This window comes from Erpetoichthys calabaricus, chromosome 7 (genome assembly GCF_900747795.2).
Source record: "Erpetoichthys calabaricus chromosome 7, fErpCal1.3, whole genome shotgun sequence".
Taxonomy (NCBI): Eukaryota; Metazoa; Chordata; class Cladistia; order Polypteriformes; family Polypteridae; genus Erpetoichthys; species Erpetoichthys calabaricus.
The window spans coordinates 74,595,405-74,883,762 of NC_041400.2; the positions used below are offsets into that span (position 1 = coordinate 74,595,405).

At 38.7% G+C, this 288,358-nt stretch overlaps 4 protein-coding genes and 1 non-coding gene across 7 annotated transcripts; 2 read left to right on the forward strand and 3 right to left on the reverse strand.

Annotated features, from left to right (window-relative positions):
- Positions 1-509: 509 nt before the first annotated feature.
- Positions 510-65,517, reverse strand: smyd1b (SET and MYND domain containing 1b). 2 transcript variants are annotated; one of them, XM_028804650.2, is made up of 10 exons: positions 65,090-65,517; positions 48,164-48,340; positions 47,714-47,927; positions 36,434-36,564; positions 24,124-24,162; positions 17,939-18,134; positions 16,368-16,460; positions 14,564-14,727; positions 6,841-7,009; positions 510-1,261 (listed from the first exon to the last, which is right to left on the reverse strand). In XM_028804650.2, the coding sequence occupies exons 1-10, from the start codon at positions 65,224-65,226 to the stop codon at positions 1,106-1,108; spliced, it is 1,476 nt and encodes a 491-aa protein (XP_028660483.2). In that variant the 5' UTR covers positions 65,227-65,517; the 3' UTR covers positions 510-1,105. The 2 variants fall into 2 exon arrangements, with proteins under 2 accessions (XP_028660483.2, XP_028660484.2); XM_028804651.2 differs by lacking the exon at positions 24,124-24,162.
- Positions 65,518-93,943: 28,426 nt separating this feature from the next.
- On the forward strand, positions 93,944-200,425 carry zmat1 (zinc finger matrin-type 1). Of its 2 annotated transcripts, none has more exons than XM_028804646.2 (7): positions 93,944-94,151; positions 150,116-150,222; positions 150,815-150,910; positions 158,681-158,855; positions 164,061-164,492; positions 173,453-173,552; positions 197,110-200,425. In XM_028804646.2, exons 1-7 carry the CDS (start codon positions 93,962-93,964, stop codon positions 198,194-198,196), a joined length of 2,187 nt encoding a protein of 728 aa, XP_028660479.1. In that variant the 5' UTR covers positions 93,944-93,961; the 3' UTR covers positions 198,197-200,425. The 2 variants fall into 2 exon arrangements, with proteins under 2 accessions (XP_028660479.1, XP_028660480.1); XM_028804647.2 differs by having other exon boundaries at positions 93,945-94,151; positions 164,190-164,492.
- Positions 200,426-211,561: 11,136 nt separating this feature from the next.
- Positions 211,562-228,175, reverse strand: nop56 (NOP56 ribonucleoprotein homolog). Its single transcript, XM_028804649.2, has 12 exons — positions 228,023-228,175; positions 226,128-226,217; positions 225,240-225,354; positions 224,876-225,043; positions 221,351-221,549; positions 220,026-220,213; positions 219,676-219,827; positions 218,466-218,566; positions 217,137-217,285; positions 215,725-215,846; positions 214,404-214,544; positions 211,562-213,592 (listed from the first exon to the last, which is right to left on the reverse strand). Exons 1-12 carry the CDS (start codon positions 228,170-228,172, stop codon positions 213,392-213,394), a joined length of 1,776 nt encoding a protein of 591 aa, XP_028660482.2. The 5' UTR covers positions 228,173-228,175; the 3' UTR covers positions 211,562-213,391.
- On the reverse strand, positions 220,361-220,500 carry LOC114655215 (small nucleolar RNA SNORA51). Its single transcript, XR_003716877.1, has one exon. It is a non-coding gene; the product is annotated as a small nucleolar RNA SNORA51 (small nucleolar RNA).
- Positions 228,176-257,530: 29,355 nt separating the features above from the next.
- si:ch211-214j8.12 (uncharacterized protein LOC100000539 homolog) lies at positions 257,531-281,484 on the forward strand. The gene is made up of 4 exons (XM_028804644.2): positions 257,531-257,571; positions 264,701-264,863; positions 266,050-266,216; positions 279,152-281,484. Exons 2-4 carry the CDS (start codon positions 264,713-264,715, stop codon positions 280,451-280,453), a joined length of 1,620 nt encoding a protein of 539 aa, XP_028660477.1. The 5' UTR covers positions 257,531-257,571; positions 264,701-264,712; the 3' UTR covers positions 280,454-281,484.
- Positions 281,485-288,358: the final 6,874 nt, after the last annotated feature.

A 288,358-nucleotide genomic window follows, 5' to 3' on the forward strand; every position in this document is an offset into this window, starting at 1 on the left:
ACCTCCTGACACTCTCACAGGATCTGATTGTGATATACAGGCCTAATTTATTCATATTTTCAGCCATCAGTGCACTAGCTCCCTCAAGAAATGTGTGAACAGTGTCAGAAGATATCTTGGAGGGAGTGTGTCTGTGTGTAAATGAAGTAATATAGCAATATAGGAAAAAGTCTCGCAGCCACATCTACCTGGCTTGCTAATCCTATAAAAGGCTTGTCCTCTTTTCTTGGACTAGTCTAAACTGCATTGGTAAAAAAAAAACCAATAAGACCCAAAAAACTGGCACAGAATAGTTAAATATACTCAGAGATGTAATGCACAATTTCCCTTTAGTATCACATATATGAGTATATACAGCAGTAGCAAAATACAGTATTTAGTGTAGCCAACAGCTGCATGATAAATTAGAACATTATGAAGCAGATCAGCTAGCTGTAAATGATTTTCCAGAAGGTCTATTTAATGTAGTAAGACAACTAGATGGAAAAATTGACACTTGTACACACAAATCTTGAAACAATATGGCTTGTATTTGTACAGTAGATGAATGTACATAATTCAAATATAACTTGGTGTTACACATATACAGGTAGTATTTATAGTAAACCTTAACTTCAAGGCCATAATTTGAAAACAAATGTATTTATTTGAAAAAAAAAAAAAACTGACATTTTTATCTCAGAGAAAATCAACCTAAAACATTACTCTGATTTTCTATCAGGTTCAAAGACATGCTCATAACATTTCGGCAGATTGTATTTAAAAAGACCAAAACAAAACCTTAAGAGGGTTTCAGTAAATTTTAAATTATGAAAGTGCATTTACATTAGCAGAATGTTGGGAGACATTTTACTCTTTTATTATGGTGTACTTTCATTGCAATTACTCAGTAATAATCAGCATAACTATAGAGTTACTAACTGTAATCACTGTGTACTGCAACTTAACTACAGTAAAAATGAACCTAATTAGACTGTACTTCCATTTGCAATTGCTGAAATAATTATAGTAAATAAGCTACAATAAGAGACACTTTATGCAAAGCATTGCTGAATTTTGTTCAACCTAAGATGTTACTTCCGTAGGTTCTATACTTTTTTTTTTTTTACTTTCTGTGAAAAAGGTCTTTGATGGCCTGGTCACTAGGCCCTTCCATCATCTTCATAGGCTGGTTCTTCAGTGCAGCCTCCCTCATGTTATGGTAGATATATTCATTCTGTTGAAACATGCGCAACTCCATCTCTGTCTGAGCACGCATTGTCTGTGACACAAAACAGATTTTTTACTCAATTAGAACCTTAAAATTAAAATAATCAGTTTCTGTTGCAGTATCATAATATTATTTTAAACAAGTTTAATAAAGACTGACATAACATCCTAACAACATGTTTTCCCTTCTTAAATAAAAAAACAAACATTAAACAAAATGAGACAGATAAAAAAATATAATTTAATTAAGAAAATACATCTAAAATACACATCTAAGCAGGGTAGGTTAAAATCAGACCCCTGGAGAAATACCTTCTAGGATATCCTTTGTACAAAATCTGCTTTTTCTCACCTGTTCTTTATCTGGTCATTTTAATGCATCAAAAATACTTCTCTAGAATTTGCATACAAGCAAGACAAAAACAGAATATATGACATTCTTTCTGTTGTCATTTAATTTTACACACACCTGTTAGTAGATCTTCATAATATAATGAGTTAAATCAAAGTACCATGCACAGTTCTCTTTGTATGAAGGCTACTTTAAACCTACCACTAATAACAGTAGTCTACAACTGTACCCAAAGACTAGAAACATCAGGAAGGAATATTTTCTAAACTAAGGCATCACATGTAGATTCTAGATGACACCACTGCAGTATGTGCATGGCTTACTAGAAGTAATGGATGATTTCAAACAAATTAGGCAACCAAGAGTCACTTATAAGGAATGCCTAAACAGCCACAAGAAAGCTATTTAAGTACTATGTTAAAAAAGATCTGAAAGGAGCAACCTGTTACAAGACAGTGTGGATAGGGAGGGAGAGGGAGCCCTGAGGGACGATGAGAAAGAATATTTCGAATTAAGGTGCTTCAACCTTTCCAAATAATAAAAGTATGGTGCTAATAGAACTATAAGAAGCGTGACGCTTATGCATTAAATAAGGATGTGTTAAGCTAACCGAACAAATGTAATCTAATGCAGATACTAAAGCTATGAGAATGTAATTTCTTGTGGTAGTAATGTAATGTATTGAACTAACTTCATGTAACCTTTGATATTGTGTATGCTGTGTGTGCGCGAAGAATGAGGAAGTAAGTATTGTCTGGTCTGCTGGGGTTGCTCACACCCTGTGACAGTTGGGATGAGAAGTTGCTGCAACTGGTCTTGTGTGTGGTGTATTGCTTAAGATGTGAGTGTGCTGACAACTCTTTTTTTCTGTAAGAAACACTGTGCGCTCCTGCATGTTCCAATCCAGGATGTGACCACAAGCTATAGCAATCTATGTATGACTTCAAAATGAACTGCCATATTTCCTCTTTTTGCTTAATAAGCAAGCTGGTTTTAAAAAGAGGGAAACTCCCTGCTGACAGGAGGCTGGCTGTCTGTAGCTAACTGAGCTGACAGGTGCTGCAGCCTCTCTGCTTACCAAGAATAAAGAAATTGCTTTTTACTTTACATTGGTGTCCATCTCCTGTTGTTACCGACTTTCAGCGACCACAACAGCTTTAATACCTTCATCCATATGACCCAGAAATGTTTCTGGACTACACTGTTGATGTGCTGGAAGTACTCTTGGGTCCAACTTTAAAAGCAGTTTCTCCTTCTCAGCTGCGCATTAGCTGCATTTTGCATGTATATTTTTAGTTGGTTTGTGTTTTTTATGTAAGGATTCTGATTTTATGAGGTTTTTTTATTTGAACTGAAAGAATTTATTTTTATTTTCCTCTTACTTTTTTCATTTATGTAACACTTCAGGTAGTGTCACATGATTCTACCACCACACTTATGATGTCAATAGAGGTAAAGCTATAAATATGGCAGCTGTCATTGGATTCGTTATTCCTCATTGGATCAAACTCTGCATCTCTGAAGAATCTTAGCATTTGTTTCAACTCATGTAGGCCTTAGTTACAAGTTTTTGATCTTCCTTTTTGTACTCTGACTTACGGTTTTTGCTTTGACTTTGGTTGCTTTTCCTTTTTGCACCATTTATCATGCATGCTTTCATTTCTCACAGTTTGCTCACAATACTTTCCAGAGATTCTGCAACTCATAAGAGGAAGGAATATGGCTCACTTGGGCTAGAGGAGAAGGAAGAAGTCTGAAATGGTAATTTGTAATGTGGTACATTTTAAATGATAAAAGGACCATCTCAAAAGCTAATACACTGACCAAAATTGTTCCAAATCGGCTAACATAGGACTTATTCTTTTAAATGCTGCTTTCACCAGGTTTCATTCCATGCTGGCATAGTAGTAACAATTACTAACCTAGTACTACCTAAACTAATTAAAACAGCGGAGCCTTTTCAGTTTAAACAACAGGGGCCTCATGTATAACGCCGTGCGTAGAACTCACACTATAACATGGCGTAAGCACAAAAGCGGGATTGTGCGTATGCACAGAAAAATCCAGATGCAGGAATCTGTGCGCATGCAAAATTTCACGTTCTTCCACTACATAAATCCCAATCAGCGTGAAAAGTAACGCACGTGCACGCGCCTTCTCTCCCGCCCCAACTCCTCCCAGAATTACGCCTCTTTGAATATGCAAATCAATATAAATAGCCTTCTGTGAAAAGACAATGGGAAAAGCACAGGGGAAAATATAAGAATTTCAGCGAATACCAAGTGGAGGCAAAGGAAAAACCTACTATTTGTTGGTTTAAACAGTGGTATAATCAACAAAAGAAAGTTGATCGAGTGACAGAGTGTTGGAGAAACTCGAAAGATCGAGTTCACAAAGTCACACAGTACCCGAAATAAAAAAGAAATCACATATCAAAGTCGCCGTGAAAAGGCGACTCGCAGCGGACTGTCTGAGTGTCATATGAAGGCTTATTAGGGTACAGACAAAAAAAATTGGCACACAGTGGGGAAAAAAGCATGAAATGTCAACTTTAATCTCGAAATTTCCACTTTAATCACGTAGTTTATTTTGCCATTAAAGTAGAACATCATAAACTTCATCTTAAAATCGCTTATTTTACTAGTTTCTCAAGTAGCACGTTAAATGCTTTGTTCTGTATTTGATCTTCTATGTGCTCTATGTGTGTGAATCACTACGTGTTTCCGTTCTTTCTCTTTCTCTGACAGGACACAGAATCCATTACATTCGAGATATTACAGCTCTCTGAATAATTAAAATACTAAGATGTATACGTGATATCATTTTCATGATGATAGCAATGAAAGCATGTTATTAAACATGGGAACACGGTGGCGCAGTGATTGTTCATATCTCACGCAAGAGGCTTGCTGCGCCATGTGCGACCTACGATGAAATAATTTATTACAGAAGTACTGTCTCTTTCAAACGTACTTTTCTTTCTCCAAATACCCAATTGCCACACAATCAGCTCTGTAATAGACGTTAAGCCATCTGTAAGCTTAGAATGCCGATTCTTCAAAACTTTTAAGGAACATTGAAATATCTTCGTAGTACAAGTTTAATTATTCTATCTGTCTATCCTTCCAGTGTCGCATCAGCACCAGCAATAATACAGCGCAAGACAGGAGCTATCCGTGAACCAGCTATACGCTGCGGCACCGTGTCCTCACATGTTTAATTATTAACAATGCAGATTATTTAAATGAAGTTAAAGTTTTACCTGTATACTATAAGCAACATATTTTGCTGCATTTCATCTTAAAAATGATATTGTCATCATATGCGCTTTATAAAGTAGCGCAGGTTGTGCGATATTATAACTGTAGTGTAAGTTTACAGTGAGGTAATTGTACTTATAAGTACAAACAGTTCTACAAGGAGCACTTGATGGACTGATTGAGTGCGTTTATAGTTCTTGGGATGAAACTGTTTCTGAAACGCAAGGTCCGTACAGGAAAGGCTTTAACGCTTTTTGCCGTGGTTGAGGTAGTGTGTACTTGAAACTGTATACCGATAATTCTCTTTCCGATCAGCTGCTGCTGTGATTCACACTCAGATACAGTGATATAAATACTCCGAGTGGTGCAGTGAGAGTAATATGGAAAAAGATGATCCGCAGTGGCAACTCTTAACGGGAGCAGCAAAAAGAAGAACAAGATGCAGTGAGCGTAACAACGCTAAAGCAGTTATGGTATTTGGAATACTATGGCTATTCCCTGGACCATTATATTGCTACAGGTTAATTACAATCAGATGCATTACACTAATAAACAATATGCAGTTAGTTTCAGTGTATTTATAAAGCTGCGTCAGGAATGTGGAGCTAAGAAAGAAAGGGTGATCACACAGGAACAGTAGCACTGCTTTGACGCTGGGTGCCGCCAGTCTGCAAAACCAAGTGGAGAAATTGCGTACGCCAAGGTATGAGTTACCGTGGAAATGTGCGTGGCTTTACGCCAAGTTTAGGTTTTATACATCGCGATTTGAGCGTGGAAACATTCGTACGCAACATTTCTGTGCATACGCACCGTTTATACATGAGGCCCCAGGAGATTAAGAGATGACATGATTAAAGTGTTTAAAATTATGAAAGGATTTAGTACAGTGGATCGAGACTGTTACTTTAAAATGATTTCAGCAAAAACACGGGGACATAGTTGGAAACTTCCATCCATCCATCCATCCAACCCGCTAGATCCTAACACAGGGTCACGGGGGTCTGCTGGAGCCAATCCCAGCCAACACAGGGCGCAAGGCAGGAAACAAACCCCAGGCAGGGCACCAGCCCAGCACAGGGCACACACCCACACACCAAGCACACATTAGAACAATTTAGGATCACCAATGCACCTAACCTGCATGTCTTTGGACTGTGGGAGGAAACCAGAGCACCCAGAGGAAACCCACACAGACAAGGGGAGAACATGCAAACTCCACACAGGGAGGACCCGGGAAGCAAACCCAGGTCTCCTAACTGCAAGGGAGCAGCGCTACCACTGTGCCACCCGAGTTTTCTTCACACTGAGAACCACAGTTCTTACACATGGAGGAAGTTACCATTTAATATTTAGACAGTAGGACTTTTGGGACCTTAAAAACTCAACAACGTTATTTTGAAGGAATTAAGTGGATAGGACTAGCAGGCTTTGTTGGGCTAAATGTCCTAATGTTCTAACATCAGTTCTGTGTCCTTTTGTGCACATATTAAACATTTTCATTCTGCTCTGATTTTGAAACCAAGGAGCCTTACTTAAGCTTGTTATATGCTATAATCATCATTGACAATGGAAAAATGACTACTATATGTTCGATTTCCCTGTTGCCATGTTAATGTTCTTAAAAGTGCCATTTTTTCTATAGCTTTTCATCATCTAGTTTCGTTCATCTAGTTTAGTTTTATTTGAGACTATCTCCTTTATAAATTGCTTTAGTAAAAGTATTAACACAGTAAAAGTCCATGGAAGTAATGTTTTTATTACAGATAACATTTTGAGTACAAGGTCAGAAAACTGAGTGGCAAGGCAAGACAGGGATATCCAAAAAGCACTTAATTTACTTTCTTTCATTTAAAAGTGTCAGAGTAACTATTTCTGGAAAAAAAACTGCATTACTACATCTCATTGGAATTATGTGCTGGTCAAGCTTCATAGTTCTAGCTCTTCTTTTCTCCTTTTTCAACTAAAGCTGCACATTCTTCACAATTTGCAGCTGCATCAGTCAACTTTCAAATTACCCACCTCTAGATCTTTGGAGATAGGATGTGTTGGTCCATGTGTAACCATCAGAATTGCATAAGCTTTGCAGATCATGCCATGTCCAACTTCAATCAATCCAGCATGCCAGTGAGTTACCCCAGCTCTCATAATTGCCATTCCCAACTGCGCATTGTTTGGGTGGTACAGTTTTCTAAAATAAAAGAAAATACAATCCACTTTTAATTTTTTGAAAAAGTAATTGCTTCCAATTAGCCATAGTTATGGACACAAACATGTTCTGTTCTATATTGATGGCTGCTGTAAAAGTAGGTTGGTGATCAATTTGGCTTTCTCAGCTGATTTTTACCTGTTCCAAAGCACCACGGAACCCTTAGAAACTTACTTTGTAAACTGTAACTTTTTATTTCTATATTGATAACTGAATACATTCATGTGAAAAAATAAGTACAACCCATGGAAATTGCTGACTTTTTCAAAATATCTGAACAAGCAAACATTAGATCTTCATTTAAACAGTGCCTACAGATAAAGGTGACCATGATGTTGTCATTCTCATAATCTAAATTAACAAAAATACAGATTTGTTTTGTGGAAAAATTAAGCATATCTCTACATTCATCACCTCTTCCTAAGCATAAAATTAGAATTCAGGTATTCCAGATTAAGTACCAACAATTAAAAACTCATTAGGCAGTATGCTGGTGGCTTATTTAAACCACAGACATCAGGATCTCTTGTTCTCTTTACTATTGAGGTATGTGGTGCCGTCATGCTGAGATCAAAAGAGCTCTCTAAGAGCCCTCAAAAGAAAGTCACGGAAACCTATGAGTCTGGCAAGGGAATTAAAAAGATCACAAACTATTTGAATTGAATCATTACATTGTAAGGAACATCATCTACAAATGGTGTAAATTTCAAACAACTGCTAATTTGTCCAGGACTGGCCAGCCCAGCAAATTCAGAGCTTACCCTTTAATGTGTGAGATATTCATCCCGGCCAATACCCCCAGGCCGCTAGATGGAGGCATCCTTGCAGCATGGAGGTGCCCCGAATGCCAGCAGGGAATTATGGACAATGAAGTTCTTATGCACAGCCCTGCTGGCTACCATGGGGACCGCCAGGAGTCACTGCAGGGAGACAGAAGGACATCTATTTTCCCTACACCCCGGAAGAACATCCCAATCACATGGACAGAAGGAATGACGTGCTTCCGGGATGAAAAAGAAGAGTTTTTGATCTGACCCGGAAGTGCTAAGAAGTCACATGGACTGAGGGTTCAGAAGAACTTCCGGATCAGGGACTATAAAGGACTGTGGGAAATCCCAGACAGGCGAGCTGAGCTGGGTGGCAGATTGATTGTTTATTGTGTATTGGTGTATTTATGAGTATAGTGGAGTGGAGGGTGCTTTGTGCACATTATAGTCTGAATAAAAATTATTATTGGACTTTGATCTGGTGTCTGGCGTTTGATCGGAGGGTTCAAGGGAGTGAGAGCACCCCCTATCTGTCACAGTGGCGTAGCTGGCAGGATACTCTGGCCGTCGTTTTGGCAGAGGACATGAACAAATTTTCTGTTGTAGAAAAAACCCCAAGAAGACAGCATCACGACACGCAGAAAAATTGCCAAATTCAATAGGCAGCGCTGCAACAGAGTAAGCCTCACTGTACATCGGTCCATGATGAGGAAGAAGAAGATCAAACAGACCGGCAGCACAAGTGGAGGTCAAGAGCTAAACGGTGCCTATAATCAGGACAAGACTCTAGATGACACCACGTGTCTATGGACCTACCTGGTGGGAAGTGAGGAAGTCAGGGCGGAGATTGACGCCGAGAGGAACTGAGCATTACGACAACGGGATGGCTGTTGGACATCGGACAAAAAGGACAACCTCTATGTACTTGGAAAATCCAATCCAAATCCAATGGAGTCCGGAGGTACTGTATGTGCCGAAGAAACATCCGATTCGCCGGGACCTTATTTTAGTTATTTATCAGAAGCCTGTCTTCTTGAATCTGACGGTGCATGGGATACCTACTTCCCACCTGAGCAAGATGGCCGCGATGACGGGTTGTACTGCCGATCTAGGACTCTGAACCATGAAAGCCGATTTGCCGAAGCAGGACACGTCATCTCTCCCGAAGGATTGTGGGAAGGAGAAGGTCAGCGTCGATCCGTAGGTGATGTCGTCGTTTCCCCGACAGAACCGAGCTCCCTGGAGGGGAAAGGGGAGGCAAGCAAAGCGACGCCAGCCAAGAATGTAAGTAAAGAGGGATGGGATATGACTGAACGCTCCGCCGCTAAATTAGAAAAGGCAGATGGCAGTCGGCCGGTGGCGGCACCCCGGACCTCCAAACAGAACTCCAAATCCCAGGCTCCTTTGCGAAGCCCATCCGAGCACGTGCCTGGAATGGATGTGCTCATTGGCTCCCGGCCGGTAGGTAAGCAGAATGAGGAAGTAAGCCTACCTCTGGCCAAATTAAATACCTTTGTAGACGTGCGGAACCTTGAGCGATTGATCGAGCCCGTACGAGGTATTTTGCAGATCCTGACGGCGATAAAGAAGATCGTCGGAGATTTGGGAGAGACGGCCGAAGCGCCGATCAAGGAGGTAGACGAGTACCTGCGGCGGTTAGGTCAAGTGCCTCCCGTCTTATATAATTTGGCAGTACAGGTGAGTAATGCCGGTACCGTACAGCATACAGGGACGCAGTGTGATCCGGGTCCACGATTAATGAGTAGCGGGTACCAAATCACTGCGAGCCCTACAAAAGAATGTGGAACGTTGACCGAGTGGTCGGGGGAAGGGCTGATCGAGCCGGGGCAGCTGGATGGTGCTGTCTCTTGGAGCGATTCGGTCCTGAAGAGCCCATCCACTATTATATTTAAATCTAAAGGGGTACAGACAGGAAAGGGTCTCTCTTTATCACATAGAGAGACTCAGACTGTGGAAAAGCCCCAGAGCAAACAGGAGAGCCTATAAATGAAGCGCAGGTCTCCTGACAAAATAGAAAAGAAAGATGAAAGTTCAGGTGCGGCTGTGGAACCCTCCCCAGTGAAAAAAGGGGCGGAGCAGAAGTTTCCTGACTGTTTCCAGTCTCGTAGAGGGAGACCAGTAGGAGAACGGCGGCTGTGTTACGAATGCCGCCGGCCGGGCCACGTATGGCGAAGTTGTCCTTGGAGGACAGGGGATCAGAGGTCCTTTTCATATAATTTTCCCCCTAGATTCTCCCAGGAATATTTGAGACATCGCCAAGGCCCGACCAACAACTCCTCCTGGAGGAAGACATCTCTCACAGGGCTGACCGCTCCGAATCATGATTCTTCGCTGGGGGGGGAGTACTGTGAGATATGGCCGGTCATTCATCCCGGCCAATACCCCCAGGCCGCTAGATAGAGCCCTCCTTGCAGCATGGAGGTGCCTTGAATGCCAGCAGGGAATTATGGACAACGAAGTTTTTATGCACAGCCCTGCTGGCTACCATGGGGACCGCCAGGAGTCGCTGCAGGAAGACACAAGGACATCTATTTTCCCTACACCCCGGAAGTACGTCCCAATCACATGGACAGAAGGAATGAGTGCTTCCGGGATGAAAAAGAAGAGTTTTTGATCTGACCCGGAAGTGCTAAGAAGTCACATGGACTGAGGGTTCAGAAGCACTTCCGGGTCATGGACTATAAAGGATTGTGGGAAATCCCAGACAGGTGAGCTGAGTTGGGTGGAAGGGTGGCAACGCGTCTGGGAGTGTGGAGGATTGATTGTTTATTGTGTATTGGTGTATTTATGAGTATAGTGGAGTGGAGGGTGCTTTGTGCACATTATAGTCCGAATAAAAATTATTATTGGACTTTTATCTGGTGTCTGGCGTTTGATCGGAGGGTTCAAGGAAGCGAGAGTGCCCCCTATCTGTCACAAATGCTAAATGAAAACTCCAAGAGCCGCACATTGTGGGATCTGCGGGTAACTTTTACAGAAGTTAGAGTCAATGAACATTCATTTACAATCAGAAAAAGATGGTGGAGGTGTGCCAGGAAAAAGCATTTGTTTTCCCAAAAGAACATTAGAGCAAGATTACAGTGTGCCATTAAACATATGAGCAAAGACACGGCCTTCTGAAACAATATGCTCTGGTTGGCCACAGTAACAGTAGACATGTTTGGTGCAAACTGAAGACAGCATTTCAGGAGAAGAACCTCATACCAGTTATGAAGCATGGTGGTGGAAATGTTATGGTTTGGGGTTGCTTTGCTGCCTCAGGTTCTAGGCAGCTTGCAGTCATCGAATCAAATAGGAATTCTGAATCATATCAAATTGTGCTTGAAGTGTGGCCATCTGTCCAAAAGCTGAAGTTCAACCACAAATAGATGCTGAGATAATGATCCAAAGCACACTAGCAAATCCACTAGGGAATGGCTCAAACAGAAGAAATGGTGTGTTAAAGACTGGTCTAGTCAATGCCTTGATTTGAATCCCATTGAAATGTTGTGGGGGAATTCGAAATGGGCAGTACATGCAACAAAATACACAAACATCTTGAACCTGAGAGAATTTTGCATGAAGGTGTGGTCAGAATTTTCACTGAGTCAATGTCAGAGGCTGGTGGGCAGTTAAGCAAAATGCCTACAATATGTAATTTCTGCTGAAGGGGGCAATGTCATCTACTGAGGTACTTACTTTTTTCCCCATTAGACATTTGATATTTTTGTTAAATAAATTATTAAAAAAAACACAATGTTTCCTAAATTGCTATTTGGGACCAATGTAGAATTTCTATGAAATCTGAGCTGTGTTTAAATATATGCCTTTTTGCCATTTTACATTTTAACACTGTTTAAATCTATCAAAAGAAAAAACAGTCATCACTGGACAAAACACCAGTCCATCACATGGCCCAAACCCAAATAACCTAACATACACAACATTGGTAGTGTAGGAAGAAGAAAAGAGTATCCAAAGGAAAAGTCACAAACAAGGAGTATCTATTTATCTATGGAGAGAATGTGGAGAGAGGAGAATTTGAACTGAGAATGCTGAATCTGTAAAGCAGTGTTAATAAATGAGTTTGTTATTTCTATTTCCATTCCTGGCTTATTATTGCTGTCCTTACTATTTCCTTATTCCTTTCTGGATGGAGTCCTATAATGGTCAAACTGAGACTTGCTGCACAGGGCTGGCTTTGCAGAGTCTGACATGAGTTGCACTTTCTCTGTAGGGTTATGTGCTCGGAGGATGTTATATGATGTTTTAATATGAATTAATTTGTGAATTTGGTAAATACTTTTATAAGAAACAGCTATGGATATACAAGTAGTCCAGAAATAGAGAAATATCTAATATCTAAAAGCTGTTGTGTGAAAAGCAATCAAGTGCATGGATTTATTCTTGTTTGAAAGTAATTTTTGTTGTTGTTTTCTGTTTCTGTTTTGATTGTTGTTGTACCATCCTTTAAAGCAGAGGTGTTGAACTCTGTGCCTGGAGGGCCGCAGTGGCTACAGGGTTTCATTCTAACCCTTTTCCTAATCAGTGAGTAGTTTTCACTGCTAATTAACTCCTTTTCCCTTCATTTCAATAGCCATGTTTTTAAGGATTCAGTCCTCTGAATTGATTTGTTTCTTCATTAAATGGCAGCCAAACAGAAATGAGACATGAAACGAGCCAACAGATGACCAGCTAAACTGGGATTTCAAACTCCAACCAATTTTACTCCAACCAGACTCTTAACGAGAAGCTGATTCTTGCTGTTAATTAAGCCCATTATTTAATTCAATGGCTTGTTGCTGCTCTCATTCTGCCACAGCAGACATTTCCAAATCTGTTGATTTTTCTGTCATATGGTGGCTTGTTTGATGTCTCATTGTTGTTTGGCTACTAATTAAGTAAAAAGAGACAATTAAGGGGCCTGAGTCAAGTTAATTGAAACTAAAGCAAAAGAAGTTAATTAGCAATAAAAACAGCTCACTAATGAAGAAGATGGTTAGAATGAAACATGCAGCCACTGCAGCCCTCGAGGACCGGAGTTCGACACCTGTGCTTTAAAGGATATTTTGAGCCCATTCAAAGGAAACCCCTTATTTCTCAACTTGCTAAAATTCTGCTCTGTTGACGTTTGTTTCTCTGCCCCCTCAAACAATTCAAGTAATGAAAAACAATCAGAAGTGGTTTCACTAGAAATAGTCTTAGGAGTTGTCTAGAGCAGTGTTTCCCAACCTCGGTCCTGGGAGCAAACTGTGGCTGCAGGTTTTTGTTCCAGCCAGCTTCTGTTTTTAATTGGACTCCTGGGCAAATTAAGTGATGTGTTATTTCCCAAGTTCTGTGTTTTGGGAACAATTTAGAAATTGTTTTGATTTTCATTCTACTTTTCTAGGTGTTCTAATTGTTTAATTAATCCATTATTTACTAATTAGTGGGTCTGATGCTAAAGTACTTGCAGCCTTTGATTATTCAGTGTTGTTTGCCAGCGTGTCTGCTCTGCTCATTTTTAATTATCATTAATAAGACACAACGAAGGGGAAAAACTGCACAGAGAAAGGGCAAAATATAATGAAATCAACAAAAGAGAGTCAAGCATTTAAATCTATAGCAAAAGCAGAAATATTTATAAATGTTTTATAAATGTAAAAATCATGCTGCTGTGCTTTTCTGAAAGCACAATAAGAGAAAAATAATACCAGCTAATGAAATGAGCTCAGTGCTATCAGGTGTTGACACTGATTAGGAATCTGGTTGGAACAAAAACCTGCAGCCACTGTGTGCCCCCAGAACTGAGGTTGGGAAACACTGATTGGACCACAACTTCCTCCATCACTCCTGCTCCCTACTTTTCCTCCGTTCCATGTCTTTCTTTGACTTTTTCACACTCTGCTTTTAAATCTTAAAGCTTAATTCACTAAGAGCACTTTCCTATTTTAATGAGTCCTATATCTGCACTTACTTGAAAAGGTGAACATGATTAAAATAATCTGAAGTACTACCTATTTCAGCTTTCACAACTACACGATAGCATAGACAAATATATTTTTCACATAACCTCATCTCTCTATTATAAAAAAGTAATTCAAGTTTATTGTTGTTTCCTTGTTTGCAATCTCTGTAGTATGACTATTTCCCATAAAGCATTATGATCCATACATTTAACAGGCGAAGGATACTTGCTTAAATGTGGTGACAGGTTTATGTCCAAGAAGCTATTTACTGTTAAGGGCACAACCCATTTTAAAATATTAATATTATGGATAAAAACCATAGTTTTTTTCAATGAGAGTGCTTTCAATGAAGTCATTAGTTGATTCTTATTTTTTCACTGTTCTCATTTAAGTTGCCCTAAGCTCATAAACAGTGGTTTATATTATGTTTATTTTCAATGTACCTTTGTAAATTTTCATTTTTGCATGCCACAATGTTCATTTTAAATCAGGTCGGGTCAGATCAGGTTGGGAAGCATATTCTGGTACAGCGCATTGCTGCACCCACCACACAACAAAACAGTTTGGGATCCCGGTTGGCAACCCTTGGGGCAGACATGCAATCCAGTCCCACCCTCCAGAAATGACCATCTATCTTACGCAGGCATTTGTTATGTGGGTATTCCATTTAATTTTAGTACTGACTATAGCTTAACTGCACCAATCTTGGCAAATTACTTAATTCTAATTAAGTGCTTTCACTTTTTGTCACACTGACAAGTTTTGTTGACACTTTACAGTTTGGTCTAACAATACTGCTTTAACGGTATAAGTGTACTTACTGGTAGCCATCTACCATTTTGCGAGCATGATCTGCAGCTTCCTGAAAGTATTGCAAATAGGAGAGCACCTCTGATATGATACTCAGCACACGTAGCTGGTGGATGTTAGTGTCTGCCAGAACTGGCTCCTGCTTTTTCAAACATTCTCTGCAGTACTTGACCACCTGAAATGACATGAAGCAGCAAGTATATGCTCAAACTTTATGACAACACACTGCCCATAAAAAAACACCAGTGAACCCACGAATTGTATAATACTAATCAACAACTTAATGGAGCTCAGAAAAATATTCACACAGCAGCCTTACTTTGAGTAATAATAGAAAGTTAGTTTTTTTTTGCATTTTTATTAAAAGCTAAATGTTTCCAGGTTTAATGAAAATTCAAGTTTTCTATTAGGTCTCCGTGATCAGAAGGTGTTGGTAGTTTTCTAATGTGTTTGGAGTACCATACAATGGTTTGTAAAGATAGGTATGTGCATGTATAAACATTATCTGTAACTGAGCTAAGCAAAATCACATTAGGTCTTGGAAAAATGTATCAAATACTAACATTGAGGTTTTAACTTTAAAATCTACTCTTCATTCCAAGCATATTTACAATCTGTCTGGGAAGATGTTTGAAGTGAATTTCCCAACTGCATATGGGTTTCAAAATTAGCATTTAAAATGTCTGAGGTCATCATGTTGCTACTCCCCTAGCAGGTCCCAGGCATTGCAGAACTCCTGAAACACATCTCCTGTTAAGGAGCTATGCCGACCCCTGATTACTTGTCTTTCTGAATGGACAGAAAGAACCATGGATTACAAAAATGACCTCTCAGATGTCACTGTGGGACTTTTTCCACTGTGGTTTCACTTCTCCACTACCTTTTGCCTATTTCCATGTAACCTACTTGACGAAGGGATTGTAGGGCTGTAGGACTTTTGTCATTGGCCTTTCAGCCCCTCACTGTTCTTTGCCAATTTAAATGCCTTGGTTGTACTTTACTCCAAGCATCCAGATACCACTACTAGTAGTACCTCTCTGCATGACAAAGCATAAGCCAAACCAGTTACCCTCTGAGTTGGCTCTCTTCTGCCACTTAGGGATGCATATTACTTATAGTAACCCCTGTTTGAAGGTGACAATCTATTTACATCAGCATCATAAATTGAGCTGCCAATACAAACGGCCAGAAATCCTTTTACCAGCACCCTGTCCTGAATAGCACAAAATAACTTGGGCAAAATTGGGTGCTGTAACTGCTGCAGTCCTTATGGTAAAAGGTGCATCGTCTGCAGCCACAAGTTAATGTTCGCCACAATCAATTCCAAGCTTTAAATCACAAGAAAACAGATGGTGAAGGAGAGATGTTTTGAAAATAACCAATAAGCAGAGCTGCAGTTTATCTCAGTGTTTATTAAGATACAAAAGAGACATTTGCCCAATCTTATCAGCCAGGAGATGAGTGTGCAGCAATTATTCCCATTTCTCTCCACATAAGCCATCCAAATTAAAACAAATATGACAAACAAGAGTTACAAGAGAAGTAGACAAGTAAAGTATATCCTCAACTGGCATTTGTTTAGGGTTGGTTCTTGCCTTGCACCTCTTGCTACTAGGATAGGCTTTGGCCCCAGTAAACCTGAAACTGATTAAGCCAATTTCTTAATGAATAAATGAATGGATGGATGGAGTGATATATTTAAAGATACAGTGTAAGTGTATTTGTAGCTTGATGGGCTTGAACATGTAATATAGGATGTGAATTACTTTTTATGTGTCTGTAGTTAAAGCCAACAAAGCTTTATATTCACTGTACCTCATGAAAGGATCCCTCTGAGCGGGCCTTCTCAACTTTCTCCATGGTTTTCTTGGTGAACTGCATGACTTCATTTACCACTTCTTCAGAGGGCTGATGAGAACAAAAAAAGACAGTTTGAGATTCAATACTGCTTACAGTAAATATTACACCCCAATTTGTATTTGAGAAAATGTTCTTGAGGGAACGTGAAGAAAGTGTACTAAACTGTTCCAAATTACAACACTCTGTTAAGAAATTATAATTGTTTTAGGGACATCTCTTATTTCAAATAGTTTATATTGTGTAGTTTTCAATAGCTTAATTTGGTATTGCTGTCCAACTTTTTTACATTATTTTAATGTATGAAGTTGATATAGTGCCATCTTATTTGATATAATGAAAATAACTCCTACAATTGGTATATTTTAAGATATGAGCTACAACAGTTGTAAAACTCCTAACATTTATGCAATGGAAGAAGGATATTCTCTTTACTTAGAATTGGGACAAAGATGAATTCTGCTTACAAAGACATTTCCTATGTAAAGTAAAAGAACTTAACAGGCAATGTTTTTATCATGTTTTGTCCTCAGCTAATTAAACTCAGTAAATTATTTGAATATTTTAGTATTTTTAAGTGATTACTTTATTATAGATCCAGCTTTCCTTTGTAAATTGTGAGGGAAGAGGGTACCTTATCTGAGTAACTTGTACTTCCTACTGATAATGAATGCACTATAATGAAACCCTTGAATCAATAAAACAAATTAAATTATCTTCTAATTCCAAATAGAATTTGTGCATGTGTGTATTACTGTGCTCTGCAATGAACAGCTTACATGTTCACCTAAATTTTGGTGACATTAGAAATAATTTCCTAAATTAAGAAAATTGATAAATGCTATTACTCCTAAGAGTAGAACAAAATTAACATCACTCTGAGATCTTTGAAATATTATAAAAAAGTGTAGAAGTGACAGAAGACACATAAATGCATACATTCTCAAAGCTGCTCAATCCAATTTAAGGTCACAGGACCAAAACACTATTCCAGCAAAACTGGGTGCAAGGCAGGATACTACCTTAAGCAATTTGATAGCCCTTTGCAGGGCACATACCCAGAGTCACTCGCACTGGAGTCAATTCAAGAGTCATAAATTGAACTAATCTGCACATCTTTGGGAATGTGGGAAGAAAGCAGAGGTATCTAGAGAAAAATTCATTTAGACAAAGGGCAAACAAGAAAACTCCACACAGACAGCCACCCTGTGTGGAATTTAAACCTAGGACACTGGAGTCATGAGGCAACAGCACTAATTATTGTGCCACCATGCACCTCACCAACAAATAATATTCAGTAGAATGAAATGAGGAAGGCTGGTAAGGGAATACAAAACAACATCTATTTGTTGGATTCATTTAATTGTATATTTCATTTAAAGTTATTGTTTAGTTGTTTGCATAAATTATTATTCTTGTGCATATAACTAATATTACTGTCAAAAAGTTATACAGCACTTTGAAATTAATCATTGTCTGATCCAAAGGTGTCATCTCATCTCTTGAACAGTGGGTGGATGTTTGCTCACCTTGTTTCCTTCTTCCATTATGGTAGCTATCATCAGATCATCCTTGATGCCTTTGGTGCAATGTTCGCAGGTGCAGTCAAAGTAATACTGCTGCTTCAACTGTTTTTTGCGGTCTTGACTCAAATTCAGAAAATCCACATAAGATACAGTGAGCTCCTCACCCTCTGTGATCTTACTAATGGCACGCAGCTCAATTCTAAATGAGACACACAGGAACAAGTGATTGAATATCAACCTTAACTGCAAGCCTTCCTTAAACATGCACATAAGCGCAGATGTACTCTTGGTTCTAAATTAGATAGAAATGTTTCTGCTGTGAAAGAACAGAACTGAAAAATGTTCTGAAAGCTTAGTATAAACTCCTGGTAAATTTACACAGAATTATTTACCTTCTTTCCCTATTTATAAACTTCTTAATTCCCTTTGTTAGTATTAAAATTCAGAACAGTTGGCAATTGTAGTTCTGTACCATGATTTTTGCTTTTAGCACAAACTCTTCACAAGATTATTTTTTTAAATGATGAGCTAAATTAGTCAACCATTTTTAAAAACAAGTGGTTAAGGGATAAGTTCAGTGAGATTTGAAACGCAAGTGTCTATTGCTCTTTCACGGAGCTTAGAACAGCCCACAAAAACCCCAGAGATGATACGTTTGGTTTCATTTTGAAGCCAGTCATGCCTGCTTTAAATCGAACCCAAATATATGTTTGTGGCTGTTTCGTTTCACCAGCAGGATGAGACGTATAGAGGGCTATTTTGTATCGCACTCCTGTCACATGCATCCTGTTTGAAGCATTAATGTCCGTGTTGACTCTAAAGAGGTAGGACCCAGAGCTATACGAACCCAATTACTGCTCTACAAATGATGTAGCTCAAAGTGCTTTACAAGATGAAGAAAGAAAAGTTTTATAAAAAAATAGGAATATAAACATAAGATTAGGCAATACTAAATAACAAAGAATAAAGATGGCCAGGATGACAGAAAAACAAAAAAAGAGTATGATCATATCTGTCAACTAAACCAATTTTAATCCAGCCCAGGGTTGTAAACATCCAGTGGCTTTTACCATAAATATTGGATGACAGATAGAAGTGAAGTCCTCTGTAGATCATACTCAGGCACATAAGTAAACTCATTCACACTGGCCAGGTCTAGTTGTCAATTAACAAAACACACACATGTTTGAGATCTGGGAGGATACTGAAACACCAGATGAAAGCCTGCACAGACACGTGGACAGCCTACACACACGCATACAATGGATTTTACCACAAGCCTGAGATGCTGTAAAACACAAGTGGGTAATTGCAGTGCCACTGTTCTGACATCATTACAAAGCAGCTGGTAAATGCTTGACATTGCACTAGTAGGGTCATTATTGTTTCACTTCAAGTTTTCTGTATCATGCTCACTATTAAGCTTTAAATAAGCAAATAAGTGATTTCATAAAACTGAAAAAATTCTGAAAAAAATAAATATAAATAAAAATTATGTCTTAATCATAATAAAGTGGTGAAGTTTTAAATGGAACCTGCACAAATAGCATTATATATTAATTTAATTTCAATAACTGTCTTTACATACAAATCTTTTCAAGTCATATTGCATCCCTTTTGTGAGTTCCATAGATTACTATATGGCGTCTTGCAAGAGCAAAAAAAAAGCTGTGCCCATTGAGGACAATTATAGTTAACACTGAGAAGCTAGTTTAAAAGATCTTGTCTTCTGCTGTTTGCAACTTACTTGCTTGCTGTTATAAAATAGAAGAGAAAATAATGAAATTCAGATGTTGTCACAAGATTTTGATTCTTAAATAATACTTTAAAGGCTAAATGAAGGAACATTTGTAACACAAACTTAATTTGACTATAATAACTGAATGCTATATATTCCCTTTCATCAAGATGCATTTGATCTCCAATCCTTTTTCAATATTTCTAGGCAGAGTAGGAGTGGAACTATCTTTCAGCCCATGAGTGACATTATACAGACCAGGGGGTGGGCAGGCATTATTACTAGCCTGCCACAGTTACTGCCAAAAAAAGAAAAGAGGTATGCAACTCTTAAATCAGCTGGCTCTTGCTTGTTTCAATGCATCACATAGATGCCGGGCATATCAAGTTACCATGGTCAAGAGTACAGGTTAGCTTTTTTACAATCAATAGTTATGGCCACACTTTCCAAACATTTAACATATCCACAACACCACACTCTAACTTGGAGATTGTTGGAAGTTAGACCTTGAAAAACTGATCAAGATCTTTGGTTGGGGATGTTCAAAATAAATCATACTTTGTCGTAGCCTTCTCCACATCCCTGCCATCTGCCATGGTAGTAATGCTAGAAACTCAATGAGTTTTAGGCAATATGACAGGCTGTGGCATCATTACTATTGCTACTCTAGTTAGCCAGACACTTTGCTGTCACTGTGTGCTACTGAAATCATTAACCAACATGGTGTTTGTAAAGTTAACAGATAAAAACTTTTCTCACCTGTTCTAAATAAAGGTGATATTTTAATAGATTACACTGCTTTCCCCTCCCCAGTGTCATTGCTTTCTCAGTACCACCTTTCTTTATTCTTTTCCCTTTTTAGTGTTAATTGTAAAATGCTTAAATGCATTAAGTGGGTTAAGAAAATAGATGGATAGGATAGTTTAAATTTCACCCACGTGGGGGTTGTACTATTTAGGAAGGAGTGACTCCTTTTCTCCTAGAATGAATATTTTCACACAAAGTGGGGTTATACCACTTGGGGATGGGTCGCTTTTCTATGAATTTACTAAAGGCATTTGTTCATTTATTTATGAGAATTTGAAAAGGCATGCTCAGCCTTTGATCATCTCAGAATTGTCACTGGACACTATGGCCCCTACGTTTAGGGTAATGGGCTCTTTTATGTTTCTCCAGATAGCCAGAGTATTTTTTAATAATATTGTTTTAATCAGATCAACTTGGTAATACTTGGCGGTACTTTATCCTTATCACCTTTAACTCCATAAATTTAAGAAGCACATCCTTTTAATTAAAAAAGGCGGTTTTTTGAGATGTCACTTCCATTACACTGTAGATTAAACAAAGGATTCAACAACATAAAGTATGTAATTTGTGCAGTAGCTGGAGTCTACCCTGGCAGCACTGAGTTCAATGCAGGAACTAGCCCAGGCTAGGGCAACAGACCAATTTCAGGACTCAGTCATGCACCAACATTAATCCAGTGCCAGTTTGAATTTGTGAAATGGCTAACATGCTTGTCTTTTGGCATGTGGGAGGAAATTGTTAGAAAAATAGAAATGGAAATTATAGAGAGCTTGAAAATTGCACACACACAGCAACTGGGCCTAGATTTCTAACTCCATACACTAGATCATTAAGGCAGTAGCACTAACTACTGCATCACCACACCTCTCACATTTTTAATAACACATGGAAATCTCCCTTAAATCAAAGCTAATGTTTATTCTGAGACACTGCTGAATGGAATAGAATAGAATGTCCATCTTACTGTGCAGATTTTCATTTGTCAAAAAATTTAGAAGCAATACAAATGTGATAGAAAAACAAAAGCAATTCTTTATGTAACAGCTTGGAAGACCTTAAGGTCTACTTAAGAACTGATTCTCATCCACACAATAACTATGCAAAGTCATGCCACAGTCATGCATGGATAGTATTAAGAAAGAAAGAAAGAAAGAAAGAAAGAAAGAAAGAAAGAAAGAAAGAAAGAAAGAAAGAAAGAAAGAAAGAGAATATGAGAGTGAGAATTAATTACTAAAATTGAATTTATAGAATTTGATAATACATCATTACAGACATGCCATTGGTCATACATTAAATGGAAATTCATCCTTTTTTAAATTGGGGCTCATCATAACATTTATCAGGGCCTGTGTTAATGCCATATTTTTAATCTTTTCCTTAGTTTTTTAATAATTGGAATATTTATAAATACTAATTTCTAAAGTGACCTAAAATGCGTAAAAAACCTGTTTCATTGGGCTATGAACAGTCATATTGATGGTTAACTTCATTAAGCCTATCATTTTTTTATTTTATTCCTTTGAGCTCTAGTACTACACTATCACAGGTCTTAATCTTGATGATCCAATGTTTGCATGTTTTACACCACAGCTGTCAGTTCTCGAGGGTAACAAATGGTGTCATTTCTGGTGAACAATATGGTGACACCCATGGAAAATAACAATAAAAATATACAACTACAAAAATAAAACAGTAATAATTCCAAATTACCATAAAACAAATTAGAACATCCTGTATTGAAATGTCGGCACCAAATAATGAAATAAATAATTCCAAACATTAAAAAACTTATTTAATGAGGAACTTGTGAGCAAGAAGCTAAACAGTTTCATGACCTCCAAATAAAACTTCCATATTTGTATATTTTTACCAAACTATTGAAATCATTAGATTAATAAAAATACAAAGCATATGTCAATTCAAATGTACATGCCAAAGTAAAGTGTGTTAATAATCTATTTAAAATGTTTTTAAGTTGAATTAGTTTCTGCAGAGTGGGTGAAATGAATAGCTTAACCACTGAAGTCTGTTAACATGTGTAAGTAATAGATATTGGGAAATTGACACTGAACCTGGTGTTATAAAGAGCCCATATGTTTAAAAAGGTTCAATAGCCATTTTACATCCTAGACAGACCAGAGCTGGTGTATTTTAAGAAAACTTAAGTGTTTGTTAGTGAAGATGAGTGTGACGGGAAAGGGGTTTGTGAAGGTGATTTTGGATTCAACACTTCTCAAAGACTTTAGCCTCAAAGCTAAATCATTAGCTGCAACAAATGTATACTAGAGATGATGTATTTGCTTTAGACAATCAAGATCAGTTCTTGAATTGAACACAGCCAATTCAATAGATAGGTGGGAATGTTTCATAAACTATACCATAACACTTTAAATATAAGTCTCCTTTAGCACTCTGCTATTTTTATTTATTTATTCATTGTTTAATATATAAATATGTCTTGTTATGAAGCTCTTCTAGGTCCACTATTCATATTCTTGGTTCTTGTTAAAATTTGGATAGTGCCATTTTTTCCTTAGTCCTTTTATTCTTTCTATTTCCTGTTTCTTTGTTGAACTGTCATTTTGATTTTAAAGAAGGTTGTTAGCGTAAGCCACATTTCCATACACATTCTTTCTGTGTGCATTGCAATTTTACTTTGTAAACATTTTATGACAATGCAAACTGTGAAAGACAATGTATGTTGAATAGATTGAAAGATATAAAACTGTGCAAGCCATTCTGGCAAATACAGGGAAATCGTTAATAAAAATGTATCTCATCATTTCTACATTGCCATTTAGTTTAGTTTCTCATCTTCTAGTCTAAGTTTCATGCAACTCTAGAGTAAAATCTTGATTTCTTCTGATATATCTTCATTCATTGGTTCGCTTCTTAACTCACATAGATCATTTTACTAAGACAGAACTACAAATTGTTCTCTTCTTTAACGCTTTAAATATACAGTACATTTTCTCACTGTAATTTAGTAATCATGTTCTGTTATCTCACTTATTTCTTTTCATTCCCCTATTTTATGCAGCATTTGTTTCTTTTCACTGTTAGGATACTGCAATGTGCTTACTTTAAGACTGTCATTCTATAACAGTTTTGACATTAATAACATTCTGCTTGTGTTTGCCTAAATTTACTATAGGCATTTTGGTTTCCTCTTACATTCCAAACGAGGTGTTTGCTAGATTATTTGCTGTTTATAACTGGTCTAGCCTGACTCCATGGAGGTGAAATTGTAGATATGTGCTGTAGTAAGCTGGTGTCCCCATTCAGGATTCTGCTTTTAACAAATAATGTTCATCTAATAATAAACCTGTGAGAACTACTCTTTCACAATACATGAGTTTCATACAATGAAACACAAATTTATTTTTTTGGTGAGAAAGATATTTTGAATGAAAGACAATATAAAGAATTTTGAAATATCTTTTGTTTAATATTTAGATCTAAAATTGCAAGACAATGAACTGATCTGATTTATCATAGAGCAATTACTTATTTCAGCATCTAGTCTACTGTTAGGTACAACGTTCACAACAAACATTTACAATCACATTATCAAAATGTAAAAGAGCCTTTGGAAAGTGTGGGAAGCAGTTGTAAGAAAAAGACCACGGTGAGAACAACCCACCTCATTTGGGTGTGAAACATTGAGTTCACTGCCTCATGGCTGAAAGAGAAAAGCAGAAGTGGCAGTTTACAAGACAAGGCAAGAGTAATAATGCACCTTTGCTGTCAATGGCATCTGCAGTAAAAAGTGATGGAGATTCAGTCATTGATTCCTGCACAGCTTGCATATCACATAGGTGACAAAAACACTGACTGTAACATTCTAATAAAATAACAAGCATTTAGCTAAACACTGATAATTTTCACATGGACCAAGTTTTTTCAAGTGTGTATTTATGAAACAACAACAAACAAATCTCAGATATCTCAATAAACAAATGGCATAATGCTTTGAAAACAATACGGCAAATCATTAATAAAATTGAGCATCTAACCAAAATTTTAAAATTGCTGGAAATTCAGCTAAGATACATATCTACACTTCCATATCCACACTGATTTGTGTACCAACTGTTTTTTTCACTATTTCAAGACATCTCTTAACTTAATTAAAACCTTTCTGGTGTGTGACTTTAATATTCTAAAGTCTTCAGTTATCTGTCCATGAATGTTATTTGTTTAAGGACCTACAATTTGAAGTTAAAGACTCACCTTTTTTCTTTTGTATCTTTAAACAGTCATGATTAAATATGTGTTGGTGTGGGCCCTGTTTAATTTTCTCCCCTCCTATTTCTTAGCAAGCTCTCTTTACCTTTTTGGATGAGTTTTCCACAGTGAAATACAAGGCTTTTTATAAGTACATTATTTAAGTTATCGTTTACTGCAATGAAAATATTAAACACTTCTTGAATTGTACATCCTAGAAATGCAAATATTAGCTGGTGTCACACACATGCACATGGGAGGCAGCTAAAGGGCTTGAATGAGGGTAATTCCAAGCCAGACAGGGATGGGGCAGAGTACACTGACTCTTTTTCTTGCTTTTCTACAGACCATTCACGGGAAATTCCACCTGGCCCTGATGACGTCAATTCTGGCTCCAACCCCTTTGACGTCATTTCTGGGTCCGAGCCTATGGATGAAGATCCTTCCGGTTCCAGACCCTCTGATGTCATTTCCTATACTGGCCTTTAAAAGCCACCACCTTTTCCCTATCCCCTCAGTTCTGTTTTGGACTCTGATTTGTGCACATCAGTGCTATCACTTTATTCAATTTTGCAGCCAGGAAACAATATATGGATGGCTGCCCCAAACTTTGCTATGGCTCTTTGTCAAGTTTGTGACACTGGTTAAAAGAAAGTCACATCAGTAATCATTAAGAATGTTAAAACTATTGATATATTACTGTACATGTAAAGGAATGATGAGTAATGTACTTGTTTTGTAAAAGTTTTCCTAATATGCAGTAAATGATACAGGCAGAAAAACCAAGGTCATTATAACCCATTATGTATAGTATTTCTACAAGTAAAATAATTATATCATATAGTGTGAGGAAAAAAATTACATTTAGATTCTAGTGTCAGATACCAGACACCTCGTCAAGTCCAACATGTTTAAATAGCACTGAAAATTTTTTAATGGTCGGTGGCTTCCCCAAACAGATTGTTACATTTCATTTTTCAAATGTCTGGCCACCCCTTCCTAAACCCAGATCATGCAATGTGCATGGGACCTGTGATCAGAGGACTGATGTGGAGGTGCCCGTTGAGAATTTGCAGACCTCTGCAATTCACTGGTCGGCCAAATGAATTGTGCATGTATGTTGTTTAGCTTACTTGACATGAGTCAGATAACTCCTCTCATCACCCTAATCTTAACTATAGTGTAACCTGGCATATTGTATAAAATCACTGGAATTAATATCATGTAAAGCGTGTCATGTGCGTGTGCATAGTGGACAGTTTAAGGCAGTGGTGTTGAACTGTGGTCCTGGAGGGCCAAAGTAGCTGCAGGTTTTTATTGTAACCATCTTCTTAATTAGTGACCAGTTTTCCTGGTAATTAACTTCTTCAGCCCACCAGGACTGGAGTTTGACACCCCTGGTGTAAGGTCTCTAGTGATAGTAATTACCCACTGCTCCTGTAGTTGGTTTTGTGTTCTACTGCCTATTCTCTTCCTACCTCTGCAGGCAGGATGACCGACAGCGATAACATTTCTGACATCAATTCTGATGTCTGGCCGCCTAGACCCACCTCTTCCTGCCAGAAGGACATATAACCGGAAGTTTAGCCATTATGAAGTCAGTTCACTGTGGAACCACCATCTGAAAAGACATTCTTTGCAATTATTGCTTGTTTTTCTGCTTTTCAATTATACAGGGTCACTGGGTGGTGCCCCAATTCTTTATAGTAGTCTGTCTAATCTCTTACAAGTGACAACCTACTCAATCCACAGCTTTACTCTTTAAGAATTACTACTGTTTCATAAATGATCAAATTAACATTGTTGATAGTCACCTGTTGTGATCATTTTCCATTAATGAGTAGAGAGATGGCTTCAAGTCGAGTCAGGAGTGCATTAAAAAAAAAAAAAAAAAAGCACAGAGAAGCAGATTGTACTTGCAGCTGTGTTTAGAAATCTAAATTTGTGCAACTTCCAGTAAGCTATCAATTTACTGGAAAAGCATTACACTATTACAGGTAATAGTTTTGATTGAGTATTTTATAGATATCTGATTTTACAATACCTAGCTGTCTGTCACATAGTTGAGGATTATTTACTACCAACAAATAGATCATAGGATCTTTACACATTGTTAAAGGCTGTTAATGTTAGTCTGCATTTGAAGAACTGTGGGTAATGTCGCATTAAGGACATGTTTTTAAACATTTGCCAACAGTTAGGCTCTCTTGCTTACTAGTTAGTTATTTACTGAATTGTGTAAAAGCAACTTTATTTATTAAGCACATTCAGTTGTAGTAGTAATTTTAAATATTATTAGTAGTAGTATCCTCGCAGTTAGGAGACCCGGGTTCGCTTCCCGGGTCCACCCTGCGTGGAGTTTGCATGTTCTCCCCGTGTCTGCGTGGGTTTCCTCCGGGCGCTCCGGTTTCCTCCCACAGTCCAAAGACATGCAGGTTAGGTGGATTGGTGATTCTACATTGGCCCTAGTGTGTGCTTAGTGTGTGCTTGGGGTGTGGGTGTGTTTGTGTGTGTCCTGCGGTGGGTTGGCACCCTGCCCGGGATTGGTTCCCTGCCTTGTGCCCTCTGTTGGCTGCGATTGGCTCCAGCAGACCCCCGTGACCCTGTGTTCGGATTCAGCGGGTTGGAAAATGGATGGATGGATGGATGGATAGTAGTAGTATTTAATATATTATTATTAGTAGTTAGTATTATTATTAGTAGCAGTTGTTGTATTTTATATTATTTTTATTAATATTAGTAGTAGTTAAAAATGTTTTTGTTGTATCATGACACAAGTGTTACCTTTGGCTATATCAAGCATTAAGAATCTTTGGCGGGGGGGTGGGGGGAGTAAGGTACTAATGAAATACAGTATGATGACTGAGGAGGCAACTGCAGTCACTATAAAAGGCTTTTTACAAAACAATATCATGACTTTCCTAGTCTTGGTATGTAGCTGTCAAATAGCACAAATTTGTTTTTTACAAAACAGTACCAGGACTTTCCTAGTCTTATGGATTACAACATTATTCTGCTGGAAAAGCAAACTCACAAATAGAATGGTGTGCAGCTGCCAAAGAGCACAAATTTGATTTGTAGCAAAAAGAGAATCAATGTATACCATGAAACACACCATAACACTTCTAAGTGCCGAAGTGGGGTTGGGAAGGAATACCTGCCTGGGGGAGGCCGTAATGGACGGAGCACAAGAATAAAACCAGCCCGCATGGTGCACAATTTCTGTCCCAGTCGGAATGTTCAAATAATGGATGCAAAAGAAAGAAGTGAACCTTTTGAACAACTTATCACCCGGGAACAAAGATGGCAATGATCCCCTGGCTGGAGCCCAGTATGGACACTGTGTTGGGTTGCCTGGGTAGTATAGCAAAGAAGGATGGGCACCACAGCGGGACACTGAACAATGAACCTACCTATTTTGGGGAGCTTCCATAAGATTCAGAAGTGCTTTCTGTATGAAATGCCATGACACCAGAAGTGCTCCCAGGTTCAACTTAAAAGGAGCCCTTCTGCCTCATGCATTCAAGTCAGAGTCAAAGGGTGAAAATTCTGAAGGAGGAGTGGAAGGAGACAGAGGAAGGGAAGGAGCTTTATTAATGATAAATTGTTAGACTGTTAAAAACAACGTGAACCTGTCTCAGTATTAAAAACTTTAATTGTATCCCTAAACTGTGTTTAGTGGTGTCTGGAGCTCACTGGTACCCCCTTGTGGTCATACACTAGCCTGCATTATTGTCACTTAGCATAATGGAACTATGAATAAAATACCATTTTTGCAAAATCCTGAAATATTTCATTATTTTAATCTACCAGGAAGGAAAATTCAGTTAACAAGCACCTTTTTCTCATCCCACCGTGTACAGTGAAACTACCCACCACAACTTAAAGATTTCATACTCCAATTTGGTATTTCCTTCAATGGTCATCCAAAATGTAACTACTCAGTCCAATTTTAGTACACTTCCTGTAATTAATTTCATTCAGGATTATTTCAGTATTTTTCAGCCAAATGATTACCACATTAGAATATATTTCAAAACTTTTTAGTTTCAGAAAGTCCTTTCTGGCATGATACTCTTGTTTGGGAACCTCTTGAACCAGACGCAATCAATAACATAACCAGATGAGCCAGGCAGATGAGGACAAAGACTTATACATAGCAGAGGTTATGTGTATAAGTTGCTCAGTGCCTTTACTAAAAACTATCAAAATAAACTAAAGAATCAGTGTCCATAGTGCAGTGCTTCAAACAGTCAATATATAATCCAATAAAATACTGTATAGTGGAGGTTTAAACAATCAAAGAAATAAGCCATTAAAATGAGGTCAAAACACAGGCAGGAAACTGTTTTTTAAAACACTGAACCCCAGTGCCCCTTTAAAACTGACTTCTCCAGGGTCTGCAAGGTCTGGAATGGGATGAAACGAGGAGAAGTCCAAAAGTAGACTCAGACAACCTTAAAGCCTGGCTCGTGTCCCCACCACCAGTCTCATGGTATCCCCCAGGGAGACACCAAAACTGCTTCGCTCCACACCCATTGCCTCTCCTGACTCCACCCAGCAAAAGCGCACTTTGTCCTCTCACCGCTGACGCTTCATTGGCTCCTCCCAGCAGGAGCACATTCGTGAGCATAATGGTCACTCCCTCAGTCCCCTCCTAAGCGCTGGCCACACACGCTCCCCTCTGAAGCTCCATTCTGGTCCATCTGCTTCCTTACCTCGTACCAATTTTTTCTCACTCCTGCCTTTTTTGAACATCCTTCTGTCTCTTGTTTTCCTTTTCTCTATTCCGATCTGCACTGTTTGCTTGTTTTTTTTTTTTCCCTCTAGCATTCGCGTTTACCCTTTTGAAACAAGGACATGACACAGCTGTGGAAATCAGCAGCTCCCGGCACCAATTAGGGTTGTGGACTAAACTGCACGTGTGCACTGAGTGCAGGGCCGTCTGCTCCCACATCACTCACGGAAACTGATCTCGACATGCTACCACTCTCCCTCCCTCTCCCAAAGATGCGAGGGTGGCAATTATTTATTTAAAATTCAACCACCAGTCATGGACTTCACTTTGCCACAGTTGGTATGTAAATTTCCCAGAACTGTGCTTTGCAATGTATTTTCTAATATGTGATATTCTGGAAAATCACTCCATACACATAAATTGTAATAGGCTAGTAATATCATGTTGTGCATTACCTTCCCAGACCAGGAAAATTTGGATTCCTTTTATCTATTTACTGTTAGTTTCACATAATTCTGTATTTGTTCTACAGTATATGACTCATTCAAAGTTACATGTTCAATGTAGAAACAAATCACTGGAAAAAAGCACAGCAGTTAAAGTCATAATAAATAATTGGAGAGCATGCAAAATCTATATTAACATAATGATAGCATCTAAAAGTAATGCTATGAATCAAAAACCAAAAATGACAGAATCTCTCTCTATATACTGTATATGTATAATGCAAAGCTGACTCACTTCCTCACTCACTCTACAAAAACACTATTTCTCGTTTAGTTAAAAAGCTGATGTTTGGCAAGATGGTACATCCGGCCAGTAGATTTCTACTAAGAAAAGCAATTTCAATATATTACTCTTTTGTGGTAACCAGTCCTACAGAAAAACTAAATACCCCCAAAATCTCAAAAATGCCTTGACAGACAGATTTGATTAAAATTTGATGACATTGTAGAAAACAGAAATTAAGCTGACACATGCTTTGTTTTACTTGCCGATATATGTTAATGCTATGCTAACTTTCATTCTCTTTGCTACTCTGAGAACATGCTTTTTGAAAATGAAGAACATAGCAGAACTGAATGACTGCCATGCAAATCCATATTACTAACCAAGAATGGTAAACCGGAAGGCACGGACGCAGGTACACGGCGATGGGACCAGGAGACATAGTGCACAGGCGCCTACAGCGCGTGTCTCATAAACCGCAAGCGAAGTCTGATCCACCGCAAACGAAGGAGTCACGGCTCAAAAACGAAAGAGCTCAACTAACGTAAATAAGACATGAAGCAACAACACACCCATAGCTAACGACTAATGACACAGCCACACAGAAAAGAGGATTCTGCACTGCACCCCAGAGTCAAACGAAAGACACTACGGAGTCCGCAAAGGTCCATAAAGATAGTACAGAAGGCGCGTTTTTCTAATTGGAGCACAGGCAGGTCAAGTGACTCGCTCATGGTCATACAGTGTCAGGACTTGAACCCACAACCTCTCAGTTTGAAGCGCTAGGTCCAAAGCCTTAACCACTACACCACACTGTTTGCCAATAATATTAACCCTTGATGAAAAAGAACTACACATATTTTATTACAGAAAAGCACTTAGCTAGTTACATAGTAATTCTTCTACACTCAATTAACATAAAGGCATTATAACTGATGCCCATTGTTTTATGAAAATACTGGATGAAGCCGTGTAACACAGTAAATAAAAATAAACAAACAAGGAATGTTCAAAAACCAATAAGACTCATTACCAAATTATTTTTGAAATATATTACAACTGCAATGACAGTTTGTGTTTCTGAATGAAAACATTTCAGTCCTAGAATCACTATCACGATCATATAATATGGCATTATTGGTAAATAAATGGTAAATAAATAATAACAGTATCAGGCAGGTAAGATGTCAGTAATGCAGCATCATAAATAGATAAGCAACATACAGTATCATTTGAAAGCTTAGTCCCATATAGAATATAGGTGCTATAAAGATTGGTCCTGGCACTGGAATTGGATATATTTTTAACAAGGATATTACATATAAACAAGACAGAATTTAAATATGTTTCATATTAATGATTTTAACAGTGTTTCCATGTACAAACAGGTTTGAAGTGAATGAAAAAATATAAATAAATCATTGATGCTCAGTATTATAATTACAGAAAGTGTGCCAGTGCTCAATTGATTTGTTACCCTTGTGCTCAGCTAATTATGGGCTATGACAAAGTGAACTGGGGATTCTCCTGTGTGGCCGCTAAGGGCAAACCAAAAATTGTCTCGAGTACCTTTCAGCCTTATTAAACCCTCTCTGTTGTAAACCTTTGTTGTCACATCTCTGGAATTCATTTATTCCATTTCTAAAATTCACATGTGTTTTTTAAACTGTTTATAAGTTTTATTGTTCTGACAGTGATGTCATCAGAGTATCTTTTTATTTTTTTCTGGGCTCTGTGCCATCTTGTTTGTTCATATTGAAGATGAATTCATGTTGTTTATGACTACAGTGCTGGTTGCTGGACATGTGATGATTGCTTGTGACATCATCACTGAAAGCATACAGTATTTAAGAAGGCATTGCAGAATTTTTTTTTATCCAATAACTAGAAAAATACCAAAACAAAAAAATCAACAAATTTAGAAGGAAAAGCTTAGTATCAGTTAGAAAAAATTAAGCTAAGTTACTTAAAGTACTGTACCTTTCATTACATTCATGTCAGTTTTAATTCTTGTTTTGTGCTTACGGTGGTTGGTTTTGAAGTCTTTCAGGATTTTTAGACCCTTGTCTGTTTAATGTCTACTGTTATGACGGTGCCTTTTTTCAGATTATATTTCCTGGTCCACCATCTCTTTATTTCAAAATCTATAAGCTTCTTGTCATATGAGAGTTCACAAAAATATCTCCCACACTTACCCACCTATAAGTGTGTAATCAAAGACTGTTGTGTGTCTCTATCTCACTTATTTTAATGTTTTGTTGTTTCATTTTTATTTTTTATGTTTTGTTCATTTTTTACCATTGTTTACCCATCAAACATCCTCACTTTAGAATCAATTACTATGATGCCAAGTATTTCTGTTCTTTATGTGTGATATTACAGGGACATGGTTTTTAATTAAATACGTAAATATGGGAGAAAATGAAGTGAAAGTGAAAGTATTGAAAGGCCAAAGCAGGACAAAGTAATCAAAAACCTATACATAATATGGCTAAAAATATATTAAATATAAAAATACACAAAACACTTTTTTTGTACTTTGGCAAATGCTAAATTTGAGCTGTAGTGCTTTAAAAGAGAAAATGCATAATTTCGGAGTAGATAAGATCTTCACCAAACACTAAGATATACAGGTTAAATTTTTATTATTCTGTTGAGGTGGCATTTTCTTGATTTATTACTAAAGACAGTATTCTGAACTGTTCCCTAATGTTCAGGACTGTTGATTCTAAGGTCTGTTTATCTCATTTGCAATGCATATGAACATAATTAAGAATAACCAAAACATCACAGACCACTGATCTGTCAGCAGACAAATAAAAGACTTTGAGATAAGCAAATGTAACTGAGGTTGTGGGTACTGAATTCACATACAAGTGCCATTTTTTTTTTAGTTAAACTAAATCTGCTAATTTATTATCCTAGGGAATCTACTGTATATCTACTTTTTTAACAGGAAAGATGTTGGCATTTATATTATAATACCTATTATATAACTTGAATAATTGTGTAACAATTTTATTTATATAAAATTGTTGCATCAGCCACTTCTGGAACTGCAGTTGTCTCTTAAACTCTCCTTTGAAACACCTTCTGCTGGACGTCAGCCACTGGCAAAGGTGGATTTTCAGGAAAGGACACAGTCAGTGCCAGATGACACTGATATTGGTTTAAAAATGATTAAATAGATGCATCATCTGCCACAATGGAACACGGAAATGTGCATAAATAGCAGAAGATCAGAGGCTTAATGTATAATGTATAGCACAAGTATTGCAAAAGACAGATAAAAAAGTCAAAGGACAAGACAGGTAAAAAAAACATAGGCACAAGAGCAAAAGGTTCATAAAGCGCATGATTAACAAAACATTTCACACAATGACAAATTTAACTAATAAGGGATTACTGAATGGGTAGTGACCTTCTAAAATTGTAAAATTAATTGTCTTGAAAGAGACTTTAGCAACAGCAAGTCAATAAATAGCAGATGTAAATATCAGATAAGAGGCACAGGCAAGTTTGTGGGGAAAGTAGAAGAATTGGCAGTATGATTTGATAAATTCTAAACTACTTAAAGACTCTTTATTGTCAGAGTAGGAGGTTCCCCCCTGCTTCCTTTGCTTGCCAAACCCAAAAGCTTACACTATACGCCAGCCACTTTGTGTCTCTGCTGCTCACGTTGTGAAGAGGGGGGCTGAACACACCCCAAAGAGACACGATCACTCCTTCGAAGCCCCATCTTAAACGGTGATACAATGGGAAACAAATACAGTTTTTTTTTTACCTCCTCTTTGCTTGATTAGCTGCTGGCTTGGTGCTGCTGCCGTGCCATGTGATCTCCATCTCGCGCGGTGCTTTGAAAATTTAAAAGCCTGTACAGCAGCTGTCCTACTCTTTGTCTTTTATTTCCGGACCCGGGCGTGGTTAAATCTCTTGGCACAAAGTCTCATCTCATGGGATGTGAGTTCTTGATATTTTTTAGTTTATAATTTAAAAACAGAATAAGAATCTGAAAATCTACCAAAATCATGTTAAAATTCAATAAATTCTGAAAAGAATGATACCAAACATATATATGTAGGTTTAAAAATAAGCCCAATTTAAAGCGTGACAAAAACATGACATAACAAGTCACATAAAATTGTTGCACAAAATTATTGCACTTTTAGGCTTAGGATTTTATACATATAGAGTAGATATTTAACCATTAATCAAGTGCATGCCTGCCTATCATCTATCAGGCTATCAGAAAATAGAGTCGTAGGACATCTTTGTTGTTTGTCTGGCTTAAAGTATGCCACTGTGCCCATGGTGCGGATAATACTTTCACAAATTACCTAAAAGCCTTAGCAATTAATTTACTTTATAAATGAAAAATATAATCAAAACATTGTTTTTTTCCTCGATTAACAATTTAGAAGGCATCAGAGCAATGCAGCAATAAACATGCTAATAACACCAGATTTCATTTAAAAAGCATGAGATAATCATATAATAAAAAAGATAGCCATTTCATAGAAAAAAAAATATATTAAAAACTGAGGGTGCAAAGTGATTTAAGTGATCAATAGATTGACCAATAGATTGCCAATCAATAGATTGTCTAATTGATAAAGAAATACACAAGCTCAACAACATCTTTATTTCTGTGGCATGTTTGTTGTGTGATTAGCAAGATCTGCCTCATAGCACAATCGTTCCTTGCATGATAAATTATGTGGATAGGTACTGCTGTATTTTTAGCCATCCTGTAGTTAATGGATGCCTGGTAACACTAGTGAAGAGGTACTGTGAAAAAGTGTTCCAGAGCAGAAGAGTGAGTTCAAAGCACAGAGTGGAAAAACTAAATAAGCTTTAAGATGATCCATCAGAATATGATTGCAATAAAAAAACAGCATTCATTAACAGAGCTCTTGTCAAATGCACATTTACAGTAATCTTGTTCGAAGTCAAAAAGGTCTCCTATTACAATGATACAAGTTCAGCATGCTGAATCTGATTCACACCATTATAATGTTGACATATTAACATATCATAGGCCTGTTACAACAATGCCCTGTTGCTTTCATATTAAATGAGCATCAAATCATTGAATAACACTGTAACTGACCAACTGAGTTAAAGAAGAAATTGTAAAACCCAAGTAGCTAAAATCATCCATATCTATGGAGGTGTTGTGACCAATACAACATAGTTGTTTTTAATATTGTTATACATGTCCAGTGTTTAAATTTGCCATCCAGAACAAAGGGCATCCAGTGTTTCATACCCATTTAAACCCTTTGTTCCCTTTGTTTTCAACTTGGAACTAATTTTTTGCCCGCAGATTCAGATTTTCCAAAGATATGCAAACATGTAAGCAACCCAAGCAGAAAAGGTAGACAAGACATTTCTAAGAGCAGGAAGATAGCAACACTATTTGCCATTGCATTGCATCATAAGAGAAATGTAAGTTGAACACTTTCTTCTGCTGCTATTTGTTATACTTGGAAAATGTCAACCCAGTGTTAGTGCTTAAATTACATATTCATAGCTCATTTCACAGTGGGGACATACAAGTGATGTAACAAGCTAAGGCCAAAATACACTTCTGTTGCCTGTACAACTAGTCTTGCAGTTTCTGTATCTGCTGTATCAAACTTACTGTACACACAGTTGCATAGTCTGCCACTTAACTTCTTCCTAATTAAAAGCCATTCCATTTTGATACTATAGTAATTGAGAATGGGTTTACCATTGGTTCTTGGTACAGTTGATCCCTTAACTGGAATTAAACCCCAATAATTTTACTCTCATCCACTGTCCTCTAAATCAGACATGTTAAGATAAAACCTCAGAAATTAAACTAACATCACATCTCTGTAACAAGCTTTACATATTAAAATATCCTTTGAAATTTTTAAGTATGTCTAAACGGAATTTTAGTTAAATAACAGCTTTTTTTGTAACAGAATAACAGAAGATGGTATAATATGCATATTCCTTAGAAGTATAATAAAACACATTAAAGGAAGAGAAAATACGTTTTTGCAGGAAATTGAAATTCAAATACCATATGCACATCACATTAGATATTTATTAAGGCCATTTATTCATCATAAAACTATCAAGTTATTTTACCTAAAATCATAATAAAACATTTATTGTACAGCTGTGCCAGTAACACTTACTAGATGCAGAGGTTGTCTGGAACAAATGTAATCTTGCTACTACACTTAGTTTTCTAGGTCTTCAGCCTTGGTGTATTAAGATTACTTACTTGCCATTATTGAGGATGACAGTACAGTTTGGCCAGCAGTCATGGTTCACAAGGCATAGGTTAGGAAATATTCCTACACCCACTGCCTCCAATCCTCTCTGGTCACTCATAGTGAATCCATTGCAGTTAATCTGGTAACAGGAAATATAATCAGCTTTAAATATAATCAGGTTTTATCAAATATCCTGCACAAGTATTACTGTTATGTAGTATCCAGTAGTAGATCATCACCACTGTGAGGCTTTCTATATTTTGTGTACACAGTAGGTCTGTTTAAATTTAATTCACATTTGATCAGTTGAATTAATATTTTCCTTATCCTCTTTTTAATTAAACAGAATGTTCAGGACATGGAGATTTTGGAAGGATAATAGACATCGTTTCTTTTGCAGTTCTTGTTTAAAGTTCTCATTATGTTTATTTTATTAATTATTTCTTACATTGAACAATACTTTATACCTTGGTTTTATAATCTACTAAGGGGCTTCGCCCCCTGCTCGCTTCGCTCGCCAACCCCCGTGTTTGGTTTTCCGGATACACACTTTTAAGTTTTTTTTTCTTTGAATTGTTGCTATTTCATTAGTTTCACTTTTATTTCAGAACTTCTGTAAAAACAATATTTGTAATCTTGCAAGTCCCAATATGCTGAATCTTTTTAATGAGGTCAGGACAGGTTTCTCTGTTTGGAATTTCAGCACAGACAAAACGATCTACATCATCAGCAGTTAATATTTTTTTTTACAAAGTAAAAAAGTAAGTAGAGTTCTGCATTGAACTCCTGTTTGTAAAGTTGTGCTATTTTCCTCTCACAGTTCCAAAAGTACACTACAAGTATTACCAAGGTGATACCCCAGCTTTTGTCTAGGTTTTTGTACAAGGTCTAGACAGAACATTTTTGACTCCTGAGGTAAATGTAGCTTTTTAAATAAGCAGACAGATAAATATATATAGATGAACAAAGTAACCAATAAATGCATGTGCGGTAAACTCCATTTTTGAAATTCACAAGATTCTTTATTTGTCACATGAATAGTTATACAGGACAACACGCAGTGAAATGCATCCTGATCCGCTTATCAAAAACTGTGCAAAGTTAGAAGAATATCAGTTAAATTAACAAAAAGTCATAGATTGAAAGATAACAGTATAGTAGAACATAATAAATAAGTAAAATTATGTGAATAAGGTAGAATTAAGTGTTAAGGTACAATAGTGTAGTAATTATTGTGCAAAACCAAAGTTAGACTGGTGCATAGTTAAATGAGGCAGTTTGTTTGTTTGCGCTACTGCGATCTTTACTTTCTTTTTTTATATTTTCTAATTTTCCTACTTTCATATCCTTTAACTTTCTCCACATGTGTATAGCGCCGGATTTTTTTTTTTTTTTTGAGCCTTTCTAATTTCCCTGGTTTCATAGTCTCTAACCTGCTCTGCATGTGTTTAGCGGCAACGTTTGTAAACATCATTATGAAGTTCCACTTTGTCATTTTACTCATTGTCTTTTAATTCTGAGCCGTACAGTACAATACATAGAACAGAATAAATCCTCAATACAGTATAAAAATAAAAATTCTAGAAGTACGGAGTAGAATTTCACATTAGATGATATCACATAATATGATTTGGATTTGTTTTAAGTCCTGGAGACCTCATTCATCAAGCTGCCTCCCCCATTTTGCCATTCCACATCTGAAATAGCGCAAATCCGATGAAAGGACCCCTCATTCCCACGTCCCCATTCATCAGGGATGACTTTACCTTAGGCACGCAATCTACAATTTAAAGAGATTGTTATTTTCTTATGAATTGTTACATATGCATTATTTTCACTTTTACTTTAAAAACTTTTGTAAAAACAATACTTGTTTCTTTATTTCCTGCCTCACGCGAGGTTACATCTTTCTTCCCAGACGTATAATACTGCTCGTGTTGTGAAGGGTGTTGCGGCTGAACGTACTTTAAGGACATGCCTTTGGATCATTTGCTGTCTTTTTGCTGCTTGCTAGCTGCCTCTTCTGCCCAGGCCCGGTCTTAGGTATTATGGGGCCCTAGGCGAAAGGGGGGTCCAGGGGCCCCCTGAGGGGGGCAGAGCCCCCCTGGAAGCTCTGTGAAATGCGTGAAAATTAGACCAAGGAGTCGATCCGGGGCCCCCCCCGGACGCCGGGGCCCTAGGTGGTCGCCTACTTCGCCTATGCCTAAGGCCGGGCCTGATTGGGACAAATAATGCTGTAGTATATTTAAGTATATATGACAATTGCTCACTCGGACAATTTGTTTTGGGGGCCCCCAAGAAGGCGGGGGCCCTAAGCTATAGCTTGTGTAGCTTATACGTAAATCCTGCACTGCTTCTGCCTGTCGCATGTCGTTGTTTTAAGAGCTGGGAACACATGATGCTTGCCTGCCAAAAGCAATCCAACAACTACTAGCTTAAAGGTCTGTTGACTTGTTTTAAATGATGGCTCACTGTCTGGTCTCGCGTGACGTTGTAAAAGCATACCTGTCTTTTATTTCTGGCCACGGGCGTGGTTGAATTCTTTCTTGCAGGATGTATAACGCTGCTCACGTTCGGTTGGTGTAGCTGCTGTCTCTGCTTTCTCCACATGTGTATAGCGCCGGGTTTTTTTTTTGAGCCTTTCTAATTTCCCTGGTTTCATAGTCTCTAACCTGCTCTGCATGTGTTTAGCGTCAATGTTTGTAAACGTCTTTATGAAGTTCTACTTTCTTTTATTCATTGTCTTTTAATTCTGAGCCGGATTGGACGTACTTTTTTTTCAATTCCACTTGTTCTGGGCTGATAATTACTTTCCTTATTTTCTGAATTTGCAACTCAATTATTCTTTTTTGCTCTTTTTTCTGTCCAACGCATTTGAGTGTCTTTTCTCCGCGCCAGATTGTACGTGGTTTTTATCCATTCCACTTGTTCCGGGCTGATCATCACGTTCCTTATTTTCTAAATTTGCACCTAGATTATTGTTTTTCTTTTTAGCATTTTTTTCTCTCCATCGCTTTTGGGTCTCTTTTCTTCGCGCTTTTCTTTCTTCTTCGTTTAATCGTCGACATTTCATTTCTACCCTATTCATTTCATTTCTACCCTATTCATTTCTACCGTATTGACCTTATACACTTTATATGCACTGAGAGCCCTGGAGCTGTGTGTGCTGCATGACTGCCTTTACACTACTGATTTTTTTTTTTTTTGATATTGCTTGTAAGTAGGGTGTGTCTTTCAAGACTCTCGTTCTATGTTCCCGTGAGACGCACCATGGCAGGTCTCTTTCGTCTCGCGGGTCTTTAAATTATCTTCCGAGAAGATCACGTATCGTAGACTATCAGGACAGGGGACAGGATTTCTTTTTATAATAGAGAGAAATGTAGAGCATAGATGCAGATTATAGCAGTCATTCTGGTTCACAGTCATGTATTTAAAATCTAGCCTGTATTCTACTACTGATCTGTTATTTACAAAAAAAAAAAAAAAACAGTCTTTTGCAAAGAATATGCAGCTTAAAATAAACTTTACAATGGTTTTAATATCCCTTTTAAAGAATAGTGGTGCTAAAAATATATAGAAGTTAAATAAGTGAATTTGTGGATGATTAGGTGGAAAATACTGATCTTTCAATCCATTGACAGTATGAATTTGTTTCCCTCAGAAAAAAAGTTTAAATGCAGCGCCCACGCATATGTTGGTATTAACAGTTGCAGGCAGCAATTAAACTGGAGTTATCATTATTTGTAAGCCTCTAGCACTGGAAAGAAAGTATCAATAAGCTCTTCAAAAGCAGTCAATACATCATCACAAAGCAGAGAACTTAAGCATGATATAAAGTAATGAATTACATTTACTTTCATACTGTACTTGAGAAATTATATAGGAAACTGTACATTTCAAAGTAGTTTTAAATGCAAATATTTTTCTCTTTAAAAAGAATGTATTTTTAGTAACAAATCTAAATGATTAAAGCCACTTTATTAAGCAGTGTAAACTCTTTTTCCCACAAACTGTGGAGTATTCTGCATATAAGAACACTTCCTCAAATTTATAAATACACATGGAAGTAAATTGATTAAAATAAATGCTAAAAGTCATAGCTAATGGTATTGAAGAGATTGTAGTAAAATTCTGATAGACAAGCAGTGAATACAGGGGGTTTGTATTGTGTTTATTATTTCTCTTTGTATATCTCTGAGATTAAGATTGGTAAGAAGCAAAGACTAATTAATGATAAATACTTTTACTTTTTATGTGTAATTACAGTATATCTCAGGTATTAGGAATGACTGGGATAATGTACTGTAAAAAATCATGCAAAAAAAAAAACTTAAACAAACTGGAGTACTTTTCTGTTTTAACCAATGTCTATAAATAAAAGAACTGTGTTATAAATCAATTATTGATATTTCATATTTTGTTAATTTAACAGCTACTAAGAAAATATAAGAAACTTAGCCAAGTACTGTCCCTAAAGTAAAATAGTTTAATGCAAATTAAATTTTAATTGCATGCTGAATTCATTTTACTAATATAAACAATGTAGTCATCTATGCTTTTAACCTTTTTTATGACTGAGTGAATGGCTGCTCAGCAATCAGTAATTTAATTGTTAAATTATTGTATTTTTACTGTAGTAATGTGAACTGCATATTGCAATCAAAATGTAACATAACATTGTTAGGTTACAAGGCACTTGAGTCCACCAAATTCAATTTTATTTCTCTAGTAAAAGACAAGGCAACAGGTTCTGCAGTAGGCCCCTATCCATCCATCCATTATCCAACCCACTATATCCTAACTACAGGGTCACGGGGGTCTACTGGAGCCAATCCCAGCCAACACAGGGTGCAAGGCAGGAAACAAACCCCGGGCAGGGCGCCATATGTAAATCCACCACTGTTGCCAAGTATTGTTGAGACCAAAACAGTATCCAATTGTCCAGGCAGCACCACTTAAAAAAGATGCTACCCTTCAGTGAATAATGCATATGGAAGGAACCCTTTAAATGTATGGACAAAGGTATCATTAAAACTCTCAGCTGAGACATTAACACCACTTTAATCATTAAGAAGGCTATCTATTTATTCATATGTATTAGCCCATTCTAGTAGAATTCTTCAAAGCCATAATTGAAAGTGTAATCACCACCTTCTTCCAATGACCAATCTCTCCAAACCATCACTACTGCATCAACCACTCCTACATATCAAATGAAATGGCCAGTTACAAGTCCACCTCTGACCATTAGTGTGTGCTGTCTGTAATGGAACATCAAGTAAGGAGACAACTGAGGAAGTCACACAAAGGAAAAGATGCAGGATCAGATGGAGTCCTCACATTCTTAATGCATGCAGTGACCAACAGCTGTCAGCTGTTCAGTCTGTCCCTAATGCTTCAGAAAGTGCTACTGTTGTGTAAAACATCCTGCATTGTTCCAGTGCCTTCAATACTATTCAGGCATCCCTGATAAGGGATATACATGTGGATGAGCCTCATGGTGCCTCAATACATGGTGTTCTGGATAATGGACTATCTGCTGGGCAGTTTGTGAGACTCAAGGACTGCATTTCTGATACAGATTTAAGCAGCACTGGAGCACCATAAAGAAGAGTCCTGTCTCCTTTTCTCTTTACTCTGTACACCTCAGACTTTAAATTCAAAACCAGGTTAAGTCACTTGCAGAAATTCCCAGATGATTCTATGATTCTATGATTGATAAAGAGGATGAGACAGAGTATAAGAGTCAAGTGGAGAATTTGTTTTTCTTGGTGCAAAGAGAAATGCCTGCATCTTAACATGAGGAAAACCAAGGAACTGGTGATTGACTTTTGCCACACCAAAAAGCCTCAATGCCCAGTCACTATTCAAGGAGTGGATGTAGAGGTGGTCCACTCCTACAAGTACTTGGGGTCCATGTTAATTTTAGGCTGGACTGGTCTTGGAACATAGATGAGCTATATAAAAAAGGCAGAGCAGGCTCTTCTTAAGGAGACTGCATTCCTAAAATGGGGAAGTGGCATCCTTCACATCTTCTGTAACTTTGTGATTGTCAGCGTGATTTTCTATGCTTTGGTGTGCTGGGCTGGTAACATCACTTTAAGAGAGGCCCACCAAATCAACAACTAATGAAAAAAGCAAGCTCCATTATAGGACACACTATGGACCCCCTAGAAGTCATAGCAAAGACCAGAATTAAAACAAAACTGAGTGCCATTATGAACAATGCTGCATATCATCTCTCTGACACACTAATACTGAGTACTTTCAACCAACGAATTATCTCTTGTCGCAGGTGGCTGGGGGGGGGCAACCACCCTGGTTGCTATGGGGACCACGGGTACAGAGCTTTGAAGCTCAATACTGTAGGGGCCCATGGTCACCGCCAGGGGGTGCCCCAGTGCCTTGGGGGTCCTGGACCTCAGCACTTCCACCACACCCAGAAGTGTTTGGGGGAAGTGGAGCAGGGACACCCGGAGTGTTTCCGGGGATGCAGCTGGCACTTCTGCCACACTGGGGCGTGTCTGTGGAAGATTGCCGGGAATCACCTGGAGCATATCCAGGTGATTATAAAAGGGGCCGCCTCCCTTCATTCAGTGCTTGAGTCAGGTGGTAGAAGGACAAAGCTGGAAGGCGAGGAGTGGAGGTGGCCTGAAGAGACAAGGCAAGAGTGTGAGGCCTGGACTTTGGGGGAGTTTGGGGTTGTGTGGCATTTAACTTGTACATAGTAGACTGTCCGCCTGTCTGTGTCCGGGGCTTAGTCCACACTCTCTATTATAAAAAAAAAATCCTGCAGAGAAACAGTAGGGCGTTGAGACGTGATCTTCACGTTAAGATCACGGAAGACACTTAAAAGACCCACGAGACTAAAGAGATTGGCCACGGAGCGTCTCGCTGGGACCTTACACCTGAGACTTTGTGCCAAGAGATTGACCCAGGACCGTCTCGCGATGACATAGAACATGAGATTCTTGCAAGACACGCTCTACTTACAACCAAATAAGACCACGGTCATCAAAACTCTCAGTCGTATTATGGCTTTGAGCATACACAGATCCAGGCTCTGAGCGCATATAAAGTGTATAAGGACAATACGTTACTAAGTGAAGAAGAAATCAGTGCGGAGAAAAGAGACTCAAAAGCATTGGAGAGACAAAAAAGAAAAAGAATAATCTAGGTGCAAATTCAGAAAATAAGGAAAGTAATTATCAGCCCGGAACAAGTGGAATTGAAAAAAAGCATGTCCAATCCGGACGTTGGCACTGTACACATGCAGAGCAGATTAGAGATTATGAAAGCAATGGAATTCGAAAGGCTAAAAAAAAACGGCGCAATACACATGTGGAGAAAATTAAAGATATGAAAGTAGGAAAATTAGAAAGCATAAAAAAAAGAAAGTAAAGATTGCAGTAGCGCAAACAAATGGAAATTATTACTCGAAAAAGGGAAAATAATCACCACGGACTAGGTGTCATTGAAACAAAAGCAGGATAAAGCGAGATCAGAAATAAAAGACTAAAAACAAAGCAAAAAGTCATAAAGAGGTTAAAAAAAGGGGGCCAAACACATGCAGAGCAGGTTAGAGATAATGAAAACTGGAATTCAAAAGCCTCAAAAAAAAACGTGGGCACAAAACACATGCAGAGCAAGATACAGAATATGAAAGCAGAAAAAAATGACTGTCAAAACAAAGAAAGTAAACATCGCATTAGCGCAAAGAAAGAGAAATTATTACTCGGAGAAATAACGAAAAGGTGAATAGAGATCGAATATATGGACATAGGTGATATGTCAGAAGTATATAAATATTGTAAGGCTTTGAATTTTAAGTCAAGAGAATTTCAAAAACGGAGTTTACGTCACATGCATTTATTGGTTACTTTGCAAAAAAAATTATTAACTGCTGATGATATGGATCGGTTTATCTTTGCTAAAATTCCAAACAGAGAAACCTATCCTGAATTATGGTACAAAGTCATTAAACACATCTCATGGACCTCATTAAAAAGATTCAGCACATTGGGACTTGAAAGATTCCAAATATTGTTTTTACAGAAGTTCAGAAATAAAAGTGAAACTAATGAAACAGCAACAATTCAAAGAAAAAAAAATCTTAAAAGTGTGTATCTGGAAAAACAAAAACTGGGGGTTGGCGAGCGAAGCAAGCAGGGGGCGAAGCCCCCTAGTTTATTTGAGTGTGTCAAGAAACACTACTAGGCCTCCTTTATACCAACAGCAATACATCTACATAATGACTTACTTTGACTGTGACCAAGTCAGAACATTTCTTAGTTTTCTTTCTTTTTAATTTTCTTTGTTTATATTCATTCAGGTGTGTGTTCAGACCAAAGTGTGTGTGCGCATATTTATTCATTTACTTATTAACCTATTTATGTATTGGTTTATTTAAAGAGCTTCTGTAAAAAGCCAAATTTCTCCTTGGGGATAAATAAAGTTCTATCTATCTATCTATCTATCTATCTATCTATCTATCTATCTATCTATCTATCTATCTATCTATCTATCTATCTATCTATCTATCATCTACTGAGAATAGGCTAGCTTTAAGCTTCTATCTGTTACAGATCTTTATGCATCTATTGTCACAAACCATTTCAAAAGAATCATCACTGACTCATCTCACAAATAAATGCATTTCCCATTGGGATTAATAAAGTATCTATCTATCTATCTATCTATCTATCTATCTATCTATCTATCTATCTATCTATCTATCTATCTATCTATCTATCTATCTATCTATCTATCTATCTATCTATCTATCTATCTATCTATCTATTAAGTCAATTAAAACTAAAACTAATAAATACCTGAACAGTTTCTTACCCAGAGCCATTGCAATTGCAAACCAGTAATTTAGCCTGTCTTCCTTGCTTATTTGTGTGTTATTTTATATATGAAGGTGTGAGTGTGTTTATGTAATTGTATTTGTGTATGACTGCATACACACACTTTCATTTCAATGTTTCCTTTACAATCATGGTATTCTGAAACTGTTTATTATTTATTTTGTTTAACATATATCATTTGTATGTTACGTTGTTTTCTGTTATAAACAGATCCAAAGCTACTAAGTTAAATTCCTGTACATTAAGTACTGGTAAATAAACTCGATTCTTATCCAAATCTGATAAGTAAGGTGTTTTTAGCACATGTATCATTTGCCAAATGTGCATATGTTTTATTAAGGTATATTAGTAAGTTTGGCATATTTTACCATATTTTTCTGTCTAAGAATACAGGTACTTGCAAAGTATTTGGCCTTAACTTTTGAACAATGCATTCATGAATCCAACTGCGGCTAAAAGCTTCTCACTGAGAGCTGTGATGGTCGAGTACACACTGTGCACTTTTCATGCTTGTGCAGATCCTAAGAACTGGTCAACCAGGGGAATGCTGACAACAGCTGCATTCGCTTATAAGTGACTTATACAGTTTATTTCTCTAATTATATATAATTTAATTTACAACTGATAAAATTGGATAGAACCTTATTTGCCCCCAATTATTTTGTTGATTGAAGGTACTCTGTGTTAGTGTGTCAGAGATGTGTAGCATTATTCATAGTTAAAAATCCTTTTTGTGTGAGAAACATTCTGCCCCACCTGTCTACATATTTGTTTTACTTTCTAGTATTTGAGGGAATGTGGCATAAAACAAGAAATTTAATTTTTAAAATTTGTTTGTATCTGCTGGTGCTGTGCAGATTGTACATGCCTAATATCAATGTGATTAAATAGCCTTTTGTCGTTTGATTGTAAATACCACTTTAATTTTATTATACCTCCTACTGGACTTTATTTGCAAAACTGTAGGCTTTTCTTTTAAATTCATTTAAGTCTTTGCAGTCTCAAATGTTGGTTTGTAATTGATAACTATACACTACATTGTTAACTAATATTTAGGGATGATTATGATTACTTGCCTACTATACATTTGCCAAGAATGTGCATAATAATTTCAGTTTGAAACTTAATTGCCATATACAGTGTAGTGTTTTTATTTGTAAGTGTGTATGTGTATATATGTCATTACTATGCCTTTTGATAAATAAAATCTATGTTATTGCTATGTATATTCTGTTTATGCTTTCCAAAGAACAGCATGGATATTTGAGAATAATTACTAATTTAAATCCATTCTAAAGTAACTAAATTGTACTGTGTGGCCATGTTTCCTTTCAATCAGCCAGGTGCAATAGCTCATTAAGGTCTGCAAGCACTCTGTTTTAACTGCAGACTAGTTAGCCTATTTAGAATTATGCAGGTATTTGTTTTAGAATTGCAAATTACCAAGTCATTCCAAAATTCTTTCCTCATCATTGAGTGATTTCATAATTTTTTCTTCTACTTGGTCTGAACAAAAAGTGTGCCATTAATTACAACAATTTCATTTTATTTTTGAGGCATATTTTACAATACCAGAATGTTCAGCTGTGAAATAAAAGAGTTTTGTGTCATATCTGTGACTTGTTTTTTACAACAAAGTAAAACAGCTGAATGAATGTCCTCTAAGAGTAGTGATTTCATCATTTTTGCCAGGGGTTGTAGTCTTGAAAATAAAGCCAAAGTCAAAATATTGAAATGAATTTCTCTACTTGTTATATAAACTAAACTAATGAGAACTGAAATAAAGTGTTTTTTTTACCCACCAAGGGTTAACTCATAGAGCCAATGGTGCTGAATTCATACGAAACAACTGATGTGTCAATAGCGCAATAGGACAACTCATCTGACATTTATATCACTTAAAATAAATAAATAAACACAAAATAACAAGACATTAAAATATTAACATTTTTGAAATTAACTCAGTGAACCAAATAAACAACTAAAAGTGATTTAAATAAATAATTAGATTAATAATAATAATAATTCATTACATTTATATAGCGCTTTTCTCAGTACTCAAAGCGCTATCCACACAGGGAGGAACCGGGAAGCGAACCCAAAATCTTCCACAGTCTCCTTACTGCAAAGCAGCAGCACTACCAGATTAGATTAGATTAAATTAGATTACGTTTTATTTATCACATGGGAAAATTCAAACTTAAAAATAATTAAAAATAAACCATAATCATAACATCTATTGAAGGTTTTACAGTGTACAGTGTTGAGAACTTTATGAAAAATGTAAGGCTCAATCACTAAGAACAAAAAAATGTTTTGGAGAAGAGAAGCCATTAAGACCAACGTGGTTTGTCAATTCAACATATCTATTAAAGAAAACCTTTTGGTAAAGGAATACATTTACTTTTGTTATCTTACCACTCCAAATATATGAGAAATGTATTGTACTCCAAACTGACGACAGGTTGTTGGCCAAAAATCAAGAAAATTGTGCACATCCACTTTTAACTCTTTTTTCTCATCCTCTAATAAGTCTTCCATATGGTTCTGAAGGTCATCCATTGAAGTGAGACATCCCTCTGACAAATCTCCTCCTTCTTTTTCAATTCGCCACAAGATACGAGCGGCAAGCCTAAATAATAGTGAAAAAATTTTTAAAAATCTTAGACGATAGCACTAGATTCCAAATATTTCTCACAAGGAAAGAGAAATGTGCAGGTCAATGCTATAAATATATTTTATTTATCATTTTAAAAAAGTCTTATTTTTCAGCACAGTGTTTATAGAGATTCTAAATTCATTGCTTCAACATCCTCCTTCAGTCACATCTTCGCACAATAAATAGTTTGCTTTATCCAAGAGACTTACCTGATGTTCTCATTGGGTCCTTTTCCATAGATTTTAATGGCACTACATTCACTCTTGTGGCTAGCCCAGCCTTCTTTCTGGCAGGTCCGGTCACAATAGTGGGCAAACTTGCACTGACCACAACGCTGGAGCTTTGGCTGCTTTCTGAAACATGTATGGCAGACATTCTGTGTCAAGCTGAGACAGAGATGAAAAGAGATTAGACAACCTCAGAAAAAGGAGAGAAGACCAGATATGAAGTAATAAACAAGACTGTGTCACACTTGGGCTTGGTACACTTTTCAGGTTTCAAACAACATGAAGCACATGTTTATACTGATTTCACTAGGCATGGTCTACAGGGTCATGGGCATAGTAAGATCACTACTTACTAGCCAATTACTTTTTAAATTGACTGACAAATTATAGTAATTTACACACCAGTATACAAGTCATTTCTACAGAGGACCAAAGAATTTCCTGGGCATATTAAAGACTGCCTTTTTAATTGTGACCACGAAATAAAACTGTCATTAAAATGACATATATTCTCTGGAAAATATTCCATGTATTAGATTGGGAAGAATCAAAATCTTTAAATCAGAAAGTAGATACAATTGAGAAACTCTTTGTAATTCTTAAATTAATTGCACTGTATTTACATTATAATTGAAGAAAAGTCTTTCCTTTTCTTATTATAATTTTCAGATGAGTTACAAATCTGACCACCTTTCTTGAGTATGTCACAACCTTAATATATAATATCCCTTAGGAAGAAGCAGAAGCATTTCTAGTAATCAACACTCAGCATTATGGCAACAATGGCAAAAAACTATATACAAATAGGAAACATTTGGACATTCAACCCTCAAAGAAAAGTGGTTCCTGTGCTTTTTTTCTGATTACTAACATGGTGTTCTTCTGTAATGTGTTTCACTCTCAGCTGCTGTTCTTTTCTGGTCAGCCAAACCCCTTACATGGTTAATTTTGTTGCCGACAGGACTCTAATGCATTCCACTTGGAATTTCATACTGTGGTCAAGATTTGAAGGGAGTAAAATTGGAATCATATTAAGACCACAGAACACCTACATTTATGTAGTATCCCATATTAATCTACTTCTGAGGCCCATTGCCAGCTGTCTGAATGTGTTTTTTACTGTGTACTTTGAATTTTAAATTCTTATTCTCCCGCTCCCCTCCTCAAACCGCCATCTTATCGTGGTGGAGGGGTTTGCGTGTCCCAGTGATCCTAGGAGCTCTGTTGTCCGGGGCTTTATGCCCCTGGTAGGGTCACCCAAGGCAAACTGGTCCTAGGTGAGGGATGAGACAAAGTGCGGTTCAAAACAACTTCCTATGATGAATAAAAACTTTGGACAACGTTTTCCCTTGCCCGGACGCGGGACATCGGGACCCCCTCTGGAGCCAGGCCTGGAGGTGGGGCTCGATGGCGAGCGCCTGGTGGCCGGGCTTGCACCCATGGGGCTCTGCCGGGCACAGCCCGAAGAGGCAACGTGGGTCCCCCTTCCCATGTGCTCACCACCTATGGGAGGGGCCAAGGAGGTCGGGTGCAGTGTGAGTTGGGTGGTGGCCGAAGGCGGGGACCTTGGCGGTCCGATCCTTGGCTTACAGAAGCTGGCTCTTGGGATGTGGAATGTCACCTCTCCAGCTTGGACTCTGGAACCAATCTCCTTGAGAGGGGCTGGACTCTGTACCACTCTGGAGTTGCCCCCGGTGAGAGGCGCTGAGCGGGTGTGGGCATACTTATTGCCCCCCGACTTGGAGCCTGTACATTGGGGTTTACCCCGGTGGATGAGAGGATAGCCTCCCTCCGCCTTTGGGTGGGGGGACAGGTCCTAACTGTACCCACCCTTTTTGGAGTCTCTGGAGGGGGTGCTAGAGGGCATACCTTCTGGGGACTCCCTCGTACTGCTGGGAGACTTCAATGCTTACGTGGGCAATGACAGTGAAACCTGGAAGGGCGTGATTGGGAGGAATGGCCCCCCCGATCTGAACTCGAGTGGTGTTTTGTTATTGGACTTCTGTGCTCGTCACGGATTGTCCATAACGAACACCATGTTCAAGCATAGGGGTGTTCATATGTGCACTTGGCACCAGGACACCCTAGGCCTCAGTTTGATGATCGACTTTGTGGTCGTGTCGTCGGACTTGCGGCCACATGTCTTGGATACTCGGGTGAAGAGAGGGGTGGAGCTGTCAACTGATCACTACCTGGTGGTGAGTTGGCTTCGATGGTGGGGGAGGATGCCGGTCAGGCCTGGTAGGCCCAAATGTGTTGTGAGGGTCTGCTGGGAATGTCTGGCAGAGCCCCCTGTCAGAAGTAGCTTCCATTCCCACCTCCGGAAGAACTTCGACCATGTCCCGAGGGAGGTGGGGGACATTGAGTCCGAATGGGCCATGTTCCGTGCCTCTATTGTTGAGGCGGCTGACCGGAGCTGTGGCCGTAAGGTGGTCGGTGCCTGTCGTGGCGGCAATCCCCGAACCCGTTGGTGGACACCGGCGGTGAGAGATGCTGTCAAGCTGAAGAAGGAGTCCTACCGGTCCCTTTTGTCCTGTGGGACTCTGGAGGCAGCTAATAGGTACCGACAGGCCAAGCGGAATGCGGCTTCGGTGGTTGCTGAGGCAAAAACTCGGGCATGGGAGGAGTTTGGGGAGGCCATGGAGAACGACTTTCGGACGGCTTTGAGGAGATTCTGGTCCACCGTCCGGCGTCTCAGGAGGGGGAAGCAGTGCAGTGTCAACACTGTATATGGTGGGGATGGTGCGCTGCAGACCTCGACTCGGGACGTTGTGGGTTGGTGGGGGGAGTACTTCGAAGACCTCCTCAATCCCACTAACATGCCTTCCAATGAGGAAGCAGAGCCTGGGGACTCGGAGGTGGGCTCCCCCATCTCTGGGGCTGAGGTCACCGAGGTGGTCAAAAAACTTCTTGGTAGCAGGGCCCCAGGGGTGGATGAGATACGCCCAGAGTTCCTCAAGGCTCTGGATGTTGTAGGGCTGTCTTGGTTGACACGTCTCTGCAACATTGCATGGACATCAGGGACAGTGCCTCTGGATTGGCAGACCGGGTGGTGGTCCCCCTCTTTAAGAAAGGGGACCGGAGGGTGTGTTCCAACTACAGAGGGATCACACTCCTCAGCCTCCCTGGAAAAGTCTATTCGGGGGTTCTGGAGAGGAGGGTCCGTCGGATAGTTGAACCTCGGATTCAGAAGGAACAGTGTGGTTTTCGTCCTGGTCGCGGAACAGTGGACCAGCTCTACACCCTTAGCAGGGTCCTGGAGGGTGCATAGGAGTTCGCCCAACCAGTCTACATGTGTTTTGTGGACTTGGAAAAGGCGTTCGACCGTGTCCCTCGGGGAATCCTGTGGGGGGTGCTCCGGGAGTATGGGGTACCGGACCCCCTGATAAGGGCTGTTCGGTCCCTGTACAACCAGTGTCAGAGCTTGGTCCGCATTGCCGGCAGTAAGTCGAACCCGTTTCCAGTGAGAGTTGGACTCCACCAGGGCTGCCCTTTGTCACCAATTCTGTTCATAACTTTTATGAACAGAATTTCCAGGCGCAGCCAGGGTGTTGAGGGGGTCCGGTTTGGTGGACTCAGGATTGGGTCACTGCTTTTTGCAGATGATGTTGTCCTGTTTTCTTCATCAGGCCGTGATCTTCAGCTCTCTCTGGATCGGTTCGCAGCTGAGTGTGAAGCGGCTGGGATGGGAATCAGCACCTCCAAATCCGAGACCATGGTCCTCAGCCGGAAAAGGGTGGAGTGCCCTCTCAGGGTTGGGAGCGAGATCCCACTTCAAGTGGAGGAGTTCAAGTATCTCGGGGTCTTGTTCACGAGTGAGGGAAGAAGGAAGCGTGACATCGACAGGCGGATCGGTGCGGCGTCCACAGTGATGTGGGCTCTGCATCGGTCTGTCGTGGTGAAAAAAGGAGCTGAGCTGTAAGGCAAAGCTCTCAGTTTACCAGTCGATCTATGTTCCTACCCTCACCTATGGTCATGAGCTATGGGTAGTGACCGAAAGAATGAGATCGCGAATACAAGCAGCTGAAATGAGTTTCCTCCGCAGGGTGTCTGGGCTCTCCCTTAAAGATAGGGTGAGAAGCTCAGTCATCTGGGAGGGGCTCAAAGTAGAGTTGCTGCTCCTCCGCATCGAGAGTCAGATGAGGTGGCTCGGGCATCTGATCAGGATGCCTCCTGGACGCCTCCCTGGTGAGGTGTTCCGGGCACGTCCAACCGGGAGGAGGCCCCGGGGAAGACCCAGGACACGCTGGAGGGACTATGTCTCCTGGCTGGCCTGGGAACGCCTCGGGATTCTCCCGGAAGAGCTAGAAGAAGTGGCCGAGGAGAGGGAAGTCTGGGTATCTCTGCTCAAGCTGCTGCCCCCGCGACCCGACCTCGGATAAGCGGAAGAGGATGGATGGATGGATGGATGGATGGATGGATGGATGGATGGATGGATGGATGGATGGATGGATGGATATTCTCCCGCTGTCTGCATGGGTTTTTCTTGGTTCACAATGATTTTCATTCCACACCTCAAAGACATACAGGATAGGTTAATAACTGATTTTAAATTACCTCCATTTATTATTATTATTAATGGGTGTGTGCTAATTCCTGCTTTGCACCTGAAACTGTCTAGATAGCCTCCACCCCACCAGTTAACCAGAATTGGATTAAGTGGGTTTGAGAATGTTATTATACTGTATGTTGTGTGTTATGTTATCATGTATCTGTCTTCTACAGTATTTTTATTATTTTATATTATTGCTTTCTTTTTAAATCACAATCTCCTTATTGCTACAGGGATGCAACATAAGCATTTTTCTATGGTAAGCATTAAGATATGTGTCAGCATTTGACGTTACAATGGTCATTTACCTTATAAAAACATAAAGACATAATAAGATCATTACTTCTTCTGATGTTAATTGGAAAAGACAGAGTCAGCCATTTTAACATATACAGTATTAACATAGGCATTTATAGCAAATCCTTTTTGTTTTTTGATTATTTACATATTATAATTTGAACTATTTTTGCTCTTTGTTGAATGTTGTGTGGTATGTTTTACTCATTTTTATTTGTTATCGTTAGAAGGAAGTTGGTATATGTAGGTAGTCATGTCTGACTATGCGGGGCTAGATGACCCAAAGGATATACGGCTTGTGTATTTACAATTCATGTTATATCTAAAGGCATTTAAAGATAATTTTATCACAAAGACTTTGTTTTATAGTTTTATATCTTTTGATTACATTATTTATTTTGCACATGCTTCAACAAATGACAACCAACATTTTTTAACTAGACATCTTACTGCTGATAGGAGACAAAGTGTCTGGGATTATTTTGAGAGAAAGAGAAAGATCATAAGATAATAATGAACAAGAGAATCAGAGTCACTGCCAGGTGAAAGGTCAAAACAGGAAGACCAAAAATATAATGATCAAACAAAGTACTGGAGCAAATCAAAATTCAAAATGAAAGACAAAAATGAAACAAAAAAATAAACTTAGCAATTGGCCTATTTGAAATGAGAAACTAACTACAGTAGAACTAAGAGATTAGAATTTTATCTGACAGCTGTTTTTAAACAAGATATGACAAAGAAGTATATGACCTTAAAATCATGGCACAAAAATCATAAATGAAACTAAATAAAAATGAATCCCAAATGACAAAAATTTATAAAATTGACATGTGCCATGAAAACTACTTAATTCTCTTCTGTAGAAAGCTTTAATACATTGAAAGTTTATTAATGCATTTTTTAGAAGCTACTTACCTCACTGGGCTTACAAGGAACATTTATCTCCTCGGTTTTGTATGCATGGCATGAACAAGGGGACATGCTCACATCCATATTGATTCTATGTCAAATATACATTTGACAATCAACAAAAAGTGCGTGTCTATGAAATTTATGTGGGAGCAGAGGCAGGATCTAGTTGAAGACCACCTAAACAAGAGTTAATGCGCAAATTTCACACAGATAGTTATAGGACTAGGATTTGAACCCAGGAGTCTGGAAGGCCACAGCTCCAATGAGTACTGTAATCACTACTCAGTTAATGATTTTTTTGTTCATATAGATATGTTTTCTACATATATGACAGTAAAGTTGAACTCAAACACTCATGATCAACAGAATTTATATTTAATGCTCATGTAAAATATAATTTTATATGTTGTATTTATTCTTCTTATTTGCATGTTTCTTTTTAGGACATTTTTATATTGATTATTTCTTTCAAATACTGTTGAAGCCACTACATGAAGTGTATTAATATCAGAAATACAAAAGAAATTGTTTGCCACATATACAATATAGTGCATTGCTGCAAATATGCTTGCATCATATGCTATATATGTGTGGTACTGTAGTAACATCTTACATTATTAATTCAATAAGAAATGTGAAATTAAGATTTGAACAACTTTCTCTCTATTTATTGCAAGTGCCTTATTTCCACACATATTTTACAGACATGATGCTACCAGTTGCATGAATGCAAGTGAGTCAAAGATCTTTTGGAAGCCATGCAGTCCCTGTATTTGTAGCATGGGGCCTATAGGGCAGGAATTAGCCCAGGAAAGTGCTACTCTGTTTCACTGGACACAATAATGCATAGCCATCTACCGACACAGACATGCAGACTTTGACAAGGCTAAAAACTAAACCTGAACCCCTGAAGATTTGAGGCATGAATGCTAGCAGCTGCATTATCAGATAACCTTGGATTAAAACTAAATTGGTTATTTATACATTTCTATTACTGGATTGCAGTAGGCACACTCTTTTGTCCACCACAGTTGTTTCCTGCCTTGAAATAAGTGCTCATGGTACAATCACTGCCTCCCTGTGACCTTAGACTGGGCAGATTAACTGGAAGGACATGGGCAAACATAGTACAATACTTGTCAAATAATATAGTACTTTTATTAATAATGTTTTTGAGTGATAGGAATAAGCTTAAATAAATTTCTAGCACAAAACTGAAAAAACAATGTGCAGTTATGTGTACTTTGTAGAAAATCTCTTACTTTATGAACTAAAAAGTTTAGTACTTCTGAAATTCACCCTTATCTTAAGACATTAAATATTTCTTATTACTAATTTTAAAAAATGTTTTACTTTGTAACTGTATTTATTTTTGTTCATATGTTTCTTTTCAAATTTAATAAATCAGTAATTACAAAAAGAAAACATCAAACTAAGTTACCTAAAAACAATTGCAACTACCAAAGTACTCATAAATGGACTGGCATTTAGAAGTAACATGATATACCCACCAAAAAATGCATTATCTTTACAATGCCAGATATTCCAGGCAGGCAGTGATATTGTCCAGAGCCCTGCAGATAACAGATAATGAGAAGTACTCTGATCTCTGCGAAATAACAAAAGCACATGAAAGCAGATACGCCTCTTGTTGTGCATTAGAAATGTCTCAAAATATACACAATGTCTGGTATTATATATATATATATATATATATATATATATATATATATATATATATATATATATATATATAGTGCATGAATATACACTTTACAATTGTTTTGAATTTTATCTTTTTAAAATTACTATATTTTATTTATATGGGTTTTCTTCATGTACTCAATTTTTTTCCCACATCCTAAACACAATTCATGTTAAGGTTTATTAGCAATTCTATATACTGTAGGTCTGATGTGATTGAGTTTGTGCATGTGCCTGAGTATGACCTGCAATGGACTGGATGTCTGTTCAGGCCTGAATTCTACTTTGTGTGCAGTGTTAATGGGCTCTTTCTCTGCATCCAACAGTCCTCTGTTGGACTAAGAAGACTTGAAATGATGGATATGAAGATTAACTAATGACCCATCCTGGGTGTTGGAGCATTGCCTGATGTAATCAAACTACCTGTGACACTGTAATGGATACATTTCAGAAAATTAATTGGAAAATGGAACCCTGAAGTGAAAAAGCAGCTTCAAATATTAAATAAAAGAAAGATGCTAATATGACATCACTTTTGGATGTTAGAATACCAGGAATGAATGTATATTCTGTATTCTGAAGAAACTTGCTATCATCTGCCATAAAAAGAATACTCTTCTGATGCTTTTTCTGTGCTACTAATTTCAATTTCCAGCCTGCCTCACTAGGGTAGCTACATCACACTTTTTGCTAGACTGACAAATCTTGACATTGGAGAGCTGTTGTGTCTCTAATCACATTAACCTTATCCATGTCAAGATAGGTTGCTGCTGCTCAGCAGAGGTAGATTGATAGAAAATAAAGTTTGTTACCCAAGAATAGCATTTTTTTAAGATCATCAAAGCAGTGAATTTCTGCGAAGTACTGTCTTCTTGAGTGATGCCAGTGTGCACTAATATACTTCTTTAAGGGAAACACAGAATGAAGATAACAGCACAGACAAAAGTGAATAGCTTTGCTCTCTTACCCAATTGGGCAGAGTTTCCATGTCTTCTCTGTGTTGTTATTAGTTATTCCATTTTATTTCCAAGGGACAGTTCACTGGTTCCAAATTACCCTGACGTATGAAAATGCAGCCATGTGGTTTGTATGTGATTAGTAAGTGGTGATGCATGTAGGCATGAAAATAGATGAATAGCTGAGAAGTATGAGTTTAGATGGCATCCAGCTTGGAACATCCAGAGTGATATGCTCTTAACTCTTCAATGTCACATGGTAAACGGCAAAATCTCTGCCTTAGACAGTAAGTGATTTTCTGTGACTAGCAACTTAGTTACATTTAAAAGATGTGATTTGAACAGGTACAACATTTTTCATTTTAGTTATACAGTACTGTGCAAAAGTTTTAGGCAGGTGTGAAAAAATGCTGTAAACAAAGAATGCTTTCAAAAATGGAAGTGTTAATCATTTATTTTAATCAATCAACAAAATGCAGTGAATGAACAAAAGAGAAATCTAAATCAAATCAATATTTGGTGTGACCACCCTTTGCCTTCAAAACAGCATCAATTCTTCTAGGTACACTTGCACACAGTTTTTGAAGGAACTCAGCTGATAGGTTGTTCCAAACAACTTGGAGAACTAACCACAGATCTTCTGTGGATGTAGGCTTCCTCACATCCTTCTGTCTCTTCATGTAATCCCACACACACTCAATGATGTTGAGATCAGGGCTCTGTGGGGGCCATACCATCACTTCCAGGACTTCTTGTTCTTCTTTACGCTGAAGATAGTTCTTAATGACTTTGGCTGTATGCTTGCCTTACATCTTGCCTGAAGAAGGGGCCTGAGTTGCCTCGAAAGCTTGCATATTGTAATCTTTTTAGTTTACCAATAAAAGGTGTCATTTTGCTTGGCTTTTCTCTACATTCATAATGGCTAACACGGTACAACACCCTAGTACTATGGTTTTCTGTAGATATTCCTATTTACTACCAAATCTCAAGATTACACAGGAAAAATTGATTGGTGAATATAAATTGTCCGAGTAGGAGTGAGTGTGGATATATGCATGATTGACCTCTGCAATGGATTAGTCCAGTGCTGGTCCAGTGCTGGTTCTTGCCTTGCACAATCCACACCTGAGAGCAGGTTTGTAACTCCCCAACATCCTGTAATTGACTAACTGAGTTTGGGAAATGAAAGAATGAATTTTAAAACTAATAAAATTGCTTTCTATGTTAACATCCATCCATCCATTACCCATCCCGCTATATCCTAACTACAGGGTCACGGGGGTCTGCCGGAGCCACTCCCATCCAACAAAGGCGCAAGGCAGGAAACAAACCCCGAGCAGGGTGTCAGCCCACCACAGACTATGTTAACATTCCTTTTCATAAATGTAACTTTTTCCGGCTTTACTGTCATGATTCTACAAAATATAACATGGGTGAAGTACTTAAGAGTGAAAAGATTAGTACAGCTAGAAATGCATCCTAAAGCATAACAGCTAATTCAGTGTCATTTTAATTTTTATGCTTGCTTCAGAAAAATATCTTTTTTGATATTGTTTAACATCTTCCTTTTTGTGAATTATATATTTGTCATCTATAATTTAGATGCCTTCAGCCTAATATTTTTTCGCACTGTATATAACATTCTGACTTTTAACTAGTCTTTTGCATAACAGACTTAATTAGTAAACCATAGTGGTTTTTGTTTGATCATGCTATGCCTCTTCAGTTTGTCCAGGTCTGTTTTGTGTGTGCACAGCCAGTTGCACTTTACTAGAGTACATGGCATGATGCAGATATGCAGCTCAGCCTGTTCACAAAGAAACCTGTGGTGTGGGAGTTGTGCATAATGTGTTTCATCTTCCATGGGTGTGTCTGGTTTACATGTGTCTGATGTTTACACAGGGAAACATTAAATTTATCTTCTCAATTGCATCCACAAAGACAAAAATAAAAAAGTACTTCAAGATAACTAGTTGAAATTTCACAGCTGTCAAACACATTTGTATTATTTAAAAGCAATCCTTCAATAAGTTGAAAAAATAATGCCATTAATAGTAATTTGTTGGACCTTCTTTAAATTTTGATTTGTCAGGCCACTAAAGAAGACAGAGGAACTTAAAGTGATGACAGACAGTAAAACACTGCTGTAAAATGACAGGATGAGGCTCCTGTCCACTTTGAATAGCATAAGTTTATGGAGGAGAAATAAGCTCCTACAGGCATTTAGAATCGACTTTTTGTATAAGTATTTAGATTGTTATCGATATGAATTGCTAGATATTTATACTCAGTCACTATTTCTACCTCCTATTATACAAGTAAATGTAACAAGAGTGAACATACAGATTTCTGTCTATATGTCAAATACCATTTTTTGTCACCAGCATAATGGATAATGAAACAGTGATTGTTGTTGCATCTCATGTCACTGGTATATGCCAATGACATCACACCACCCTATTTGTTCACATATACTTCAAGTCAGAATTTTGGGAGAAACAGTAGGTAGCTATAAATTAGCTCTGAAGTAAAGAAACTGTATTAATTGGCTATTTCATTGCACCAAATAAAATGTGATCTACAAATGTCCTTGCTGGCTGAATGTATTATTTATATACTATATATTGAAATAAGGTCAACAATGCATTACAGTTCAGCAAATCATTGTAGCATTTTTTCCTCCGAGGTTTTCTAATGGGGATTACCACTTCCACTGGTAAGCTTGTATGTCCTTTCTAAAGGAAGTAAAGGATACCACACCCAAATTTAAGGAGGCCATGTGTTTAAACCAAAAGTTCTTTATGAACCCTAACTACTGTATTTGTGAACAATTCAAAACAGAATCCTGAATCTGTATTGTAATATGTGGAAATATCTTGATATTATTTCATTTATTAATCCATATGTCAGAGTGTATATTAGTGAAAGCTGAAGAAAAATCTAGGAATAATGTTCTGACATAGGAACAAGTACTAGAAAGAAAACAGTAGATATTATGTAGAATAATCACTTTGTATAGTAGGCCAATTGAAATTGCATTTGCCTTTGTTATTAACATATTCTTCATCACTGTTTTAAAAATGTTATTGTTATGGAGACACATTTTTCTCAAATACATACAATAGCAAGACAAAACACATAAAATTTTAGTAAACTGTGAAAGAAACTGGCACATAATGGCAACAGTGATCAAATCACAAACAGGACACCATATACATTTAAAATGTATACTGTATATGTTTTATGTCCCAAAGAAAAACATCAGCACCAAATAACATATACCTTAGAGTCTTCATGAAATGAACACCATGCACACGGAATTATCATTATTAATACATACAATTTTCTAAACCTGGTTACTGCAAAGTAAAGTTAAGGGGCAACTGGAGTTTCAGCAGCACAATATGCAAGGAAGAAAGCAAGTGTAGATAAGACTTTAGCCGATCATAAGACACTCTCACACATCAAGAAAGAAAAATATTTAGTGCAAACTAAGACTCTAGTTTTCCTTACACTTCAAGAAATAAAACACCAGTTAAGCTTTCCATCAGGTAAGTTACCATCCTCTGTAATATAATTTACATCTTTCAGTGAAGGCAATTTTATTTAAAAGTTGGGCATTTGATTGAAAGATAATAAATCTCACAATATGAGATGAAAATGGTGATCATCATCCAGAACCCAGGCAAAGGTTTATAAAAATAGATTATAAAAAATCAGATTGACCATGCATATCATTTGCAAATCTTTTAAATCATTTCAGGGTTTTGGGGGCTGGAGACCACATTGGCAATATTTTGAGTAGAAAGCAGGACACAGTCCTGGGCAGAGTGCTAATTACTTATAGAGCATATTCTATGCATGCAATTGCTTGGGATCTATTTAGAACTGCAAATTAACTTAACATGCATGTCATTGGAAGGTTGGAGAAAAACCTAAGCAGACAAACAGAAAAAATGTGCACTCCACTGTGATAGTATAAGCCCAGTCTGGAATTCAAGCCTAGGAGTTAGAAGCTGCAAGGCACCAGTGCTAACCACTGTGCCAACCACATATTAAGTACATTGATTAATATTAAATATATCATGAATTATATTTTATCATTTTCATCATGCAATCTTCACATCTGAAATGTAATGATAATATTTTTTTATATATTTTATTGTTTATATGGCCAAAGCTGCATAGCTAATGTTGGAATTATTTGCTCACTAGAGAGAAAAAAACTTCATAAACAAGTAGGTAAACAAAAAAAAAAAACACACAAAAAAACAGGCTTTCTCAGCCTCATATATCAGCTCCTTTGTTGTCTCCAGTGACAGAGACTTTGAAATATTTGTTTGCAAGGAAAATCTAATGTATAACTTAAGTTTTTCTATTTTTATATTGTTGATGGCCATATAATATATTTTGCAAGGAGCTTGGGAACATTTTTATATAAAGCAATGACATGATGTTAAGTTGAAATGGTAAGCTGCACTGCAACATGACAATATTGAAAATCATAAAGACAGACCAAAGTGAGTATGGCTCATATGGTCAGGGTAATTAGCAAACATATGTTAACAAAGACATGTGGATGAACAACTGGGATGAAGCAGAATTACCATTTGTAACCATTTGTAATGTTTAAAGCCTGTCAGCACAAGAATTTAAAACAACAGCTGTTACTTTGAATCCACCCATTATACATTGTTTTAAGTGTAATGGCCATCCCCCAAACACCACCAAAAAATGAATTACTACACTGATGGTGGCGTGGGGATCAGCAAAAAAATGTTGTTTACCTGGTCAAGATATTCTACCAATCCTTGTGAAGTATGAAATAGTGAATCCTGAATAATGAAGTGTATGAGTGCAATTAGATAACCCATCATTTTGGGTGAAGTAGTGGACAGTTGTAACTAATTGATGTTATCGCATGATTTAGCTGCTTAACTGTAGATCATTTTGAGAAGTGAAATGTTTATTGACTACATCTGACCATAAAATATCAGATTTTCAGGGCTTCAGGAAAGAATTTCACAAGAAAATTTAGAAACTTTCTTCACCTTCATTCATTTATCACTCAAGGAAGGGGTCTCAAATATATAAAAAGTGTATCAGATTAGTGTATTTTTTTCTAATAGAGTTCTTAAATGATTAAACATATCTGCTATTTAATAAGAAATGTCTTCATTCAACTTTTTACTTTTAATAATCACTGATAACTACACTTGCAGATGAGTACAATATTTTGGAATAAGTTCTTAAAAAATCAAGTTTTATTTTATACTAGTCATTTAGCCCGTTGCAATAACGGGCGCTAGAACAGTAGTGCATAAACATTAGTAGGAACAGTCTATATTAAATGGCAAGGGACTTTGACCTCATTCTTTTTGTTGGTCGTATTTTTCTTTCTTTCAGACTTTCTTTTGTTTATGTTTATTTGCTGAGCTAACCGTTCTTCGTGGGCTGCCGCCATGTATTGTGTGTCTTTAATTTTCTGTGACAGTAATACTGTCTTGTACATCCGCTAAAGGTAATATACCTTTAATTTTCTCTGGCGGTAATACAGGCGTGCGCGTCGGTAATATGCCTTTAATCTCCTCTGACAGTAATACTGGCTTGTATGTAGCTGTAATATGAGTCACTGTATTGTGTACCTTTAATTTCCTCTCGCAGTAATACTGGTTTGTATTTCCGTTTCTCTGACAGTAATATCGTGCATCGCACCGTGCCCCACGCATGCACACTTCACCAGAAGACACACACACGGACACCTGGACGCACACAGGGATTTTATTAAAGAGTATAGTGCAGTTAACATGTTATGAAACAGGATGACAGTGCTGCTACTACCGCATCTCTGGCAAGCAGAATCTTGACAAGGTCACTGTCTGTGTCAAGTTTGCCCCTTCTTCTCTTGTGGTGTCCTTCTTCTCTATATTGGTTTCCTCTGAGTTATCCAGTAACCTGCCACATCTTAAGCACATGAGCTTTTAGCCTGATTACAGACTATAAACTAATAGACAGGTGCATAACTAAGAGTGTCCTGAGATGGCTATGATCCACTCAGCCTTGTATTGTAATAAGTGGACTAACAAAAAGTATGGATGCATCAACAGTATGCAATGAGCACTTTGCAAAACAAAGTACAATGTAGCATCACACTGAGAAACATGTAAGTAACATACAAATATAAACAAATATGCAGGATCGAGAGACTGAGAGGGGCTAAGAAAAGAAGAAAATGTTAACATTGACACTAATATTTAACTAGAGAAATCAATTGAAACCTGATGTACAACAGAGAAGTATAGTCAATATAATGCCAAAAGAAACATTCCAGAAAACAGAAGATAAGCTGGTCTTATTTGGTCATAGTTGATATGGCAAGTCACAATTGGAATGTCATAGTAAAACTAGTCTGGGCTTCCATAGAGCAGGCAAAAGAAAAAAATGAAAATTCACCAAGATTTGTGTGTCACACGTGACAGAGGGCTGGTGCTGACAGCTTTGGATGTTGATGGTAGAACAGGAAGTATTCATTCTTTAAATTATCACAGATGCAATCAAAATGGCAAATCTAAGTCAAGTTATGAGTAAATTTTTTGGAGTAGGTTTGTATTCTATGAGCTGGTGTCACTGATTTTAGAACTGATATATTTAATTTAAGTCTTGAAGTCCAAAATGACGAAACTTGTAATAGAATTACGGTTTCCTAACATCAAACATTTGTGCGTATTTAGTAGCTGTTGTATAATTTACCATTAACAGACCATTGTTCCCCTATTAATACTTGTAAAAATGCAGGGTGTTCCAAAAAATGTATACACACTTTGAATGATTAAAAGTACAATGTTTATTAAGACAACACTGCAACTGGCGCAGTTTATATGAACTTGCTACAGGAATCCGTCATGCCATGCATTTGAAAGGAGTTTGGGGATGAGGACCAGTTTTATTTCCAGCAGGATGGAGCACCTCCCCACTACATCATGATGTGAGGGCCTATCTTGATGAAAATCTGTCAAACAAATGGACTGGGAGAAGAGGCAGCCCTCATGTTCACCAGACCTCATGGCAATGGACTTTTTTTTTAATGGGGTAATGTCAAAGATAAGGTTTATCTCATAAAACCGGAATAATTGATAAAATGAAAACAGTCAATGAAGGAGAATGCATCACAATATACCAAAGGAAAAGACTTGTGATGTTTGCAAATCAATTGGTCTACGTTATCAGCAGTGCCTGGGCCAGAGCAGCCAGTAGTTTGAATACTTGTGATAATTGACATTTACATTATGATACATTTGACTTCTTTAATTTGAATTATAAAACTTGAATACATCTTAATAAACCTTTTATAATCTTTCAAAGTGTGTATACATTTTTTGGGACACCTGGTATAAGTGGAAAAGAAAGCAGTTTCAGATTATATTTAAATTATATTTAAATTTATATTTAAATTGGAGAGTACAGTCTTTCAAACAAGAACTGCCTTCTACAATTAAAAGTTTGATTGATATATTTTGATTTTTTGAAGATTATTATTGTTTAGTTGGATAATATTTATTAGAACACACCTTTTTTGGATTAAGGTAAAAATGCATTGTTATTTGCTACTGTAGGTAAGATATTTAATTATTTTACAATACTTAATTAAGTTAAATTATGCTTTGTAATTATGTTAAATTAATCAAATCTACTGCTTTTCTCTGTATTGTCTATGTAAATGTGTATGTGACTGGCACCTTGTCCACAGTCAGTTGATGCCTTGTGCCAAATGCTACTGGGATTATTATCTCTGGCTTCCTGTAACTTTGAAATGGAAAATGGTTGTTTGGAAAATGCATGGGTAACAAAAAAAGGAATAAAAGGAATTAACAAGCTAGTTTATGACACATAAGAGTTAACATTTATTTAAAAATACCTTTCTGTTACATTTCCAAAAAGATCAAAATCTAAGACAAATTACATTTCCAAAGCTACACACATAGTACTTTCAAGGGGTCATTTTGCCTAAAGGCATTACATGCAGTCTGACCCTTACTAGTCCCACAGATATCTTGTTCAAAGACAAAATCACTTTAAACAACTAGATTTGACTGTACCCAGAAAAATGAGCAAAGCACCTTTTCATTTCTATTTAATGTAGTTTTTGAATTATTGCTCAATAGTTCTGTAGCAAACTAGCCATTTAAATTACATTGATTTAATTAAATATGACTAACAGTGAATCTATTAAATTTGCAGTCAGGCACTAACATACTTACTTACTACTAACAAACTAGTCATACTTCAGTTGACCCATTCTCATTTTGTAAACGTTAACTGTATTCTAACGTCCTTATGTTTATAATGTACAGTGTAACTCTAAGCCAATAAACAAAAATAAACTTTAACCAAGGCAGTCTACCCTTAACAGCATTAAATGTCTTAATTTCACAAAAGATGCAATAAAATCTAAATTCATATGGAAAATGTACTGTAGTTCCTTACCTGTCAAAAACCACTGCAGCATATGGAGGCTCTGCAAATAGGACATCCCCAGGCCAAAACTCCTTGGTCACTTTCAGCCCTCTGCCTTTGCCCTCTGAATTAAAAATCTGAACATTGTCCATGTTCTCAACGGTCATGACAACGACAAACAAAGAAACTGAAGGAGGTCTTTAACCACGCCGTAACCTTTTATGCTAATCTGGTCAGCAAACCAATATTGTACGTACCACGTTACAAAACCTCCATGCCAAATACTATAAATGGATTTGCCCCAGTGGCCTGATCCACCTCAAAAGTACATGCCCAATTGCTTTGTGAATGAAAAAATCGAGAATTCACTTATTCAGAATGGGCAATTTAAATCATACTTGAAGAAAACAGCACACTCAGTTGTGTCACTTCAGACAGTAAATCAGTTGTGGTGAAAGAGAGCTTGTTTAAATTTTGTGAGCTCTTTCTCCCCTTGTTTAGACATAGATAAGGCGTGCTCAAATGTATTTTTAGCAGCCAGTTGCATGTGCTTGTCAAAAACACAGCAGCTGGGAAAGCAATGAGAATTTGCCCTCCCCTTGCAAGCATGGCTACTGGTCAATTCTTCTGTTAGTTCTGGATGATTCCAGTTGTTTTGAAAAGATTTCTGTTTTCTAAATTTGAATAAAATTCTACAGTTCTTTGGAAGGTTCTTGGTGGACAGGCTATTATGATATGCTTAGCTCAGCATTTGGGAAGGAAAGCTAAGCCTATTTGCCAATAATTAACAATAACAATACATGTAGATGAGTGTGTGCAATGTTGATGGATTAAAATATTTGGAAGTAAAAAACAGTGAAAAGGGAATATTGCAGTAAGGTTTTTTTTCTGAATGGAAAAATTTTATGCAATTTTAAGAAATATTCATTTAACTTGATATAGTATACTGTCGAATCAGATTATTAAAGTTTTTAAATTCTGAATACTGCATGCGGTTCTTGCTGATCCTTAATTTTTCAGTTAGCAGTTTGTTATGAATTATAAGAGGCTCATAAATGAACTTCCATGGTAATGTCAAAGATTTAGTCAAAGTGAGTTGTGCTACTGGTGTTTATCACACTCTGCATTGCTCTCCTTTTCTGTTTGGTTACGCAAAACCAAAATGATGTATGTCAAAGTTTACCTTTTGTTTATCCTTAGATGCCAGGTGGACCATGGACTCCAAACCTTGAGCCACAGATCAGTGGAAAAATAAGGTTCCACTGGGAATCACTTCAACAAATCTGTTGAATTTTCCCCTTTTTTTCAGGTGCCATGTTTTGTGCATCACATCAGTTGGTCTTAAAATGAAGCTCTGCCTGATAAATCACACATGGCCATGAGAACTATCATAAGGTGCAGATCCTGAAACGCTGATGACTTAATACTAAAATATTGAATTTGGTTGCTCTAATGTCTTCCCTTCTGGAGTTATATGCACAGACGGAAGGAAAAATAAATTTGTTAGTGATATTTTGCTTAAAATAATTTTTTCATGTAGATGAGAAGAGGCAAAGGGAACAAAGTAATATAGTGGTTGACTCACAGCACCATGGGACAGGGTGTGAACCATGGCCAGCTTAACAGGTTATATATTTTATGTGCATGTGCATGAATTAATTTTGGAGTTGATTACAGTCTTGTTACCAATATTTTCAAACAAATTCTATTCACAATGCAATGGACAGATGAATAAAGTAGATGCTCCCCTAGAAAATATTGTTGTTATGTTATTAATATTTGTAAAACCAACCCATCCCTAGAACTTGCACTAGCCAAGAACTAGATAGGACAGCACTTCATTAAGAGCACACACACCCTGTTGAAGTTTAGAGTCATCAATTGCAGTAACATGCATATACAATACAATACGATACAATACAATTTATTTTTATTTAGCCCAAAATCACACAAGCAGTGCTGCAATGGGATATAACAGGCCCTGCCTTTTGACAGCCCCCCCAGCCTTGACTCTCAAGGAGAAACTCCCAAAAAAAACCCTTGTAGAGAAAAAATGGAATAAACCTTGGGAAAGGCAGTTCAAAGAAAGACCCCTTTCCAGGTAGGTTGGGCGGGCAGTGGGTTTCAAAAAAGGGGGTAAATACAATACACTACACAGAACAGAACACAAGTAATCCTCAATACAATTTAATAGTGCAATAGAAATATTACAAGTACAGAGCAGTATTCAACAGTAGACGGTATTACATAATATGATTTGGATTTGTTCAGAGTCCTGGAGACCTCAGCCATCGAGCTGCCTCCCCCTATTGACCATTCCATAGCTGACTCAGCACTGGGCCAGCCAATTCAATGAAAGGACTCCACTACCCAACAATTCCTGCGATCCTCCATCAAAGATGACTTTACCTTAGGCAGGCAAAACAATTTGGCAGTAGGGCAGTGGCACTAAGTGCCACATTTGAGTACCGAGAATAGAAACAGAATTAGTGAGGTCTTTGATATGCAACAGGAAATTACAGTACATAGCAACAGGGAAAAAAAATCTCAAATACTGGACAGAGAATGGCACCCAGGTCACTGCACTCTGGCTGGTAGATCTCATTAACCAACTGAACTACCAGTTTGGAGAGGAAGGAAAACTTTTAGTAGCAATTACTACATAATGTAGGTGTAAAGTGTGTTGTGACCACTTTCTCCTGAAAGCAATTAAGGGTAGTAATTTTATTCATGGTCTGCTCTTCCAGGATACTGTTATGCCCAGATTACAACACCAAGTTAAAGACTTAACATTTGTCTGTGGGAAGATCATTAAGAACAGTTAAGCTGACAATTGTAAAGGTTAACTGTAGATTTTTATTATTTAGCACAATTGGGAACAACTTAAAAATTAAACACTAAATAAAAATAAACTATGATCCACCATCTTATGGAACTGGTGGTGGGTTCAGTCTTAAAAAAAATCAATTGTCTAAACAAAAGTAACATAACACATTCAATATGAATCAAAACAATCCAATACAATGCAGAGTGCCCACAAATAAACTGAAACCAAAAAGCAGACTCAATTTTAAAACAAAGGAACAATGCCAACCTTCAATATAATGTTACAAAAATAAATACTGATTTCTACAAATTTCAAGCCCTTACACACCCACAAATAATTAATAATAATGGAAAAGTACTTCATAATACTCACTTCTGGATACTGACCCACAGCCGTTCAGCAAGGGTCATCTAATTTATAAATTAAAAAAACCTCCAGAATTGGCAGCCGACAACACAGTATTATTCAATTCTGATAGATGAAGGAGAAGCATAGATCACTCACTTCCTTCAGTGCTTATAAGAAAATATATATAGTTATATATATATATATATATATATATATATATATATATATATATATATATATATTATATATATATATATATATATATATATATATATATATATATATATATATATATATATATATATATATATATATATATATATATATATATACTGTATATTATATATATGTAATTATATATATTTTCTTTTATATATATTGTGGAATAAAGGACAAAATACTCATAAAGATTTGGGGTGTTTAGCCCCGTATACTGCAAACAAAAGATCAAATAATTGTAACAAATCATCAGACAAAAAAGGGATGGGTGGACAGACATTTTAAAGAGTTGGACCGGAAATTAAGAATGTGGAATGCTGGGAATGCATGGTGGTGGATGGGTAGTAGACGTCCAGAGGAGACAAAGAGACCCGGAAGTGTTGTTCTCTTAGGTGTCTGGGTAGGATTATGGCAGCGGTGCTTCATCTTTTCTACAGAGAAAGAGAGAGAGAGGTTAGTATCCCGCCATTGGGTCTTTAAGCTTCTCCCCATGTGCTCGTGTGTGACTATATATATATATATATATATATATATATTACCTGGTAGGTAACCACCCACACTAACAGATTGTGACACAGACTTCGAATGCCGTGAATGTAATTACTCCGATCTACATGCTGTCAAATAAACGAACCACACGCCGTGGCGCAACGTTAGGGGCATCGCCTCTGACGCTGACGTCCGAGGTTCGATTCCCGAGAGGGAGTGCAGTGGAGTGTGTACACCTGATGAGCCCAGAATGAGGGCGAAACACGTGTCGTGTACTCTTTGCATTTATTTGACAGTAAACTATTGCAACCATATATATATATATATATATATATATATATATATATATATATATATATATTTCCAACAAAATACAGTGGAACCTCGGGTCACGACCGTAATTCATTCCAAAACTCTGGTCGTAACCTGATTTGGTCGTGACCCGAAGTAATTTCCGCCATAGGATTGTATGTAAATATAATTAATCCTTTCCAGACCGTACAAACTGTATGTAAATATATATTTTTAAAGATTTTTAAGCACAAATATAGTTAATCATACCATAGAATGCACAGCGTAATAGTAAACTAAATGTAAAAACATTGAATAACACTGAGAAAACCTTGAACAACAGAGAAAACTAACATTGCAAGAGTTTGCGCTATATTGCTACGAACCGCTCGCTAAAAACACTTTTTTTTAATGAGTTTTAAGCACAGGGAAAAACATGAACATTTGAAAAATCTGTAATTTAATAAACAACCAAGAAAAGTAACATTGCAACAATGCATGCTACGAACCGATCACTGTAAACAGAAGTGAAGTGGAGGTTAAAATCCAATAGAAAAAAGTCTTCATTAAATACAACAAGGTTAAAACAATGCTCAAATCATCCATCCATCCATTTTCCAACCTGCTGAATCCTAACACAGGATCACGGGGGTCTGCTGGAGCCAATCCCAGCCCAACACAGGGCACAAGGCAGGAACCAGTCCTGGGCAGGGTGCCAACCCACCGCAGGACACACACAAACACACCCACACACCAAGCACACACTAGGGCCAATTTAGAATCGCCAATCCACCTAACCTGCATGTCTTTGGACTGTGGGAGGAAACCGGAGCGCCCGTAGGAAACCCACAAAGACACGAGGAGAACATGCAAACTCCACGCAGGGAGGACCCGGGAAGCGAACCCGGGTCTCCTAACTGCGAGGCAGCAGCTCTACCACTGCGCCACCGTGCTGCCCCATGCTCAAATCAGTCTCTTTAAAAACAAGCCCGGTGCATTCTTTAACTGCCTTCTTGGCCTTATGCGGCCAGCCCTCTCTTTCTCTCGCTCACTCTCTCGTGCACTCTCTCTCTCTCTCTCGTGCGCGCACGCTCTCTCTCTCTCTCTCTTGCTGCACAGGGAATGCACAGGGAGAGACTGAACACGTGCAGAAATCATCACCGTGCACAAACCGAAAGGGAAACTGGCTTGTTTATATACTGAGTGTGTGGTCGTGAACAGATGCAAAAGTTTGCCGAACTTTTTGGTCGTAACCCGATTTTGTACGTGTTCAGAGACGTTTGTGAACCGAGGTTCCACTGTACAGTACATTTCTCAACCCAATGATTCTAGTCTTTATCTTGTAGCTTGTTTAGCTTTAGCTCTTTAATTCTTTTAAAAGTAAAGATTCTCAGCACAACTAGGTTTTGGTTTTCAACTAATAATTTCTTTAATTGGTTTAGTAGCGTGCAGCAATGTGCTATATCAGTGCATGCTCCCAACCTATCTTCCACCAGTTATAAAAGGTGAACAAAACAAAACTTGTCCACCAATATTGTATATAAAGATTCAGAATGTATTCAGACCTCTTCTCTTTCTGCTCAGTTTACTGTGTTGTAGGTTTAATTTTAAACAGGTAAATGTGCTATTTTTGCCCATCAATCTATACTCGATTACCCAAAATGACAAAATCAAAAGATGTTTTCAGAAAGCATTGCAATTTTTTAATGAAAAACCGAAATCTCTCAGATTTTATTACATGTAGTATTCATGCCCTTTGCTGTGGCACCCCAAATTCCCATCAGATACATCCTATTTCCTTTAATTATCCTGAAGATGTGTCAAGAACTTAATTGGAGTTCATCTTTGGCAAACTGAATTAATTGTATATAGTTTAGAAAGGCACACACATCTGTATATAAGGTCTCACAATTTACACTACATGTCAGGACAAAAACCAAACCATGAAGTCCAACATTTTCTCTGCAGACCTCCACAATAAATTGTAGTGTGGCATAGATCAGTACTAGGGTATAAAAACATTTCTAAACCTTTGAGTAATTCCAGGAGCACAGTGACTTCAATAATTGTGAAATGGAAGATGTTTGGATCCACAACAACTCTTCATAGAGTTGGCTGCTTGGCCAAACTGAGTTAGAGAGCAGGAAAGGCTTTGGTCAGGGATGTGAGCAGGAACCCAATGGTCACTCTAACAGAGCTTCCAAAGTCCTCTTCTGAGACGGGAGAATGTGTTGGAAGGACTCTGAGTGTATGAGAAAAAATATTCCCTGGTTTGATAAGTCAAAAATTGAAGTCTTTGGGGAAAACTCCAAACAATATGTCAGGGGAACACCAGGCTCCTGTTCTAATTTACTTGAGACTACACATGACCTCAGACTGGTTGATGATTTACCAATCAGCATGATGATGACCCAAAGCATACAGCCAAGACAACACTGGAGTGGCTTTGAGAAAAGTCTCTGACTGTCTCTGCCTGTCTTTGCCCAGCACAAAGCCCAGACTTAAACCACATAGAACATCTGTGGAGAGACCTGAAGATGTCAGTTTACAAATATTTTACATCAAGTCTAATTGAGAGGATCTGTCTGGAAGAATGGGATAAACTGTTCAAATAAATGTGTGCAAAGACACTTAGAGTTAGACCTTATAGAAGCTTACCCAAAAAGACTCAAAGCTGTAATTGTAGCCAAGGGGGATTCCACAAATTACTAAATTAAGGTTCTGTATATTTCTGTGAATAAGAAATGTCTTTTTTTTTTTTTTTTTTAATTTGAAAGCCCTTCTGAAGACATATTTTCACTTTGTCATTATGGGTTATTGAGTACAGATTGATTGGCAAAATGGCAAATGTATTCATTTCAAATTAAATCTACAATACAATAAAGTATGCAGAAAGGGAAGGGGTCTGAATAATTTCTAAATCCACTGTGTATGGAAATATACAATGTTTGCCTGTAGCTTTGCCTAGGAGACCTACATTAGGCTGGGCAACATGAAATAATACAATCAAGTACTTTATATACAATGTAGGAGAGTGTGCCAGGTTTACGATTATATTTTAGTAGTGATATCCACATATAGCCAGGTAAACATTTGCTGTAATTTATTACTGGAATTGTTCTTGTCACAAAACCATGAACAATAAATAATGTAGCTATTTTGTCATGGAAGGTGTCCTCTGCACCTGACTGACTACATCTATGGTTAAAATACTTCCTCCCTTCTGGTATATACAGACTCCACCCTTCTGGTATATACAGACCCTAGAAGATGAGAAGCAAACTCAAGAGTTTATTCACTCAGCATAGAATAACATTTTTTAAATTATGTTTCTTGAGGTGCCAAAAGCAGAATGTATGGATATCATAACTGCACAACCTGGATTCATAGAAGCTCTTCCTTGCTATAAATCTAAGTATCCAATGTGTTAGATATCAGGTGGCTCTTTCAATTTTTTATTAGTTTCTCAAATCCCATCGTAACTAAAGCAGCACGTTAAATGCTTTGTTTTGTATTTGATCTTCTATGTGCTCTATGTGTGTGAATCACTACATGCTTCTTAAACTGGCTTTCTCTTCCTCCAACAGGACACAGAATCCATTACATTTGTGATATTACAGCGCTCTGAATAATTAAAATACTGAGATGTATGCGTGATATAATTTTCATGATGATAGGAGTTAAAGCATGGTATTAAACATGGGAACACGGTGGTGCAGTGATTGTTCATGTCTCACGCAAGATGCTTGCTGTGCCATGCACGACCTTCGATGAAATAATTTACTGTAGCAGTACTGTCTCTTTCAAACATACTAACCCCTAATTCCAGTCTTTACTTTTCTTTCTCCAAATACCCAATCGCCACACAATCGGTTCTGTAATAGATGTTAAGCCATCTGTAAGTTTCGAACGCAGATTCTTCAAAACTTTTAAGGAACACTGAAATATCTTCATAGTACATGTTTAATTATTCTATCCATCTATCCTTCCAGTGTCGTGCCAGCAGAAGCAAGAATACAGCGCGAGGCAGGAACAATCCGTGAACGGAGCGCCAGCGGCTCGCTAGCGCTGCGGCAACGTGTCCTCACATGTTTAATTATTAACAATATAGATTATTTAAATGAAGTTAAAGTTTTATCTGTATAATATAATAAACATATTTTGCTACATTTCATCTTAAAAATGATATCATCATCATATGTAAATACGCGCTTTATAAAGTAGCTCAGGTTGTGCAATATTATAGTGCAAGTTTACAGTGAGGTAATTCTACTTATAAGTACAAACAGTTCTACAAGGAGCACTTGATAGACTGATTGAGTGCGTTTATAGTTCTTGGGATGAAACTGTTTCTGAACCGCGAGGTCCGTACAGAAAAGGCTTTGAAACGTTTACCGTGTGAAAGCAGTTCAATAGACAGCATGGCTGAGGCAGCGTGTGCTTGATGCTGTATACCGATAATTCTCTTTCTCAGCTACTGTAGATCTTTGATTTCCCACTCAGATACAGTGATATAAATACTCTGAGTGGTGCAGTGAGAGTAATATGGAAAAAGATGATCCACTGTGGCAACCCCTAACAGGAGCAGCTGAAAGAAGAAGAAGAAGGTGCAGTGAGAGTAACTACGCTAAAGCAGCTATTGTATTTAAAATATTTTGACCATACCGTGGACCATTATATTGTTACTGGTTAATTAAAATCAGATGCATTAAACTAATAAACAATATGCAGTTAATTTCAGTGTATTTATAACGCCGCATCAGGGATGTGGATCTGAAAAAGAAAGGGTAACCACGCAGGAAGAGTAGCACTGCTTTGATGCTGGGTGCCGCCAGTCTGCAAAACCAAGCGGAGAACTTGCGTACGACAGGGTATGAGGTACCGTGGAAATGTGCATGGCTTTACACCAAGTTTAGGTTTTATACATCGCGATTTGAACGTGGAAACGTTCATATGCAACATTTCTGTGCGTACACACCGTTTATACATGAGGCCCCAGGAGAGTGTAAGGATACTTACCCAGACGGGAGGCCCCAGGTGGATGGATGAGCATTCCAAATAAGAAAGAGGAAGGTTGTTTACATGGATGGGAGTCCGGCCAGATGTGATGTCACTACCGTTCCTGCCTGGAATAAAATGGAAAGACAGGGAAGTACTGTCTCTGGGGGCTGTTTATTCCCTCAATACATTAGGTGGCAGTTTCTCTTGAGCAAAGCTCCCATTCATACTCCCACAGGGCACCTTGGGACATGTAGTCTTGGAGGTCAACCCTGTTGGGGTGTGTGGGTGCCACCAGAGGGACATATAAGAAAGGTGCACACCTCGAAGGAGGTTTCACCTGACCCAGAAGTGCTGCCAGGCTGTAGTCACTTTACACTGGAAGCACTCCCTGGAGGAGAGACGGAGGAGTTATTGTGGAATAAAGTCTGTTAAAGAAGAACTTAAATCTGTTTAAGGTATTAGATTGAATATAACCACATTTGTTGAAGTCTTTTGACTGTGTGACTGCATTTGTCTTCTGGGTTTCAGGAGCTGCAGTGACTCTTCGGCCAAAATTTATTATCTTACAATTTACAGTGCAAAGTTTTCTTTTAAATCTAACATGTTTTTTCTAGTATGTACTTAATCACTACAAGAATGCCAATAAAATAATGGATGCACTATACAATTGTTCAAAAGTCCAAATTCATCACAGTATGCCAAAGTCAATGATGAACTTTAGATTGCCTGTTAAATACTGTATCAGAGTTCTGTGCTGTAGATGTGTCCTTAACAAAGAAATCTTTCTTGTCACAAAACCATGAAAATTAAATGTGATTTTGCCCTCTGCAACAGCTGGTAAACATAGTAGGTCATTCGGTGCTGTGCTTCCAATGTGGTAGTGCAGCAAGTTTACCAGTGAATCTGATTGTTACACCCATACAGTACTGGGCAAAGTTCACATGCAATCAAAATGTGAAATATTTGTTTTTGAAATTATTGATCAATTTCAATGATACAAACCATTGTTTACCTCTTAGAACATTGTATATTCATGCTAACATAAAATAAGCAGCTCACTTGCGTAAGATGGCTGCCAGCAAATAAGTAGATTGTGAATAAGAAGCTAATTTCAGACTTGTCCAGTGAATAAGTGTTCCCCAATCTCTGGTAACGTCATGGGAAAAACTTTCCTCCATCTTCAAAGAAGGCGAATATGGAGCCAAGAAGAGAATGTAGAACATCTCTTTATTTGTAGTTACACACAAATGTCTTGGTCCATGGAGTAAGCAAGCAATTAAACAATTTATCTGCTTTTATACTTTTTTGTGATTGCATCACCTCATCTAATACATCATATCATCTGACTCTTAACATGCAGAACTTTATCACCTCCTGCAATAAATTAACACCACCAGTAATTTCTGACTCATGTCAATTTTCCCATTATTCTGTACACTGCTTTCTTAAGAGTGGTGTTTTGCAGATTGTCCAATTTATCTTTATCATACGCTTCATAAGAGGGGTGTATGGGCTTTCATATCAAATTATCCCCGCTTTCTGAAGGGGTGTTCGTTACTCATTTACCTCATTCTAGGTTTGGAAAATGATTCTTGGTAGTTTCTATAAGATGGGGCAGAGACCTCTTGTGCTTTCAAATTTAAGTGTCATTTAGTTAACCCTTGATTTACACGCAATAATTTTTCTTGTGTTAAATAACTGACTCTGTTATGGCTTCATATATATAGTTGCAATACATTGTAAAAGATTATTATATATTAACTAAACATTCCATAGAGAAACCTTTCATGTTTGCTGGTCTCAGTGGATGTTCAGGCTTTTATCCAGGTGTCACAGTCTCTGAGGCCTGTCCCTTTTTCTGTCACAGCCTCTAACTTCAACTACATTAATACTTTACAAAATTTACAAAGTTAAGGTGTCTTTCTTGCTGAGTTGGGTGTAATAGATACTAAATTGCAGAAATACAAGGTAATTAACAAACAAAGTAAAGAGTATAACTGGATCTCACCAACCCAAATTAAACAAAACAAATCACATAGCTCTGCAGGTATAACCAAATAAATAAATAAATAAAAACTACAAATATTGGTATTAATTATTTCATCCTAGATTACAAATTAGTCTCACATTCTGTTGCATTGCTCTTTGCATAGTTGCTGTGATTATTTTTTTATTAATTTTTTATTTCATTTGTATTATGTTTTTATTGTGGGCTATAGGTAATGCTTCATGACTTTAAGCAGCACCATATATACTCTTTATAGTACCCATAACACAAAATATGTGAAGATTTCTGTTGCTGTGAGGATCTGTTTGCCCTACAATTGTGCAGAATATTTCTGGTATTGTCCTTTGGTCTTGTAACTTACTGTAGACATTTCCACGTCTGTTATTATGACACTGTCTTTTCAATTAGCATATCTGTTGCTCTTAATATTGCTAGTGAAAAACTGCACCTGTTAGGCACCTTTAAAAATAAACATTTTGCACATATGAGGTTTGTGTTTTCTTGAAGCTTTTTACTGTAATCTCTGATATTCAGCATTTGTTTCTCTAATATGTAACAAGTTGTGTTCTTTATTAATAGAGCTACATAGGTTTGATCAACTTGTTTTTGTAAGAATTATATTTTTTCTTGAACAGCCTTGGATGTAAAATCACTCTTACATACTCCTAGTATTAATATTTGGGGTATGACCAGATGGGATCGCTTTGTGCTATGTAAAACTTTTTTGTACTATTTTATACCATACTACTTGCATAAAGACAAAATCTTCTTAGTGGAATATTCTTAATTTACTTTCTACAGCTCACTGACAACTGATGTTCTATGCTATGTGAAACTGGAAAAAAATCTAATTCCTTTTACAAGAACCTGTTCACAATTTTTTTTTTTAACATTTGGCAAAAACTCATTCAAACTAAGCACGCTGGCCATTTGCTGAACCTTTTCATTATATTTGCTGTTTAACGTAATACTAGCCAACCCGCGGCGTAGCATACGCCGCATAATTATGTATTGATGGGTGAACACTTCCTGATAGACACAGTTGTCCAAATGGGGTGGGTTTGAGGATACGACTGTAAGTGAATGAAAAGATGGAACTCTGGAGAGAGCAACATACAAATGTCTGTGACTGAAAACTGGAGGACCGCCGCCATGCCCCCACCTCCCAGAGCGAGGGACGGGGCTGGACGGTGCTCGGGCGCGGAGGGCGGAATGGGGTGAGAGGGGAAGGACACCCAGGGAGGACGCCCGCCCCGCCCCGGCCCCCCCGCCTCTCCGGAGAGAGGGCAGGGAAGCGGGCCGAGAGATAGCAGAGACGAAAGTGACTGAGGCGGTGTTTGGTGAGTTGTTGTGTCCGGGCACATGAACAAGCAGTGCCTCGAGAGCCTCTGTCGTTCGTATCCCATGGTCGGGCGACTTGGTGGTTTATGTATAGAAAAGCAGCCGGAGCCAAAAAGAATAATGAAAGGTCAACGTGGCTGAGAGCTGCATATGGACTGCTCTTTTCGGTTACGACGCACGACCATGTCCACCATCGCAAACTGTTTTACACACTGCATACAGCGATTCGCATCCGCGATAAACATGCTTCTTCTTAGATGGTTCTGCAGGAACACGGAAAATGTTTGTCTACAAAAATTCATACCATACTCCTTATTCCCCGGCCCGCGTCCACTCTCGCTGTCGAGGCATTCACACAGCCTGCTCATGTGCCCGGACGCAACAACTCACCAAACACCGCCTCAGTCGCTTTCATCTCTGCTACCTCTCGAGCCCACTTCCCTGCCCTCTCTCCAGTACACTCCACACTCCAGTACATTGCGGTGAATGCTGGTAACAGTCGGGCGGGCGTTCTTGCCCCATGGTCTTAGAGTTGGTGGGTGTGGCTCTGTGAGTTGTCGTCGTATCACATGGTCTTAAGAGTTGGTGGGCGAGGCTCTGTGAGTTGGCGGGCGTGGCTCTGTCTTGCGTGCTCCATAGTTGTCTTGCGTGCCTTAGACGTGCCTTAGTGAATTACAGTAATCCCTCCTCCATCGCGGGGGTTGCGTTCCAGAATTCCCCGCGAAAGGTGAAAATCCGCGAAGTAGAAACCATATGTTTATATGGTTATTTTTATATTGTCATGCTTGGGTCACAGATTTGCACAGAAACACAGGAGGTTGTAGAGACACAGGAACTTTATTCAAACACTGCAAACAAACATTTGTCTCTTTTTCAAAAGTTTAAACTGTGCTCCATGACAAGACAGAGATGACAGTTCCATCTCACAATTAAAAGAATGAAAACATATCTTCCTCTTCAAAGGAGTGTGCATCAGGAGCAGAGAATGTCAGAGAGAGAGAGAAAAGCAAACAAATCAATAGGGCTATGCGGAGCACCGCCACACAAAGCAGTTGCAAGAAAGGCAGCAGCTCACACCCCCTCCGTCAGGAGCACAGAATGTCAGAGAGAGAGACAGATAAAAACAAACAATCAAAAATCAATACGTGCCCTTCGAGCTTTTAAGTATGCGAAGCACCGTGCAGCATGTCGCTTCACGAAGCAGCTGCACAGAAGGGAGCAACGTGAAGGTAATCTTTCAGCATTTTTAGACGAGCGTCCGTATCGTCTAGGTGTGTGAACAGCCTCCCTGCTCACACCCCCTCCGTCAGGAGCAGAGAATGTCAGAGTGAGAAAGCAAACAATCAAAAATCAATATGTGCTGTTTGATCTTTAAGTATGCGAAGCACCGTGCTAGAAGCATATCGCTTGACAAATCAGCCATATGTAAGCCCAACAAGAAAGAGAGCAATGTGAAGGTAATCTTTCAGCGTATATTGAGGAGCGGCCGTATCCTCTAGGGGTGCGAACAGCCCCCATGCTCACAATATATTTGAGAAGTTTTATTTAATATGTAACACGCGCTCTGGTTGGGTAGCTTCTCAGCCATCTGCCAATAGCGTCCCTTGTATGAAATCAACTGAGGAAGCATGTACCAGAAATTAAAAGGCCCATTGTCCGCAGAAATCCGCGAACCAGCAAAAAATCTGCGATATATATTTAAATATGCTTACATATAAAATCCGCGATAGAGTGAAGCCGCGAAAGTCGAAGCGCGATATAGCGAGGGATTACTGTATATATATATAGATGAAGAACCATTTTAAAAGGGTATTTCTGGTCATTTAACTCTCTTCTGAGTAAGACAGGATTTGAGACGTGAATGTCTTGGACTGTCTGCAGAACATATTATTGTATTTTTTTTTGTTATTGAATTGTGTTTCTTAATGTATTTTATCCTTTAAATAAAATTTTAAAAAATATAAAGATTATGAATTGGCCACAAGGTTAATATCTATCCCCACCCTCTTTGCACTTTCTAGCATATCTATTTTCTAACCAGCATTAACATTAACATTGACAAGAATTTCACCATCATAGGATGCAACTGGTTATTAATCTTATTGCAGGGATGTATAAGGTATTGTGTGCAACAATAAATAGAATGCAATTCTTTATAATTTACTTATAAAGATTTTTAAGCAAGATATAGCAAGAAAATATAATAAGAACAACAATAATCTAAAGTAGGCTAACAAGATACAAATACACAATATAAATTAGCTATAAGTAAATTAATGAAGTGTAGGTATTTACTAAGTGCAAAGTGATTAGAATTTGGTCATTCATTTCATTTTAAAGGGGGGACGACATCTAATACTGCAAAGATAATTACACAGTTTTTAAATGATCACAACTTATCAGACCCCTGGAGGTTTCTTAACCCAAACTCAAGAACATATTCGTTCTACTCACCAGTGCATTATAGCTACTCAAGAATTGATTATTTTTTTATAGATAATAATTTCCTGCCTACAATTAAATCATGCAAATATGACACAACTGTTATCTCTGACCATGCCCCTCTAGTCTTGGAGCTAAAATCATTAAGCCCCTCACACTCACCTCGCAGATGGCGTCTTAACCCTCTTTTATTGGCAGACGAGAACTGCACAGAATTTATATCCAAACAAATCAGCTTCTTCCTAGAGACAAACACGTCCAAGAGGTTTCTGCAGGAACACTCTGGGAAACTTTAAAGGCCTTCTTAAGAGGCCAGATTATTTCATATCTTTCCCATAGAAATAAATTAGAAACCAAGAAAGTGTCAGAGCTAAGAAATGAAATTACTAGAATAGATGAAGAACAAGCCAGGCGTCCAAGTGAAGCTCTTCACAGGAAAAGGCAGGCCCTGCATACAGAACTTAACATCTTAACAACTAAAGAAACTGAACAACTTATTTATAAGTCTAGACAGCATTACTATGAACACGGAGAAAAAAGCTAATAAGCTTTTAGCTCAACAAATTCATAAACAAGAAGTTCACAATGCAATACCAGTAATCACCAACAAGAATGGAGAAGAAATCATCGACCATAATAAAATAATGCACACATTTAGAGATTACTATAAGTCTTTATATTCCACTGAGCCCAAAGAAGACAACACGCAATCTAATGCATTCTGGATAATTCACAAATACCACAAATAGATGCTTTAAGTGCTGAGGAACTAGATAAACCTCTAACGCTAACAGAATTACTAGACGCTATAAAGTCACTACAAAGCGGGAAATCATCAGGCCCTGATGGTTACCCCGTAGAGTTTTATAAGAAATTCTCCACTCAGCTAGCTCCACTCTTATTGGTAACATTTACAGAAGCTAAAGACCACCAAATACTACCTCAAACATTTCGACAAGCATTAATCACCGTCTTTCCTAAACAAATAAGGACTTGTTACAATGTGCATCATATAGACCAATTTCACTCCTGAATAATGATGTTAAGATACTCTCAAAAATCCTAGCTAGAAGGATGGAGAAAGTGCTGCCCTCGGTAATATCACAAGATCAAACTGGATTTATTAAAGGCCGACATCTATCTTCAAATCTCCGACGCTTGTTTAATGTTATATATTCACCAGCAAAATCAAACACCCCAGAGATATTACTATCATTAGACGCAGAAAAGGCATTTGACATGATCGAATGGAATTACCTTTTCACTGCACTGGAGAAATTTGGGTTTGGCCCGAATATTTGTGCTTGGATCAAACTACTGTATACCAGTCCAGAAGCTTCAGTTTGTATTAATAACATTTGCTCAGACTACTTTAAACTAGAACGTGGTACCAGACAAGGATGTCCCTTGTCGCCACTGTTGTTTGCAATCGCTATTGAACCACTGGCGGTTCACTGCAGAAATTCTTATCAGATAAAGGGGATTGTCAGAGAAGGACTGGAACAGAAAATTTCTCTATATGCAGATGATATGGTCTTATATATATCGGACCCAGAAAACACTGTCCCTGCTGTTTTAACAGCACTAACAGAATTTCAAAAGATATCTGGTCTTAGAATTAATCTGAATAAAAGTATACTCTTTCCAGTGAATTCACAAGCATATAATATTAAATTAGACACCCTACCTTTTACCATAGCAGATCAGTTTAAATACCTAGGGGTAAATATCACAAGTAAACATAAAGCTCTTTATCAACAAAATTTTGACGTCTGTATGGAAAAAATTAAGCAAGACTTGCATAGATGGTCAACCCTTCATCTCACTCTAGCCGGAAGAATTAACATTGTTAAGATGAATATCCTTCCTAAACTTCTCTTTTTATTTCAAAACATTTCAATATATATCAATAAATTGTTTTTTAAACAGTTAGATTCAATAATAACCTCATTCATTTGGAACTCAAAACACCCACGTATCCGAAGAGCGACCCTACAAAGACCTCAGGCAGAAGGTGGCATGGCTTTACCTAATTTTCAGTTTTATTACTGGGCAGCAACATACTAGCCATAAAAACCTGGACACAAATAAATGCACATACACAGGCTTGGTCCGCAATAGAAGTAAAATCCTGTAGTACTTCTTTATATTCCCTGCTCTGCTCTCCAATAAATGAAAGTTATCGCAAATATACTAATAACCCAATTGTGCTTTACTCACTCAGAATATGGAACCAAATTAGGAAGCATTTTAAGATGGAAAATCTTTTATCAGTGGCACCTCTGCAAGAGAACCACCTCTTTCAACCTTCGCAAGTATATCCAGTTTTTAATACCTGGAAAAGTTTTGGGATTAAAATGCTCAGAGATCTTTATATAGACAACATATTTATATCTTTTGAACAATTACGTTCAAAATTTAACCTCCCAGCTACACATTTCTTTTACTATCTTCAAATTAGAAATTTTGTTTAACAGAAATTGCCCGATTTCCCCCACCTTGCACCCTCCACACTGCTGGAAAAAATACTGCTCAATTCCGAGGAAACAAACACTATTTCCACAATATATAAAATCTTATTAGAGTCCCTACCTTTCAAAGATCCAAGAGGACATTGGGAAGAAGATCTCTTAACCAATATATCAGAAAAGGAGTGGAAGGTAGCAAAGCAGAGAATTCACTCGAGTTCTATATGCGCAAAGCATAGAATTATTCAACTAAAAATTATATATCGAGCTCATCTGTCTCGCTTAAAACTGTCCAAAATGTTTCCAGGCCAGGATCCAACCTGCGAGCGCTGCAACCAAGCTCCTGCCTCACTGGGTCACATGTTCTGGGCCTGCACCAAACTAACATCATTTTGGACAAAAATTTTAAGTGCCTCTCAGACAGCCTTAGTATCACAATCCCTCCTAACTCACTAACAGCTGTGTTTGGTGTCCTTCCAGATGGACTGGAATTGGAGAAGGACAAGCAAACGGTGATTGCATTCACTACACTCTTGGCACGCAGACTTATTTTGTTAAATTGGAAGAATCCTAATTCTCCTCTTATAAGTCAGTGGGAAACCGATGTTTTATATTATTTGAAATTGAAAAAATCAAATTTTCAGTTAGAGGATCTGTACAAAATTTTTTCAAAACATGGCAGGATTTAATCAATATTATTTTAGAATAAGAGAAATAACTATTATTGCATTTAACTCCCTTCTCCATCTCATATTTACATAGATATTTACTTCTCCCCTTCTTTTGTCTAATGTTGCCTTATTAAAAAGCTTAAAGAAATTTTCCTTTAGCTAAGCTCTCCTTCTCAGGGGTGGGGTTGATTTGTTTTTCAAATTTGTTGGGTTATAAATTGATCTGTTTGTATGGAATGATTACAATGAAAATTAATAAAATAAAAATATTAAAAAATAAAAAATAAATAAAATTTTAAAAAATATAAAGATTATGAATTGGCCACAAGGTTAATATCTATCCCCACCCTCTTTGCACTTTCTAGCATATCTATTTTCTAACCAGCATTAACATTAACATTGACAAGAATTTCACCATCATAGGATGCAACTGGTTATTAATCTTATTGCAGGGATGTATAAGGTATTGTGTGCAACAATAAATAGAATGCAATTCTTTATAATTTACTTATAAAGATTTTTAAGCAAGATATAGCAAGAAAATATAATAAGAACAACAATAATCTAAAGTAGGCTAACAAGATACAAATACACAATATAAATTAGCTATAAGTAAATTAATGAAGTGTAGGTATTTACTAAGTGCAAAGTGATTAGAATTTGGTCATTCATTTCATTTAAAGTATTTTAGTTCAAATCTCTGTCCTCTATTAGGGGTCACTGAAAAAGAGATTCCCAAATATTTTTCCAGTCTAAGCACTCGAAGGATTGGTCATTGGTTGTTGTAGAGTTGTTTCACATTATTGTAAAAGTGGAGATGTTCACATTATCATTTGGAGATAAAAACAATAAATATGCATGCACTGTATAAGAGAAGGGCAAAAGTTCAAGGTTTTGGGTGCCATCTTTTTCCATCCCAATGCATATTAGAATTTTTTTTTAAAAGAAAATAATTAAAAGTAAACATTGCGTACACTGAACTGAGGCTGCCATGTGTGGTGCCATCTTGTTCTTCAGTATTTAACATATAGTCTCTAAACTCCTCCACTCTAAATTCACCCAGCCTTCTGTACCTGCCTTCACCCGTCAATTTCCTGACAAACAGGAAACAGAAGGTGAAACTCACCTCTAATTCATGTCCAATTAGTACTGGTGCCCCCGAGGACATATACTCTCCTCAATGCTCTTCTCCCTCTAAACTATAATGATTGAACCTCTAAAAACCCCTTTGTCAAACTCCTAAAATATGTGGATGACAAAAATATCCGAAATTGTGATGAGTCTGCATACAGATGGGAGGTTGAGCAGCTGGTTCTTTGATGTTGCCTGAAAAACTAAAGCGGAACACGCTCAAAAACTGTGGAGATGACAGTGGACTTCACGAGGGGTCCCCAGTAATACCTCCTCCCAACATACTTAGTAGTGTCTCAGTTATGGAAAACTTCATTTTTCTGAGATCTATAATCAAACAGGACTTGACATGGAAGATCAATATAGATTCCATCATGTAGTTTCAATCAGCTACTAAATACAAGAATAAGCTACAATGAATAGTCAGGTCTGCTGAAAAGATCACTAGCACCAGTCTTCCCATCTTGCAGAGTCATAAAGCAGCAGGGAATATCATCACCGACTCCTCACATCTCATCCACACCTTCTTTGAACTTCTCCAATCTGCTATGTATTATAGATTAGATTATGCCAAAACAAGCATATATAAGAACTGTTTTTTCCACAGGTCACAAGCTCACATACGCTTAATTTGGCTGTCCTTGCTCAGTCTGGGCAAGTCAGTCAGTCAGTCATTTTCCAACCTGCTATATCCTATATCTTGCAGTTTTCTGACATATAGTCAACTTTTTAATTCAGCATTTATTCCAGTATTTCTTGCACTGCCTTGCACTTTATTTGCATATGTTTACATTCCTTGCCTTGTATTTATCTCACGTGCGTATGTATTAATTGTGTATTTGTCTGTCCTGTAAATATACTCGTGTAATAAAAAGGTTTTCTCTGTAACAGGAGAAGGGATAACATAAAGGAGTAAGAGGGGGTTGGTCGCTTCAGTGCAAAACCCAGCTACAAAGATTGGAATGTTTGGGATGATAGCGAAGAAATGTGCAAAAACTTCTTTCTCATAAGGGTTTCAGAATGTTTTAGGGAAGGTTAATTAATGCAAGATGTTTTTTCTGTAAGTTGTTTTGATGTCCTCTAAGAAGGGTTGTTTTAGGCTTAGTAGAGATAACACATAAGTTGTCTCCGTGAGAAGATGTGTGCAGAAACTGATCTCTTCTGTATACACTGCTTACACGTAAGCCATTATGGGCAAGGACACTCAATTAGTATATAAGGGGAAGGTTCCCTCCCCCCTCAGTTTCTTTGGAAGCTCAACCGTGGGGAACGTGCACACTCCCGGCCGGTATTGGACCAGGCTCACGAGTTGAGTTGATCCTCTGACGAGACTGACACGCGGGCTCCCCTCAGTCTACTGGTCTAGGATGATGGCTCTGGGTCTTTTGATATTACTGTAAGTATAGTATAAGTCATATATATATATTACTGTAAGCCAATAGTACAATTCCTATATCTGCATGTATATTGCTATTATATTGTATGTAACTGATATTATATTTGAACAAGTAAACACAATTGAAGTATTGACCTTTCCTCTCTGATCCTGCCTGCTTATTTTCTCTTAAAAACCTTGGAACCATTTTCCCAAACTAAAACATTTTGGCGTAGTCGGCAGGATTTTGGGGAATTTGGTAAAATATTGAATTATTAAGTGAGGCAAAGGAAATCAGAGATGTTTAAGAAAAAAGGATAAAAACCCTGGCGCAGCTCCTATACCTCTCCCCGGCTGGGAAGAAATGGTATGGGAAGACTGCGCCAGAGAATTGAGATGTGGGGGGGATTAGCACAATATTGGCAGAGCTTGGATCCCACAACACCAGTGAATGTGCTAGCTGCGCTTAAAAAATGTCAGGTATCTGCAAAGGAACCCATAATGGGCTTGCAGACGAGAGGGTGGGTTTTGCTAACTGCGGTTTAAAAATCTGGACAGTCTGATAGACGAAAAGAAAGGGAGATTAAGAAAAATGCAAATGGACTTGGCGGATGCGTTAGGGCGGGCCTCAATGGCCGAATCCCAGGTAGCTGTATTATTGCTGCGGGTACAGAGAGCCGAGGGGATGGCGGAAAAGGCAGCCTTTTGCATAGCCAAGGTGAATGCGAAAAAGAAGTGTAGACCGGATGTTGCGAAGATCAAAGCGTTTGTAGCCGCAGTTAACGTCCATGAGTGGGATCCTGAAAAATGGGACGGTAACATTTGGGATGATGATTATGAGGATGATGACGGACCCGATGCAGGGTCGGTAATTGATCCTCTGCCTTACAGGCTAAACCCGTGATGCGTCGCAGACTTTTTACTGACGCACATGGTAATGTTAGGAGGGAGATGTTTTCGAAGATTATACTGCACAAGAAAGGGAAGGATTTAGATCACGTTATGCACAAGGGCGAAATGAGCCAGTAGACACATGGCTCGTACGCTTGCATGATGCAGGAGCCGGGCATGTGTCACTGGATAAGGGGGATGGTACTGAATTTACAGATTATGCTGTCGATTCCCGTTTTTAAACAAGCAATGAGACAAGAATTGACTAAGTTAGAAGGGGACAGCACGTTGCTGGCGCTGGCGGCGAAACGCAGCGTATGAAATATATCCACACCCACAGAATTGGCCTGAAGTAAAACCATGGACGACTTTGCAGCAGGCGATTCGAGTGGTTAGAGAATTGGCAATGAGGGACGCCGTGGTAGCGGGCCAAGCGGATCAGTTAGATGTGTTCCCATTTACATCTATAGCCAGGACCATCCTAATAAAAACAGCCCCTGCTAACTTGAAAGGAATAATAATGACTAATGAGGTAGGTGCAGGAGTGGGGGAAGTTGTAGCCAAATTACGGGATTTAGGTGACCCTGGGGGAGTGGGGAGGAGCCCCGCCAGGGACAGCTGCAACACAACCCACTGGGGCTACATCAAGGGATAGCGCCTATAGAACAGGGGGAGTGAATAGGAAGGAGTTATGGGGAGCGTTAATTAATGCTAAGTCCCTAAGGAAGAGATAGATGGACAGCCTACAGGACTGCTCCTGGACAGGGCAAAGAAAAAAGGACTTATAGATAAGTCTGGTGGAATAAAGAAACGAGTAGCAAAGGCAGAAGTACATTCACTTCTTACCTTCGCTGAATGGGAAAAATTAAGTAAAAAGCATGACGAAGTTCTTACTTTTGCTGAGTGGGAAAAGTTGAGTAAGAAGCGTGATGAAACTGGCCCCTCTTCATCTTCCGAGAGCTCCTCGGAGGAGGAGGAGGAGGAGGAAGACAGGGGGAAAAACCGGCGCAAGAGTAAACATAAGAAAGGAGGGAAGAAAGCTAAAAGCAAAGGGAAAGGGAAAAATAAAGGAAGGACTTTATATCCCGTCGAAGAATTAGAACGCGCAGCACGAGATTGTTAGGGATGGGGCCAAGCACAGGTGAGAGCTCTAAATTGGCACGATGCGGACATTCGACCTTTTGTACCAGGTAACGATACATTGGGAAACTAAAAACAAACAAATAGTAAAGGCTCTCATCGATACGGGTGCGGAGGCCACTTTAATATATGGGAATCCATCTAAATTCAAGGGGAAACGATTGACCAGTGCAGGGGATTGGGGGAACGGACATCCCTGCCACTCAGGTGACGGTGATGTTACAAATTGGTCAGTTGCCCGTGAGACCCTACCCCGTACTAATCACCCCAGTGAAAGAGTATATAATAGGGATGGACATTTTACGGGGGGATGACTCTTCATCTCCCCAATGAGGGGACATTTTCTTTTGGGGGCCCAAAGAAAGTTAGAGCAGTGACAGTGGGGAAATTGAAAATACCACCGTTCCCCATCCCAATCGCCCGAAAGGTAGTGTGTCAAAAACAGTATAGGATTCCAGGAGGGCAGGAAGAAATCCAGGCTGCAATAAAAGATTACCTGAACGTAGGAGTGTTGAGGGGAGCAACCACAAAGTGGAACAATCCAATCTGGCCTGTTAAAAAGTCAGACGGCACTTGGCGAATGACGGTAGATTACCGAGAACTAAATAAGCACACACCGCCCCTGACGGCGGCGGTGCCTGACACTATTACATTGATAGAAAAAATTCAGGCAAGTAAGGGAAAGTGTTACGGGGTGATAGACTTGGCAAATGCCTTTTTCACAATCCCCATCCCTGAGGATAAGCAGGATCAGTTTGCATTTACATGGCTGGGGAGACAATACACTTTCACACACCAGCCACAGGGGTATTTACATTCCCCAACCATCTGTCACCGGCTGGTGGCAGAACATTTAGATGAGTGGAAAAGGTCGGCGGACCTCACAATCACCCATTATATCGATGACATCATGGTGCAGGGGGAGACAGAGGGGCAGGTAGGAGAGGCGATAGCCTCATTAGTAGAACACATGAAAAGCAAGGGATGGGAAATTAACCCACAAAAAATACAAGGACCCTCTCACACGGTTAAGTTTTTGGGGATTCAGTGGAACAAGGGAGAAAGAGAGATAGTGGAAAAGGTACGCAACAAAGTCGTTCACTTTGCAACCCCAAAAACAAAGCAGGATGTGCAGAAATTTGTGGGGCTATTTGGATACTGGCGACACCATATACCGCACATGGGGCAAATTCTGGGGCCATTATACAAGATCACACGTAAAAGAATACGTTCGAATGGACACCAGAAGCGCAGGTGGCTTTCGCGCTGGCCAAGGAAGCGATAGTGCAGGCAGGGAGCCTGGCAAGGGTGGAGGATGGGCCTCTAGAATTGCAGGTGTCCTCAACCGAGTGCTATGCTAACTGGAGCTTGTGGCAAAAGCAGAGTGGGAAACGCAGACCTTTAGGGTTCTGGTCTAAAAAATTAGCAGATGCATGTTCACGCTACACTCCGTTCGAACGACAATTGCAGGCGTGTTATCTTGCACTCATAGACACAGAACAACTGACACTAGGACATGAGGTCCTTTTGTGACCGCAGATACCGATCATGACATGGGTAATGAGCAACCCCAAAACTCACAGGGTGGGGGCAGCCCAAGAAAACACCATAATCAAATGGAAATGGTACATAGCTGACCGGGCAAAACCCGGCGCAACCGGTGTGTCTGTATTACACGAGAAAGTGGCAGAGGTACCAGAGGAAGGTGAGGAAATAATAATGGTTACTCACGAGGAGGAGTCGCCGGTGAAATGGGGTAAGTTATACGATACCCTGACAGACGAGCAAAAACAGCACGCCTGGTTCACCGATGGGATGTTGCAGAGTGGTGGGGGGGGGCAGCGCTGCTGGAAAGCGGTGGCGTATAATCCTCACACTGGGAAAATGCTGGAAGGGAGGGGAGAAGGAAAGAGCAGTCAGTGGGCAGAGCTACAGGCAAGTAGCGATGATATTACAGCAGGAAAAGCTGAGTCCCTGTCATATCTACACTGACTCATGGTCCGTGGCAAACGGCTAGGGGTGTGGATGCCCACATGGAAGAAAAATAAGTGGGCAATCAAAGGAAGGGACATTTGGGGGAGAGAGATGTGGGAACAAATTTGGGAAATTGCTGCCAATAATCCTAACATCACGGTGTCGCACGTGGACGCGCATACAAAAGGGACGGATGCAGAGGCTCTTTTTAACGCGGGTGGCGGATGCCCAAACCAAAACCGCGACAGTAACAATAATGGAACATGGAACAGACATGGCAAAGTGGGCGCATGAGAGGGGGGGGTCACCTTGGGGCGGCTGCTACTGTAAAGTGGGCAGCAGAGAGGGGGGTGGCCCTAACTATAGACAAAGCGAGGGAGGTAGGATTAAATTGTGAAACATGTCAGCATCAGCAGAAGCTCCCGGTATTGCAACCAGTAATGGGACATATTAACAGGGGGCGGGAACCAGGACAAATTTGGCAAATTGATTTTATTGGGCCCATGCCTAGGTCCAAAGGGTGTGAGTATGCATGCACGGTGGTGGACACATACTCTGGAGTATTGGTGGTACATCCCTGCCCACATGCCAACCAAGAGGCCACCCTATTGGCCCTTCAAAAGGTAGAATTGGCATATGGCCTCCCATTGCAGGTTCAATCAGATAACGGGACGCACTTTACAGGATGGAAAGTGAAGAGCTGGGCGGCGGAAAGACAGGTAGAGTGGGTATACCATGTAACCTATCATCCGCAGGCCGCAGGGTTAGTGGAACGAGTTAACGGGTTATTGAAAACTCAGCTGCGTAAGAGAGGAGGGGGAACGCTCCAAAACTGGAAGGAGCATTTAGTGGATGCGGTTTGCGCGCTCAATAATCGCCCATTTGCAACAGGTTCAACTCCGTTGCAGAGGATGAAATTTCAGATCTGTAAAATGGACGCAGATGGGCCAATACAGATCTGGATAGAGCATCCAGACGCGAAACTACCCATTAGGGGCAGTGAGGGGGCAGCAGGCTTAGATCTCTATGCGATACAGGATGAGACAGTCACCGAACGAGTAACTATAATTAATACAGGGATAGGGGTGAAAATCCCGAAGGGACACTACGGGCATGTATGCCCAAGATCAAGTCTAGCGCTAAAGGGAGTCACTGTGCTAGCAGGCGTAATCGACGCAGATTACCAAGGGACCGTCAAAGTTCTGTTACAATCCTCAATGGGGGATCCAATCAAATTGACTAAGGGAGATCGAATAGCGCAATTGTTAATAATACCAGTTCACATGGGAAAAGTGCAGGGAAGTACTGCACCAGTAGTTAAGACTGGACGGAATGTGGGGGGATTTGGATCAACAGATGCTCCTAAATTGGTTAATGGGGCGAAGGTGTGGGTTAAACAACCCCATGGACCACCCCGCCCGGCAGAAATCATCGCAATGGGACAGGATTTGATTGTAACTGTTCTATACAATGGAGAAGAAGCATGGGTAAATGTTCCTGTAAAACACTGCTATAGACGGGAGTGAGGAGTGGGTGCAACATGCTGTGCTCTTGTTTTACAGAATTGGGGGGTGTTCTGAATGAAGTAGGAGCCACCACATTAGGAGGCAAGGCAACGGAGACGACTCAGGTCCGATGGTGGTGGAACAATTCCACTAAATCTAGACGGCAGGAGAACACGACGTGTCCGGAGAATCAGTCTTGCAATGTCCTCACAATTACGACTGGTGACGGGTGCACCATCTACTCCTCGAACTTGAAGGTGCCGGGGGTAAAACCACAGAAGTATCTGATTGAGTGCTCTGAAAACTTAAATATTACCTGGACGTCGAAAGTAACTTGGTGTATGGGGCCCTGGAACGGCCTCCAAGGTACAGTGCGAGGTCAATGCAACATCAGGCGGAATACACCTCTAATAAGACTGGGCCCATTGGCTGGATCAATGCAACTGAAATTATTAAAAGGACTATACCAATGCTTGCTATAGCCGTGTGGGCCAGAACCCCCATAACAAGACAGTCACATGTAGAACCAATAATTGACACATGTAAACTTGTTTCTATGACAGCAAAAAGGACTAAGGTTACATGGCAAGTGACATTTCCACTGTTGCCACAGTGTAAGCGTGCTAAACGGGCATGGTATGACACTTTCTTAGGAGGGGGTTGGCACCACCCTAGGAACTTTAAACACCATAGATAATGAAATAACTGCAAACAAGCTTGAGAATGTGGGACGACATACTCACAAAGTGGCAGACCAAATGGCTAGGTGGTTACCTCAGTCCATGGTCTCTCATCAGCAAACAGTAAACTGGGAACAACGCGCTTCAGATTGGATAATCACGGCTAGCAATGACACTCGATGGCTAAATGTCTCAACTTTCATGAACTGGACTGTATGCACTTTTAACATATTACAAGCACAGATACAGAAAAATAATATGCAAATATGGCATGATATATGGAACTTTAGCAGTAGCTTATAGTTAACGGTTAAACCTGAAAATACTGAGTGTAATGATACAATATGTAATGGGTATTGGTTTCAATATAATGTTACCACTATGATAACCTTGTGTAGATATCACGTTTTACCTGTTGTTGCACACGGACACCCTTTGGTGCTGCTTATTATTATTATTGCTTTAATGACTATATTTAATTGCTATGTGTTTTGTGTTTTAAAACGAATTAATAATAGAGCACGACAGACAAGGTTGCTGATTTTGCGCTGAGCGAGGGACCGATTGTAATAAAAAGGTTTTCTCTGTAACAGGAGAAGGGATAAAATAAAGGAGTAAGAGGGGGGTTGGTCGCTTCAGTGCAAAACCAGCTACAAAGATTGGAATGTTTGGGATGATAGCGAAAGAATGTGCAAAAACTTCTTTCTCATAAAGGGTTTCAGAATGTTTTAGGGAAAGGTTAATTAATGCAAGATGTTTTTCTGTAAGTTGTTTTGATGTCTCTAAGAAGGGTTGTTTTAGGCTTAGTAGAGATAACACATAAGTTGTCCCGTGGGAAGATGTGTGCAGAAACTGATCACTTCTGTATACACTGCTTACACGTAAGCCATTTTGGGCAAGGACACTCAATTAGTATATAAGGGAAGGTTCCGCCCTCAGTTTCTTTGGAAGCTCAACCGTGGGGAACGTGCACACCGCCCGGTATTGGACCAGGCTCACGAGTTGATCCTCTGACAAGACTGACACGCGGGCTCCCTCAGTCTACTGGTCTAGGATGATGGCTCTGGGTCTTTTGATATTACTGTAAGTATAGTATAAGTCATATATATATATTACTGTAAGTCAATAGTACAATTCCTATATCTGCATGTATATTGCTATTATATTGTATGTAACTGATATTATATTTGAACAAGTAAACACAATTGAAGTATTGGACCTTTCCTCTCTGATTCCTGCCTGCTTATTTTCTCTTAAAACCTTGGAACCATTTTCCCAAACTAAAACAACTCGGAGCCATCAAAAAAAAAAAACTGAACCAAATTCATTGTATGCGAACATACTTGGCCAATAAATGTGAATGTGACTATGATTCCATGGTCATTGTTGAAAAATATAATCCTTCGTAGTATCCAACAACCAGTAACGGTGTACTGCACGTTATTGCGCAGTGAAAACACTTTACTTGACCGTGCTGCCTGCTGCCGAGAGTTGATTCTACAATAAAATATAATAAAAATTAAAAGAGTAATAATTCCAAAACTCTTTGCTTTTAATATAAAACTGTAGTGCAAAGTTTCAGCGTAGTATATGTGTACCAAATTACAGGCTACAGGTTATTTGATTATTGACCTTGACCTTCCTGGGTTGATCTTTGACCTTGGAGGTCAATCATCACCCTGAAAGCAGATAGCAGACGTCACGTAGTATATGTGTACCAAATTTCACGTCAATAGGTCAAACAGTTTGCGAGCTACAGGTGATATTATAATCCTGGACAGACAAACGGACAGCCACGGTACCGTATTATATAAGAAGAAATACATGATATACTGCAGTGTTTTATTCTGACTGTTGGTTAAGAAATATCAGAACGAAAAAATAAGAATATGCAGTTAAACAAAGGCAGTTGCTAGTTATGAAACGATGAGGTCTGGGGATCAAAAACCGCACCCACAATTTTCGTCTCCGTCCCACCCCGCGTCCCGCAGCGAGGGCTACTTGCAGTGGATTGAGTTTTGGTGACTCCTGCATGACTCCGCCAGTACGCTTGGTGGCAGCAGCGATGGTGATCCTGGCTTTACACTTTTAGGAGCGTTTAATGCGTAGTCATGCACGGCGACCTCACCGTCCATTGACAAACATGGAGCCGGAGAGCGCCTTCATCCCGCAGCTAGTGGAGAAATGGCCTTGGCGTGGCTTTAGCCATGCCAGCCTGTCATCTCCCACTAGCTCCACGGGGCCTGAGGCCAAAAAAAATACACACACCTCCGTTATTCCCCCGAGTGAAGGTGAGTTGTGCCCGAGATGTCAGGCCGCAGACAGCTGGTAGGCCGGAAACAATCAGCGAGGGCTAGGAGTTTGAACGCCAAATGAGAACCTCGTCAAGAAGCGTACTGCTGCTTTCGCCGAGTGCTTGCGCATTGTGTCGCGCCACGACAGAGCTATTGATCTAAAATTTAGGAATCTTGCGGAAAGTTAAAACGTCCATCATGTGTAACACGGACAGGAACCTTGGTTGTTTTACAGTTATTCTCTACATTTTTAAGGCAGTTGTTAGCACAACTTATGAAAAATAAACTGAACTGAGAAAAATGCACCGCAAACTAATACATGTTACGAAAAGTAATATGTTCTGTTCTTATAATATACTATGCCATTTACTAGGATCTGCTATCATACTATGTGAGCTAATCTGCAGTTTTAATATTGTTTGACAATTATTTTTCTCCCTTATTCTATCATGCAGTATGCACTTTACGGAAAGCCTCACCGTGTGGTCCTGCACAGTGTTTTCGTGCGTGTATTTTTCATTGCAAGTCTAACATAACCATAGTAACTGAACATTTTGTGAAAGTTAATTCCACATTGAGAAATAAAAAGTTACACGTTAACATCCAGAAAATTGTTTACAAGTTCTTTTTATTCTTCAGCATGGAATTAACATTTGATTTTTTAAACTTTGGTAATAGTGCATTTTTACAACTTCCATTACTTTAGTATGTGTATATTTGTTGTGTTGTTTTGTCATGAGATTTGATTATAAGTTATAGCAATAGTTATTGGCTCAATTATCTATTGTAAACATCATGTTTCGTTTTGATTTATTGCCAAGGCATATCAACAAATATGTCTTGTCAATTAGAAGCCATCACCACTGTGTACAAGTATAACCTGCAGGTTTTGTTTTTTTGTTCCCAATGAACTACTTGGAATGTTTTATTTAAAAAAAAGTAAAAATTGGGAGTGGTCCCCGCTAGACTTTGTGTACTCATATATGGGGATGGATATTTGAGGAGTAAACAGTGAGACAATTATTATATTTTTATATTATGTACATTAAAGAACCATAAACATCAAATTAATAATATATTGGACAATTATAAAAGTAAAGTTGAATAAGTCAGACTGCATCTAAGTAAAAATTGGGAGTGGTCCCCGCTAGACTTTGTGTACTCATATATGGGGATGGATATTTGAGGAGTAAACAGTGAAACAATTATATTTTTACATTATGTACATTAAAGAACCATAAACATCAAATTAACAATATATTGGACAATTATAAAAGTAAAGTTGAATAAGTCAGACTGCATCTGCATGAATAAAAGGTAAAGTGCCATTTCCGGTTAACAGAAATAGCCCAAAAGTTGATAGAAATCTACGTTTTGTACCTAATAATTGTATGCAAAATTTGGTTGACCTAACTTGAGAACGCTTTCACTTATCATGCTTATACACGCACACACAAACACAGACATAATTCCAAAAATGGTATTTTCAGACTCTGGGCTGCCTAAAATGTTGAAATTCATCAAAATCTCAAAATGGAGTTTTTGGAGGATTCCAATACTTTCCCTGTACTTTGTTTACAAGAAAGTCTGGGGGTGTAAAATGTCGAGATTCATCAAACTCTCAACATCGAATCTTTCGATGATTACAATACTTCCCCATAACATACTGAAACTCGAGCATGTTTACTAGGCTTTAGTGTTAGAATCTGTCTATCAGAAAAACAGCTAAACACTGGCATGGACATACAGTATATCACATGTATTGTAAGAAGTAATCATGCTTGAGAATAAGATGGTTTGCTGTCAACATCATAAACCTAATTATCCAATGTTTCTTTTTAACATATATTTAGTCCTTTGTCATTTATTGACTTATTGAATGGTTAGAGAAGCATTAAAAATGTATGCTTCATTTGCACAAATTAGTTTTATAAAGTTGGCATATGCAAAATGCATATTGGTTGCACTGCTTTGTAGCAGATAGTACTGAACTGTCTCAGTAATTTTAGTTTTTCAGCCTACTGTTTTGAATTGTTTTACAAAAGAACTTATTTTTTCAGTCCTGCGAATATATTTACTTATTGATAGGAAATAAGTGACTAATTCCATTCATAATTTTGTGATGTCATCACATACATTACAAGGCCAATTATCTTCTACTGCAGTAGGTAAATTAAGTTCATAGCCAGTGTTGTTTAAAAAGTATATTCAGCCGGATTGTTACCATTACGTTCTTGGCATCCCAAAAATGTTTTAATATTAATGATGATATCTCAAGTATCGAGGGCCTTTAAAAGAATTGTCATTTATATGATTTTTATTCTGAATGTGTTGTTCATTTATATATATATATATATATATATATATATATATATACTAGCAAAATACCCGCGCTTCGCAGCGGTGAAGTACTGCTTTAAAATTTTAAATAATAAACGGAGGGAAAATGTACCAATAATTATTTGTTAAGGATATCTTTGTATACTACGTTGTCAGTTCGCCCCTCCGGTTGTAATATGACCAAGCTGTGCGCTGAGCTTACTCTTGAGCATGCAACGTATAGTTGGCCATGTGAAAAGCAATCTTGCCTCAAATCAATGCCAACCTTTTGTAGGGTCTGTCCCTGAGACTTATTAATTGTCATTACGAAGCAGAGCCTTACTAGAAATTGGAGGCGTTTGAATTGAAATGGGAGATCAGAGGGTATAACAACAACAACATTTATTTATATAGCACATTTTCATACAAAAAGTAGCTCAAAGTGCTTTACATAATGGAGAGAAGAAAAATAAAAGACAAAATAAGAAATTAAAATAAGACAACATTAATTAACATAGAAAGGAGTAAGGTCCGATGGCCAGGGTGGACAGAAAAAACAAAAAAAAACTCCAGAAGGCTGGAGAAAAAAATAAAATCTGTAGGGGTTCCAGGCCACGAGACCGCCCAGTCCCCTTTGGGCATTCTACCTAACATAAATGAAATAGTCATCTTTGTAGTTCGGGTTTTTCACGGAGTCACTTGATGCTGATGGTCATACAGATTTCTGGCTTTTAATCCATCCATCATTGTTGGAACATCATGGTGCTTTGGGTAGATGGTGGTGGCGCACGCCACCACCAACAGGACACCGGAAAAGGAAACAGAAGAGAGAGTAGGGGTTAGTACAGATTTTGAATGAATAGTTATTATAATGAATTAGATATACAGAGTATCAGGATTAAATTACAGTGAAGTTATGAGAAGGCCATGTTAAAATAATGTGTTTTCAGTAGTTTTTTAAAGTGCTCCACTGTATTAGCCTGGCGAATTCCTACTGGCAGGCTATTCCAGATTTTAGGTGCATAACAGCAGAAGGCCGCCTCACCACTTCTTTTAAGTTTTGCTCTTGGAATTCTAAGGAGACACTCAGTTGAGGATCTGAGGTTACGATTTGGAATATAAGGTGTCAGACATTCCGATATATAAGCCGGGGCGAGATTATTTAAAGCTTTATAAACCATAAGCAGAATTTTAAAGTCAATTCTGAATGACACAGGTAACCAGTGTAGTGACATCAAAACTGGAGAAATGTGTTCGGATTTTCTTTTCCTGGTAAGGATTCTAGCAGCTGCATTCTGCACTAGTTGCAAACGATTGATGTCTTTTTTGGGTAGTCCTGAGAGGAGTGCGTTACAGTAACCTAGCCGACTGAAAACAAACGCATGAACTAATTTCTCTGCATCTTTCGATGATATAAGAGGTCTAACTTTTGCTATGTTTCTTAGGTGAAAAAATGCTGTCTTAGTGATCTGATTAATATGCGATTTAAAATTCAGATTACAATCAACGGTTACCCCTAAGCTTTTTACCTCCGATTTGACTTTTAATCCTAATGCATCCAGTTTATTTCTAATAGCCTCATTGTATCCATTATTGCCAATCACTAAGATTTCGGTTTTTTCTTTATTTAATTTGAGAAAGTTACTATTCATCCATTCTGAGATACAAGTTAGACATTGTGTTAGCGAATCAAGAGATTTGGGGTCATCAGGTGCTATTGATAAATACAGCTGTGTGTCATCAGCATAGCTGTGGTAGCTCACGTTGTGCCCTGAGATAATCTGACCTAATGGAAGCATGTAGATTGAGAAGAGCAGTGGACCCAGGATAGAGCCTTGTGGAACACCATATAGAATATCATGTGTCTTTGAGTTATAATTACCACAACTAACAAAGAATTTTCTCCCTGCCAGGTAGGATTCAAACCAATTTAAGACACTGCCAGAGATGCCCACCCATTTACTAAGGCGATTCTTAAGAATATTATGATCAATGGTGTCAAATGCGGCACTCAGATCTAAGAGGATGAGAACAGATAAATGGCCTCTGTCTGCATTTACCCGCAAGTCATTTACTACTTTAACGAGTGCAGTTTCTGTGCTGTGATTTGTTCTAAAACCTGACTGAAATTTATCAAGAATAGCATGTTTATTGAGGTGCTCATTTAACTGTATAATGACTGCCTTCTCTAGAATTTTACTTAAGAAAGGCAGGTTAGAGATGGGTCTATAATTTTCAAGAGCAGAGGGATCAAGATTATTTTTTCTTAAGTAGGGGTTTAACTACCGCAGTCTTAAGACAGTCTGGGAAGACCCCGTATCTAATGACGAGTTTACTATGTCAAGAACATTATCACTAAGCACGCCCGATACTTCTTTGAAAAAATTTGTTGGTATTGGGTCAAGGGCACAGGTGGAGGGTTTCATTTGAGAAATTATTTTATGTAAATCAGGTAAATCTATCCTAGTGAAAGACTTTAATTTGTTTATTATGGGGTACTGGGGGTTTAGGAGGATCCTTAGTGTTGGGGAGATATACTATGTTATTTCTAATATCATTAATTTTTTGATTGAAAAATACAGCGATAGCCTCACAGGTTTTACTGGAAGTACTTAGGAGGCATTCCTTTGAGTTACCTGGGTTTAACAGATGATCAATTGTTGAGAATAAGACTCTGGGATTACTAGCATTGTTATTTATAATCTTAGAGAAATAGCAGTGCCTCTCAAGACGGACTGTGTTATTGTATTCTGTTATTTTAACTTTTAATATTTCATAGTCAATAGTTAGTTTAGTTTTCCTCCATTTACGCTCAGCTCTACGGCATGTTCTCTTTAAATCGGACACTCTTTGGGTCTTCCATGGTATAACAATGCTAGAAGATTTTTTAACTGTCTTTTCAGGTGCAACTAAATCAACAGCAGCCCTCACTTTAGTATTAAATCTTTCCACCTTACTATTTACATTCTCCTCGCTATTATAGTTGGCATTATAAACGGAGTGATTGGTTAGAATGTTTGAAAGTTTTTAAAGCTGCTGATGAGTCAAAGAAGCATTTTTTAACAATATGCTTCTCATGAGTGTTTTTCTATCATTATTTCTATATTAAATAGTAGAAGAAAATGGTCTGATAGACCAATATCAATGACCTGCTTTATATCAACTTTTAGTCCTTTAGTAATTACTAAGTCTAACGTATGACCTGCTTTATGTGTAGGCTGATTAACGAGCTGTCTCAAATCAAAAGAGTCGAGGAGGTTCATAAATTCTTTTACTTTCTGGTCACATTGATTATCTATATGAAAATTAAAGTCGCCGACTATTAAGAGTGTGTCATAGTTCGTAATTAAGATTGACATCAAGTCAGAGAATTCCTCAAAGAAAGACGCGTTGAATTTTGGAGGTCTATACACGGATAATACTAGAACATGAGAATCTCCCTGAATAATAATGGCGAGATACTCAAAAGACTTGAATTTACCAAAACTGATAATTTTACATTTTAACCTGCTTGAGTAAATGTTTGCTAGTCCTCCACCCCTCTTTCCTTGGCGATCAGCACGAGTAAAACTGTAATGTGGAGGCGCAGATTCGATTAAAACAGCTGCGCCATCTGAGCTAAGCCACGTTTCACTTAGTGCAATAAAATCTATTTTTTTTATCACTAATAAGATCGTTGATAAAAAACATCTTGTTAGTTAAAACTCTAACATTTAATAGAGCCATATTCAATGTTTCGGAGGTGCAGAGATGAATACTATGTGCGTTATTGATATATGGAACAGGAATTAAGTTATTTTTATTAGCGCCGCTCTGCGTGTATTTTTTGTTTAATCTATGATATGTTTTTATAGTTTTAATACATTGTTCATCTAAAGTAGTAACTTTAATTAAATTATTGGTGTTTATGCCGTATTGCCTAGATTTTCTATGTGCATTAAGATTGGTTATTAACGGGGATATAACAGGGATGCGAAGAATAAAAACTCTCTCCCCTGAGCCACCCCCAGTAAAAATAGTTGCCTCAATTAGGTTCTTTTGCAGGCATGTGACCTGAAGTTTCGTGCCATTACAAAGTTTCGGTGGCTGTAAGTTTCTCAGTAACATTATTGGTGCCGCAACCTTCAAAATTAGATTATGATCAGGAGTGCCTGGAGGATTCAGAGTGTGGACCGAGCTGCAGGCTATGGATGTATATATGTACGTAAGTAGGATTCAGTTAGTGTTGGGAACCCGCGTACCAAATTTCTTGAAGATGGGCCCATTAAGTAACAAAGACCTTTGGAATATTCAATATGGCGGCCGACAGTGGTGTCATACCACCGAAATAAGTACGTACATCGTTTTTGGTTAGCGCTGGGAAGCCGTCTACCAAATTTCGTGAAGATGGGGCCATAAATAAGAAAGTTTAACATGGCGGACGTTGTTGACTGTTATGACCGTTACGTGTAGAATTTCGAAATGAAACCTGCTTAACTTTTGTAAGTAAGCTGTAAGGAATGAGCCTGCCAAATTTCAGCATTCTACCTACACGGGAAGTTGGAGAGTTAGTGATGAGTGAGTCAGTGAGGGTTTTGCCTTTTATTAGTATATATATATACTAGCAAAATACCCGCGCTTCGCAGCGGAGAAGTAGTGTGTTAAAGAGGTTATGAAAAAAAAGGAAACATTTTAAAAATAACGTAACATGATTGTCAATGTAATTGTGTTGTCATTGTTATGAGTGTTGCTGTGTTTTATATATATAAAATACACACACACACATATAAACATATATATACATATCTACATATATATACATATCTACATATATATATATATATACATATATATACACATATACACATCCACATATCAACATATATATATACACATATATACACACACACACGCTTTATGGGTGATGATTGTTTTACTCTTTTTATCTTTATTTTATTTTATTGTAGAATCAACTCCTATCTGCGCACAGCAGGGCAGCCGTGGGCGGATGCGTATGGTGTATTCACTCCATGTTATCGTGCATTGCGCTGTCAGTGTTATTTTGATAAAAGAATTTGAACAACATATAAGAAGCGTATAAATTATTAAACAGTAAAACATTAACATTTAAGAAGTAAAGTTACATGAAGTACTACTGCAGTGCCTTCGGGTATACCTCATTTTTTGTTTGCCCATTACATGCTTAAATGTATACATTTTTTTGGTGCACCTACCCGAGAACACGCGACATATAACCGAGCGTGGGAGAAGCATGGATTTTAAACACGCGTTGAGTTCATCTGCTGGTCTCCCTCGTGGAATAACTGGTAATGTTTGACTAAAATGTACAGCGAGTAAAACGACATAACCTCCTATTTTTTTTTTTACGATCTCTGAGATCTTGCTTTTTTCGGTTCAAGGCTTCATAAGCTCTTTTATGTTATATGGTGTACTTATCCCAAACCATCATCTTTGAATGTTGCAAGACTTTCGCCTTGTATGTAGATCGGGGTAATTACATTCATTGCATTCCTAGTCTGAATCACAATCTGATTGTATGGGTGGTTACCTGGCACTGTAGGGTTGCCACCCATCCTTTAAAATGCGGAATCGTGCCGCGTTTGAGAATGAAATTGCGCGTCCCGTTTTGAATCAATACTGGACGGGATTTATCCCGTATTTTTTTTATCATTTTTTTTTTTAAAGCAGCATCTCATGCAAATCATCCCACACGCATTTTATGAAGATGCCTCCTTTCCTACTTTGGATTGGGTAATACTTGATGTCATCGTTAGTTTGATTGGTGTTTTTAACTGTCCAGTGAGGAGGGCGTGTCTTTTAAGTACAGTCTGCAAAGTGTTGGCACTGAGATGTGGCGTCAGCGCCATAGTTGAAGCCCCTAACGTTGCGGTCAGCAAGTCGGCTAACATCCGCCATGTGCCGTCTTTCAGTTGCGAGAAGCAGATCATAGAATGGTTGAAACTGTTGCCCCTAACGTTGCGCCACGGCGTGTGGTTCGTTTATACCTCGTGTCTTCTCATTAAACTTTTATGTCGCGAATATGTTATTGCAATCCGCAGCGGGAGCGTTTCTATAAACTTAATTGAAACTTACGTTTTACACCGTGCTTTGTTTCCCTTATGAACATGCTTGTATGCTTAACTCGCTCCGTTCTCAATTGTTTAATTAATTTTTTGCTCTTCGCTGTTTGCGGCTGTTCCTCCATTTCCCCCTACTTCGTTCTTTTATCTCGTGAATATGTTATTGCAATCCTTAACGGGAGCGTTTCAATAAACTGATTGAAAATAGTTTTGCATTTACCTTTTTAGTAAAAGGCGAGCTTTTAAGCCTGAGAAATCACCCCGTAAATGCACACGTTTAATTGGACATGTGTTAATATGTATGGTTACACAGTATTAAAAGACAGTGAACAACGTCAGTTACCTTTCTTCCCGTGTTTGATAAAAGGTGAGCTTTTAAGCCTGAGAAATCACCCCGTAAATGCACACGTTTAATTGCACATGTGTTAATATGTATGCTTACACAGTATTAAAAGACAGTCAAAAATTAACGTCATTTACCTTCGTTCCCGCGTGTGACTCGTGCTGTAAATGTCTTCCTTGTTTTTAGTTCACGTGATTACGTAGGAGGCGTGATGACGCGATACGTGACTCCGCCTCCTCCATTACAGTGTATGGACAAAAAATATGTTCCAGTTATGACCATTACGCTTTGAATTTCGAAATGAAACCTGCCTAACTTTTGTAAGTAAGCTGTAAGGAATGAGCCTGCCAAATTTCAGCCTTCCACCTACACGGGAAGTTGGAGAATTAGTGATGAGTGAGTCAGTCAGTCAGTCAGTGAGGGCTTTGCCTTTTATTATTATAGATATATATATATATATATATATTCACAGTATATATAAAACGTTCTTGTTTACTAATAACAGAACTACATATTTAGTAAAAATCTGGGTGTCCAGGATCTTAACAGCTACAGGTACATCCAACAACATATAGGTTAGTGAAAATGTACATGTGCTAACAAATACAAAATGTTGAAATTAAAAATAGATGCAATTTTTTATTCACTGAATTATCTGAATTAAATGCAGTTTAACTTGATACAATAATTATTTTTTCCATTTTTGTTTTTCATTTTATATTTGTTTTGCCTACCAGCTGATTTTTTTTTTTAATATTTCAAAGTAAAACAAGCAATTAGGCAGGAAAGGTCTAGTCTAGGACCAACAGAAATAAAATGTATACTTCTGATCCATGTTGCATGCTCATGTGAGCTATTCCACAGTCCTTAGTTATTGTTTCCATATCATTCTTATAAACACAAGCAGTTTAACAAACTTAAAGTAGAAGGTTGTTTTCCTGTGTTTTCCAAAGCTAAAGCCCACTGTTTTTCTGAAATTGATTGAGTTTGATTATGAATTGTAGAATAGATAGATTTCTGTAATAAAATGATCTCCATATACATGTCTGTTTGGATTGTGCCCTCAATATAGCTTACACCCATTTTTGTCATCATTATTGCTGTTTTTTATTATTAATAAATATCACTGATGAACAGAGGTTCCTGACTTTCAAATGGTTGCTTTAACCTTCTGGGAACAGAAAGGTGCATATGTCCTGAGTGCTCAGATGACGAAAGTATGGATAGTAGAGACTTTTTTAAATTTTGGAAAAATAAATTCAATCCAGTATAATTTAAGTACTTTATGTACTTACATATTGTCAGATAGTTTTCAGTGCGGATATATATTTAAAAGGTTGTGAAATTGCAGCTAATTGATGTGCACCTTAATGAAATTAACTGCAATGTATATATGAATTGTACATCTCACCCTACCTAGTTATCTACCGTTGGTCTGAGTTTAAGTAACAGTTGTTAGTAACTGCAGTTTGTCTTTTACATTTGAATTCTTTTGGTCTTGTATGGAACACCACCCTCCCCCATACCCAAGTTTATGAATACAGAAGTTGCCTAAGGCGATTGTTGCAACAGTTTCTGCACTTCAGTGAGAGTTCACATGAAATTTATTCAGTTTATTCTGTGGTTAATTTTAAATTCTAGAATTTGCTATTGTGGCACCATTGAAGTTCCCATCCTGGTACATGCACGCTTGGCCCTCATATTTGCATCATATGGTGATAGATTTAAATAGTCGTAGAATTTGTTGTAGAAGAGAAGAAAACAGTAGCATTTAAACAGCTAAAAATGTAAACTGAGACAATATTGTTAATAAAACCTTGGCTGTTTGTTGATATTTTCTGAGAAGCAGCAAGTGAGTTAATGGACACTTCTTGCTCTTACCAGCCAACAATGCCAGTCACTCATAGTTTCAACATGCTGATGAACTCCAATGTGACTGCAGGTATACTGTAACTAGGAAATTGAAATTGAATTATTAGTATCCAAAAGAAGTGTGAACAGTATTTATTAGGATTTTCAGAAGTGTGTAAATAATGCACATGAAGCCTAACCAGTAATTGTAAAATTGTGCCAAAAGAGGTGTGTTCAGATGATTTGCTTTCACATTACACGACTGTGGATGAAGGCATTTGTAACCTGTCATCACCGAGGAAGAAAAATGGACCAATTAAACTGGAGGCCAAAAGACACTCAGTGAAATGACATCAGCCAGCTTTTCCATGAAAAAGTTAAAGGTTACAACTTCAGCAGTGCAATTCATGACTGATTTTTGTAATGTAGAGAGATTTTTGTTAGACATTATGCCACACGGTCAAACTGTTATTGTATATCCTCACATTCAGACTCAAAGTTGCAGAAGCATTGAGGGCAGTTTGACTTCATAAAAAATGTTTCTGAAATTCTTTTCCAAAACAACCCTGTACAAGTTTAAAAGAAAGGAACACATTTCATAACTTTGAACATGTCTTCTACGCAATTGACCCTATAGCCTGGAACTTGCTTTCTGAAAGTTCCAACTCTTTGACACCTTCAAACCTGTCATTGGTGGTAAAAGTTTGGGAGTGACAATGAAATTAATGAAGACATTGCTGTGAGTGCAGTATTCAGAATATTCAAAATGGTATTTGAAAAGGGTATACAGTATTCCCTTCTTTGTTGTTAGCTCACACATTTTGAATTGGACATAACATGTATAAATGTATAGCTGTGTAGTCAATATATACAGATGTCATATATATGTATATCTTTAATGAATTCTATATTTATTTACTAGCAGTCCAAGAAATATGTTGTAAAACTTAATGAGCAACACTTTTTAACACATCTCTAGTAGAACGAGTGATATGGTAGAATTCTCCGTGCACTTGTAATTAAGGGTGTCTGTGTGTATTTGTCAGCATTTTACCTAGAATATTCTGACATTCTGTTCACCTAGGGCTTTCAAGTGTGAAAGCAAGTAGGTTCAGTATAATAGAAGTGCACATAACGCCAGACACTTGAACAAAATTCACTAACATTCAAAGGAATGTTGATTTTAGAGTAAGTACTGATTTGCTATAGTTTCAAATGAAAAACAGCTCTTCCTTATTCAGTGCCTTCTACAGTTCATCAAAAAGAGGGCCCTTCAAAAACTCCCAACAATAGCAGATTATTCAGGTGTAATTCACCATAAATGCCATCTGTTAAAGACTGAGAGAAAGACTTTGTTTACAAATATCCATCCATCCATCATCTAACCCGCTATATCCTAACTACAGGGTCATGGGGGTCTACTGGAGCCAATCCCAGCCAACACAGGGCGCAAGGCAGGAAACAAACCCCGGGCAGGGCGCCAGCCCACCGCAGGGTACACACACACACACACCAAGCACACACTTGGGACAATATAGAATCGCCAATGCACCTAACCTGCATGTCTTTGGACTGTGGGAGGAAACTCACGCAGACACGGGGAGAACATGCAAACTTCACACAGGGAGGAAGCAAACCCGGGTCTCCTAACTGCGAGGCAGCAGTGCTACCCACTGCGTCACCGTGCCGCCCTTTTTTACATATATCTATTACAAAAACTTTTTTTTTTGCATGGCTCTTCAAATAAAATGTGCAATTTTTAGAAATTTCACATAATTATGCCATGTTATAGTAACAGTTTTAAATATTTATTGTTCTGTTTTATTCATCCATTTTTAAAATGTTTATCCAGTTCAGGAGCACATCAGTATGATGCCTATACTAGCAACAATAGTTAAATGCAAGAACTACTCCAGAATTATTCAGAGGTACAAGTTTATTTTCCTTTTATTCTGTGGCAAGTTATACAATTGTTCATTCAAGCAATTACCAATACATACTGTGAGTATGGTCCATATAAGTATCAATTGTTTACGATTTGGTTCCACTCAAAGCTTTAAGTAGATTTCTCAAGATACTGAAATGTTTTGATTTTACTACTACTACTACCTGAGTTATGTTACCTGGATGAGATGGTCGATAGTTAAAAAATAATCACAAATTACATATTTCAAAGCTTTATTGCCATTGTCAGTCAGTGATTATCCAACCCGCTACATCCTAACACAAGGTCACGGGGATCTGCTGGAGCCAGTCCCCGCCAAAACAGGGCGCAAGGCAGGAACAAATCCCTGTCAGGGTGCCAGCCCACCGCAGGACACACGCACACACACCAAGCACACACTAGGGACAATTTAGGATTGCCACTGCACCTTACCTGCATGTCTTTGAACTGTGGGAGGAAACCGGAGCACCCAGAGGAAACACACACAGACACGGGGAGAACATGCAAACTCCACGCAGGGAGGACCCGGGAAGTGAACCCAGGTCTCCTTACTGCGAGGCAGCTGCACTACCACTGCGCCGCCCTTTATTGCCATTGGTTTTCTTTTAAGTGCAAAGAACCACAAGTTGCCATAAACAGTTGTGGTTAAAATATGGCCCCATTTGGGACAGCCTGAGGACCTTGACAAAAATAGTGAAGCAGATGCTTGGTAAGAGGAAAAAGTTACATGTAATGGGCAGGGACTGTCAGTGTTTTCTATATACATTACATTGGTTTAAAGTCACAGACTTGAAATTTGGCTGGCTAGTATTTCTCACTACAGTTTTTTTTATATATAACTTTTAGAATTGTCTCCTGGGGTTGTGGCAGTAGCAGCTCGGGGTGAGTGTGTGGCAAGAAATGCTATAGCGAGTATGGTTACGTGCGCTTTAAAAAAACCCAGTTAGTCACAGAAAGCTCGTCTCCAGAAATGCCATGTATATCCATCTTCCGGTTACCAAAACAAGGATAACACATAGATTTCTCTATGAGTAACTTGATAATATGGACATGTAAACCTTAACCGAGTCACAGTCATGCATTTTGTATACTGCACATTTATATGAAATTCTTTTAGCCTGTGCAAGTCTTTGCTTTACATTCACACATATCCAACAGCCATGGATTGAAAACGGTGGAAGCATCCACAAAGATAAATTTCCTGAGGCTAGTGTTCGGGACGGTTGCTTAATTTATATTGATGAGATGAATGTATAGGAGACACAGGCTGCATGCTTGTTTTCAGATTCACAGTGGTTGATAATGTGTAATTTTTCCTTTAGAGCATTTTTATTATAGTGGGGCTTTTTTTTTTGCCAAAAGAGAACTCCATAAGAGGACTCGCTTATGTAAACTGGAGGTTTTAAGAAACCAGGTTTCTGCCTTAACTGGGTTAATCACCATATCCTGGTTTTATGTGTGCATGTAAATATGCTCATTATGATCTATTAATAGAGAAACAGTGCCACAAAGATTGTGATGGTGGAGTGATAGTTACTCGTCACTCATTGAACTTATTCCTTAGTCAGGAATTTCCCTCATTATTTGTGTCATGTCACAAAGCTGCACTAGAATTGTTTGGAGTCGCAATCAGTTTCTCTCATCATTACACCACCATAGCAGCTTGCCTAGTAGTGTTTCTGTGTAATGTTTGGTTCGGCATAAGTCACATTTTGATGTGTAGCCTGCCAGTAAACATTCCATCCAACACTATGTCATTTGTATTTTGCCACTTTTGCAAGCAAAGATTGTATGGCTGTAAGGCAGAAAGTTGCCCCGACTTGAAGATTTTAAACTAAAATTCATAAAGCGCAGAATGTATAGTCCACAGATGTTCATGTACTAGTAAACTTGTTTTAGTTTTTGTCAGTACTTCTTTTTGCACAGTCTATGAATGGCAAAACAGGTTGTTGCCATAATCATTTAGTTTGAAATGGAAATAATGGCAAAAAGGTGCTGTTGTAGGTGGATTGAGGGTGGGGGGTAGAGCATAAGATCATCCATTGCTTTCTCACATGACAGCATGCTCAGACATCATCTTTGGTTTCAAATCTGCCTAAAGTCATTCTGAAAATCACTCTTCTGGTTGTGTATGAAAACATAAATCTAAATTCCTGATTACCTTCATAGAGAACAAAACTCTCAATATGAAAACAAAATATGTAATCATTAGAAAATATCAAATATCAGCCCCTTATTGTATTGAAAGCCATTTTTGAATACTAATAGTAGTTGTGTGTTAAATGCAACATGTTTTATCTTAATAAATAGAAATTTTATTGACCCAGCCACTTTGTGGTGAATAAAGAGATATCCACAAGCTGTTTTTGTCAACAAGATAGCCTGTAGGATTTTATTTTTTTGATTTTTGCACCATTTGTGGTAAAACCTTTGTAAAGGGGGTTCATGAAAAGCCCTTGATGAAAGCCATTTGAGAGATGCTTAAATTGACACACTTGACACTTAGTATCATGCCACAAAGGTCACCACTTTTGCCCTCTGCAGTAAATAACTGAACACTAGCTAATGCTAGATACACATGTCTGTGCTATTTATACCACAAATCATCATGTGACATATGTTATGTTGGAATTTAGAATTTCTCTGACGTAGGGCTGGGCAATATGGGTCAAAATTCAAATCACCATATTTTGAACCAAATGTCGCTATACAATATGCATTGAATTTTTTCCTGTACAGTTTTACTCAAAAAGAAGTCACAAAGTTATATTGCTCTTATATTTAATTATTTGAATACAATTTCACAGAAATAACTTTATATGATTTGCTTTATAATAGCATAGGAATAAACAAAATACAGTACCGCAAGAAACGCATATAAACATTAATGCAAGAAAGCTAATTTTCTGACTGTACTTAGGTAGTGTAGGAGTAGGCACTTTAACTACTATAGTACATTTGTCATAAAAAGAAACTTAAAAAGAGCATACTGCAAACCAGAATTCAACCCCTGCCTGGGAGAGAGGAGATCTAGCAACATGAAGAAATCTTTTAAAACTAAAAAGTAGGGAGAATGTCCCTTTCCTCAGTATGAATGTTTATTCTAAGATTTGATCAATTAGATCTTGCCATATTTAAAAAATAAAGTTTTGAACAGGTCCTCAAAGTGAGAATTTAAATTTTTCCAATTTCAATTAGTATAGAATATCAGTTACCCACTGACTTAAAAAACTTTAAAAGAGCCTATTGAAACATTTTTATTTTTAAGCTATGTTTTGTAAACAAATAAGCTATGGCAAGCACAAACATTCAAGCGACTTAGTGATTGTTAGATGCAGCCGGTGAGCAAAGCACTGTAGTCTCTTCCATTTGTTCAAATCAACGGCTTTAAACACAATAGCAGCATTGTCCGTGGTAGTGCAGACTTGTCGCAAATCGTTAAATTTCCACACTTTAAACATGTTACTGTGCCCCGGCGCAATTGTTTCTCCAGTACTGTAAAAAAAAAAAAAAAATCTATCTGGTAATTGTAATAACGGGATAGAAATGGGGTGCCCTTGTATGTGTTATTTACTTAGTAGTAATAGATTCAAATCATAATCCGTTAGAAGAGTCAAAATCCAGTCCATATGCACAGGCAGCTGGTTATAAAGCATGCTGTTTAATCAGCTGCCTCTCGCGCTGGCACTTTTGACTGCAGTGCACTGTATGCTATATATAGCACTTGGTTTTGCTTCTGTAACATTATATTTATTAAAGCTGCTTTGTGGCAGTCCTTGTTTAAAGTGCTATATTAAATGACGTTAGCAGTAAGTGAAGTCAAATTTATTTTCCTCACACACCACAGATCTAGAGCGGTGCTTTCCACAATGTTTCTCTGTCTGAAGTTGCCTCGGTAACTCCACCCACCACTGGCATCACGGGTTCCTTTTGCCAGATTAAATTAATATTAATTGAATATATTGTGATTTTCATTATTATTTTCAAACAATGCATTAAAAAATACCATTCATATCATGGCCTTCGATATATTGACCAGGGCTACTGTGAAGGTGGGGAATGTACTTAATAAACTTGCAGCTGTACATGTCCCTTGAATTAGACAATGGAAAGACTAAACAAAACGTGCCACATTGCTGTTTTTATCATCTTATTCAAGCATTATTTACAAGAAATACAGGTAGCCCAATAAATGATGTATTTGCTCTAATTTGTCCATTCACATCCCTGCTTTTGTCTCTCTCTTGGTTGTTAAGAAAAATATATTGCTTGACTTTCACCTCTGTCTTGTTTTTATAGTCTTTCTGTGGCTGTTTACCCTTGAAAAGGAGTTTGCCATAGAGGTTAAAATTATCTGCATTAAATAATATGTTTTCCTAGTACATGCTAAATTCTGTTTAAATTAAAAAAAAAAAAAAAAAACTTCATAAATATAGCAGTGTAAAGCATATATTGTAAGCTAAGCATAAATCACTGTAACATACTGACTGGTTATTACTGCTTACTACAAATACAAAGCCACCAGTAGTGTCGGTGATAGCATAACATTTTTACAACAGTAATGGCTACTGCCCTCAAACCTCGGACTTGCTCCTTTGAATACCATAAACCCAGATAATTGCTGGGTATTTTGGATAATTTGAATAGGAAGATGCCACTGAAGTAATTAACTCAGGAATTTTCCTAGATTTGTGTGGGGAAGTTTTTAGTTATTGCAAACTTAACATCCCACTTCAACACATCTGTTCACAACATTCTTGGTAAACCCGTGAAAAAGTGTATACCTGAAAGCCCATGATGACAGCCGTCTGGGAGGTACTTCAACTAGCACACCTAAATCTTACTATCACTACACTAAGATCACCCATTTTTCAACCTGCAGTGCTCAAAATTGGTAGTTTTAATTTTTAGGTCTCTTTGCTGTCCAGACAGTTTTATAATAAATAAAATGTTATTTTGGTTGGATTATGTTCAATGTTTAGCAAAACTTTTATTGCAAATGCATTATTAATTTAAAATATTTGTCAAAACTTTTTTCAGTTTAACTGAACTACAGACAGAGATAACTTATAGCTTTATAGTTTAAAATGAAGTCAATTAATTGAAAATCTAAAATAATCCATGAATTGGTGTCACACATAATTTTGAGATGTGTATTCTTCATCTGCCCTAAAACATCTGTTAGTGTCTTGTAAACTGCACGGGTTATGCAGTTTCTGCCCATCCCTTTTATTTGCAAAATATAGCCTGACATCCGTTCGCATTGGCCAGATTTTGCTTGGAAATGTCACACTTGGTATATGTACTTAATATTCTTTTGACTGGGAGTGGCAAATCGATTCCTATATTTTTAAGGCTAAGTCGAACAGTACTTTTTAATACTGCATTAAGTATTGAAAGCCAAAAAGCTTTTTATGACATAAAAGTTGATAGGAGTCGTGTAGATTGTTGAGAGACAACTCCTAACTGGATTTCATCATAGATGACATGGAGCATATTTTATTTTATGAAACTCAAAATCTGCCTCCTGGTTCTTTTACAGTTTGGGTTTATTTTTTTGGTAGAAATGTATATAACTTGGTGATAGTTGCTGTTAATTATTGCTGTCCCACCTCTCATTTTTCAAACTCCACTGTGGTTTTAGGTGCATAGAGAACCGGTATGGCTGAGAACTATGAGCGATTTTTGTACCTTGCATTTGACAGACAGGTACTGTAGTGCTGAATGGGCAGATGAACACTTGCTAACAAGTTGTGTCTTCAGGCTGTCAGCTCAACTAAACATGAGTTTTTCATTATATGAAAGTCTGTGTACATTAGAATTTAATTAATAGCTCCCTTAATCATGACCTCAAAAAATAATTTTTTAATTTTGTAATCAGTGTGAAACAGGTTCAGGTTCAGTCCTCTTGGGCCACAGTCACTGTAGGTTTTTCCATCAACCTAATTTTGTAATTATAATCTAAATCTTACTAATAACAGAACTTTCATTTTGCTACATTAGATTGTTCTTGTATTGTAGATTTTCCTTTTCCAAGACTGTAAAACAAATTATTCTCAGTCTTTTACTTTTTTCTCTTTCATTTCCAAATATTTATACAAAAAAATTGTGATGAGTGCACAAAGGTGTCAATGTTAAATATTAAACTTCCTTTGTCATTAGGGTTAACCCTAACTCTAATTCATTGCTAATTCGTAACTGGTTCAGAAAACAAGAAGCAGTTACCAAGAAATGTAGCCGTTTGTAATCATACAAGCAAGTTAAATAACATCATACACAGAAAGTGTTTCATGAGCAAGAATTTGTTCAGAAGCAATAATTATCCTCTAATTTAAGCAGCTGGACTAGAATAAAGCCTGCAGCCTTCCAAGAGAAAACCTGAGAATCTTGTTATGGACACTGATGATTATTATTTGATTAAATTACTTATATTGTTGTTTTCTATGATTAATTTGATCTTTTTTAACCGCAACACCTGAGCTTTCAATGCTAAAAAAGATTTTTCCCATATTATTAAATGAAGAAATGAAACACAATAGATTTTTTTCCATACACTAATGTAATTATCAATATTTGGTACTTGTAAAGACTTCATTTTGTCATAAAGCACAATCAAGACATTTTCATTGAAGTTTGAGTATTTTGATCCAGATGATATTGTTATCAACTTTGCAGATGGTTTTAAGATTTCCACATAGCTTTTTGAACTCCTATAGTGGCAAATTTAAAGCTGTATCCATTCACTCTACAGTACCATATGGTTTGGTTCAGATCCATCTCGTGATAGATTAAATTCTGTCTTACTGAACACATAGTCCTTATCTTGTTCTCAAGAGCATTTGCAAGCTTGTTTAATCTTTACAGGTCATTACTGGTGATTGGATTGTTCTGCATCTTTGACTGTTTCAAAAAAGTTAATAGTAAACATGTCACAATCTGTTTTATGAACAAATTAAATTCACCTTGTTGAACATATTTAACGGGTACTCATTTATGTGACTAAAGTGGAAGGCTATGAAAGCATTTTTCTTGGAGTTTGATATCTTGCAAAGGGGTTGGGTGGTCTACCATTTATGCCTCAGCTTTTTTGATAAGAATTTTGAAAATAAATTTGTGTTGAATATTTTTTGATAAAACAATGAAAGCACATGCAAATGATAAACTCCTCCTGAGTTTTAATTGCAAGTAGATAAAGTTTTAAAGCCATAAGCTTTAATGTTCTAACTTCCAACATACAGTAATCCCTCCTCCATCGCGGGGGTTGCGTTCCAGAGCCACCCACGAAATAGGAAAATCCGCGAAGTAGAAACCATATGTTTATATGGTTATTTTTAGAATGTCATGCTTGGGTCACAGATTTGCGCAGAAACACAGGAGGTTGTAGAGAGACAGGAACGTTATTCAAACACTGCAAACAAACATTTGTCTCTTTTTCAAAAGTTTAAACTGTGCTCCATGACAAGACAGAGATGACAGTTCTGTCTCACAATTAAAAGAATGCAAACATATCTTCCTTTTCAAAGGAGTGCAAAGCAAGCAGTCAAAAAAAAAATCAATAGGGCTTTTTGGCTTTTAAGTATGCGAAGCACCGCCGGTACAAAGCTGTTGAAGGCGGCAGCTCACACCCCCTCTGTCAGGAGCAGAGAGAGAGAGAGAGATAGAGACAGGGAAAAATCAATACGTGCCCTTTGAGCTTGTAAGTATGCGAAGCTCCGTGCAGCATGTCCTTCAGGAAGCAGCTGCACACAGCCCCCCTGCTCACACCCCCCTACGTCAGCGCAAGAGAGAGAGAGGGAGAGAGAGATAAAGTAAGTTGGGTAGCTTCTCAGCCATCTGCCAATAGCGTCCCTTGTATGAAATCAACTGGGCAAACCAACTGAGGAAGCATGTACCAGAAATTAAAAGACCCATTGTCCGCAGAAACCCGCGAAGCAGCGAAAAATCTGCGATATATATTTAAATATGCTTACATATAAAATCCGCGATGGAGTGAAGCCGCGAAAGGCGAAGCGCGATATAGCGAGGGATCACTGTAATTTGAACTGCCTTTATTCATTTAAAACCAGTTGGGTCTTTCTAGAATATACTAGGGATGCTGCAATACTGATTTTATTTTACTGGATCGGCTGATTCCATTTCAGGTTTTTTTTCTTAATCAATCTGAAAAACTTTTTATGCTAAGCTCCTGCGTAATCAGGAGCATAGAAGAAGCCTTATGCCTTATACATCAGTGTTAACTTTGGTATTCTTATAATGAAAATATAGTCCACAGATGTTAACTGTTTATTTTTTATTAACAAAATGAAATTCTGCAGGGTTATTTGTTCATTGACCATACAAATACTAAAATAAAATTTTATTAAAATACATAACTTTTACCATTAAAATATGTATAGAGCCCTATGATTTCCGTGATGCAGAAAACATTGATGGAATCACGGAATTAACACTTTAAAAACAGATTTTAAATTTAAAAATGGAAATGTGTGGAATTTAGAGTCTGAAAGGGTGACTGTTACAAACTTCCCAAAAAATTAAACGATTGCATAATCTGTAGTGTTATCATTCAGATACTGTTTTCTAGTTTGTTGTTTTTGAAGTGAATGCTATTCTTTGTTGAAATCCAGTTGTGCCTCTATCTGTTTGTGCGTGTGTTTCCTGTATGTTTTCTTGTTAATGGCACATGAATTAGCTAGCTGTACGAGATAAAAACATCGAAGCGAGCAGTATCAGATAGCCTAACTACATCGAAAAAACAAAGAAACACTAGCTTAACTGCAAAATTGAGGGCACAACAATATCCCGGCAACTTTTAAGAATCTGGACAACTTTTCTGCAACTTTTGCCAACATACCATAGACTTGACGCAAAAAGATACTTGCAATGACCACGTCAAATCTAAAACCCATCTCAAAAACTAGGAGAAATTAAGATCAAAACATGTTCTCCTTCAGGTAACAACAGAGGAAACAACAAAATCGTCAGATGCAAGACACCAGTTTGTGTCCATGTGAGTCAGACATACCATCCATCCATCCATTTTCCAACCCGCTGAATCCGAACACAGGGTCACGGGGGTCTGCTGGAGCCAATCCCAGCCAACACAGGGCACAAGGCAGGAAACAATCCTGGGCAGGGTGCCAACCTACCACAGGACACACACAAACACACCCACACACCAAGCACACACTAGGGCCAATTTAGAATCGCCAATCCACCTAACCTGCATGTCTTTGGACTGTGGGAGGAAACCGGAGCGCCCGGAGGAAACCCACGCAGACACGGGGAGAACATGCAAACTCCACGCAGGGAGGACCCGGGAAGCGAACCCAGGTCCCCAGATCACCCAACTGCGAGGCAGCAGCGCTACCCACTGCGCCACCGTGCCGCCCTCAGTCAGACATACCTCTTGAGAAAATGACGAAGATGCATCCTTTCTTTATTAAGCATTGTACACTAGGAGGTGTGCTGCCAGAAAATGAGATCAGTCTTTGTCAAACTCATTTGTCCCTCTTCTTTGAACAACATATGGACTCCGTTCTTCGAAAGATTCGTGGCAAGAAAATATACATTGTAGTTGATGAAACCACTGATAGCCGAGACCACATAATTCTCATCATAGCGATAGGTGAGTAAACATTTGGCTGTATGATAATGCTTTTATGTAGGCAGTTCTAATTGTACGTGATGTATTTACTTTGAGTCATTTAACCGATTAAATTATACAGGTATTTAACCGGTGTTAACAGTCTTTGCCATAGAAATATGTTGTTAGTGAACGGCACTGGTTGTTGACGGGTTCCCTTTAAAAAATTAACAAGGATGTTTTGTGGTTTAATAAATGTTTTGCCTCGAAGTGACAAGGCACGCATGGTCCATATTTGACTCTTCCGTTATAAACTTGGCACCTACAAACCTGGCCAGAAGAGCAGGCTTTTCCTCAGATGCAACGAGTAAAAGCGGGTAACTCTTTATTTTTTCTAAAAGTGAAGTTAACCTTCATCTCAGAAGGATGCATCAAACTAGTAACAGCTCTTACAATTCTGGAGAGCACTCACTGTCCTACTGCAATCTCGGCATACAGCATCTTGCTACCTGGAGAATGGAACTGCAAAATAAGGTTCAGCTGTGCTAGTGTGCCGTTTCATTAAAAGGAATGTAAAGTGCCATTTCATTATTGTTTGTTTCAGAATCAGGGAAAAATAAAACGGTTGAAACCGAAAATCAAAAAAAAAAAAAACAAACAAAATCTGTGAAAAAATAAAACTGATTCAATAGGGCCCTATATGTACAAAAATATTTATCCATAATACATATGGCATAAAAGAAAATAAAATGCTTCTCATGAAATAAAGCACCTTGACTATGGGAAAGGTGCTATATAAATAAAATGTGTCATTGTTATTGTTAAAGTTTAATTTAAAACAGTGGTTTTCCCCATGTCTCTGTTAAAAAAATATGTTCTCATAGTCAATTAATTCACAGATACTGGCAATTAAATGTTGCTTATGTGTAAATATAGATAGATAGATAGATAGATAGATAGATACTTTATTAATCCCGATGGGAAATTCACACATGTGTTTACAGGTTTTAATACATTTAAATCATTAATTGCTCTACTGCTTTTTTGCAGTTAAAATGTAATTTACTATTTATAGGTGTTTTTTGTTCTTCAATGTACCAGCTAGACATTTGTAAATTTAGAGGTGTAATTATAAATATAGGTTACCATTTTAATAATGCAGTGCTCGTTTCTTACCAAAACTTACACTGTATGTCACACACAAATAATAAAAACAGTACAGCTCTTTAAAAATGCCACAAAAATGTATCAAATGTTTACCAAGAAGACATAAGGCTAATGTGCTTAAGTTTACAAATAAAAGAAACATTTTGCTGTTAATACAATATACAGTGCATCCGGAACGTATTCACAGCGCATCACTTTTTCCACATTTTGTTATGTTACAGCCTTATACCAAATGGATTAAATTCATTTTTTCCTCAGAATTCTACACACAACACCCCATAATGACAATGTGAAAAAAGTTTGAGGTTTTTGTAAATTTATTAAAAATAAAAAAATTGAGAGAGCACATGCACATAAGTATTCACAGCCTTTGCCATGAAGCTCAAAATTGAGCTCAGGTGCATCCTATTTCCCCTGATCATCCTTGAGATGTTTCTGCAGCTTAACTGGAGTCCATCTGTGGTAAATTCAGTTGATTGGACATGATTTGGAAAGGCACACACCTGTCTATATAAGGCCCCACAGTTGACAGTTCATGTCAGAGCACAAACCAAGCATGAAGTCAAAGGAATTGTCTGTAGACCTCCGAGACAGGATTGTCTCAAGGCACAAATCTGGGGAAGGTTACAGAAAAATTTCTGCTGCTTCGAAGGTCCCAATTAGCACAGTGGCCTCCATCATCCGTAAGTGGAAGAAGTTCAAAACCACCAGGACTCTTCCTAGAGCTGGCCGGCCATCTAAACTGAGCGATCGGGGGAAAAGGGCCTTAGTCAGGGAGGTGACCAAGAACCCGATGGTCACTCTGTCATAGCTCCAGAGGTCCTCTGTGGAGAGAGGAGAACCTTCCAGAAGGACAAATATCTCTGCAGCAATCCACCTATCAGGCCTGTATGGTAGAGTGGCCAGACGGAAGCCACTCCTTAGTAAAAGGCACATGGCAGCCCGCCTGGAGTTTGCCAAATGGCACCTGAAGGACTCTCAGACCATGAGAAAGAAAATTCTCTGGTCTGATGAGACAAAGATTGAACTCTTTGGTGTGAATGCCAGGCGTCACGTTTGGAGGAAACCAGGCACCGCTCATCACCAGGCCAATACCATCCATACACTGAAGCATGGTGGTGGCAGCATCATGCTGTGGGGATGTTTTTCAGCGGCAGGGACTGGGAGACTAGTCAGGATAAAAGGAAAGATGACTGCAGCAATGTACAGAGACATTCTGGATGAAAACCTGCTCCAGAGCGCACTTGACCTCAGATTGGGGCGACGGTTCATCTTTCAGCAGGACAACAACCCTAAGCACACAGCCAAGATATCAAAGGAGTGGCTTCAGGACAACTCTGTGAATGTCCTTGAGTGGCCCAGCCAGAGCCCAGATTTGAATCCGATTGAACATCTCTGGAGAGATCTTAAAATGGCTGTGCACCGATGCTTCCCATCCAACCTGATGGAGCTTGAGAGGTGCTGCAAAGAGGAATGGGCGAAACTGGCCAAGGATAGGTGTGCCAAGCTTGTGGCATCATATTCAAAAAGACTTGAGGCTGTAATTGCTGCCAAAGGTGCATCAACAAAGTATTGAGCAAAGGCTGTGAATACTTATGTACATGTGATTTCTCAGTTTTTTATTTTTAATAAATTTGCAAAAACCTCAAGTAAACTTTTTTCACGTTTTCATTATGGGATGTTGTGTGTAGAATTCTGAGGAAAAAAATGAATTTAATCCGTTTTGGAATAAGGCTGTAACATAACAAAGTGTGGAAAAAGTGATGCGCTGTGAATAATTTCTGGATGCACTGTAATACAACCCCAAATCAGAAAAAGTTGGGACAGTGTGGAAAATGTGAATAAAAAAAGAAAAAAGCAAGTTATAAATTCTCCTCAAATTTTATTTCATTGCAGACAGTATGAACACAAAACAATTCATGTTTTTTTTTGTCAACATCATTTGATTTGTAAATAAATATCCATTCTTGCCATTCAGGCTTGCAACACATTTCAAAAAAAGTTGGGACAGTACAGCATTTACCACTTTGTACAGTTCCCCTGTCTTTTAACAACACTTAAAAGACGTTTAGGCATTGAAGAAATCAAGTGACTAAGTGTTGCAGGTGTTAGTTTGTCCCATTCTTCCTGCAAACAACGTTTTAGGTGCGCAACAGTACGGGGTCTTCGTTGACGCATTTTTCGTTTCAAAATATGCCAGACATTCTCTATAGGAGACAAATCAGGGCTACAGGCAGGCCAGTCAAGCATCCGCACCCTCTTCTTACGCAGCCATGCCTTTGTTATGCGCGCAGTATGTGGTTTGGCATTGTCTTGCTGAAATAAGCATGGGCGTCCCTGGAAAAGACGTCGTCTTGAAGGCAGCATTTGGTCCTCCAAAACTGAGATTTACTTCTCAGCATTGATGGTGCCATCGCAGAAGTGCAAGTTACCTTTGCTGAAGGCACTGACACAACCCCATACCATGACAGACCCTGGCTTTTGGACTTGTATCTGGTAACAGTCTGGATGGTCCTTTTCCTCTTTGGTCCACAGCACACGGTGTCCATTTCTTCCAAAAAAGATGTGAAAAACCGATTCGTCTGACCACAATACACGTTTTCACTGCACAATGGACCATCCCAGATGCCTCCGAGCCCAGAGAAGTCGACGCCGCTTCTGGACACTATTTATGTAGGGCTTCCTTTTGGCACAGTACAGTTTTAGCTGGCATTTCCTAATCTAACTACGTACTGTAGTGCTTGAGATTTACTTCCTGAAGTAGTCCTGAGCCCACACAGTTATATCATTTATTGATGAATGATGGTTTTTAATGCAGTGCCGTCTGAGAGCTCGGACATCACGGCCATTCAGTTTAGGCTTGCGCCCTTGGCCTTTGCGCACGGTAATTTCTCCAGATTCCCTGATTCTTTTCACTATGTTATGCACTGTAGAGGGAGAAATGCCCAAATCTCTTCCTATCTGTCTTTGAGAAACGTTTTTCTTCATCATTTCAAAGATTTTTTCTCGCACTTGGTGGCAAACTGGCGATCCTCTGCCCATCTTTGCTCCTAAAGGAGTAGGCCTTTCCTCGATGCTGCTTTTGTTCCGAATCATGATTGCAATCACCTGTTAACATCACCAGTTTCAAATCACATCTTTATTTAGTTATTATACCTCATTACTACCCCTTAATTGCCCCCATCCCAACTTTTTTTGGAATGTGTTGCAAGCCTGAATGGCAAGAATGGATATTTATTTACAAATCAAATGATGTTGACAAAAAAAAACATGAATTATTTTGTGTTCATACTGTCTGCAATGAAATAAAATTTGAGGAGAATTTATAACTTGCTTTTTTCTTTTTTTATTCACATTTTCCACACTGTCCCAACTTTTTCTGATTTGGGGTTGTACAATACAAATACAAATTTTTGCATAGCCTGAAATCACACAAGGAGTGCTGCAATGGGCTTTAACAGGCCCTGTCTTTTGACAGCCCCCCAGCCATGACTCTAAGAAGACAAGAAAAAACTCCCAAAAAAACCCTTGTAGGGAAAGAATGGAAGAAACCTTGGGAAAGGCAATTCTAAAAGAGACCTCTTTCCAGGTAGGTTGGGCGTGCAGTGGGTGTCAAAAAGAAGGGGGTCAATACAATACAATACACTACACATAACAGAACAAATCCTCAATACAGTATAAAAATAAAAATTTTACAAATACGGAGCAGAATTTAACAGTAGATGATATCACATAATATGATTTGGATTTGCTTAAAGTCCTGGAGACCTCAGCCATCAAGCTGCCTCCCCCATTTGGCCATTCCACATCTGAAACAGTGCTGGGCCAGCCAATCCGATGAAAGGACCCATCTACCCCACGATTCCTGTGATCCTTTATCAGGGATGACTTTACCTTAGGCAGGCAAAACAACTTGGCAGGTGGGCCGTGGCACCAAGTGCCACATTTGAGGTCCGAGAAGAGAAACAGAATAGGTGAGGGTTAGTAACAAATTATAGTGATCATATTACTTGTGTTTTAGTGCTAATGACTAACAACAGAGATGCAGTATGTACAGTTAATCAGCAGCTCTAGTCAGGATATGCTAAACTGAAGTAGTGAGTCTTCAGCCGGGATTTAAAAGCTGAGACTGAAGGGGCATCTCTTATAGTAGCAGGCAGACCATTCCACAGTTTAGGGGCCCTATAACTAAAAGCTCGACCTCCCACTGTTATTTCATTAATTCTTGGAATCATAAGCAGACCGGCATCTTGAGATCTTAATGTGCGCTCTGGTTTGTAAGTCATGATAAGTTCAGACAAGTAAGCCGGACCTTGGCCATTTAATGCTTTATATGTTAAAGGAGGATTTTGAAATCTGCCCTAAACTTAACCAGGACCCAGTGTAAGGATTTGAGAACTGGAGCTATGTGTTTGTATTTTCTTGTTCTTGTAATAATTCTTGCAGCAGCATTTTGGATTAACTGAAGGCTGTATAAAGAAAAGTTTGAACATCCAGTGAAAACCGCATTGCAGTAGTCAATCCTACTAGAAATAAATGCATTAATTAATTTCTCAGAATACTGTTTATTTAGAAAGTGCCTTAATTTCCCAACATTTTCAAGATGGAAGAAACATGATTTGGACAACTTTGTAATATACACTTTAAATGACATGCTAGAGTCAAAGATAACTCCTAGATTGTGGGCTGATTCAGTAAAATTAATGGTGATTCCAACTGAGTTAAATGATGACAAAATATTGTTCTGATCAGCATCATTCCCTCCAACAAGTAACATCTCTGTTTTATCTGTGTTTAAAGACAAGTAGTTCTCATCCATCCACTCCTTTAATAATCCATCCACTCCACTAACACAACTAATTAAAGACAACATCGGAGAACCTTCATTTGATCTAAATGAAAAGTATAACTGGGTGTCATCTGCATATGAGTGAAAATTAACATTGTTTCTTAATGATAGATCCCAGTGAAAACAGTAAAGGTCCCAGTACTGAGCCCTGCAGGACACCATATTGAACTTCTGTATATAATGATGGAGTACTGTCAGCACATTTCTGTACATATTGGAATCGATTTGATAAATAAGAACTAAACCAAGCGAGCACGGTGCCTGTAAGGCCAACATCATTTTCTAGCCTGTGCAGTAAAATAGAATGGTCAATGGTGTCAAATGCTGCACTTAAGTATAACAACATAATTACAGTGGCGTTTCCTTCATCAGAGGATATCAGAATGTCGTTTACAACCCGCGTTCGTGCCGTTTCTATACTATGAGCAGTGCGGAAACCAGATTGAAATTTCTCAAATAAATTGCAATGCGTAAGGTGTGACTGAAGCTGATTGGCGACTACTTTTTCTAGTATTTTAGAGAGAAAGGGTAAATTTGAAATAGGCCCATAATTACTTGGTATGCATGGGTCTAGGTCTGACTTTTTAAGTAATGGTTTAATGACTGACACTTTTAGTGTATCAGGTACTGTGCCATGCAATAATAAACTATTGATAATGTTTAGAATAGGCGCTGCAAGAACATCTATTGCACTTTTTACTAGTTTTGTTGGCACTGGATCTAGGGAACAAGTAGTGGGTTTCATTTTAGAAATTAAAGTTAAGACTTCCTACTCAGTTACAGGATTAAAATTACTAAAGTGCTGAATGCAATGTGAGGCAGGGTCTGCTAAGCTAGTATGCAGTTTGTACTGTGATGCTGAGATCATATATTTTTAATTTTCTCATTGAAGAAGTTCATAAAGTCTGTACTGCTAATATCTGTTGGTATTTTGCACTGTAGATCTGAATTTCCATTTGTTAATTTAGCAACTGTTCTAAACAGTACCCAAGGATTTTTATTATTGTACAATAGTATTCTAAGAGAGCTTTTTAATATTTTTTAACACTCTCTGTCCATGCAATTTGAAAGACATGTAGCTTTGTTGTTCTCCATCTTTGCTCCAGTTTTTGACACACTAATTTAAGAGCTCGAGTGTTTTCATTAAACCAGGGAGAGTTTCTGTGATTTGATCACTTTTTTTTAAGGGGAGCCACTGCGTCCAGAGCATCTCTGAAGGTCACATTATAATGTGATGTTAGCTCATCTAAATTGTTTTCCATGTTTACATTTGATGTTAACTGATCTAAATGGTTTTCCACAATTACACTCAATTTGCTCAAAGTATCTATAAATTTTGAAGCAGAATTACAATCTAGATGTCGCACTGTCTTTGTTTTAATCTGTGAGTGCGTTGGCAAGGGCAGGACTAAATCAAATGTAATTAAGTAGTGATTGGAAATAACTTCATTTAATGGATTAATATTTAAATTTTTAATTTCAATGTTGCAAGTTATAATTAAATCTAATGTGTGGTTATGATTATGAGTTGGACCTTTGACAATCTGACAAAATCCTACTGAATTTAACAAATAAGTAAAACATTTGCTAAAAGTGTCAGTTTCCACATCAATGTGTACATTAGAATCCCCCATCAGTACTACGTGATCATAATTTATAGTCAGATCAGATAAAAGGTTGCTAAATTCAGTCATGAACAATGAATATGGCCCTGGTGGTCTGTAGACTAGCACTATAATTGTGTTGGAATCTGTTTTAATATTTAAAATGAATGCCTTAAAGGATGTAAAGTCGCCTAAATTTTTAGACGTGATTTGCTTTTGTTACAATGAATTATTCCAAGGCCTCCTCCTCAACCAGAATCTGTAGACTTATGAAGGAATGAGTATCCATGTGGTGACACCTCAGCTAAGGGAACAGTGTCACATTTATTAAACCAGGTTTCAGTGAGAAGGCACAGATCAGATCAGACAACAGGGATTATGGGTAACAGCTTCATGATAGTAACAGGTGGGATAAACAACAGCCTGTAATTTAAGATCACATGACTGCAGCCTGGATCATGCTCTAATCAGTCAACCAGGCAGTTTTGCTGCCATATTTTGGGATAATACATAAGATCCCCTCCATTTAGGATGAAGACCATCTCTTTTGAAAAATCCAGGCCTTTCCCAAAAATCATCCCAATTGTTCTCAAACACTATGCTTTTATTTGCACATCAGGTTTCTAGCCAGCAGTGAAGGGAATGCAATCTGCTATAAATCACATCCCCTCTATTTAATCTTGGTAAGGGACCAGACACAATTAAATTCCGACATTTTCTTTTAGCTTTGGTACATAGAGAGATTAAGTTCCTCCTTAATACATCAGATTGCTGTAAATAAATATCATTAGTGCCAATATGCAGCAATAAGGTAGATACTTCATTGTCGGCAACACGGTCCAATGCGGCCTCTATGTCAGAAATCTTGGCCTCTGCGAGGCATTTAACATTAACTGCTGGTTTAACATAGTTTGGAAATCTAACATTCCACACTATGGAATCGCCAATTATGAGCACTTTCTTATTCTCAGTTTCCACAGGCGCGCTGCGGAGTGCTGAGAATCTGTTCTGAGTCCAAATTAGTGACCTGGGTGCCAAGGGGCTAAATTTTGGCTTCTTAGACCCCCGTCTTACTGTTACCCACTCACCCTATGGCTGAATTGGTGCTGCTGACTTCGGCCGCGTACTGACTACAGTGAGACATAGAGAGACTGAAGCCAAATCAGAAGTAGCTGAATTGTCTAAACAAACCAAGTCGATCCAATTTTCGGTTTGCCTAATTGCTATCAGGTTCCTAACATGGTCCTCCAATTCACGTATTTTCCCAACCAACTCTAAATTAACTAAACACTTCTGGCAGGTGAAGCTGTCTACACTGTCGGCCGGAAAACCTGAACTGTATATGCTGCAGGACACACAATATATAAACGTGCCCTCGATGGGCAGAGAGCAGATAGAACTTACGTTTAGCGCTGATATCATCTTCTTCGTTTTTGTGGTAACTTCGGTGCTTCTGCGTTTTCCGCATTCAGCTGAATCACTAAGAGACCATCGGCTTTAAGTTTCCACCACCCGCTGAGTGATCGACTTTGATTTCTCACTGCCGGTTATTTCTTCTGGTCAGCTGTCGGCTTTACTTCAGTTGAACTTACTCAGGTGTTTGTGAAGGGCTACGTGGCTGTGGGAGACGCCGCTGCTCTGTGCTTCCGCTCAGGGCTACTCCAAAGAGGCGAGGCCTGAAACATACGTGTTAAGCTAACAAGCTTGTTGTTTACTAAGCAGCAACTTCAAATTCTTCATTATCTATTCTTTTTCAAATTAAAAATGTAAACTACTGTGCTTAACACAAGCTTGTGGTCCAAAAAGTGTCTCGTTATAATTAAAGAAGAAAAATAAGGTCTGAATTAATTAAAGTAGCTTTTCTTACCGTTTGTCTAGTTGAACAGTACAATTCTTTCTCATTTAATTACTCCACATTCTTTAATGTAAAGGCTAAGATTTCAAATGGTTGGTAAAAACAAGTCTTGACTTGCTGCTCTTTGTTTACACAGGATGTTCACTGCAAAGAAAAAAATAAAGTAATTTCTTGTATAAAGATGAACTGCAACTAATTTACCGTAAAGCTTAGAAAAGCAGTGGCTTTATAGATTATTTTTTGTGATCGGCCAAATTACTGATTACTGATCGAGTGTTTTGTCATGAAAATCAGCTATATACATTATCCATCCATCCATTTTACAACCCGCTGAATCCGAACACAGGGTCACAGGGGTCTGCTGGAGCCAATCCCAGCCAACACAGGGCACAAGGCAGGAACCAATCCCGGGCAGGGTGCCAACCCACCGCAGGACACACACAAACACACCCACACACCAAGCACACACTAGGGTCAATTTAGAATCGCCAATCCACCTAACCTGCATGTCTTTGGACTGTGGGAGGAAACCGGAGCGCCCGGAGGAAACCCACGCAGACACGGGGAGAACATGCAGACTCCACGCAGGGAGGACACGGGAAGCGAACCCGGGTCTCCTAACTGCGAGGCAGCAGCGCTACCACTGCGCCACCGTGCCGCCTGCTATATACATTAATAAATGAATAAAAAAGAGGGGAGAGGATAAGTCTATGTGCCAATAGTGTAGTAAAGGCAATTACAGGTTGTTTGTCCTTCTCCGCTTTAAGCACATCTGGAAGTATACCAAACACAGCTGTTAATGGATTAGGAAGGATTGTGACACCAAAGCTGTCTGAAAGACATTTAAAGATTTTGGTCCAAAATGATATTAATTCGGTGCACACCCAAAACATATGCCCCAATAATGCTTGAACTTGATTACAACGTTCACAGGTTGGATCTTGCACTGGAAACATTTTGGACAATTTTAAATGAGACAGATGTGCTCGATATATAATTTTAAGTTGAATAATTGTATGCTTTGCACATATTGAGCTTGAGTGAATTTTGTGCATTGCTACCTTTTGAGATGTTAAGTGAGAGATCATTTTCATACTGTACTCTGGGATCTTTGAAAGGGAGGGACTTTAAAATGTTTTTATATATTACGGAGATGCTGTCCGAGTCCTCAAGACTGATCAGTATTTTTTCCGGAATAGAGGTAGTTGGGAGGTGAGAAACATTGGGCAGGTTTTTTTTAACAAAGTTTCTAATTTGGAGGTAGTGAAAGAAATGTGTTGCTGGAAAGTTAAATTTGGAGTGTAATCATTTCTAGGATGCAAAGACGTTGTCTATGTACAGATCTCTAAGTGATTTAATCCCAAATGTTTTCCAGACATTAAAAACTGCATATTTTTGAGAGGGCGGAAAAAGGTGGTTCTCGTGCAGAGGTGCCACAGATAAAAGCTTCTCTATCTTAAAATACTTCATACATTGGTTCCATATTCTGAGTGAGTGAAGCACAATTGGGTTGTTAGTGTATTGGTGATGACTTGTACTTATTGGGGTACAAATTAAGGAATATAAATAAGTACTGCAGGATTTTATTTGTATTTCAGACCATGCCTGCATACAGTAAGTTCATCTATTGGGGTACAAATTAAGGAATATAAATAAGTACTGCAGGATTTTATTTGTATTTCAGACCATGCCTGCATACAGTAAGTTCATCTATTTGTGTCAATGTCCAGGTTTTTATCGCTTGTATATTTGCTGCCCAGTAATAAAATTTAAATTTAGGTAGAGTCATTCCACCTTCAGCCTTAGGTCTTCATAGGGTTGCCCTTTGGATACGTGGATGTTTTGAATTCCAAATAAATTAGGTTATCATTGAATCTAATTTATTAAAATTTGATTTATTGATGTATATTGGAATTTTTATGGATATTTATCTTGACAATGTTAATTCTTCCAGCTAAAATGAGATGAAGGGTAGACAATCTATGCAAGTCTTGCTTAATTTTTTCCATGCAGATGACAAAATTTTGTTGATAAAGAGCTTTATGTTTACTTGTGATGTTTATCCCTAGGTATGTAAACTGATCTGCGATGATAAAAGGGAAGATGTCCAGTCTAATATTGTATGCTTGAGAATTCACTGGAAAGAGCACACTTTTATTCAAATTAATTCTGAGACCAGAAATCTTTTGAAATTCTGTTAGGACTGCAGGCACGGTATTTTGTGGATTTGATATACAGTGGTGTGAAAAACTATTTGCCCCCTTCCTGATTTCTTATTCTTTTGCATGTTTGTCACACAAAATGTTTCTGATCATCAAACACATTTAACCATTAGTCAAATATAACACAAGTAAACACAAAATGCAGTTTGTAAATGGTGGTTTTTATTATTTAGGGAGAAAAAAAAATCCAAACCTACATGGCCCTGTGTGAAAAAGTAATTGCCCCCTGAACCTAATAACTGGTTGGGCCACCCTTAGCAGCAATAATTGCAATCAAGCGTTTGCGATAACTTGCAATGAGTCTTTTACAGCGCTCTGGAGGAATTTTGGCCCACTCATCTTTGCAAAATTGTTGTAATTCAGCTTTATTTGAGGGTTTTCTAGCATGAACCGCCTTTTTAAGGTCATGCCATAGCATCTCAATTGGATTCAGGTCAGGACTTTGACTAGGCCACTCCAAAGTCTTCATTTTGTTTTTCTTCAGCCATTCAGAGGTGGATTTGCTGGTGTGTTTTGGGTCATTGTCCTGTTGCAGCACCCAAGATCGCTTCAGCTTGAGTTGACGAACAGATGGCCGGACATTCTCCTTCAGGATTTTTTGGTAGACAGTAGAATTCATGGTTCCATCTATCACAGCAAGCCTTCCAGGTCCTGAAGCAGCAAAACAACCCCAGACCATCACACTACCACCACCATATTTTACTGTTGGTATGATGTTCTTTTTCTGAAATGCTGTGTTCCTTTTACGCCAGATGTAACGGGACATTTGCCTTCCAAAAAGTTCAACTTTTGACTCATCAGTCCACAAGGTATTTTCCCAAAAGTCTTGGCAATCATTGAGATGTTTCTTAGCAAAATTGAGACGAGCCCTAATGTTCTTTTTGCTTAACAGTGGTTTGCGTCTTGGAAATCTGCCATGCAGGCCGTTTTTGCCCAGTCTCTTTCTTATGGTGGAGTCGTAAACACTGACCTTAATTGAGGCAAGTGAGGCCTGCAGTTCTTTAGACGTTGTCCTGGGGTCTTTTGTGACTTCTCGGATGAGTCGTCTCTGCGCTCTTGGGGTAATTTTGGTCGGCCGGCCACTCCTGGGAAGGTTCACCACTGTTCCATGTTTTTGCCATTTGTGGATAATGGCGCTCACTGTGGTTCACTGGAGTCCCAAAGCTTTAGAAATGGCTTTATAACCTTTACCAGACTGATAGATCTCAATTACTTCTGTTCTCATTTGTTCCTGAATTTCTTTGGATCTTGGCATGATGTCTAGCTTTTGAGGTGCTTTTGGTCTACTTCTCTGTGTCAGGCAGCTCCTATTTAAGTGATTTCTTAATTGAAACAGGTGTGGCAGTAATCAGCCTGGGGGTGGCTATGGAAATTGAACTCAGGTGTGATACACCACAGTTAGGTTATTTTTTAACAAGGTGGCAATTACTTTTTCACACAGGGCCATGTAGGTTTGGATTTTTTTTCTCCCTAAATAATAAAAACCATCATTTAAAAACTGCATTTTGTGTTTACTTGTGTTATATTTGACTAATGGTTAAATGTGTTTGATGATCAGAAACATTTTGTGTGACAAACATGCAAAAGAATAAGAAATCAGGAAGGGGGCAAATAGTTTTTCACACCACTGTATACAGTACCATATCATCTGCATATAGAGAATTTTTTTGTTCAAGTCCTTCTCTGATAATTCCCTTTATCTCATACGCATTTCAACAGTGAGCTGCCAGTTGCTCAATGGTGATTGCAAAAAGCAGTGGTGACAAGGGACATCCTTGTCTAGTACCACGTTTTAGTTTGAAGTACTCTGAAATAATGTTGGTAATACATACTGAAACTTTTGGACTTGTATACAGTAGTTTGATCCATGCACAAATGTTCAGGCCAAACCCATATTTCTCCAGTGTAGTGAAAAAGGTAGTTTCATTCAACCATATTAAATCCTTTTTCTGCATCCAGCGATAATATCATCTCCGGGGTGTTAGACTTTGTGGGTGAATATACTACATTAAATTGGCATTGAATAATTGGAAGCTAAGTGCCTTTAACAAATCCAGTTTGGTCTTGTGATATTACAGGAGGAAGCATTTTCTCAATCCTTCTAGCTAGGACTTTGGAGAGTATAATAACATCATTATTCAGAAGTGAAATTGGTCTGTATGATCCACATTGTAATAAGTCCTTATTTTGCTTAGGAAAAATGGTATTTAATGCTTGGCAAAAATTTTGAGGTATAGTTTTATTGTCTGCTGCTTACGAATGAACATATTGTTAAATTTGTGCTATGTTGACCTTTAAGGAGTGATGCGCTGTACTTTACTTCACTCCAAGTTGTTAAAATATGTTGATTTTTGTAGCATTAAAAGTAAAGTTTTTTTTTTTTTTTTGGTAAACGAATGCCGTCTTTTGCATTACACTGTACCTTTATTCTGGGTAATAGTGCCACCTGTTGATTTGCTTATACAATACGTATAGTTGAGGAACTGATCTTTAACATTGCTCTTCCTTTATACTGTGTAATAATGTTAAAGTGTGACATTTAATCAGTTATGTTCATTTATGTATTCCATTTGTATTTGTGTACTTATTGTATTTATTTATTTCTGTTTAGGTACCATACACATACACTTACTTATACATATCTATTAAAGTACTTGAAGCAAGCTTGAAAAAAGGTGTGATCTACTCTCTGGTGTAGCTGCAGTTCTTTCAAGCCATAGAATTAGGCCAGCAGGTGTATAATCAGCACAAAAACGTACAATTGTCCCTCACAAAGCGGTCCTTCGAGTTGGATCATACGTAGGCTGCGCTATGGCTACATCTAGAAATTTTTACATTGAGGCACATTCAACAAATCCTCGTCCAAGTCGCACATTGGTGGATTACTTGGAGGACTTTAAGACTGATCACCCTCTTTCGCGCGTCAACATTTCTGAGACTGCAGGTGTGCCCACAAGAACAGAAGTTACTGAGTAATGAGATGAGGGAGCTTCGGATTGTTATGGATAGTTTTACGCAGGAATCTGAGGATTGCTTCCATTCCATGAGTCCTGTGCCCCATTATCCATAACATAGGGCACAGTCAATTTCTCAGCCTGCTCCTTATGCCAGTATAGCAGCCCTCTCACGCTCACAACCTTATCCAGTTAAATTCTGTACAGTTAACTGGATTCTCTAGATCATTTTCTTGGCCACAGCAAGCTCCTGTGCAGCCTGCATCACCTCAATTGCAGCCACAGATCTGGTCAGCTCCTGTGCACCCTGCACCACCACCTCCAGTGCAGCCACAGTTCTGGCCAGCTCCAATGCAACTATTGTTTCAACCGCTGCCACAGTCCTTAATTTCTAATTTAATTGCTCATCAGCACTATCAAAGGCAGCCTCCTCTGCACATTTATACCCCTACTGATCCTAGTATACCTGGATTAATGGAAATGACAATTGCATCATCATATGGCATACCAAAACCAAAATTAGCCATCCTTTCTTCAGGCAAAGAGAGTGATTTTCTCATATTTAAGAAAGATTTGAACAGTATCCTTGGCCCTCATCGACATTTAACTGAAGATTGTAAGTACCATATATTGCTGGATCATCTAGATCTACCCACTGCTTATTAGATCACCAAGAAGTAAGTCCATCACCCATTCCCATACACTAGTGCAATGCAAGCTTTAGAGCAAACATACTGTCAACCAAGACAGTTAGTTCAATGTGAATCAAAGTCAATTCTGAACACCCTGGCCATTTGGCCAGGTGATGCTCAAGGCTTTGAGGACTTTGCTACTGCTGTCAACACTTTGGTGGGCTTGCTTAACACTATGGATTGGCCTGCTATAGCTGAACTACAGTGTGGATCTCATGTAGACACATTGCTAGTTAAACTGCCTGTAAGCTATAGAAACTCATTTATAGAACACTGCTTTAATAAACACATTATTTTGAGTGGCAGTGCCAGAACATACACTCTACCAGATCTTGCAATGTGGCTTGACCAGTAAGCTCCGGCCATAAATATCAAGATGTGCAACAGACGCAGTCAAAGGAGAGTCCTATTGAAGAGAGCAGAAGCTCTTCAAGTCTACAAAGACAGCCACAGTTCTTATAGGAAATGAGCAGCACATGCCTTCTGCTTCAATTTTTGCTGCTCCATCAACCGGCACTTAAGCAAGAAGTACAGCTAAGAAGCGAGACCATTTTAAACCGTTTTTCCCCATTGCAATAACCGTGAACATTACCTCAATACCTATGTAACCTTCAGTAAATTGAGCCACACAGAAAAAAAAGAAGTGGGTTAAAACAAGATAGATGTTGGAGGTGCAGCTGAGGTCACAAGCATGATAGTTATACACTTAAGAAACCCTGTTCAACATGCAGAGGTCACCATTTACCTGTACTTCATGACATTGCTTCTGATACAGAGAATCAGAGCATTCTTACAGTAAGTACATCTTCACATCGTTTTTATGTCAATCAAGTCAGCCACTTCGGCAGGGTGATGCTAAAGGTAGTCCCTGTATAGCTTTGGAGTGGATTGAGAATACTAAATGCTTATGCTCTATTAGATGATGGATCTGAGAGGACAATTATATTGCTAGTAGCTGCCAAGCATCTTGTACTGAAAGGAGCTGAGGAGATCCTGTCACTAAGAACAATAAGACATGATATTATTCAACTGAAAGGTGTTGCTGTCTCCTTCGAGATATCTGCCCAAGCCGACCTGAGAGTAAAATATTGTATTCAAAGGGTTTTTACTGCCAACGAACTGAACCTGGCTGAGCAGTCTTGCCCCAGTGAAGTATTGAAAAGAAAGTATAAACACTTAAGAGATATGCCAATCCATGTCTTCAGTAGAGTTCAAACCCTGCTTCTCATAGGGTCAGATTATCCTCAGCTGATTGCTTCTACTGCTCCAGTTCGGATGGGACCCACTGGGGGTCCTGTAGCAGTACAGACACCATTAGGCTGGACAGTCCAAGGGCCCACAACCTTTTTCGCAACACCCTTCAAATGAAAATTCTTGTCTCCCACTTAAGAACTGCATCATCAGGTGGAGAGACTTTGGCAGCTGCAATGGACATTTTGGAGAAAAAAACAACTAATTTCATAGTCAATAATTTGTGTCGCTATGCAACACCACTCCTGTGGAAGAAGGATGACACCTTTCTTCATGCAACACCTTCTTCAGTTATGACTCTTCTAAGAGCCACAGAGCGCTGCCTTCTCAGTACTCCAGAACTGGCGGCTATGTATAACAAAAGAAACACACAAGCTTGTAGAGGAAGGTCATGTGGTGAAGATACCAAAGGAAGAAGCTGAGAGATCTCATGAATCATGGTACGTTCCTCACTGTATCGTACAGACAATGGTAAGGCCAGGGTTGTGTTCAACTGCTCTTAAAAGTACCAGCAAATTAATCTAAATGACAACCTTTTGCCTGGACCAACATTGGGTCCTTCACTACTTGGAGTACTGCTCAGGTTCTGAGAGCAAAACATTGCAATAAGTTGAGATATATGGGTGATGTTTCACCACGTCCGGTTACTTCCAGAAGATCAACCACTCTTACATTTTCTTTGGCGGAACTTGGAGAGAGAGCGCATCCCAGACATCTATGAATGGTGTGTATTACCTTTGGGACTACCTGTAGCCCATGCTGTGCTACATATGCTCTTGAGAGACCCATAAAAGACAATGAGAACATGGTTGAGTCAATGCTTCAGGCCTTCTATGTTGATAATTGCTTACAAACTTTACAGACACAACACCAGGCTATTAAGCTTATCAAAACATTGAGGTGGATTGGCGATTCTAAATTGGCCTTAGTGTGTGCTTGGTGTGTTTGTGTGTGTCCTGCAGTGGGTTGGCACCCTGCCCAGGATTGGTTCCTGCCTTGTGCCCTGTGTTGGCTGGGATTGGCTCCAGCAGACCCCCGTGACCCTGTGTTCGGATTCAGCGGGTTGGAAAATGGATGGATGGATGAAAACATTGAGGTCCTTACTGGCAAGAGGAGGTTTTGGAATAAGACAGTGGGCCAGCAATGTCCTTGATGTTGTAGCACACCTACACCCTGAGGCCAGATCAGAAGACAATGAACTATGGCTTACCACATTGGGACTTATATAGCACTGCCCCTTTGACACTTTGGGATACAAATGACGCCCTATTGCTATCACAGAACATACAATGCAGAATGTGTATCGGATACTGGCAACTCAGTATGACCCACTGGGGTATATAATTCATTTCACTACCAGGGCCAAAATCCTGGTACAGATGTCATGGAGAAAGGTGGTCTTCTGGTATAGGGTCATCCCAGTCTAAAACCTATCAGACTGGCAGGAATGGATGGGGGAGCTTCCTAACCTACAGAACATAACTATGCCCCGCTGTTACACTCCTGCATATGACCGCTCCTCCTCAGCAATCCAGCTGCATGTCTTTTGTGATGCTTCTGAAAGGGCATTTGGTTCTGTGGCTTATCTTTGAATACAGGAGAGCAACCACATTCATGTGGCATTCGTCATGGCAAGATCCAAAGTGGCAACTAAAAAAAACAATAATCTATGCCCCGTCTTAAGCTTAGTGCAGCACTGTCTGGAGCTCAGTTGGCAAGGATGCTGAATCAGAAACTCGCATTGAAAATCACTTGGACAACCATGTGGTCAGATTCGACCACAGTGCTGCACTGGATCAGGTCTGAAAAATGCCAGTATAAAGTGTTTGTGGGGACAAGAGTAGCTGAGATTCAGTATCTGGTTGGATCAGAGAACTGGAGTTATGTTGATTCAGACAGTAATCCAACTGATGACATTACCCGTGGCAAGTCCCTGTTGACTTTATCTCAGCCTAGCAGATAGAATCATGGTCCAGCATTTCTACATCAGTCTCCAGCTCATTGGCCTGTTTGCCCCATAATGAAGATAGAGGAATCAGAGGAGCTCTGTAAGTCCACATCAATTAGCAACACTCCCACACTTGACTGGAGTAACTTCAAAACATGGGATTATCTCATTATGGCCACATATTGAGCTCTTCATGGGGCGGCTGCTTCACCCATGTCTGAAGAAGCACGCATGAACAGAAGCAGAAGTTGCTGTCCTCCAGAGATCACGGTGTGAGAGCTTCCCTGAAGAAATTGGTGCTCTGAGGGCTAACAAACCTGTGCCTTCTAACAACTGTTTAATATCATGAGGTCCATCACTAGATCCTTCCTTGGGTCTACTCAGAGTGGGAGGCAGACTCCGTAAAGCTACTGGACTACCTGAAGATGCACTTCATCCTATAGTACAAGCCCTAGACCACCAAGTGACAGTGCTAATAATTCAAGACTATGACAATCGTCTTTTACATGCAGGTCCTGAAATACTATTTGCAGAACTAAGAAGAACCTACTGGATACTCTGGGTCCTTCAAGTTGTAAAGAAACAGCAGAGACGTTGTGTGGAGTGTAAGAAGTGGCGCAGTAAACCAGTTGTACCTAAAATGGCTGATCTTTCCTCTGCTCGATTCACAGTGTGCATTATATTTTTATGGTCAATGATTTTTGTCTTCCTCTGCATTGGCGATTGCTGGGATTGTATTGCAGACTTCCTGCTTGTGGATTTGTTGAGCTAAGATCTTATTAGCTTTCTCTCCATGTTCATAGTAATGATGTCTTGATTTAAAAATGAATTGTTCTGTTTCTTTAGTTATCAAAGGGTTGAATTCTAAATGCCGAACCTGTCTCCATGGGGCGGGGAGAGAGAAAGAGAGCAAGCTATCTCTAATCTATCCTTTTAATCCATATAATTATAAGTGCCAATGTAACAATAGGGTTCATGGCAGTAACTCCTGGGAAAATTGGAAATTAAGGTCAAAGCTGTCTTAATCTTAAGTTAAGACTACAAAACGACAACAAAAGTTCAGAAGCAATGTCTCCATGACCAAACAGTTAACTTTGTTAGCTCAAATGTTAAAGATCTGAATCACAAATTAATGAGAAAGAAAGCATTCTCTCACCTAACATGTCTAAACTCTAAAATAGTATTTTTACAGGAGGCCCACTTAATAAGCAAAGATAAGTTTTGTCTGCACAGAGACTGGACTGGCCAAACATTCAATTCCAGCTTTACAAAGAAAACTAGAGGTGTGAGAATTCTTATATATATGATCCTGAAGGGAGATATGTGATCGTCATGGGTAATTTATTTAACTGAAAAGTGATTTTGATAAATATCTAAGCACCCAATGTAGATGATAGAGACTTCATTCAAAACGTATTTGCATCCATTCCCAATGTGAACACTCATAAAATTATAATGGCTGGGGACCTCAATTGTTGTTTAAATCCAGACCTAGATTGGTCTCCTACCACAGGGATGATGACATCTAACTCTGCAAAGACAATTACACAGTTTGTAACTGATCAAAACTTATCAGACACCTGGAGATTTCTAAACCCAAGTTCAACAGCATATTCCTTCTATTCAGCAGTGCATCACTGCTATTCAAAAATTGATTATTTCTTTATAGATAACAATTTCTTGCCTACAATTAAATCTTGTAAGTACAACGCTATTGTTATCTCCGACCATGCCCCTTTGATCATGGTGCTAAAATCATTATGCCCCCTACTCATCATGCAGCTGGCATCTTAACCTACATTTTTTTAGCATATGAGAACTGTAAGAATTTATATCCAAGCAAATCGATTTTTTTAGAGACAAATACATTCTCAGAGGTTTCTGCTGGATTACTCCGGGAAACACTGAAGGCTTTCTTAAGAGGACAGATTATCTCATATCTTTCCCACAGAAGTAAATTGGAAACCAAGAAGGTATCAGAGCTAATCAGTGAAATTACCAGTGGTCAGATGAGGCACTTCATAGGTGTTCTATTTGATTTCTTGAACACATACAGCCACATTGTTTGTCAGTCACCATGTCTACAGAAGCAGGTAGCTTTGCAGCAAAACTGACAGCTGTATCTCTGACTGGACAATTTCTGTGTCTGTAGTTCTACTTATTCTTTTAGTCTTCATTTGTATTATGGAATGTTATTGCCATATTAATTTCTTTGTTAGTATCTGTAGTACTAGGGTGCTGTACCGTGTTAGCCATTATGAATGTAGAGAAAAGCCAAGCAAAATGACACCTTTTATTGGTTTTATTGGTTAGTATCGTATTTCATGTATGAAATAGCATAGGTATTTCAATATTTAATTACCCAGTTTGCTGTGAAACTCACCCTTTTGATATACATTTTAATGTACTTCATTTTTATTGAAAATATCTATTCTGATTATGGATGAAAAATTAAATGGCTTTGTACCATGCTATTGTATCTATTTAAATGAACAGCAGGCCTCAAAGTATGTCTGTATCAGGTGTTGCAAACCAGCAAGTCAATTTACCAATGCAAATTAAAATTTCTGAATAGGTGCAGTGTGAGTTGGGTGGTGGCCGAAGGCGGGGACCTTGGCGGTCCGATCCTCGGCTACAGAAACTGGCTCTTGGGACGTGGAATGTCACCTCTCTGAAGGGGAAGGAGCCTGAGCTAGTGCGCGAAGTTGAGAGGTTCCGGCTAGATATAGTTGGACTCACCTCGACGCACAGCTTGGACTCTGGAACCAATCTCCTTGAGAGGGGCTGGACTCTCTACCACTCTGGAGTTGCCCCCGGTGAGAGGCGCCGAGCAGGTGTGGGTATACTTATTGCCCCCCAACTTGGAGCCTGTACATTGGGGTTTACCCCGGTGGACGATAGGGTAGCCTCCCTTCGCCTTCGGGTGGGGGGATGGGTCCTAACTGTTGTTTGTGCGTATGCACCGAACAGCAGTTCGGAGTACCCATCCTTTTTGGAGTCCCTGGAGGGGGTGCTAGAGGGCATACCTTCTGGGGACTCCCTCGTTCTGCTGGGAGACTTCAATGCTCACGTGGGCAATGACAGTGAGACCTGGAAGGGCGTGATTGGGAGGAATGGCCCCCCTGATCTGAACCCGAGCGGTGTTTTGTTATTGGACTTCTGTGCTCGTCACGGATTGTCCATAACGAACACCATGTTCAAGCATAGGGGTGTTCATATGTGCACTTGGCACCAGGACACCCTAGGCCTCAGTTCGATGATCGACTTTGTGGTCGTGTCGTCGGACTTGCGGCCACATGTCTTGGACACTCGGGTGAAGAGAGGGGCGGAGCTGTCAACTGATCACCACCTGGTGGTGAGTTGGCTTCGATGGTGGGGGAGGATGCCGGTCAGGCGTGGTAGGCCCAAACGTGTTGTGAGGGTCTGCTGGGAACGTCTGGCAGAGCCCCCTGTCAGAAGTAGCTTCAACTCCCACCTCCGGCAGAACTTCGACCACATCCCGAGGGAGGTGGGGGACATTGAGTCCGAATGGGCCATGTTCCGTGCCTCTATTGTTGAGGCAGCTGACCGGAGCTGTGGCCGTAAGGTGGTCGGTGCCTGTCGTGGCGGCAATCCCCGAACCCGCTGGTGGACACCGGCGGTGAAGGATGCCGTCAAGCTGAAGAAGGAGTCCTACAGGACCCTTTTGTCCTGTGGGACCCCGGAGGCAGCTGATAGGTACCGGCAGGCCAAGCGGAATGCGGCTTTGGTGGTTGCTGAGGCAAAAACTCGGGCGTGGGAGGAGTTTGGGGAGGCCATGGAGAATGACTTTTGGACGGCTTCGAGGAGATTCTGGTCCACCATCCGGCGTCTCAGGAAGGGGAAGCAGTGCAGTGTCAACACTGTATATGGTGGGGATGGTGCGCTGCTGACCTCGACTCGGGACGTTGTGGGTCGGTGGGGGGAATACTTCGAAGACCTCCTCAATCCCATTAACATGCCTTCCAATGAGGAAGCAGAGCCTGGGGACTCAGAGGTGGGCTCCCCCATCTCTGGGACTGAGGTCACCAAGGTGGTCAAAAAACTCCTTGGTGGCAGGGCCCCGGGGGTGGATGAGATACGCCCGGAGTTCCTCAAGGCTCTGGATGTTGTAGGACTGTCTTGGCTGACACGCCTCTGCAACATCGCATGGACATCAGGGACAGTGCCTCTGGATTGGCAGACTGGGGTGGTAGTCCCCCTCTTTAAGAAGGGGGATCGGAGGGTGTGTTCCAACTACAGAGGGATCACGCTCCTCAGCCTCCCTGGAAAAGTCTATTCAGGGGTCCTGGAGAGGAGGGTCCGTCGGATAGTCGAGCCTCGGATTCAGGAGGAACAGTGTGGTTTTCGTCCTGGTCGCGGAACAGTGGACCAGCTCTATACCCTTAGCAGGGTCCTGGAGGGTGCATGGGAGTTTGCCCAACCAGTCTACATGTGTTTTGTGGACTTAGAAAAGGCATTCGACCGTGTCCCTCGGGGAATCCTGTGGGGGGTACTCCGAGAGTATGGGGTACCGGCCCCCCTGATAAGGGCTGTTCAGTCCCTGTACGATCGGTGCCAGAGCTTGGTCCGCATTGCCGGCAGTAAGTCGAACCCGTTTCCAGTGAGAGTTGGACTCCGCCAGGGCTGCCCTTTGTCACCGATTCTGTTCATAACTTTTATGGACAGAATTTCTAGGCGCAGCCAGGGTGTTGAGGGGGTCCGGTTTGGTGGGCTCAGGATTGGGTCACTGCTTTTTGCAGATAATGTTGTCCTGTTTGCTTCATCAGGCCGTGATCTTCAGCTCTCTCTGGATCGGTTCGCAGCCGAGTGTGAAGCGGCTGGGATGAGAATCAGCACCTCCAAATCCGAGACCATGGTCCTCAGCCGGAAAAGGGTGGAGTGCCCTCTCAGGGTTGGTAGCGAGATCCTGCCCCAAGTGGAGGAGTTCAAGTATCTCGGGGTCTTGTTCACGAGTGAGGGAAGAATGGAGCGTGAGATCGACAGGCGGATCGGTGCGGCATCCGCAGTAATGCGGGCATTGCATCGGTCTGTCGTGGTGAAAAAGGAGCTGAGCCGCAAGGCGAAGCTCTCAATTTACCAGTCGATCTATGTTCCTACCCTCAGCTATGGTCATGAGCTATGGGTAGTGACCGAAAGAACGAGATCGCGAATACAAGCGGCTGAAATGAGTTTCCTCCGCAGGGTGTCTGGGCTTTCCCTTAAAGATAGGGTGAGAAGCTCAGTCATCCGGGAGGGGCTCAGAGTAGAGCCGCTGCTCCTCCGCATCGAGAGGAGTCAGATGAGGTGGCTCGGGCATCTGATCAGGATGCCTCCTGGACACCTCCCTGGTGAGGTGTTCCGGGCACGTCCAACCGGGAGGAGGCCCCGGGGAAGACCCAGGACACGCTGGAGGGACTATGTCTCTCGACTGGCCTGGGAACGCCTTGGGATTCTCCCGGAAGAGCTAGAAGAAGTGGCCGGGGAGAGGGAAGTCTGGGCATCTCTGCTCAAGCTGCTGCCCCCGCGACCCGACCTCGGATAAGCGGGAGACAATGGATGGATGGATGGATGGTAATCGATCAGCAGTTAGTTGTTAAAATTCCTACTTGACAAACTCAGACTGTGAAATCTTTGATAGCATTTTTTAATCTTCTGTTTTAGAAACACAAATACATTTACAACCTTATTGCTTTGTTATTGTGTCTCTGGAGAAAAATAAAAAGAAAGCTAACCGTATATAGTATCTGAACTAGACTGTTGCTTAAACTACAAACATCATTTAAAGCTCTGAATGACTGTTCTAAAGTAAACAGATAATATGCTTGCTAAAAATTCAAAGTAGTTTTTTAAGTGTGATTTTTGCCCAGTAACTATGTATGGACTTATTCGTTTTTGTGCTTGTTTAATGGCCCCTCTGTCTTCATACTCACCATAATGTTAACTTCTTGCCAAGTATAGGTGAGCAACAATGGACATTCATGTTTCTGTCTTCATGGTGAAGTTTTAGCTAAAACTGGATCCACAATGATTGTGTAATATAAACAGTTTTTGATCCATCCGTATAGTCCTGGTTGAGTTTTCTTGGCATTTACTCAGGAAGCACTACATCAGTGGTATTGCTACACACTACATTTAAATACACATTATTTTTGCTACATGCAAAAAGTATTTTGAGCCAAATGAAAATAACTTTGGAATATGTGATGGTCTTCTTAGATATTGAAACCAGCTACAGCAACATAGTATTTCTAGATGTACATATAATTTGGACCTAAAGAAAATTTCCACAAACATTATCAGGTATTTTATCTGTTGTTTTTTATAATTGTCAGATAAAACCAAAGAAAATATCTCTTTATTGTGAAAAACCACTAATAACACGGGATGTGTAGTGTTAACCTATTAAATAATGCAGTCAAGATAAATTTCATACGTTGAATATTATTACAGGTTACTCATAACAGATAGTATAGTGCCCTCTGTAATATTTGGGACAAAGACGTGTTTTTCCTTGATTTACCCCTCTCTTCCAATGTTTATAATAACAAATCAAATTATTTAGATGTGATTAAAGTTAGGTAGGCTCCAATCAGGTTTTTTTAAGGCAAATACCGATCACCAATTTCATGTTACTTGATCGGCCGATACTGATTTTGTTTTTTTCTTTATCCCTTGTGGACCACCAGTGGGCGTACCGCCTCCCAAACCTGACACAAACAGGTGTGGGACAAAAGTTCAAGGCACATACGGTTTTTTATTTTTATTTTTTCCTCGTGGGAAACGCCTTCCCCATTCCCCACAAGCACAGCACAGTTCAGCACACAGAACAATACTCTTCTTTCTTTCTCTCTTCTTCTCCTGTCTCTTTTTTCTCCTTCACTCCTTCAGGCAAACTTTGTCTACTCCCACCTGACTCTAGCTCCCGGAGTAGTGGCTGCTGGGTCCTTTTATAAGGCATCCAGAAGTGCTCCAGGTGCTTGCTGACACATTTCCAGCAGCACTTCTGGGTGTGGCGGAAGAGCTGCCCATAAGGGCTCGGCAGCTGCTGCAGCACTCCCTGGCAGTGCCCATAGATCCCAATAGGGCTATATCCAACTCCCATGGAGCACTGCAGGAGTCTGAGGCACTGCTGCAACCCATGGGGGCTGCCACCTAGTGCTCCAGGGGAGGTAATGCTCTGGATATGCTCCCTCCCCCACTCCTTCCAGCATGGAGGCATCCTGAACAGGCAAGGGCCCTGGCCGTCCACCACACACTTTAAAAAAAAAAATTATATACTGATCTCCTACATACCCAGACCAATAGAAGGTTTTTGTCCTATTTTCAAGTGCATTTTTATAATTAAACCACAGGTGTTAACTATGTAACTGTTCATTTTTCATGAACAAAATGAAGTTCTGTAGGCTTATTGTTCAGTAACCATAAAATATTAAAATAAATACAATTTCCTTAAAATGCATACTTTAACTAATAAAATATGTGCAAAAATATTTATTTACATTTACACCTTTTTGGCTGGTGCCTTTATCCAAGGCAACTTACAACATTCATGATACAATTATTTACATTTCTTTTGGTTTTCCAATTGGAGCATAGGCAGGTCCAGTGATTTGCTTATGGTAGTAGTGGGATTTGAACCCACAACCTCAAGGTTATGAAGTCCAAAACTTTATCCATTACACCATATGACATAAAATACACCATACACCACTTATGGAATAAAAGAAAATAAAATGCTTCTCATAATTACAAGCTATCAAACAAAGTAATAGCTTGGAATCCCGGTTGGCAGCCCCCCAAGGCAGACACGTCCAGTTCCACCCTTCAGAAATAACCATCTATCTGCCATAGCCAGATGCTTCATGGGTGTTCCCTTGGCCTGGTTTGGCTGCTTGGGTCCTCAGCAGTGAGGATCCTGTGAAGTGGATCACCCTCTGGGAGTCATTCCACATGGCCATAGTGCTGTAATTCATGCTCCCTCACAATACAAGTAATGTGCCTTATTCAGAACTCTGTGAGCAACCACGTGTTTGACAGTACCCAAGGATTTTCTAAACAGTCACAGAGCCAAAGGAGTCTAGTATTTGTCTTAGGTCACTGGATAGTGTCCATATTCTCACGCAATCAATTAATTGCTAATGGAAATTAAATACTGCTTAAATGTAAATATACATGCACTTACAGTATACAGTGTAATCACTTTAAATCATTAATTGCACTACAATGTTTTACTGTTAAAATATGCATTTACTTTATTTATACAGGTGGGTTTTTTTTTGTTCTTCAGTGTATCAACTAGACATTCATAATTCTTGAGATGTAATTATAAATATGGATTACCATTTTAATTATGTAGTACTTGTTTCTTACCAAAACTTATTCTATGTGACACACAGCAACAAATAATAAACACAGTACAAATCTTAAAAAATATATATATGCTTATTATTTACTAAGTAGCAATTTCAAATTTGTCTTTATATTTACTTTTCTCAATTAAAAGTGTAAGCTGCTACATTTTAAGTTTTGGTGTCCTTTTTAATTTAAAGGACAAAATAAATGTCTGAATTCCTTAAAGTAGCTTTTCTTGCTATTTGTCTAGTAGTACAGGATGACTTCACCGATTATTTATTTTTTTCCCAATTTGTTACTCCACTTTCTTTAACATAAAGGCTAATGTACCAATCACTACTCATTCACAAATAAAACAAGCTTCCACTCGCTGCTCTTTGTTTATACTGCAGGAATTTTGCTGCAAAAGGAAAAAAAAAAGATGCACACTGCCTCAACTAACATAATTCCTTGCGTAAAGGAGCACTACAACTAAATTCCCTTAAAATCAGCTTTTTTTTTTTACCAATCACCGATGGGCAATTTTCACAAAAAAAAAAAGACTAATTTTGATTGGAGGCTGACCGATCGGAGCAACCCTAATTAAAGTGCACATTGCACACAATGTAGAAATTACCTTCTTTGTACATTTCTGAATGCCACAATGTTTGGGATAGTTGCAATTGTGTTTCATTGGTTCATAAGTTCAAGCATAAGATACCTAGGTTTGCTTCTTCCTTTTGGAGTCTGTTGTTGCCTTTGTTCAACATGAGGAGAAGAGCTGTGCCAACGAAAGTCAAAGAAGCCATTAGGAGACTGAAGAACAAGAATAAAACCCATTAGAGACATCAGTAAACCCTTAGGGTTACCTAATCAACTATCTGGAATATCATTAAGAAGAAAGAATGCACTGATGAGCTCAGTAATTGCAAAAGGACTGGTGGGCCAAGGAAGACCTCCACTGCTGATGACAGATGAATCTTCACTATGCTAAAGAATAAGCCGCAAAGACCTGTTCAGTAGGACAGAAACAGTCTTCAGGAGGCAAATGTGTATGTGTCAAGAACTAGCATCTGCAGAAGACTTCATGAATAGAAATACAGAGGCCACACTGCAAAATGCACTTGACCCACAAATACAGGATGGCCAGATTACAGTTTGTGAAAAACTACTTAAAAGAGCCTGCAGAATTCTGGAAAAAGGTCTTGTGGACAGAAGAGACAGTGATTAGCCTGTATCAGAGTGATGGCAAGAGTGAAAATGTGAAGACAGAAAGGAACTGCCCAAGATCCAAAGCATACCACTTCATCTGTTAAACATGGTGGTGGAGTTGGTTATGGCTTGAGCATGTATGGCTGCTACAGGTACTAGCACATTTCTTTTCATTGTTGATGTAACTTGCTAGCTTGAGCTAAAATTTGCATCAGTTACATCACAAAATTTGTACCAGGAAAGTATCAGTAAACATTTCTCACACTTCATAGTCTATTTCCTTTTAATCTAGGTTTAGTTATTCCATGTTGCCCGTTTCCCAATTTTTCCATAGTTAACTTAGGCATCATTCACTCCTGCTTACAGCTAGGTATTGGCACTGATGTCCCGATTTGACTTGATTCGATATTGCTTTTATCTTGACTGAATTAGCATGCACTGATATTTTGAAGTAGTGGCTTTTTTAGAGATTACTATTTTGTGACAAATTTCAGTAACACTTTATTGGAGGGGTGTCAACATAGTGATATTATAACATAGCATAAGCATGGAATAATATTTAAGAAGAAATACTTGATTAGTAATGAACACTTAACATCGGTATTTGGAAGATGTGGAACGAAATATCAAAACAAAAAGTTTTTTCACAGTACTGCACTCATTCAGAATTCACCCTAATTTAAATAACATGCGTATCACCACATCAGAGTCCACACATATTATGAGGACTCCTTCTTTTAACACAATCAGTGGCATTTACTTTTAAAACATCTATATCATCTTGTGAATAATAATATTACAAAATAATCAAATATTGCTTCTTAAATAATAAATGTTATTCAGTAACCTATTCATATGTTATGAATCTCCGTTTAGACACCCTTCAACTAAACTGTTAGCCAAATTTACTTCCCTGTTGAACATAAAATAATCTTGATTTAGTCATAATTTAAAGATACTATACATAGGGAAGACTGTAATTTTACAAGTTACACATACAGTATCTTCAGTTGCTCACATGTAGCTGTCACGTTAATCAATCTGAAAAATGTGCCCTCACAGTTCCTCCTCAGACAAAAAGGAAACATTTTAAAATGAGGATCAAGTGCTGATGCTTGGTGACAGCAGCATTGGATGACTGGAATAGAAAAGAAAAAGAACTGGCCATCGTGACTGACAACTCTGCTAATATGATCTGTATAGTACAGCTTATGGAAATACCTGTACTTCACGCCGGCTGCTTTGTGCAGACACTCACTTTGGCATCCATAGACTGCTCTGAAAATTCCAACAATTTCCCAGTTGCTTGGCTGGGTGAGGAGTGTTGCAGACTTTTTCCACCATAGCAGTACATTTAGCCATACATTTTGCTGAGGCCTACTCCAGCCTGTAGAATATATCATAGATCTTACCAAGTCAAAGTATCTCCCGTGTAAGCATATTAGCTGGTGCAGAGTATGCCAGCACTATCACAAATATAGTTTTTCCATCATTAACAGCCAAGAAGCACTGCTCACTTTGCGCCATTTAAAAAGAAGCTCAGCCCGAAGTACAGAGAAAATACTGGATGTTATTCTGAACAAATTTGTAGTCTTTTGCAAAAGATGGTAAGCCAGAGAGTTTTTGTTCTTCTAGTGAAGAATTCAATTTATGTGTCTTCTTTTAAAATATTTGATGAGACAGTTTCTATTAGAGCAATGGTAAAAATAGTGGTTGATCACCATGGGGCTGTGGAATATACAGTGGTGTGAAAAACTATTTGCCCCCTTCCTGATTTCTTATTCTTTTGCATGTTTGTCACACAAAATGTTTCTGATCATCAAACACATTTAACCATTAGTCAAATATAACACAAGTAAACACAAAATGCAGTTTTTAAATGATGGTTTTTATTATTTAGGGAGAAAAAAAATCCAAACCTACATGGCCCTGTGTGAAAAAGTAATTGCCCCCTTGTTAAAAAATAACCTAACTGTGGTGTATCACACCTGAGTTCAATTTCCGTAGCCACCCCCAGGCCTGATTACTGCCACACCTGTTTCAATCAAGAAATCACTTAAATAGGAGCTGCCTGACACAGAGAAGTAGACCAAAAGCACCTCAAAAGCTAGACATCATGCCAAGATCCAAAGAAATTCAGGAACAAATGAGAACAGAAGTAATTGAAATCTATCAGTCTGGTAAAGGTTATAAAGCCATTTTTAAAGCTTTGGGACTCCAGCGAACCACAGTGAGAGCCATTATCCACAAATGGCAAAAACATGGAAGAGTGGTGAACCTTCCCAGGAGTGGCCGGCCGACCAAAATTACCCCAAGAGCGCAGAGACGACTCATCCGAGAGGTCACAAAAGACCCCAGGACAACGTCTAAAGAACTGCAGGCCTCACTTGCCTCAATTAAGGTCAGTGTTCACGACTCCACCATAAGAAAGAGACTGGGCAAAAACGGCCTGCATGGCAGATTTCCAAGATGCAAACCACTGTTAAGCAAAAAGAACATTAGGGCTCGTCTCAATTTTGCTAAGAAACATCTCAATGATTGCCAAGACTTTTGGGAAAATACCTTGTGGACTGATGAGTCAAAAGTTGAACTTTTTGGAAGGCAAATGTCCCGTTACATCTGGCGTAAAAGGAACACAGCATTTCAGAAAAAGAACATCATACCAACAGTAAAATATGGTGGTGGTAGTGTGATGGTCTGGGGTTGTTTTGCTGCTTCAGGACCTGGAAGGCTTGCTGTGATAGATGGAACCATGAATTCTACTGTCTACCAAAAAATCCTGAAGGAGAATGTCCGGCCATCTATTCGTCAACTCAAGCTGAAGCGATCTTGGGTGCTGCAACAGGACAATGACCCAAAACACACCAGCAAATCCACCTCTGAATGGCTGAAGAAAAACAAAATGAAGACTTTGGAGTGGCCTAGTCAAAGTCCTGACCTGAATCCAATTGAGATGCTATGGCATGACCTTAAAAAGGCGGTTCATGCTAGAAAACCCTCAAATAAAGCTGAATTACAACAATTTTGCAAAGATGAGTGGGCCAAAATTCCTCCAGAGCGCTGTAAAAGACTCATTGCAAGTTATCGCAAACGCTTCATTGCAGTTATTGCTGCTAAGGGTGGCCCAACCAGTTATTAGGTTCAGGGGGCAATTACTTTTTCACACAGGGCCATGTAGGTTTGGATTTTTTTTTCTCCCTAAATAATAAATACCACCATTTACAAACTGCATTTTGTGTTTATTTGTGTTATATTTGACTAATGGTTAAATGTGTTTGATGATCAGAAACATTTTGTGTGACAAACATGCAAAAGAATAAGAAATCAGGAAGGGGGCAAATAGTTTTTCACACCACTGTATGTCTAAAAAAGGTAGACTTTTATAACATAGATCACTTATCCCAAAACCTGCTAAGGAGGTTGTATACTTCACTACTAGGATCTGGAGAGCCATGATTATTAGACCTTTATCTCAAAAGCCATATAAAAAACATCCACCAAGGCAGAGCTCCCCTGAACATTAGTCCAAACATTTTATACATAGAATTACCAATTAGAAAATTAGAGCTTGTCACATTATTAATTCTTGCAGCAGAAAGTTAAAGAAGCACAAGGTTGTAGAGGGAGAATTTCCTGAAATAAAGCTATTGCTACCTTTGTAGCACTTATAACCAAAGAATACAATCTCTGCTGGAAAGGAAGAGCACAGTAGTCTTAAGAGAAGGATAGCTTGAGGAGTAAGGGGATATTGAAGGAGAGAACAGAAGAAACTGTGACACAACTCAACAAGAGGCTGAAACTTTAGGACATTCCCAGTACATATGGAAAAATGCCTTGGGATTTAGAAGGACAGTGAAAACAAAGGTGAACATTAGAAATGTCCATACTAAAACATTTACAGGGGTGAAATACAGTTGATGAAGAATATAGACTTGTGTATTTTGATTATTAAGATTTTTAGAAGCAAAAATTGTGTTCAAAATCAGGTCCCAATCAATCCTATCAGTTAAGTAAAGCTAAAGCACAAGCCTTTGTTTTTATAAATACTAGGGGGCTTCGCTCGCTAACCCCTGTGTTTGGTTAATCGGATGTACAATTTAAAATTTTTTTTTTCTTTGGAATTGTTTCAATTTCATTATTTGCACTTTTGCTTTAAAGCTTCGTTAAAAACAATATTTTTTGGAGACACATTGTGACAACGCAACGTATAACTGCCCGTGAGTGAATATTGTTTCTGTAATAAATAATCCGAGTTTTTCTAATGTTTGTCCCTGTGATTTATTGCTTGTCATAGCAAAAGCTATTCTCACGGTAAACTGTAAACATTTTAATACGAATGGCATATCACGATCTCCTTTGGTGTGTAAGGTTATTCGTGGAATATATACATTACCTTTCTTTTTGCCTGTTAAAATTTGCATTGCTTCTCCGTGATCATCAATATACACCCGACCGAATTGTGTATTCTTTGAAATTTAACTTGTTGTTGCTTAAACTGTTCCGGGACCACAGATACTCATAGCGTATGGTCCATTATTGTGTAAATCCACGTTTTGTGCATTGAATGATGTGAATGCGAAAAGACTTTGTTGTCTACTCTTTTTTTCTGACCTCGTTTTGTCCTGCTATTTTTTCAATTACACCTGGTTCTGATGATTAATAACCTTTTGTTTGCGGTAATGCAATCTTTTCTTTCATTTCTTTGATACTGTAGCAACTGACATGATAAAGTGTCACAAAAGTTTTACTTGAACAATTGCTGACTTCCTAACCCCAAACACAACTTTCTAGCACCCTCTCCAATGCCCCCCCTTACCGCATCAATCAATACCCTGCTATCAGTCTTCTGTGCTGTACTCCGCCCTCCCTCAATCGGACCTAACGGTCACTTAAAACCAAAAAGCCCTCAACCTGGCTGGGACGCTACAATACTTTCGAATTTTACTGCTTTCATATTCTATACCTTTCCCTGCATGTGTATCGCAACATCGTTTGTTTGAGCCTTTCGAATTCCACTGCTTTCATAATCTCTTATTCTGCCTTTTTTTTCTCTCCAATGCCTTTGGGTCTCTATTCTCCGTATTGTCCTTGTATGCTTTATATGTGCTGAGAGCACATGATCTGTGTGTACTACGTGCTGTTACACCACTTGAGTTTTTTTTGATGGGTGTGCTCTTATTTAATATCTTGTGTAAGTAGGGCATGTCTTGCAAGAATCTCATGTTCCATGTCCCCACGAGACGGCCTTGGGACAATCTCTTGGCACCAAGTCTCATGTTTATGGTCCTCGCGAGATGCACCGTGGCAAGTCTCTATTGTCTCGCGGGTCTTTTAAATGTCTTCCGAGAACTTCCGAGAAGATCACGTATCGTAGCCTTACTTTTGCTTTCCAGGATTTTTTTTTTTATAATAGAGAGATATTTTTCACACTTTAATTAAACGGGCATGTCAGCTGATCTGTAATCACAAGCACATCATCATTAAATAACCAGTTAGACCAAGATAATTAATGTACTGTATTATATGGTCTCCTGTCGTCACAAGGAGAAGAAAAGCTGGCTCATATGGTGAAGGGTGTGCAGTTGGTTTAACTAGATTATCCAAGAAAGTAATGGTATTGTCACAAATACAGAAAGGTACAGAAGAACAGAGAAGCAACATTCTCCACTTACAGTATATTGTGCAAATTTTAAAAAATAAAGTTTGCAAAAAAAAAAATTTTTTTTTTCTCTAATACATTGTTTTTCTATAGGTGCACAGATTTCTGATGAAGAATTGCAGAAACTTTTCACAGATACATTTTGCAATGTATGTGGAGCTGTACTTCAGTTTGAATCTCAACGGATATCCCATTATGAGGTGAATTTGTGTAAAATGTTTCAAAGTTATAGGTTGTGTTGGAAAAAGTTCAGTCATTAGAAATTGGAATGCACAGATGGCCCCCTACCCCCCCAAATCTGATTCTAGTGCACTTCAGCTACTAGGTTACAGGGCAGTGTCTGTCCTGTCTCTATCTGTATAGTTTTTTTTTTCTTTCTCTTAAGGTTCTCCATATTAATCATTGACCCTAAATTGGCTTGAGGTGAGTGACTGAGTTTAAATGTGCCCTGTGATGCATGTCTCTTTTAATTTCAATCCCGATACAATAGCTTTGCCATTCCGTGACTTTATAAAATCAAAATGTGCTTCAGCAAATGGAAGAATATATGATTTATAGCATTTAGGAAGGCTTCCCCTATGGTTTCCAAAATGTAATTGGTCTATGTGGCCATTTTGCTTATTACACTTTAGTCTTTGACTTAGGTGAAAATTTCTAATGGCCTTTTTTAATATTACTGTTTCATTCAAATATTGAGTTCATTTATGATTCATGATTTTGTATACTTTAACATCTATGCTGATCTGTTATGCACAGCTCCTCCTCTTTCTAACTCTTTCTCTTCTCTTTCAGGGTAAAAAACATGCCCAGAAGGTGAAACAGTATTTTCAGACACGAAAACGTGAACTAGAAACTGATGCAAAGAAATGTGAATCAAAAAATTTCCAGGTACTAATAAACAATGCAAAATGGTTTACAAACTCAAAGGGGCTTAGTCATTCAGTTCAGTTTACATTTTTTTAGATGCAAACTCAGTTGATATAAATTTCGTATAGATAATGTATCTGTTATACCAAACAAATTTTTTCATATTTACAGTGACAAAATGTACTCAACCAAACCTTTTAACACAAGGAAGAAAAAAAATTTTGTTAGACCCAGGTATAATGTTCTAACTAATTAACCTTAACATTATATTTAGGAGAAATTTTGAACAATCTATGTTTTTACAGTATAACTACAGCAGTATTACAGAGGGTATTGTCTGAGATAGTTTTTATGTATTAATATGTTCCTTTATTGGCATAACTTTGTCCGAGTGTTTTTATCAGTGCTCCATATTTTGCTCCTCACCCCAAAGATGCATGGAAAGCAAAACACAGCAGATTATTCATTACACACAGTATTGTACCATGCAGCAATCCTATAGTTTTATAGGATTAGCAATTATTATGGTTCCAATTCCAAAGCTGTCAGACAGGTAAGGAAAGATTTTATTTTTTCCCCGTTACAGCTTTGAGTGTGGCGCAATCTGAAAAGTAATTGACCAAGCAGCATGGTAAGCCTGACAACACAGCTTACAATTAGTGTCTTTACCTAGGTACGTTGTAAATAATGTGAATCAAGATACAGTAATGTGAAAAAGAAAGTACACCCTCTTTCTATTCTGAGGTTTTACATGTCTGGACAGTATAGAATAATCCGGTCATTAGCAGGTCTTAAAATTAGGTAAATACAACCTCAGATGAGCAACAACACTTGACATATTACACTGTGTCATTGTGGTGGAGAGGTGATGATTTGGACATGTTTTGCAGCCACAGGACCTGGGCACCTTGCAATCATTGAGTCGACTATGAATTCCTCTGTGTACCAAAGTATTCTAAAGTCAAATGTGAGGCCATCTGTCCAACAGGTAAAACTTGGCCGAAATTGGGTCATGCAACAGGACAGTGATCCCAAGCACACCAGCAAATGTACAACAGAATGGCTGAAAAAGAAAAGAATTGAGGTGTTTCCATGATCCAATCAAAGACTAGACCTCAACCGGATTGAAATACTGTGGTAGGACTTTAAGAGGGCTGTGCAAAAACGAATGGCTGCATACCTCAATGAACTGAAGCAACAATGTAAAGAAAAGTGGGCCAACATTCCTCCACCACAGTGTGAGAGACTGATAAAGTCCTACAGAAGATGTTTACTTAAGGTTTTCATACAAGTTATTGGTACTAAAGGTGGTTCCACAAGCTATTGAATCATGGGGTGTACTTAGTTTTTCACACATGGGTTCTCCATTTTGGCTTCATTTTTGTTAAATAAATAATGACAAGGTGGAATCTGTTGTGTGTTGTTTTATACCTGAGGTTAGGTTTAAATAATTTTAGAACATACGCAAGTTCTCCGCTTGGTTTTGCAAACTGGCGGCACCCAGCATCAAAGCAGTTCTTTTGTTCCAGTGTGGTTTCCCTTTCTTTTTTAGATCCACATCCCTGATGCGGCTTTATCTTATATACTGAAATTAACTGCATATTGTTTATTAGTTTAAGGCATCTGATTGAAATTAACCTGTAACAATATAATGGTCCACGGAATAGCCAAACTATTCCAAATACCATAGCTGGTTTAGCGTTGTTACTCTCACTGCACGTTCTTCTTTCAGCTGCTCCCGTTAGGGGTTGCCACAGCGGATCATCTTTTTCCATATTACTTTCACTGCACCTCTCTGAGTATTTATATCACTGTATCTGAGTGTGGAATCACAGCTCTACAGCAGCTGATCAGAAAGAAAATTATCGGTATACAGCATCAAGCACACACTGCCTCAGCCATGCTGCCTATTTTAACTGCTCTCATACGACAAACGTTTTAGAGCCTTTCCTGTACTGACCTCACAGTTCAGAAACAGTTTCATCCCAAGAACTCTAAACACACTCAATCGGTCAATCAAGTGCTCCTTGTTGAACTGTTTGTTCTTATAAGTACAATTATCTCACTGTAAACTTGTGATAGTTGTAATATTGCACAACCTGAGCCATTTCATAAAGCACGTATTTACATATGATGACAATATCATTTTTAAAATGAAATGCATTAAAATATGTTTATTACATTATACAGATAAAATGTTAACATCATTTAAATAATCTATATAGTTAATAGTTACACATGTGAGGACACGGTGTTGCAGCGTTAGCGTTGAGCTGAAGCCCATTCAGGGATTGTTCCTGCCTTGCGCTGCATTCTTGCTGGGACTGGCACGACACTGGAAGGATAGATGGATAGAATAATTAAACACACACTACGAATATATTTCAGTGTTCCTTAAAAGTTTTGAAGAATCGGTGTTCTAAGCCTACAGATGGCTTGACATCTATTACAGAGCTGATCGAGTGGCGATTGGTTATTTGAAGAAAGAAAGGAAGGACAGGAATTGGAGGTTAGTATGTTTGAGAAAGACAGTACTGCTGCAATAAATTATTTCATCGAAGGTCGTGCATGGTGCAGTAAGCATCTTGCTGGAGGCAGGAACAATCTCTGGACAGGGCGCCAGCTCGTCACTATCACTGCGCCACCGTGTTCCCATGTTTAATACATGCTTTAATTCATATCATCATGAAAATGATAACAAGTATACATCTCAGTATTTAAATTATTCAGAGAACTGTAATATCATGAATGTAACGGATTCTGTGTCCTGTCAGAGGAAGAGAAAGCCCGTTTAAGAATCACTTAGTGATTCACACACACAGAGCACATAGAAGAACAAATACAATACAAAGCACTTAACGTGCTACTTTAGTTACAATGACATTCATTGTGCCAAATGAGTGCTGGGTGCAATAATATCATTTGCCAGTAGTTTATTCAGTAATATTCTATTTATATTATTGTAATATGAATACATTTGCTATCCTGAATTACTGGGTACTTATCTCTCTGTGATGATAAACCACAGGGTCACTGTTTAAGCATAATGTTGCCCTTCAGGTGTCATTTTTGTAATTTAAGCTGTACTTTGTTTTATTATTTATGGCCTGCTGCCAGCAAGTCACCAATGCTGTTATTACACTGACAATTTAATAGAGACTGCAGATTATATTTTCGGTATCTTTTAACAACACATAATGATTTGCAAAGGTACAGCTGCTTAACTCCAGTCTGTTTCTATGAGCAATTATCAAAGCAGCATCACAGAGGTCTTCTCCATCCTTACCAAAAATAAGCCATTAGATTAGTTAGATAACATGATTTGAGAATGTTCCTGTGGGAGACACTATCCAGTGACCTCAGACGAAGACTGGACTCCTTTGGTACTGTGTCTCTCCAGAAAATCCTTGGGTACCATTGGTTTGACTTTGTGTCGAATGAGCAGTTGCTCATGGAGTCCCGAATGAGGCACATTACCTGCATTGTGAGGAAGCGTCAGTTACGGCAATACGGCAATGTGGCGCGTTTCCCTGATGGTGATCCAGCTTGTAAGATCCTCATTGTTGGGGACCCGAAAATAGACTTCTCATTGAGAGAGAAAGACGAGGAAAGAGGAAGGTTAAATAAAGAGAAGAGAGAGCACCCATGCAGCAAGAAATGAGAGGCAGGTGGTTGGGAGAGAGCTTCATGGCTCCAGGAACCAGAGCTGGAGAAAGGGTGCTCCTACTGAGCTATTAGCAGGGAGTAGAAGCGCCCTGTCATGCGGTGTCTCCTGCAGATGCCAAGCGACAGGCGGCAGGAGATGTGTAAGGATCAGCATAGCAACCTATGACCAAGGGCTGGCAATGCGGACCCGAGCCTGGATGTGAAGGCTGACTGATCCCGTATGGGTTAAGCTGCGGAGAAGTCAGCTTTGAGGAGGCAGCATTGGAGCTGCTTTTAGGGCTTTCTGGTTTCGAAGACTTTGGTCATGATTATACCTTATTCAGTGCATTACAGTAGTGTTGATGACAGGTTCAAGTAAATCGATGCTGATTTCAAACCAGTCTGCGCTTGCACGTTCCTCCTTGCCATAAGTGGCACTGTGGAAAGTATTTAGAATAAAGTTCCATCTGTCTTCTACACTTTGTGTTTTGTCATTAATGGGCTTCTTGAGCTGCTCTATGAACTCCTGGTTTTTGCCTGGGTAAGCAGTCTTGCTGTTGTTGATTCTCAGCTGGTGTTTCATTTTAGAATGGTAGAGTTTCTTCAATCTGAGCTTTGAGGCGATTAGGGTATGGTCAGTGTCAAATTCGGCAGCTGTGATCAGCTCTGGTGTTGCAGACACTGTTTAGTGATACTTGTCTGGTAACTACAAAGTCTAGCTGATGCCAGTGATTGGATCTTGAATGTGTCCAGGAAGCTTTATGGCATGTCTTGTTCTGAAAATTGGCGTTTGTCACACACAGGTTATGATGACAAAAAGTTCTAAAAGCCTCTGGCTGTTTTTTGTTCAAATTTCCTATGGTGTGATGACTTTAAGATCTTTGGCCATGACTCACAGTCTGCAGCCATCCTAGCACTGAGGTCTCCCAGAAGGTGAATATGCTCTGAAGTTGTGATTTTATGGGCAACAGTGTCTAGCTGTTTGTAAAACTGGTCTTTGACTTCTGTTGTTATTTGCTTTGACTTCTGTAGTTTGCCTTGAGTGACCTCTCCAGGGCACCAGCCTGGGCGATGTATATGGAGGCCTTGTGCTGCCCAGATGAAAAGGCCCCCCTCTCGGCCTAACCAATGGAGTCCAAGGGAATGTAGAGCATTACATTTCGAGCCAGCTTGGCTACAGGAGTTGCCGGAGAGAAGTCAATACTAATAACCAGCTAATTTCTCCAGGCTGATCTTTAGTGCTAGTTAACATGATGTATGCACAAATAACTGTAAAGGTTTTTTGTTTGGGACTCTTTGGCATTATCTGCCCATTTTAATGGTACTAAAACCAAAATACCACCAAACTGGCGAGGCTGTAAGTTACTTTGCCACTACATCTTCCATGCTTTGCTAATAGCTTTAATGACTCATGAAAAAACAAATAAGTGATATCGTCTGGTCAAAACAGAATTAACAAAGTAAAGGATTTGTCATTTTAAACAACATATCAATATAAAATATTTTCTTACTTCATTAAACTGGAGCTCTGTAACTTTGATATAGAAAATATAAAAAGTGCACATGCAATTTTATAGTGAGATGGGTCACGATTTCTTTTTCTTCGGTTATATTCTTGAATAAAAGCGCACTTGTTTTGTTATACGTGTACCTTTTGTGAAAGTTTTTATTTCATATTTGGACCTCAGTTTTCACACATTATACACTTCATGTCAAAGTTTCATTAGTTTAGTTTCATATTAGTTTCATTAGTACTATAACATGAAAAACGTTTCTGTTTTAGGTATGTATTCAACATTTCCTGTCATCCTACATTTACCCAGATTGTTGTAGTCACAGAACACACATGAAATGCACGTGTTCCAAATAACGATATATTGTTTACTCTATACAATTCCAGGCACCTCACACGCAGATAAAGAGAACATATATTTTTGCTAATAGATTTGGCACATTTTTTTTGCATGTAATCTAATTTTTGATGATATTATTTTTCTAATAATGATATTGCAACTTCCCATTCCTAGTTCAAGCTAAAGCTCTCCTGAATGTTAGTCATCATTATAAAGCTTTTACAAACTGGGAATATGGTCACACAGATTTGTCAGCATTAATTATATAAATTTGTTTGTAATGTTATAAGTGCACCATTACATTTTCTTGAGTTATAACATTCTGCAAAATTTTCCCTCAAGGTAAAATAGCAGACTTAGAATGTAAATAATAATAATGAGATGAAGAAAATTACAAGGCAGAAAAAATTAAAGGCAAGAATCACTATCAAAGTAGCTTTTGTTTTCAGGAAACTACTGCTACTAGCCACAGTTGTTGAATTGAAAATGAGTCGCAGAAGTACAGGGAAGATAGCACTTAGACTTTTTTCAGTAAACCAAGGCAATATAATATTGATATTCCCAATATGAGCTATACCTATTTGCATATACTGTGGTTTTTCTGTTCTCCAAAAAGTAAACTAATGATATTCGATATGGTAACAGTTAAGTGTAATTTGAATACAGGAGGCTTTTGTCTAATGGTTTAGGTAAAAGTGCATTAATTGATGAATTTGTGTTAGTTTTTTAGGTATTATTTATTTATTTTACAAAACTGGAAAAGCACTTCTTCAGTTTTGATACAGGGGCAATATATGTTGAAATGGAATATTTATTTTTTAAATTAGAAGTAATAATAAAAGTACATAATAATAACATAATGATAAAAGTAATAATATGAGACTTTTTCCATTATTTGTAGTATTTACTTCTTATACTTGTCAGATAATTCATCACACATGCATGCTCTTGATTTTTTCTAGAAGTCTTTACCCCTTATAGACTGAAAAACAATGAAATGAATTGTGTTTCATTCAAATGTTATAAGAAATTTTCAGAGATATTATATGTGAAGTAACATGTTTAGTTTGTTTTCCTTATGTATGTTTCTGTTTGGAATTTTTGAAGAAATACAAGGATGCTTTTAAGTCGCTGGTCATTCCACACAAGAAAGTTTTGAAGAACACCTTTTTTGTGAGATACTACTTGAAAGAGCTTTCATGTGAAGTCCGACCCAAGAGTTAGAGATTGATATCACATTCACACATTAAACTGCACATTAGACAGTCTTAAGTAGACAATATACAATGTCAGTATACAGTGCACACAGCAGATTTAGTAACTATGATTCATAACCCATAGTCTGTTCATGGTGTCTTTGTTAGAATGATTGATAACACTATCTTATTACCTTAACAGATTATTGTCATGTGTACAGTAACCTTGTTAATTACATATAGCAATCTACGTTCAACACATCACCACTCTCTGGCACCATGATTAGTGAGTATAACTACCTTCATCAACTGAAAAATCTCAAAACATACTTATTTTACTACTGCAAACACAGAATTACAATTCTTAATCTCAATGTTTATGTACACTATACTGTATTGCTCATAAGCAGACCCCAAGCCAAGAGTGACAGAACTGAGGTCTGGATCTTAAAAAGGAATGATTTATTAACTAAAAAATACTTATAGGGATAGGTAATACAGGTGCAGTTGATATACACAATAGTTAAAGAACAGATTGCTTTCTAGGCATACCTATTACAATTAAGATCCCATCTACCAATGGAATGCATAGTCCACTTTCCAATGCCATTAAGCTCACAATTTGCCTTCCTCATAAGCTTTACTGTTACATCATCCTCTACTCTCTACCTCCTTGAAAGATTAACCCTTGCTAATATACTACACATGACTCAAAGCACCTGTACCTGTAGTCCAGGTAAACTTTCTCAGCTTCAGCACACCTGGCCATAAGCACTTCCAGGTCAACTTGGGAATCACTTCCAGGGCTGGATTGAGCCAATACAACATGTGGGGACATAACCACAAAAAATAGAAAAACAAATAAATTAAAGTACAAATGGAACAGATTTTGCTTTGATGCAGTATCAGTCTAGCTTGAAAGACATTTCTGATTAATTAAAATGGAACTTGCTCTTCAATCACTCTCATGTCAGCCGTGTCCTTTAGAAACACTACACTTATTGTAAGCAACAAAAATTATCCAGCTCACTGAATAATTCCATTTTGTGAAGTAAGCTGCCATTTAATGTGTTTTACATTCTTTTTTTCTTCTGCAGAATTATGAAAATGTGGATAAGAATCGTTTCTGCAGTCTCTGTAACATGGTGTTCAGTTCTGTTGTTGTGGCTCAGTCACACTACTCGGGGAAGATTCATGCCAAGAAATTGAGAAAACAAGGTTCTACGCAGTCTTCTGCTAGTTCGGCCACATTGACTGCTATTCCTCACGAAGGTAATATCTGCTGGTAACAAGTATATTGTATTTGTAAAAAGTTTTGACAGTTACATAAACTTAAATGTCTGTTTTTTATTTTATAGTACTCTGAGTATGTTAGCAATTGGATTACTCTAATAAAGGTTCTAAATTTATTCTGTATCTAATGAACTTCTTGAACAATGCCTTCTATAAACAATTAGTATGTCAGTGCTCAGTCACAGCAGAGTGGTTATGTTAGGAAGACCACCAAACAGGAAGCTTATATACCCTAAAAAATTAAGGTAAAATCGAGACAAGCAAAAATGTATGAATATTGTAAATGAAGAAATGATCAAGTAGAGGACATTAAAAGTACTTTTTTGAGCTTCCACTTTGGCACTAAGGTATTCCTAAACCACTCAGGTGATTATAGTTCATCTATATCTTGATAGTTGTTACCTGTTTTACTGTATCATTCATTTTCAATGGCAAAAACAAAGCCAATGTATAAATATGCATAAGGTTTGGTTGTCAGTAAAATTAAGTGGGGTAAACATGCAAATGCCAGAGGTAGATTACCTATAAAACAATATTACTATGTGCTACTGGTCTTGCCCTTATTCAGTGGTGATCACAGGCTGACATGTCTGATGAGATGCTGGGGTAAAATCTGACCCCAGCTAATACAGTTTGTTTTAAAAGGTAATCACTATGAGCATTCTGGTCCAGGTAGCATCAGCACAGTTGAAGCATGGCTGACTGTTCCCTGTGAGCATAGCCAGTTTCTAGGAATGTGTATGAGAGTAGACAGTTATAGATTGCAAGCTATGAACGGCTTTACTTGCTCAGTATATCAACTTATATACAAACAACGGATTGAGGAGGACTTTGACAGTAACTCAGCGGATGTGGCAAGGCATCCGATTAATCACAGAATACAAAAAGAAAAATGACGTACAAGACACACTGGCCAATAACAATGCCAACCTAGCAGAGGAACTTAACAGTTTCTTTGTACAGTTTGACAAGGACAATAACCAGCCTCCAGTCAGCTTGAAGCTGACTGGAGACTCACAGCCTTTGGTCATACACATACATGATGTGCGGCGGGCACTCGAAAACATCAATACAAGGAAGGCAGCAGGTCCTGATAATGTGCAAGGACGTGTGCTCCAGGCCTGTGCTGACCAATTAGCGGAGGTATTTACACACATATTCAACCTCTCTCTCTCCTCAGGTGTAGTCCCTGAAATCAACAACCATTGTACTTGTTCCCAAAAAACCGAGGATAACCTGTCTTAATGACTATTGAACAGTTGCTGTCACCCCTGTCATCGCAAAGTGCTTTGAACGACTGATAATCACCCACATCAAAGCCTCCATCTCAGCTGATCTAGACCAACACCAGTTTGCCTATCGGTCAAACAGATCAATTGAGGACGCCATCTGTGTGGCTCTACATGCTGCCCTTTCGCACCTGGAAAAGCCCAACAACTATGTTAGGATGCTCTTCATTGACTACAGCTCTTCATTTAATACCATCATACCTAACCAGCTGATCCAAAAACTCTATGCACTAGGACTTGCTCCGTCCATATGCAACTGGTTACTGGATTTTCTCACCAACCGCCCCCAGTCTGTCAGGATGGGCAAACACATCCTCCACCCTTACCCTGAGCACTGGAGTGCCGCAAGGATGTGTACTGTCCCTTTCTCTATGCACTCTTCACCCATGACTGTCAACCCATCCACCAATCAAACATTATTGTTAAATTTGCGGATGATACAACTGTCATTGGGCTTGTAACAGACAGCAGTGAAGCTGCATATAGGGAAGAGGTTCAGAATCTGACAGAATGGTGCAACACCAACAACCTGGTCTTAAATACCAAAAAGACCAAAGAAGTTATTCTGGACTTTAGGACCACTAAAAAGACCAATCACAGTCCAATAACAATCAATGCAGATGCTGTGGAGAGAGTTTCCAGCTTTAAGTTTCTAGGAGTCACCATCTCACAGGACCTGTCCTTGTTTGACAACAACTTGGCTATAATAGGCAAAGCACAACAACGCCTCTATTTTCTCAGGAAGATAAGGAGAGCTGACCTCCCCCAGAAGCTGCTGGTTAATTTCTATAGATGCACTATAGAGAGCATTTTAACTAACTGCATGATGGCCTGGTACAACAGCTGCACCAAGGCTGCTAAAGAAGCCCTGCAGCGGGTCGTAAAAACAGCAGAGGTCATTATTGGGACTGAACTGCCATCACTCGAACTCTCGTATAAGACTCGCTGTGTGAGAAGGGCCAAAAACATTCTCAAGGACAAAACTCATCCTGGAAATTCTTTGTTTGAGCTCCTCCCATCAGGAAGACTCTTTAGGTTAATCCGTGTACGCACAAACAAACTAAAAAAGAGCCTTTTCCCCATCTGCCATAAACTTTCTGAACTCTGAATCTCCTCAGTCTGAGACCATTTTTAATTGAACATGTGCAATAAGCTATATTGGTAATGTGCAATATACTAATGTAATACAATATAGAATATGTAATGTACTATTCATTAACAGGTGCAGTAATAATTTATGCTGCTGTACTTTGAGCAATAATAATTTGCTCTGGTTACTTGATCACTTAACACTGTATATGACATTTGGAATTATTTGAATTTTCTTTAAGTGCACCTTGGCTGTCACAAAAAGTAATTTCATTGTGTTACACAATGACAATAAAGTACTTGAACTTGAACTTAAGATAGAAAAGGGGCAAAAAATTGCACTGTTAAAAATAATGAATTTTATTTTTCTGGTAAAATGCAGCAGATTTTCTAATGGGAATCTAAGATCTTTGCACTACACATAAAATTTTTAAAGAAATGTTTTGCACATGGGTCATTGTATCCATTATATGCTCTCAACCACTTTATATCTCAGCTGGCCACACATTTTGATTCACTTTTCTGAGCTTTATAAACATCAATAGCAGTTACGTATATAAATAACACGGTACATCACTGTTTTGGACAAAAAGTCTTTGTCTATACCAATAATTCCCAGTTCGCTACAGAACCCAAGGCAACTAGTTGTAACTATAGCTCACTCTAAAATATTTTATAAAGCCAGTTGTATATGTCCTTTGTACCTTACTTTTCTTTCTCTCTTTTTTTCCATCAAACAAACAGTTTAACTTGCAAAGCACACCATCCAGCTTCTTCTCTCTATTATAACTACAGGCATGGATAGCCTTAACCATTTTTGGGGCCCTATGTATGGGTTTACTGTGGGTCCCCAACTAGAACAATGCAAACATCTATTGTGATATTTACATTTTTCATCAAGATAGTCCACCTTTGAAATGGAGCTGAGAAGCAACTATAAAACTTTTGCAGATGTCCAAAGAAGGCAATGGCATCTTTTGAGTTCTGGTTGCCTTTGTTACCACTAAATTCAATGTGTGAGCAGCACATAGCAATAAGAAAGTGCAAGGATTTTTTTTTGCAGGAGTCTTGCCTGTACTCCTTTTTCTTTCCTCTTCACGTTGTCACCATTATCAGATGATTGCCCTCTGCGATCATCAGAAATAATATTGAGTTCCTCAAGCCCCTCAAGGATAAGAGAAGACAAAATTTGTCCTGTTGTCATGGTTACTGGAAAGAATCCCATAAAGTGCTCTTTAATCCTGGTTGCTTCCTCCAGTGTGTCAGCTCTTATAATTAGTATTGTTTGCTCCTCATGGCTAACATCAGGTGTACATTTGAAAATAATGAAGTAATATGTAGACTGCTTGATGTCATTCACTTTATGATGAATTACCATCTCAGTTATGGAATTAATGAGCTCATTTTTAATTGTTTTGCCAGTGTACCTTGTATGCGTGCTGGTGCCATTCTCAACATGTTCTATATGGTGTTTCATAAATGCCTTTCTCTTCAAGCAAACAATGATCATTATGATAAAAGTAATAATATATGACTTATAATCAGACTCATTAAACAATGCACATGAAAAGCCTGCTACTAGGGGAAATTCAGCAGACTTCACATATATGACAAAGGGGGAACAATCATTTTTATTTTTGTTTTTTATTGGAGAAACAAGTAGTCCTAGCCCTGTTTTGTTCAACACATTAGGTGGGTCAATCCTTGTGGTGATTTCCAGTTGATTATTTAGTTAAATAATTTGCAGATCAGTTCTGTTTCATGCAAAGTGAGACACTGCTTTTCTCATGGCATATTCCATGGTATACAGAAATCCACCATGTGTATTACCTAACAAATATTTTAATAGTTATCACCTGCAGGCAGATATTATTAATTCTGCCCCACAGTCCTAAGTGTGTGTGCTTTATGTTCTGCTGTTTAATAGCTGCCACTAGCTGTCAATCAGGTGTCACAGTTAAAAGTTGCTGCCCACCTGCCAATTCATAATAAACAGACAAGCTACCTACAAAATTTCACTCTCTATAACAGGGAACCAATGAAAAACCTCCCACGTAAATATAGCTACTTGATGCCTTGCTGCCAAAACGTGAAAAAGTGGCAAACGGAAAAGCCCTCTAACTGGCCATTTCTGTTTCGTCTTCTCCTCCACCTTAGTGTGTCCACCATTGCAGGGTAAGAAGGCGTGATGGACAACTATTCTTCCCTCAGTCCCAGACAAGGCTGTCTCTGCTCTTAACATACTCATACTGTCTAATGAGATATTTAACAAGGACCATGCCTTGTGCCATCTGTGCTGAAGCAAAGAGAAGAATACACCAAAGCTTTCAGATTGGGAGAGCCTTTATGTTTGTTCCGTGCTTTTTTGCACTAGTTCTATTCAGCTATGTCTGTTTTAAGTGCTGAAATAAATTGTATGTTTTGCCTCTTTTAACTGCTGTTGTCTTTTTGTAAAGTATTAAATTTACAACAGTTTGTTATTCATCTAATCTTCCATATCCAAACCAATTCCAGATAACCAACCTTGCAACTACCTCATTAATGTCCTAACTGTACACACACATGACCAGCTCATCAAACTTAAGTATTTGCTGGATTGTTTAACTATACTGTTTGGTTAAAAAATGTGATTTTCATGTTTAAACATCATTTTAAAGCATTAATTTGAATTAAATAATTTAATCTAAAAAACCACCCAACACTAATTCTGTATGTCTTTCACACCATAATTATTTACTGTGTGCATTAAATGTATTACAAAGAACATAATTTTGAGGACATGGAATCATATTGTCTTTCCTACCAGCTGGTGCAGACAACAAGGATGTGCAACTAATTCAAGGAGTCTCAGAAACGTCTGTTGAGGTAAGTAAGCCTGTCTTTTTCATTGATGTTTGCTTATGTACTGATTTTGGCCATTTATATATTCTTATAGGAAACAATGTACTGTCAGAGATCATTTCTATATCCATCCCCGATTCACCTGCCACACCTATACCAGAGGCCCCAAAGGAAGACATTGTTAGTAGTCCACAAGAGCCCAAGATGGAGCCTGTGGTTTCTTCAGTAGACTTTAATGACTGCAATAAGTATTGTGAACTTTGCTCAGCATCCTTCTATAACCCCACAATGGCTCAGCAGCATTACAGTGGAAAGAAGCACTCTCGTAATGCAAAACGACAAAAACTTCTAAAAGATATGGGTGAAAAGACAGTTCCTTCTGAGTCGGAGACAAACAGTGAGTTTAAATCAATTAATTTCTTTAGTAATCACGCCTACTATAATAATTCATAACCAATTTCAGGGTTAATTTAGCCTAAGTTATTTTATTCTATCATCTTTTGTCATTTTGAAAATGATATATATTTTACTGTACCATTCAGCCAAACTTTTTTTTTTTTTTTTTGCATTCTCATGCTATTCAGACTTAATTGTTAAGACCTATAACCTTCTTACCTGGTGGTTGAATAAAATCCTTATTTCCCTGAAAGTTGACAAAGCAGACTAATAGGGCCGGTTTGTACTTCATGCTCAGAATGCATATGCATCATGGCTGCCACGCGTTCCTAGTGTTTATTTGATGCGTGCTCTGAGCACGTGCTCAGAAATTAATGCAACACATATGCGAGTTGTAGTACCAGCAAAAAATCGGGGTACTGTGTGTTCAAATTGGAACGCAATGCCAGAGTCTTTGTTTACTATCAACATGTGATAGCAAGCCACTTTGCAGATCCCACAGGATCAAATGTGTGTGCTTTGATGTTTGATGAATGGGTCAATGTGGTGAAGCATATATAATCAAATGTAAATGCCGAAATACAAATGTATTTGTGGTGCCTTTCTTCATATCTTTCTCACATCTATACATATATATATATAAAATCGAACATCTGTCTGTATGTCTGTCTGCTTTTCACTAGAGAACTACTTAACAGTAGTTACTTATTTAGATCTGTTTTTTTCTATAATTTGCTTGAACATTCTGGTTGATTTTTCGACTTCTCTCATCACACTAATCATAGTTCGCTTGCAGGAGCGATATATTCCCAATAATCTGAGACAGAGGCTGCTATGAGAGGAGGAAGCATGACGTCAGCAGTAGGGAGCCGGGCGGGGCATTCCTCACTGTTCTGTTTCACTACTACATGGCCGGAGCCACGGGGGGCAGCTAGTAGGCAATATATGCGTTGCATATTCCCAACTGTAATGACGCAATACATTTTAAAGGTCTCACGTACCATCTTCTGTGCCGTCTTTTTTTTTTTTTTTTTGGCACCTTCACAACAGTATCAGAATACTGAAATGTATTTGAGCTACATAGAACACAGAGGAACACAATAAAGGAAAAAAAGGTCAACTTCGTAATAAAAGTAGAAATTTCTACTTTAATGTCATAGTTCATTTTGTCATTAAAGTAGAACTTTGTAAACCTCATCTTAAAACCAACCCAATTGTTAATAGCTACGTGCTTCTGCTGCTTCCTCCTGCTCTGACAGCAGCAGCAGGCAATGATTGCCACACAAAAATGATTAAATTTTTGATATTCTAGCTCACTGCACATTTAGAATCCTTAGATTTATACTTGATACCACTTTCATGATTAAATGTGTTAAAGCATGTATTCTATATTTTACAGATAAATCGCTAACTTCATTTAAATAGTTGATACTGTTAATAATTATATATATGGGGCTGGAGCAGTAGCACTGCTGCCTTGCAGGGAGTCACATCACTGGTATTCCATGCCTGGAGTTTACATGTTTTCCTGGTAGATTCCACAGTGTGCTCCTGTTTCCTTCCAAGGACATGCTGGTTTGGGGATCTGATGATGCTAAAATTACACTAGTTCATGTGTATGCTTGTATTCACCTTGTGATGAGCTGATGCCCCGTCCAGGTGTTATTTCTACCTCATGCCCATTGCTAGCTGAAATGGACACGTCACTGGACTGATGGATGTATTTATTAAACATTCATTCTTTTCAGATATATTGTGGCAAGGTGTCCTTTGAATTTAATGGTTGTTTCGGGCAATTCAGAACACAGCAAAGCTAAACGTTGTTTTCTCACCATGATGATATCTCACACTGCCATCTGGTGGAATCCTCCAGATTTACATAAAGTAGCATCCACAGTCACACGCATTGCATTGTGTGAAGTATAAACCCAGCCATACAGGAAAACTTCAGAAAGACCATCTGTCTATAGCAAAACTCTGTTAAAGCACCCCGACAATGAGTGAAATGACACATGGTCATTGTACAGTCCAAAGTACCAACCTTTCTACAATATTTAGAAACCCTATTATATCATAGTTGAAACAAACACAGTTGAATACTGTTTTAAATGTAATGCTCCTGTTCAGTCACCAGTCTGGTAAAAAGACAGACAGAAGGAGCGTAAGTATAAGATGTTGGAGCTACCAAGGAAAACTGAATAAAGTAGCACAAAGTCCTAAACAGAAGAATAGTAGGTGTATGATTCTGTGTGCATAAAACAATACCAAGAATACTTAATACAAGTGGAAAATGATGCAAATTATTCTATTAGGCAAGCAGTGAAGATAGTAATGGAGTCTATGTACATTTTGCTGAAAATCTGATAGACAAAGTTGTTGAGTTGGAGAGTGTCAGTGAGTGTGTGGCTGTCTAAATTATTACTTTAGCTGATAAATACATTCTGTATATGCCTGGGAGGTTCACTGAAGCAAAGAATTTTCGGACAAATTGTAGTTGAGTAACAACATACTTTCTTTAGCAGGTTAAAGATAGGCTTGTTACCGACTTAAATGGAAATGTGAAAGTTTTTGTTAAACGTTGTGATGCTTAAAAAATGGGGTATGACGGAAAATTTGAAATTTTGGAGAGATAATAGTGTTGGGTAGGGTAGTTACATTTTAGAGTCTGTATCTGTCATTATGAACAAATCCTTATGGAAATTTCAGGCTCTCTTGCTGTAAAGGATAAAACAAGACCTATAAACTTTCATTGAACTTCCTTTATTCTTTTTCTAGTCTCATTATCCTGCTATGATATCTGGTGTTACTGCAGTGTCACCAAGCTGCTGGTCCTGTCTGTGTCATTTGACATGGAGATATTGAAAGCTTTGACATCGAAAGTAATACACTTCCAGTTACACTGTCCAAGTATTTATGTACTTGTTTAGAAAATCCATGTGATGTTGTGGACACATCTTTAGAAAAAACGAGCAGAGTCTTCAGAAAGGCAGTCAGAATTTAAATTTGTTTATGTTAAACATTAAAACTGCTCTTTTTAATTGTGTTTAGTGTAAAGTGTTTGTTTATAGATATAAATGTTATGTAGCTTATAATTGTAATAAACACTTTGATTCTCAGCTGGCCTTAACAGATAAAGGCATAATCAAAGATGGGCAAAGTCACAATTCTGGTGACCTGTATCACATAGTCATCTACTCTAGTCATCTACTCTTTCATGGGCATTCTACAATATTATAATTAAGGGCTTTGCAGTCTAGTAAGAAACCATTTTATCCTTGAATTCCAAGGCTTCCAGTATCTTTGGTGTCATTTCCCATGGGTAGGAGTAGCACTTTCTCGATACAGCGGTTATCACCAGCTTTCACAGCTGGATATTGAGAAGAGAGATGGAGGGTCAGTAATTAACAACAGCATCAAATCGGTGTATTATATTAAATACTAAATTATATTAAAATAGTAAGTATTTAGTCTGGATTTAAACATGGAGACTGATGCAGTTTTGGGGGCTTGCCATGTAGCTAAAAGATCAACTTCCATTGCTGATTTATTAATATTTTTACTACACTGACATATTAAGATCATTATATAAGCCGTGGTAAGTGTGTATTGGTATGTTGAGGTAAGTATAGGCCATGCCACTTAAAGCTTTTTGTGTGAAAAGAAGGATTTTAAATTAAGCCAAAAACTTAATGAAAAGGTCAACTTGGGAATTACTTCCAGGGCTAGATTCACCCTATACAAAATGTGGGGATACACCACCCAGGCCCAGGCAGGAAGTTATGTGATCGTACATCCTGATTCTAGTAATGATTTCTTGAAACAGAATTTTAAATTAATCGAAAGCTACAAATATGATTATTTGGACAGCTTATGAATAAAGACAAAATGTAATTAGTGAGTTCCCCTAGAAATACATTCTTGAATATTTTTTTTTTAATTCATTTTTCAAAACAAGTATCTATCAGTTATCTAATCTTGTAACACACAGGTACAATAGAAAAAATGTCACTTGGTCTGAAAGAAAGATGTAGCTGAGTAACCTCTATATATGACTGAAAGCAAATATTTAAGCACTTTGTCTCCCTGGGTCAGCATATAAAGTGAAAACAGCAATAGGTGCCAGTCCTGTGTCCTGAGGGACAATGTTTCTCACTTCAGAAAGTAACGATGGAAAACAATCGTTGCATTTCTGTAAATACTGAAATTAATTTGATAAATATGAACTGAAGTTGAACTATGCAAGGACAGTTCTTAAGAGGCTAATGTAATTTTCAGTTTTCTTTTAGTATGATCTAATAGAATGGTAAGGTGAAACATAGAATTTATGTCTAACAACTTCAAAAAAGTAGTGTTTGATTCATCACATATGGTGGTCTTTTGAAGACACTTGATAAACAACTCCACAATTGTCTCTAAGAGGGTGAGGGTTAGCAAAATGATCACTTTTTACGTTTTTCTCTGCTAACATTTTATCAGCTGAGCATCATTCAAGATCAACCACATTCTTACCTTTCATCTCATTCAATGAGTGCTGCATTGGCCTCTGAAATGTATTTTTTGAGTTTAAATGAAACAATGTGCCTAATTGAAGGATATTGGATAATATGAAGAAGTGACATTGAAGGTATATATCATTTTGATCTAAACAAAGATGAGGAAGGTGCAATAGCTTTGTATGCACTGACAGGTTACTCCCAAAAACAAGTCATTCAGTGCATTTCTCTAGAGTACCCCATATTTCATTTGCACTACCATTAAGAGAGCATGTAAGCAATGAACAATAATAAAATGGAAGACCCTTCTATGGTGGAAGGAAAACAAAATATACTACCTGATCTGTCAAAAAAAGTGTGCTTCCACGCCACTAATATTCCCTTTGAACACATGTTCTATATAGTTTTTTTTTTGTTCTTTATTTCGCCTTATACAATTTCTCGTGTTAGGAATTTGTTAGTTTTCGCATACCCCTTGGGGTCAGAGCGCAGGGTCAGCCATTGTACAGCGCCCCTGGAGCAATTGAAGGTTAAGGCCTTGCTCAAGGGCCCAGCAGAATAGGATCTCTTTTGGCAGTGACAGGGATTTGAACCGGCAACCTTCGGGATACCAGCGCAGATCCTTACCTTCAGAGCCACCATTCCGCCCAGTTACAAACATATTCAACAGTTGCATGCTTGATTAAATAAAAATAGCAGTTTGTTTAAATGAAAACAGTATACTTACTGTGATATGCACAGTTTAAATAAAATTTTACAGTTTATGTAATTAGGAAAAGTATACTGTTTATGAATATCATCAGTCATTACAGTGCCATCACATATGTTCCACCCCTCAATGGACATTGGTGGTGTAATAATTTACTGTATTTTTTTTTTGTGTGTGTGTGTGTGTGTTATTCAAATACCAAATGACCAACCAGCAGCAGCTTTGGTTAATAGTTGAATTTGATGATTTAAGACGTCCATACAGCAGCAGAGACATAAAAAAAACAAAGATATAGACTCACAGGACAATTAATTCAGTCAATCAAGAGATGAATAAATAAATGTATATTTTGCAGAAATTGCAAAATTAACTTACATTGTAAGCATTTAGTTTAAGATGTCGGAGGGTGCACTGAATTGCCTGATAACAGCAGGCAGAAAAAATGCCCAGAAGCACTTTTTAGCACACTGTGGTGGAATGAGCCTACAGCTAAAAGTGCCCCAAGAGCACACGTCCTGGAGTGGATGGAGCGGATTATTCATGATCACATATATTTTATACTACAGCTTCCAGTGTGTCCAGGGTTAGCCCTATTATTATTAAGTTTGTTCAGGAATTGTGTGTCTTTTGAACTCGGATTACTTCCCCAGGATACCACAGCATAGAAAAATACTCAGGTTACTACAGAGATCAGAGTCCCTTCAGGATGTACTCTGCTACTGTGTTGTCAGACCAGTCCAGTTTGCTGTTTATATGAACCTCTAGGTACTTGGTGTTGCTCTGCACCAGTTCCATGTTTTCCCCCTGAATGGTGTCCTGTCTCAGAGGTTCTTTGACACGCTTTATATCCTCCACCAACTCTGTTGTCTTGCTGATATTGAGTTGCAGATGTTTCTTCCTGCAACACAAGACAGAGTCTTACACAAGCCTCCTGTACTCAGAGTCATCAGCATTATTAATGTAGCGTATGATGGAGTCATCTGAAACTTTCTATAAGAAAGCACTGGTATTATACTGGAAGTCTGTTGTGTAGAAGAGAAACAAAAGGAGGGAGGATAGTTCCATTTGGTGCTCCAGTCCAGTATTACAAACACCACCATTTGTGACAGTCCCTAAAGCTTCACAAACTTCTGTATGTTGACCAGGTAGTCCATAATTCAGGAGATCGTGGGAACATTAAGATGCAAAGCCTTGAGCTTTTTCTCCAGTTGATGAGACATAATGGTGAAAATTAACCTGACTGTGGGTGCTTGCTTTGTGCAGTTGGGTGTTGGCTTTGCAGAGCATGTAATTTAAAGCATCCCCAAAACTTGTATGTGCCTGATTTCCAAACTGCAGTGGATCAAGATGTTCTTAAACCAGGGATCGGAGCTGTTTCAGGGCCAGTCTCTCAAAGATCTTCAGGATGAATGAAGCAAGAGCAACTGGTCAGAAGCCCTTGAGCAATCACTGGAATGTTCTTTCTTTGGCATTAGGACTAAACAGGGTAGTTTTCACAGGTGCAGAACCTTCTACAAACTCAGAGAAAGGGAGAACAGGTACAGAAGGACCCCATAGAGCTAACTGGCATATGTTTTCAGCACCTTAGTGCTGACTTCATCTGTACTTGCAGTCTTGTTTATACAAAGTGTTTTCCCATCTTTCCCCTCTATTGATCAGCAGAGACAGAAAGGCCAGAAAGTGTAAGGAGGCTGGAGACCACAGGTGTGAGAGATGGCAGTTCGGATTTTGGATCTGCCTCAGCTTGTACAAGAAATGTTGGTGAATGGATGGACTGACAAGAATATTCAAACCTGTTGAAGAACTGGTTCAGTTTATTAGCTCTGTTCCTGTTTCCTTCCTCTGCAGGTTTTACAGTCTGCTTGTGATTTTTTTAGTACCGGTAATAGTAATAATAAACATTGTCACATGTTCAGAGAACAGTTGAATTTTGTCATGTAGGTGTAACCAATCAGCAAAATGATGTGACTCTTAAGTGCCACAATAAATTTCAGTTTATGGAATAGAAAGCACAGCAGCTTACATGATAAGCTATGTTCAGAGTTAATGAAACCTATTGTAATATCTCAGAAAAATACTGGATGTAATTGTGTAAAAATTAAAAAGTCCCATCAAAATAATTTTGACATTTTAAGACCAGCTCTTTATACAAGTTGTCGAATTACAAGATATCTATCTTATGGCCATTTGAGTTATGACTGCTACCGCATCTTACTGGCAAATGAGTTTTTGCCACAACAGTACCATATGCCATGGCTCATTCATCTTGATCTCAATTTAATACCTAAAGCGGTTTCAACTACGTTAGGTTACAGTTGTCTTACAATTACAGAAAAAAGGCAATTGATCTAGATGCAAAAATGAAAGTGATCAAGCAGTTTAATTGAGCATAGAAAGTGAATGTGATTGCATGTCACTTTAAGTTATCCTATTGTAAATGTTGTTAACTGCACACACTGTACTGCTACACTCTGGCTTTGAATCTGCTTAACCTCCAAAGATTCTGTGAATCAAGATGTGCCACATTGTGCAAACCATCAGAAAGAGGTAATGAAATCACACTGGACTCCTTTATCTATTAATGTTTATTATTAATAGGCTGAAATGTTAAAACATGCAAGCGCTCAAACTCTGCCGGTACAATTCCTCCTCTCACAGTTAAAACAATGAACACTGGGAACGTCTCACAGTGATGATGTAACATAGCTCGGACAAGGAAAGAATTTGTGTTAAAGGTTTGGCATCCGTTCGATCAACAGTGATAACGAAACAAAATAATAAAGTAAAACAATAATTTTCAAAAAAAGATTGAAAATCTACACGATATGCCAAGAATGATAATTCAAAAAAAGGATATAAAACCAACAATATGACTTAAGGGACTTATTATACAGTACTGTACATACAGTCAATTTTAAATACATATACCGGGCCATCTTACATCCAAATTGACTTACAGCCAGTCCATCAGAACTGATTATGGATGTAAGTCAATGACTACCTGTACACTGCTGATACAGAATTACTCGCAGTCTATGGTCAGCATAGCAGATTAGGATAGTGAATATTTTTAGCTGAAGTTGGAGTGTTAAGAGAGACGAGTTGTGAATTATCCTATTTGTTTTTGAAAAAAGTAATTATCCCTTTGCATTGTGCCATCTTGACATACAACAATATCTTGCCAGAAATAATCAGTAAACAACCAGTAGCTATTGGTTATTCTCTAACATTGCTATGGTAGAATTTCCTATGTGATGATTCCAGCATAAATTGCTTGTTTTAGGACCTGCTAGATTATTTCCAGTATGATAAGATCAAGGCTTCATGTTGTTATTGTAAATTTTAAAATTGCACACTTCAACTTTGTTACCTCCTTCACTCTCCTGACGCTTTACCCAATGTATGAATACATAATATTCTTAAATCTGCTTATTTCAAGCATCAAGGCAGGAACCAGCATTTTACACCTGCATTTACACAGGCCCAATATGGAATCACCAGTTAAACTGTATGTCTGAATGATTTTCTTTGATTATGGTTTAAATGAAGATCATATCTTTTAATTGACAGTCTGTAAGTGCTACAAGCCAGCCTTCAGTGAACCGTGCTATTTAACAATCAAGTAAACCAAAATCATTTCAACAAATTCAACTAAGTTATGTACAGCATAGAAAAACATGATTATTGTGATGCTGCATATAAGGTTTTTAAATATATAATCATTGTTTTGACTAACTCCTTATTGTCTTTGCTCTTCAGCTGTTGGAGTTGGGATTTTCCCTTGTCCAATTTGCAGTATTACTCTGAACTCCATAGAAGTGTACCAGTCACATATGCAAGGAAATAAACATCAACTCAAGTGAGTGATTTTTCTATTGTAATATCACTATTAAGAACTTTTGGTGCTATTCTCATTCTGCCAATTCAGTGGGATTTAATTCAATTTGCTGTTTCCCCTTTATGATCATTTAAAGTTTGTTTTGGTATTTTTGTAGTATTATATAAATGCAGTCCCTTTTTTATCATCTGAATGACTTGTAGATTGTCATATATTCTTTCAGTTATCCATCTGCCTAGAATGACTTATTATTTTGGTTTAGTCTTATTATTTTCTGTTCTGGGTTGTGTAATTCAATGTCTGTGTCTTTGCATATCTTTTATTTCTAACATTGGTATATTATTTGGACAAAGTACAATAAAAGCTGTAATTAATATTTAACAGTTCTATAGCAAAATAGGTACAACATATCAGAATGTGACTGCTCCATCAAGGCAAGAAAAGTCTTTCATCATTGCCACTTTTATCCCATTATGAAATTTAGAAATAAAAATTTATGATTCATGCGTGATTTGAGCGACTGATGATGTGGCCAATTAGCTGTGAGTTGCAGTCATTTTAAGCTTATAGTTTCTTGCATCTGAGTGAGAATGAGAAATGAGAGCAAAATTATTTTTTTAATATAGCACCCTACACAGACAAAGGAAAAGACGCTTAACTTTCATCTTCTCAGCATGTAATGAAAATGGCTGCATATGTCTGTCTAAATATTTGTCCATTTTCTTAACCAGCTTATCTATGACTAGTCTACTATGGCGAGTAAATGGGCTACTCCATATGTTTATTCCAAAGTAAGGTTCATTTAGTTAGTATTTGAAAACATCCACATTGGTCAGACATTTATGTGGTGTGGCCAATGCATTAACACAAGTCTGTAATCACTGAAACACCCAGCTATCTGAGCTATTAAAATAGCGTACTTCACTGTAGAAAACTAACATTATATTTTTGCCATTTGTTGTGATTTTGAAACCAAAGTAATGTCTATTAATATAACGAGTAAAATGTGAGGAATACAGTGAAAGCACATATATCATGTGTTTGAATGGTATCGATATGAATGGGATGTGGTCTCCAGTTAGGAGTAACGGTGTGATCAGTCCAGTTGCAGGGCTAATTCTTGATTAGTGTGTAGGCATATATATTAGCAAAATTTGATCTCTTAAGTGTGACACGTTGAAAACTGAACAAAGTTAGCTCTGAAATAATGTATTAATCTTAAGTTGACAGATTTAATTTTTGCAAAGGTAGCCTTAAAGTTGGGAGAAACACTGAAAAGAGAAAAGAGCATGGAGTTCGAGACATTTGAAATTTGAATTAATTGACTGTTCCTTTAAAAAAAATTCAATAATAATAATAATGTGCACCTTATCATAATTTACATGCAACTCAATGTGCTTTCCAAAGAGTAATCAACAAAAACAATAAAGATATTCCATAGTTAGTTACTTGGATATTATCATTGATTAATATTACAGTAATTTCTAATAAATGTAATATACTAAGTAGAAAATCAACCTTGGCATTGATAAACAAAATGTAAACACTAAAGAGCAAAACATACCTTTAGTCTTACTGGAAACAGGTTCGTATTGTTTTCTAAGTAAAAGCTGTATATATAAAGCTCTGCTACAGCTGCCCATAGGAAGGCTTCTGGGGTTGGGATAAAGCCCTTGGGAGCCCCATCCCCGGAAGAGTCAGAACCTTCGGACAGCCAATGGGGTCAGGCCAGTTGGGGATCAAAACTGGTGTGGTGCTGAGGCGTCACCCGCTGCACGGCAGCACTCAGAATACAGCACTCTCTGAGTGCCTTGTCTGTTGTCTCAGTGTATTCTCTGACCGCGGTGAGTGATGTCTCGATGAGTGAGACATTTTATTTACTTTGCATAGTGCTTGACGAGTGCCCACAAGGTGACACTACTCTGGTCATGGGTGACTTCAATGCAGCCACTGGCGCTGACAGGGCTGGCTGTGAAGATTGTCTCGGTAGCCATGGGCCTGGTGACTGTGGTGAAAGTGGCTCCATGTTTCTTGACTTTGCAAAAGGTCAGTGGCTTCGAATCGCTGGATCCTGATCCTGCGCCCTGAGCCGTATCGTTGGACTTGGTACTCCAGTACTATATGTGGTGCGGTGAAGGAGATCGATCACATCCTCGTGGGCAAACGCTGAAGGCTCTTATAAAACTGCAGTGTCTACAGAAGTGCCCAGTTTGTGAATTCTGATCACCAACTTGTTGTTGCTGCTCTGAAGATCCAGTGTAGGTTTGGTAGGTTACCACCTACTAGGAAAATGAGACTGGACTTGGCCATACTCCAAGATAAGGCTGTTTCTGACAAGTTTGCGAGCAGTTTGTGTGAGGAACTTACGGATTTGGGTGTGACTGCTGATCCTAATATGGTATGGGAGACCTTCCGTGACAAGACCATGAAGATTGCTGTTCCTAGAAGGAAGTGTTACATCTCTCAGGGCACTCTGGATATCGTGGAGAGAAGTCGCAGCGCACGCCTTGATGGCAACTCCAGTCTGTACCGGGAACTGAGAAGTATGGCTGCAAGGGCTCTGGAAGCAGATAAAGAGATATTTGTTAGAGGAATCTGTGAGCAAGTGACACACCATCTATGGTCTAGTGACCCACATCCTGCTTACAGAGGAATCAAAGCATTACGCATGTCTGAATCTGCTCCTCAGAGAGTCGCGGTCAGGATGGCTGATGGAACAGTCCTTACAGATGACACTGCAGTTGTGATCCGCTGGGCTGGCTACTTTAAGCTGTTGTTTAAAGCTGATCCTCCGGCTAGGACGTTGGATATCTCTGGGTCCACGGCTCTTGAGGCTGATCCTCTAATTACCTGTGAACCCCCCAATCTCACTGAGATTGCACAGGTGGTGAAACAGCTGACGGTAGGGAAAGCCTCAGGAATCTGTAGTAACCGAGGTGAACTTCTCCATGCTGGTGGTAAGGCTGTTCTCCTGCCATTGCAAGCAATCTTTGCTTCTATTTGGGACACTGGCATCATCCCAACTGATTGGAAAACTAAACTTGTTGTCACTATCTGGAAAGGGAAGGGTGATTGCCTGGATTGCGGCAACTACAGTGGGATAACACTGCTCTTGGTTTGGGATAAGGTCCTTGTTGGGTCGTCCTCAATAGGATCTGAGATCACTTGCTCACCTACCAGCAACCAGAGCAGTCTGGTTTTACCCCTAAGAAGCCTACCATCAACCGCATCCTGGCACTGAGGGTTCTCATGGAGCACAAATGCAAATATCAGCAGTTTCTTTGCAGCCTTTGTCGATTTTCGCAAAGCGTTCGACTCAGTTGATAGAGTTGCCCTGTGGGACATCCTGAGACTTCTTTGAATCCCCTTAAGGTTGCTGGATATCATAACTGGCCTGTACACTGGTACTGTGAGTGCTGTGCTGAGTGGAGGCAGAACCTCTGTGTTTTTCCCAGTTGATTCTGGGGTTCATCAGGGGTGTTTTCATGTTCCTATTCTGTTAATTGCTTGCATGGACTGGGTGTTGGGCAAGGTCGTGGAGTCCAGCAGCTGTGGGGCATCTGTTGGCGAAGAAAGATTCACTGATCTTGATTTTGCTGACTATGCTGTGATCTTTGTGGAGTCAATGGAGGCTCTGATCGGGGCTCTTGATAGACTGAGCGTGAAGTCTGAGTATCTGGGCTTGCGAATGTCCTGAATAAAAACCAAGATCCAGGCAAATAATGACCTCTTCGGCACAGCCATCAGCAGTGTGTCAGTCTGCAGAGAGAATGTTGACCTTGTCGAGAGGTTTACTTACCTCGGTCGGCCTTGACATTCATGTCTCTGGTGACTCTTCCTATAAAGTCAGTAGATGGATTGGTAGAGCATTGGAGGGTCATGAGGTCACTGGAAAGGGGTGTATGACGCTGCTGATATCTATGCAAAAGGACGAAGGTCCAAATCTTTAGTGTCCCAGTGCTTCCTGTCTTGCTATATGGTTGCAAGACATGGACACTGACCAGTGACCTGAGATGAAGTCTGAACTCATTTGGTACTATATCTCTTCAGAAAATCCTTGGGTACTGCTGGTTTCACTTTGTGTCGAATGAGTGGTTGTTAATGGAGTCCTGAATGAGGCACATTACCTGCATTTTGAGGGAGTGTCCATTACGTGGTGCAATTTCCCCGAGGGTGATCTGGCTTGCAGGATCCTCATTGTTGAGGACCCGAGTGGCTGGACCAGTCCAAGGGGACGCCCACATAATACCTAGCTGCAGCAGATAGAGGATCATTTCCGGAGGGTGGGACTGGACCGCATGTGTGCATGGGGGGTTGCCAACCAATATCCCAAGCTGTTTTGTTGTGTGACGGGTGCAGCAACACGCTGTACCAGTGCATGCTCCCCGACCTGACCTGACTAGAAGGTCATGGTAGGAAGACAGAAGCAAGCAATCAAATACTTAAGTCTCATGGTAATCAGTCTCTGCATTATAGAATTCAGAATGACCTAGGCGAGCTGGTCGCCCATCCGCCACTGGGCACAGTTGATACAGTCATCTGTAAATGTTATTTCTTATTTCTTCCAGTACCCTAGGTGACTGCAGAATACAGTGCTTTGAATAGGTACGGGTGGTGCATAGCACCAACACACAGGATGGGAGACAAAAAAAACAATGGATTAATGACGATTACTTATTTATAAATTAAAGAGGTAAACTTGTCACCAGATTGCAGTTTTATGTTTTAATTACTGGTAAGCCAAATTTAAAAAAATGGGTTTTTAGAAGTTTTTTGAAATGTTCCATAAATTTAGCCTGGCGTTAGGGAATCCATTCCCGGTCTCTGATTACCAGGAGCCTCGGATTCCCGGACGTTTTTCATTCCCGCATTCCTGGGAATGAAACTGCTGTAATTCCCCGGAAAACGGGAACGGCCAAGTTTGCATATATAGCGTGTAAAAGTGTAAAAATCGATCAAGAAATAACAGTTATAGTTGAAAATAATTAAGGAGGCGCCATTGCTGCAGCTTGCACTTCATCAGACAACAGCTTTGAACAGCAACTTGAAATTGCAGTGCATCAGTCTGTTGCATCCGCATTATCTGTGCCAAGAAACTTGCCATCACAGAATGATGACAAGAAACTGGATGCATCACTAAAAGCTGAAATGGCGGTGTTTCAGTGCAATGGCAAGCGCGGGCGTTGTTTAGAACAAGTGTATCAGTATCTGATGATTGTGCTGCCTACTTCAGTGGAGGCAGAGCATGCTTTCTCAGCAGCTGGCGTACTTCTGCACGAAGGTGCGCTCTCGCACGGACGACCGCACGCTGGACACATTAATAATAATAATAATAATACATTACGTTTGTATAGCACTTTTCTCAGTACTCAAAGTTCTATCCACACAGAGAGGAACCGGGAAGCGAACCCACAATCTTTCACAGTCTCCTTACTGCAAAGTAGCAGTTCTATCACTGCGCCACCTGTGAGGATGTTGTGCTTTCTATGCTCTTATTACCACAACTAAAGATACATGTACTTCTATGACAGCATGAACTGCTTGTAGATAAGGTTAGTCTTTTATTTGTGTCAACATATTGCAGTAGTTTTATTAAAAATAAGTGTCAGTCGTTCTAAAACTGTTCACATGTGAGATGCCCGGGATTCCTGGGAATGAAATGTGGAATTCCCGGGAATGGATTCCCTACCTGGCATATATCTATTGGTAAATTATTCCAAAGTTGAGGTGCATAACATCAGAAAGCTGCCTGAGCAGTTCTTTTATGCTTAGTTTTTGGAATAACGAACAAACCATTATTTGCAGATCTAAGGTTATGATTTGGTGCATAAGAAAATGGGCATTCTGAAATGTCAGGGGGAGGGGCAAGATTGTTAGGAGCCTTATATACAAGTAGAAATATTTTAAAATTGATTCTAAAGGACACTGGCAGTCAATGTAAAGATATTAATACTGGGGTTACATGCTCATATTTTTTCTTTTTGGTTAAAATTATCACATTCTGGACAAGCTGTAGACCAGTGGTTCCCAAAGTGTGCTTCCTCACTGCTGCACCGCAAAATATTACAAAAGTTTCATAATTTTATTTCCATTTTCAATTCAGTGTGATAGGATGCGACATCTGGCGGACCTGGTGCAAACCAGTAACTCACAGTAATAACTGTTTGCGGAAGGCTCTACAAATGGTTACTAGATGGTGCTCTACAATAATTAAGTTTCTCGATTGTTTTAGTAGTTTGTCAAACTTTCTCGGTACTTCGTGTTCATATATAAATAGCTGTTGGTTTTGCGCGGTCTTAGTGTTGAATTACTTTTTGGAGATTGAATCAACTGTATATTGTTGTGATTAAGTCAAGTGAAGTTTCTGAAGTATTTCTGCTCGCGTGTATTTTTAAAAATGGATCGGTTTTTTACTAAAAAGTAATAAATGTTGTGAGAGTGAAAATAAAGAGGGCACACCATCAACCAGTGGCAACTTCAATCAGAGTGTGAAGAAGCGCAAATATCGAAAATATGATGACAGTTATTTGGACTTTGGTTTTATGTTGACAGAAGTCAATGGTGAAGAAAGGCCGCAGTGTTTACTGTGTATGAAAGTTTTGGCACCAGAGTGCATGCTACCTAGTTGAAACGCCATTTAGAAACCAATCATCCCAGCATGGTAGTAGTACTCTACCAGAAAGTTAAGAGTTAAATCAACAAAAAGGTAGTTTTTATAAGCAGGCATCAATACCAAGCATTGCATTGCTAACATCTTACAAGGTGGCACATACAATCGCAAAATGTAAGAAACCTCATACCATCGCAGAAGAACTCATTCTACCAGCTGCTATAGATATGATGAACATTATGATCGGTGAGTCTCCTGGAAAGATGCTTTCAAAAGTACCTTTGTCCAATAACACCATCAGTCACAGAAGCAGCTGGATGAGGCCACTGATAATAATAATAATAATTATGCTCACTTGATTTGCTATGTACGATTTATAGAAGGTAGTAACATTGTAGAAGACTTTCTCTTTTGTAAAAGTATCACTGCTGGTGCTAAGACTCAAGATTTGTTTGAAATCCTTGATACTTTTATATCCGAAAATAATTTGGAGTGGACTAAATGCAATGGTGTCTGTACTGATGGTGCTCTTTCTATGTCCGGCTGTTATGGAGGATTGCAGGCACTTATTTGAAAAACTACTTTTTCTAGTATTTTACTTGGATAAGGCAAGTTGGACATTGGCCTATAATTGTCTAAGATAGAGCAATCAAGGTTATTTTTCTTGAGCTGAGTTTTAATTTTCAGCAGTTTTTTTTGAAAGAATCTGGGGAAATGCAAGAATATAATGAACAATTTACTATGTCAAGAACATTGTTGTTAAGTAGATCCGAAAATTCTTTAAAAAGATGCTTGTAGAAATGGGGTCTAATACATAAGTGGACTGTTACTGAGTAATTACTATTTGAAGCTCTGATAAACTAATTTTAGTGATGCAGCTAAGTTCACAGTGCTGAGCGCATTGATGCTCAACAAAATTTTTCTTCGAAATCAGTTTTACAATAAGTCTGATATTATCAATCTTTGCTCTAAAATATACTACAAAATCTTCACTTTTAGTCTCTGATGTTTTCAGTGCTAATGGAGCTGAGTTTAAAAAGCGATCAACTGTTGAAAATAAGCTTTGGATTTCCTGCACTATTATTAATAATTTTAGAAAAGTAAAAATGCTCTCTCTAGATGCACTACTGAATTATATTTAGTTTTATATTTGTTAGTTTCATTTTTCTCTGTTGTAATTTTTAATTTTTTCTCTTTTAAGTTTACAGACTGTCTCAGTGTTTCACAATACTACAATTGTAAATAACTTCTTAATGTTTTCGGGTGCTACCTGGTTTGCTGTGAACTGTATCTTTGCATTAAAATGCTCTACCATATTATTTACATCACTGCCTGCACTGGAAAAGCCAGTGAATTCAGGTTGACTTTTAATTATATTATGAAATCTGGCAGCAACTGTGGTGTCAAAATAACACCACTTAACAGTACACTTCTTTGGTTATAGTCACAGATAGTGCTACTGAAAAAAAAAAAAAAAAAAAATACAGTAATGATCAGAGATGCTGATGTCCAGAATCTGTGTTATGTTAATATTAAGTCCCTTTGATATGACTAAATCCAGGGTGTGGCCCCTTTATGTGTTAGCTGGGTGGTATGCTGACGAAGATCAAATGAAACCAGAAGGTTCATAAATTCTCTTGCCGTGCCATCCCCCAGATCATCTATTTGAAGGTTAAAATCACCCAGTATTACAAACCTATCAAAAGCCGCTATTATTATAGATAATAGATTTGAAAATTTATTAATAAAGAATGCGTTACATTTTGGCAGACAATAAACGGTAAGTAGTAGAGAATGTGAAACTCCTTGAATAACTTGTGCGAGATACTCAAAAGATGTGAAATTACCAAGACTGATGACATTGCAGTTGGATGAAAACAACTGTCTAGGAAAAATATTTACAAGGTCAACCCCACCTTCTTCCCTTGGAGAACAGAATGAAAGAAATTATATCCCAGAGGACCAGCTTCTAAAAGGATATTAGCACTATTATATATTTCACATAGAATTAAATAATCTATTTTCCTATCCATGATAAAGTCATTTACATAAAACGTTTTACTGGTTAAATCCTTAATTTTAAATAAAGCCATATTAAAAGGTGTGTTGGCACACAGCTTTACACAAGCCTCGGGTTGACTAGGGATACATATACTAGCAGATATTTTTTTATAATAGGTTTAATGCAATGAATTTCTTTAGATAAAGCCCTTATACATCCATTATATTTTAATACATATTCATATCTGTCTTAAACATATTATTCAATAGGCAAGCGCGTTATATTATCTTAGCAATGTTTTGTGAGAGGACCCAAGCTCCGAGTCTACTGTGGTGTAGGCCATCCTATCCGAAGGAGCACAGTCTCACAGAAGAGATCCCAGTTATCTACAAAGCTGAAATGGTTCTATTTACAGAAAGTCTTCAGTCAGTTGTTCAAGGAGTGAAGTCTCCTAAATGCTTCATCTGATCTTGTCATCATCAGAAGTGGTCCTGAGGTAATGATCCTTACAGCCGGGGTCTTCTCAGTGATGGTAGGAACAAGCAATCAGAAGTACTTCTTCAGTATCTCCAACTTTCAGTGACGAATACAATTTACACCCATGCAAATTAAATACTACTCTAAGTGTTACTAACCAGCTAATGCATAATCTTACAACAAATGACACAAACCTGACAAACCAGAAATTCTGACAAAGCTGATTTGAAAAGTGTACTGTTATAAAAGCAGCTTTAAAGAGAGAGAGAAATACTCCCATTTTCTGCAAATGAAATTCAGTCCCTAATATGGTTTTGTTGCTTACTCACAGAACTCTGACATACTACTGTGATAATATTGTAAACACCACCCTTATCATTGATAAGGTCATTTCCATCGCCATTTGTATATATTGGGATTCCCTTTATAAGCTTCTAGTATTTACAGATCTCAGTGATTGTCAAAAATATTTTAAATAATCACTTGCTTTCTTAAGGGTTCTTGCTAAGTAATCTCCAAATATTTTTTACAGTTTCATTAATGTGCCCGGTAGTTATTAGGAGATTTTTGACTTTTTGTCAGAAAAAAAAAATGTGTTTATTGAGATAAATCTGCCATTTCCTTTTTTTGTAGATTTTATTTCTTCATGATACTTCACCTTTTCCTTTGTAATTGCCCCTGAATATCCTTATTTGACTGATAAGGGTACACAATATAAGAAATCCCTTTGAGCACAAATAGGAGTTGTTAAACTAAGAAGTATAATTCCAGGGAGGATAACTGATCCTAGCCCTAAATTGATCATTCCCCTAATAACAATAAACTGACAAACTGGTGTATTTAGTAAGGAAAAATCCACAGCTATGAGCATAATCATGAGCATTAGGAGCATCCTTACGTAAGGGTAGATTATATAAATCGCTGAAGCCAGAAAACAAAGAAGTGGAAAACTGTATTCTACAAAATTGAGCCAATGGTTTTATTTGACTATCTAACAGTTCATTCTGAGCAAGGTTTTATTTATGGAAAATAAGCATGACTCTTTACAATCCATCACTGACTACAGGAATTTAAATAAAATAATTATTAAAAGCTATTACCTCTTGCTGTCAGTTGCATCAATACTAGACCAGATGACTAACTCCATGATTCATACCAAATTAAATTTCCATAGTGCATATTATAAAGGATTAGAGAAGGGGGTAGAAAATCTGACATTAGTACAGTGCATCATGAATATTTAGGCATGCCTTATAATTTAGCAAATTCACCTACACCACTCTTTTGTTAAGATATTTGTTGCAATCCTATAGAACCGAAAGTCCCCAAAACAAATGCAACATTTTGTCAGCTTCACCGATGTAGGTGTTTTATTAAAAATTTTAGTGTAATTTGTGGCACCAATTAACGGTTTGTTTAAGAAAACAACTAAAAACTTTGTTTGGACCCCTTGAAGTAGCATTTGTCTCGTTAAAAGAATTCATTTTTTTGTACGTTGTGCCTTGCCTTATAAACAGAAAATGTCCTTCTTTACAATTGAAATCAGTGTCTATGCTGCTTTTAATAGAGTAGGAGCAATGCTGTTTTCCTGACACACAGTGCACCCATATGATTTCCTATATTTGAGAAAAATTATATTGTGGGCAATAGAAACTTAATTGCTTTTAAATAACATTGATTGGGTAAAGAATGGAGTTACCCATAATTATTCTTGTGAAAAGAATTTGGGGCTGATGCTAAATCTTAACAGTTTCATGATTAAAAAATTATTGTGGAAGGATAAGAGAATATTCTAGCAGAAACCACCAAAGCCATTGATTATTTATAATGAGGTTAGACTAGTGTTAGAGAAATTGATTCCGTCAACAAGTTCAGGTGCTGGTCATAAAATTAGAATATCATGACAAAGTTGATTTATTTCAGTAATTCCATTCAAAAAGTGAAACTTGTATATTAGATTCATTCATTACACACAGACTGATGTATTTCATATGTTTATTTCTTTTAATGTTGATGATCTATCTATCTATCTATCTATGATTATAACTGACAACTAATGAAAGTCCCAAATTCAGTATCTCGGAAAATTAGAATATCAATTAAGACCAATGCAAAAAAAGGATTTTTAGAAATGTTGGCCAACTGAAAGGTATGAACATGAAAAGTATGAGCATGTACAGCACTCAATATTTAGTTGGGGCTCCTTTGGCCTGGATTACTGCAGCAATGCAGCGTGGCATGGAGTTGATAAGTCTGTGGCACTGCTCAGGTGTTATGAGAGCCCATGTTGCTCTGAATGTGGCCTTCAGCTCTTCTGAATTGTTGGGTCTGGCGTATTGCATCTTCCTCTTCACAATACCCCATAGATTTTCTATGGGGTTAAGGTCAGGCGAGTTTGCTGACCAATCACGAACAGGGATACCATGGTCCTTAAACCAGGTACTGGTAGCTATGGCACTGGGTGCAGGTGCCAGGTCCTGTTGGAAAATGAAATCTGCATCTCCATAAAGTTCGTCAGCAGCAGGAAGCATGAAGTTCTCTAAAACTTCCTGGTAGACGGCTACGTTGACCTTGGACCTCAGAAAACACAATGGACCAACACCAGCAGATGACATGGCACCCCAAACCATCACTGACTGTGGAAACTTTACACTGGACCTCACGCAATGTGGATTCTGTGCCTCTCCTCTCTTCCTCCAGACTCTGAGACCTTGATTTCCAAAGGAAATGCAAAATTTACTTTCATCAGAGAACATAACTTTGGACCAATCAGCAGCAGTCCAGTCCTTTTTGTCTTTAGCCCAGGCGAGACGCTTCTGACGCTGTCTCTTGTTTAAGAGTGGCTTGACACAAGGAATGCGACAGCTGAAACCCATGTCTTGCATACGTCTGTGTGTGGTGGTTCTTGAAGCACTGACTCCAGCTGCAGTCCACTCTTTGTGAGTCTCCCCCACATTTTTGAATGGGTTTTGTTTCACAATCCTCTCCAGGGTGTGGTTATCCCTATTGCTTGTACACTTTTTTCTACCACATCTTGTCCTTCCCTTCACCTCTCTATTAATGTGCTTGGACACAGAGCTCTGTGAACAGCCAGCCTCTTTAGCAATGACCTTTTGTGTCTTGCCCTCCTTGTGCAAGGTGTCAATGGTCGTCTTTCGGACAACTGTCAAGTCAGCAGTCTTCCCCATGATTGTGTAGCCTACAGAACTAGACTGAGAGACCATTTAAAGGCTTTTGCAGGTGTTTTGAGTTAATTAGCTGATTAGCTAATTTTCCGAGATACAGTAATCCCTCGCTATATCGCGCTTCGCCTTTCGCGGCTTCACTCTATCGCGGATTTTATATGTAAGCATATTTAAATATATATCGCAGATTTTTTGCTGGTTCGCGGATTTCTGCGGACAATGGGTCTTTTAATTTCTGGTACATGCTTCCTCAGTTGGTTTGCCCAGTTGATTTCATACAAGGGACGCAATTGGCAGATGGCTGAGAAGCTACCCAACTTACTTTTCTCTCTCTCTTGCACTGACTTTCTCTGATCCTGACGTAGGGGGATTGAGCAGGGGGGCTGTTCGCACACCTAGACGATACGGACGCTCATCAAAAAATGCTGAAAGATTATCTTCACTTTGCTCCCTTCTGTGTAGCTGCTTCGTGAAGCGACATGCTGCACGGTGCTTCGCATACTTAAAAGCACGAAGGGCACGTATTGATTTTTGGTTGTTTGTTTTTATCTGTCTCTCTCTCTCTCTCTCTCTTTCTCTGCTCCTGACGGAGGGGGTGTGAGCTGCCGCCTTCAACTGCTTTGTGCCGTTGTGCTTCGCATACTTAAAAGCCAAACAGCCCTATTGATTTGTTTGCTTTTCTCTATCTCTCTGACATTATCTGCTCCTGACGCGCACTCCTTTGAAGAGGAAGATATGTTTGCATTCTTTTAATTGTGAGACGGAACTGTCATCTCTGTCTTGTCATGGAGCACAGTTTAAACTTTTGAAAAAGAGACAAATGTTTGTTTGCAGTGTTTGAATAAAGCTCCTGCCTCTCTACAACCTCCTGTGTTTCTGTGCAAATCTGTGACCCAAGAATGACAATATAAAAATAACCATATAAACATATGGTTTCTACTTCGTGGATTTTCACCTTTCACGGGGGGGTCTGGAACGCAACCCCCGCGATGGAGGAGGGATTACTGTACTGAATTTGGGACTTTCATTAGTTGTTAGTTATAATCATCAACATTAAAAGAAATAAACATTTGAAATACATCAGTCTGTGTGTAATGAATTAATCTAATATACAAGTTTCACTTTTTGAATGGAATTACTGAAATAAATCAACTTTGTCATGATATTCTAATTTTATGACCAGCACCTGTATACCCACAGGACTTTTATTTCCTCCTGATTCTGCCTTGGAAGAAAGTTTTTTTTTTTTTGGGATCAGAATTCTTATATTGCAGGTTATTTAGTAGTATTAAGACAATGGAACTGATTAATAGATTACATTTGTTGGCCTTCCATAGATTAGTACATCAAGTGGTGATCAAGACATGTGAAAAATTCTGTAGAGCTAAGTTATTTAATATTACATTATCTGGAGCCTCATGTATAACGCTGTATAGAATTCACACTAAAATATGGTGTATGGGCAAAAACAGAAATGTGAGTATGCACAAAAAAAATCCAGATGCATAAATATGTTCATACGCCAACTTCCATGTTCTTCTACATAAATCCTGGTCAGTATGAAATGTAACGCACGTGCACGCGCCTGCCGCCCCACCCCGACTCCTCCCAGAATTACGCCTCTTTGAATATGCAAATCAATATAAATAGCCTCTTAAGTTCAGCGTTCTGTGAAAGGACAATGGCAATAACACGGGTGAATCAAGAAGAATTTCAGCAAATACCAAGTGGAGGCAAGGGAAAACATACTAGTTGTTGGTTTAAGCAGTGGTATAAACAACAAAAGAAAGTTTGAGTGACATAGAGTGGCTGAGAACTCTAAAGTTCAAGTTCAGAAAGTCGCACAGTACCCAAAATAAAAAAAAGAAGTGGTCAGATATCAAACTTGCCGTGAAAAGGCGAGTCATAGCCCACTGTCTGAGTATCATATGGAAGCGTAATCCATATTACTAAACGAGAATGGTAAACCGGATGGACGCAGGGACATCCAGACATGGGCCGTGGACGCAAAAGATGTACTGCGCAGGCGCCCCCACAAAACCCCCCTTCCAAGCAACGGAAACCGGATGGAAAGCAACGTAAAATAAGAAATGAGGCGCCCATAGCACACAGAAAAAAGGAGTCAGATGCCGACACCGCATACAGCACCGCACGAAGCCCATGGCACACGAAACGGAACACACACAAAGAAGAGAATTGAGACCCACGACACACAAAGCCCCCCTCCAGTAACTGAAATAAGAAATGAGGCGACGCGCCCCTAGAACACCAAAAAGAAAGGAGTCAGACGCAAGCGCCACATAGCACACGAAACGGTACGCACACAAAGAAGAGGATTCAGACCCATGACACACAAACACCCCCTCCACTAACAGAGATAAAAAAAGTGAGGCAACGCGCCCCTAGCACACAAAAAAAAAAGAAGTCAGACGCGAGCGCCACACAAACCCATTGGACACGAAACGGGACAGACTACGGACATAGCACACGAAACATACACAAAAAGGAGGATTCGGACCCACGACCACACTAACATAAATAAGAAATGAGACACAAAGCCCCATTACTGAACGAACCGTCCGTATTAAACATACGTCATCTGAACACATTCAAATTATGCAGCATAGGTCGATCTCATTACACTGATGCACTATTAACCGTTCAACCACAGAAAAGGCTCCATATTAACAGTGAGTGCGATCCTCCTTATTACTTATCCATATTTCTAACGCTGAAGAACAAACAAGTCATGAATTCACGATCACGGGTACAAAACGATACGGCTCGAGTGACGGGACCAAACACACGAACCCGCATGAAAAAAAAACAATACACGTTGGCGCCTACAACGCGCTTCTGAAACCCCGGAAGAAAAAATGTCTCAGCTCCAAAAATGCAAAGCTCAACTAACACAGTTACAGAAACGAGCGCAGATGGACAGACACAATGAACAAAGACGCATGCAGCGCGCGTCTCAAAGTGCTGCATCGAAACAGGCAAGGGTTCAAAACGAAACACATCGAGTCTCAGAGATACAAAAACGGCAGCGAAGGGACAAAATAAATAAACGCAGACGTCTACAACGCGCATCTGAAATGCCGGAAAACAAGCAGGCAAGGCTCCAAAAAGAGAGAGCTCGACTAACCGACATACAAAAACGGGCAAGGCTCAATACAAACAATGAACGCCGTAAACTGCAACGGGCTTCTCACACAGCACAGGCAAATCGATTACAGCTCCAGAATAGCACGTCCCAAATCCTGCACATACAACGACGCGCCTCTCAAACGGCACAGACAAAAGATACACGTCAAGGACATCAACGACAGACACCTGCTAAACGATTGCGCCAGTTAGCTGACAACGCGTTCAATAATGAGTCCACTATTCATGAAAATTCATTGGGATTAATGAATGTCATTTGCAGTCATTGTCATTCACTTAACTTCCCTAAAGAAACAACTGGCATTACAAGTAATGAATATACACGTTGTTGTCAAAAGGGTCAAATTAGACTGCCTCCTTTACATTCATATCCTGCATATCTACAGAAGCTTCTAACTAACGAAGTACCTGAAAGTAAAAACTTTATGAACTGCATTAGATCCTACAATAGTTCATTTGCTTTTGCATCTAATGGCATCCAGTCACTTACTCAACACCATTGATAAACTTCTACAAACGTTGATGAATAATAATATTCCCTTTGGAGGAAAGGTACTTTTATTAGGAGGAGATTTTACACAGTGCTTAGCTATTGTTCCACATGCCATGCGCTCGGCTATTCTTCAGTCCACCTTAAAGCACGCAGACAATTGGCATTGCTTTCAAAAGAGTTTCGGAGATATTTGGAACAGCAATCTCATTACAGTAATCCCTTGCTACTTCGCAGTTCACTTTTCGCGGATTCACGACTTCGCGAATTTTATATGTAAGCATATCTAAATACATAACGCGGATTTTTCGCTGCTTCGCGGGTTTCTGCGGACAATGGGTCTTTTTACTTGCTTCCTCAGTTGGTTTGCCCAGTTGATTTCATACAAGAGATGCTATTGGCGGATGGCTGAGAAGCTACCCAATCAGAGCACGCAGTTAAGTTCCTGTGTGCTGCTGATTGGCTCAGCGACGGAGTGTTGCATTAACCAGGAAGTCTCATGTCACTCATTCATCATTAACGTGCTAATGCTTCAGGGGCCGTGTCCAAGCACCAACAGAAGATGCAAATGATTGCAGAAAAGGTAAAAGTTTTGGATATGTTGAAGGAAGGGAACAGCTACACCGGTGCAGGACATCGATTCTTTTTATTTAAAAAGGAGGAAAAGCATATAAGATCTACGACCGCAGTGTCCTTTAACCAGGGTGCAAAATGAGTTGCAAGTGGACGTGATAAGGCAGTAGTCTGGATGGAATCTGCTTTAGGAATCTTTGCAATAAGGTCGACGACGTCATGACCGCCTACAAGCTGCTACGTGTACTTCGCTATACAGTAAGTGTAAACTTTTCTACCGATTTCATATTGCTTAGCAGTTGTCCCTGTTTTTAATAGAGTAAATGGTGGGTTGTAAACAATACAGGGAGGGTTTAAAAACGTCCAAATACACGTTAAATAATTAAATAAATATAGTGTCCCTACTTCGCGGAAATTCAGTTATCGCGGTCGGCCTTGGAACCTATCTCCCGCGATAAGTGAGGGATTACTGTACACCAAATATCCCTTTTAACACAACGAACTATATTATGTCCAAAAAATATTAATGTTGATCACATTAATAACCAGGTCATTTCATTACTTCCTGGAGAGGCACAGCTCTTTCTAAGCTCTGACAAAGTTGACTCTGATGGCGACAATGACCATCTTAATTTCCCCTTAGAATATTTGAACACTATTAACCCAGCCGGATTACCACAACACAATCTTAGCCTTAAAAACGGAACAATAATCATGCTATTAAGAAACCTTAACACTAAACAGGGTTTATGCAATTGTACACGTTTAGCCGTCAACACCATGCCACACAATGTTATTGAAGCAAAACTTCTTACAGGATCACATGCTAACAATACTGTTCTAATTCCTAGAATTGACCTTACAACTTCTGACCTGGAATTACCTTTTACACTTAAACGGCGACAGTTCCCCATTAAACCTGCCTTTGCCATGACCATCAACAAATCACAAGGACAAACCATGGACAAAGTTGGCATCTACCTCTCTGAGCCCGTTTTTGGACATGGACAACTTTATTTGCTTCCTATATGCGTCATCTACACCTTCACACTATTCTATATCTCATTCATACATCACGCTCTTTATAATTTCACAACACCAGGGGTTGGCGAGCGAAGCGAGCAGGGGGCGGAGCCCCCTAGTAGAGAGAGAGAGAGAGAAAAGAAGAAAAAAAAAGGGACACTGGAAAAAGGTTGAAATTTTCACTTTAATCATGTAGTTTATTTTGTCATTAAAGTAGAATGTCATAAACTTCATCTTAAAATCGTTTACTAGTTTCTCAAATCCCATTGTAACTAAAGCAGCACATTAAATGCTACATATTCTATGTGTTCTTCTATGTGCTCTATGTGTGTGTGAATCACTATGTGCTCCCATAAACAGGCTTTCTCTTATGGGAGAATTAACAGGACACAGAATACATCACCTTCATGATATTACTGCTCTCTGAACAATTTAAATTCTAGGATGTATACTTAATATAATTTTTGTGATGATAGGGATTGGGGGCAGGTTAGCACAGTGGTAGCGACAAGCTGGCGCCCTGTCCAGAGATTGTTCCTGCCTCCTGCAAGATGCTTGCTGCACTGTGCTCAACCCTCGATAAAATAATTTAATGCATCAGTACTGTCTCTTTCAGACATTCTAACCCCATATTCCTGTCATTCCTTTTCTTTCTCCAAGTAACCAATCACCACACAATCAGCTCTTTAATAAATGTCAAGCCATCTGTAAGCTTAGAACGCCGATTTTTCAAAACCTTTAAGGAACATTGAAATATCTTCATAGTGCATTTTTAATTATTCCATCCATCTATCTATCCAAGGTTGCGCCAGTCCCAGAAAGCATACAGCGTAAGGCTGGAACAATCTCTGAATGGGCGCCAGTTCATTTCTTGCATTTCCTGTCATCCTGCACTTACATAGATCTTTGTAGACAAGGAACACACATGAAATGCATGTGTTCCAAATAACTATATATTTTTTAGCCTATACAGCTCTAGGTACTACCTCAGTCCCTGATAAACAAGGCTTGAGCTGGAAGAGGTTTTTGCTGTTTCTGTGGCGGTGGGAGGATGGGATAGTAGGCTGCTTGCTGTTTGTGCTTATCGACACATTTACAAGACAAAAGAGGCTGACAGAGAGGTACAAATGGATTTAAGGTGGGGCGGGTTTACGAGTTTTTCGTAGGCTTTGGTAATTCTAGTGTTAAAGAAACTACTAAAAATAGCTTTGTGAACTACTTTATTATGTTATATATATTATTATTATTATTGTTAAGTAACCTTTTATTTTCATTTAAGAGTTGTTAATTATAAAATTGTAAGTCAGCTTAACTTCAGTTTATTATAAATGAAAGAAATGTCATGTAAATTTTAAAATTTCAACTTGATGTTATTTTGGAGTATACATAGGAATACTGAAAAAGTACTTGAGTACTTTGAATTTTCTGAATCTTTCCGCATCAGATTTGGAAAGATACATGATCATACTACTTACTCGTATGTGAAAGAATTAAATTGGTTTCTTTTTCTATTTGTTTGAAGTGGACTTTGGAAGAGCTATGTGATTTTAGCAGACCCTTTCTAATTTTTTTTTATCTTGCCATCACACATTTTAAAACTGTTTTCTTCTACCAAATAAAATATATCTGTGCAATGGGTCTACCATAAAGCCGTGGGTCAATTGTCCAAGAAAATTATTCAGTATGGAGTCTTGACAAGAGTGGCTGTATGTTTTGACCCTGAAAACATGTTTAAGTGCTTGTGGTGTGAGTAAAGTATTAACGCACTGGCGGACAGATCCTAATTTCTAGTTGAATATTAAGTAATCAGTTAAATTCTTACTGTAATTTTGAGTAGCTATCCATCCATCCATCCATTTTCCAACCCGCTGAATCCGAACATAGGGTCACGCTGGAGGCAATCCCAGCCAACACAGGGCACAAGGCAGGAACCAATCCCGGGCAGGGTGCCAACCCACCTCAGGACACACACCCACACACCAAGCACACTCGGGCCAATTTAGAATCGCTAATCCACCTAACCAGCATGTCTTTGGACTGTGGGAGTAAACCGGAGCACCCGGAGGAAACCCACGCAGACACGGGGAGAACATGCAAACTCCACGCAGGGAGGACCCGGGAAGCGAACCCAGGTCCCCAGGTCTCCCAACTGAGAGCCAGCAACGCTACCCACTGTGCCACCGTGGTGCCCTATGAGTAGCTATTAAATATGTAAAGCAAAAATACATTTTATAAAGTATAAATATTTGGATTTGTTGCTTTATCATTGTTATGTATTTATCAAATGCCTTTACCAAAGGAAACTTTAAAGATCAAGACAAAGCTTGCATTTGTTGTTTTGTTCTGTTTAAAGCGCTACCACGCAGGCAGGCATAAATCTTGTTTTCTCTTAAAAATACCCTTGCAGATACAGTTTTCTAACTATGCTTGACTCGTTCTTTCTTAATTTTTCAATTCAGAAATAAATTATGTACATGACTAATTCACATATTTCAACGCCTTTTTATTTTCAGTATAAAGCAGTTTTCTGTTTTCAAGTAATCATTTACTCTAGTCAAACAATTAAAAAAGTGATATTTTTTTCATTGTTCACATAAATGTTATTCTTACAAGGACAGGTGGTATGCGGGCCTCTCACAAAAGCACCCCATTTCATTCTGCCAAGGTTGCTACAATGTCCTTCACTGCCATCCTATTTCTTGACAGACATGCTGCTTGCTTGAGTGGACCTGCTGGTCAGGGTGTAGTGGACGGCAAGTACTGCTATGCCATGACTGATAAAAGGGCAAACACGGCTCATAACTGCTTGCTGTGAAAAGGACCAAAAGTCCAGTTCTTTTCCTCTTAGCGCCATGTGCCACTGTGCTTTTATTGTCAGCAACAGCATGTAGCACATGCCGCTGACAAGAAAAGAACAGCAGCGTGTGCTGCTATGTTTTTTCTGTCGGCAGTATGCACAATATGCAGCCATGTTACTGCTTGCCTTGAGAAGGACATGAAGCCCAATTTTGTGGCAGATGTAGCCCACATGTCAAATTCAAGGGCAGTTTTATGCATATCACTGAATAAGCTGTTGATTCAGACTAAAATCAAGGTTCAGTGTCCAGGGGTTTACAAGTTTTTTGCATCACAGACAGACAAACCTTACCATTTTAATTATATAGAATAGATAGTTAGTGCAAGTAAAGTTTGCATAACCAGATACTGAACAAATAGGGTCACCAATTTTTTACTGTGATGTGAAATATTGTAAGATTTTGATTATGAAATTTTTGTCACAGTTCTTACTTGTTAATTTTAGAAATTGGTCAGATGTCTGAAAACATAAATTGGCTTTTTGTTCTACGTGTTTCTCACTGTCATCGGCCAATTGTTTATTGGGAATATTGTATACTGTAATTAATACAGTGATCCCTCGCTATATCGCGCTTCACCTTTCGCGGCTTCACTCTATCGCGGATTTTATATGTAAGCATATTTAAATATATATCGCGGATTTTTTGCTGGTTCGCGGATTTCTGAGGACAATGGGTCTTTTAATTTCTGGTACATGCTTCCTCAGTTGGTTTGCCCAGTTGATTTCATACAAGGGACGCTATTGGCAGATGGCTGAGAAGCTACCCAACTTACTTTTCTCTTTCTCTCTCTTGCGCTTTCTCTGATCCTGACGTAGGGGGATTGAGCAGGGGGGCTGTTCGCACACCTAGACGATACGGACGCTCGTCTAAAAATGCTGAAAGATTATCTTCACGTTGCTACCTTTTGTGCAGCTGCTTAGTGAAGTGACATGCTGCATGGTGCTTCGCATACTTAAAAGCTCGAAGGGCACGTATTGATTTTTGCATGTTTGTTTTTCTCTGTCTCTCTCTATCTCTATCTCTCTCTCTCTCTCCCCCTGCTCCTGACGGAGGGGGTGTGAGCTGCCACCTTCAACAGCTTTGTGCCGCGGTGCTTCTCATACTTAAAAGCCAAACAGCCCTATTGATTTGTTTGCTTTCTCTGTCTTTATGACAGTCTCTGCTCCTGACGCACACTCCTTTGAAGAGGAAGATATGTTTGCATTCTTTTAATTGTGAGACAGAACTGTCATCTCTGTCTTGTCATGGAGCACAGTTTAAACTTTTGAAAAAGAGACAAATGTTTGTTTGCAGTGTTTGAATAACGTTCCCGTCTCTCTACAACCTCCTGTGTTTCTGCGCAAATCTGTGACCCAAGCATGACAATATAAAAATAACCATATAAACATATGGTTTCTACTTCGCGGATTTTCTTATTTTGCGGGTGGCTCTGGAACGCAACCCCCGCGATGGAGGAGAGATTACTGTACTACAGAAAATATATCATTACTACAGAACATGTGTGTAGTAAGTGTCTATGGCTTTTTCCCCCAAATATTGTATTGCAGTTATTAGGGATTATAAAATACACACCCACATATTTAAAAGCACATTAGTAGTTTTTATTGCAGTTTTTAGAAGAAAGAAACCTATCCCAATAGCTTTCCCCTACACAATATTGCCATTTTTGTCAAATTATTCATCATCCACTATATATTAGTAAATTAAGTTTAAGATTATATAACTGACTGTGTTTAAAATCTTGAAGGAAATTAATACAGTGCATCCCTGGTGCTACTTTAAAATATATATTTTCAACAATAACACAGGGACACAGTTGAAAAATTGTAAAAGGCAAATTACATGTAAATATCAAAGTTTTTAATAACACAAAGAACCACAGACTAGGGAATCCATTCCCGGACAGGTTTATCCATTCCCGGGAATTTGGGAATCCTGCATTTCATTCCCGGGAATCCTGGGCGCCCGGGATGACACAGTGCACGGTCATCTCACATGTGAACGGTTTTAAAACGACCGACACTTATTTTTAATAAAACTACTGCAATATGTTGACACAAATAAAAGACGAACCTTATCTACAAGCAGTTCATGCTGTCATATAAGTACATGTATCTTTAGTTGTGGTAATAAGAGTGTAAAAAGCACAACGTCCTCACAGGTGGCGCAGTGGTAGTGCTGCTGCTTTGCATTAAGGAGACTGTGGAAGATTGTGGGTTCACTTCCCGGTGCCTCACTATATGGATAGCGCTTTGAGTACTGAAAAAAGCGCTATATAAATGTAATGAATTATTATTATTTTTATTATTAACGTGTCCAGCGTGTGGTCATCCACGCTAGAGCGCACCTTCATGCAGAGTACGCCAGCCGCTAAGCACGCTCTGCCTCCACTGAAGTAGGCGGCACAATCATCAGATACTGATACACTTGTTCTAAACAACGCCCACGTGTACTGTTGCTCTGAAACAGCGCCATTTCAGCTTTTACTCATGCATCCAGTTTCTTGTCATCATTCTGTGATGGCAAGTTTCTTGGCACAGATAATGCGGATGCAACAGACTGACGCATTGCAATTTCAAGTTGCTGTTCAAAGCTGTTGTCTGATGAAGTGCAAGCTGCAGCAATGGCGCCACCTTAATTATTTTCAACTATAACTCTGTTATTTCTTGATCGATTTTTACACTTTTACACGCTATATATGCAAGCTTGGCCGTTCCCATTTTCCCGGGAATTACAGCAGTTTCATTCCCGGGAATGAAAAATGTCCAGGAATCCGGTAGCCCGGGAATGGATTCCCTACCACAGACACATGGAATAAAAACCTTTGAATCTTGGTGTTATTTTGGATAGTCTAAGGGAATAGGACTACTAACATGTTGGGTTGAATGGCCTGTTCTCATCAGAATTGTTCTAATGTTCTAATTTGTGTCTGTTTCAGCCTTGATTATTGACTGGGTAAAATATACATCAAGTTCAAATTTCATTAACAGCAGAAAGTCAAAAATGAAGAACATTATTGAATCAACCTGTTTCTTTACATGCATTTCTTGTACATCCAGGTCCAGATTTGGAGTATTACATAATTAATAAATGCATTAATGTATAAATATTCCTTGACAAACTATCTAAAATATGTAAAAATCTTTAATTCAATCTATGCATAATAGATCTCACATATCCTCCTTTTTTCCACAGGGAATCCAAGGTTTCTAACCTGATTAAAGATTCAAAAAGGAAGGTGTATGTTTCTTTTCAGGAAGAACTGTCTGACTATGTCCAGGTTCAGAAAGCTAGAGGGCTATCACCTAAGTATGTTACAAAAGGAAATGAGAAAGATGAAACAGAGGAGTATGACGAAGAATGTGACAAAATTATCACAAGTGATTGCTCATATTCCAGTTTCTCTCCTTCGGGTTTGTTCCATGGAGGAAATGGCAACAAAAAATGGCATAAGTTGAAAGTTAACCACCGGTGTAAAAATGAGAGATCTCTGGATACAGTAAATTTTGGTTTTTTACCTCAGAACATAAGACATGGTCCTTGCAAAAGCAGAGATGCATTTGTTTTCTCTCCTAGAAACACACTTTCTACACAGCCTGGTTTTCAGGATAAATATTTTGCCTCACCAGTACCTCCATCAGCTCAGGAAAAACTAGCTCAGACTGGGGAGAGTGTGGAGGCAACTCTTATTAAATGTTCTAGATTTGAACATCAGAATGTCTATGACCCTTCTGCTGAGTCATTGGTAACTATTGACCCATACTTCAGAAGAGACTCTTTAAATAAACCAGCTACATATTTCATGACTAACATATACTCCTCTACTCAAGAAAATATTGTTCCATCACAGCCTTCACTTGGAATAAAACCACCAAGAGATTTGAGTAAAGTGAATGATGGTTTTAGCCTGTCACAGTTTTTACAAAGTGCAAAATTTCTTTCCACCAGGGAATCTAATGGTAGTTGTCAAGGCAGTAGTTCAGATGCCAATGACAGTAGCTATTATGATCAGGGAAGGAGACCAAAAAGAGATTTCCCAGAGAACTCAAAGTCTGAGAATGATTCTGATACAGAAGAAAAGACACCACGAAAAAAACATAAGCACAATCACTCTGATTCAAAGAGAGGATGTGAAGTGAATGGGCAGAAGAGAGACAAATCTAAGCACAGGAAGGAGAAAGAAAGCAGGTCAAAGCACAGGAAGGATAAAAAAAAGAAAGAAGAGACGGATAGCCGAACAGAGGAGGAAAAACTTTGGGATGAATCAATTATAGGGCTGTAATCAAAGAGTTGCTATTCTTATTTATTTAACATAACTACTGTTATTGTATGACTCAGGTGAAAAACTTGTATTCTAAGTGTGTGCCTGTGATAGCTAGTCCTTCGGTTCAGTGGACAGGTAATAATATTGTATGCTGTCTGTGTAATCATGAAACCCTCTTAAAAATAATTGGTAAGCATAATGAAAAACTGTTTTTTTCATGTTTTCTTTTCATTTGTATTTAAACATGAAAGTTTTTAAATCCATGCAGCAAACATTGAGTTTTTTCTTATAATATAAAAGTATGTATTTTCAAAACAAGTAATGTTTGAGGTGTCTTATAGGTTAAATTAGTAAAACTGCAACACTACTCAGAAAATTTAAAAGAAAACAGTATGTATATATCAGTGTTAGACAACAACAGTGTTCTTATGATTAACAACAAGTTCTGCTTCTTAGGTGATACAGTATGTTGAATGTGTATCTTTATGCAGGCTTAACAAGCATCGAGGCAGCTCTCTTTAAGGAATTACAAACATAATCAATAAAAGACCAACATGAAGCAATGTTAGAAAGGTTTGTGATGAGCAAGGCCATGTGGTTTTGAATAAATTTACTAAATGTAAGGAATTCAAATGTAAAATTATACAAAAAGCCCTGTGAGGATGAATTAGCTGTGGGTTGGAGACATAGGAGGAAGGATGATGAATACCTGGGAAAAGTAGTGTGCTGTTGTGGTGGTGAATGGAATTGGTTGCTGAGGGAGGAAGAAGAGTAGTAGTAAATGGATTCATGAGTTAGAAGTCTCCATAAATAGATTTTTGTTGCTAAAAAATTACATTAGTTCTGTATGGCATCATGGGTGTCTTCAGGAACATGACAGTTGAAGACAGTGTATTTGGGGGCAACCAGCCACCTTTTGAAAAAATAGTGATTGTTAAATCCGTTGTCTATATATCCAGAGTGTGCTTATGTATGTGTGTTTGTGTAATATATATATAAAAAGGAAGGGTTCTCAAATTAGGTCCTGTAGGGCCACAGCTATTGGATACTGTTGTTCCAATCCAGTATTTTAATTAGAAGCCAGTTATTTCTTGCTGCTGAAGCAGTTACTGCTTAAGCAACATTTTTGTGCTTTATGGTAGGTAAGTTGCTTGTTAAGGGTCCTGATAACCACCTCTGGGATTGTTTGCTAATCTGTCTTCTTGGAACTCTGACACAATTACTGATATATTTAGTCCCATTTTTGGCAGGGCCTCTGGGGTTGTGCTCACTTGAACATCTTTTTCCTTTTGTGTCTTCAGCTCATCTTCATCTTTGTCATTACTTTTTTTCTGAAAGTCTTTGAAAAGGAATGTGTCAAGGCAGGTTCTGTACATCTCATATTCTTGGTTATCAGCCTGATGTCAACACTCAAACTTCACTATAAGATTGAATTGGCTTGGGCACTATTTTCAGAGTGTCACTCTGTCCATATATTAAAGTTGCAATCCTGTCTCATGCATGCACTTCACCCTGTCACTCTTGCTATTTATTTTACCAGTCTGTAATAGAGTCAATTTAAATTTTGGTTCCACAAACTTCAGCTAGGCTGTACCAACCAAAAATCCATAATTACCCCTATTCCTAAATGTAGGATCACTTATTAATCTTGGATACAGCGTGTTGTGGAAGTATTCATCCCCTGAGGTGTTTGCCCTGCTTTTTCTCATTACAATCTGGAATTAAAATGACTTTTCATTTGGATTTTATGTAATGAACTTAACAATATATTTCAAATTGTAGAAGTGGAATGAAAATAAAATACCTTGTGTATATTAAAAAACAAGTAAAAACTGAAAAGTTGTGAGAGCATATGTATTTATCCCCTTTGCTATGAAACCCCTAAAATTGATCTGGTTCAACCAATTAACTTCAGAAGTCATATAATTAGTTTATTGGGGACTACCTGTGTGCAATCAAAGTGTCACATGATCTGTCACATAATGTCTATATAAACAGACCTGTTCTGAAAGGCTCCTGATTCTGCAGCACCACAAATTAAGTAACATGAAGACCAAGAACCACTTCAAACAGGTCAGAAGCAAAGTTGTGGAAAAGTATGGATGAGGTTTGGGTTATAAAAAAAATCCATAATTTTAATATCCCACCGAGCACCAATAAATCCATTACAATAAAATGGAAAGAAAATGGCACCACTGCAAACCTGATAAAGAGAAGGCTGTCCACCAAAAATATCAGACCAGACAATGAGGGGAGCAACAACTTGTGGTCCCGGAGGTATTCATCCCCGAGTTTTTGAACTTTTTTCATGACAGCCCTTTAGGTGGTCATCTTGGCTGGACCAAAACCCTCCTTAAGATACTGGGGGTGGCATGGTGGCCATTGGTCCGAACAGATGTTTGCTACCACGTGAAGTACTGCCACACATGTCAACAGCTGAAGAACCCACCTGGTAAACCATCAGGTATGTTACAATTGACAATTGTCGTTGGACCGGGAGAGACTTTGGGGGGCAATCTGATGGGGCCATTCCCGATGACCAGCTCACAAAAGACTGTCCTGATGGCGGTAGTGGATTATTTCTCTAAGTGGATGGAGCTATTTGCACTGACAGATGCCCGTGCCAGCAAGGTGAGCTCCACCCTGAAGAATGAGATATTCACCTGCTGGGGGGTCCCGAAGAACATCATTTCAGACAGGGGTCCCCAGTTCACAAGTTCAGTCCTTGATGATCTCTATATAGCCTGGGGAGTGAAGAAAAATCTTACTACAGCATACCATCCCCAGGCTAACGTAACTGAATGAGTGAACTGGACCCTGAAGCATATGATTGCCTCCTATGTGGGTGAACGCCATCAGGACTGGGATAAATGGCTCCCCGAGCTCCAGTTTGCCCTGAACACCGCGATGCACGAAGCCACAGGTGAAACACCTGCTTTGGTGGCACTGGGCAGACAGCTGAAGGTCCTGTTCGACTGACTCTTACCCAGAGCCCCTAGTTCACAAATCACCCTCAACAATAGCACCTTAAAACTAGAAGAATTTCAACAGAGAATCCAACAGAGGTTGGTGGAATTGACATCCAGACATGCCTAGTTATATAATGCCCGGCGGAAGGAAGCACACTTCAGGCCGGGTAACTTGGTCTGGACTAGAGCCCACCACCTCTTGGATGCCAGCAAATGGTTCTCCTCCAAGCTTGAGCCTAAATGGTTAGGTCTAGCATTAATCTTGAAACAAACCGGTCCAGTTAATTTCCAAATTCAAAGGGGTATCGGCACTAACTCCAAGCTCAACACTATTCATGTGGCCAATCTCAAGCCGTACTTCGGCCCTCCCTTGTCCAAGGTTGGGGGGGTGGGGGTAAATGTAGCAGGGCTACATAGTAATAGTGTTTTCAATGTTTGTACTGAGTGCGTTTTGTTTCCATCGTCCCGTTTGCTGTTTATAATGTGTACGTCAGTGAATGTCATCCCCGTAAATACAGGGGAGACGGATGATGGAGAGAGACTGTAGCCCCAAGATGGAAAGCACCTGTTTACAATAAATCAATTACATCCGGCTCATTACTATATAAACAATCAGGAGGGAACAGACGGGGAGGAAAGAGAAAGACGGAGATTACATTTCACTACAACGAACCATCATCACCTGCTATTTTTCCACATCGCGCTTTGGTATCCAGTTTGTTTTTCATTCAGCCGGACTTACTTCAATTCAATCATCGCCAGAGACCCCGGGGTTGGACTACATTATCCACCACACGTCAAGGATTCACGGTGAGGTTGGTCCATTTTTTCCGGGAAATTCAAACACATCACTTATCTGTTGACCAGTCATCCGTATTCAGGACAGTTGTATACTCGGACTCAAGTTCACTATCATTGGCATTTTCCGTATTCATTGTTATTTGTGTTTTGTGTTTGTTATATGTTACTGGGACAAGGGAGGGTTTGTTATTGTATATTTGGTGTTGTAACTTTGTTGCTTTGGTGGAGGGATATGCATATATATATATATATATATATATATATATATATATATATATATATATATATACTTATTTTCTATGCGTGAAATTTGCATTTTTTGTTATTGTTTCATTTAATATATCTATCCATCTATTTTTACATATCTGCTTTTGTGTGCTTAAGTTTAAACCATTGATTGAGGGGGAAATATTATTTATAGATTAGCCTCAGTAATTTATCCAGTCCACAGGTCTTGGAGGTGTAGCTGCCGGCTGGGTAAGGGGTCGGCTGTTACAACCTTATAATTTACTATCAGAATGTCACATTCACCTGATATACATAATATGAAAAAACGGTGTAATAAATTTGGCCTTTCACCTATGTCATTTCCTAACATTTGTCATAACTGAATAGCTTTTCATCAAAATTACAATGGTCAGACCTGCTCAAACAAAGAAGGAATTAACTACAATTTTTTTTAGGTTATGTTAAATAGTAATTGCAAATTTCATTGTGTGTGAGTGTAGCTTATGTGTGTGTGTGTGTATGTGAGTGTGATTCTTGTGATGGTCTAGAGCTCTGTCCGTGTCTCTTTTCAGCCTTTTTCCCATTCCTGGTGAGATAGTCTTTGGGACGCACAGCCCTGAAATGGATTATTGCACCTTAATTACATACCCCAAAATAAATTATACTATTACTCTGCTTATGTAATAAAGGAGCTGCAAACAGCTGAAGAGTAGCAAGTGGAACAGAGTATTCATATGATTAAATACCTTTGTTTACACCAATATCAACTGAATAAAACAAAAGTAAAAAATTGTGCTTTAGAGATTCATCTCCAAAAAACTGGATTTTACAGCTGTGGAAACCAGGCCCACTCCAGCCGCCACAACCCTAACACAGACAGGCAGAGACACAAGTTTACAAGTTATGACTACCAGTAACCTACAACCCAGCTACTCAGCTCCAGACCAGATGCTGACAGCCAACGACGTGTTTTGGCCAGGTAACAACCAGCACCTCTCCAACTATGCTCCTGCTCAGGCATGTTGGTCTATGGAACAGACGGCGCACACCGATTGCCTGTTTTGGCCTGACAATATCGTCCCCGGCTCCAGGTACTCTGTTCCTAACAGCTCGCCTCCAGACCAGCCATCTTGGCCAGACCTTCTTATGCTTTCAACTGACCAGATCTATTGGCCTGAGCCTCCGTTACCTGCCCCTGATGATATGTATTGGTTGGACAGTCTCCTGGAGAAGCGCACAGTACCTGACATTTTTGTACCTGCTAATGATGTTCCGGGGAGCCTAACAGGGGCTGAGGAGATAGCCATTCAGGCTATGCGGCAAGAAGAGGCCGTGGACGAACTAGTAAAGGATCTGGCCGCTTGAAAAATATTGCACAAGGAGGCTGATTATGCGGTTATGGACCTTGAACAATGGCAGATGGATTTAGCAGACATGACAAATGTTATAAATATTTGTTAACCTGTATCGATGTACTTTCTAAGTATGTGTGGGTACAGTCCCTGAAGAACAAAAAGGGTAAAGAAGTGACAAGAGTCTTCCAAGATATTCCGAGCGCCGGTAGAACTCCAAAGAAGCTCCAGACTGATAAGGGGAAAGAGTTTTTTAACCGAGATTTTCAAAAGCTGCTAAAGAAGATTGGAATAAAACATTTCACCACAAGAAATTAATTAAAGGCATCTGTGGTGGAGAGATTTAACCGCACACTAAAATCTAAAATGTGGAAATATTTCAGTGCGTATAATACAAGAACCTACATCGATAAATTGTCGGATCTAGTATACTCTTACAACAAAAGTTATAATCGAAGCATAAAAATGGCTCCTTCTGATGTAAACACATTAAATTCCTGGAAAGTTTTCAAAAACTGTTTGAAGTGGTCACTACAGCTGAGCGATTTCAAGGAGTTGGAGTGACCAAGAAGGTTGACGACTCGCCGCAGAAGGCAGTGGGAGTCAGGGAACCTCGGGAGGCTGAGCTCAAGAGTGAGCCCTTTGGCCATTGAGGGAACCCGGGTCTCGGTCCGGCGAGACAGCTGTACGTAGCCAGGGGACAGAAGGCAACCTGAGCAGAGGAAGGTTAGCTGCAGCTGCAGGTAGGGTGACTCCTCTGTTGCAAAGCCCGTTGGGATAAGCAGGGGAGCCACCAGGTAGAAGGAAGAAGGCACCAAGTGTTTAAAAAGGAACTGCTTCCAGCCTGTTAATTTTAACCTTGTTCTAAAAGGATTTATTTATTATGGATTTTAACCTCCATTTTTGCACATTTCTTTTTATATGGATTATTTATTTATTGAACTATGGAGAACTGCACTATTTATTTGAACACTGTTTTGATGGTTTTGTTGATAGAAGCACTAACACTTTTACACCATCCCCTTGCTCTCAGTGTGATTTGTCCTTATGTGCCTGCTCATCTGGTTACATTACTGACGGTGTTGGGTTCAAGAGGCTTCCAAAATTGGAAGAGGGAGCATGGAGCAGGACCCACACCATCACAGGGTTACGCATATAGTACTTAATGTGAATTTAATGTTAATTGTGAATTTCCCCTTGGGGATTAATAAAGTATCTATCTATCTATCTATCTATCTATCTATCTATCTATCTATCTATCTATCTATCTATCTATCTATCTATCTATCTATCTATCGTGCATCCGGAAAGTATTCACAGCGCATCACTTTTTCCACATTTTGTTATGTTACAGTCTTATTCCAAAATGGATTAAATTCATTTTTTTCCTCAGAATTCTACACACAACACCCCATAATGACAACGTGAAAAAAGTTTACTTGAGGTTTTTGCAAATTTATTAAAAATATAAAAACTGAGAAATCACATGTACATAAGTATTCACAGCCTCAGCTCAATACTTTGTCGATGCACCATTGGCAGCAATTACAGCCTCAAGTCTTTTTGAATATGATGCCACAAGCTTGGCACACCTATCCTTGGCCAGTTTCGCCCATTCCTCTTTGCAGCACCTCTCAAGCTCCATCAGGTTGGATGGGAAGCGTCGGTGCACAGCCATATTAAGATCTCTCCAGAGATGTTCAATGGGATTCAAGTCTGGGCTCTGGTTGGGCCACTCAAGGACGTTCACAGAGTTGTCCTGAAGCCACTCCTTTGATATTTTGGCTGTGTGCTTAGGGTCATTGTCCTGCTGAAAGATGAACCATCGCCCCAGTCTGAGGTCAAGAGCGCTCCGGAGCAGGTTTTCATCCAGGATGTGTCTGTACATTGCTGCAGTCATCTTTCCCTTTATCCTGACTAGTCTCCCAGTCCATGCCATTGAAAAACATCCCCACAGCATGATGCTGCCACCACCATGCTTCACTGTAGGGATGGTATTGGCCTGGTGATGAGCGGTGCCTGGTTTCCTCCAAACGTGACGCCTGGCATTCACACCAAAGAGTTCAATCTTTGAATTTTCTTTCTCATGGTCTGAGAGTCATTCAGGTGCCTTTTGGCAGACTCCAGGTGGACTGCCATGTGCCTTTTACATGGCAGTACTATCTATCTATCTATCTATCTATCTATCTATCTATCTATCTATCTATCTATCTATCTAATGTGAATTGTCCTGGAAAATAATAACCTACTCCTCTGTTAAAAATCTACAGAATTAGCCTATAAGAGTCCCAAAAGAATAAAACTGATTTCCAGGTAAGGGATACCTATCATTAGTTTGTATGCAAATATGTCAGTGTACACAAAAAACAAGAATAAAGACAAAAAGGCATTAATGTATATGGGAAAAAAAGAATGTATTATTATCATTCTTTAATTTAATATTATTTATTGTATCAGTATGCTGCTGCTGAAGAATGTGAATTTCCCATTGGGATTAATAAAGTATCTATCTATCTATCTATCTATCTATCTATCTATCTATCTATCTATCTATCTATCTACATTCAACCAGGAAGCCATCCATTTGCAGTTTTCTTGACAAGGCTCTTAACCATTTTAGACACACTGTGCATATTGCACTTTATGGACCCCACAAGTAGATAGGTTTGATAATTGTTAAAACGTGTACCATTTTAATATATTTGGTGGACACCTTTATCAATTTTCATGACCTTACAATATTTTAATGTTCTCAAAATTACATTGTGACATTCGGCAGCTAAGGGATTCATTTATGGCATAGCCAAAAATTAATTTAATTGACATTATTTAGACCTTTTATTTAATTGAGGAGTTGTGGTCCTATGTCATATTTTAGTCTTGCTTGCTTTGTTAACCTCTTTGTGACTACAACTTACTGATGGGCTTGATGTACAACTGGGAAAAGCCACTGGCCATCACCTCTTCTCTCCATCAGTCACAAATAGGAAGCAAACTGAAGGCTGCCCAGTGCAGCACGCTGGAGGTTAACAACAAACTAATTGTAATTTCAAATTTAAGGAAGTAGCCCTAACATAACAACTAAATGCCAGTTGAAATCCCCATCTCCAATAAAATTGACTTTGAAGAAAATTCCACGAGTAGTCAAGTAAAATGACATCTTTAATTGGCTAACTAAAAAAGATTACAATATGCAAGCTGTACATCTTGATTACATCTTGCCTGAAGAAGGGGCCTGAGTTGCCTCGAAAGCTTGAATGTTGTAATCGTTCTATCTAGCCAATAAATGGTGTCATTTTGCTTGACTTCTCACTATATTCATAACACGGTACAATACCCTAGTACTAAGAAAATGCACACAAAACACTTTTTGGACCACAATAGAAAACTGAATTTTTATTTTTTTAAACCTTAGTGTTATGTTTGCCCCAGGAAAAATGAGCCGGAAACACTGAATTGTTTTCAACAAGAAAAGCTGTCAACATAAATAGAGTAGAAAAAGTATGTCTAGCATGCAGATTCAGCACACATCCTTCTTGTCACAAGCAGACCGCCCGATGTAACTGGGACAGTAGAAGTGTGCTTCTTTATGTACTTTTCTTACAATACTTTTTCTTTTGCATATGAGATGGTAGAATGTGCCTGATGTGCACAGTTGACGTCTCCTTTGTATTATTGTAGGCTGCCACAGCACAAGGGTAATCGACAACATTTCTCCTGACATGAACTTTGATAGTTGCAGCATTGTGTTTAAGGGAATAATGTATTGCTTGTACTTGCACTTGACAGCAATTATTTTGCCTTTTTGTCATGTGGCTGTTGTCACCAGAATTCACCAGGCATATCATGGCGGTGTGGTCATGATATGTGATGTATGCATCAGTTTCACTTTCCGTGTGAACATCTGATGACCAGTTCACATCGTCATCGATATCACTTGATTCGAGCAGTGGTGCAGTTTCAATTCGTTCTAAAACTGCCTTTATGTCCTTTAGTTTGCCATGTTTTTTATTACTCATGAAAACTGATGAGTTAACTTAGAGTGGCAAAATCCATCCATCCATTTTCTAACCCTCTCAATTCAAACACAGGGTCACGGGGGTCTGCTGGAGCCAATCCCAGCCAACACAGGGTGCAAGGCAGGAACCAATCCCGGGCAGGGCGCCAACCCACAGCAGGACACACACACACACACCCAGCACACACTACGGACAATTTAGAATCGCCAACCCACCTAACCTGCATGTCTTTGGACTGTGGGAGGAAACCCACGCAGACATGGGGAGAACATGCAAACTCCACGCAGGGCAGACCCAGGAAGCAAACCCGGATCTCCTTACTGCCAGGCAGCAGCGCTACCACTGCGCCACCGTGCCGCGAGTGGCAAAATGCATACTTATAAATAACATAGATGTTATTTTGCTTACTAGATGGCAGCAGAATACTGTCCCAAACATTATTCAGGCCTAAAAATGTGCATTGAATCTTTAAATGTCACCTCGTGTCTAACTCAGGGTTAAGTGTTAACTGCATAGCACTCCAAGCCCGAGTCACGTTTGAGGTTAATGCCAAGAAGGTTAATTTAGTTATGAAACAAATCTCAAGCAAGGACATCCTATGCATACAATGTATGGCCAAAAGTACTTAGACATCACTCCAAATTACTGAGTTCAGATGTTTTAGCTGCATCCTTGTTAACAGATTGCTTATACTGTAGCCATGCAAACTCCATTGACAAACACCGGCAGCATAATGTGTCTTACTCAAGGGTTCAGTGACTTTAAATGGGGCACTTTCATAGGAAACCACCTTGTGAAAGTAGATCTGCTCCAGTCAACTCTACGTGCCATTATTGTGAATTCGAACCATCTAGGGCAATAACAGCTCGGCCATGAAGTGGCAGACCATACAAACTCAAAGATCTGAAGTGCATGGCAGTAAAAATCACCTGCTTGAAACTGCCTCTGAAAGAAAGCTCAGCACAAGAAATGTGGTGGGGGCTTCATTAAATGGTTTTGCAAGGCTAAGCAGCTGCACATAAACATAAGATCACCATTGGACTCTGGAGCAGTGGAAACATCCACTGGAGTGATAAATCACTTCACTTCACTATCTGGCAGCCTGATGGATGAATTGGAGTTTGGCAGATACCAGGAGAACGCGACCTTCTGCATTGCATAGTAGGGCCACCAGATCAAATGTCGCTATTCAAATATAATTTGAATCGATATGGAAAAAAAAGGTGAAGGCCACCAACATTGGATTGTAAAACAACTGTCCTTTGTAATTTAGGTTTTGTGATATATTTTGGATGTTATTTCGTACATGACGTCCACAATAAGCCTTTTTTTATAATTTGAATTGTTAGTTTGTATCATCATTTATAAAACAGACAGATTTTCCTGCCTCACTTCTCTACTTTTGGGTTAATAGATTTACTAACAACAGATTATTAGCACTTGTGCAGCACCCTAAAAATGTTTTGTTCCTGTTTCATTTCACCCCTGAACCCGAGATCCCCGATCTGCTGTTGCATTCCTCATAGCAAACAAAAGCTGGCTTCCTTTTTCATTAAGCAGCATGGGAAATAACTGCCTTACTTCTGATTTTCATTTTGTTATTATGACAGCTTTAAAAATGCCATTTTAAAAAGGATGGTCAATGTCAGGAAAGCATACTTAGCTATCTCACTCAACACGTGTCTTTTGGAGGCTGCTCGCTTGATGCATAATTCCTAAAACTTCTTAAAAATAAGAATTAAGGTTCTGTGTGTTATGTTTTTTATCCTGAAATCTGTAAAGCAGGAAAAGAATATAACCACTGCATGCCTTCTAAACACAGAACAAGCAAAAAAAAATAATGAAGCACACAAATGTCTATTAAGTACAAATGTATACATAATAGAACTCAATTTCCTTTTGACCGACATTTGCAAATATTTACTTATTTTTAGTATGAGTATGCAAATCCTAATTTTTGTCTACAGTGAAATCTGGTGGAGAGGGGCTAATGGCCTAGGCATCTTGGTTCCAGTGAAGGCTGTTAATGCTATAGAATACAAAGACATTTTAGACAACTGTGCTTCCATGTTTGTGGCGAGCCAGGTCCATAAAGACATGGAGGAACTGGAGTGTCATAGGTAAGCAGACTGTGAGCCATATTTTTTCACCCTACATCAGTAGCCAACCTCACCAATGCTCTTTTGATTGAATGGACATGAAATCCCAAAGACACACTCCAAGATCTTGTGGAAAGCCTTCAGAGATACGTGCAGACTGTCATTGCCACAAAGGATTTGGCAACACTGTATTAATGCACATAATTTTGCAGTGGAACGTCCAACAAGGTCATATAGGTGTGAATGTCAGGTATCCACAAACTTTTGGCCATAAAGCATAGTAACAATTGCAAGAATGTGAAAGTGACCCGCTCGCTCTCGCTTATTTTACAGACTCTGGACATCAAGGTTTTCATGCTGCTACTTCACCTCCCCTCATCCAGCCATCTGCTCTGGGTGGTACTGCGCCAGGTAATGTGCCAGACCTCTTCTTGCATATACTACCTGCCCATCAGCAGCCTCACTCACAGATGCTGCACCAGGAGCCCAAGGTGCTTTTTATTCAGTGACTTTTAAATGAAGGGTAAAGCAGGCAAGCTTGGGGTTTGGGAGACACTTCATAAAACTACTGCAGAAGGAGCCTCCTGGATGAGCAGGAAATCTGGCTGAAAGCTTTTAGAGCAGATCAAAAATTGTGATTATTTAAACAAAAAACACGTCGGTAACCTTTGGTTGAAAGGACAGCACACATTTGCACAGGAGAATATTTTATTTATTCAAGGAGGGCCTTCCTAAATGCACTGGATTTCTCCAGAATTTCCCAAAGTATCATTCCTGCAGTAGAGACCTACATTACTGTCTGCTTTTCCTTTCCACTAATGTAAAAGTTGACATTTTACTTCAAAGTAACCTCAATGGCCAACATCAAGTCATTTTCAAAACTGATATTTTGACTTGTGTACATCTGTACAGCCCATATTTCACTTTTAAAACAAAACTAAGCCAGTCTAGATGTGTCTGGTATAGGACATTTCCCATCCACCACCTGCTTTAGCTGAAAGCAGACACCCACCTCAAAGCCCACTTTTCTTTCAAAACCATATTTGAGAGAGGATCAAAGTTCTGGGCCTGAAGTGCTTAGCTCCTGTATGCAGAAATGTTAATGTCAAGTTTCTAGACTCAGAACAAAGTCAATAAACCACAAAATCAAGTGTCTCATCATCACTGAACTTCTGGTCCTAGGAAAGAATACACCTCTGGAGATTCATTCACACCTCATCACCTTGTCCAGTTCTCTTCATAAACCACAGTCAAGACATGGATTAAAGTGGTCTCTTGTAAGAACACCTCCAAAATAACCCCAATTAAAATGGAGCATAATGATAACACAGCACATAAACACAAGGAACAGTCATTAGATGCCATTCTTCATTGAAAATGAAACATGAGCCAGGTCTGCATATAATGGGGGACCAGAATGGTGACCCCCAAAAGGAAGTATCACCCTATTCCACCAAGATTCTCAAGCTGATGAATTCTGACAAGGAGATATTACTATTCCATAACAGAATGAAATGGGGCTTCATTGCAACTACAAAAGGGTGCAAGCTAACAATCAACAAAACAGATGCAGGATCATTTGCTGACAAAGTCAAGGCCCAGCAAGATCATGTGCCATTTGTGAAGCCGAGGGTGTAATCCCTACTCAAGCCACTAAATTGCTACCTAACAGGTCACTCTTTCCCTCGTGTGCTTTGATGTTTGACAGTTGTTCAGGACAAACCTGCAATTAAAGTCATCTGCCCCATATCCATCTGTTTCACAGCACAACACATGCACTGCTCCGTCAAACTGTAGCTTCAAAGAGGTGTCATACACACTCCATGCACCAGACCTGCCCTGTGTGACAATCACTTACTCCCCAATGTGAGAGGTGACCTCCATAGAATACACAAATGAAGTAAACTATAGAAGAATGGCAGCAAAAACAAGAAGATTTATTGTATTCACATAGAAAAGGTTCATAAAGCATGACATGTTGGCTGGAGTTCACAGACATCACGCTGAAAAATAAAACTTCTTTGCCTTTTGTAAAGGTCAGCCTAAAAACCTTCTCACCACTTGAATCCTAAGTTGCTCAGATCATCACACAAGGCTGTTGCCACCAAGGATGGGTAAAGTATTAATTAAAAACATTTTTAGGATTTGCATAGTAACTGATCAAACATGATGATGATCCTATAAAGACAAAAGGGCCACCAAAGCTTTACCCAGCAAAGCGTTGGTCCTGGCTGTCATACACCTATAGCATAGTGCAGGAATGATCATTTGTCATGTGTGTCTTGCCATCTAGGCTGCAGCCATTCAACACAACCAACCCACGGTCATCCAACAAAAGGCACGGGTGAGCAAGTCAAACTGCAGCAACACTCCTTTACTGGGGAACCCTGAAGCTATGACAGAGCAGCAAGACATGATGAACAGCAGCTCATTGACAACACCTGCAGAGGACAGATGCTGTCCAAGGAGGGTGGATAGCTTTTTACTTGTTTTATGTAAAATGTGCAAGAACACATTTACATACAGTATTTACCAGTAGACCCTTAATGTAGAGACTACATTTAAGGACTTCCCTAATCAGATTATTAAATACTAAAAGCAGCACTATATTTGTCATTACATCTTAATTGTAATTACACTCCTAAAGCGGTTGTGTGTAAAGAATCTGCATGTAGACTTGTCACTACATACATTTTCTTGAAGCACACTTGTAATAATGTTCAGGATTTCTTGAAGCAGTTTAATCTTCACATCCAATCAAGTCTTGCACATTTTATTTCCACTTCAGGAATAGAAATGGTTACTTCCAAAAGCTCTTATTCTGCCAGTAAAGCTAATGTCACATTGTACAACTTCTATTTGGAGGGAATGTCAGACTTGACAACTGGTATTGCCAATCTTGACGCCTGGGCATTTCAGATGCAAAACTAGAAACTGCAAGGTATGACAAATGGATTAATTTTCTTGGATATTTCTAAAGTATCAAAAGCACACAACTTTTTCTGAGAGTCAACAGCATCCCACTTGAGCCCAAGGTGTATGAATGCTTTACAAAAGACGAGTTCATCTCCAAACTCAGACACTATTATGATACAATGAAATAGAAAAGAGTTAAGCATTTAAAGCTATAGCAATAACTAGAAATATTTAAAATGTCTTGCATTGCAAAAATCATACTACTGTGCTTTTCTGAATGCAGAAAAAAAAAAAAAAATACCTGCCAACTATAGGAGATCAGTTATCATCAATTGCGAATCTGGTTTGAACAAAAACCTGCAACCACTGAACAGAGTCTGGGAAACCACCGATAAATGAAGCATATGACTGAACATTACTGGAAACGTCATGCCATGTGACATGGCTTTAGCACTTCATTTAATTTTTGCTGAGCATGTGTCAGAATGCTCTCATATGGTACTACTCCCAATCTTCTTAACTATGCAGACAATGTCAACCCGAGACTAAATGACCTCCCAGCTCCACCAAATTGCCATTTGAATTGTTTATTACAAGTAGCATACAAAATAGCAGGTGTCCTTAAACAGACCAGTAAGTGAATAATGTAGCAGTCCTATTTCCAGGCAAACAGAACTCTTGGCATTTTAAAACCAGGTAATTCACATAAATGTACCAGGTTAAAATCATTGTCCAGATAAACTTCCAGGCACATTCTCCATCACACAGGGGTGCCTAATGAAGAGAGAACTGCCGGTTTAGTACTTGCAGGGCTCTTCGCTCTGTGCCATTATTCATCCTCTATCGCTTTTGATTTTTTCTTCTTCTTCTTTCCTGATTGCGTCACTTCTGGTACAATGGAAGGCAATTCTTCTGCCTCTTCCTGCATAACTTCTTTGCTTTTCTTCTTTTTCTTTGTGGGAGGAATTTCTGACACTCCATTCTCTGAAACATCCGAAGTTCTCCGTTTCTTTTTCACTACTTCATTTTCCTGATGGAAGAAAACATTTTTTAAATGGACTTTTCCAAAAAAAAAAAAACAAAACAAAAACACAACATGCATACTGCAAACACTACAATTACACTTCACCTATCAATTAAAGAAAAACCAAAAGAAACTGGTCTTGGGGTCAATCAAAATGTCACCTTGCTGTTTAGTGTTACCTCTGCTAGACCTGGCCCCACACAGTCACTGCAGGGCTATGCATTCTCTGTGAGCTCTGCTTACATTGTGCAGATACACACTGCAGTTTGGCATTTTATTCACTAACAATGCAGAAAAATGTCATTTTCTGAATGCAAGTAGGTCAGATGTGCAACCACCAATAAAAGCCTTCACACTGCTAGAACTTCTAGGGCCAGAGAATGGGACCCATCCGGCCACTGCCCTTTGCAGTTCTGGAACACTTAACCAAGCTTAAAGCTATACTCTTACTTACCATATGTTTACAGTAATGTCAGATTTTGGGGGGGGGGGGAATAGTGATAAAGTTCTTCTATGGAGAGCAACACTGAACAAGCAATATTAAAACCTCCATGAAAAACCATGTCAAATAATCCAGGTCAGTTTTATGCTCACAAATGTATCAAACACATACTTTTTCAAAAATATTGTTAAATGAATCATTCCAGAAAATCCTCTCTGAATAGCTAGGGGAAGTGCTCTTAGCAGGATCTAGCCTGAAGACCTCCTCCACAAAATAACACTTTCCTCAAAATTTATTCCAAAAATGTTTAATGGAATTTTTACTTCATCTACATGATTTTACATTGAAAGAGACCAATAAGCAAAGATGACTTGCCTCCCCATTGCTTGGAGCCTTCATCTCTTTTTCCTCCTCTTCTGCAGTGGCCAAAGCTTCCAGTCTTCTCTTTTCTTTCTTTTTCTTTTTCTTCTCCTTTTTCTCAATCTTTCGTTTGAGTTCAGCAGTTACTTCTGATGCCTAAAGGAAACATACAAATTAAGCCAAAACTACTCAAGACAGGATTCTGCCGAGTGGAAGATCCTCATTACCCAAACCATTTGCATTCTGTGGCATTTCTACCCCAATGTTGGGGGGGGGGGGGGGGGAGAAAGATGGACCCCAACCATAGCCACACATTTCCATTTACTTATTAATCTCTCACCCCTCCGCAGAGGAATTCCAGCTCACTCATTACCCTTTTCAACTGCTAACATTTGTCGATTTTTAAATAAAACCTCATTTCACACTGCCAAGGAGATTTAGGCCTAAATCTTGAATGGGCTATTAAGAAGGAAAGAGAAAGGAACACACACACACACGCACCTGCCACCACAAACCCAATTCATAATCAAATCAGAACATTTTGCCCATTTGGCAACAACTTCCACCTGTCCCTCCGAACAACATTCTATCCAACATACCTCAAAATGCACAGCACAAATTTATGAATCCTTCAGCTTAAGTCCTGAAAGATCAAAGCAAGCCCTCCCACTGACCGAGGTTCCTGGCATTTTCAACATGACCTACACAACTGTTGAGTCTCAACCCCCAGACTTCCTGCATTTAAAAAAAAATTGGCTCCAAGCAGATTGTGGCAATTTTTCCCCATACAGGAGGAGTTTTCATGAAATTAAGGCTTTACTCCCAACCCTTGTGGTCTATACAGGCACATCAGATTAACTTTAAATACAGCAGGTCTAAATCAACTTGTATTCATTCCAAAAAAGTTCACCAGAGCAAAACACCGGAGGATTGCATATTTGATAAACCTGCACATACCCTGCTAAAATCAATCTCTCTCTCTCTCTATACCTATATTATATATTATATAAATAAAAATACCAAACACAGTGTACATTTATCATACTGCTACATTAGATGCACATGAATGGCTACACCTGAGAAAAAAAAAAAAAAAATCAGAGTGCAATGAAGGGCACTTTCGATAACAGCAGGCACAAGCATGCAAATGTGTCCTTTGTCATGAAGTCCGGACATTGTTTAAAAGTGTAGGCTCATAGCCCAGCATGTCACAGGAGGCCACATCAGTCTCATTACATCAGTCTTGATCCTCCACAGATTGTCAGGTAAAGGAGGTCACATCATCTGTGGCCACAAACCTACTGTCACCCAAGAGATCTCAAGACGACCAACTTGCCTCTGCTACGGCCTCCTTCATCACATCAATATTCTTCCGTGGTGCTTCACCAGTTTCATAAAAGGAAAGCCTCTCCTCAACCTGCTCACGAAGCTTATCTCCAAAGACACTTGTTGGTATCTCTAGAACATAATGAGAGGACAATTAAAAGGGACATTCCTTCCACTTTTTTTTTTTTTTTTTTTTAAAAAAACTTAAGCAATTATTCACAAAATTTGGAGAACAAAAACAACAGTATTACAAATTCGAGAAATGAACTGCAAGAAACAGGACTTGTAGTGAAGATGCACTTTCCAGGCAGATTAATTTTTTGGTCATGGCTGGAGGCTAAAAGGTAATTCTCACCATTTGCAAAACATGCTGCACAGCTACAGGCCACACTACTTTATTCACATAAGTGACTGGAAAATTAGTTATTTAGCCTGCCCGGTAAGGTTATCTGAGATGGCCTGTCTCACAGCAGAGCACCCATAACTTTTTTTTGCAAAAGCTGGCAGCATCAAGCCAACCATTTTTTTCTCCCACCATTTATAAATTAGGAATTCATTTGTCACATCATGTCCTATCATGCCACATCCCCTGCAGAAAAACATGCAAGCCTGAGAACTTTAAGTATACCACCAGTCAAGTTCCAACTCAACTTGCAGCGTCACTTTACTCTCACTTTATTTTTAAACCGGGCTCCTAGGGATCAACCTCTATAAAGTTGTATGATCTCCTGTGACTGAAAAGTCATGATATTGTGGCCATTTATGCTTTAAGAAATTTTCACTGCACTCTCGTCAATTCTGACAGCTCAAAACCCTCATCTGACAGTGCAGAAACAAGTCAAATACAATACAATACACAGGAGACTTTCTACATCTCAGCTTTCTATGCCTTGATGTTGATTTTTGTACATCCCCACCTTGAACGTGTTAAGCGCCATAAAATCCTTTGTTTCACAGATATAACTTCGTATCTAAAGCCGGATTAACCTAAAATGGTTGCTTAGGCTGATGAAGCAAAAATGCCAACTGTACTCTGCTGCAGTTCACAATTTACACTACCTGACACTTGAATTTGGGATGGTCAAGAACAGCAACCAACCAGTCCAAAAATAAGCTGAAACAGTAAAACTGTTCTGTACTGCCAGAGCTATGGCAACTTACTCTAAGGGTAAGCCTTAAAACACAAGTATGGATTCAATACATTAAAAGTCTGCCCATTGAGTGTGCTCAATATTAGAATTCTTACAGGCTTTTTTGCTCAGTTTAGGGTTTTCAGCATTCACCACTGGTGAAATCCTGTTGACGAAAAATACCAGCATCATTGCTAAAAACCTGCAAGATGTCCTCCAAGTATTTTCTCTCTCAAACACAGCCTTAACAATAGGAGCTTATCAAAATGTACCAAACCATTCATTAACTCACCAGAAAAGCAGTCTATCCTGGAGGCAATGGTACACTTATTTGCCAAGTACCGAGAAATGCGTCCTTTGTTTTTGGCTGCAGCACGACCAATGAATGTGGAATGAAAGATTAATCCATACTTGGGCGTGTTTCCTCTAGTCTTCAATGCTCTGTAAAACATGCACCCGTTTGGGAAAAGTACAATAAAAGCAATGCAAGAGCCCCTCACCTGGAAAGCTTTTTTCAAGCTAGCAACTTGATGGTCACTAGAAATTTTTGTAAGAAGGTACTGCAAAATATCAGCTCCTACTGGCCCTTAGAGAAATCTTGTCCTTCCCCTTCATATAGGCCTTTCCTTTATGCCCAAATGTAAGATGCAAGTGGGATTATACTTTATTAATGGCAATGCATTTTAATGTTTGCATACACCAGTGCTGCAAAAAGTTTAAACAGGTTATTAAAAGTCTTGACTGCAAACTAAGGCAGCATACATCAAATTCATTTTTAATCCATTAAGTGGCACTGTGGCATTTTCAAAACGCTATCACATTTTAATTCTGGTTAATATGTAATAACATATTTAGCACATTCTTCTACTTTAAGAATCTTTGGACACCTGCCTGCACAGGTTCTATGTTGCATAGAATGAAAGCACTACAGTCCCCCTTAAAGTCTTTCAAATATTCATGTCTACAATGCCACCTGACAATTTTATTTATTGCTATTGCATGCAAACACTTAAGGTCTGTGCAAAAATAAACAAAAAAACAAACAACCAACGGGGGAAACACTGTGGCAGATCCTTCTTACTGTGATCCTCAACAAGAATCTCCTGCCATTACCTGAACTTCAACCTTCTGTTGCACTTTGATTTTTTCAAAAAATACTCCTGTATTAGGTTTAAAATTTCTTACTGTGCAGTATTAAAACAAAGATGAAGCCATACAGCAATTTACATTCAGAAATTCAAATAAAACGATTTTAAATTACATGCTCATGTTCATCATTTATGATTAATGACAGTCTATTATTACATGTACTGAGAACTTAACATGTGGCTACATGGCATAAAAACTAATCTCTCATTTAATCTTATAACATGAAGTAAGATTAAATGACAAAGTAATTGTTCCAGACTCTTAAAAACAAACACTGGTAGATTTCCTACCCTGCTGTTTATTTCTATACCAAAATCCACAACTTGTATGCAACCAATTGCTGGTGGCTGCTCAGAATCTGGGGCCTAGGACAATCATTCACAGTACTACTGAGGCAGGCTCAGATAGCAACAGGTCATTACCTAGAAGCACCCAGTTATCTGCCATCATAACAACCACCTTGCAGTTATACCTGAATAAAGCTTTCTCAGCACCCAGGATTTGCACCGTTGAAGCAGGGTACTTTGCCAGATTTGTCAAACTGCCAGCGTGCGAGATGAGACGAGCGCCAACCTGTCAGAAAGAAAGCCATATTACTTAATAGTATATTAAGTATTTCACAATATCCACATGTTCACGGATTTATTCATTCAATCAGCTTAACAGTTTAAAGTCAATGGGACTCAGTTCTTGCAGTTAAGCACATGACAGAAGCAATCCTGCACAAAGTGCAAGTCCATCACAAAGCCCACTTACAAATCTCTAGAACACAAAAACAACGTGATTCATTCAAAAAGGGGTGCATATTACCAGCATGTGCTGAAAATTAAATGGTAGCAAGGACACTTTCAGTTGATCAACTGCTGCAACTGAAAATTTGCACTTTACTTTGGCACTCAACCAATTGGCACTGAAGAGATACATTTTCAAGACTAGATGTGTAACTTGTAGAATTATAGAAAGACAAATCTTAAAGCTTTAATAAATAATACATTTTAATGTGTATAGCACCTTTCCCTTTAAAATGTCCAATAGTGGAATAAACCTGGCTGACAGTTTAGTTCAAGGGTGTCTACATGGAGATTCACAACACATGAACAGGTTACTGAAGAAAGCTTATGAAGCAATATTTATTTTATATTCGCAAGATTATATAAATGTTTTATAAAGAAGATGCCATTGCATTGTATTTAAACATGAAGACACCATAATGTATGGACTCCGATGTGGCAATACACGTTAAATCATGGTGAATTTTGAAAAGGTTCAGTGCTGTAAAAAAGCTTGCTCTTTAAAAAATTATTTTCTACCATCTCTTCCAAATACTGATAAACTGTTCATTACTAATAGAGTATTTAATTCATTCCATGCTTACGCGTATGTAATGAATATATAGACATCCTTTAAATAGTGTTATTGACATTTGTTACATTAGATTAACGTTCTCTACGCATAGTTAAGTAATCACTAATAAAGGCACTTGATTCTATTCAATATTGACTGAATTAGCACTGTGAATCGAAATCTTGCCTGCACTACTGTAGATATGCACAACTTTGCTAAGCAAAATGGTGCTTCTGTTTATCAACAGTAAGGACAGTGCCACTGAGAAGTTATTTCAAGCCAAGGCAAATTATATTTACACATTTTTAAAAATTCCAAACTTAAAAGAAATTACCTACCACTTCACCAATGAGAGCTGCCAAATTAGGCGCAACCTGGCTCATCTTAGAACGGAGATACTCTTGCAATCCCTTCCTATACTCTGCCAGGGAGATTACTCGTCTGGAGAAACTCTCAATGTTGATTAAATCAATAGGAGAGATATCCATACCTAAGATAATTAACACAAACTCTTAGGACAATTTTGCACTTTGAGGCATAGAAGGAAACCATGTCTGCTTGGATATTCAGATCATAATAATATCAGTCATGATAATCAGTGGATTGACAGATTTTGAATTCACATCATTTGCATCCAAGGGCATTCGTAAGGAGATATGACTGCAGATTACAGTGAATATGTACTAACCCATTGAGCTTTTTGAGGCCTCAAGAATAGCTTGTGCTTTGGCGCTGTCCATCACTACCTCTTCTAAAGCTTCTAGACTTTCAGATGACAGTTCCTTCCGATTTCCAATCAGCTTTGCCAGACAGCAGTAAGTGTAGTTATCACTAATAATCTTGATTAGCTCTGGGAAGTGATACCCATACCATTCTCTAAAACAAAGAAAAGACAAATTCACATTCACTCGTTAAAATAAAGCCATACCACAAAATTTCCTAAAACTGTGCTATACCTCATTAAAATCTGCTACATGGCTTTTGAATTGGTGAAAGCACTGAAATTTTCAGCATCTTAAGCAAATCTATCTCCCAACAAATCCAAAGAAGCAGACAAGAACAAAGCCTGCTCCTAAAGGATGTAAAAGGAAAAGTTATTATGCCTCCCTTTTCTATACAGTCAGTGCTGGAATGGCACAAACTGTGGTAAGCAGTGGGAGGGTGGCAGCCAGTATACAGTAAAGCAGACTAATGGTTAAAAGATATACAGCCCTCTTGTAGATTTAACACTCAAGAAACACAGACCAGTTTGTAACCTAAATGACCATGTAAGCCAATGTCTTCTTGTTTCCAACAGGTCATGGAAAATAGACACTGAAAGGCCTTTATTTTGAAAGGGGACACTAAAGCATTCACACACCCCCCAACTATATTTTTTAAAAGTAATTGTCAACCAGAGTATATCAACTGTCACATGTGTCAATGTAAAAGGACTCAAACTGCTGCTGTGTGATAAAAATGTTACATTTTAACATTTTGCTGCTTTAAAAATTGCTACAAACACATTTTAAAAGCTAACATTTCTGCTACATGTTCATAAACTACTACACATTACAGTGTTAGGGAAATCCAACTATTTGACAACAAATACTTAACCAGTTTCATTTTAACTCAAAAACACACATACACAGATTGAAAAGCCAACAAATTAAAAATTAAAATTACCACTTTAACTATTATGCTCTGGAAGGGAAATTACTCAGATTTCACTAACAAAGCAGGATTCACTCCAATTACATGAAGAGTATCATGGGAGAAATCAATTTACTTCAGCACTTGTTTTAAAGGAATACACCACCCCAATTTTTTTAATATGGTATTTGTCCCATATAAAAACTGTATTGGGTATAGTAATGGCCAAGTAAAAAACTTCGTTTCCACGTAGAAATTGCATATCAAAGATTCAAACAGACTCAAAGTAGTTCTTTACCCTTAGTACTTTTTTGTTCACACTTTACTATTAGTCACACAAGTAATCTATCAACAATTCTCAGCATGTAATCAAATACTGACCTGACTCTCATTGCAAAGGTGTTTATGTCCTTATCTAGCTGATCCAAGAGGGCAATGGACTGGATTATCATATTGTCTGCTCTATTCACATTGAATTTTACCTTCGCTCTCGAATAGCTGTGACCCAAACCCAGCTGAGCTTTGGAAGCAGACTGAGCAGTAAGACCCTTCACCAAAGAATGGAAATGTAATCGAATACCTGCAGAGAAAAGACATAACTCACCTGGTCAAAACATAGCAAATTTTAATTCAGGCAAAAGCCAGAACTTCTGTGTCAAAGGGTTTCAACTCTAACATCAAGGAGTAAAAGTGACAGCCTTCAAGCTGCATCCACACCATCCATAATAGGCAAACACACCCATTCTCCTATGGGTACCTGGATCATAATGCATCAAATGGAAATGCATCATATCCAAGTTTTCTTCTCTGTCTATTTGACATGCATGCAAAACAACACCACTACAAAAAACACTGACTTGTTTGTCCTGTAGCAGGAAACACTCAGAAAGTTGTTTTTTTCGGGGGGGGGGGGGGGGGGGGGATTTGGGGGGTAGCAAGAGAGAAGCTGCCACAGACAGAAGATTGCAATATCAGTCTTTACATTAAAGTGGTGCAACAAAACTAAAATTTTGCACTTTAAGAGACTATGCTTGTCGGAGTTTGGATGGTGAGTGAGCTTGTACAGCAGTTGACATTTTCAGTTAAAAAAAAAAAAAAAAAAAAAAAAAAGAATTTGATATTGCTTAGTATGCAATAGGCTTGTTAGCTTTACAGTGAAATATATCTGATTTTACTTGTAAACTTGTTAGGTACATAAGCCTTGCATCTTTGTGATAAACACCTTATGAGCAATGGACAGGTTTGCAGCTTTTTTAAAAACTCGATCTGGTTTATATTATGCGTGCATCATACAGTGCAAGTTTTGGAAAGAATCATACTATACAATTAAAATGGTAATCCATATTTATATTACCTAAAGAATAAATATCTAGCTAGTACACTACACAAAAATGAGTATTTTCATAGCAAAAAAGATATACAGTAGACCCCCGCGAAGTCGCGGTTCAGAGTTTGCGGCCTCAGTCAGTCGCGGATTTTTCCTTAGAACCTAACTAATAATTGTTAGCAGTAACCGCAAATATCCTCCGCAATTTTTATGGCTTTTTTCGTGGCAATACTGTACTGCAGAGAGAACAGGAAGCAGCTGTAGAGAAAACAGCGACTTGGGATGGTGAAAGTAGCCAATTGAATTTGAAACTGCAACTCCCAGCAGTCGCTGCAGTGGCTCTGATTGGTCTTCTGCCGAGAGTGCTGGTCAAAGGATGTCAGCGCGGCTTTTAAGAAGGGGGCCGGTGACCAAAAGCAAAAAAATTTTTGTAATCTGTTTCAAGTTCCTGTCTGTCTGCCAGCCTTCTGTTGGGTTACCGCCGTTAAGGGGAACAGGGGTGGTATCGTTTTCTTATTTCATTTGTTTTCATTAAATTCTTTATTTGCTGTTTGTTAAACCAGTTTGCTTTGTTTTTGTCTCTCAAGGTTGGGTGCACCCTTGGAATCTTCACCATAAAAATAAATAAATCACCATCTTCTCGATTGCGCTTACTTAAAAGCCTGAGCAGCACGTGTCATTTTTGGCCGATTGTTTGTCTCTCTTCCCCCAAGCATTCTCTGCTCCTATGATGTTTGTCTATTGTTTAAAATCGATAACTATAGGAGACAGGTTTGTTTGAAGAGTTTGAATGAAGTTCAAACTGCACTAAGACTAGCCTGCAAGCATCTGCACTTACCTCTGTCTACTTGCATGCAGCCAGTTTAAGTGCAGTTGGCTCAGTGATACACATCCATGGTGTCAGTTGCACTTTGTACATATTGTTCCAGTAGTTTTTACAGTTTATTAGCAGTGTGTAAAATGATCAGTGTTGCAGTAATTATGATGCTCTTTGCATGGGGAAAAAAAATGTTCTGTTAAAATTTCACTTTTTCTTTGTGAATTGTGACGTTTACTTAAAGTGCAGCAAAAAAGTATTTGGCGTCCAGGGATGCATTAACCCCCAAGTATGTGGCAGTTTAAGAGTTAAAGCCCCAAGATGCTGCCGAAACGAGCTGCAACGTCTAAGGCTTCTGGCAATGAAAACGCGCTTGCATGAATTACCTTACATAGAATGGTAACATCGGTATTTTACATTCTAGCACTGCAGGAGACATAGCAGTACAGTATACAGGTTTACCTTTACATTCTTTACTTCTAATGTAATGTATTAAGCCGAGTTTGAAATTAAAGTGTTTTGGGGCATATTTAGGTTTTTTTTTTTTTTTTTTTAAACCACATCCAAAATTTGCAGTTTTTCACAATTCACGGGTGCTCTAGGAACATAACCCCCGCAAATTTTGGGGGTGTACTATAGTGCAATTGATTAAAAATTTAGCAGTATTTAACTGTCCCTATTAAGGGCATCAGTGTGTGAAAATATATTTCGTTAGACAAAGACAAATGGTGAAAATTGCATTGATAAAGTAAGCTTTGTTTCAGATAAGCACATTATAGGAGAAATTAAACATTGACAGCTTATTGTGAGACTTTTTCTTTCATGACATTACATGAAATGGTCTGTACATATTTTAGTAGTTAACACATGGAATTTAAGGGAAATTTTAGTATTTTTATGGCCACTAAAAATAAGCCTACAGAATTTCATTTTCTTGTTAAAGAATGAACAAGTTAACACCTGTGGTCTATAGTTCAGTTACATAAAATACCAAACTTTTAATATTGAACATCACATTTCTACACATCTGGTTATGCAGGAGCTCAGCGTGAAACGATTTAAAAAAAAAAAAAAAAAAAAAAAAAATCTGGGCCAATACTGATGCTGATTAATTCAGCAACATGAAATAGGTTATCAGTATCAGCCTTAAAATCTGAATCAAAAAAATACGAAATGTAATAAAGTCTTGCATTTTCAGCCAGGAGGTCAAATACTCAAGTCTTCTCTCAGGTTTTTCTGTGGCACTAATTTCATACTTAAATTGTAACCACATTCTGACAACTGAAGAACAGACCAGACAGGGGCAAAAAACCTCTCAGTGTTAAAGAATGGTGGGGACTTCATTATCGCCACTTTTGTACTCACTAGTTTGTAATGCAACATATGAAAACATAAAAGTTTACAGGAAACGTTTCTTGGCAAAATTTATATTAAAAAAAAAAAAAAAAAAAAAAAAAAAAAAAAAACCAACATTAATAAACATTCCTGGATGTAAAAGGTACACTTAAGGAATCCAGCTGAAAGCAGTATGGAATGAGGATGTTGTCACTTGAGCCCCAAAGAGAGTGGAAAATATGCAAGAGAAGTAGTAGCTTAGGTAATAATACAGATTTTGTGCATCAAACATTCGGTCATCTAGTATTTACATATAACTTATGCATTTATTAAACAAAAAGGTACACACAGTATATACGATTCTAAGATTCCAAACTACCTACATCACCCCACCTACTGCATGACAACGGCAGCCTTACAACCTCACCTCTCAAAATTTCTGCTACAACTCCACCTGTCTGACAAGACACACCAAGTTCCTCCTGCACTGCAGCACCAATCTTCCCATCAGCAACACCCAAAACCACCTTGCGCTTCTTCCCAGAAGGTGGGATATTGGTCTCCAGAAACAGCTTTAGATCTGCATGTATAATACCTGAAACCATAAATACATTATTTATACAGATATCACATGAAAACATTTTATTCATTAACTTAAGGCACCCAGTGTTCAGTTAAATGTTGACATCAAAGTAAGTCAGTAGATTGACAGATTATTAAAGCATCATAACATCGGGGATATGTAAACAGTTCTGTGTAAATAACCAGCATTGCACACAGTTAACTCATACCTTCAGAAATGGCATTTATGTTCTCTAGAGCAGACTGTGCAGATTTAAATGGTAAAAAGGCAGTCAGTTGGACAATGGTGTTAAATTTGCCAACACTCAAAACACTCTCCTCCACCTATAAAAAGATAGGAATTTAAAAATTACAGATTGTAAAAGGTAGTGCAACATGTTTATGAAAATGTGGGCTTTTCCAAGACATGAAAAGGTAACATCCAACATTTAATATAAAGTGCACAGATTGCTTCTCCACATTTAAAGAAGATCATAAAAAGCATTAAAGAATATCATCAGGAAAACAAGATTTCAAGACAATAGGAAAAGTTCAGGAGTTAATATTAATTTAAGCAGATGAAAGAAGAAAAAAAAAAAAAAAATTTAACAATAGTTAAAAAGATTACAGTAGGCAATGTGATCACCACATTGTACAAGGACATCCTATCACATCTAATCTACTGGTGCAAAGCTCAACACTAATATAAAATGTTAAGTGTGCTGATGGTGAAAGGTAATGTCACTGCTGTATTGTGCCAGACACTCCACTGTATTCTGTCAGCAATGGTGTAATTAAACTTGCATGCATGTACGACTATTTAATTTTAACCTTATCCTCCCCCCCCCCCCCCCCCCCAATACTGGGCAATGCAGAAAAACTGAGGAGCACTCACTAAGCTGATATAGTAACTAAGGTCACACCAGTGTAAAGGACTCGTGAATTGTCCCAGTGGTCATACATCTCTTCAAGAACTTATTTATGCAAGTTTCCTCTATGCAACCCCCAAAACTTTCTCTCCCCCTTCTTCAAACAAACTGTTGTAGGGAAGGGAAAAAAAAAAAAAAAAAACCCAAACTACTTATTCACATCTCCATAAACAAATCAATGCTTATTACCTGAGGTAGAAGCATGCCAATCTCTTCAGCTTCCTTTACTACAAATAGGGCATACCCAGCAGCATGCTCAAAGAGCACGTGTAGCAAGACCTGGGATGGGGATTAAAAAATTCAAAAGGTATAAGAAACATCAAGTGAACCCAGTTTATAGAAGTGTTGACACAAGACGCAGAGTCATTTTCTTAATTTCATCCACTGCAGCAGACATCTTGAAACTGATTCATGGCACCTGATAAGGTAGTCAAACAATGCAGCTTGACCTTCTGGTAAATATTTTTAAAATGCTTTCAAATGAGCTCCACCATTTACAATATCTTACTAAATGAGTTTGCAAATAGTTCAACACATCTTACTTTTCATTTAACAACTCAAACCCAGTATGCATTACCTATCGGCATGTACTTTATAATGCATGGAGTAATAAAATGCACTGCATTTTTAATTCAACAGATAGAACGTTGCAAACATTTAGTAGGGTCCTCCAGAGCGATTGCTAAAAATACCATGCAGCTGCAAACAAACAGTAAACTTTAAATAAAACGATTACAATGGGATACCAAACATCAATTGTGAACAGAAAGCTTATTTGGAAAAAAGTGACCCTGAAAATTCTAAAATCAGAATCAGAATCAGCTTTATTGGCCAAGTATATGTACACATACAAGGAATTGGACTCCGGTTTTTGCATTTGTACATTGTATGATATAGCATTACGGTGGTGCCATGAACTCTGCATAAACTCTGCAGACGAGACACCCAGTAGTGTTTCAGCGGTTAGATATAAATGGTGGACTATTGGTTTGAAGTGTATCGCGGTCAGATCTAATTACTTTTTACTAAGCATTGCAGCACAAAGTGGCTTACACAAAAAGGCACAAATGAAAACGTCATCTCATGTTACCTATAACGCTGCGTTAGATGTGTGTACAGATCCACACATGTGGCCCGATAATCTGAAGAGTATTTTATATTAAAAAGAAAACGTAGAATTTCAAAGAAACCAATAGTTACTCCTTGCTAAGTTTCTGTTACCCACAAATCTTACAGAACATTTAAATCTTTATTTAAAAAAACCGCTCCGAAATTGATTTTTGACAGGAATCAATCCCAGAGGAACTTTGTATAAAACATGCAAAATCAAAAGAACAAGCCCCTGCTCGACTTATTTAAGTCAGATAAACGTGCAAGAAAAAAAGTGTGTCCTACTATGTACGTGTCAATTAGATCAAGCTCAAAATTACAAGCACATTTAAGTAATAATTCTTATAATAAATCGCAAATTGCTCAATATACACCTTCATTTTCTGAAGTCAATTTAAAAAAAAAAAAGCACTTTTTGGCCTAGCTCGTACACGTGCCGCAGGACCACGTGGACCTTGTCATGATGGGCCGCGGCCGGTTCATTGGTCCGAACTACATATTCTCCCAAAAAGGAGCAATTAAAATCTCTGCAATAAACACGAAACCCTGAACCAAACGAATGACTCAACCAACGGACAGTACAACCATTAATAGTACCCTTCATTATCCCCCACGTGGCAAACCTCTGCAACATGTGGTGCCCGCCCCAGGAAGTCGGTTGTATGATTACATTTCGTTAAAAACGACGATTTATTAACAAAAACGCGTTAAGCATGCACAGCTGTGATAATACTAATCAATGGGGCGCGATCTTTAAATTTGATAATCTGACGGACTTCGCTATACTTTACTGTTGCAAATTACTTTTCGTAAATGGAAAATGAGTCATCAACCGAGGTTTTCCTTAATGCTTGCAGATAGCACGACGTCAGGTTACATGCGCAATAAGTATAATATGTCTATAATAAACAATGTACAGGCATTCAAGTAAGTGTGTAAAAATGGCACCATTTTCTTCTTAGTCCACTACTCACCATCTTTCCTTCGCGAGTTCTTCCTGCGTTAATACACCACGACCAGCAAACCCCGCGAGAAAAGCCTCCCCTCACACACGCGCAATGTACGCTACACCCCCCTTTTCGTTTATGCGCATGCCTGATAACTAGCAGCTGGCGTTGGCTCATGCGCTAGAGCCTGGTGGTGTGAGAAGGGTCCGGCTGCAGGTCGTAGACTAGGCCTTCCACGCCCCCGGCCTTCCACGCCTCCTGCCTTCCACAGTCCGCCCCACAACCGCCTATAGTCCGTAGAAAGAGAAGAAGAGCTGCTGTATAGTTTTTCCAATTCGAAAAAGAAAAGGAGCTGGAAACGTTTTCTGACACGGAACAATGGCACAACAAAACCAGGTATGGACTCACAGAATAAAAAGCTCAGTATATTTAAAGAAACTTTAGATCCATTGAACAAAACTAATGAGATGTACGATTATAAACTGTACTGTATAGCGAATCCAAGTGTTCTCTGTTTATCGTCATTACTGACATATCCTATTTTTAAGCATATCGTTTTAATTATTTTTTACCTCTTGTATTATTTCTTTTTAATACTTACCGTATTATTTCATCTATATTAACTTTTACACTTATTTATGAGATGTTATCGCCTTCTGCCAAATTAGTATTACATATTATTTTTGTCTTGATTTCCACAGTCACATTTCTCCATAAAGGCAGAGAATATAAAAACAACTTTGATAACATTGATTAAATATCCAAATGAATCCAAGTGCCCTCTTTGTAAAAAGCACAGAGACTACAGCATCCTGCTACATCACCTTCAGACCCATGAAGGCCACATTGTCAAGTATGCAGGTAGTGTATGTATGCCAAGAGTGTGTGCTTGCAAACAGTACTGACGTTTAGATTTCTGAACTGGAACTTTTTTAAATACAGGTTAAAAAGCTGAGCATTTTCCGTTGTTTGGCAGGTTTTACTATTTACAGATGTAACACAGGGTGTGTCCCAAGTGACCAATTCCATTGTTGTTTTTGTTTAAAAGTCATTGTCAACAGTTTATTGTATGTCAGTATTTAATATTTTTCTTTGATTAAATTTTTTTACCCCTTGTATTAGGGCCTCCCTAGTGTGTGCTTGGTGTGTCTGTGCCCTGCGGTGCTGGCACCCTGCCCGGGTTTTGTTTCCTGCCTTGCGCCCTGTGTTGGCTGGGATTGGCTCCAGCAGACCCCCGTGACCCTGTAGTTAGGATATAGCGGGATGGATGTATTAGGGCCTTCCAAGTCAAATGAATAGCCATGGCTGTGGAATTTCCATGTTGATGGTACGACCATTTCATATTGTAACTATCATTTTTTGTATGTCTGTATTTAATGTTGTGTCCAGGTTTCCAAAGGACCATTTTGTGGTGTCTCTGTATTTCAACCTCGATGTCCCCTTCAATTTTAATGAGTTGTGTCTCAACTTTAGTCCTCTCTTCTTTCATTGTAGTATTTGTAGAGGGAGGATTATATCTGGTTGCTGGTTCCCATTTTTGTCACCTTCTACAATTTGTGTTGGATATTTGTGTTATGTTTAACTTATTTTATTATATTTGTTTTTTTTTTAATTTCAACATACTGTCCATAGTGGTTTTGAAGTTCCAGAAACGCTTACCTTTCAAAATCCAGATCATTTAAATGTATGTTTAATGGTTTGCATAAATATTTTTGTAACATTAAACTCCTTTTAACAACGTGACTCTGCTCAGTCCTCTTTAGAATGACATGCTGGCTTTGTGGAAGAGCTGGTGTAGAATGTTACTTGAGAACTCCAGCACCAAGGGGTAAATGAAATTTAAATTTCCTTTAATAACTCTAATTTAGTTCTGCGGCAATATGGCAAATATACTTAGCCATATTGTAAATCAAAGACAAATAGTCCAAATGTTTACCATTATAAACTTAGTGCTTCTTTTTGAAATCACTGAAGTAACTGCTCACATCAGACTGAGCGAGCAAACGCCTTTCTAAATGAAGGCCAAGAACCAAACAAAAAATTAGAAGGTACAGAAACAATGGACAGCCAGGATAGGGTCATTTTTTGTGCTTATTCTTTTGTTTCTTTTTTAACATTTGTTAAGTAAATATTATTTTCTATGTTTTTAGGTTTAGACTTTATTGAGCCATTAATGAGAAGACAGAGTAAAGACTTGGCACTACAACTGAAATGAACAAATGTCTTGCTATTCTGTTCCATAGCACTGCATTCTGCAGATTTCAGATTTTTTCTTTTAGAAGAAAAGTCAGCGTCCCTTCTCCAACATCCAGCACAGGGCACTGATGAGCAGGTACAGACACATCATTTTATAAACTTCCATAAGAAAGATAAATTACATTTTGTTGATACTGGCTTACAATGCCTGTGGTGTAGTGAATAAAATGTATAAAAAGACTTAATGCTTATCTCAGATGCCGACTGTTAATCGTTAAGCAGTAGGAGTCTAAGCCCAAAAGACTAAAAGCCTGTTTTATATCTTCTGACAAACTGTAGTACTAGTACAACTCTTAAAGGCCTTAAAACATTTGAAATGCATTGTGTGCTGTATTAATAATAGTGTATTGTAAGAAACATTGAAGACTTGTAGAATCTGTGATCAAAAGCAGTAATGTTAATAATGTATAATAAATTAAATTTACTGTACATTTTTACTTTCCTTACATTCCTTGTAAATGTGGAGGAAAAGGCTATGAGCTTTATGATGACCATTTAAAGAATTTTCTTTCTTTCTTTTTTAATATAATGTATTACAGCAGCATGGAATCCTTCAGCATTTCACCGAGGCACAGAAGTGGTGTGCTGAGAACATTTCTGTGTTCAGAGGGCGAATCTCACTTCCTGCGTTACTGTCAATGGACAAAGACGACACTGAGGAGGCCCTTCAGAAATTTGATTTGCTATCTGAATTTCCAGAAGAAGAGGAGAGGGAATATGTCTTTAGACATATTTTTTTCACATATGGAAGACATGCACCTGTTTTTAGATTAACGTGAGAGGAAACAGGAAAATGACTGAGTTTTGTGAGAAAATGTAACAAACATACATGTCCCTCATTGTTCAGTTACAACCTACAATTCTTGTTCTATATTTTATTTATTCTTTAACTTTTTTGTAATAAATGTTTCAAACCAACTTCATCTTTACAGTCCATTGTCTTAGTGTTATGTATTAAAATAATGTTTTATAAAGCAGGGCAAGGCAATATTTATTTATAAACCACATTTACAACAGCAGCCAGAACTGAACCAAAGTGCTCTACAAGAAAGGGTAAAAGAAACAGTTCAAATATACTGTATGTACACATCACAAAACTGCAAGAATAACCAGCCATTACATAAAAGATAAACTTAAAATACCCATATATACATATTTATCCATCCATCCATCCATCTTCCAACCCGCTGAATCCGAACACAGGGTCACGGGGGTCTGCTGGAGCCAATCCCAGCCAACACAGGGCACAAGGCAGGAAACAATCCTGGGCAGGGTGCCAACCCACTGCAGTATACATATTTATAATCCTGAATGTACGTGAGCCAACATATACAAAAAATGTCAACCTTTTGGAGGGTCAAATGGCAGCATGAAGAAATAAGACTTTAATGATGACTTAAAAATGGCCTGTGATGGAGCAGACCTAATATAATAAGGAGAGCCATTCCAGAGAAAAGGAGCAGCCACCACAAACACCCGATTCCTCCTTTGCTTCAGCCTCGACCTCGGCACAACTAAGAGCATCAGGCTAGTAGACCACAGGGATCTTGTTGGCACATACAAGTGAAGAGATTCCAAGAGGCAAGATGGGGCTGATCCACTCAAACATTTGAAAACAAGAAACAGAATTTTAAAATCAATTCTGAAATGGACCTGAAGCCAGTGAAGTGAGGTCTGTATTGGTGAAATATGGCCACACTTACGAGAGCCTTCAATAAGCGAACAGCAAAGTTGTGGAATAGTTGTAGGCGTCGTAACAGGGCTTGACCAATACCTACATACAAAGAACTGCAATAGTCCAAATGAGATGCTGTAAAAGCTTGGATGGCCTTTTCAAGATCACAGAAAGAAAGAAAAGCCTTTACCTTAAAGTCTCAGCTGGAAAAAGCTTCATTTAACTTCACAATTTATCTGTTTGTCGAGTTTGAATGAGCTGTCACAGATCACACCTGGGCTAACTGAAGCTTTATGATACATATATGGAAAGGGGTCTAAGAGCAATATCAGAGACACTCAAACTTTCTTAACTCTTGGACACCATGATCACAGTTTTATTATCATTTAGTTTAAGAAGATGCATTGCCATCCAGGTTTTAATATCATTCAAGCACACATGGAGAGTCTGTATTTTCTCGCTTTGATTTTAGTGGCAAATATATTTAAGTGTCATCAGTATAGAGAAGCCATACTTGTTAACAATGGAGCCTAAAGGTAACATGCCTATCAAAAAGATAGCCGGTCCAAGGATGGAACCCCACAAGTAAGAGGAGCTACAGAGGATGAGAACTCACCCAAATGAATAGAAACGCTCCTATTTCTTAGATAAGATTTAAACCATTTCAGGGCATTACCTTGGATGACTACATACTGTTCAAGGCAGGATATAAGAATCATAAGATCCACAGCATCAAAAGCTGAGGTAAGATCTAGCAGTACAAGAATGGCAGAATCTCCAGGATTAGTAATTGGGAAGAGGTCACTGTTAACCTTTAACAAGGATGTTTCAGTGCTGCAAGAACATCTGTATCTGGATTGGAATTTTTCCAGAATACTATTTTCATCTAGAAATGTTTGAGGTAGGACAACTTTTTCAAAGACTTTAGATAAAAAAGGCAGTTTAGAAATTGGCCTGAAATTTAACACATTAGAGGGTCCTTATTTTGTTTTTTATAATACGTTTCTGCACCACAGCGTGTTTCAAGGCAGCAGGAACACAACCAGAAATCAAGCTAGCATTTATTAAGGTAACAATACTTGGTCTGACAGAATCAAAAAAAACCCTTAACTAATCAAGAGGGGACACTGACCAGGGGGCACTTTGTAGGATTCAGGCGTTACACCAAATCAGACAACAGAGACGATGACACACGCAGGCACAAAGTGGTCAAAGACAGCTGAACACACTATGGGAAGAATCCTGAGCAGGCAGTGACACCGATGACCTAATAACAGAAATCTTATTTACAAAAAAGTAAATCTCCGTTTGGAGAGTAAGTTGGGGTATGCAACAAATGACAAATTCCTAATACAAGAAATGGTATATGGCGATTAAATGATTTAAAATCACTAAAAAATTGATTTGTAATTATTGTATCGACCCAAACGAAACATTTTTAAAGTTAAGTTTAAAATCTGTTAGTTCAGTTCCAAAATAAATAAAAACGACGGTTTATGGAAGTGCAACTTTCAATAATGCAAATGTTTGCATTTCTTTAGAAAAACAAACGATATAATATCTATTAAGCAATTTGAGAGATTTGCTTCACTTTTTTTGATAAGTACATATTTATACGTTAGGGTCCCAGGGATAACAATTATGCATTAAAATTAAAAACCAGGTAAACGTTTGAAAGTTTAATAACTCCACTTGAAATTTATCAACATTATAGCAGCAGCGAAGAACAAAATTAAGAAAACACAATTCAAGACAAACAATGGAAATGAAGGTATGAACTGTATTAGTAAGCTGGATCATTTAAAAAATTGTTCAATATAAACAATTTTAAAAGTTTCTTTTAAACTCGAAAGTTTAGACCTTCATTTCCATGCCTGTTGATTGCTTTGTTGTGTTATTGATCATCATTTATTTTGTAACATAATAAATTAATGTCATTAACGGAATTTTCCTTTATTGAACGAGGTTCCAGAAATAATGTCAGACATGCCGTTTAGTACAAAAGTACCATAAAAATAATTTCAAATATTTTGAATGATAGAATTCACTATAATAGCAGTTAGAGCATCCACATTCAAATTTAGTATGGGGTTTCCTTAATCTAAAAATATGTTATGCCCTCTTTCTTTTAACTATCGAATCCTGACTCATAAATTATAAAACTGTTTTTTGTTTCTAAAAGTAAACACGACAGTAATACCATAAAGAGAAACTCGGATTCTTGCCTCGTGATTGCAGGAAGTCATATTAATATCGTCTTTTAGGGTTACATGGTAAATCAACGTTACTAGTTTTTCAACGAAAGCGATGGGACAGAGGACGGACGCGAATGCTGGGGGCGTGGTGTGGAAGGCAGGAGGCGCGGAAGGCCGGGGGCGTGGAAGGCCGAGTCTGCGACCTGCAGCCGGATACAATTGGGTGGTCTTGTACTCTTAGCTTCGACTCAGGTTTGTTTTCACTGGTATTTAAAGGTGAATTACATTTATACCGTACAGCTGTTCAGTTTGCATAAGTTAAACGCCAGTAATTCTTGACGCAATAATATTTACTTTTTTTTTACTGGTAAGTGATCCGAGTTGATCAAGTTCGTCCCGGTTTCAAAGTGCATGCTGCCATCCCACCCGACCCATAAGTTATTCATAGAAATACGGTTTCAAAAACACCACGTACTCCCTTATTATGTTTAGAGAAACCGGGTTAATACATAGATTTCTCTGCAAGTAACCTGGTTATATGGTCACGTGAACTCTTAACCAGGCCCCCAATAATATCCACTTGCAGAATCACGGCACCATACGTCACCGCAGTTGTAGACCCGGAAGTGACGTCTCCGTCGTTTCAGGACTGACTTCGTAAAATTACTTTTGGAAGGTCTCAGCAAAGCCCGGAAAGTAACGTCGGGTTCAGAAATTAAGCAATAAAAATGAGAAGGAAAAAAAACAGTACATCAAACCAAATAATACGCATCATTGTGAAATTCATAGGGTTTCTGCCATCACGTCGTGTCATATTTTAAACTAAACAATACGGATCGTTTCTGTGAAATACACCATTAATATTTACGCTGTGTTCGGGTCTGTGGGGTACGGAACCATTTAACATGTCGACAAAATTAAAATCATCAAGATCTGTGTTAATTGAAAACTGTTTTTCGTTTACATTCATGAAACGAAGTATACAATATAATTATAATGTTTACACCACGTTAGAGTTTAGTAAAACGTTGATAATAAAAGTGATTACGTTTTTTAAAATGTACTATGCATGTGTGCAATATTGTTCCAAACCACTTTAGAATTAACATTTAAGCCAATCTAATATTTTTAAACATGTATGTGAAGAAAACGGCAATACATATTCTACACTGAATTATGCTATATATTAATTGCCTTATATAGAACTGCTCTAGTTTTTGTCACTTATTTATTACAATATAAACGATGGGCCATCAAAAGAAAAAAATAAAAATACTAATAACACAATTTATTTATATAGCCCCTTCCTATGCCCAAAATTCAGAAAGAACAACAGGACCTATATAACATTGGCTACAAACAATATCTTCACTAAATAAAGGTAAATACAGTGGCTCTGAGGCTAAGGATCTGCGCTGGTATCCCAAAGGTTGCCGGTTCGAATCCCTGTCACTGCCAAAAAGGCCACTGCTCTGCTGGGCCCTTGAGCAAGGCCCTTAACCTGTAATTGCTCCAGGGGCGCTGTACAATGGCTGACCCTGCGCTCTGACCCCAAGGGGTATGCAAAAACTGCCAAATTCCTAATACAAGAAATTGTATAAGGCGAAATAAAGAACAAAAAAAAAATACAGGATATACAAAACATTCAAATAGAATAATAGACAATAATTCAGACTAAAATACAACATATAATACTACAAAAAATTCTTGAACAAATAACATAAATTGTGACAAAAATTCAAACCCTGAGTACCTGGACAGATAGAGGGGGTAAACTGAAAGAAGGGGCAGAATGTCAGGTCTGTTTAATGTCTTCCTAAACAAAAGAGTTAAAAAAATGAATGGAGTCAGCTGATCTCATTAATTTTGGGAAGTCATTCCACAGTCTGGGCACAATATGGCTGAAGGCCCTGCTGTCACCCACAGAGTGCAGGTTAGTGAGGGGCACAGAATCAGAGGACCTTAGTGGGCAGGTTAAAAACAAAATTTGATATTCAATCCTGTAAGACAGAGGGAGCATTGAAGGTGCAGCAGGATGGCTGTGATGTGCTCGCTGTTGCCAGTCTGTGTCAGGACTGTTGCAGTTGAGTTTTGAATCAGCTGGAGCTGTGACATAAGATTATATAATTATAAAATTAAGATGACTTAATTATATTATAAACTAGCAAAATACCCGCGCTTCGCAGCGGAGAAGTAGTGTGTTAAAGAGGTAATGAAAAAAAAAGGAAACATTTTAAAAATAACGTAACATGATTGTGAATGTAATTGTGTTGTCATTGTTATGAGTGTTGCTGTGTTTTATATATATAAAATACACACACACACATATAAACATATATATACATATACATATACATATATATATACATATCTACATATATATATATATATATATATATATATACATATACACATACACATATCAACATATATATATACACATATATACATACACACACGCTTTATGGGTGATGATTGTTTTACTCTTTTTATCTGTATTTTATTTTATTGTAGAATCAACTCCTATCTGCGCACAGCAGGGCAGCCGTGGGCGGATGCGTATGGTGTATTCACTCCATGTTATCGTGCATTGCGCTGTCAGTGGTATTTTGATAAAAGAATTTGAACAACATATAAGAAGCGTATAAATTATTAAACAGTAAAACATTTATATTTAAGAAGTAAAGTTACATTAAGTACTACTGCAGTGCCTTCGGGTATACCTCATTTTTTGTTTGCCCATTACATGCTTAAATGTATACATTTTTTGGTGCACCTACTGGAGAACATGCGACATATAACAGAGCGTGGGAGAAGCATGGATTTTAAACACGCGTTGAGTTCATCTGCTGGTCTCCCTCGTGGAATAACTGGTAATGTTTGACTAAAATCTACAGCGAGTAAAACGACATTACCTCCTATTTTTTTTTTTACGATCTCTGAGATCTTGCTTTTTTCGGTTCAAGGCTTCATAAGCTCTTTTATGTTGTATGGTGTACTTATCCCAAACCATCATCTTTGAATGTTGCAAGACTTTCGCCTTGTATGTAGATCGGGGTAATTACATTCATTGCATTCCTAGTCTGAATCACAATCTGATTGTATGGGTGGTTACCTGGCAGTGTAGGGTTGCCACCCGTCCTTTAAAATACGGAATCGTGCCGCGTTTGAGAATGAAATTGCGCGTCCCGTTTTGAATCAATACTGGACGGGATTTATCCCGTATTTTTTTTATCATTTTTTTTTTAAAGCAGCGTCTCATGCAAATCATCCCACACGCATTTTATGAAGATGCCTCCTTTCCTACTTTTGATTGGGTAATACTTGATGTCATCGTTAGTTTGATTGGTGTTTTTAACTGTCCAGTGAGGAGGGCGTGTCTTTTAAGTACAGTCTGCAAAGTGTTGGCACTGAGATGTGGCGTCAGCGCCATAGTTGAAGCCCCTAACGTTGCGGTCAGCAAGTCGGCTAACATCCGCCATGTGCCGTCTTTCAGTTGCGAGAAGCAGATCATAGAATGGTTGAAACTGTTGCCCCTAACGTTGCGCCACGGCGTGTGGTTCGTTTATACCTCGTGTCTTCTCATTAAACTTTTATCTCGCGAATATGTTATTGCAATCCGCAGCGGGAGCGTTTCTATAAACTTAATTTAAACTTACGTTTTACACCGTGCTTTGTTTCCCTTATGAACATGCTTGTATGCTTAACTCGCTCCGTTCTCAATTGTTTAATTAATTTTTTGCTCTTCGCTGTTTGCGGCTGTTCCTCCATTTCCCCCTACTTCGTTCTTTTATCTCGCGAATATGTTATTGCAATCCTTAACGGGAGCGTTTCAATAAACTGATTGAAAATAGTTTTGCATTTACCTTTTTAGTAAAAGGCGAGCTTTTAAGCCTGAGAAATCACCCCGTAAATGCACACGTTTAATTGGACATGTGTTAATAGGTATGGTTACACAGTATTAAAAGACAGTGAACAACGTCAGTTACCTTTCTTCCCGCGTTTGATAAAAGGTGAGCTTTTAAGCCTGAGAAATCACCCCGTAAATGCACACGTTTAATTGCACATGTGTTAATATGTATGCTTACACAGTATTAAAAGACAGTCAAAAATTAACGTCATTTACCTTCGTTCCCGCGTGTGACTCGTGCTGTAAATGTCTTCCTTGTTTTTAGTTCACGTGATTACGTAGGAGGCGTGATGATGCGATACGTGACTCCGCCTCCTCCATTACAGTGTATGGACAAAAAATATGTTCCAGTTATGACCATTACGCTTTGAATTTCGAAATGAAACCTGCCTAACTTTTGTAAGTAAGCTGTAAGGAATGAGCCTGCCAAATTTCAGCCTTCCACCTACACGGGAAGTTGGAGAATTAGTGATGAGTCAGTCAGTGAGTGAGTGAGTCAGTCAGTCAGTCAGTGAGGGCTTTGCCTTTTATTATTATAGATTAAGGCACGACGGTTGCCATGGACATGACATAAGCTACATAGTCAAAGTCAAAGTGAACTTTATTGTCATCTCAACCATATACAAGTATACAGATAGACGAAATTGCGAAGCTCAGGGTCCACAGTGTAACAACATGGCGTGCAAATAATAATTTAAAAATACAATTAAAATTTAAATTAAAATTAAAACACAAGACAAGACATTGCGCAAAGACAAGACAAAGACAAAGAAGTAGCAGCAATATTGATGTGTAAGATATGTAATATAATAAATAAATAATAAATAATAGATATAGATAATACAGAAATTATCAGTGTATGATAATAGTTGTTTAAGACATGTAAACAATGACAGGTCAGAATGTTTCACAGCAGAAGGATAACAAGAGTGTCAAAATACTTAAAGGTCAGTAGGAGATTTTCAGTTCTTCTCTACATGCACACTCGTCTTTGCAGGACAGTGGCTCACATGTATAAAAGTTCTGTTTTTAGAGGTGGTTGAGGCCGTGGGGGCAGCCTGGTGTTAAGGAGTGTAACAGCTTGGGGGTAAAAACTCTCCTGCAGCCTGGCAGATCTGGCTTTGGTGCTGCAGTATCTTCTCTTGGATGGCAGAAGTGTGAAAAGTACATGTGAGGGGTGTAAGGGGTCCTGCACAATGCTGCAAGCCTTGCGTACACTGCGTTTGTAAAATATGTCCTGTAGTGAAGGGAGAGGCACCCCAATAATGTTCTCTGCTGTCTTCACTATCCTTTGCAGGCGCTTGCGGTCGGATATGTTGCAGTTGCCATACCAGACAGTGATACAGCTGGTCAGAACACTCTCAATGGTGCCTCTGTAGAACATGGTGAGGATGGAAGGGGGAAGACTTGCTCACTTCAGTCGCCTCAGGAAGTGTAGTCTCTGCTAGGCTTTCTTGTTTAGTGATGAGGTGTTATGTGTCCACGTAAGTTCCTCAGTTATGTGCATACCGAGGAACTTGGTACTCCTAACAGTCTCCACATCTAAACCATTGATGCTGAGTGGGATGTGTCTGACAATGGGTCCAAGGATTTCATCCCGATACCTAATGGCAGTCAAGGTGCCGTTGTCTAGCCTGTAGAGGTCTGTGCGTCCCTCCATGGATATGCCTCCCCAGACTATCACTTACCCACCACCAAACCGGTCATGCTGAACAATGCTACAGGCAGCATAACATTCTCCATGGCTTCTCCAGACCCTTTCACGTCTGTCACATGTGCTCAGGGTGAACCTACTGTCATCTGTAAAAAGTACTGGGCGCCAGTGGTGGACCTGCCAGTTCTGGTATTCTATGGCAAATGCCAACCAAGCTCCACTAGAGAACGTCGGGCCCTCAGGCCACCCTCATGAAGTCTGTTTCTTTTTGTCAGAGGTCAGAGACATTCACACCAGTGGCCTGCCTGCTGGAGGTAATTTTGTAGGACTCTGGTAGTGCTCATTCTGTTCCTCCGGTCCTCCTGATGGGATAAGGACCTTCTCTGGCCCTATCCAGCTCTCCTGGAGTAACTGCCTGTCTCCTGGAATCTCCTCAATGCCCTTGAGACTGTGCTGGAAGACACAGCAAACCTTCTGGCAATGAACTGATTTAAAAATATTAGATTGGCTTAAATGTTAATTCTAAATTGGTTTAGAACAATATTGCACACATGCATAGTACATTTTAAAAATCGTAGTCACTTTTATTATTAACGTATTACTTAACTCTAACGTGGTGCAAACATTATAATTACAGGTATATTGTATATTTCGTTTCATGAATGTAAACGAAAAACTGTTTTCAATTAACACAGATCTTGATGATTTTAATTTTGTCGACATGTTAAATGGTTCCTACAGACCCGAACACAACGTAAATGTTAATGGTGTATTTCACAGAAACGATCCGTATTATTTAGTTTGATGTATGACACAACGTGATGGCAGAAACCCACCTCTGAACTTCACAATGATGCGTATTATTTGGTTTGATGTACTGTTTTTTCCTTCTCATTTTTATCGCTTCATTCCTGAACGGGTCCTTCACCCGACGTTACTTTCCGGGCTTTGCCGAGACCTACCGAAACCTTCCAAAAGTAATTTTATAGTACTAGGGTGTTGTATCGTGTTAGCCATTATGAATGTAGAGAAAAGCCAAGCAAAATGACACCTTTTATAGTAATTTTACGAAGTCAGTCCTGAAACGAAGGTGACATCACTTCCGGGTCTGCAGCAATATCTACTTGGCAATATCTACTTGGATCTACAACTGCGGTGACGTATGGTGCTGTGGCTCTGCAAATGGATGCTTCTTAACCAGGCTGCGGTTAAGGATAAAGGATTTCGTAGTCTGTACATGTCTGTTGCATTGTTATCCTGCGCATGCGTTCTACACACGCATCCCGCAGCCAGAATCGGCGGAAACCTTATCAAAGATATATTTCCTGAGGCAAATGCTTAAGGCGAGGGCATTATTCGTTTGGTATATATGTTATTCGTTTGAATATATGTTATTACCCCGCCACAGACACGGGCAAGAGAAACACTCAATCATTTTTTTACATGTATTTATTTAAAAACCCAAAACAAGAATACGTAAGATTTTATTTTTAATTACTTTTGAAGCATCACTTCTGTCGCGAAGTTTCAAATGTCGTTAAGTGTAATATTGAACGGGTGTTCGCCGTTGAGCGATACGCTTATCTGGTTTGAGTGGCGAGGTTATAATACACAAGTACCATTCGTTCTCCTGGTTGAGCTACCTCAGTATTAAAGAAGTCGCAAAATTTATGTTGATGAGCTGAATGCACAGTGCTAAGCACAGCAGCAGAGTGTTGGATAACGACTACATCACGCATTGTTTATCTCTCTATTATAAAAAGAAATCCTGTCCCCTGTCCTGGGGGGTATTTTTCGTACGTCTCTTAAACCATCCGAGATCAGGTGCCTCATCTTGAATGAGTTAATGCCAGTGAAACTCATCCAGATAAGTCGGCTTTTCAAACGCAGCTGTGTATTAGATTAGTGTAGCTGGATCTAATCATACGAGATGAATGCGCGCGCCCGCGCTGAGTGAAAAGCCCATATATATTGAGTCTAGAAAACATGATCAGCAAGTCTTTGATAGGCTGTAACAAAATGACGAAAGAACGGGCGCATTTTTTTTTCACACACGCGGCGCAAGACCTTTTATTCGAAGGACACGAAGAATTTCAAGATTTAATATACACAAGCGGTAACACTGCAAAAGCAGCCCAAACCAGAAAAGATGGCTGGCAAAAAGTGGCCGAAAAAATTAAACGCTAAGTAGTGTACATTGTACTTAGTGAATGCAGCGTTTCATTTCCTATGTGTCAGATTAATTATTATTTAATATGTCATAATTCCAGATCAAACGTGAGCACAAGGAGAACATGGGAACAGGTTAAAGTGAAGTACAAGAATATACTTCAAACTGGTAAATATTGGTATATAACTATTTAAAGAATTGTTGACATAAAGAATCATATATAATATAAAAACATTAATGTTAAAGCTAATAAGGAGGCAGACAAGCAAAAAACAGGTGGAGGTCCACATGGTCCAGACCTAACCCCTGCAGAAGAGTTGGCTCTCCAGCAAAATGCCCATCGCCCTGTTTCTGAGGGCATTCCAGGGGGAAGCTCCTCCTCAGAACCAGTGGCAGGAAGCAGTGGTCACTTCATTTCAGGTAAAGGATGGTCATTGCATATTTGTCCTCCATGTGTGCTATAGGTATGTTCCATATAGCCCTCTTTTTTGTTGGGTCAGTTGCAGGGAATGTCATATCCCTTGAACCTGTGTCTGACCAACGAGATATTAACGAAGGTCAAATATTTGATGAAGACACTGTGTCTGATTATTCATCAGGAGGAGAGGTACATTTTCCAAATAATGTTTGATCAAACTCCACTCTGATCAGTTCCATGTGCCCCAATCACATTTGGAAATCCTGGTAATGAGAATGTTAGGCTGATTGCGGGATTCATTATGGAACTGTGGGTGTTTTAGCCTGTGTATTACCTACCTGCAATGGCATGAAACGCCTCTTTTATTGTCTGCACATGCAGGTGTCCAGGAAACACAATGAAAACCTGAAGGAAATGTTTCAGAGCCAAACAGACTTTACGAATTGCCTGACAAACTGCACTTTTCGATAGATGTTCCGCATCGCCTACAGTATATAAAAAAGTGCCGCTTGCAAGAAACCTCAAAGCAATGCCTACTGTCTGTGTGGTTGTGAGAGCCCGACTTCGCCGAGTTTGACTTCGAATATACGGAGCTAATAAATCTTTGAGGTACAATATCCCCCCTCGGCTAAAGCGGTATCTTTCGTACAGAATTTCCTCCGGGGGCAATAAAGGATCTTGCCGATCGCGCAAAACCCTCTTTATATGAAATTCTCTTCGTATAATTTGCGCACCAATATCAATTGGTCACTCATTCATGAACGGCGAAGCCCTGACTGGATGACTTCCACACCGTCACTGATCACGTGTGTAAACTAATCCTTGTTTACGCAGAACAAACCTGCTCCGAGCAGGTTTGCGGATTTGGATGTGTTGCTATGACAACACTTCCAGCAAGAGTTTCAAAAAACCGACAGATCCAGGATCAGGCCAAATCGTCAACAATTACATCCGGCTAAGCGAGTAATCCACGTACGAAAAATACCCCCCAGGTTAGAGATTATGAAACCAGGGAAATTAGAAAGGCTCAAAAAAAAAAAACGTTGTCGCTATACACATGTGGAGAAAGTTAAAGGATATGAAAGTAGGAAAATTAGAAAATATAAAAAAGTAAAGATCGCAGTAGCGCAAACAAACAAACTGCCTCATTTAACTATGCACTAGTCTAACTTTGGTTTTGCACAATAATTACTACACTATTGCACCTTAACACTTAATTCTACTTTATTCACATAATTTTACTTATTTATTATGTTCTACTATACTGTTATCTTTCGATCTATGACTTTTTGTTAATCTAACTGATATTCTTCTAACTTTGCACAGTTTTTGATAAGCGGATCAGAATGCATTTCACTGCATGTTGTCCTGTATAACTATGCATGTGACAAATAAAGAATCTTGAGAATTTCAAAAACGGAGTTTACCGCACATGCATTTATTGGTTACTTTGTTAATATATACATATATATATTTATCTGTCTGCTTATTTAAAAACACAAATTTACCCCAGGAGTCAAAAACGTTCTGTCTAGCCCTTGTAGGCCTACAAAAACCTAGACAAAAGCTGGGGTATCACCTTGGTAAACCCATGTACTTTTGGAACTGTGAGAGGAAAATAGCACGACTTTACATACAGGAGTCCAATGCAGAATTCTACTTACTTTGTTACTTTGTAAAAAAAAATTATTAAATGCTGATGATGTAGATCATTTTGTCTATGCTGAAATTCCAAACAGAGAAACCTATCCTGACCTCATTAAAAAGATTCAGCATATTGGGACTCGCAAGATTACAAATATTGTTTTTACAGAAGTTGTGAAATAAAAGTGAAACTAATGAAATAGCAACAATTCAAAGAAAAAACAATCTTAAAAGTGTGTATCCGGAAAACCAAATACGGGGGTTGGCGAGTGAAGCGAGCAGGGGGCGAAGCCCCCTAGTGCTATCTAATTATCCAAACTCAAATCCACTCCAGTGTAAAAAATAAAACAAAGAACATATCAAATTGTAGAGGCCAATTTTAATTACCAAAGTAAAAAAAAATGGTTAGCTGTTTCAACAATTTCTTTTAGAAAAAGTCAGATATTCCCCTAAATGAAGTGTCTTTGGGGGAAGCAGTTGCGTGAATGATGACTCACTTCCAGTCTGTAAGGGTGATTAATCCCGATGAGCCAGAACTGGTTGGGCTGGTGGTCCAAATGAAGTATCCTCATTTACTGTTGCCTTCTGTTTTCTTATCCAGTTTAAGCAAGAAAACAGAACATTTTTTAGTGACTGTGTCTTTTTCTTCCCTTTCTGTATGCTCCCATCCTCTTCTCTGTACCCTTCATAGCAGATGCTGCAAAACATTCCTGAAGCTCACATGTATGACAACCTATATAAAACAAGCTCAAGGGCAAAAAAATTAGTCACACCGGGCTAAATCTGATCTATTAGCATGTAACTTCTCCATGAGTCTGAAGAACACCTGCAATTCTGTCTGGCATGGATGCCACTAGTTTGCAGATGTAATTAACATAAATTTCCATTCACTCTTCCAGCACCAATTCCTAGTTTGGCCAAACTGGTTGGATAGCTCCACTGGCACTTCATTCATTTCTCCAAATAGTCCCCCATATATTCTATGGGATTTAAATCTGAGGATTTTGCAGGTCAATGGAGATGCGAGAATGCCTCAGAAAGTTCTTCAAGTCAGATGTTGTCTTGAAAGACTGGGGTATCCATTCTGTGTTCACTCCGGAGATGAAAACAAAAGGTCATCTTTCTGGTTCAAGTGTATCATCACCTGAACCAAATGACCCATTTCGTTTTAACAGAACATCCTCAGAACATCAAAGAGCCACCTTCTGCTTGAACAGCATCTAGCACACAGTCTTCATGAAAGGCATAATGTGATTTGCACTGTACCCGTTGCCTCACATCATTCAAGCGCAAACAGAAGTCTGATCCATCAGACCAGATAACATGCTTCCAGTGTTTATGGCTCCACACCCACTGGGACCATGTATTTCTGAACAGCTGTTAACAAGGGCATCTTCCACGGAACTCTGCTGCAAATATCCATGGCATGCAGTCCATTCAGAAATTGCTTGTTATGGGCCTGCATTGACTATCTCCTACAATTTTTTTTTTTGTTCTTTATTTTGCCTTATACGATTTCTCGTATTAGGAATTTGTTAGTTTTTGCATACCCCTTGGGGTCAGAGCACAGGGTCAGCCATTGTACAGCGCCCCTGGAGCAATTACAGGTTAAGGGTCTTGCTCAAGGGCCCAACAGAGTAGGATCTCTTTTGGCAGTGACGGGGATTCGAACCGGTAACCTTCGGGATACCAGCGCAGATCCTTAGCCTCAGAGCCACCACTCCACCCAATTTATGCCTGGTGGAAAAGTAGTTTTCTGTCACAATCGATGACACACAACAATAGATCCTTATCTTGTGAGCCCCATCTTTTAATCTAATTTCTGGTGACAATTAGTTGTTGACTGGGCAGTACGCTTGGAAACACCTGTATAGTCTGCGTCTTCCTGTACACTATGTCCTTTAGGCATTGACAACCATGATAACCTCTCTCTGTCACTCATTCACATCTGTCATGTGCTCCATTTTTCATGGAAACAAGCAAACACATGTCACACACCGCTACTCTTCGTCACTCTACAAATCCCGTAGCACACAACCCAGCTATTTGTAGGATGGTATTCATACTGGGGTGTCCTCTGTTGGTGTCCATAGTACTTTTTGTCTGGTGAGCTTACAATGTATATTGCTGAGCTTTTCTCTGAACTTCTAACTCCAGTCTAAATCACACAGAATATCAATGCCTCTGATAGACCCATTCCTTTAAAGAGACCCGCAGGTAATAGAGGTGTACACATGAAGTGTGGGACTCATACAATACCCTGAATTTACACACACATGCCATCCTTAATAACTGTGCTGCAGTGTCTTTTATGCCATTGTCTGCACTGAGTAGCCTCTTTTTGTTAAATTATTCAGTATATTTGGCTGTTGTGTTTATCAAAGGTGACCTACAAGATCATTGTTCATTTATAAATATAGAGCACAGGCAGGTCAAGCATCTTGTTCTGGTTCACACAGTGAGTACAACTTGGGGATTTGGATTATTTTCAATGCTTTTCCCACTACCCCACAATGTAAAAGTGTAACTGACCTGCTTTGAATTAGAAATAAACCAGCAACGTAAGGAAGCACAATCCTGTTCTACCATCTGAATTATCAAAGGAATGCCAAAGCTTTTTAACATCCACCTACCGAAGAGTCAATTCTTGTCTTCCATATGCCCTCAGAATAGTTTCAGACATGGACTTAACCAGATACTGAAGTTGTTGGCTGTGACCAGTGAACAGACCAGAGCAAAACAGTAGAAACTGTTGGGGTAACAACCCAGCAACTCCATTTAATACATATGCAAAAGCAAAAAGGGAAGGACAGTTGACCCAAATATGAGCACACATGTTTTCTGATGCATTTCTGTGATTTTGCAGTGGAGCCCCTTCGATCTCAACTTGTAGTCATGAAGTAACCCCCACTTCCTGGGTCGTTTGGTTTTATGGTATCCAGAATGGAAGGGACAGGGCTAACTCTGACTATCACTGTTGAGCCTGGGTGTCCTAACTGGATGTCTTCTCAGGCTGCGGGTGGAAGAGACAATATCATCAGTGACAGCTCCCCCTCTCATCCTGAAGGGGTATTGTTTACCTTAGTTGTGCCAGGAAGACCACCCCCACTGATATGGCCTATGTCATCTCTAATCCACCTCAAGTTAGTTTTAGAGATGACAAGAGCACACTCATCTACTGATTTGAAGTCCAGTAACATGAGGCAATTTCATTAAGGTGAATTCACTGTCACGGTCCTGTTATCGAAACTACTTTACCTGACATGGTTGTGCATGAAAACCCAAAGAGAGGTCCTGTTTTCCTCCTGAGTTGTATGCTCACACAACCTGTTTGTTTCTGTCTACCTGATTTAAACAGCCTTGCCTTCACGGTTGAAGTGACCATCGATTAAGCACTTGATGATTTGGGAAAGGAAGGCTTAGCTTATAGAATTGACAAGCAGTGCACAAAGCCAAGCACTTAACCTTGATTATGCATACATACAAAACATAATTCAAATAATTTGTTGACACTGAGATCTAGAAGGAAGACATTTAAAAAAAAAGTCAATAATCAGAGCTTGTGGATGAGGATGAGGATGGACATGTAGACCAATTAGTATATCAACAACTTAATCGGTTGACTGTTTTTCATATCACCACCAGAGTATGACAAAACATCTCACAATCTACTCTACCGTCACTTTTGAGAAAGACCTGAAGATACCTGAACTCCTCTACTTGGGACATCCGCTTACCCCATCTCTACAGGAAACAAACCACCCTTTCCAAGATGGGACCAAGATCTCAGATTTGGACCTCTTCCCAACAGCATCACACTCCCCTGTGTATTGTTCTAGTGACACCTGGGATCAGAGTCTGATGAAGCCTAGAGGTCAATGACATCAGCAAACAGCTGTGATTTCTCTGCTTCATCTTCTAGTTGGGATACCAGAACTATGAAGGAATCTATATAATTTTGAAAGTAAACCCAAATCAACTTTCACTTTCTCTGTTTCTGATTCAGATGTTGTGATAGACTATTTTTCAACAAATAACATAGGTATGAGTGCTGCAATAGGCCAAATAATAACAATTTATCACATAAGAATAATAGAAGATGGATATATGCAGGCATACAGTATTCAAAGGACAATAACAAGCAGCACAAAACATACAAGCATTATTTGATTTTTGTTCTCTCCTAAAAGGACCATAACTTGCGATTTCTATTTACTTAATTCTCATGATTTGTTCCAGACTGGATTTAAAATTTTTTTTTTTTCACAATTGAATGGATAAGTTCTTAGCTAGTTATAAAATTTGTGGTGCCTGTACTTTAACTATAGTGTTATTATTTGCACACAGCTCCTCTGAGTGTGTGAGAGGCTACTATGAATTTTCTTATTGAATATAGGAAGGGAAAATTATAACAGCTACAAACTAATCCTTCACACAATGTATTATCTTCACTTACACTGATACCAATCACCAGAATATATCATCTTTCTACTAACTACAAAAATACAGTCAACACTTCTTAGAATCAAAGTACAGTATTTATGACTTGGTCCTTGTTGAGTTCGATTATAGGTGATGCTTTGTCACAATTCCTCCAGGATCAGCTTGTGATGGCACACATAGCAGGAAATTCAGTGCACTTTTCTTCCTTTGTTCAGTCACTCTTCTCCTTTTTTACTTTTGTCACACCTTGTGGTTGAAGGTGGCACAGCAGCTTGTCTTTGAGGTTTCACACTCAGTGCTCCTATTTAGCTAGCTTAAAACCTGTGTATGCTGGGCAGCTGGTGATGAGTCAACTTCCTCCACACTGTTCTACTGTACATTAAACTGCATTTTCCAAGTGTTTGTCCAATAATAAAGTTTATCTAAACCTTTTAGAATTGTTTTGGTGCCTCCTCTGTGTAGGCCATTCCTCTAATTTTAGTATCATCTACAAATTTCACAGGTTTACTAACTATACTGGAATCTATGACATTAATATAAATCAGAAAAGTAACAGTCCCAGGACAGATCCTTGTAAGACTCCACTGACGACCTGGTTCCATGTGAAGCATTCTCCTCTTATTTGTACTATTTGTCTCCTGCCAGTTAACCAACCTGAGAGTCACTTTTGTAGGTTACCTCTGATGCCCACAGCTTCTAGTTTCAGAATTAATCTTTGGTATGGGACAGTATCAAAGGCATTTTGAATGTCTGTCTGGCATTTTAATGTCTTATAGTAGTTACCATAATTTTGAATGGCACAGAAATAAGACTTACTGGTCTGTAATTACCAGAATCCATTTGGTCCTCGTTCTTGAATTTTGAAGTCACATTTGCAGCTTTCCAGTTCTCAGATGCCTCTCCACTCTAAAATGACTACTCAAATATGCCTAATAAGGGTTTATATGACATGTTTCATTTCTTTCAATGCAATTGGTAAAATCCCATCTGGTCCATGGGTTTTATTAGTCTTCTAAGTGTTGAGGGCTTAAAACACATCTGACTCTTTTATTTTAAAATCTTTAAACTCAGAACTTGATTTTACTTCTGAATAGGGCATTCCATTTGTTTCTTCCTTTACCAATACCTAGGTAAAATATTTATTTAGTTAATTTGCTATTTCCTTCTCATGTTCAATGATTTATCCTGCTTTGTGTCTTTCAGTGTTCTTAAATTCTCTCATATCTTCCATTACTAGAGTAGTACTTGAAAAATTGTTTGCTGTTTGTTTTGGCTTCACTAGCAACTTTTTTTAGTTTATCTTTAGAACTTTTAACTTTTTTTGATCTATTGATATAGTCCCCAGTATTCGTATAAATCTGAACTGTTTAGCTGTTTTTTTAACATTCTTGAACAATGATAATAATGCAGTTATTTTTCCATTCTGGCCCATTTTTTTGTGTTTTTGCTTTATTAGTTTTTGGAATATACTTATTTGGAGCCTGGATCAAAAAGTCTCTGAGATAACACCATCTATCATTTGTAAATGCTCAGTTTTTACTTTCCCATTCTGTGTTTTCTAGATACTTCTTCATCCCCATGAAGTCATCTTTCCTCAAATTATGAGTTTTGGTAAACATTTGTATGTTTTCAAAGATCATCTCAAATTTTATTGTGTCGTGATCACTGTTACTTAATCAGTAACTTTTTTATTACTGTCTTTATTATTTGAAACAATAAGATCTTGACAGACAATTATGGATGGTCAGCTGTTCTTACAGTCTAGCCTACATCACCCTTCAGAGTAAAGGGGATCATTCCAGCCTTTCGTATGGCCACATCTTAGGCAGTAGGGGTCCTGCTGTGGAGCAGAATTTACAGACAGGCAAGCAGCACAGAGAACACAGATCTGGTGGTTGCAATAGGTTATTAAGAAAGGAGAGGACTTTTTGCCATTGGTATATTAGTTGCACATGAACCCAAACATTTTGTTAAAATTTGGTGCAAGGTTTTCTCCATCAAGGTTGCCTGGAGTTGATTTATGGTGCTTTGTTCACTGACTGTTTAAATCAAGGGTTCTTAACCTGAGGTCCATGGATGCCAAGGGGGTCCATGGATGGGTTTCAGGGAGTTCGTGAGGGTCAGATAAAAATTAATTTATATTCACTATACAGCCTGGTACTGTTGATTTAGAGTAGATGTAGTAGTAGTAGTAATGGTAGTAGAAAACATAGTAGCAGTAGATCTGTTTTAATTTGCACAAGAGGATTGTATTTCATAATTGTAATGAGTGGTGATTACTTTTTACATAAAAACGGAGTGTTTTTTTGTAGATTGTTTACTTTAAAATTTAATAATACTTTGGGTATGTCATATACTGTATGTATGAGATAATCAAATCTTGAAAAATAAAGTTCATTATATTCACTGTGTGCAAAGTTTTGTTTATGTGAATATTTCTGGGTAAAGGGGTCCATAGCTTTCATCAGATTCTTAAAGGGGTCCGTGACTCAAAAAAGGTTAAGAATCACTGGTTTAAGTGGATACATCTCTGGATGTCAGATGCCTTTGATTAATCAGTATTATCAGATGAGACCCAAAAACTGCATTCCAAAGAGGGGTCCTGTGTGGAGAACTGACACTTTAGCTGAGGTTAGGTGTCAGTGAAAGCAGTCATTTTATGATCCATGGCTGCTACCCCATGCAGGGATTTTTGACACTGCTGGATTTGTTTCTGAACTATAGATATTTTGAACAAATTGCTAAGTTGTGTGGTTGAGAGTAACACCTTATGGACTTTCAACTAAAAACAATTTTAGAAACACTAAATAAAAGAAAATGACAGCATGGACTGAAATGCTGGTTCTAATCAAAATCTTTCTTTCATTCATGTACTGTATGTATGAAGTATGATGTTCTTCCTGGATCTGCATGAGTGTTGTCACTGGAAACTCATTTATTTCCTCCCACATCCCAAAAAGATGTATGTTACTTAGCAACTTTAAATTGGCCCCAAGTGGAACAGTGTGTTAGTGTGCCCAGTGTACCCAAAGATGACCAGACCCCCCAAATTTGAATCCTGTCTGGATAAGCACCAGAGGCCTCATATATAATGATGGGCGCAGAATTCAGACTAAAACATGGCATACGAACAAAAGTGGCAAATGTGCAAACGCCAGGTTCCACACACTTCCCCTTTATAAAGCCCAAATAATGTGAAACTTAACACATAAGCATATGCCTACAGCCACAACCTGACTCCTCCCAGAATTTTGCATATTTTAATATGCAACTCAATATAAATATCACCTTCCATTCAGTGTTTTGTTAAAAGACAATGACAAAAGGACGTGGATAAAAGATAAAAGAAGAATTTCAGTGAATGAGAAGTGGAGGCAAGGAAAATTGTACTATTTGTTGGCTTAAGCAGTGGTATAAGCAAGAAAAGGAAGTTATGAAGTGATACAGCAGGGCGGAGACACTCAAAAGTTCAGAAAGTCGCACAGTTCCCAAAATAAAAATGAAGTGGTCAGATATCAAAGTCGACGTGAAAAGGCGAGTGGCAGCCCACCATCTGTTTATTCTGCTTCAGACAATATTACAAAAGCTGGACTCCATACAATGATGGTGCTGCTGCGCCGATGCAGATCTTTGGGAGCTGGCTGCGCACACACCTCTGCCTTGGAAATCACTGGGCGACCATCTGGCTGTGTGCTGACAGATGCTGTTCAGGAGTCACAAAATGCAATAGTGGATGCTGTAAGAGATGTGGCCAATGAACTAAGGAATATAAGGGCTGTACTATGTGATATTGACCACAAATTAAATGAATTGGTTAAAAAATAGATGATGTAATGCTAGCTCATTCTTTGGGGTGATTCATCCCCGGCTGATGTAGCTTGTCAAGCGCCATTGCAATAGCAATGTGCATGCAGTTTACTGCTTCCGATTACATTTGGAAAATCAGACGTTGCTTCAAATTGCGCTTTGATGATTCCCATTTAAACTGCAGTGTAAAGAAAACTTATATATCTGGATGACAAGCGGATAATACTGTCCTATACAGCTGGCATGGTGCCACTCACTGATGTTTATGAAAACCCAATCAGTCAGCAAGTTCACATTGAAAAGCTCTTGCCAATTTTCATCAAATTTAAATATGTGCTGTCTTCTAATTTCTCCATTTGCAGTGACTTCACCAGAAGACCATCTGGCTGCTATGGCTAAAGCAGCTATGGTAGTTGGAATAGTTTGGCCACTCTGTGCACCATTATATTACTACAGAATGATTACAATCAAGTAAATTATATTTGTAAACGATATGCAATTAAATTTGATATTGGATGAAATGTGTATACGCAAGGTGAGGGGCTACTATGAAAATGTGCATGGATTTCCGCCAAGTTTAGTTTTTTACCATCTTGAAGTAAGTGTAGAAACTGGCGTATGCAACGTTTGTGTACGTATGCACCATTTATACGTGAGGCCCCAGCTCTCCATGACTCTGAACTGTGGGTTAGAGGATGGAGAGATGTTTGAGTGATTATACAACAGTGGGGTCTCTGGTAAGTGGACTCATTCCAGACTGTCAGGACATCTATTTGTTGTTATGAGCTGCTAAGATCCTAATTTTATCTTGTCTGCTTGGCTTCTCTGCTCCTAAATTTCACTACTGTCTCAGTCAGTGAATTCTGATTCAATTTTCAAAAGCAGGGAACTCCTGCTTCTGAAGTTCCTCCTGTTACTAATCCTCACACTGTGATTTATGACACCGTTTAGGTGCAGTGTCCTGTGTCATACTGTTGTATTTGCCCCATGCTTGTTTCATGCTCACATTTCTGTGGTTCCTCTGATTGGTTTTGTACCTTTGTACCACACCTAGAAGAAATATCCTGACCTGAGCTTGCCTTTAAATCTCAAATTGTGAAATTTACCTTCTTGATTTTTTTATATTTGGGGTGTTCACCTTTCCCAGTTTTTTCTGCTGTTTTTTCCACATGGTAGCATAACAGTTATAGCTGCTGCCTCACGGTACCATGGACCTTCGTTCAATTTCTGCCTCAGACACACAGTTTGCACTTTCTTCCTGTGTCTACATGGATTTTTCTCCAGATTTCCCATTTTACACTGACGTTCAAAAGACTTTCTCGTAGGTTAATTTGCTCCGTGAGAACACGTGTTGATGTGAGCACCTGATTAACGTGCTTTCTATCCAGTGTTGCTGTATCTCTTGATTAGACAAAAATCTAAAGCTCACTTGTGGTTACTTGCCCAAATGCAGGGCATCAGTTGCAGTGCACAGAGGGCTCTGAATATTCTTATTGGTAAAGGGTCCAGGTTTCCTAATGAGCTTGCTACCAGCTATTTTTACACAAATTCAAGCTTAATTTCAATTGCCACGTTCAAATCATGTCAAATAATTTAGGAAGTTTAAAAGAGGCAGTCAGAATATCACTAAATAATCTGAATCAATTTTATTCAGGGTCTAGGGATATTAAGAATGTGCACAGTCAAACTTGCCTTTTGGTGTTTTCTTCTCTTTTTACATGCTTACAGTATATTATCAAACCAACAATTATGGGTCCTTCACAGAAATCAGCTGATGTGTTAAATAGTAGCCAGCTGTGCTCACACTAAACAGAAGTGGAACTTACACCACGAGACAGAAACAAATGTGACATCTAATGACAATATCAAATCAAACTTTAGTCACTTGTCATGCCAAAGAAAATGTTTTGTTAACAATAGAAATTAAAGGTGAACATGGCATTTTAAGATAATTACAAAAATATTCAACTAAAGTTGACTGTAGCAGTAAAAGAGCTTAAGGGCATGAGAGCTAAGAGAAAAAACTTTGTGGTTTCGAATTCGTGTGGTGCTGTAATCATGTGCTTATTTTGCTTAATGTTGAATCCAACCAGGGCTGGGTTTGTTTTAGGAGAGCTGGAATTGACCCTCAGGGTTCTTACCTCTTCGGGATATTCCTAATTTTAAAACATAAGTTCTATGCTTGTAAAAAAATGGCTTGAAACAATACTTCACCCAAAAATGGTCATTTTTTATCTGTTACTAACCCTGTGTTGTTTGTTAGTGATGGCTGAGAAAAATGTTTTTAATCTCACGTCTTCACAGAGAATAGAGATAACAAACTTTCTGATACAATGAGCTTCAATTGGGCCTTTGGGTCAAACTCTCAATAGCAACAAACAAATATTAAAATCTCCATAAAATATCTTAAGTAACTTGTGTTGTATAATCCACATGTCATTCAAGCAGTTGTATGCTCACAATGTCCAAAACAGATGTATTGATAAAATATTGTTAATAAATACTAATTCCAATAAAACAACTAATAAAAACATGAGTAATGCATGAAATTGATGGGTTCAGATGGGATCAAGCTTCCAAATTGAAGCCAAGACTCAACCAAGGAATGGAGAAGTAGATCTTCAGTTCAAAAGCTTGATTTTACCTTAATATGTTTCACTTTCAAGCACTACTATATTTACATATTCTGGAAGTATTTATTTAACAGTATTTTAGCAAAATACATGTGTGTTTTGGACATTGTGAGATGATAAATGATACAAAACTGTATCAGTCATGCAATTGTGTTCCACCTTGTCACACTTGTTATAGACAAATGTGTAACAAAAGGCGCTATATTGGCACCTGACTCGACACAGACTCACACTGGAGGCACATATAAAAGCCAAATAAACTTTTAATTTTCTTCACCTGGGGGGCACATCTTCCCCGTGTCCCACAGGCACAACACAGTCCCAAAACAGACCAACACAACACAAACACTCTTCCTCTTTGCACCACCACTCCTCCTCCAAGCGTAGTCCTCCTTCTTCCGACTCTGGCCCTTGAGTGGTGGTTGCTGGACCCTTTTATAGTCCACCCAGAAGTGCTCCAGGTGATTGATTGCCGAGTTCCGGCTGCACGTCCGGGTGTGGCGAATACACTGCCCATATGGGCTCAGGAGTCCCAGCTGCAGCACCCCCTGGCAGTGCCTGTGGGACCCAACAGGGCAGCACCCAACTCCAATTCCCATGGAGCCCTGCAGGAAACTGAGGCACCACTCTGGTATTGCACCATCCAGGGCTGCTCCCCCCTGAATAAACAGTGAATGGGCGTCCCAGGCGGGCATGGACCCCAGCCATCTGCCACAAATGATATAATGCTTTGTATTCCAATGACTGAATGTATCTTTATGGATGTGTACCCTTTGAAAGATTAAGTTCAGCTCAGATCTCTGATTTCCTTGTGATTTTAAAAATGTAATCTTAACACTATGAAATGCATGCCTACTATGCTATTTTTTAAGCCTGCTTAATTCTGAGGAGGTTCACCTTAGAGGGTGGGGTTAGAGGTTTAGCCTATCCCAGCAAATATAGGATGCAAGGCAGTAACAGGACAGGACCCCAGTCCATCACAGGGTGAACACACTCACAGATGCTAGAGCCAATCTAGCTTCACCAACCCACCTAACCTGCATATCTTTGGAATGTGGGAGGAAACCCATGCAGACATAGGGAGAACATACAACTGCCATACAGGAAGGATCTGGGATGCAAAACCTGGTCTCCTTACCTCAAGGCAGTAATGCTACCACTGTGCCACCCAAAATGAGCAATTATACTTTCAAAATATGTGTAATTGTCTGATTCACAAGTAAAAGTGCTTGAAGCAGATTATCAAATACAGAAAGGTGAAGTTATGACATACCTCAAAGAATAAAGGATGGGAATCAGACAGTATGGCTATACTTGAGCTACTCTGAGGGAAATCACTTGGACACACTAAATGTGCCCCTCCACACAAACAGTTGCCAAGCTGAGAAATGAAACTCGGGTCTGTGGAGTCATGTGGCATCAGCAATAAATAAAATGCAAATCCATTACCATTGGTTGGTCTAATGTAATTTTAAAATATGAATTACCTTTTCTTCAAATGTGAAAGTAGTAGTAGTAGCTAATGTAAATGCACTGGGAGTAGAGTGGTAAAACAGCAACTTTAAAAGTATGATGTAACAATGATTTCCAGTTTGCAATTTTAGCAATGATGATAGCCATGCAGAATACATAATTAAATGCAAAAATGGATTAATGGTACTGTGATGATAACTGAACTTACAAAAATATTCTATAGGAAAAGTGCAGTGTAACTGTGCAACAGCAGCTGGAAAGAATGTCATTGATGAGAAAAATAACAATTGTAAGGCTATCTTGTTATTTTCTAGTGACAATATTCAGTAGTTTATGTGAACCTTTTCTGAACCATGTTGCTACATGAAAGTCAGTCAGTCAGTCATTTCCCAACCCGCTATATCCTAACACAGGGTTGCGGGGGTCTGCTGGAGCCAATCCCAGCCAGCACTGGGCACAAGGCAGGAACAAATTCCCGGGCAGGGTGCCAGCCCACCGCAGCTGCATGAAACTGATACAATTTTTATATTTTAAATCTTTGGAATTTTACAAAACATTGTTTTAATGTGCTCTATGCACATTGTTGAGTACTAAATTGTATTCCTTAATAACTATGTTTTTTTTTGTCATTAAAGAAAATGGACACTATTCGAAAAGGAAATAAAGTCACTATTTCTCTGTACCCACTGAAAATACGAATCAGGAATGTGATCAAATGGCTTACTGTTCATTTACAATCGCTACATGCATACGTCCAACAGATCAGCTGACAGCCGTGGAATCTTCTGCCCAAACGGAGGCCCAACGCAGAAACACTCTGTCAATTACTGTACACTTTAAGGAGTTTGTTGTGCTCTTTGGATTATTGTAGTCTGAGCAGCAGACCTCTCCTTGGTGAATAGTTACTCTGGCAGTTTCATTCATTCAAATGTTGCAATAGACCTTTTCTGTGATTTATTGTAACTCAAGGAATATTCTGTCTTCCTGTGAAAATTACTTAACTCTGTACACTCTGTAACTATGTCATGGAGGACGACAGGTTCTTGGCGTATTTGGTCGTTAGACCCACAACTTGCTGTACGTGACCAAGAGGGTAAGACAACGCAAACACCTCAGTCGCACTCATTGAGAAGCAACAGAGTGAAGCTGCAGACCGTAATACCTCTGACGTATGAAAGAGCCAATGTAAATGCTGTATTTGTAACCAATCCCCGCCCATTCAATCGCAATCGCCAATTAGTGGCCTGGGCCAGGACACTGTGGCTTTCACTGACAAACGTGAACAGTGCGACTCTTACGTAAGTACTGTATTAAAAAAAAAAGTATTCAAAAATTGTGAGACAATTAACTATGGATAAATATATATTCAGGACTGTTTTTTCATGGATGCTAAAATATGAAGAATATCGACAAGCAAAATAAAGTATGAAGAAAACTAGTACAGGACAGGCGAAAACGGGGTGTGTTGGCGTATGGAGTACGGAAGAGCACACTCAGCCGCACTTGAAACGAGGAGTCATGTTATTATCTCACTCTGCGTTAAACGGTTCAACAACGCATTACGTATCTCTTTATTCAGTTTCAAGCGATAATCTGCATCGTTGTGATCAAGTAACCCCGCTTGTTTTGCTTAACTCGCTAGCAGAAATAAAAAAAAATACATTTTAAATTGTACTGCGAGAAAGTCAAATACTTGTTCTGAAACCATTACGGGACAGCTGGATGTTCCCTTACAATATGAGAGTTTCTTGTCCCACAGATTCGAGTTAGCATTTTATGGACAAATATGCATGTGCGTTAAACCCATACCTACATTTTGAGCTCATTTTGCCTAAACCGCACCCAGTCTCCGCATTGGTGTACAGTATGTGTATCTAATACTGTCCGCGACGCTGTGTCTCTAACTGAAATTAACAGATTTAACAAATACGACGGCAAATTAAAAACGAATCTTGCGCATTTATTGTAGTGATGATTCAAAAGACCATCGCTTTGAACTGAACACAAGTTGTGAAGCTATTTAAAAGACTTTCCTTTAGGTACACTCTACACACTTCTTATCAGTGACATCTACTGGCCAGTAAGAACATCGAGCCTTTCTCACAGTTTAAGACTAAAGGTCGTCAATCCATAGTTAGGAAATGTAAAGCTCGAGGCTATAGTCTCCAGTTAACATAAACCTGCACGTGTTTGGGGTGACGGCTGGAAACCCCATACAAACCTGGCGATAACGTGCGATCAAGGGTGCAGAACATCAAACCAGAAGCTGTGAAACAAGCACTACAATATTTGAGCTGTCAAAAGATAATTGATTTTGTCATGAAAATATAAACTTGTAGGGTTTGTATCAAGTTTTTCAGATCGTGTGTGAAATCTTAATTTTTGATTATCACATGAGCATAGTGTTTGACCCTCCCACTTGGGCTCACTGCTTGGATACAGTTCACAACATTCTGTGCAATTTATGATGAGATGGTTCCAGTGACACAGTAATTGAATTGAAAGGGATCACAAGTTGATGACTATATATGTGAATCACAAAATTAATGTATAATCAACACAAAGGAAATTTAAAAAAATTAATGGCAGTTAAAAAATGCACTGGGCTTGTTTTTAAAGAGATTGATTTGAACATTGTTTTAACCTCGTTGTATTTAATGAAGACTTTTTTCTATTGGATTTTAACCTCCACTTCACTTCTGTTTACAATGATCGGTTCGTAGCGTGCATTGTTGCAATGTTACTTTTCTTGGTTGTTTATTAAATTACGGATTTTTCAAATGTTAATTTTTTTTCCCCTGTGCTTAAACTCATTTTAAAAAGTATATATATATATACAATAGCCGTCCCCCGTGGCTCTGCCCACGTAGTAGTGAAACAGGACAGTGTGAAGGGCCCCGCCCGGGTCCCTACTCCTGATGTCACGTTTCCTCCTCCCCTTGGCCTGCAGCCTCTGTCTCGGGTTAGTGTGAATATATCGCTCCTGCAAGAGAATTATGATTCTTAGCGCGATGAGAGAAGTCACAAAATCAACTGAAATGTTCAAGCAAATTACAGAAAAATCCTGATTTAAATCCGTTAAGTAGTTCTCTTGTTCGCTAGCTAAGCGGAGGTAAGGTACACGCCTCAAGGCTGGTGCATATATAATATATATCTCTCTATATGTATAAAACCAATGTCTGTCTGTCTGTATGTCTGTCCGCTTTTCACGAGATAACTACTTAACTTATCTCATTGCGTTATGTATCATAGTTCGCTTGCGGTACCGATTTATTTGAGTAAATCCGAGAGACATGCAGTGGGCCGAGGGGATGGGGGCGGGGCTGTCCTCACTCACGTGCCAGCCTCGGAGCATTCCTTACCTTTTTATATAAAACAGTCAAACACAGAGACAGACAATAAAAATAGGAAGACAAGATATTAAAAGAAATGGTTTGAAAAAACATGTTATTTCAGCTTTTTCTTTGAGGCATAGCCATTCATGAAATTGCAATATTTTCTAAAGAAAAAGCTTGTCTTTGCTAATACAGTATTTTGCATTATTATAGTGAGAAAATATACCACGTTTTGGACTCTGTATATAAAGCATGTATACAGTATAGACAGATGGATAGAACATCTTTTTGTCCCCAGGAGGAAGTTTGGCTTTTTACAGAAGTTCTATATAAAAAGAAATAAACACACACATTATGGTCTGAACACATACCAGAATGACTAAAAAGCAAGAAAATTAAAAAGAAAGAAAACTTCTAAATTGGCAACGGTTGCAGTGAGACATTATGTAGACAAATTGCTATTGGTATTAAGGAGCCCAAGTAGCGTTTCTTGACACACTTCTGCTGAATGATTTGTTAGCTGAAAGTACTGCATGTTATTGTTTCAAAAAGAGGATGTGTAGCATTGCTTATAATGGTATTCAGTTTTGTTTTTACTGTCTCCTTAGCTACTACCACCCGGGGGTTAAGAGTGTGTCCTGTAACTGAGCTATGTCTATAGGGTGCTGATCTTCAGTCTTTAAGGTGTTTTGAGAACCTATTGAGAAATATTGAATATCGCATTTTGGGTCAAAATAATCACAATGTCAAATTCAACACAAAACGTAATTTTATAATTAGTGGACATGGAACAAGATATTTAACTAATACGAATGCTAAGTGAAAACAATTAACCAAAATATAACTAAAACTAAAAAAAAATTCTGCAAAGGCAGAAAAAACAAAATACAAAAGAAAAAGGAAAACAAAATCTACGGTTGAACACTACAGTAGACTGCTAATGCACTGTTTTTGGACTGAGTATCACTGGAACCAGATCAAATATGTCTTTCCAGATCACTCATTCATCTTCCACCAGTCAGCTTTAAAGTTAGTTTCTGACATAATAAAGCAGGATGTCTGGAAATGCATGCAAAATCCTCAGAGCCAGAAGGGAAAATAAAATTTGTCATAATTTCAATTTTTAAGGTAAGCAGTTTTCTGTTATTATAGAATTTGAAATTATGTACCTTCGTACACATGATCCCTGCTTTAGACTGTCAAAGGTTGGCTTTAAACCTGATATTTTGAATGGCTGTCTTTGAGCAACACCTTTGCTGTTTTTCTAGGAACAAGAAGTTGAGCATGTCAGATTTACCATTATATTGCTTTAGGTGGTTATTTGAAGTTTATACATGGTAGGGGACTGATTTTAAGCAGCTAAGGACAAGGCAGGTTTAGGAATCGAAACCAGGGCCGGATTAAGAGCTTTGGGGGCCCGTAGCACATTTCAAATTTGGGGGCCTTTTTGGCCTGCATCATCTGAAGTTTAGATTCTGAACAGTTCAAACCGGACTAAATAATTATTTTACTCTCGATTTATAATAAGAGTCTTATAATATTTATGTAAATTTTATGTGTTGGGCCCCTAAAGTTTTGTTGTGTAAGAAATTTACAGTTTAAAAACGTAAAGATAATATTTTTAAAGACCAGTTTTTCAATGCTACACTTTTTCATTAAATATTGGGTCCACCATTTGGGGGCCCCCGAAATTGTGGGGCCCGTAGCATATGCTACATGTGCCTATTGGTTAATCCGGCACTGACCGAAACTGATTGATAGTTCAACTTTGATATACAGCATTATGTTCAAAGTTATTTTAAACAGCCCCTACATCTGCTTCTTTTCATATTATAACTAAAACAAATGAGATGTAGCAGTACTGTTTGCAACTTTCATTTAGAAAAGGCAATATACCACAAATAGGGCTGTGTTTTTGGCACAGAGAACAAGGCTACCACCTCACAGTTCTAGACTCCTGGGTTCAAATCCTACAGTGTATTCTGTCTTTTGGAAGATTTTTATGTCTTCTCCCCATATCTGTGCAGGTCTTCTCCAGGCAGTTCAGCTCCCTCTCATTTACGGATGTTGGGCATCTCTAAATTGTACCCTGTAAATTTGTGAGTTAGTGTGCCTTGCAAATATTTGGTATCTGCTGTGGCTTTTAAGTGCAATATCCAGAATAAATCAAAATGTTGAAAAACAAAAAAAGTCTAAGGATGATTTTTTTTCTATTCCCTGAGTGGATTTTGAATTTTGAGGAATTCGTTTTTGTTATTTTTGTTTATGGAAATTCCTTAAAAGGGTTAAATCATTTTATGTCTTAGAGATTTCTATAGATGGCATTACTCATTGCAAAGGTATGAAGGTCAGTGTTGTGCAGTTCCTGGCTGTCCAAGATTCTGGATATGTTCAAAACTTTCTTGTGCAATTAACACCAATTTTGAAAACTCTTAACGTTTTTTTCGTCTTAGTTCTCCTGGTTAAATGGTGACTTTGTTGTCAAACTTCATTAGAGCCCTTATCTGTGTTAAAATCCCTCTTCTGTCTTTTCTATCCCTTGGAGAATGACAGACAAATAGCCGAAATTAAATGCAAAAGGAATATAAACACCTTAACATGAAGACCTACAGAGTGGGTTAGGTCACATTAAACATTGAAAAGTTTTACTAGTGGACAGATTGAGGAACTGGGAGAATTCAGAAATTTTAAGCAGGCTTCAGGGGTACTTATCTACACATTATTATTATGAACAAACATTAAACAACATATTTGTACATTAGTAACCTTTTCCATGTATCCATGTTTTGAACTTATCTATTAATAATAGGTATTGTAGGATGACAATGACAATATGGAGTACAACAGAACAAGAAGAGGCTGGCTGTTGATGGCCATGGTTCTAGTCACATGGTTAGTTATTTACACTGAGTCATTGTAGAGGATGTAAAGCAGTTGATTCAACACTGTGACTTTACATTCTGAAAGGGAACCTATAAGAATGGGAGAGCACTGAAACTCACACAGGCACACCGCTGCTGGGATGTGACTAGTTGATAATTGTAAAATAGGGCGGTGTTTCCAGCCTCATTATCATTACCACTTCTCCAGGATTTGTCCTTTGTGAACAAAATGTGTTGTATTTCACTATGTCATTTGTAATGGTATTGCTTGGTTTTAATGGTGTCATGTCTTTCTGATAAGAAAACAAATATTAAAGGTTAATTACATTCTGAAGAAGAAAACAGTAAGAGACATGACTTTTTTGATGAGACAAGCGATGAAGGCTATACTGGCCATAATGTGGGGTCTTTTATCTTCTTTCCCTTTCAGCATGATAGTAACTTTTAACCTTTTTTCCTTTGCAGAAGCATATGGAAACAACCCTTCACTGTCTGTTGTGTTGTTTCAACTGAAAGAAAAAAAATGCAATGTGCATAGCCAAATGGGCTCTTGTCATGATATTTTTTTCTGTTGTTCACCGTATTTATTTAAAGAAATCCATTTCCTCAGACTTTAGCCATTAAGGAAACATGCTCTCAAAATTTTAGTATCTGGCCATACCCACCCATGCAAAAAATCAGAAGAGTGATATTCACCTCAGCGTGAATAAGGTAACCAAAGATTGACCTTAGCAAACAATATCACATATTCCACATATCATTATCTGGTTGTATGCTCACAACATACAAAATGCATGCATTTTTTTGTTAAAATACCCTCTTTAATAAAACCCCAGTGTGTGTCCAGTGTCCGTGTGTGTGTGTGTGTCTTCTGGTGAAGTGCGCATGCGCGGGGCATGGTGCGATGTTTCAAAGCAGATGCTTCAAAGACCGCCTGACGTGTCACACAACACAGAGAGGGCGGGACCTATAAAATATCACGCGGCCGATCCAATCGGATTTCGGTAAATAAGGTAAGACCTAAAACATAAGGCACAAAAAATCCAATCGGGTACTGAGACGTGGAGACCAGCTTCCCCAAAGAGGTGGGATTAGTGTTTGTTGTGCAAGTGTTCACTCTGAGGATGTCAGATTTGCGATTAAGAAGCTTGGCCCGGTAAAGTATAAAGTGTCATTTGTTGAAGGAGTTTTCCTAAATATTCGAATTTTCATGATATTACAATAGGATGACTTTTAAAAGTAGATTTATTTTCGTGCACATAAAATCCATTGCTGGGGAGACGCCACACATACAATAATCAGCTGCACGTCAGCACAGATTAAAATACTTGCTAGGGAACTGCACAGTACTTGCTGGAGAGACGCCAGAGGTACAATTATCAGCTGCACGCCACACATTACATCAGTTGCTGGGGAGAATCTGGTGATTGCCCACTGTTGTGACAGAATATTAAACGCATATTACGGACATCAAAGCCAGTATTACTGTCAGAGAAAATTACAGCCATTTTCTGTTGCCAAACTCAGAAGAATATTTACAAGAAATGTTGTCTATAATGAAATTTTATAGAAAAATTTCATAAGGTAAAAAAATAGAAAATCTTTCCTAAATATCTTCTTCAGACGAGACAGAATGAGGTCAAGGTCCCTTGCCATTTAATATAGACTGTTCCTACTAATGTTTATGCACTACTGTTCTAGCGCCCGTTATTGTAATGGGCTTAATGTCTAGTTATTAAATAAATGCTAAAGGAAAAATTGGCACTGGACGTAAACAGTAAACACCATTTGCATGAGTTGAACTTTTGAATTGAAGATAAGACCAGTTGACCATTGACTAATGAATAAATGTAGTCATCTGTCTTGGCTTGCACTTTGGGGGGCTCTGTTCTCATTGTGACGTACTCATCTGGTCAGCATGTGCCTTGAGAGTTACAGGAGTATTCTTGTTGAGTTTGCAGTTCATCTGCACAAGTAGAGGAGGCTAAAAATTAAATATATTTTGAACTTTGATACCTTAATACTTTTATATCACATTCTTGTTTATTTGTTCATACTTTAATTTGTACTTAATTTAAAAATAAAAGTAGGTGTTTGATTTACCATTGTTTTGTTTCTGACACCACGATATATTGAATATTTAAAAGAACTCCATACACCATAGTAGAATTTCATTTGTTTTGTGTTTTTCTCTTCTTTCTTTTTTTCAGAGTACAATAACAATGCCGAAAAAAAAGGATATGAATAGCCTGCTAAGGCTTTGTTTAAACAGTATAGCTGCCAACATGAAAGAGCTTTGGGCTAAAGATTATGTGCAGAACTATGTGGAAGAATACAACTTTCTGTATATTATGGGCCCTTTTGACCATCTCAGTAAGTCATTTTGATTGTTCCTTCTCAGTGTCTTCTCCCGGGTTTTTCTGGACTAGTCATACCAGAGAAATTTTAAAAAACTTGTAGCTTTAGTGTAACGAATCACACTCCCAAATAAAAGAAGCGAAAGCTGTCTTATGAAGAGATTGTCATTTAGTATTTAGGGGAGTCTCTGGATAGCAAGGCATACTCTTACAAACTCTTGTTTATCCATCTAAAAGCCTCAAATCTGATGTGCTATGAAAATCTTTGTTTTATTTAAATGAAAATATATCCTCCATTTTTTATTAACGTTATCTTTGTTACTACTAAGTCCAGCTAATAGCCAGAATGTCTGAGTTCTGCTGTTTCAGATACCACTGAATTACCAAATGTTGGTTATGAGATGTCAATCTGTGCTGTGTCAGCTACTTGACTAAGACAATGTTTATTTTGTATCACGTGACCACTCCTATACCAGGGACTATAACCAGTACAGCACACGATTAATTGTCTGGTTTACGTGGTGCTGCAGTAGTTATAACTACTGCATTATAGCTCCACTAGTCTTTATGAAGTATACGCTTTATCCTCATGTCTATGTTATCTGTAATCTAAGTTCCTTCTTAGATTGATGGGCCTGATGTAGTTGAGAGTGTCCTATGATGGACAGGAGCTCTCTCCAAGGTAGAGAAAACGGTTTTGTTCCCAGTTCACCCAGCATACACTTTATCCACCCAAGACCATGCTCTGGAATATGAGGCTTGGAAAGCATTGTTACACAAGGTTTCAGTGTGTAACACCTGTGCCTCACAGCTTCAAGGACCCTATGTAACTCCTATCTTATCTACTGTATTATATGAAGAATTTTTATTTTTTTGAATATCTATATAGGTTTTCTCCCAGGTTTACCCCATATGTCAAAAACATGAATGTTTTGTTTAGTAGCAACCCTTTTTGCTCCAGTATGAGTGAGTGTTTGTGGATGTTTATACTAGTGTGCCCTGCAGTAGACTGGCATCCCACCCAGGGCTGTTTAGGTCCTTGAACCTAATGCTGTTTATTTATAATTTAGTTGTTAAAATGAAACAACGGTCAGAACAAAAAAATCTTTAGACACTGATTCTATGGATTATTTCTGGGTTTTTTTTGTCAACCTCTTTTTTAATAGTAGATTTTAATGAGTTTCTATTTTCATGTTTTTCAGCTGGAAGTTTGGTGCAGGAACTATTAAAAATACTGGTGGATGCTAACCAAATGACCCGTGCTTACCTTCACTTGTTGCTTGTGCCCCACTTGAGTGAGCTAAGCCTAGGTGGGTGTGCCACCATTGTCAGCAACCCTATCTGTCAGCTGATTAGCACACGTTGCAAGGTGGGTAACCATGCAGGTGAGCCTGGCTACATCTTCTGGGCTGGAATTAAAAATTCTGGTTAAGAACATGTAACGTGTGTCTAGACAAGGAGTTTACACTGGAGGCAAGGTGAAACAATTGGCTTGTGCAAGTGAATGACAATCTAGCAATGTGTTTACAGCAATAATGCAAATGATCAATATGAAAAAAATCCAGCGACACATCTTTTAAATCAGATTAACACACTGTTTTACCATAATTTCACTTTCCAAGATGATTATGCTCATCAGCTACAGTATATTGAACAAAGAATTTTAAAATATTTTAGGATCAAAAATCTGGTCTAAGCATCTACATACAGTTCAGTTGTTCAGTCAGTCAGTCTCTCATTGTCAAACCCGCTTAGTCTGGAAGTCTGTTGGAGACAATCCCAGCTATCATAGGGCACAAGGCAGGAACAAACCCTGGACAGGGCACCAGTCCATCACAGGGTGAACACACATACACACACACCAACCACATGATAGAGCCAATTTAAGATCTGCAATTCACCTAACCTGCATGTCTTTGGACTGTGGGAAGAAACCAGAGCACCCGGAGTAAACCCACACAGACATGTGGAGAACATGCACACTCCATGCAGGGAGGACCTGGGGCACGAACTCTGATCTCCTTTTTATCACTGTGCCAACTTGGTGCCTCTACATGCATTCTCATCTATAATAATAAAAGGCAAAGCCCTCACTGACTGACTGACTGACTCACTGACTCACTCATCACTAATTCTCCAACTTCCCGTGTAGGTGGAAGGCTGAAATTTGGCAGGCTCATTCCTTACAGCTTACTTACAAAAGTTAGGCAGGTTTCATTTCGAAATTCAAAGCGTAATGGTCATAACTGGAACATATTTTTTGTCCATACACTGTAATGGAGGAGGCGGAGTCACGTATCGCGTCATCATGCCTCCTACGTAATCACGTGAACTAAAAACAAGGAAGACATTTACAGCACGAGTCACACGCGGGAACGAAGGTAAATGACGTTAATTTTTGACTGTCTTTTAATACTGTGTAACCATACATATTAACACATGTGCAATTAAACGTGTGCATTTACGGGGTGATTTCTCAGGCTTAAAAGCTCACCTTTTATCAAACGCGAGAAGAAAGGTAACTGACGTTGTTCACTGTCTTTTAATACTGTGTAACCATACATATTAACACATGTCCAATTAAACGTGTGCATTTACGGGGTGATTTCTCAGGCTTAAAAGCTCGCCTTTTACTAAAAAGTAAATGCAAAACTATTTTCAATCAGTTTATTGAAACGCTCCCGTTAAGGATTGCAATAACATATTCGCGAGATAAAAGAACGAAGTAGGGGGAAATGGAGGAAGAGCCGGAAACAGCGAAGAGCAAAAAATTAATTAAACAATTGAGAACGGAGCGAGTTAAGCATACAAGCATGTTCATAAGGGAAACAAAGCACGGTGTAAAACGTAAGTTTCAATTAAGTTTATAGAAACGCTCCCGCTGCGGATTGCAATAACATATTCGCGAGATAAAAGTTTAATGAGAAGACACGAGGTATAAACGAACCACACGCCGTGGCGCAACGTTAGGGGCAACAGTTTCAACCATTCTATGATCTGCTTCTCGCAACTGAAAGACGGCACATGGCGGATGTTAGCCGACTTGCTGACCGCAACGTTAGGGGCTTCAACTATGGCGCTGACGCCACATCTCAGTGCCAACACTTTGCAGACTGTACTTAAAAGACACGCCCTCCTCACTGGACAGTTAAAAACACCAATCAAACTAACGATGACATCAAGTATTACCCAATCAAAAGTAGGAAAGGAGGCATCTTCATAAAATGCGTGTGGGATGATTTGCATGAGACGCTGCTTTAAAAAAAAATGATAAAAAAAATACGGGATAAATCACGTCCAGTATTGATTCAAAACGGGACGCGCAATTTCATTCTCAAACGCGGCACGATTCCGTATTTTAAAGGACGGGTGGCAACCCTACAGTGCCAGGTAACCACCCATACAATCACATTGTGATTCAGACTAGGAATGCAATGAATGTAATTACCCCGATCTACATACAAGGCGAAAGTCTTGCAACATTCAAAGATGATGGTTTGGGATAAGTACACCATACAACATAAAAGAGCTTATGAAGCCTTGAACCGAAAAAAGCAAGATCTCAGAGATCGTAAAAAAAAAAATAGGAGGTAATGTCGTTTTACTCGCTGTAGATTTTAGTCAAACATTACTAGTTATTCCACGAGGGAGACCAGCAGATGAACTCAACGCGTGTTTAAAATCCATGCTTCTCCCACGCTCGGTTATATGTCGCGTGTTCTCGGGTAGGTGCACCAAAAAATGTATACATTTAAGCATGTAATGGGCAAACAAAAAATGAGGTATACCCGAAGGCACTGCAGTAGTACTTAATGTAACTTTACTTCTTAAATGTTAATGTTTTCCCGTTAAATAATTTATACGCTTCTTATATGTTGTTCAAATTCTTTTATCAAAATACCACTGACAGCGCAATGCACGATAACATGGAGTGAATACACCATACGCATCCGCCCACGGCTGCCCTGCTGTGCGCAGATAGGAGTTGATTCTACAATAAAATAAAATAAAGATAAAAAGACTAAAACAATCATCACCCATAAAGCATGTATGTGTGTATATATGTGTATATATATATGTTGATATGTGGATGTGTATATGTATATATATATATATATATATATATATATATATATATATATATATATGTATATATATATATATATATGTAGATATGTATGTATATGTGTATATGTATATGTATATATATGTTTATATGTGTGTGTGTGTATTTTATATATATAAAACACAGCAACACTCATAACAATGACAACACAATTACATTGACAATCATGTTACGTTATTTTTAAAATGTTTCCTTTTTTTTTCATAACCTCTTTAACACACTACTTCTCTGCTGCGAAGCGCGGGTATTTTGCTAGTTTTTAATATTATTGAGATTGAGATTCATATATGAAGATGGATCAGAAATTTTTATTCAAGGTTGAGGTTTCTTTTTTTGCTGCTTACATTTTAGGAAAAAACTTAGATATGTGTCAGATAATTTAAAATGTCTGATATGATAATGTGTAAATATTTTTGTTTGACAAAATTATACTGAAATATCACAGAACAGAAAACAGTAGGTTTTACCTAAAGAACGTCTCTTTTCACTTCACTTCATTTACGGGCCACTTAACCTGATGAGGTAACATACAGAATCTTTATTTTTAAATGTTGTAAGAAGTGACCAGGCAGGTAGATGAGTCTGAGAAGCCAAGAAAGTTTGGGGTACACAACCCCTGTAGCCCCGTTTAATAATAACTCAATAGATAGCCACAGACAGCTCAAACAAAAAAACACCTTAATGCTGTCAATTTCTCTGGCAGCATTTCCTAGTCGGAATTGTGTTCTCTGGGAAAGTCAGCTTTACAGCTGATGTCTCTTTCCTCGATAGAGCCGGCTTTGCATTCTGACAAGTAAAAGGGTCAGGGTTTCTCTAGCAAGGGTGGTGTTTCTCAGGCAGTGGGTCAGTCTTCTCTCTTGGGAGCTTTTTTTTTGGCTGTGGAGGAGGAAGGAGAAGATAAGGTTAGTGTCAGCGCCCCCTCTCATTTCAGGGTGACATTACTTACCTTGTTAGAGCCAGGAATGTGGTTCCCATATGTGCATACGTGACAATGTGTTATTCTACACAAAAAAATTGTATAAGAATTAAACACCTGCTGTTTAAATGTTCATGCTATTTTATAGAAAAGAGTACTGAAAAACAGTTCACATAGTGATATAATTTAATCCCATTTCACATTTTACAGCAGGTCAACAATGCGTTTGTTAATGAGTGTGATATAATCATACAAAATAACTTAAACTATCCTGAAGAAATAGTGTAAACTGCTCCTTATATCAATTTGGGTTGAATGGGTCCTTTACTGTCCTTATTATTGCCACAGTACAGATGTGCAAAAATGTAATAAACTATAATACTTTTTTCATCCATTTTTTTCCTTAACACACTTACCCAGGGCAGGTTTCTGGAGAAGCTAGAGCATATACCAGCAAGCATCGGATCAAAGGCAGAAACAGCACCTGGACTGGGCACCGGTCCATCGCAGGCTCAACACACACACACACACACACACACACACACACACACATATCAGGGCCAAATTAACAATGGCAGTTCATCTAACTTGCATGTCTTTGGACTGCGGAAGTAAACCACAAAGTTACTACATTAACCTTTACTTATATATTCATCTACAATTAGAGATCCATGCTGTTCTCTCAGTGTAAAGCATGCATCTGTAGGCTGTTTTTATTATGAGAAGTGTAACATGGCAAAATGGCTAACAGTCACAAGATGGCTTTTTTTTTGGATGATGCCTATGCTGATTGCTATAAGTTTCTGGGGCTGTGGCCAACAGAAAGTACAGACTTTTTTTAATGTGACCTTAGGATTGTAAGATATAGCTTTGTAAAGGTGATTGAGAGTATGTGTCCCTGTCTTTGTCAATGACTGATTGCTTGCTTGGTTATAAAACAAGGAAATGTTTTTCTAACCAATAGAATTTTTAGTAACTTCTTCTTCTCAGCTTTAAAATGATATGCAGTGTTTTCTTTAGTGCACCTGCATTTCTAATATATCAGACTTAGAAATAAATCAGGTTGTCTTCTTGATGTCGTCATTTTTTGAGTGCCTTGGAGATAAAAGTATACATTCCATCCACATGTATGGAGTTGTATAGAGTTTTTCATTGTGTTTATTTTAATTCATAGTTTTTCTTTCTTTGCATTTTATTGTATAAAAGAAATATGCTTGTAATTTTGTAAAAAGCAAACGCTGACAATAGAACAGGCCATGAGTATCATTTCACATGAGATTAACAGCGCATTCTGGATTAGCACATTGTCATTCAGAAATATTATCATTCTAAGGAATTTCCAAAGATTATTGAAAGTTTTTAATTTTTATCACAAAGCAATTCAATTCAGTTAATTTTTGTGTAATACTCTTCACTGAGAGCAAGTGTAGAGCTCTTGAACACATTTGTGGCTATAATGCTGAACACAAATAATTAAACCAAACATAATTTACATACATGATCACAGTATCAGTAAAACTGGTATGATTAAGCTTTTTTGATTTTTTTTTGCAGGCTTTCTGATGTTGTTTTTGAGTAAATTTGAATTTATTCTGGGGATTTCAGGGCAATGATTTTAAATATTCTGTTAGTTTTAACAGCTGTGTCTAGGAAGGTAATATAGTTTCCAATATCCCTAACTGTTCATTGGGATCATACTTATGAGGTAAGGCACCTGTGCTTCCATTATTATGTCATATCTAAAATAATTTATATAATTTTAATTTTGAAAAATAAAGCCCATGTCTGGCATTTAAGCATTTTCCCAATTTCAGATACATTAGATTCTTGTGATCTGTGTAGGTGATAAATGTCAACTGAGCATCCTCAAACAAGTGACACCATTGCTCTAGAGCCAGTTTAATTGTAAGCAATTCTTGATTACCTGCATTGTAATTCTGTTCCACAGGATACAGTTTTCTCAAGAAAAATGCACAAGGATGAAAATCATCTCTATCAGAAAATTCTTCTACAGAATGTCACCCACTCCTATGCTTTAAGGGTAGAAAACAACCGTTTCAATGTTTTAAAAGGTTCCTGAGCTTTCAAGGTCCACACACATTTTTTATGACACTTCCTAGGTAGTGAGTTGATTACAGAGATTATAGAATTGTCATTTTTAATAAAATTGAGATAATAATTAGCAAAACCAACAAATCATTGTACTTGTTTTACACTGTCTGAAGAATTCAAATTTTTAACTGTAATCAGTTAATTTTTGTCCATCATTGTCTTAATGATATTAACATTTTTCTCACATAGCAAACAGTTTATTGGAAGAACGTCTGTTCAACATCACACTGACATGACTAACATAACTTTCATAACTATTAGAAAAGATCAAAATATAATCAATATATACTAATATACACTGGTGTCTAAAATACTGTATCTCAGATAAGTAAGTAATTATTATCTCAAGTAATTTATGAAATTTTGAAAATTGCTGGTGTATTTGCCAAACCATAGGGCATAACTCTCTATTCATAATGCTCAGATGAAATGGTAAAGACAGTTCTACATTCCTCCCTCTCACATTTATGAATTAGATTGTAAGCACTACCTAAATTTAATTATGTAAAGTTTATGATTTAAAGTTACTTGATCTAACAATGATAATTTGAGATGAAAAAAATATCCAGTTTCAGATGCTAACAGATATGTGACGCAGGCTTATAAAGAGTTGTGTCTGTGATGTCACAAATGTATGTCTTAACAGAACATGAACATATCCTTATTTATTTCTCCACCTTTATTTTACACATCTTTCATCAAGTAAACAATATAAAAACATTTATCGTTGATGTCATGTCTTGCGTGTATGTCTGTCCATCTCTCCATCCATCTCTCTACATGAAACAACTTGGCTCCCAGTTGAACAATTTAGTTAAAATTTGGTACACTTATTCTTCAAGGAAATTTGTATGAAAGGTCAACTCACCTTGAGATATCTCAGGTATAGCACATTTGTATATATTTCTGAAATTTCAGAAACTTCCATTTAAAAAGCATTTGTGTTTTTTAGAAATCATGTCTTAAAATGTCGCTATCTCAGTTAGGAACAATGGCTGAGCAATTCCTGTGGGAATTCCTGAGTAGAAAGAAGCAGCAAATATTGATGGATCCTCATTGCTTCACATTTGGCTCCAATACTTTTAAATTGTTTATCAAAAGTAATGTATGAAATAAATGAATGAATAAATTGTGAAAAAAACCTAAAATACAATAAATAAAACAAATGCAACATCTGTAACAGAAACATACATTAACTGGCTAGCACAAATGGTCTTATCAGATTTTACTTGAAGGGGCATTTGAACTGTAGAATTAGAGTAGGCTTCATGTAATTACATCTGACAACATGTAAGGTATGAGTGTATATTGTTTCATTTGTTTTAATACTTTAGAGATCCAGTTATTGTATGTGCCTATTGCCTTAAAGTGCTCTGCGAATTAGTTGTGGAGCAGTTTTTAAATTGTGCAATCATAGTTCAGAGTGGCGCAGAGGTCTGCACTGCTGCCTCAATGCTCCAGGTAGCAGGTTTGAATCCTGACCCTTTAATTAAATGGAGCTAGCCCCATCTCCCTGTGTTTCCATGGGTTTTTACTGCATTCTCCTGATTTGCCCACACATCCCAAACACATGCATGTCAGGTTGACAAGTAGTTTTAAAATGGCCCCATGTAAGTAATTGTCTTGTGCCCTGTGTCGGTCTGGCATCTTGTCTAAAGCTAGTTCCTACCTTGTGGCCAACGTTGCTTTATAGGCTTCAGCCCATTTAACCAAAAACAGTATTAAGCAAGTTCAGTAATATTTGTTTATATGCATAGATGTACTCCCAGGTCATCAGTGTTCCTCAGGTTAATGATTATATCTTTGGATTTCAGTAGCTGGTCATTTACTTTAACTTTTTGAATACTCTTCTTTTATACTTCCTAAGAGAAGTGGGGAACTCATTATGATGTGATACACATTGTTAACCACCATGATTGTTAGGATGGCTTGTGAGTATTCATTCATTCATTCATTCATTCACTTTATGAACTCCTTTAATCCAAAGCAAGGTCACTGGAAGCCTCTCCTGGCTGCATTAAGCACAAGGCAGAAACCATCCCTGGATATAATGTTAATACATCACAGACCAAAAGATAAAGGAGAAAAGAGTACACATGAATGTATAGAAAATCCACAAAGATGGCAACCAGGCCAGGATTTCTTCCTAGTCTCCTAGAACTATGAAGCTATGGAGCTAACCTTGGTAACACTACAGATAAAAAACAAAAACTACTTTCAGTTTGTTGATATTGTTCTACAGACTTGATTTTTGTTACCCAGCTCCTCTTTCTTTTTCCATACACCAAGAATTATTCTTCCAACTCCACAATCAGTCTTTATAATGTACCATTTTATTCCATGCAACATCAGTAAAGTACATTACTTTGCAAATACTGCAAGATCACAATGTGCTGAAGTTTCACCTTCCTGTTTTCAATATCTGTCAATTCTATAAAACCAAGAACTTCTGCTCCTTATTGTCAAATCCTTATAGAAAATAGCATGAACACATGATTTTTTCTGGGCTTTCTAAAGTTGTGTATTCTGTGTTCCAGTCCAGCAGGTGCCTGGAGAAGTGGGCTATTTGTTAATGTTTTGGTGCTGTGAGCTCACCTTTCTGCAGTGTTATTTTGTAATATACTACAAAAATTCATCTTGATCATTTTGAAATTCTCACAAATTTTTATCCACAAAAATTGGTAAGAAATGTATAACATGTATTTCACAAAATAATTTCTTGTCATAAAAAGTAGCATTATATGACCTTAACATCATTTCTTCATCAGTCCTAAAAACCTCAAACGGGAGAAGTGTCAAGAACCAGCCTTGACAGTCCAATAGCCACAGTGAATGAATTTGACCAACACACCAAGTATTCAGACACAGCTCTCATTGTGTACATGTACAGAATGAATACCATGCAAGAACAGCCCTACTACCCCATATTCTTGCAGAAACACTCAACAACACATGCCGAGGGACACAGTCATATGTTTTTTCCAGGTCTACAAAACACCTGTAGACTGGGTTATCATATTTCCACACACCTTGCTGCAACTGTAACAGTGAGAAGAACTCATCTACTATTCCATGGCCAGGATGGATTCCACATTGTTCCTCTTGTATCTTAGGCTGAACCATCAAACAAAGTATTAACATCCTGTGATAGGCCTTACCTGGAAGGCTGAAGAGTGTAATCCCACTGTAATTTGAACACACTCTTTGGTCACCATTCTTAAATATGGGGACCACGACACCAAGGGTATGTTGCCTGTCTTCCAAGCAACATTGAATAGGTGCATTAACTGCATTATTCAAGCAATGTGCAGTGCTTTGAACATTTCTGGTCAGATTTCATCCACCCCAGCGCCTTGCCACCATGCAGTCCTCAGACCACCTTAGTGACTTTAGCAACAATGATAAAATGTCCCCCACTGGACATGTCCAACACTTCTTCCAGATAGGAGTTCATATCCACCAGGTTGAGAAGTTCCTAAAAGTGCCCCCTCTACTACTCAACAGTTTCCCCAGAAAAGGTCAGCATCTCTTCATGCCTGCTTAATACAGTCTGGACAAGTTTATGCCTTCCTTTTTTGAGACATTGGACAGCCTAAAGGTCATCTAATAGTCTTTTTCCATGTTCTCTCTAGATTCATCCTCCCATGGTCAAGCTATTGCTTCCACAGTGACTTCTGCAGCAGTCTTCTTATCCTGTTGGTAAATCTAAAATGAGTTAGGAAATTGCACAGAGAGCATTTTCTTGAAGGTCAACTTCTTTAGTCTGACAAATTCCCTCACTTCTGGTGTCCACCATTGGATCCAAGGTTATCCTCTGTGAGATGCCTTGACTGCTTTAAGACCACAGCATTTACCATCCCCTTCCAAAATTGAGGTCTAAAACAGGGTTTGTTTGGACTCGAGTTTCTAAACTCACTCTACATATGGGAACATTTATCTTTAAGGTAGCAGTTGAACTCATCAAGAACAGAAGCCTCAGGCAGATAGTCTCAGAACACAATAACTGCTCATACAGGTTCCCCCTTTCTAACTAGCCTATGCTCCTCTCTTTGAACCCAACTCACTACCTAATGCTGATTAATTGACAGATCTGCCCTACTGTTCACCTGAGTGTTCAAAGTATATGGTGTCAAGTCAGTTCACACAACTACAAAGTCTATCATCTATCTGTGGTCCAATGTGCTCTGCTACCAGGTACACATATCGTTCTCCTGGTTTCCAAACATGGTGTTTGGTATAGACAATCCATGACTAGCACAGGAACATAATAAAAACCATTTGTTCTGGTTTAGATCCAGTTCAGGTCCTAATCCTGCCCTTTCAGGTATCTATGTCATTCCTGACGTGAACATTGAAGTCATCCAGTAAGACTACCAAGTCAGTGGGTGACCCTTTCAGGCACCTCACCCACCTTCTGTAAAAAGGCTGAGAGTTTTCCTCTTTGAGACTTGTAGCCGCATTGAGGCAACTCTCTCATCCATTGAAGAAAATTCCAATTGCACAGTCCTTAGTCAGTGCCTTATGAGTAGATAGATAGATAGATAGATAGATAGATAGATAGATAGATAGATAGATAGATAGATAGATAGATAGATAGATAGATAGATAGATAGATAGATAGATAGATAGATAGATAGATAGATAGATAGATAGATAGATACTTTATTAATCCCAATGGGAAATTCACATTCTCCAGCAGCAGCATACTGATACAATAAATAATATTAAATTAAAGATTGATAATAATGCGGGTGAAAAACAGACAATAACTTTGTATAATGTTAATGTTTACCCCCCCGGGTGGAATTGAAGAGTCGCATAGTTTGGGGGAGGAACGATCTCCTCAATCTGTCAGTGGAGCAGGACAGTGACAGCAGTCTGTCGCTGAAGCTGCTCTTCTGTCTGGAGATGATACTATTTAGTGGATGCAGTGGATTCTCCATAATTGATAGGAGCCTGCTGAGCGCCCTTCTCTCTGCCACAGATGTTAAACTGTCCAGCTCCATGCCAACAATAGAGCCTGCCTTCCTCACCAGTTTGTCCAGGCGTGAGGCGTCTTTCTTCTTAATGCTGCCTCCCCAGCACACCACCGCGTAGAAGAGGGCGCTTGCCACAACTGTCTGATAGAACATCTGCAGCATCTTATTGCAGATGTTGAAGGACGCCAGCCTTCTAAGGAAGTATAGTCGGCTCTGTCCTTTCTTGCACAGAGCATCAGTATTGGCAGTCCAGTCTAATTTATCATCCAGCTGCACTCCCAGATATTTATTGGTCTGCACCATCTGCACACAGTCACCTTTGATGATCACGGGGTACATGAGGGGTCTGGGCCTCCTAAAATCCACCACCAGCTCCTTGGTTTTGCTGGTGTTCAGTTGTAGGTGGTTTGAGTCGCACCATTTAACAAAGTCATTGATTAGGTCCCTATACTCCTCCTCCAGCCCATTCCTGATGCAGCCCACGATAGCAGTGTCATCAGCGAACTTTTGCACATGGCAGGACTCCGAGTTGTATTGGAAGTCCGATGTATATAGGCTGAACAGGATCGGAGAAAGTACAGTCCCCTGCGGCGCTCCTGTGTTGCTGACCACAATGTCAGACGTGCAGTTCCCAAGACGCACATACTGAGGTCTGTCTTTAAGATAGTCCACAATCCATGCCACTAGGTATGAATCTACTCCCATCTCTGTCAGCTTGTCCCTAAGGAGCAGAGGGTGGATTGTGTTGAAGGCGCTAGAGAAGTCTAGAAACATAATTCTTACAGCACCACTGCCTCTGTCTAAGTGGGAGAGGGATCGATGTAGCATATAGATGATGGCATCCTCCGCTCCCAAACTCCTGATATGCAAACTGCAGAGGGTCAAGGGCGTGTTGAACCTGTGGCCTAAGGTGGTGAAGCAGCAGCCTCTCCATGGTCTTCATCACATGTGATGTCAGAGCAACAGGCCGAAAGTCATTCAGCTCACTAGGACGTGATACCTTTGGGACTGGGGTGATGCAAGATGTTTTCCAAAGCCTCGAGACTCTCCCCTGTTCCAGGCTCAGGTTGAAGATGCACTGTAGAGGACCCCCCAGCTCTGATGCACAGACTTTCAGCAGTCGTGGCGATACTCCATCTGGACCCACTGCTTTGCTGGCACGAAGTCTCCTCAGCTCTCTGCTCACCTGCGCTGTTGTAATTATGGGTGGGGATGTCTCTCCTATGCTGGTATCAGCAGAAGGATGTGTGGAGGGTGTAGTACTCTGAGGTGAGAGTGAGAGTGGGTTAGGGTGGTCAAACCTGTTAAAGAAGTTGTTCATTTGGTTTGCTCTCTTCACGTCTCTCTCGATGGTGGTACCCCGCTTCGAGCTGCAGCCAGTGATGATCTTCATCCCATCCCACACTTCCTTCATGCTGTTATTCTGCCACTTCTGCTCCAGCTTTCTCCTGTACTGCTCTTTCGCCGCCCTGAGCTGGACTCGGAGTTCCTTCTGCACGCGCTTGAGCTCATGAGTACCCCCATACATGACCGTGGCCTTTACACACTGAAATTCAAAGGAGAGAGACCACCCCTGATAAAAAAAGTTTGGTTCTACAGGGCATGCTAAGCGTGGAGGTAATGGTAACTATATTTAGCTGATACATTTCTACGTCCCGCACCAACTCAGGCTAGTGTTCCAAATTCTCAAAGCCAGTCTCCATTTTCAGGCTGTAGTCCATCTAGGTCTTTTCCATCTATACCTGCTTCTGATGAAGCATTGCACCCATACCTCATCTTTCTTCTTGCAGGTGGTGAATCAACAAGATGGCTCCACATCACTGTTTCAGGCTCAGACTGACTGGGTTATATGGGTTGCCCAACTATTAGACACTTGCCAGTGAATGCCACCACCTGGCCTGGCTCCAGGTGTGGGACCCATTAACCCTGTCTGGAGCAGGGTACACTGTTTTCTAATTTGTACTGTTATAAGGGTCATTGTGCATTGGTTTTGTCTGAGCTTTCAACCCAAACTTCTTTAGCAAAGGAGTCCCTACCAGGATCGAAACGCTCCAGATGATGTAGCTCTGAGTATCCCTAATCTGCACCTGGCAAGGTAACTGGCCAGGGTAGGGTGCTTCTTAGTAAACTATGGCATTAAACTGCTCTAACTGCCTGTTTTTATCCTACAGAACCTGACCTTTCTGGACCTGCACAATTGTAAGCGTATACACCCTTCCTGTTTAGTCGACATGGTTGAGATACTGCCTGGCCTGAGGAAGGTCAACTTCTCTGGAACCCAGTGTAATACCCCAGTCCTGGTTGCTCTTGGATTAAATTGTACTGCCTTGAGAGATCTTGACATTTCTGATTGTAGGATGGTCACCTCTGTAGGTTTACTGTACCTTGCTTATGACCCATTGCGAGGTGTCACTACTGGCTCTCGACTCCAAAGACTGGTGGCAACAGATATTGACTCAAAGGAAAGTACCTATAGTGTAGAGGCCATAGTCTTTCTTCTACTCTCTTTGACTCAGTTGGAATACTTGGAGCATAACTGTCTGGTTGATGCTTGCTATTCTATTGCCACTTTAAATTTTGGAACACAGGACTGCTTTGCCAAAAAAGAAGGCTTCCCTTCTTTGTCTGAACTTGTTCAGCTGAGAATGAACGACTCAAAACGTACCATATCCTTAAATCTGAGAAGAATGTTAGAAGTGGAGATTGGCCTCTTGGATAGTCTAGTACCTCTTAGTGAAAAGGTGGTAGAGGCATCAATTAAGTGTGGAAGTACCTTGAAATCTGGGTGGGAGCAACTTTTATGGCCTAACTTGAACCAGCTTACTCTTCAACATTGTGGAACTCACTTCCTTGCCCTAGAGGAGCTTCTTCCTGTTTTAGAGAATCTAGGTCCTAATCTTCGCTATCTTTCAATTCAGGATTTCTGCTTCATTCATGGCTCCACAATTGGACATATTCTAACTCTGTGTTCTAACTTAGCGGTCTTCCACTGCCACTTGGAGTGTATAGAGACTAATCGTGTGCTTGATGTCGGAGACGAAGAGGATGATGATCTGTCAGTTTTAGCTATGAAACATCATCTACCTCGTATGAAAGAGTTCATCCTCAGATTTCCAGACAATTGCTCTTCACTGCCTGCAGAGACCAGAGTTGCAATAAAGATGGCTTTGGTCTCCCTCCTCAAAGGTTCTTCAAAGTTGGAGAAGCTGCTGCTCCTTAGACTGCCCTTCTCCCTGGACAAAATATTTTTCAAAGTTTTTAAAGAAACCAGTTTTGCCTTAAGGAGCCTTCACACCATGAGCTTAGCACACAGTGGGGTTTCTGTGGATACTGCATTCCAGCTCCTTAATGAAGACAATCAATTGAGTCACCTGGACCTGAGCTACTGCCAGGACATAAGTCGTAAAGACTATGAACAGCTTAAGAGGATGATCAACAAGAAAAAGTTTGATATGCATATTACTTGGAAATGAACACTCAAGGAAATGTTAAAAAAAACAACATTTATTCAGACATTTGGGATGTTCGGTCTTGTCTGGTTAAAAATGGTTGGATTTTCAAGATATAAATGTTTAACGAAATGATTTACAGAGAATATTTTAGGAGAAAGGGGTCAAAAGGGATCCTGTAATGCTGGGGAGATTAAGGTAGAATTACCAGTAATGAAATAGTGTTTAGACTAGCACTCAGAGCCAGCTAGAGCTGGCAGAGAACTGTAACCAGGGCATTGTCAAGAAAAGGTAAGAATGAGTGGGAGTTTGTTAATAGGAGCAGAGGTACTGGAAACCAGTATTTACCTCTGTATTGAGTTAATGGAAAGCAAATGAAAAATGGATATAAACTATATAATATTGGGGGGCTACCAGATATTCAGTACTGAAAATTGCGGTCGGTAGCTTCATTTCTCTTTTTTACACATTGGGCCTGGAGTACTTTACAGTTCCCACTTGTGTGTTCCAAGTACAGTTTCCACTCATCTATATAAATGAACTGGTCCTTAAGGTCACATATAAAATAGGTTTTCTAACATTATTGTTCTGTTGTGGCCAACAGGGACACCCATTGTCTTGCATCCAAAACCTGCTTGTGGGCCTTGATGGCAACAACCAGAGCAAGGTGGAGCAGGCTGTCCAGAAGTGCAAATTACATCTCCTCTTCTAATACTGTCATTGTGGGTTCCCAGCAATATGTTTTCTATAACAACAAGCAATCTTAACTGACTGCTCTACACAAAGGCAGCAGATCCATGTCAAAATGAGACTTTATTGTCAAATGTTCAGGCAAAAAATGATCATAGGGATAATCTAAAAGTGGTATTTGAGAAACTCTAAAGTTCAGTCTACATGTTATTTCTGCACAGAAGAATGTCACACAATGAGTCTGAAACAAGGGTTCAAGCTGGAGTATCACATGATGTTTGACTTGCATCTTTTGATACACCATGGCCAGACCCTAGGATGGAGTGAACTGAAAATATGTAATAGAACAAGAGATAAAAATAAAATGCATACTTCTATGTATACCTTTTATTTTATCCTTATAACCACATTCAGTTTATCTTATCCTTCTAACCAGTGAGCCTATTGCCAAATCTGCTTATAGGTCTCTTAATCCACATTATCACATTAGTAAATAAGAAATTTAGGCACATGTAGACAGCTGCTAGTCTCTAACCTGGAGGGATCTATCTGTCTTATGAGAGTAAGTCACAACCTCATAGTTCACAGGGTGCTCATCACATGGCACATGTGGCAACAAATCAGAAATGAATGAGGCAAGAAAGATAGCATAAGCAAACTGCTGCAATGCAGCCCTCAGGTCTCCAAACTAGGTAAATGCTAGGCCTTGGTTGCACCTTAATATCACATTTATGAAAGTCATAAACCAAAGTGAATACAAACTACCTATATGCATGTAGTTAAACAAGGCACTTTTTAAATTTTTTATTAACAAATATTGAAACACAGCTGAGCCACAGCAAATAATATGAAATCAGTGAATTTAATGAATGCTTTAGTTAATGCCTTTCAAGCCAGATATCATGAGACTACTGCCAAGTCACAATATAGGTTTAGAAAATTAAATATTACAATGAAGCATATAACTGCCTCTGATTGACTAGTATAGTCCATAAACAGCATCTGTTTGGCATTTGCTGAATTAATAAAAAGTTTGCTTAGTAGCTTCAAAGTTGTGTAGTTAGTAAGCAAAAATATCCAAAGAAATCTCTAAAAAATCTGGATTGAGTAAACCAAATGTTTGCCGTAATTCAAAAATAAAAACTGACTGTTTCTCAGGACATGAAGTGATTGGCTCAAATATTGATCTTCATGATTGCTTCTTGTCTGCAGTTTGTCTAGTTTGTGATTTAGTGATAGACAGGAAATGCAGTTTTAAAATATTTGTTTAAGAAGATACTGCAGAAACTGATCCTTACTGTATAGGCACCAGACCCTTTCAGACGTGTAGGTTTTTCCAAGAATTTTCCAGTTTGAGACCTCATGAAAGTCGAAGTCGATAACATGGGAAACTTGATCAAGCAGTCTGTCGTGTTGTTGTCATAGCCAGGATTTGTGGGGATCTACTGCCAAAGTCAATCTATGAACAAAATATAGCAAAAATGCTAAGTGAAGCACACCTTCCATAATAGGTGCTGACATTAACACAAGTAAAGTCAGTCTTCACATTTTTTTTTGACTTATGACCAAATGTTTGCTTTATGAGCAAATGTTTATTTTGACCTGTTTTCTCTTTATGGTCTTTCGCTCAGAAAAAAAAATGAAAGCACAACTGAGATATTAGTTTTTTGAATATATATACAGTGGAACCTCGGTTCACGAACGTCTCGGCACACGTACAACTCGGTTTACAACCAAAAAGTTCGCCAAACTTTTGCCTCGGTTCACGACCAAACACTCGGTATACGAACAAGCCAGGTTCCCTTTCGGTTTGTTGATGTTCATTCTCTCCCTGTGCATTTCCTGTGCAGCGAGCGAGAGAGAGCACGTGCGCGCACACGCACGCACACACACACACAGAGAGGCAGCGCAAGAGACAGAGGGCTGTACACACACACACACAGGAACACGAGCGAGAGAGGCGTGTGCGCACACACACAGGAGCGCTCTAGACAGACACACTGAGCTGCAAAGCTGATCGCACCACCAGAGAATACAGACACCCCTGGGAAAACCCCTAAGAAACATGGACAGACTACCTTCACATTCCTCCTTTCCCTTCTTGGCGGCTCTGTCGCGTAATATGCCTCTCGTGCGGTGCTCCGCCTTCTTAAAAAGCCTGCACGGGTTTCTTTCAGTTTGTTAAATTGGTTGCTTGCTTCTCCTTCTTTCTCTCTCAGACAATCTGTGCTCCTGGCGGAGCTGTCATCTCTGACTTGTCATGGAGCACGTTTAAACTGTTGAAAAGAGACAAATGTTTGTTTGCAGTGCTTTGAATAAAGTTCCTTTTTTTCTACAACCTCCTGTGTCTCTGTGAAAATCTGTGACCCAAGCGTGACAATACACACAGGCGCTCCAGGCTCGCAAAAGAGAGACGCAGGCACACACACACAGAGTGATTGAGGGACGCATAAGTTAGAGAAGGCTTGTTTTTGTTTTCAGTTCTGTTTCCGGTGATCGGTTCGTAGCCTGCATTGTTGCAATGTTACTTTTCTTGGTGGTTTATTAAATTACGGATTTTTCAAATGTTCCTTTTTTTCCCCTGTGCTTAAAACTCATTAAAAAAAGTGTTTTTAGCGAGAGCGGTTCCTAGCACTATAGCGCGAACTATTGCAGTGTTAGTTTTCTCTGTTGTTAAAGGTTTTCTCAGTGTTATTCAATGTTTTTACATTTAGTTTACCATTACGCTGTGCATTCTATGGTATGATTAACTATATTTGTGCTTAAAAACTAAAAAAATGTATATATTTACATACAGTTTCTACGGTCTGGAACGGATTAATTGTATTTACATACAATCCTATGGGAGAAATTGCTTCGGTTCACGACCAACTCGGTTTACGACCAGAGTTTTGGAACGAATTATGGTCGTGAACCGAGGTTCCACTGTATTTTTATTTGTCTTCTGGAGAAGCTGACTGGTTGGACTCTTATCAGCTGCTTACAAGTTCATTGTGTTCTGAATAAAATATATATATGTTTAAATATGTAAACTTTTTCGCTCAGATTAAAAATTATCAGTTTCTGACTTTTCCTGTTTGTTACAAAAATAGAAGGAAAATATATTCAAAATAATTTCATGAAGTATGCCTCTGTCATATTCTTTGAGCTAGGGGTCTGCACAGTACTGATTTTTCATCCTGCTCCATGCCGCTCCCAGCAAAATTATATCAAATTTCTATCTGTTCCTACCACTTTCTCCCACATTTGCAAGTGGTTCCATTCCACCCCTGACCACGTTCCAACTTTCCCCTTTAAAAGGCACTTGAACTGAGCACATAGCCTAAGTCGTTTCTTGAAACAACAGTATCAACAAGGGAGCAAAAATATCACAGAGATGGCTGTTTACGGCTGCTTTGTTTTCTTTTTCACAATACAATCAGAGTTGATCTATTGATATCTTTTTCAGAAAATAATAAATAATAGAATAGGTACAGGGTGACAAGATTTTTTTGAGACTTTGGCCGGTATTTATAAAATCTATAAAGTTGTTTGTGATTTTGTCATAATCATTTCTTAGGTCTGTTGTTTGTTTACACAATCTACCTATTTTGTCCATTCCATGTGCAGCATACATATGTTTTGAAAGTATATAACTTGCAGGCGCAGGGTTTGTTTGAAGAATATCCACATGGCAGATCTACTCAGATTATGTGACAGCTAGAAGGACTGGGCAGTTATTACTATTCAACACAAACTTCTTGTAAGTATGAAAGGTGACCAATAAAATGAAAGGACACATCTAGAGACCAGTAACAAGATAAAATACAGTACATAATAAAATGAACACCCATGGTTTGATCTAGGACATAACTAGCAGGGAGCTGTGTGCAATCAGGAGAGCTGGCACGGTTGACTTAAAGCTGAGATTCACTTTGGAAAGCACAAAACTACTTTAAAGAAGAGAGAAGCGACAGACTATTTGGTGAGGCTAGTTTCATTATGTTTCAAAATTAGGTTACAAAACCAGTGAGGGCTTCTGCTAAGTTAGAATGCATGTGGTGGTCTTCAGTTCTACTTCAGTATGTTTTTATGTGATTCCTTTTTTAGCTATTACAGAAAAGTAATAGCAATTCTGCAAGTCATTAAAACATTTACTTAGCAGTTGAGTATAAACCAAGATATTTAAAATAATCAACATTTTTGATTAGAAATTAATAAATAATTGTCATATATGAAGGCATGTGTCATATTTTGATTAATATCCCTGCCTCTGGTCCTCTTCTTTGAAAAACAAAATCTGGTCAGCCTAATGGGTAGATTCTGTAAATATGCCTACTTTGGCATGCATGCCATTAAGACAAACATTTAAAGCCATATTTTTCAATCACATACCAGGCAAATGCCTGCTGGCGACAGCACGATGGAATATGCTGCTCACACAGAACACACAAAGTAACTTGGTACAAATATGAAGTAGAAGGAAGAAAACAGCATTACAACCAGAAGTCACTATCGTGCTGCTATGCATATGCACCACAATGACTGCAACGATTAATTTCAAAAGCTGGTTAAAAGTTATTTTTTCTTCTTTACTGATTGTATGCAGTTTTACAGTGAAACAGTATTGTTTAAAACATTGATGAGGAGTTATAATAGTAAAATAACTCATATATACTCACTGAGCAAAATATTAGGAACACCTGTACACCTGCTTATCTAATCAGCCAATCATGTGGCAATGCCACAGTACATAAAATCTTGCAGATACAGGTCAGGGGCTTCAATTAATGTTCACATCAAACACTGGAATGTGGAAATATGTGATCTCAGTGATTTCGACCATGCCATGCCAGATGGGCTGGTTTGAGTATTTCTGTAACAGCTCATCTCGAAGGATTTTCACACACAGCAGTCTCTAGAGTTTACTCGGAATGGTGCGAAATACAAAAAACATCCGTGAGCGGCAGTTATGTGGATGGAAATGTTTTGTTGATGAGGAAGGTCACAGAAGAATGTCCAAACTGGTTTTGAGCTGACATGTGGTCTAATGTTACTCTGGTAACCATTCTGTACAACTGTAGTGAGCAGAAAAGCATCTCAAAAAGCACAACACCTCAAACCTGGAGGTGGATGGGCTACAACAGCAGAATACCACATCAGTTTTCACTACAGTCAGCCAAGAACTGGAAGCTGAGGCAGCAGTGGGCACAGGTGGCCAAACCCTGTTCAGTTGAAGACTGAAAAAAAGGTAACCTGGTCTGAGGAATCTCCATTTCAAGTGAAGCACACAGATAGTAGAGTCAGAATTTGGTGCCAACACCATTCATTTATGCACCACACCTGCCTTGTGTCAATAGTCCAGGCTGGTGGTGGTGGTCTAATGGTATGACAAGTTTTTCTTGTCACACTTTGGGCCTATTAATATTCATTAATCATTGTTTGAATGCCACAGCCTATTTGAATATTGGAGCTGACCATGTGCATCCTTTCATGGCCACAATTTACCTATCTTCTAGTGAATACTTCCAATATGATAATACACCATGTTACAAAGAAAAGTAATCTTAATCTGATTTCATGGGCATGATAATGAGTTCAGTGTCTTTCAGTTGTCTTCCCAGTCATCAGACTTGAATCCAATAAAACATGATAGGGATGTGATAGAATGGGAGATTCGCAGCATGAATGTGTACCTGACAAATTGGCAGAAACTGCATGATACATTCATGTCATAATGGACCATAATGTCAAAGGAATGTTTTCACAATCTTGTAGAATGCATGCCATGAAGAATTGAGGCTGCTCTGAGAACAAAAGGAGTTCCTACCCTATATTAGTATAGTGATCCTTATAGTTTTCACACTGAATGTACATACCATATATATATATATATATATATATATATATATATATATATATATATATATATATATATACAGTATGTACTGTGTATATATATATATATATACAGTGGTGTGAAAAACTATTTGCCCCCTTCCTGATTTCTTATTCTTTTGCATGTTTGTCACACAAAATGTTTCTGATCATCAAACACATTTAACCATTAGTCAAATATAACACAAGTAAACACAAAATGCAGTTTGTAAATGGTGGTTTTTATTATTTAGGGAGAAAAAAAAATCCAAACCTACATGGCCCTGTGTGAAAAAGTAATTGCCCCCTGAACCTAATAACTGGTTGGGCCACCCTTAGCAGCAATAACTGCAATCAAGCGTTTGCGATAACTTGCAATGAGTCTATTACAGCGCTCTGGAGGAATTTTGGCCCACTCATCTTTGCAAAATTGTTGTAATTCAGCTTTATTTGAGGGTTTTCTAGCATGAACCGCCTTTTTAAGGTCATGCCATAGCATCTCAATTGGATTCAGGTCAGGACTTTGACTAGGCCACTCCAAAGTCTTCATTTTGTTTTTCTTCAGCCATTCAGAGGTGGATTTGCTGGTGTGTTTTGGGTCATTGTCCTGTTGCAGCACCCAAGATCGCTTCAGCTTGAGTTGACGAACAGATGGCCGGACATTCTCCTTCAGGATTTTTTGGTAGACAGTAGAATTCATGGTTCCATCTATCACAGCAAGCCTTCCAGGTCCTGAAGCAGCAAAACAACCCCAGACCATCACACTACCACCACCATATTTTACTGTTGGTATGATGTTCTTTTTCTGAAATGCTGTGTTCCTTTTACGCCAGATGTAACGGGACATTTGCCTTCCAAAAAGTTCAACTTTTGTCTCATCAGTCCACAAGGTATTTTCCCAAAAGTCTTGGCAATCATTGAGATGTTTCTTAGCAAAATTGAGACGAGCACTAATGTTCTTTTTGCTTAACAGTGGTTTGCGTCTTGGAAATCTGCCATGCAGGCCGTTTTTGCCCAGTCTCTTTCTTATGGTGGAGTCGTGAACACTGACCTTAATTGAGGCAAGTGAGGCCTGCAGTTCTTTAGACGTTGTCCTGGGGTCTTTTGTGACCTCTCGGATGAGTCGTCTCTGCGCTCTTGGGGTAATTTTGGTCGGCCGGCCACTCCTGGGAAGGTTCACCACTGTTCCATGTTTTTGCCATTTGTGGATAATGGCTCTCACTGTGGTTCGCTGGAGTCCCAAAGCTTTAGAAATGGCTTTATAACCTTTACCAGACTGATAGATCTCAATTACTTCTGTTCTCATTTGTTCCTGAATTTCTTTGGATCTTGGCATGATGTCTAGCTTTTGAGGTGCTTTTGGTCTACTTCTCTGTGTCAGGC

What these genes read in the sequence shown, in the direction of transcription:
- smyd1b (XM_028804650.2), bottom strand. Translation starts at nt 65,226, where the DNA reads ATGACCGTTGAGAACATGGACAATGTTCAGATTTTTAATTCAGAGGGC. An exon ending in GGACCCAATGAGAACATCAG is followed by an intron (nt 47,928 to 48,163) that starts GTAAGTCTCTTG and finishes ACTATTATTTAG; the next exon opens with GCTTGCCGCTCGTATCTTGT. An exon ending in CAGAGGGATCCTTTCATGAG is followed by an intron (nt 14,728 to 16,367) that starts GTACAGTGAATA and finishes ATGTCATTTCAG; the next exon opens with GTGGTCAAGTACTGCAGAGA.
- zmat1 (XM_028804646.2), top strand. Translation starts at nt 93,962, where the DNA reads ATGCGTAGTCATGCACGGCGACCTCACCGTCCATTGACAAACATGGAG. An exon ending in CGTTATTCCCCCGAGTGAAG is followed by an intron (nt 94,152 to 150,115) that starts GTGAGTTGTGCC and finishes GTTTTTCTATAG; the next exon opens with GTGCACAGATTTCTGATGAA. An exon ending in GGAAATAAACATCAACTCAA is followed by an intron (nt 173,553 to 197,109) that starts GTGAGTGATTTT and finishes TTTTTTCCACAG; the next exon opens with GGAATCCAAGGTTTCTAACC.
- nop56 (XM_028804649.2), bottom strand. Translation starts at nt 228,172, where the DNA reads ATGAGCCAACGCCAGCTGCTAGTTATCAGGCATGCGCATAAACGAAAA. An exon ending in TTGGCATGCTTCTACCTCAG is followed by an intron (nt 225,355 to 226,127) that starts GTAATAAGCATT and finishes ATCTTTTTATAG; the next exon opens with GTGGAGGAGAGTGTTTTGAG. An exon ending in CAGCTCTCATTGGTGAAGTG is followed by an intron (nt 218,567 to 219,675) that starts GTAGGTAATTTC and finishes TCTTTCTGACAG; the next exon opens with GTTGGCGCTCGTCTCATCTC.
- si:ch211-214j8.12 (XM_028804644.2), top strand. Translation starts at nt 264,713, where the DNA reads ATGCCGAAAAAAAAGGATATGAATAGCCTGCTAAGGCTTTGTTTAAAC. An exon ending in GGGCCCTTTTGACCATCTCA is followed by an intron (nt 264,864 to 266,049) that starts GTAAGTCATTTT and finishes CATGTTTTTCAG; the next exon opens with CTGGAAGTTTGGTGCAGGAA. An exon ending in TGATTAGCACACGTTGCAAG is followed by an intron (nt 266,217 to 279,151) that starts GTGGGTAACCAT and finishes TTTATCCTACAG; the next exon opens with AACCTGACCTTTCTGGACCT.